A 288358-nucleotide genomic window follows, 5' to 3' on the forward strand; every position below is an offset into this window, starting at 1 on the left:
GTCCCATCTATGTCGGTCGGTCGGTCTGTCTGTCTGTCTATCTATCTATCTATCTATCTATCCATCCATCCATCTATCCATCCACCCATCCATCCATCCACCCATCCACGTAACCCATCCATCCACACAACCGTCTGTCTGTCTGTCCGTCCATCCATCCATCTATCTATCATCCACCTATCTATTTATCTATCTATCCAAGCACCCATCCATCCATCATCCACCGACCTACCTACCATCTCCATCCCCAGCACTGCCTCTCTTTGGAATCATAGGTCTCCGAGAAAGTCAAAAGGGAGGGGGACACCACACTTTCTGGACCTCAGATCTTCCCAGATCTGTGGGAGCCTGGGCAGCACTGGGCTACAGACAGTGTTGTGTCCCCCTTTTTGACACTCTCGGCGCCCTCGGACTCCCGAGACTGCATCCGCACTAATGCTTTGAGATCCTGGGGATTGCTGTTCGCTGGGGCGTCAGAGAGAGAAGACAGAGCCACAGACGGACTTCCATAGCATTGAGCCATGGCAGTTCAAGCGGCATCAAACTGGATTATTGCTCCAGTGCGGATGCATGAACCATTTCGATGTTCCGGTTAAAAAATAACCAACAAGGAAAGCCATTGATCTCTCTGGCTCTTCTCAATAATATAAATAAAAGTGCTAAAGTGATGCAACGCTTTGAGCATTGGACTAGGACTCTGGAGACCAGGGTTCGAATCCCGGTTCGTCCATGAAAAACTTTCCTTGGGCAAGTCACACTCTCCTCTGTCTCAGAGGATGGCAATGGCAAACCCCTTTACAACAGATCTTGGTAAGAAAAACCCATGATATTATGGCCTGTTGTGTGTGCCTTCAAGTCGTTTCTGACTTATGGCCACCCTAAAGTGAATCTGTTGTGGGTGGTTTTCTGGCAAGATTTGTTCAGATGAGGTTTGCCATTGCCTTCCCCTGAGGCTGAGAGAGTGTGACTTGCTCAAGGTCAACCAGTGGCTTTCAGGGTCACCATAAGTCAGAACCAAGCGTCACAATGACAAAAACAGATCTCTAGGCCGCAGCTCTCTTCCAGAGTGCCATTGAACTCAGCAGGGCTTCCTTCTGAATAGACCTGTGCTGCATTGCAGGATCAGTCTTCTGCCACACTGCAGGGTTAGTGCAGTTGAACACCACTTTTAACTGCCAAGGCTCCATCCTATGGAATCCTGAGATTTGCAGTTTTGTTGTGGCCCCAGAGCCCTCTGAGGGAGGTGGCTAAATGTCTCACAAAACTACAAATCCCAGTGTTCCATAGGATGGAGCCATGCAGTTAAAGTGGTGTCAAACTGCACTAATGCTGCAGTGGCGATGCAAACTTTGTGTTGCCACCCACCATTCCTCCTCCCACTGTGCTACGTTTTGTTGCCAATGCTTTACCCTCCATTCAGCCTCTTCTCAGATTTTTGTTGTTGTTAACAGGCCTGAGTTGGTCTGGATCATGTGGATGAGACATCTCCTTCATTGCTCTGCTTAGGTCCTGTAAATGCATACCCTTGGCCTTCCTAATAGAGTCCATCCATGTGGTTTGCAGTCTTCCTCTCTTTCTACAGTACTTCCCTCCACCTTTCCTTGCCTTATTGCCTTTTCTCATGATGTGGCCAAAGTACGGCAGCCTCAGTTCCATCATATTGACTTCCAGGAAGAGTTCTAGCTTCGTTGGTTCTAGGATCTATCTGTTTGTCCGTAGTATCATCAGCACTCTTCTCCAGCACCACTCCTCAAACGTGTTGGTTTTCTTCTTAATCACTTTTCTTCACTGCCCAACTCTCACATCCGTACATGGTGAAGGGGGATACAATGGTTTGGACGATTCTAACTTTAGTGTTTAGTTTTTTATCTTTGCACCGTAGGCTCTTTTCTATTTCTTTCATAGCTGCCCTCCCCATGTTGTCATCTTATACTGGTCTTCATGCAAAACAGTTGTAGCTTGGCTGCAGCCTGTGGAATCCTGGAATTTCAGGTTCAGTGAGGCACTAGAACTCTCTAGCAAAGAGCCTAAATACCCCATGAAACTACAGATCCCAGGACTCTCTAGGCTAGAGCTATGGCAGTTACAGTGGAATTATAGTGCTATAGTTGCGTAGTATGAAAGAAACATAGAATCATAGTGCTGGAACGGACCACAAGGGCCACCCAGTCCGACCCCCTGCCATGCAGGAAATCACAAACAAAGCACTTCCTGACAGATGACCATCAAGCCTCTGTTTAAAGCAGGGGTAGGCAACCTTTTTGAGCCAGGGGCCGGGTTGCTGTCCCTCAGACAACTGGGGGGCCGAAGCCAAAAAATAAATAATTAAACAATTTTCAAAAAAATTAAATAAATAAATAAACTTAGACAAATGTAGGACAAAATTTTCAAATGGAGGACACTTTTTAAAAGATGGGGGAAGTCACACTTTCTCGCCCTCAGAGGTAGGTGATGGAAAACCTCCTCTAAATGAGTCGTAAGATATACACTCCACAATTTGGAGCCCACTTGAAGGTGTATAACAACAATAGTTTATGCCTGACACAGAGGTGCGTAGTGGTGTGGAAATATGAGCCTGATGCTGCTGAAAACCACAGCTTGGATAAATTTACTTTTGGTGACTGCATAGCCACTGGCCTTACTGGCTAGAAGATTCTGGTTTGTGGTTCAAAAATTTTTCCAGCCTCCATTAGAAACAGAAGGCAGTGGCACCATCCACAACAGTACCATCTCACCCTCCAAGTGCAAAAATGGGTTCTCCTTTCCAAATATTTATCCCCTGTTTTTCTTCCAAAATACAGATTATTCATGGGCATCGTTGTTATAAGTAGGCAAGACTTGGTGGTGGTGGGGAGACGAGACTGAGGATTCAAAAGAGGCTGGTGAACGTAAAATCATGTGTACAGAAACAATTTGTAAATAAGGAAAGCTGGGTGCACAATTTGTCCATCCTGACCTAATTAATCTGGAACAACTATGCTACTAGTTAGGACACTCACTTTTATCCAGAACCAAATGTTGAAAGAGTGGCTAGACATCTTCTCAATTATTCTGTGTGCAGCCACCAAAGTGCGATTGAGTAATCCAAAAATAATACTTAGCACTGATTTACAGTTTAAAATCTAGCATTTATGTAGTCTGTCTTCTTTAATTTGAAAAAAAAAATTATGCTGTAATAATTTCTGCAATAGCAATTTACCAGTCAGTATGATTTCTGTATTGCAAGTGAGACACAAAGGTTCAGAAAGATACGTTTTGGCCCAGGCAGATCACTGCTTTCAGGGCTGAGGTGAGATTAAAGAGTCTTCCAGGCTTGTAGCTCACATTCGGCCATGCATGAGTCTTCTCCAACCCTGTGTGTGCCAGATGGAGTTGGACTACAATTCCCTTTATCCCCAGCCCATAAGAATGCAAGCTGGAAATAGTCATTGTTGTTGTCATCAGGATCATTCAGACATTTTTATTTTTTAGCATGATTATGCGAATAATCACTTTAACACACTCCAGGTTTGTTATTCACACTGTGGGACTGCATCTCTGTGAGTCTGGGGTCTCACATGTGCCAGCACTCGAATAAAGATGGGTGTCGATGATATTAATGTATTCAAAACACATTCAAGACATGCAGAGTTTTATCCCAGTTTATCCCGGGTCTATTTGCATCAGTTATTCACACTGCCAATGATGCGAATCTTTAAAAAAAAAAAGGAAAAATCCCAATATTGATTAAACTGGGTTAAGTGGGGGGTTTTGGCAGCCCCTCCCCCCTGAACATAATTGGATGCATTCAAAAGACATCTGAACAACAAAGATTCAACCCAGATTATTTTCACTGTCTGAATAACATCGTAATCATAATAGGAATTGTAATCCCAATACAGCTAAAGTGTACCTGTTTAGGGAAAGTTATATCACATTTTCATAATCTCCTTCACATGGTGCCTTGCACACTCTTTGGCTGCACACATTTTACATGGCAATAAATCCTCTTGAAATAATTGAAATTCTGAATAGTCGTACATAGGATCACACTCCCACCCTGATAGTACCACATTCAGCTCCCTAGACCCATATCTCCAGCCCCTTACCCAGGCCCAAACCCTCCCAAACTACTCCTTTTCTGACATCATGTATGTATGTGACTTCCAGTCACCTGTCAACTTATGGCCCCATGAATTTCATAAGGCTTTCTTAGGCTAGGAATACCCGGAAGTGGTTTTGCCAGTTCCTTCCTCTGAAATATGGATGGTGGTGTCCCATAGACATAAGGTGGTGTGTGTGTGTGTAATGGCCTCTCCAGAAGTGACAATTCACCTTTTGAATAGTTAAAGCACTTCACCCAGCACTGGTTAACATTTTTAAAAGCCCTTCTTTTCAAAATCAGAAGTGGACAGCTTCTACATATTTGCATGTTTATTAATTTTTTGGTATTTTTGGCCATCTGTATTGGCCTGGTAAAGTTGCTCATCCCTGTTTCATTTATAAAAGGCACAAAGCAAGATCCATCTCTAAAGCTTCCTATCAACCAAATGTTCCTACTTTCTTTAAACAATTTTACATGAGTTCTGTTTCATTTAGAATAAGAAAAACTGAAAATGAATGAAAAATATTTATCAGAATGGGATAATTAATAGGCCTATTAAAAATAAAATGATTCAAAAAATCAAGTAAAAATAAATTAACTTTAGCATGTTTAGTACTGTTACATTACTAAACAACTAAATTTTGTTGTTGTTGTTGTTGTTGTGTGTCTTTGTTTCCAACTTACAGATACCTTAAGTGGTTAAAGCAACTCTATCATGGGGTTTCAAGGTTTATTCAGAGGGGCTTTGCCTTTGCCTACCACTGAGTCTGAGAGAGTGTGACCTGAGAGAGGGTCATCCATTAGGTTCTATGGCCAAGTTGGTATTCAGACCCTGGTCTCCAGAGTCTTAGTTCAGCACTCAAACCACTATGCCACGCTGGCTCTCAAACTACTTAATTAGAATTGTTAATACAAGAGAAATGAAAACCTACTGTTTATGACTCATCATCAGTCTGTGTGCCCACAACACATTTAACCGTGCTCTGCGGGCTTCTCTATTACCAAATATTTCAATCAAATCCTTAAAGTTATTTTCCCATGTAAGCTTGCCTGGGTTCTGAGATCTGTGTGGGAGGCTCCACTCTAGTGCCACAACAAACTACACTTCCCAGAATTCCATAGCATTGAACCATGGCAGTTAAAGTAGTGTGAAACCAGATATTTCTATCTGTTGTCCTTCACTAGCAAGCAAAATCCTTTCTCTTTGTGTGGATTTTCAGCCACTGACTCTTAATGAGTAAGTGCTGTACTTTATTACTGGATCCTAGTCTGAGCCCTTAAACAATTATGACTAAAATCTTCTTGAAAAATGCACATCTGTTGCACTGAGAAAACGTTATTTTTATACAGTAATGAGTCATGTACTTTTAGTTCAGACTAATTTTAATCCTGTTTTTAATGGTGTAAATAATTTTATTTTACTTAGTAAAGGACCACATATAGGAGGCTCACAAAACTTATAGTGGATCTCCTTTGCAAATACAATACATTAGTTTGTTATGTGCCTTGAAGTTGTTTCCAACTTATGCTGGTCCTAAGGCAAACCTATCACTGCGTTTTGTTTGCAAGATTGGTTCAGAGTGGTTTTTGCCTTTGCCTTCCACTGAATCTGAGCAGGGATTTGAATCCTGGTCTCCAGAGTTGTAGTTCAACTGTCAAACCACTACACACCTTGGCTCTCGATTATATACAGTAATATTAACTTGATGTTTACAAATTTTTCATATTTGGTTTACCAAAATGAAAGAAATTGTGAAGTTTCTTCTCATTCACCAACTTTACAGACAAATTCATTCGCTGTGAAGTATTTAGTATTGAGATAAGACTAATCTAACCTAATGCTTCGAACAGTGCTAGTACACCCCTCTTTCACTATTTTAGCAGAATCCTCATTAGCTTTATCTTCCAATAACAACACTTGCGCTTCCAACAAATGGCTTTCACTATCACCTTCATTACCACACAATGACTTTGAAACATAGCTAAAGGTTGAATATTCATTCATTTATTATTTATTCAATTTATACCTGACTTGCTCCTGGGATGGAATCCAGAATGGCTTACAAAATGTTAAGATAAAAATTTAGATAAAAATACTTATTTTACAAAAAATAAACTTGGCAGACTTTTCTCCTATTTTTCTCACTTTCTTTTTCTCTTCTGCACTCTTGACATATGCTTGTACTCCATAATTTTCGTTCCCCCTGAAACTAACAACAAAACACGTTTATTAGATTTGGTCCAGCATTTTAATCACAGTCCCAACAATGTATTAGTTCAGTCTTTATCTGCTCAAAGTGATGTACTGTTCTTTTAAGAAATATTTGCGGGGGGTCTACTGCCAGAGTCTTACAATTCTGATCTCAAGATGTATGTTGTTGTTTTTTCCTCATTTTTGAGTCATGTTAGTAAATGTTGCTGCTCATTGAGAATTTCAATATACTGAGATTGAGCAACAGGCAATATAGTCTGTTTTGTTTGTTTGTTGAGACATTGGTATTTGTTTTGTAATATATTGTTTATATCTCCAGCATACAGTGGGTTTCATGGGCAAGTGGAGAATTGAGATCAGGATTCGATTCCTCACTTGGCCATGAAACCCCCTGGGTGACCTTGGGCAACTCACACTCTCTCAGCCTCAGAGGAAGGCAATGAATGGCAAACCTCCTCTGAACAAATCTTGCCAAGAAAAACCCATGATAGTTTACCTTAGGGTCACCATAAGCTAGAAACAATTTGAAAGTACATAACACTACCAACAACAACATACCACCCAGACCCCAGTATCTACTAGCTGTCTCTTATCAGTCTGGTAATTACATTCATTAACTGCCCATTACCAATTTTGAGTCATAAGCAGGATGATTTTAAATCCACCTTTTAATCACACTGGTATAGAATCAGATGGTTAGAAGGGCCTTTTAGAGACTGATTTATTTCAGCATCAGATTTTGTGGATTTGAATCCCGTTTTTCAGATGTGTTGCTGTATTGAGTTGGGCCTCTGCTACCAAGCAGGTAGGGTTTGGAGTCCTTATTACTATCATGACCAAGCACTGATCATTGTCCAGTGCTACACAAAGGGTTAATTTCTATTAGTGACTTTGATACTTTCCCATTAACTTGGTAATTTGAAACTGGAAAAAATAACATGAAGGCTGGAAATGGACTTTTCCTCTGTTGCTAATATGCTTGTACCATTAGCTTCAGTGAGGTGTGTATGGTAGAGAGGGGTCACACTTGCACATTTTGATTTTCTTTGATTGTGTCTGCACTAGAGAACTGGGGTCCAAAACACACTGCATCCAGTGTGAGACCACTTTAACTGCCGTGGCTCAGTGCTAGAGAATCCTGGGAATTGTGTTTTATTGTGGCACCAGCACTCTCTAACAAAGAAGGCTAAAGGTCTCACAAAGCTACATTTCCCAGAATTCCCTAGCATTGAGCCAGGGCAGTTAAAGCAGTCTCAAACTGGGTTATTTCTGCAGTGTGGGATAGTCTGGGATATGTTGTTTAGAGACCCACTTTTACCATTAGCTATTAGCAGATGCTAGACCTCCCTCAGTGAAAGGATTGGAACCCTTCTCTGCTGTATTCCATCTGCAGCATGATTAACCACCAATAAAATTTATAGCAGCAGTGGCAATAGTGTTTGGCCCCAAGCAAACTCTTTGGGAGGCCTAGAACTACACCCAGTTCCAGAACAGAAGAACTGTTCATACTAAAATGTTCAGACTACATCATTTAGGAGGATAGTAGAAATGCAAATGCAAAATACATGTAAGGCAGTTCTACCATTTCAAAGCTTTCCTGGTAATTTTTGGTGTGCAAAGAAGTTTATTGTTTTTATTTTATTTTTATTGTTATTATTTTTTTATTTATTCCTCTCCCCCCCCGCCTCCCAGCATGCCAAATTGCTTTAATTGTACAGTGAGCCCTTGTTATCTGCTGGGATTTGATTCCACGAGCCCCCATGGATACCAAAATCCAAGGACACTCAAGTTCCATTGCATACAATGGTGTAGTAAAATGGTGTCCCTTATATAGAATGGGAAAATCAAGGTTTACTTTTTGGATTAGGGGGGAGGGGGCAGGGAGGATATTTTCAAACTGTGGATGGTAGAATCTGTGGATACAAAGGGCTGATTTATTCTGAAGTTAAATAATCCCCGTAAAATTAATTAATATTTTGTATTCTGAAGTTAAATAATCCCTGGAAAATTAATCTTTTGAATTTGTTCTTCTGATTTTAGTAACACAGTTTAGAATGTTAGCCTTCTTGATTCTAAGGAAAGACATTATTATACTTTGTGAGATGAATGCTGGATGTATTTTCAGATACATTATAAGAAATCCTAGCTGCAGAAATATGGCAGATGTAAGCAGATCCTGTGCAGTATGAGTTTATGTATGCTTACTCCAAAGTTAATCAACATATTCTGAGGTAAGCGTGCAGCCTATGTTTCATAAAAACCTATTGAAATTTCTCCTTCAGATTAACTGTTGAATTGGTAAAACTACCAAATGCCAGCTGTTGGTATTTTAGATGTAGGTATATAGAGCTTATATCTGCAGAAGGAATATCCTTCTTATTCCATTGCATCAAAAAAAATGCATGGGTTGAAGTGGCTATGTCACACAAAAGCTTATGCCATATATATTTGTTGCAGCTGGATCTGCACTGTGTTAGTTCAACATAGCTCCCACAGAAGTCAGTTGGACTTAAGTCTTGACTTGGGTTGGTTTTAATAAGACCTGAATGCAGCTAACTTTTAGTCCACATCTAGTCATTAAATGAAATAAGGCTGTTTTTTTCTTGTTCCAAGACACATGGACAGGTGTACATTTAAAAAAAGAAAGAAAGATAAATGCACAGGAATAAAATGACATAAACCATCTCAGTGGGACTGACTTTTGAGAAGGCATTCTTAGAAGAATTGTAACCCTAAATTCCAGACCAGCTGCTATTCATTGCCAAAGTTTTAAGAAGATTCATATTCAAGGGATAATGGGTGGGAGCTTCCCTGAACTGAACAAACTCTCTTGCTCAAGTAAACTAATTTCATCGTTCACCTCTTTAAAGAACAGGCCTGGGATAATAATATCTTAGGAGGCCTTTTATGCTATTTGGCTTAATATATATGTACTTTTTATTATGATATGTACATTCCATTGGTTTTCAAAGCTGCCTTCAGCATTTTTAATGGGAACATGGAGATTATGAGCAATTTTTCCATTGGCTTTTCTTACCAAAACCACACTGCACTTCAAATTGGGAGGAATATCTCTGACTCAGACTGACCCCAAAACTGACTTTAAAAAAAAATGGATAGAAAATCACATGCAAGGCATGGGTAGGTTGGTGTCTTCCATATGCTTGTTTTAACAGTATTCATTTTTAATGGGCTTAACTCTGAGCAGGCAGATGCAATATGCAGTAAACTGTTAGTTCTCCGCCCCTTTCCAGCATTTCATAGTTATGCAAATTGAATTCAGATTAGCAGATGTGTGTGAATGCTTTTTCCTAGAGTCCATTGCTTTCCACACCATAGTCTCTCAAACAGAAGACCAACTAAGATCTAATTCACACGGTGGTGTACTGGTGTGCTTGCACCTTTAAAACAGCGGTACTGGTACTGTGCCACTCTGGAAGTTGTTTGTGTGAACCATTTAGGGACATTCAGCTGAAATGCATGAAGGGGTACTCCTGCATGAGTAAGTTAGCACTGCCCGCTATATGATAGCACATCTGTTAGCTATGCACACGTAGTTGACATCTGAACAGCATCAATTTGAAGAGTTCCACTTCTGTGTGCTAGGGTCCTCTCTAAAGGAGTGGAACCGTGACTGGTTATGGTTTATAGACTCAGAACACACACACACGCACACACAAATCTGCTTTCCATCTGATGTTGATTATGTATTAGCTGGCTGTGCACTACAGACCTCAACCTCTAGAAGGCAAGGGTACTAAGCCACATTTTAGAGGGCTTCTTCACATATTTTGTTGCTGCAGAGCTTATAAATAACAATGCTACCTGTAATGTCATGTCTGCATATGAGCATTGTGGTTTTGTGGAAGTTCCAATCAGGCCAATATTTCATTCTCAGACACAAATCCTCTGATAGTGTAACCTCCCAAAAGGGCTTGTCTCAGGATCCATCTTTGTTAAGCACCTGTTGAGATCCATATCTTCAATAGAGGGCCTAGTTCTATTGACTGGAAGTCTCTTATCTTCCTCATCTTCCTCCTTGCTACCACAGTGCCACTGTCTGTTGGGCCCTCTATTGGGTCCTCTCCAATTATGCAATGAAGGAGTAACAGAAGGAGCAGTAAGTTCTATGAGCATTATCCTCTTCCTCTGGGAAACGGAGTAATTGGCCTCAGAAGAAAAGGCAATGGGCAGCAAACACAAAGAGGATAAAGAGTTGGGTTTACTCAGGGTTGGGGGTCCAACTGAAACATCTTGTTCATGGCTCCCCTCAACCTAGATCCAGCAATGTTTAAATTAGCTCACTGTAGAATTGTACGGTTGAGGAGATTCAGGAGAATCTCCTCCATCATAAATTCCAGCAAATTCAGTGAGACTTCTTCTCAGGTAAATTGGTATAGGATTCCAGGTTCCACCTGATGCACTATACCCCTGTCTTTCATACCTCAAGCATATTATAAAATTAGCCCAGATCATAATGTCTCACTTACAGAAAGCAGATGCAAAATGCTTTACAGCAAAATTCCTGCAGTACAGAAGATTTCTGGATAACTCAGGCAAATGAGTCAAATTACAGGGGAAGTCAAAAGCTTCACAGAATCTCTTACCAATACTAATAATCTTTGTCATAACCTTTAATGTGATATCCAGGCTCAGTTGATGGATTGCTTTTGATGTGTCATCAACTTTTATATTTTATTCAACTATCTTAGGCAATGATACAGAGGATTTACCACTTCAAGATAACTCTTGAAAAATCAGGTTTGCCCAAGTTCTGTAAATACCAACACTCTCCACCCGAGGGCACATTCAAACAAAAGAATGTTCACAATTATCAATCGCTTTGACTTTATCCAGTCACAAAGAAAAACAATATGATTATTGGATATATGATTCTGTATGTGAAGCAACTTTTTTTTAATCAAGATACCTTTTACGGAGTTTTTGATGTTTGTTGTCATGTGACCAAGTTTTCTTGGCAAGATTTGTTCAGAGGAGGTTTGCTATTGCCTAAGGCTGAGAGAGTGTGATGTGCTCAAAGACACCCAGTGGGTTTCCATCGCTGAGCAGAGAGTACAAAGGAATACGTGGCCTAAATTTAATTATCAATCCCAAACAAACTAGACCAACTGGATTACTCTCAAGGCACGAGATCCTATCTCAAATTAGAAACTAAGCAGGATCAGTTTTGATTAATAATTGGATGGGAGATCTCCAGTGAATACCAGGTGCTATAGTCTATATTTCAGAGACAGGATCTGGTGAAACCACATCCAAGTATTATTTGCCTAACAACCGTATGAAATTCATCAGGTTGCCATGAGGCAACAGGTAACTTGAAGACACATGCAAACAAGTCAATGGGCCCGAAAAGACAGGCCAAAATAAAGCTGCTTTGGGTCACTTTGGAGGTATGCTGTTTAAATGAGACATACATCTTAAGAGCTCAGAAGCTGCGCCAAAGCTGCACTCCAGTCCTTAGGACTGGAGCGTGGCTTTGGCGCAGCTTCCAGCCTCTTAGGATGCATGCAGCATTTAAAGAGCATACCTCCAAAGTGACCCGAAGCAGCTTTATTTTGTTCTGTCTGTTGAGGCCCAATATTTCCCAAGCAAATGCTGCTGATGTTTTGCAGCTAATGCTGAATTATCTTTAGTGTAAAACAATGGATAAAAGCCAAGAACAATTATGATTCACTTACTTAGCAAACAATGAAAGTACTGCTATAGGTGTATACAAACTATAATTATCTCTTGGGCATGGAAAGGCCCTCCTGTTAAACAGTTATATTTCCTTTTGGTAACTGTTGTAGGACACATATTCAAAACAGGATTCTTTTGGTGTTCATACATGCACAAATGTAGTGCCAAGGATAGTATTCAGGGTGTTTTAAAGCTGTGTATTTGGTTAATTAGTAACTAATGTAGGAATAGTCTTTTAAAATATTTGAGAGACTACTTCTATTTAACTCCAGTTTTCCAGGAGATCTTTTTTCCTTTCTACTATGAACAAGTACAGCCTCCAAATATAGTGTTTATTAGCTGTCAATTATATACTTACAATAGGAAAACTTTTGAGCTTATGTAGCCCAAGGAACAGCCTCTTTCATAGTAGAAAGTGGAGGATGTGGTTTTGCTAAAGCGCAAGCACATTAAAATATGCATATGCATTAAAATCAATATGATTCATACTCATACAAATGTGGAAAATTTAAGTGCATCTTTTGAAAACAGCTAGCAAATATGGCTTACAATGCAATTGCATCCAAGTCTATTCAGAAGCAAGTGCCTTTCCAGCCAATAGTGCTTGGTCCCAGGTAAAGTCTGTGTAAGACTGTAATCTGCAGCTTCAATATGTTTACAATTATTTTCATTTACATCCAAGATACCTGTCATTTTACTTTTGATTCTGTCCTGCCTTTCTTCCAGTTTGGGACTCAAAACAATAAAAAACAAAAAACAAACAAACATAAAACCTGATTAAAACATATATCACTAAACACACACCAGGACAACAGTTAGCAGGATCCAGCACATTGTTTAGGTAAGATGTGCATTGTATAGTCACTCATAAAATGCCTTCAAAACAGAGAAGTCTTTACTTGTCTGCAAAAAGAAAGCAGGGAGGATACTAGCGTAACTTCTTTGGGAAAAGAGTTCCAGAACCTGGGAGCAGCCACAGAGAAGGCCCACTCCCATGTTCCCACCACATGTACTTGTGAGGATGAGAAAAGAAAAAGACAGGTCCTTTGCAATGAAGAGTTTACATTCTAAATATTACTAGTGGTCAAACAGAGAGCCAACATGGTGTAGAGGTTTGAGCATTGGACTATGACTCTGGAGAACAGGATTTGAATCCCTGCTCAGCCATGGAAACCCACTAGGTGACCTTGAGCAAGTCACCCTCTTTCAGCCTCAGAGCATGGCAAAAGTTGTCAAGAAAACCCTGTGATATGTTCACCCCTCTGAACAGATGTTGCCAAGAAAACCCTGTGGTATCTTCACCTTAGGGTCACAATAAATTGGACACACAACTGCCACCACCACAACAATATTCAGTCAACAAAAGGAGATTAGTTCAGACAGAAATGGTTATAACAGGAGAGCAAGGAAGAATGATGAACAAGGAACAACTGAGGATTGTTAGGTCAGAGGCATGCCTGTTTTTGCTGATGTTTAGCTGTGTGACATCCAGAGGCCTCCCATATGCTTTTCTTGGCATGCATCTAACCAGACTTGTGTGCATACATGTTAAATCTCAGCTGTTAAACAGCATGTGCTTGTAAAAAAATAAATTCAGAAGTGGCATTGTAGCAATTTTATAACGGCAAACATAATTGTGAACAGTAAGTGTGAAGGCACCATAAACACTGGCTCAACAGGTTGCACTTTGTTCTGTTTTATTTCTATGATACTGATATATGAGAAATTATTTGCAAACCTGATATGAATGATAGGGCTGGATTATTGCTCACTGAGGCTCTGGACTAAAGAGCTCCCAGGCAAGATGAGAACACATACTTGTGAAACATATTCAGGGATAGCTGTGCTGGCCATACACCAAAATCAAACAAAACCCCAAATCCACATAGGAACGAAAGCTTTACTCACCAGACAAAATGCACAAACATATAATGCAAGTTTTCAAAGCTCCATTGACTTTTTTCATCAGGCAAAATATGTTTTAAAAAACCATGCAGGATGAAGTGATGCTGTTGGAATCATGGGTCTACATTTTGTATAGATGTTGTCTGCTGTAGTTCAGTTGGTTTGGAAGAACCAACTGTCACGTGGGGACTTAGACAAAGAAAAGTAAAATTTAAACACCATTAGCAATAGTAAAGTAACCCATCTTGGGTTCCAGACACTGAGTATTCTCGGCCCAAATAAGAAGCCTGCGGCTTCACAAGAGAAATTATCTTGGATTGCAGCTCCCAACATTCCTACTAAAACATCTAGTCCAACAACCTCCAAAGAGCTGCATCATCCCTATGCCTAGTCTAGTGCAAGTTTTTAAATATATAGCAAGGAGCATCTTGAAGCATGTTCAAATAAATCTTAAACCGTGACAAACCTGAAATTTCTATTAAATATCAGTTGGCCACACTGTACATTACTACAGAAATGTAGTTGTATGTGTAAAATAAGTTATACTATACTTGCAAGTATATATTAAATTTTATTATCCCAGTATACAGGGGAAATACAATGTGTCATTTGATTGTGTCAATTTGGATATGCCAGTATAACTATTTGTAGAATGCCTGACATCAAGGCTAGACTAAAAGTAGCTGAAGAAGTGACCAAAACAAAAATCCAAAACAGACCAAAAGAAGTTAGAAACAGACAATTCTTCTGAAAGAACACACCAGATCTTTTCAGATCTAGAATAATGATAAAGTAGAGGTTATGGGAGATTCAGCTTTAGCAGTGCAATGTTTACAGTCAGGCTAATAACTTGCTCTATAGCAGTGGTTCCCAACTTTCCTAATGCCGCGACCCCTTAATACAGTTCCTCATGTTGTGGTGACCCAAACCCATGAAATTATTGTCATTGCTACTTCATAACTGTAATTAAATAGGTGTTTTCCAATGGTCTTAGGCAACCCCTATGAAAGGGGTCCCAACCCACAGGTTGGGAACCACTGCTCTATAGGGTCATGCTAAATTGTATTAGCTTCTTGAATCAGACTAAGGAGACTCAAATTCAAATCTCCACTCATACATAAAGGTTACTGAATTAGTTTAAGCCAGTCATTTGCTTTCAGTTTTAACTACCACAGAGAGATGTACAGATAAATGACAGAAAGAATTGTGTGTGCCAGTATGGTGCTGTATTCTTCATATAGCTTTATGGGGGAGTGTCTACAGACAGCTATTAAAAGTAAGTGAAACAGAGAGGACTCCAACACTATTAACTCAGACATTTCAAAATTTCAGAGATCTGAAAAATAAGCAGAGACACCTGAATTAATCAAAACCTTGGAGGAGTCTCTTGAAAGGTAGGACTTGGCAGTGAAAAGGAAAAGGTGGGATAGCTAAATAGGATTTAGATATTTGCTTCCCTCAGCACATTCTTTTTGCCGCCTCCACCAAACATTCTTTCAATCCTCTTAAAGCTCCAATTTGTCATTTCAGTTTTCAGCATTACATACACATATTTTCTTAAGCATTGCTTTCTCCTGAAGTAGTCTGTCTGCCTTCCTTGTAGACCCAATCAACTAAGAATTTCTCCCAATTAAAATAGATCAGGCTTGTGTATTGAAATCTAGTGAATTATGGCCTCTGTTTTTTTCCCCTCAGGCTAATACTTCTAACCCCTTGTTAATTCTAAACTCTATTTTAAAAAAAATTCACACCAGGTTGGTGGGAAGAGTGGCTGGAATCTTGGTGGTTAGTCCCAACTAGAGTAGACCTATTGAATGATTAGTTGAATGGTAAGTCAACACATAGGAAAATCTAACTGATTAATGGCTTCATTCCAGTTAGGATTAACAATCAATGGCAATATTTTGTAATAAGCCTTTTGAGAAAATGTAGCAAATACCCACTGGGTGTCCTTGTGCAAGTCACATGCTCTCAACCTCAGGGGAAGGCAATGGCAAACCTCCTTTGAACAAATCTTGCCAAGAAAACCCTATGAAAGGGCCACCATACAGTCACCATAAATCAGAAATGACATGAAGACAAACATCATCATCAACAACAACAGCAGCAAATTCCTTCCCCCCCCCCCCCCCTTTTATAGCGATATTTGTTATATTCTTTTCTATCCAGAGTTCCTCTCTTGGGGCCAGTCTAGTTGTTCAAGTTGCCGCAAGCACATGTTTAGAACAATAGTAAGGATGGCAGTGCAATAGCACACATTGGGCATTGCAATTGAAAGAAGCCTCTCAGAATTCCTTGCCAGGGATACTGAGACACATACCTTGAATGGATCATGGACACCACCTGGAAGCTGTGTCCCAGCATCCTTTGCAGTGGAATCTGCATGGAATCCTGGGAGCATGCTTACAGTCATGCAGTGAGGTAACAAAATTTCCTGGATCTGGCTGTGTATGCCATTTTTTCTGTGTAGTTCTCTTTTTCCAGGCATGTGTGGGTGTACTATTTTCACATACAGTTTGTCTCTGTTTTCAGATTTGCATACAGAACTGGGAAAACTCAGCTGGAATTTCAAGTCTGCTTCACAATGGTTATTGTTTTATTTTGGCAAGACATGGGCACGATTAATAATAATAATAATAATAATAAAAAATTTTTATTTATATCCCGCCCCTTTGAGGTCAATCGGGGCAGCTAACAATAATAAAATACAATACAATATATATCAAAATCTACTTCCCTCTCCCCCTCCTTAAAAGTTATTAAATCAATTATAATTAAAACCAACAAATTAAAACAACATAACACATACACACCATTACAAAACAGATTAGTTTCTTTTATGTGCATATGTATCCACTACACATTAATGCCAAATTAATACTTTTTTTTCAACCTTGAGTCACATAGAAAATGCAGTCACAAACCACTGAGCCTTTTTTCCAGGGCCAAAATACATTCTCATCATACAAAGGGGAGAAAAAGCAGCTTTTGTGCCTTCAGCCAGTTGCATGGTAGGATGAAATCCAACAGGTGATGCTACTTTCATCAATAAAATCAACAATACATATCCATGTTGGGAAAAGCTTCACTAGTTTCATCTTTCCAGCCACACAAAAGTGTGGAGGGACACCTGTCAGAAAAGAAAATACCTGCCAATATTTCACAGATGCACATCAGGACATATTTGGACATGCAATGTCAGAGTGTGGTCAAGATGGCAAGAGTAAATGAGGAAGAATACAGAATGTAGGAGAGGATGCAGCAGTTTGCCTTTGTCTGGGCTTACTGGGAAGAACAAGATTCCATTCTCTTCTCTGCATCACTACTGAGTTAACTGAATGCAAACCTCTTTTGCATTTTGAACTCAATTTGCAGCAATTGATGTAAGCTGAGGACAAAGATGGAAAGTAGGAGGAGGAGAGAGAAACTGGGACATATTAAAAGGACTTGGAAAAGTGGGAAGTTATTTGGCATTTTTAATTTGTTGCCTGCTTTCCTGTATTGAACCCTTTCCTGTATTGTTTTGTATTTTTTATATGTATTATGCTATTATTTCTTAGATTGTATGCCATGGGCACTTTTATTTATCCATTTTATTGTCTGTATGTATAGCGCTATGTAAATCTACAGCGCTATATAAATAAAGCATAATAATAATAATAATAATAATAATAATAATAATAATAAGACAGAGGATTAATAGGGACCATCCCTTCTAAATCAGGACAATTGGAGGGTATGAAATAAATAATACCAAAATTAATGGGACTTGCATCTGGATAACATTTATTAGAACTGGGCCAATGGTCTAGTATTTTCTGCATCTCCCTTCATGGAGATATTAGACCTCACATGGAAGAAGTAGTTAATGGACAAACTGCAGAAAGATTTTAATATGAATATTGATACAAGAGAGCTGGGAATGAACATCTTGTTGTTGGGGATCTGCATATTTAATCACCTGACCAACTTGGTGAATATGCTTTTTCCCTCAAGCAACAGCCAGCCATTCACAAATTACATGAGAACATATCAAAGTACAGGTTGAGTCTCCCTTATCCATGATTCTAACATACTGAAAAACAAATACTGTAAACCGAATATTTTTTTCATGGGTGGCTGAGACAGTGACACCTTTGCTTTCTGATGGTTCCATTTACACAAACATTGCTTTGTGTGCAAAATTATTTTTAAAATATTATATAAAGTTACATCCGGGCTATGTGTATAAGGCAAATATGAAATATAAATTAATTTTGTGTTTAGACTTGAGTCTCATCTCCAAGATGTCTCATTATCTCTGAAGATAGAGGCTCCTCCCTCCATAACTGTCATCCTTCGGCCTGGGAGGGAGAGAATAGGCTGGCCTTGCTCCAACAGGGCTAGCCTGAAGAAGAAGAGCCCTCCCTCCAGTCCATCTGCCTTGGTCAGGGTCTCAGAGGGAGAGAAGAATGCTGGACCTGATTCCCTCCCCCCCTCTCCATTCCTTTCTCCTTTTGTGTCCTGTCTTTTTAGATTGTAAGCCTGAGGGCAGGGAACCGTCTATTATCCCCTCTGTTGTAAGCCGCCCGGATTCCAAGTGATTGGGTGGCATATAAATAAATCGTATTATTATTATTATTATTATTATTATTATTATTATTATTATTATTATATGCAAATACAGGTATTCCAGAATCCAAACAATACAAAAATCTAAAACACTCCTGGTCTTAAGCATTTTGGATGATAGAGACTCAACTTGTATCAGGATTCTCTGTGTCACTGAGGGGGCTGTGTCCCTCTGTCCTGATTTCTTTCATTAGGAAAGGCTATATCTACAGTGAGAAATCTCAGGATCTCAGCCAGCTAAAAAGAAAAAGGCTTGCAACCTTGGCTGCATCTACACTGCAGAAATAATCCAGGTTAACACCCCTTTAACTGCCAAGGTTCAATGCTATGGAATTCAGGGATTGGTAGTTTTTGTGGGGATATTGTGGGGATAGCCACCTTGAATCCCGGTACCAGGAGGAAGACAGGATATAAATATAAGTAATAATAATAATAATAATAATAATAATAATAATAATAATATCAGCCTTCTCTGTCAGAGAGCTCTGATGCCACAACAAATGTCTGCAATGCCCTTCCATGGGATACTAGGTTGGTCCCCTTCCTGCTTTCCTTTCACTGGCAAGCCAAGACAGTTTTTGTTCCAGCAAGCATTTAATATATAATCACCAAAGGATAGCATGGTGCAATGGTTTGAGTGTTGGACTAGGATACTGGAATACCAGGGTTTGAATCACTGCTCAGCCATGGAAACCCACTGGACAACCTCGGGCAAATCACACTCTCTCAGCCTCATAGGATGACCATGGCAACTCCCCTCTGGAAAAAAAATGCCAAGGATACCCCATAATAGGCTTGCCTTAGGGTCACTTTAAGTCAAAAAGGACTTGAAGGCACACAACAAGAACAACATTTCCAATGTCGAGGGAGGCTTTTCTACAGAGTGTGTGTTTTATGGATTTTTTTTTTTAAAAAATACTTTTTGTATGTTCCAGGCAAGGCTATATTGTTTTCATGGGGTGGTTTTATGGATTGTTGTTATTATTATTATTATTATTATTATTATTATTTTAAAAACACTTTTGCATATTTCCGGCAATGTTATATTGCTTTAGTGGGGTGATTTTAACATCATGATCATCCTCATTATTCTACATTGCCTTTCTCTGTGAGCCGCCTTGGGTCCCTTGCAGGGAGAAAGGTGACATAGAAATGAAACCAACAAACACCAAGCATCATCATCACCATCATCATCATAATCATCAATTTATATAGCGCTGTAGCATTTGCACAGCGCTTCACATAACATAATAAGGAACCAAGGAAGTCGACTGAAGCATAGGAAAGCTCCTGCTGCCAACTTCTTTCTTTCAATGCGATGGAATTCTGGGTATGGTCGTTGCTTGAGCCATGCCAATTAAAGTGATCTCATCCCGGATTAAACCTGCAGTGTGGATGCAAGCCTGATTCCTTCCTCCTCCTCCTCCTCCTCCTGCTCCTCCCAGTCGCAGGTGGCGGCGTAGTAGAGCAGGAAGTGGCCACTACTGTGTAGCTTGCCAATAAAGTCACACTTGTTTGGGGTGTGAAAGTGCAGCAAAGAGGCTGGGCAGAGTGGCTCCATCCTTGCCAGGCAAAAAGGCACCTGCCAGGTTTGCAGATCTGCAGGAGCAGAAAGAGAGAGACACACCTGAGCTGGGAGAGCAATTGCAACTGAGCAATCGTTGGGGCTTTTCTTTCCCCCTCCTCCCTTACTATCTTTGCAAAGAGAAAGTGTGCCTTTCCCTTTCCTCTCCTCCTCTGCCACTTTGTTGCAAGAAACCAAGGCGGAGATGGCTTCTAGTCCCAACGATCCGGAGCCAAATTCTTCCCAAGCTGGGGATCCAGATCCCCATCCCAACCTCAGCCCCCAAGAAGAAGAAGAAGAAGAAGAAGAAGAAGAGCTGGACTTCTCGATTTTGTTTGACTATGACTATGCCAGCCCTATAGCAGCAGGTTGGTGGCTCTTGCCTCTCTGCTCTTGAATAGTGGGAATAGTCTGAACGTTAAGACTCATCGCTGTTGTGAAAACGGAATGGTCTGAAAGGACCAGCTAGGGTCTTGTATCATTTCGTGGGTTTAAATTTATTTAAAAAATCTTTTAAATTGTATGTTTATTCTTTTCATAATAATAATATTTATAATAATAATAATAAATAAATAATATTTAATCATCCACCTGAGTCCCAATTCTGGGGAAAGGGCAGGATACAAATAATAATAATAATAATAATAATAATAATAATGGTTTTATTGGTTTTTTGTTTTAATGGTTTTAATGGTTTATGATTTTTTTTGCAGTATATAGTATACTATATTTATTATGGTATAGTTGGGGGGAGGGAAGTAGTAGAATGCATTTTATTATATGTTGTATTCTATTGGATATTGTAAGCCACCTTGATCCTGCGGGAGAGGCGGCATATAAATAAATATGTTATTATTATTATTATTATTATTATTACATACATTTATTCTGAAGATGCTTGGATTTCAAAATTCAGATCTTTCTTAGAATGGAAGTTGGCTTGATGGAGGCAAGGTGCAGGGATAGTGTTCTTTTTAGCTTGGAATAATAATAATAATCTTATTTTTTGTTGTTGTTGTGTGCCTTTAAGTAATTTCTAACTCAAGGCAACCATAAGGCAGGGTGACAATCGTCCTCCTTTTCCAGGCCATGTCCTACATTTCAGCCTTCTGTCCAGGAGGAGTTTCAACACGTCTTCCACTTGGAGCATGACTTTATATTTATAGGAGTGTTTGTGAGTTTTTTGTTTGGCAATGCCCTACATTTTTTCCGGAGTGTCCTACATTTTCAGGTGTCTTGCCCTCCTTTTGGGTATGAGATCTGCTTGCTCTGCCCCGAGACAAACTTATCATGGGGTTTTCTTGGCTGGTTTCTTCGGAGGGGGTTTTCCGTTGCCATCCTCTGAGGCTGAGAGAATGTGACTTGCCTCAGGTCAACCAATGGCTGAGCCGAACTTGAACCCTGTTCTCTAGAGTCCAGTGCTCAGGCCACTATGCCACACTGGCTCTGTTAGTATATTATTTAGCCTGGTATAAAATTTTATTGTCTTCCTCCATGGCCTTTGTGGTCTCTTGCAACTCTGTGATTCTATGATAAAGCTGGGTGCCTGGAATAAAATAATGTTTCTTTAGTACTTGACTGAAGAACTAACTGTAACTGAGTAAGAGGCAGGTTGGACTGCACTGTACAGGGGAATGTGTATGTGTCTGTGTGTGTGTTTGCTGTTAACCCTAAAGAGGGCAGTAGGGAAGCATTACAATATTAGTTGGGAATCAGCTGCAAGCTAGCATCCCTTCCTTCCATCAGACAGACGCAGATAAGAAAGTCTTTGCATTTGTCTCTGTCACGCAGAGTGATAGACGATCAAACATTCTAAGTGCTGAGGTTCTTCTAGGATGAACTTATTTGGAGTGAGAATGACAAAAATTATACCTGCCAAGAACAAAAAGAGAAAGAGAGATAAAATATCCTGTTGTGGGTATTGTCGCACCCACAAAAGACTGTTCGTTGCCAGTTTTGGCTACTGTAAATATTTATGTACAAGTAATGGTGCAACTAACACATATCTGGAGATTGTTCCCCCCCCCACCTTCAGTATTGTACATTGATAGCAACCATCATTTGCATGATAGGTACTGGAGTTATAATACAAAGTACAGGGTCCGTAGGGTCTGGTTTCTGTAGTGATGATAATAGTGTGGAAATAATTGTTGGGTCATGGTTGACATCTGCTAAATATAGGTTGCTATAATCTTAATAGATACCCAATGTACCAGTCTGACTTGGCTCGGCGGGCATGACGGCTGTTTTGTTAGAGTTGTAAGTTGTCAAAGAATGTCTGGTTACTACAATACCCTCTTCTTTGGAGGTCTTTCACAACAACAACAACAATGACAACAACAACAAATATTTCACCCACCTCTCCCCATGGATCGAGGCGGGGGACAATATCAAATAACAGACAAGCAACATCAGTTAAAAACAAACACATCATTTAAAATACGCATTAGTTTAAAAGGACAAATAAGATGTGCACATATTAAAATAATCGCTATCTAAAATTCATCATTTAAAATGCACAATTTTAAAAATCCTCTGGATTAGCCTGCCAGAAGAAACTGGTCTTATATGGTCTTTTGAATTCAGATAGATTATTTAGCTGTTGAATCTCTTCCAGCAGGTTATTCCACAGTCTAGGAGTGGCTAAAGATTGATATTTGGTATGGTATTTTGTGTTTGCAATATTTTAAATGGCCTGTTTCCAACTATTTGTTTACTTGCTTGCAAACACATTGGCCACTTTCCTGCATGTGGGATGGAAGAGGATATATAACAGTATTACAGTGTTTTTGAACTGCACTAGAAACTGATGATGTTGTACAGTGCTCTTTATGAAATGACATAGCCAAAGGTAGATTTTTGGCTTTATTACTGCAATAAATAAGGCAATCTTTGAAATAATATATTATATATGTTTCAACTCGAGTATATGTTAAAAGACTGTTTACTGTTTTCTTCTCAATGCAGACTGGAGAAAATATAACTGAATATGATTTATTGTACTTGGAATTATATTTGCACTTTGACTTCAAATCTTGCTTATTTCTGTGATTCCTAAGGGTACGTCATGAATTTCAAGCATATTGTACTATTGCTAAGAAGACTATCATGAATCCCCTGATGAATGAATGAAAGCAATAAGCACACCTATGAGTAATCTAAAATGGTATATACTTACTGCACCAGAACCGTGCCTGGGAATATCTTTTCTGGTACTGTACAATAAAAGCAACTGTAGTTGCAGATTTGCATTTTCAGTGATGGTCCCAGAGAAGTTGGCACACATAATATTTTTGCATCACTAATACAAAGATTCAGTTAAACAGTAAACCTGATCTAGAGGTAGCTGACGTCTGGAAATTTGTTTATGCTTGGTTTTGAAGAGGAGATGTTAAAGTTCATTTTCTCATCATATCTCCTTGTTTTTCTGGAAGAACTAAGATTTTTTTTAAAAGTAACCCCCTTAACAGCAAAAGCAATACTTTAAACTCAACAGGGAGAAAGCCCAGTTGAATTCAGTGCAAATTTAGAGAAGATATGCAAATAATTTTCTTGCAAATTCCTTTTACCTCTCTAATCTTGTTCAGGATGATGAATAAAATGATCACTTCTCTTGTGAGATTGGAAATAACAGAACTGAACTACATTTGTTGTTGCTCTTGTGTACCTTCAGATAATTTCCAGCTTATGGCAACCCTATCATTTTTCTGGGACTGAGAGTATGTGACTCACCCAAGGTCATCGAGTGGGTTTCCATGACCCAGTGGGTAATCGATCCTGTATCTCCATAGTCCCAGTCCTACACTCAAACTACTATGCCATGCTAGCTTTCAGTTGTCCCACTTTATGTGAGGGGAAAAGGTTCCAAAACCTTGCCTTGGATGGCTGAAACCATGGATAGTACTGAACCCTATACTGTAATGTTTTCGTACTGAGATTGACTACGGGTAACTGAAACTATGGGGAGCAAAAACACACATAAAAGGGGACTACATTATATGTTTGGACTGTGGCTGACTATAGGTAACTGAAATCATGGAAAGTAAAACCATGGTAGGGTGGATTACTGTAGTCACTACATTTCAGCTTAATTTACCTCCTGGGAGGTTTCTTAGAAAACACCATATGCCTATTCTTTGATACCCAACAAAGGGAATTAATCATAATAATCTGTATTATCCCTGAAACAAAATGTATGTATGCAAGTACTGGATGGAAGACAGTGAAGGGACAGTTACAACTCATAGTGCAGTCATAGTTTCTTGTCCCTACCCAGTGCTTGTAGTGCTTCATATTAAAATAAAATTTTTGAAGATGTGATAGACTTAAATTGAAAAAAGATGTGTGGCTCTGGAGTCTGCCAGTGCATGTAAGTGCACAACCTTTATTTTGAATATATATATATATATATATATATATATAGAGAGAGAGAGAGAGAGAGAGAGAGAGAGTGTACACACACACACACACACACACACACAGATACATACATATAGTAAAGCAGAATTCAATGGGAAAGATGCTAGCTCTTTGGAAGTGTTCTTTGGTTAAAGAGCTCTCTTGTACATTTTTTTTTCTACATGACATGACATTTCCTCATCAATGAAATGAAAATACATAGGGCATTGCTTATGTTTTCCCTTCTACATGGAAATTATGACCAAGTGGGAAAGTCTTCATGTGTGAAGAGCGCAGGTTGTAGAATGGGAAGAAAACCTGTTACCAAGGCAGGCCTGATAAATAATTCTATTTTAAAAAAACTATGGGCTCGAAGAGACAGGTCAAAATAAAACTGCTTCGGGTCACTTTGGAGGTATGCTGTTTAATGACACATGCATCTTAAGAATCTAGAAGCTGTGCCAAAGTGCGGCTTTGGCATGGCTTCTGGCCTTTTAGGACGCGTGCAGCATTTAAACCGCATATCTCCAAAGTGACCCGAAGCAGCTTTATTTTGGCCTGTCTGTTCAGGCCCTATGTTAAGTTTACAAAAAAAGTTAGTGTAAGTTAATGAGTAAGAAATTGTGACATTGAGCTGAAATGTCCCATGTTCAATTTTTTTCCTCTGTTACTAAGGGCTTGTCTATACAAGGGGGAAAAACTGATCCCCCCCCTTATGAATTGGGCATGATAAGGTCATATGATACGTGGCTTTATCCCCGAATCTAGTATGATGAGGCCACATGATGTCTGCCGCTATCTGCACCAAATGTGGGTGAGTACCACCTTGTGTGTGCATTGTGTGCCTTCAAGTCTTTTCCAATTTATGGTGACCCTAAGGTGAATCCATCATTAGGTTTTCTTGGTAAGATTTGTTCAGAGGAAGTTGGCCATTGCCTTCCCCTGAGGTTGAGAGCATGTGATCTGCCCAAGGACATACAGTAGGTTTTATAGCTGAGCTGGGAATTGTCCATAGTCTCCAGAGTTGTAGGGGTTATTCAGATAGTGAAAATAATCCAGGATATATCCGAGTTGAATCTCCATTGTTCACATGCATCCCAAATGCCCCCAATTAAGGGGTTTTTTTTTGGGGGGGGGAGATTGCCAAAAACTCCACTTAATCTTTGATAATCGATATAAAAGTTTTTCCCCAAGCTTTTTAAAAAGATCTGCATTGTCAGTAATCTGAATAACCAATGTGAATAGACCCAAATAGACCCTGGATAAAACATTGCATGCCTTGAATGTGTTCTGAATGCATTTGCATAGTCGACAACCATGTTTATTTGAATGCTTGCACATGTGAGCAATGATGCGGTTCCATAGGATGAATAACAAACCCAGAATGGCTGAGTGAGATAATTTGCATTGTCGCACTAAAAAGCCTGACACCTGAATGACCCCATAGTCCAACTCTCAAACCACTACGCCACACTGGCTCTCAGTACCACCTTAACCTGGGTTTTAAAAATTCAATTTTCTCCAGAGTTTGCAGGATCAGTCCCAGATTTGGGGTGTAGTGGGTGGGGAGGCAGGACAGATTGCTACCTAGCAGTCACCACCATGTACCACAATGTATAGGCCAGTTCCTGGCCTGGAACAGCTACGGAAAAGTTTTTCCTTCGTTGGCGTCACTGCTGGTGCTGGCATACTGATGCACAGCTGCTTGCTCTGAGGTCAGAAATGAGGTGCCCAGATCAAAGCAGCACCAAGGAGAGAAAAACATTTTTGTCATTGTACTGGTCTGGGAACTGGCCTAGACAAGTTAAATGGTGGCATCTGCCAGGCCGCTATCCATCCTAGCTCTGCTGGGGAGCTGACAAAGGAAAAGGAGCAATGGTGGACCAAAGCAACATCTGGATGCAGGGACACATGTAGATATCTAGCCACTGTCCCTGCAGAAAAACAGGTGTGGTTCCAGGGTGGCTGCAGGTAGAACAGGTTGGGAAGTCCATTTGGACTTTTGACCCTTGTGTTAAGTAGCCCTAACTCACCTTGTGGCATCCTTTCCAGGTTTATATGTGTCTCTGGTTGCTGTTTTGTCTACTCAGGAGAAAACAATGGTTTCAATAGATTTTACATCTAAGTAAAGATGGATAGAATATCAGTGACAGTAGTGCTGCAATAACTAAAGGCAGGGATATTGACTCGAGCATTTTCAAGCAGAAATCTGTTGTTTGGTTTAGCAGTTGTGCAATGTGTGCATGTTTAAAATAGGAAGAGAAATTGTTATGGCATGGGAGAAAAGGCATTGGATTTTGATCACTGAGACCAGCATTTAGATCTCTGCTTTTGGTGACTTTGGGACATTCACTCTTCAGCCTTCTGGGTTGTAGTGAATTCAAAATAGGGAGGGTTATGCACATTACCTGAGCTTTCAGGAGGAAGAGTAGAATCAAGTTGTTACAAAGTTAATGTAAAGATTGTATGTCAACAGTGTGAAATGTTTTAACCTAGTACTAATGGTGAAAGGAATACGAGTTGGAAGGACCATCCAGATACTGTTTTCGTTGTACTGAATGCCTGGATACCATGATAATTATTAATTCTGTGCATTTTCAAGATGGAAATAATTAGTGTAGAAGAGATCACAATGGAACATATAATCTGGAGGACATTCCTTGTCTTTCAAAAGACACTAGTATAAGTCTGTAAGTAATCCTTTGTACATCAGTGATCTTTAATGTAGTAAGATTAAAGCATGTTTACAAAGAGATGGGTTTTTTTATATATATAAAAAAGCTTCAGTCCACATGTCTTAAGTGTGCTTGGCAGTTGTAGAAGATGACTATTTTCTAAATGATGTTAGTCACATCTGAGCTGGAGCTGGTAAAATTTCCTAGTTTTTGGATGATAACCAGAAATGAAACCACAGGAGGGGTTAAGACCCCAGACTTTCTTTGTTTTTCTTCTAGGGTTGCAGTCTTGCCCTAAAGAGATCTCTCAAATGAAAGGGGAGAGTGGAAACATTTGTGCCTCTATGCATATAGTTTTATGGCTCTTTCACATGTGTACATGGAAGTCTGAAAGAGCATGAGGTTACTTATGGTGTGAATGGACCACTACTGACCTAGCACTACAAATGGAGGCCTGAATCATACTCTTAGTCCCAATTAGGGTAGAACCATTGAATAAATAGAATTTTCATACATGTATATACTAGTGTGGCATAGTGGTTTAAGTGTTGGATTACGATTCTAGAGACCAAAGTTCGATTCCTAGCTTGGCCATGAAACCCACTAGGTGACCTTTAGCAAATCACATACTCTCAACCTCAGGGGAAGTAATGGCAAACCTCCTCTGAACAAATCTTGCCAAGAAAACCCCATGACAGGTTTGCTTAAAGGCCCCTATAAGTTGGAAATTACTTGATACATACAGCGCACACACACACACACACACACACACACACACACACCTAGAATTCAACAGCTGCTGATTCAATAAGGTTATCATAGCTGAGACTAACCAACAGTATTCTGACTAGATTTTTCATGTTGTTTATCACCTCAGCTACTCCACTCTCATGGGAAGTCGGTTCACACCTTTGACAAGCAGTCAGCTAGCCAGCACTGAGACATCAAGTGCAGGCGTGTAGAAGGAAAAGCACTAAGATGAAGATTCTCAATTAATTTATTATTTATTTATTTGTATGCTGCCTTTCTCCAGAGTGGGACCCAAGGTGGCTCACAAAAAGAACTGATTATTAACCTAACAATAACATTTAAAAACCGGTAACCGGTATATGCTTTCGTAGACTTAGTCTGCTTCCCCAGACTGAGTCTGTGAAAGATATGTTACAACTCGTTTTGCACACTTGACAAAATAAAGCTGAGATGCAGTGAGAGAGAAGCAGCCTTTTACTTGCCTCTCCTTATGCTGTCAAAGCAGTTATGTTCTCTTCCTGAGGGAGACAGTTGTAAAAGCTTGTCTTTGTCATGCTGGAAAAATCTGTTTGACAAAAGGCATGCTTTTGTGACCATCTCCCTCGGGAAGGGGAACAAAAGTGCAATGACAGCATATAGGCAAAGGGAATGCCATTTCTCTCTTGCTGCATTTTGGGTTCTTTTTTCATGGGATAAGGCTCTTGACTCAAAGGTGCTACAAGATGCCCTTGTATACTGATATTCCAGACTGATATAGCTATGACTCTGAATTTAAAAAGCAATTTAAAATGATCATATTAAAACAGAATAAAATCATTTAAAAGGCATACAAAAGTTAAAAAAATAAAGCACCCCCCAAAAGGAAGTTTCCTGCTTATACATCAAAAGCCTGCTTAAACAAAAAGGTCTTTCCCTGCCAGTGAAAGAAGTGCAAGGAGGGGGCCAGTCTAGCCTCCCTCAGAAGGGATTGGCACACTCTCATATCTTCTCTATGACATGATGATGATGGAATCAAGAAAAAGCACTCCACTATAGATCTTAAGATTCTGGCAGGTTCATATGAGTTAGAGGAGTACAGTCGGCCCTCCATATCCATGGATTCTTTATCCACAGATCCAACAAGCCACAACTTCAAAATATTTGTGTGTGTGTGTGTGTGTGTGTATTCCATAAAGCAAACCTGGATTTTGTCATTTTATATAAGGGACACCATTTTATTATGCCATGGAATATAATGGGAATTGCGTATCCATGAATTTTGGTATCTACAGGGGGTCCTGGAACCAAATCCCAGTGGATACCAAGGGCCCACTGTAATTAGTCATGCTAAATTGTATTCACTTTACTGAGAGACTGTAATTTACTGTGCGGAATTTCTTGTTCCCATCTTCCATATTACAGTTTGACTCTCAGATGCATTAAATATCTCTTCTGTTCTCAGGAGACTCTCATTAGGCAAGTCCTGGGCTATAGGACCAGAGGGTTGCATTGGGAAAGGAAGTCACGTAGAGGCATGTTGTAGGAGTAAGATTCAAGTCACGAGTCCCACTTTTATACTGGGTGCATTCCCCACCCCACAAAGCATGTGTAAACTGCCTCCACCCAATTACCTCCCCCCACTGTAGTCCCTATTCCTGGACTTTATTGAGCATCCATAAATCCTCAGGAGAAGATGGAAGAGGTAGTGGGCAGCAGTAGCAGGGTTCTGCATTGCTAAAAGAAAGAATGGGGAACGCCTCTTGCATGAGCATCCTAGTGCAAGCACTGCATTGGATGCAAACCAGTGTACAGGTAAAAACCAAGGTGCACATACATGTGAGTTTATCACAGTTGCCTCTGCTAAACTGACTGGTCTAGAAGGCAGCATCATTCAGCACTGAAGTTGGAATGGCAAAGAGTTGGGGGGGGATTTCTCTTCTAGCAACTGCCCATGTGCTTTCTATTGCATAATCTCTGGATTTTTAGGAGTACTAAATGCTAGGAATAAACAATAGATGGCTGTAAATATCATATCATGCTTATTGGTATCCAGAGTAACTGGCTAGCTTCTGCTAGAAGCAGAATACTGTGATAGATGAATGTTTTGTCTGGCTCAACAGGCCAGTTTTTATGCTACAACTGTCATCCAGTGGATCTGAACAGTGATAGATAAAACAGAATACTTTCCATGCACAGCATAGGTGAACTGCAAAGTTTGCTGTCAGAAGACATAGTGAAGTCTGCCAACTGGGACAATTTTAAAAGAGTGTAAGGAAAGTTCATAGAGGATAAAACTGCCCATAGTTTATAGACACCATGGGTATATGTTACTGCTACTATTAGAGGCATAATATGTCTCTGAGATTCAATCTGGTGTAGTGATTTGAGCATTGGGTGTTGGACTAGGACTAAGTCTGGAGATCAGGGTTCAATTCCACCCTTGGCCATGGAAACCTAATGGGTGAGGTTGGGCTAGTCACACATTCTCAGCCCTAGAAAACCCTGCAATAGGGTCACCTTAGGGTTGCCATAAGTCAGACACAACTGGAAGGCAGACATCAACAAGTACATCTTTGACACCAGGAAGCTGATAATGTACTGATGTTCTTTTTGTGGGCTTCTTGTAGGTATCAGTTTGGCCACAGTGGGAACACAATGCTAGGCTAGATAAGCCTTTCATCTGATCCAGCATTGCTCTTTTAATTTTCTTATGCAAAATTTTGACTCTTGGTCTAGAAATGTTAAGCCTTTAGCCTAAAAGAATACTACTGTATTATATACTGTAGCAGAACTATAAAACTGCCATAGGTCAGGGCTATAATTTTTCTAAGCTTACTCCTCACAGAGGGTTCAAGTTGTATCTGAGCAATACCACTTCGGCTTGCATGACTAAATAGTTCTCCATATAAAATGAATAAAATAGATCCTTCCTCATAGAAGAGTAGCTAGAGAAGGAGAATACTGTGGTGAAAGAATATCCCCAGAGTCTTGTTATATATGGGGAGGGGATGCTGTCTGCAGAAGCATTCAGTTACATAACATCTCACTAGTGGTATAAGCCAAGTTTTCTTCTGCAGAAAGTTTGTCTCCATAATAAGAAACACAATAAGAAAATTCTTGTCCACAGTAACTAATCTGTGCTAGCCATCTCATACAACTGCCTGTTGAATCCTGATAAGTTATGACAGATTAAACCATTAGGCCAGGAAGTCCATACATAGAATCATAGAGTTGGAAGAGACCACAAGGACCATCCAGTCCAACACCCCCCCCCCCCCACTATGCAGGAAATCATAATTAAAGCACCCTCAACAGATGGCCATCCAGCCTTACATTTCTCCGTGTTGAAATTCATTTTGTTAGCTTTGGCCCAGCTTTCTAATCTATTAAGGTCATTTTGAATTCTGATCCTGTCCTCTGGGGTATTAGCTACTCCTCCTAGTTTGGTGTCAGTTTGTTGTAATGGTTGGAGTGTTGGACTAGGACTCTGGAAGAATGGGGTTCAAATCCCCGCTCAGCCATTGAAGCCTATTGGGTGACTATGAACCAATCACAGTTTCTCAGCCGCAGAAGCAAACCTTTTCTGAACAAATCTTGTCAGGAAAGTCCCATAATAGATTTGCTTTAGTGTCACCATAAGTCAGTTGTGACTTGAAGGCACACAACTGGTTTATTTTGTATAAGCTTTTATACATTTGATGAAGTGGGTTACAGTCCACAAAATAATATCCCAAATAAAAGTTGTTGGTCTTTAAGAAGCCACTAAACTCTTTGTTGTTTTCAATTAGGTAAGTTACTATGCTTCACATGGTACATTGAACATACTTGAAATGTGTGTTAATTGCTGCAGTTTATTCCCTTATTAGTAAGGTTGCCAGATTTCAGAGTTGCTTAATGAAACTTATAGAGACTACCCTGGTGACACTACATGAAGTAGTTCCTAGGTGTCAGGTTTTGACCCTAAAATCTCAGGGCCTTTGGCAGTCCTGGTCTGGTAACCCTTATTAATCTTAACATTAGTCTTCCTATTGATAGTGAATTATTTATTTCTTCAATATTTTCCCCTTGATTGGCCTTCTTTCTAGTGGACTCATCTAATGGGCTCGGCAAATTTCTTTCTCTTTGAGGACTCAAGATTGGCGGGGTTAAATGACAATTCCTCAACATTCTCCTGTATTCTCCTGATCATGACATTGGGCTCGTAGACTGGCCCACAGAATAAATATAGGTGATATATTACATCAAGCAACTTTGTCAGTACAAAATGCAAAAGAATGATAGCACCTAAGGATTTTCGGACTTCCCACACTCACTTTTTCACCTAAAATGGAAAGAGGAGTGAGGCCTGGAATTTGTTGTTTTGACTTCAGAGAGAGAGAGACACCAAGGATATTAATTCAATCTAAGATCTAGCTTGTGTTACTGGCAACGACAGTTAAAGCTAAAAGTTATATTGTTTTATCCTGAAATCCTGTCTTGTTACTACAGCTAAAAAGAAACATCTGCTCAGACTAATGTGAACACCTAACAATTTGGGTTTTTTTGTTTTTGTTTTTTTGTTCTGGACATTTAAAAACTCATTACTTCATATACAAGCAGTTCTGTGGTTTTGATCAGTTTTATTTTTAGGTAACTAAAAACGTAGCTTTGTGTTTTATGTTTTACAATGAAATGTAATAAAAATAAAATGAGGGTAGCCAAATGTGGTCTTCCAAATATTTTGGCATACATTCCCATCAGCTCTAGACAGCATAGTCAGTGGTGAGGAATAATGGAAGTTGCCATTCAAATAATGTTGGAGCCTCAAAGTATATTAATCATCTGTTTAAAACACCGTGGAGATTATCACACACAGACAGGATAGGAATGGGATTACTCCCCCATCCTTATCCCATCATTAACCCATCCGTGACTGCGATAGTGTGCAAGGCTTTCAAATCGTAGCACTGATCCCACCAATAATCCATCATTAAAGCAGCATTGCAGTAATGTAGACTTCCATTATTGTAAAATGCCAGCCAATGTTGCTTTAATGACATGTTAATGACGGGATCTGTGAGACATCATCTGAAAGTCTTTTGCATCACCAAGATCAATCACGCTTTCTGGATGAGTTAATGACGGGATCTGCTCAACATCTGAAAGTCCTTCCCATGATCATGCAGGAAGGACGGGACAGGAAAGGGATAACCCCCGTCTGATAATCTCCAGTGAAGCAACTTACAGGTAAATGATGTGAGTCAAAACTATTTCCACATACATCCACCACCCAAGCTCACCCCCTTTTTTTTATCCCAGGTCACAAAGCTTTTAGATTATGGATAGTTTCTTGCAATTTAAATCATTAATTTTAATAGAAGCAGGGTGTTCCTAAGTACTGTGGTATTTACCTAAAATGAAGAATACAGGTTTGCTGTAAGTGCAGTGTAAAGTCAACAACTTTGTTTTCTATTAGTTGTCTTTGTTCTTAGTAGTTTAGTTAAACACTGTCGAGATCTATGATGGTAACATGGTACAGGTTGAGTCATCCTTATTTGGAATTCTGAAATCCAAAATATTCCAAAATGGGTGGCTGAGATAGTTACACTTTTGCTTTCTGATGTTTCAGTGTACACAAGCTTTGTTTCATGCACAACATTATTTAAAATATTGTGTATAAAATCACCAAGTTATGTGTATAAGGTATATATGAAACACAAATTATGTTCATATTTAGACTTGGGTTCTATCTCCAAGATATCTCATTATGTACAGTATATGCAAATATTCCAAAATCTCAAAAACTAAGAAATCCAAAACACTTCTGGTCCCAAGCATTTTGGATAAGGGAGACTCACACTGTATCTCCAGTCTTTTGTTGAATTGTTTCATCCTAACTGGCAGGAGTACACTTAGCAGAATCTGCAGTTGCTGTGTTATTCAGAGGGAAGCCTTTCAGAAAACTACCTTCTCTGTTGAATAAGCAGGGATGCTGGCTGGTCCTCCTGTGATTTCCCGAGATGCTTTCCAAAAAAACAGTAACTGTCCCTAGTGAGCCAACTTAGGCTAGTATGATTGGCAGCTATTTGCCAATGACACACCCAGTCCTGGTAGCACTGAACTCTGGATTGCTTGATTTAAACTGGAGCCAAATAGGATAATTTAATCTTGAAAGCAGGGACTGCTATGTTTGCATCAGCTTCCTTCTCTTCCCGCTCCATAGTGAAGTCACAATGCTGCATTTGTACCATCACAACTGTTTCCATGGGTACAGACTATGATGTCACAAACATATGCATGGTGGACACACCAACCTGGACAGTGAGTCTATCCTTTTTATTGAAACTGAAGCAGTAGTGGGATTGGTGATCAGCTTCCAAGAAAAACCAATGCACTGCAATGCTGATGAATCAGTGTGTAGCACCTTTTCTGAGTCAAAACTGGACCAGTGGGTGGGACCAGAGTTATTATTTCACAAGCACCTCATTCTGCATGAAGCGTATCAATAGGAGGCATTCACTGCTTGTTTGTGATTACTTAAAGCAGTACTTCTCATGTTACATGAGCTGGGACATTGGCATTCCCCTGCATATGTGCTAGTGACTGGTACCTTATCTTATACAGTTGGCCCTCCATATCCATGGATTCTTTATCCATGGATTCAACCATCCATGGGTTGAAAATATTCTCAAAAGATATAAATTCCAAACAGCTAATGTATTTTGCTATTTTATATAAGGGACACAATTTCACTATGCAATTGTATTTAATGGGACTTGAGCATCTGTGGATTTTGGTATGCAGCTGTGCGTGTCCTGAAACCAAACCCCAGCAGACACTAAGGGCCCACTGTACCCATCGGTTACAACAGTTTCTTCTCTGGAAACTCTCTGTGGATCAGCAGCCACTGGTTCAAAGACTGGCACTAACCTCAAAGAGCCACATCATGCAAAATGAACATTTTGCATTCATGTATACCATGCCTTGGGTTATAACCATTATGGTGGTCATTTGAACAAAAGCATAGACTGAAGTTCCATTTCTCCTTTTGCTAGAAGAAGAAAAAAATGAGAGCAGTGTTTCATCCTAGGAGGCTGATATACTGTAAAGAGCCAGAGACAGCAGCTGGCAATGAGAGTCTCTGCTACGGTTAAGGCTGTAATCCTAAAAAAAAAAAAGCTTCTAACCATTTAGCATATAAACAGGAATAAACAAAACTGCCTTGTACTGCTTTAAACCAGTGATCCCTCTGGCCCAGTACATTAGTTTGACTGTGGATGTCCTGGGGCTTGGAAGGAGGTCTTTCCAAGCACTGTTACTATGCCATCTTTTTTCAAGTGGCGATACTGGGGAGCAAACCTGGGATCTTGTACATGCAAAGAATGTGCCCTACTACTGATCTATGACCGGTTTCCACTGAGCTTTGGCTAGTCTTACTAGGTTCACTTGCTAGGTTGCCTATGTCTGGTTGTCTGTCGTGAACATGAGTCACATCTGGCTGAATACTCATTAATTAAATGTATTGTTAACTGGAGTAGTTTATTTTTTTCTTTTCCATTCAGGACATCAGCATGCCACAAACAATGAACATAAATATGTACAGACTGGTGGGCTCTTTTAAAAAAATAATAATTCTAGACTGTTAATTTCTTCTGTGCTTTCTTTTTTGTTTTGTTTTACAAGGCTCTTCTAAGTATTTAAATCAGTGGGCCTCCTGTCCCTAAACAAAGGGAAGATTTAGGATTGTAGTGTTAGTTTGTACTGTGGTTTATTAATTAAGAAGAAAATAATTTCATGAATAGTGAACAAATGTAGCATACTCCCTTATGCATCATCACAAAAAAGGGGGAAAGGCATAGATTTACACAATGTTCTACTAAATTTATATGCACATTTAGAAACTGGCACGCTAACTTAAATAGCAATATGATATATCTTGCCATGTATGTTGGGGACGATAATCTCTTGTTCAGAGACAGGAGGGAGAGAGATCTAGTAGGAGGAAAAAGTGTCATAGTAGTCAGGGACACCAAACCCAGGACCAGTGGGAACTAATACTGCTGGTAGAATTTACCAAAAATGCCAAAGATCTGGGAGTAAATGTCTACTTACCCACACTACATAAGATGGCATGCATGTGATAGAATTATGGTATTTGTGTGGAAGGGCATTTTTTGCAGATTTGCACTACATGTTTTTTGGGGCCCTGAACATGTGGCCATCCTAAATATACACAGGGAAGCCTCAAAACCTAGTAAGTTTTGGGAATTCAGGAGGAGCACTTCCTCAGTCTTGTAGTTTATGGGAAAAATTTACCAAATTATATTTCATTTTCAACTCCTTACTGCTCCAGCTCCTTGCAGCACTGGAAACTGCACTTGAGGTGTTTCTAGCCTTTTAGAGCTGTTTTTCAGGGTGGTGAGTGGGTAAATGTGTATTCATGTGTGTTCAAGACAGTCCCTCTCCCATTGACAGAGTTTGTGTAGAGGCTTCTGTATCCAAAACTGGAGTGTGTCTAATTGTTTTAAGAACACAAGGAACATATACTTAATACTGAATAATTTACATGTTAGCTAGCTGGCTAATTGTAATACCATACTGTCCACTGATACCTAAACATAATAGTTGACTGCATATCCTCCAGTATTTTACAGCTGAAAATCAGGACACGTATAGTCAAAAGGGTGTACTTAGGCAACAAGATGATAAAAGCAATTAATGGAGAAGAACAGGAAAACTCTGTTTTAAATACAGTAGATAAACCCTTGAATTCATAGGCTGAGTATAGAAAGGCCCGGGGAAAAGGGGGGGAAAGCCAAATGGGTCTGTGAAAGGCAACACTTGGCCCCTTCCTCGTCTCTCCCCTTTTTTACATTTTAAACACTTTTTGTAGCAATTGAACTAAGCTGAGGACAAAGAAAGAGGTGGGAGGAGAAGAGAGAAACCAGGACATTTGTAAAGCAGCTGAAAAAGTGGGATAGCTAGGGTTGCCATAACCCGGCTGCAACCGGGTTTTTCCCAGTTTTGGTGGCACCTGCCCGCTCCCGGCACGGGTGCCATCCAAAAACCGGGTAAAGCCCGGTTGCAGCGGGGTTGCGGAGCAACCTGGGGGGCCTCGCTGCCCTCCTCCTCCTCCACTGCACATGGCCGCGCGTAGGAAGAGGATGACAGCGAGGCCTGGGGCGGAGGAGGCTGCAGGGAGGTGGCGCCTCCTGCGCGCAGCCGCGCCAACCTCCCCGCCTCCCTGCAGCCTCCTCCCTCCTTCCTGGCCTCCGCGGAGGCCAGGAAGGAGGCGAGGCCCCGGCGATCACCGGCAGCCTCGCGCCTTCCTCCTCGGCCTCTGCGGAGGCCGGGGAAGGAAGGGAGGCCTCGGCGATCGCCCGTGGCCTGGCCCTTCCTCCGCGGCCTCCGATCGCGGTGAGGCCCGGGGCCCAGGCAGGGAGGGAAAGCCTCCTTAAGTGGAGGCTTTCCCTCGCCGCTTGGCCTCTGCTCCCCTCCGCGGGAAAATGTAGGACAAAATTTTCAAATGTAGGACACCATTTTCTGTGTCCTACATTTGAAAATTTTGTCCTACATTTTTCCCGTTTTGGAGGTCCGGAGTTATGGCAACCCTAGGGATAGCAAGGATTTAATGGGACCATCCTTGCCAAACTTGGATAGCTGGGGGGTATGTGACTGTTTATAGTGAACAACGACAAGACACCTGATGCTAGATGAAGCCAAAAATGGAGGCAGAAAAGATAAGTATGGAGTCAGACAACAACCCCCCAGCATGTAAATCCATTATCCTAAGTTGCCCCTCCCCCACAAAAAAGTCAGAGCATAGACTAACAATAGTTTTTGATTTGTCTAATTACAGTATGAGATTTACATGTAATGGAGGCTTGTAGATTCTGTATTAAGAAAAATGATAGAACCTATTGTAGGCGACAGAAATGGTTAACATCTAGATCTGATGTGGAAATAGCTTTTCAAGACTGTGTTGCTTGCCTAATAGTTGTGATGGACATAACTCTCAAAAGAGTTTCATCCAAGTATTTGCATGGTTATTCTGCAGTGTTTTTAATCCAGGTATAAAGAAACCTACTAAACCTACCACAGTTACTTGCAGAATTAGTGAAATGCCTAATATTTGCCTGTTACAAGTACGAAGGTTTTTACAAAAGGTAAACTATCACCAATAAATAATTGATTTACATTTTTAAAGTGCGCACAACCTAGTGTGAGCACAATCATACTTTGTGTTAAGGACATTCATTTTAAGTTGGATGGCCAGTGCCAAGGGAGTTGGTTCCTGTCTGCCTGTTAGTTTGGTTTACACCAAATCTGTATTCTCTAGAACAGTGGCAAACATTTTAGAGACTGAGTGCCCAAACTGCAACCCAAAATCCATTTATTTATCGCAAAGTGCCATGTCCCTCTGACTTTCTAGTAACAAACTCTGGCAAACTCTTTGCTGAGGTGGTGGTGTGTGTGCCCACAGAGAGGGCTCTGAGTGCCACTTCTGACACTCGTGCCATAGGTTCGCCACCACTGCCCTAAAATTTGAAGGGAATATTTAGGCATGATGTGGGTTTATGACTTGTCCACATGAAACAAATAAGGAATTTGTCTCCCTCTATCAAATGAAGGAACTTTGTGATTCAAACCTAGGGATGTAATGTTTCAATAAGTTTCTTCTCAAAGGTAGCAATAAGTCATTTCAGTAATTTTCTTCCTGCTACAAAAAAAAGTCTTCAAAAACCATCCAGTTTTTGAGGGCCATTTGCAATTCAAGACTTATTCTGCACAAAATTTATACTTGGTTGTTTTACACAGAAAACAACATTTTTCTCCACAGGAAACATTTTCTGCATGGAAAATAATATTTCAACACAGGTATATTAATTCCTTCAAAAATGCTGTTTTCTGTGCAAAAATAGTTTTCTATACAAATTACCCATGTGCAATTTTTACGTAGAATAAACCTCTAGTTACAGCATTTTCTTCTTTATCATTCCATTCTCCTTTGCTCATACCTCACCTGGAGGACTGTAACCAGTTCTGAGCACTACAGTTCAAGAGGGATATTGACAAGCTGGAGTGTGTCCAGAGGAGGACAACCAAAATGTTGAAAGCTCTGAAAACCATGCCCTATTAGAAGTGGCTTAGGCATCTGGATATGTTTATCCTGGAGAAGGGAAAGTTAAGGGCTGACATGATAGCTATGTTTAAATATTTGGAGGGATGTCATATTAAGGATGGAGCAAGTTTGTTTTCTGCTGGTCCAGAGATTAGGAACTGTAGCAATGGATTTAAACTACAGAAAAAGAGATTTCACCTAAACATTAGGAAGAACGTCCTGACAGTAAAAATTGTTTGACAATGAAGTATGCTTTCTCTGAGAGTGGCGGAGTCTCCATCTTTGGAGGTTTTTAAACCAAGACTGGATTGACCATCTGTTAGGAGTGCTTTGACTGTGAGTTTCTGCATGGCAGGGGTTGGACTGGATGCCCCTTGTGGTCTCTTCCAACTCTATGGTTCTGTATTCATTTGGCCCTTCAAATGTTGTTGGGTTGAAACTTCCAGTATTCTGCACCATTAGCTATACTGGCTAGGGCTGCTGGGAGTTGCACTTCACAACATCTAGAGGATCATATGATTCCCATCCAAGTCTTATAGGGTAGGGTGAACCCTAGATAATTTGGAAGCCAGTGCAGTATTGTACAGGTTCAGCTGTTCTTGTTCTCCTGTTTTTATTTTGGGAATGATCATGCTCTGAGGCAGTCGATATATGCCTTGCACATTCAGTCAACATTAGTATGTAAAGATGCTGCAATCTTTTCCTAATGCACTATCGCTAATGCTTTCTTGTTAACCCATGATTGCTCAGCTTCTGCAGTGGTATGTCTAGTCTTAAAAGCGACCCTTCTTTTTCCAGAAGAACCGACACCTTCACATAAAATCATCAGCCCACCCTCTGGAATAACTTACCCTCATGATGATGTCTCGGATTATGGTCTGAAGCCATACCCCTTCGTTTTGCCTAGTCTTTCGGCAGATCACATGAGCCGATATGGACAGCCAGATAGTTTAGGGTCAAAATGCTACTTGGACCCTGTCAAGGCTGCAGGTCCCCCTACTTTGAGCCCTAGGATTGAGATAACACCATCTTATGAACTGATTCATTCGGGGGGTCCCTTCAGCAGCAGAGACACAGATCTATTGGTAGAGCATCAGTCCAGCTCAGCTGCCACTAGCCCAAGGTTTACCCTGCCTGTCCCTGGCTTTGAAAGCTATCGAGAACCGCTGTGCCTGAGCCCTCCTAGCAGTGGCTCCTCTGCAAGCTTCATTTCAGAGACAAATTTCTCTCCTTATACCTCACCATGTGTTTCACCAAATAATGGTCCTAGTGATGACCTTTGTCCACAATTTCAAAACACCCATGCTCATTATTCCCCCAGAACCTCTCCAATAATGTCCCCACAAGCCACCATCGTTGAGGAAACCTGCTTGGGGCCGCGCTCACCTTCACCACGTCCCAACTCACGGTCATCATCACCAGGGGCAAAGCGGAGGTACTCTTGCACTGAGCTCTACGGGAATCAGCAACCTTCTGCTTCTCCACGACAATCGAGGACCCCTTCTCCGCAGGCCTCTCCTCAGATTCCCTTGAGAGAAGACGGATCTTCAGTCACTTACACCCAGTTGTCCACTTCGTCTAGCCTCATGGATGCAATGAGCAACCTCAGCACAGATCCCATCTGCGGAGTTCCCACAAAAATATGGAGAACTAGCCCAGATCCTTCTCCGATGTCATCCCACAAAGCAAGCATGTCGTGTCATGTGCTTCCACCTATTGAATACATTGGATCCTGTGATCAGGATGATCGGAGAAACCCACCCCCAGAGTCCATCTTGCTGGTGCCACCTTCTTGGCCGAAACAACTGATGCCTGCAATACCCATCTGCAGGTAAGTAGGATGTCTATGGTCACTGTGTCTAACAATATAGAATTTGATCCTGGTTCCAAAAAAAACAAAGCAAAACCATTATGCATGTGTGGGGGATTTTTGGTATTTTTAACATTGTTTCTAAACAGCAATCACAGTACCTAAGGGAAGATTATAAAGCTTTCAATTTACACTCTCCAATAATGTGGGGGCTGCTCTTTGGGTTGCCACACAACTACTCTTTGGTACGTTAAGTAATAACATATTCTGATATACTGGGAGCTGAAAGGATCTCTGAACAAGGTTACAAGGTTTATTTGTTTTTGTATGTTTGTTTGTTTTTTACTCATGAGTCCCATCTCTATATTTGGCCAGGCCTCAGTTCAGCTCCACTCCCTGTTCCACCTTCCCTCTGACTTCTGGCTACACTGCTGGTGTTATTAATACTTGCATCGTTGCAGAGTCTTATAGCTCTCAAATTGTTCTGTGATCGGAATACCTCAATTCAAGTCTCTTCTCAGTACTGATGCCTATAGGTCTATATTCTATAGTCACATAACAACATGAGAGCCACAAGACTCTGCAACGATGATGCCTCCTCTGTTTTTCCCAACAGCCCTATGAAGTAGTTAGGGCAGCAATTAGATCAGTTATATATTGTGATCTAATTGCTGTCCTAACTACTTCACAGGGTGGGAATAACAGGGGAGGCATTTGTGCTACTGAGAACTCTTTAAAGGAGAGGCAGGATAAAATGCAATAAATCTTAGTGTTGAAATGTTAAAAAATTACCTGCTGTACCAAAAAGAACTTGTTTTAGCAAGCTCTGGGCTGTGTTTCTAGTCCCATGGCATGCTTCCTTTAGAGCAGGGCTTTAAGGGTAAAGAGCAGCACTATGTATAATATCTAGGTCTAGAGACTGACTGGTTGATATTTTAGCAATCTGGTGTGCCATGGTCTACCATAAAATCCTAGAGTAGGGACTTTAAAGGCCGTCTAATTGAGCCTCCTGATGCTAGAAATCCCTTGTTGAGGTATCTCCGATAATTGGCCATCCAGCCTCAGCTTAAAAACCTTGGGCTACCATTTCCAACTTCTGCTGATTTCAAGGCTTTCTGGTTAGAGAACCCACCCTCATGATCTAAATTTGGATTTCTCAGCACTTTTACACTCTTTTCTCTTCTTTCCTTACCCTTTCCCCCAACCGATGGCATGTTATAGTTCATAGCAGAGAATAGAGCTTGGAAAGGTTACTTTTTAGACTCTAGCTCTCCAAAATCACCCAGCCAGTACCATGCAGACTGTGGGACTTGGGAATAGTAGTCTAAAAAAGTAACGTTTCCAAACTCTATTAGAAAACATGATTGCATTCAGAAGGTCCAAGTGTTATCCCTGGCAAGTTCCATTGAAAAAATCTTGCATAGTAGAATTGGGAGAGATCTAAGCCTCTGGAAAGAGAATGCCAGTGAATGCCAATACTTGACAAGAGAATCTACATTACAGGCACTTGCATATGTCATCAAAAGGGAAACACAGATTTTATGTGTGTGTTTCCTTTTACCCCCTCCAGTACTCAAACTCAGGACACTGGGAAATATTCTGTGTGTGTTTATTTCTCTGGGAAGTCTCAAAACAAGGCATGAAATCAACATCCCTCTCCTTTATTGCTCCCAAGCAAATCATATTCAGAAGCTTAATACCTCTAAATTTGGAACTCTCTATTATGATCATGATTTGATCCTCTACACTACTGTGTGAATTTGCGCAATGCCCATTCAAAGCTAGTGACCACCACCAGTTTGTAGAAGTAAATTGAATGCATTTAGTTACATGTATAAGATGAAGTGCTTCCATTTATGTGTTCAAAATCTCCTGCCAATCCATGGGCAGTTCTGTTTTTCAATGCTCTGAGGAAGGAAGAAAATGCTTTTCTATTTGTTTTGAAGAGATTGTACATCTGCCTGCTGTTGGATTTAGGTTTTTTTAGTTAATGTGCAATTCATAATTTATGTTTAACTGAATTTGTCCCTCCTTCTGCCCAGCATTCCTGTACAGTCTCTCCCACCACTTGAGTGGCCGCTGTCCAGTCATTCTGGCTCTTATGAATTGAGGATTGAAATCCAGCCAAAACCCCATCATCGTGCCCATTATGAGACTGAAGGGAGCCGAGGGGCAGTCAAAGCACCAACAGGAGGACACCCTGTGGTCCAGGTGAGATAATTTATTGGTGCATATGAATTCTCAGAAGACCTTAAAAACATCTCATCTGGCTGTTCTACTCACAAGTGAACTGTACACATAGGAAAAGAGATGGGGACTAGCATGCTAATTCAGCCTTTTATATTCTTGTTGCTTTCTGCACTTGGAGAGGGGATTATCTGCAAAACAGAGCCTACCTATGGAAGCTGTTCTTGAGATTCTGGTACTCTGGAAAAATAGGAATTTAAAAAACCTGAAAGACAGCCTCTATGGATAAGAGGAAGTTCTCCTTTGCAAATGTGGAGAAGACACGGAAAAGAGATGAGGAAAGGTGCATGCTCATTCCCACTTCTTTCCTTTTATAAATTATTTGGAGCTTGTGTACAAAAAGAATATCCAGATGATAATTTATAACACCAGTGTGTGGATTAAAATGGAAGAGGTGCAAAACATTGGTGTAAAGCTTATGTTATACTTTTGGTCCTCTGAACCAGTGGCACATGGCTCTTGACATTAAAATAACCATGTTCTAATTACTTACTTCATTTAAGTTCTTGATTCAGGCATGCTTAAGGTACTTTTATAGTCAAATGAAAAGAACAAGCTGTTGTTGAGAAAAGAACAGGGAATACTTTTCATGACCACAGAAAATACAGGGTATAGAAGTTTTGAGTTTGCCAAACTGGAACTAATAAGCCACAATAAGATTTTTCAGTCTCTCTCCCCTTCCGTGAAGTAGATCCTGTCTTTCTAAAGGAAATTTGAATAGTTTTGAAATTCAGAAAAATTTTAGATTTGTACAAAATGAGTGAATTGAGTTAACTCAGAATGTTAATGTTGTTCCCCTGTTTTCCATTTTACAACTTTGTGTGGTACCTTCATATAATAATATCACTGGAGAGATTTTAACTGAAGCAACCTGAATATTCATTGCCTTTTGTGGTGTTTGGTGTTTTAAATCATATTGTCACCTGGAGGGCTTTCTAGTCACAATGACAGTTTTAACAGTCTCTCTCTCTCTCTCTCTCTCTCTCTCTCTCTCTCTCTCTCTCTCTCTCTCTCTCTGTATGCATGTGTGTGTATCATACCAGTTGGAGATCTTTTCATTGGCAAGGGCTAGAGTGTGATATGAGGAGCACAGTAAGTCAGTGAAGCACTTCACAGACTTGGCACTTAGTTCAATGAGGCATTTGATGACCTGTTGTAAAGTTTACAAAGTTGTAAAGAGATAGGGGCACAGGTTAATTGGGTTCATGATTCTGCAGGGGAAAGGTGAATGAGTTTGAAGCAGGAAGGTTTTTTTTTCCAAAGTTGGAGTGAGGTCATGGAAGCAGTGGCGTATCTTTTCAGGAGGAATGGTGAAATTCTGAGCCTTCATCTCCTATCAGTCCCTAGCCAGTATGGACAATGATGGCACTATTAGTCATACAAATTCTAGAGGATCACAGGTTCTCCATTCCTGTAATATGGTGTTGAAAGATTAGGCGAATCTCTATTTTTCACTGCAAATTTAGGCAAATATTAATGGGAGAATTCCAGTTTAGCTTGCATCTTAGTTAGGGTAGAATCAGAAATTTGACCCCTCAGCATTAAATATATGTTATGGCTAGAATCCCACAAAAAAAGGAGCTTGAGCATACAAAAACAGTGCTGTGTGTGCAGTTTTGATTGCTATTTTTGCTACAGCAGTTTCCAGTATTGCAGCGACAAGACAAAACTGTGGCCTATCTCTTTAGCATTACTGAGTGTATCAGGCAAAAATGACAAGTAATATTCCAGCTGTACTCCATGGTTCTTCTGTCCTGGTCCTGCCTACCTGTACCTTTTTGGATCTTGGTTGATAACATGTTTAATGCATGCACACATGTTTTTTTTCCCTTTAACAGTCTAGTTTTCTGTCTGGAGATAGCATTTGTTGGGTGAATCTTCAAGTATACTTCCTCCCAACTACAGTCCAGCTAGAGCAGAGGTGTACTAATATTTTAGTCTGGCTTTCAGGCAGGCCCTTATAGGATGCTACAAAAGGCGACAACACATCTGTCAAGTGATATAGATAGGCATGCCTCTTGTAATCTTGTCAGGACATTTTGTGAACTACAAGAAAGTGAGTTTGTTTCTTTCAACTCTTAATAATGCCATAGAAGAGGAACAATCTGGTGTCTGAACAGGCTTACTACTAAATGTTCCTGTAGTAAGGCCTAACTAAATATTATGTGCAAGTGTGCATATTATAAACATCCCCTCTCCCCTTATTATTATTATTATTATTATTTTGGGAAAAAATGTTTTGGAGAGGGCAATGAAGAACTGAGAAGGTCTCCTTCTCCTATGGATTTAAACATGTGGAGAGATTAAGCCTCTGTGGATGATAGTTTGGAGTGACAGATGATGATGGGAAGAGGGTTAAGTATCTCTACCCTATCAGCCTTCCAAACTTCTTATTTGAAGTGAGAAGTATAATTAGGGTAATGGTTCAAATATTTGTACAGAACATCTTTCCAGCTCCCTACTGATAAGATGATCTATATTGTCACATTCACTACACAAGTTGGAGCAAAAGATATGGCCCTGGAAAAGGCAGGCTCTTTCCCCCCACGATTTATCCACCAAACATAGACCTTGTCTGTGCAGTCAGATATTTCCCAACCTTGTGTGCCCTGCATTCTGCAGTATGCTGATACATGTGTGATCTAGTGATGGCCCTCAGAGGCATGAGATCTAGTTTTATATTAGAGTATGGAATGGTGCCAACTGTGAGTTTTCTGTTATCCTGACCCAAATCTTCAAGGCATGAGGGTGATCTATCCCAGACATACAAGTCATCTTGATGATGATTAGCTCTCTGCAGGGAATCGTGAAGGCTGTAATGCTCTGGTAGAGGGAAGGATCATATCATGATGTATCTATAACTGACTTGCCACATTAGCTGACATGTGTCTTTGGAAGTAATGTTGATTATTCATCTAAAAGACAGTTTGTAATGTCAGGATTCCCAAGTGTAATTCTTCCTTCTACAAATGCAAGGTAGTTGTGTTGACCGTATAATACATTCCAAAGTCCACAATGTGGTAATAATTTTATTAGACCAAGCAAAAAGATACAAGTTTGCAAGACTGCATGTTACTTCACCAGCTAAAGATTTAAAAAAAAACATGCAGGGAAAAGCAGGAGTGAGTGACACTGTTTTATGTTTCCTTGAGATGATGTGGAGAAAGAAGCTGCAGACTATCAAATTAGGTCCATCATGCCATACCTATGATAGCCCTGAGTTCACTGAAAACAAATCCCCCCCAAAGCAATAGAAGTGGGACTGAGGTTTTTGATCTTGTTCCAGTTAAATCTAGATGAGCAGTTATTAGCCTATTAATGCATTTTGTTTCCCCTTATAAAGGAAGACACAGCCCCCTGTGTGGGTAATACTTCCTTTTAAATATTTTCATGGGTATTCTTATTGATAGACCAGCCAGTTGCCATGGTGATTGGGGAATCTGGGAGTTATAGTAAAAAAAATAATAATGTCAATATCCTATAGATTTCTATAGCAGCAATATCATCTATGACTATACCTGAAGTACATTTCAAGCCCCATGGTGAGAACTAATCTTCAGCATTGGACTATGACTCAAGATGAGGGTTCAAATCCCCATTTGGCCATAGAAACACACTGCATGACCTTGGGCAAGTCATACTGTCTCAGCCACATAGGAAGGCAAAGGCAACCCTTCTCTGATAAAACTTGCCAAGAAAGTCCTGGGCTAGGTTCAACTTAGGATCACAGTAAATTAGAAACGACTTGAAGACACACAACAACATTTGCTTTGCTTAGACACTGTCTAAAAAGTACATCTTTATACATGTATAAGCACTTTCACACATGCATGTGTATTCTTGCAGCTCCTGCTTTCAGTTTCACTAAAAGCCTGTGACTGTGCCTTGTGTGGCACTGACTTTCCAGGAAATAGTTTCTGGCATATTGAGAGAAATGATAAAAGTCTGTTCTTGTTTACTGACTCTTTTAGTCAGTTGAGGTCACCAACTGCTGTTGCATTTCTCAGAGTCCAGAATTGCAAGACTTAGTATTAAAATCGTGAAACAGCTTATGATAACAAAATGTATGAGAAACTTGTGGGATATTTTAATTGGTCAAACCACAGAATGATAGAGCAGGCACATTAACAAATACAGTGTCCTTCACCCAACAGAATTAGAAAGTGCTGTGTAACAGAAGTTCATACTTTTGAGGTTCTTACATTCCTTATGACATACAAAAATACTGTGTTAACAACTTCCAGAGTAATAGCCATATTAATCTGATACAACAAAAACAGTAATAGTCTTGTGGAGAATTTTTGATTCTGCAGGTCTATCTCAGTTAGTGAAGATGATGTGTTCCTGGGCATGACTTCTTTAACAGAAAATTTTGTACCAAAGGCAGAAATAACACAGAAAGAATGAGAATAGGTTATGTCTTCTTCTTCTTCTTCTTCTTCTTCCTCTTCTTCTTCATCTTCTTAACTGCCTTTGAATTGGCCCCAACGCATGGCGATCCCATGGATGAGGCATCTCCAAGCCACTCATCCTCCACTGCTCTGTTTAGGTCTTGCAGATTCATACATCTGACTTCCCTGATGAGTCTATCCATCTGGCATATGGTCTACCCCTCTCTCTACTGCCTTCACCTTTCTGAGCATTAATTTCTTTTTTGAGTGAGCTATGCCTCAATTTTGCCATCTTGGGTTCCAGGGGGAGATTTTGTTTGATCTGTTCAAGGACCCATTTGTTCATCTTTTTGGTTGTCTGCAGTATCCTCAGCACTCTTCTCCAGGGCCACACCTCAAATAAGTTGATCTTTTCCCAGCCTCACCCCCCTCCAAAAAAAGGAAGAGCTGTCAGCACAACCGCTGGGGTCCAACAACCACTGCAGCAACTCAAACGAGCCCTAGTGGTTAAATCAGACCTTTGAGCAGAGCTAGCAATTTTAGAAGCAGAACCATGGTTCCAAAGGCAGTTGAGATAACAGCAGCTGGATGTCTTCCAGGAACTGAAGCAATGCAGGAACCTCCGGGGACACACAGTAAACCTATGCCAGACTTCTTCTGATAAACCACCAGAGAAGCTAAGTCTCCCGAAGTGCTCTTTATTCACAGTGCTATAATACAAATACAGATCTCTCCAAACTCCACAATGCATACCAAACCAACTCCTACTACAAACCCACAAGCTATCACTTGAAACCCCTGGGTTTATCTAGACTCCAGACCATGTGGTCTCCCAAACCCAGTGAGTTCAGGTGTGTAACCATGTCATGTGTCCCCTGTGTAATCCATCCAGGTATTTCATCATCCATGGCTAAGTGCTTCTAGACACTAAAGTGTCCTTGAGCCAATGAGCATCAGCTGTGCTAATCAACCTTGTCCTTCTGCTGAATGCTCATGGTCAAACACACACACATCAAGCATTTCCCTGTGTGCTGTTATTAACCCTTGAAATCCCTGACAAGAGCAGTTTAACATGTTTCAGGAAACTTTTTAGTCAAAACTAATAATATACACCTATGAAATGAAACAATCAGATTAGGTTAAGCTTGTATAAGTAAGCAAAAATGTTTTAAACCTTCTTCCATTATGCATCTAGGGAGGGTTTTATTAACCTCCGATCTTTGTATGATTTACATTTTCATGGCCAAACTAAAGAACTATGCTTTTGTTCTTTTTTCAAATTTATTTTTATTCCAAATTACAATCTTACAGTCTAATATTTGTAATATTTATAATACGATGTAAATATATTCTGTCTTCTTATCTGTTCGTTTTATCTTCTTATTCCTTTCTGCTTAGTTTCTTGTTGACTTCCTATTCTTCCTCACCGAAAGTTGATTTTCTTCCTTTCTTTTCCTTTTCTTCACCTCTTCTTTTAAGCATAATTTTTCAAAGAAAGAATTCCCATGTTTCAATAGTTCTAGTTATGATTAGAAATTTTACACAAGTAATTCCATAATAATATTATGAACACAATGCTGCTAAAAAAACCTTTGAACTCCCCCCATATTTATTTTATTACCTACTCTCTAAAATATCCCTTGCTTTTCTTCATTAATTTATTTTAAATAGATGGTTGTTTGTCACCGAACTTTCTCTACTTTCTTTCTATTACTTCTATCAATGGTTTCCATTCTTTCTCCCATTTGTCCATATTCTTTTTATTTAATATTGCTGTTACTCTGTCCATTTCCTTCATTTCATAAATTTTTATTTTCCAGTCTTCTGTCTTTGGGGTTGGTTCTTTTTTCCAATTTTTGGCAATCAGGATTCTTGATGCCGTGATTAATTATAGAATTATTTTCCAATATTTGTTCTTTTCTGTCATCCCCAACACTGAAGTTATGTTAAGTAAGTGGATTTAGATCAAATTCGATCTTCATCATTTCTTTTATATTCTTGTATATTTTTAACCAAAACTTTCTAATGATTTTACCTTTCCACCACATATGTATTAAGGAACCTTTTTCTTTTTTGCATCTCCAACATCTGTTATTATTTAATTTGTACATTTTATCTAGCGTAAGTGGAGTAAGGTACCAACGGTTGGCTATTTTATAATAATTTTCTTTTAAGCTTTGTGATACTATAAATTTATTTCTCTTCTAGCTGTTTCCTATTTTTCTAGCTCTCTATTATGTCCCAATTCTATTGCCTATTTTATCATGCTGTCTTTTATTTCCACGCCTTCAAGTTCTCTTTTGAGTAATGTCTTGTAAAGCTTGCTGACCTTTTCCCCCCTCTGGATCCCAGAATATTTTATCAAGTTCATTTTCCTCTTTTTCCCCAAAGCCTAATGTTTTAAGAAAAGAAAAGTTCAAAGGGAACTATGCTTTTCTTTTTAGCATGCTAGAGGGAGTTAGTGAGATGGCTTACCTGCTCTCCACTTTGCTCTGTGTTTTGCTGTTCACATATGCTCTGTATAGGAATTTTTCTAGCATTGCTGTGCTTATTGAATACCTGTAATGGGAGAAAGAATCATTGGTCTGTTACAGACTGCCAAAATAAAGCTGCTTCGGGTCTCTTTGGAGGTATGCTGTTTAAATGATGCATGGGTCCTAAGAGTCCGGAGATCGCGCCAAAGCCACACTCCATTCCTAAGAACTGGAGTGCAGCTTTGGTGCAGCTTCTGGATTCTTCGGATGCATGCATCATTTAAACAGCATACCTCCAAAGAGACCCGAAGCAGCTTTATTTTGGCAGTCTGTAACAGGCCATTGTCTCTGTTGAATCCTTAAAAATAAAAATAAAATCTGTTAATATATTTTAGTTCAGCATGCATATGTTCTGGAGTATGTGCCCTCCCATGCATGACATTATCCAAGAAAAGGTTTTAGGAAGGAACTGTCCACTGTATTGAATGAACTTCTGGAATATGAATTTGCTTGTAAATTCATTTTAAAAAAAGATCCCTCCACCCAATCGCATGGGAGCTGACTTTGTTGAGGGAAGGGAAGCTGCACAGCAATGGGTCTCACATCCTCCCCAGTTTTATCTTGTGGTTTTGCTCTCTGATGCTACTTCCTCCTCTTTGCATGCTTGGGCTCAGGAGTTTGGCACACTCCACTGGGGAGCGTGCACTCGCAGGGTACTTCTAGAACACCAGAACAATTGTGTATCTGTTAAAGTTAGAGCCTCTGGCAGGACAAGAAGCATTCAACAAGGACATGGACTTTTGTGTGTTTAACATCTTGTTCAAAGGCTGAGAATAGCAACAACTGCCTCTGTGTTGAGGACAAAGGCTGGTGTTGACATGAAGCTTTTCCCCCCCCTCCAGGTTGGCACAGTTGCCCAAATCAGAGAGGATGTGGCACATACATCCTGCATCTCTCAGTAAACTCTTGTCAAAATCGACCAGCCGAGGTGTGTTTTTTTTTTACATTTGTAAAAAGAGATGGGACATACTGCTCAGAGTTAAGAAAAAGAGAAATGAACTATGATTATTCAGCAGCAATACATGTAGTCTGCACAAGTCCTTAGGTATCAGTTTTTATGTTGTTGTTGTGTGCCTTCAAGTCGTTTCTGACTTATGAGGGCCCTAAGGTGAACCTATCATGGGGTCTTCTTGGCAGGTTTCTTCAGAAGGGGGTTACCATTGCCATCCTCTGAGGCTGAGAGACTGTGAATTGTCCAAGGTCACTCAGTGAGTTTTTTATGCGCACGTGAGGATTTGAACCCTAGTCCTCCAGAGTTGTAGTCCAATGCTCAAACCACTACACCACGCTGGCTCTCTGAGTTTTGGTGACCCTAAGGCAAACCTATCAAGGGGTTTTCTTGGAAAGAGGCTTAGCCGCTACTGCCTTCCTCTGAGACAGAGAGAGTGTGACTGGCCCAAAGTCCTTAACATGCCAGCTCCTTAATATGGAGACTACAGGCTATTATCACATTATCTGCACAATCCTCAGCAGTTAGGTGCAGAATGATGTGTTTTGGGGTTTGTGAATTAAAGAACAAGAGGAAGGAAGTGACAACAATTAGAAAAGTTTTTTTTCACACCAAACTGTGCTTCCACAATGCCTCAACTCTTGCTTAATAGTAGTAACACCTTTTTGCTTGCTGCTCTGGCTTTACACACATATGAGTCCCACTGATACCAATAATTTTCATTATATTTGTTTTTAGCTACTTTGGTTAATGAAATAACACATGGATTTACTTTTCTCTGCATTAAGAAAGAAGGCACTAGCTTATTGTTCAGCTCTGCTTCCAAGTCACTGGGTTTATTTTATTTTTATCATTGCAGATTAAACTTTATACATCATATGAGTCTTAAAAGTGCAGGTGCTTACTGTTCAGTAAACTACTGAAGCAGATTATAATGTTTTATGGAAATAGAACTTGTGAAAATGTGGACAGACCTTATGTTGTCATATATTCTGAATTTTGTGAATTTCAAATGTCGGTTTGCGATGTCCAGACAAAACCTAATGTGGAGTGTAGCATCCTGACCTACTTGATTTCATTAAAAAAAAAAAAATTTCTAGTACTCATGATTCTCGAGAAAAACTTAGAAATGAAGCTGAAATCTTGTATTGAAAGTCAGAATAGAGGTTGATGGAAGATGTTGCCATTTGTCCTGGAAAACCTGTAAAATCCTGGATTGAAGGAGCTAAAAAAATGCCCTGGTTGGGCCAGTTGAAGCAGTAAATCTCAGATTTCTCCTTTATTGCAGGATGATGGGCCATAGCAATGAAGCAATTATAATGTGGCAGTAGCAATGAAGCAGGAAAATGTGCAAGAAGACTGGCATTGGTGGGAGCCTCATTCTGCCATAGAGGCTCCGGTTGCTACTGCACATTGCCACCTTATTCTTTCATTCCCTCCCTGCTTCCCCTGATAGGTCAGAAGGCAGGAAGGAAAAGGAGGCAAGCAGAGACAGCGTTGTGTTGTGATTGTGTTGGGGGCTTGAACCTAGGGCTAGGCAGTATGGTGGAACTTTGCTTCCAAACAGCCTCAAGAGAGTAAAGGGAGTTTGTTTACTCTCTGGAGCTGCTTGGAAGCCTCCTCGCTTCACACCTGCTAGAGGGGAAAACAAGGAAGAAAGAGCTTGGTATTGGTACTGAGGTTGAAACATAATGGTAGAAAAAAGTGCAATGTTGAATCTGCACAATCAGAATGCAAATTAATAATATGCATAATTATAATAATTAGCATAGTTTGCAAATTAGATGCCTGGATATGAGGAAATGGAATATGGGGACCCTAATGGAAGAAGGCTTTATGTTCAACATTGCATTTTCAGTGGTCTGCGGAATTTCCCCTTGCTGTCAAACAGCTAGTAATAGTTTAGGGCCAATCCAAACATCATGCTACATGTATGAATGGATTTATGATGTATTTTCAAAATAAAAGCTACATGGCACTGGCCAGGATTGGAATTATGGTCTAGGACATGTGTTTCTGATACCATTGGCAGCTTTCCTCCAAGGAGAAAACAGCAGCTGGTTGTGTGCATGTACCATATATGTGATACATGCACACATGTGATATATGTGATTTCAACCAGCACAGCAGGAAGCAAGGTGCTAGGGGAGGGGGGGCATTAACTGCAACTTTGTGCATCAGACTTTTATTCATTGAAACCTTTCTAAACTGCCTTTTATCCAGAAAAGGCACAAAATGTACATCCACCCACAAGCTTGTATCCACCTGCACATGAACTGTGGCTATTATTTTGAAAGTTGAAAATGAAGTATATGTTAAATGCATTCATGCAGTCTGGCTTTAGTCTCTGTTCTCATACTGTCAGTTGGTCTACATTGTCCTTCACTCGAATCCAAATTCTCTTAGAGGCAGAATAAAATGTTCAATAAACATAAACACATGGATTTCATTTAAATTATTTCAGTTCAGAAACTGCAGTTTCTTTTCACAGTTTTGCAACAAAGGACTTTTTTTCTCACTAGTTTTGAAGTTAGATTCATTTGCATGTTGTGCAGTTTTTAGGAAGACATGTTATATTTGTGGCAAGACCTATTTGCAGTGCAACAAACAGTAGAATTTTTTAATATGGAAACATGCATGTAGCCTGCTGCGCTGGACCACATATCCTATGAATTTTGTCACAGGATATGTGAAATTAGAAATTGCAGAGTTTTGTATGCAGAAACAAACACTAGCAAGAAAATAATAATGTTGATGCAAGCAAATGGTTATCATGAGCTGTAATTCTGAGCCATTCCTTTGACACCAAAAGGAGAAAATATTTCTACTCTTCCCTTATCTTCTTGTGGGCAGCAGGAAAAAGGAAGAGATAGGAGGAAGCGATTGCTCACTTCACTTTGTATTTGCCTTTAATTAACTCTAGGCAGCAGGGTTCTGTTTTCCTATTTATTTTATTTTAACCAAAGGTTAATGAATGGGTCCCTGAACCAACACTATAGTATTAAAAAAGCTGACCACACACATAACATGCCTCATTGGGAAAGATGCTACAAGGAACTTCCATCAAAATGAGGAAGGTTCCATGAAGAAGAAATAGATTTAAGTCTGAATATTGGACAGAAGTCAAGTTAATGAAAGCAACAGTGTAGGTCAAATACAATGGGAAAGTTTCCCAAGAGTAACTACATAAGAAGAAAGCATGGCAGCTGGCTAAACCTGACCATTTAACTAAGTAGTAATTCACCACCATAAGCTTGGTAAAGTCTTTGCTTATAGGCTTTGTTGTTGTGTGCCTTCAAGTCATATCTGACTCATGTAGACCTTAAGCCATGAGGCTTTCATGGCAAGATTTGTAGGGAAGTGTTGTTGTTAACTGTCCTCGAGTCAACCTCAACTCATGGCAACCCTGTGAATGAGACACCACCAAGCCCCCCTGTCATCAACCCTGCTCAGGTCCTAGTTTGATCAAATTTGATCTGTTCATGGATCCATTTGTTCATCATTTTGGCCATATATGGTGCAGCATCTCCCCAGTGATCCAACGTAACTGGCAGTACTGATATATATATATATATACATTTAAATATGAAGAAAGTGCACATGAAGAAAAACTGACCAGAGTTCTGTTTACTGCCAACTATATGAAATACTAAAGAGTTTTCCATTTCCTTTGCATGATTGTAAGAAAAAATAAACCTGTAACATCTACTCATAGGATTAAGTTATGAATTTAATACCTAGTTCTTTTATTTAATCTGATGAAGTCCACCTAATGCTTAACTCACAATGAATATGCCAGTCTTTAAGGTGCCAAGTAGGTATATTTTTGGCTTGAAGCAAATCCTACATCTGGCAACACTTGCATTTTTAAGCAGCTTTCTATAGGTTACAAGAACCTGTCAGTTCTGAGGCAATGCTGTGATTTAGATTTCCAGAAAGGTATAAACAGAATTTGTGTGTATGTATGGTGTAGCTTTAACTTCATGCATAGTTACGCCATGTGCATTAAGTAAATATTTGTGTTTATGGATACTTTTTATTGATAACTACGGTTCTACAAATGGAAGCACATGCCTCATTTTTGCACGTTCTGAAGAACAAATTAGGGAATTATAGAGAGGCACACTGGCAAATTTAATTGTGCATTTTTGTGAGGGGGCGGGGAATAACCAGTCCCTGCAAAGAAATCAACCAAGAAAAGTTTTCTTGTTTTCTGGATGATGTTATTTGTTTATTTGCCAGAGTGCCTAGCATTTCCATGGGCCACAGACCAAGTCTAGCGATGTTAATATAACTGTTATGAAAAAGAAAAGAAGAAAAAATAATCAGTCAATTTCTACCGAAAGAAAGAAATAAAAAACCCAAAATAGAATATGGAAAGGTACACATCATGTCTGGCTTCTCTTTCCCTTTTTGGTAAATGTGACTCAAATGAGTTGGTTTTAATCCAGCCCGCTCTATATATACACTTTTGGGGAAGGCTTAGTGTGAGTTATTTACCTTATAATATGGGAAATGAGATCCTAATCTTTTTACCTTTATTTTCTTTTTTCACTACAGCTCTCCAGATCTCAATTTTCATTTTCTCTGTCATTGAAAAAAAATGGTGTGAAACATTAAAGTCAATGGCTTGGCCTTTGTCGATAATTTTCATTCTTAAACATGTGGATACATTGACACTTTGACAAAGCGCTCGTGTCTAGACTTGATCTCAGAGTGAAAACCTATCACAGACATGGTAAAGTCCTCAAATCTAATGGAAGCCTTTCCTGATAATTTGAGGGTGTTTTCTTAAGAATAACATATCCCAGTATCTTGGGGACACATAGAAGACATTGGTGGATGTCATGCAACTCTTTATGGGGCCTAATCTGTCCATGAAGTAGGACTGGGTTTATTCTGGATGAGAGACCCACATCTGTTTAAGGATATTTTTTGTCTTTATCTCTTCTTCTTTTTAACCAAAGCTAGGAGATAGGGTGGTTTAAAAATTAAAACAAATACAGTACATTAGCATTAAAATGTAATTACATTAAATAAACTATTAAACACATTAAAAACAATTTAAACATACAATTAAAATAATAAAAGGCAATTTGAAACAGTAAAATTAAAAAAGACAACAGCATCCTATTGAAACAGCATCCTTTGACAGTGAAATAGACTGCCTTGGAGGGTAGTGGACTCGCCATCCTTGGAGGTCTTTAAACAGAGGTTGAATAAATATTTTACAGTTGTGTTTTTCTATATGGCTTTCAGAGGGTGGGGAAGTAGATGGCCTCTTCCAGTTCTAGGATTCTTTGGAAGTTCTTTCTTTAAAAGCATTAAGTTCTCAAACTTTTGTCAGACTATAACATGTTTGCCTGCTAGTGGAAAGACAGTAAGTAAAAAGACATTCTTTCTTCCCTAAGAAGGGAGTTCTAGAGCCTTTGGAGACAATAGCTATACGATAGGACCAATATGCAGCCTGAATTAGAATTCAATTTGAGAGCAGTAAGTCGCTTTTTAAAAGCTGTACGATACACTTATAAATCTGTCTCTGCCCCATAAGAATCCTAAAACCAGGCTGAAATGGATTAAAATAATTGGTTTCACCCAAGAAAAAGAAACATTACTATGGAGATTATCAGAGGATATCCCGTCCTCGTCCTGTCCTTATAGCACAATTTTGAAAAGGTTTTCATATGATATCACACTTATCCCATCAGTGTCCCATCATTAAACTATGATTGACTGTGATCATGCAAAAGACTTTTACATGATGTCACACTTATCCTGTCACTGTCTCATCACTGAAGTGGAATTGTCTCATCCTTGCCCTTCATTTTGTATTAATGGAAGAACACGTTGATGCAATACCACTTCACTGACAGTTTAATGACAGGACCAGGGCAAACATATGAATGGAGTTTATCGCACAGGCTCCTGGCATGGTCGGAGAACGGTCCAAAAGGGGCCAGGAAGGGAATGGAACGAGTGGGGGACGCATTTTGCAGCACACAAGGAAGTCTCTTACTTGTTCCGTTCCCTGCCCTTCCATTCCCAGCCCATCCCAGAGGAGGAGATTTTTGAGGACTGTTTTGAACGAGTGAGGGACTTCTGTGTGCAGTAAAATGCATCCCCCACTAGTTCCACACTCATTCCTGGCCCCTTCCGTTCCATTCTCTGACCATTCCCTGAGCCCCTGTGCGATAAACTTCAATGTCTTTCTCGTGATCGCTGTCACAAATGGGGTAAGGACAGGATTTGCTCCCATCTCCTGCCTGATAATCTCCTATGTCTTGAAAACAAGAAAGAGTCTTCTAGCACTTTAAACATTAACAGATTCATTGTGGATTAAGCTTTTGGTGGACTAGAATCTGCTTTAGAAAGGAATTGTGTATTAAATTCATAGACTTAATCCTATAAATAAACATTGTATATTTTTTCTTTCTTCCACTCATGTAAACAATATGCTCAGTCTCTGGTTTTTCATACAGCTCAGGCTGAGAAGAAACCACCAGATGTTTTGATTACAAATAATAATAATAATAATAATAATAATAATAATAATAATAAATTTGTTTATATTTCCTGCCTCTCCCTGCAGATCGAGGTGGGATTACATCAATAAAAATGATACAATACATATATAAAAGAAATAAAAAGTAATATAAACAATAGAATATTAATATTACTATTAATTCCATAAAATAGCTAGGTCAGTGCATGGATGTCTAAAAGCATACAGTCATACTTGGAAGCGGAGTCTTTTATCTCAAAAATCCTATAAAAGGTCGGGTAGGTAGGCTCGTCAGAAGAGATCCGTCTTAAGTTCCTTCCTAAAGGTGGTAATAAGATGGATCTCCTCCGGTAAGCTGTTCAACAATTTGGGGGCTGCAGCAGTAAATGATCTATGCGAAGTTGTTGTTAGCCTGGTTTTGTGGTGTTGTATAAATTCTTCCCTGATGTTCTGAGAGTGTGGGGCGGATTGTGTAAGGAGAGACTTTCCTTCAAGTGACTCGGACCCATCCCATGATCCATTACCGTTGGCCATGGTGAGTGGAACTGATAGGCCAAAACCTATGTAGAGTCAATGTTTCCCCTTGCTTGATATACTTAGTCCTGAATGGGTAAAAGCAAGATGAATCTGAAGATTGTACGTCTCATGGTTCTTCTTTATTTATAAAACCAAGGGAAGGCTGCCAGCAATGCATAGATGTTGCATGTGGTCTCTTTCTGGGGGTGGTGATGGTGGTGGATTAATTCTCCTATGCAAAGATACCTCCTGCTGACTGTTGAAACAGAGAACAAAGAAAAAGAGACTCTTTTGACCATGGATGCTATTAGCTTAATGTTTCTGTTCTCTGATCTTCCTGTTCTGTTTGCTTTGTACAGCTTAATCAAGTTCTTTCTTTTTTTTTTTTTTAAGTATCGGGACCAAGTAATTGAAAACAAATTTACCATGTCTCAGACCATCAAGTTCCCTTTCAGCTAGATGGCTGGCTATGCGGTAGACTCTTCTGCTTTCAATTTCCACTGATGTGAGAAATGTAGAATGGCTTGATTTGTAATTGTGGATGTTAATAATGAAAGAGAAATTCCCTGGTTTTGAGCCTACATAGGAATTCTGGCTCCGTTACGCTTCATGTAACAAACCCCAGTTCAAAACCCTGCTGTTACTCTTTACTGAAAAAAATCTGTTCAGCTATTTTTCTAAGTGCCCGTTTTATTTCTTCAAAACATGTGTTTTGTACAGGATATATAAGTATTTGTTCAGACTAAGATTTCTGTGAAAATGTTGAGTCCCATTTTTCTATATACAGATATATTTTAGTTGCTGATATCACTTTATGATTTCTATCACCATAACTGTCAAAATCTGTTTATAGGAAAATACATTAAATCCAGTTTATAACAGATATCTATTTTATGTGGCACTGTGTTCAATTTTCACAAATGTTTGTTCTTCTTTTTTCATTTTGAAATACACATGGTTGATAGAAAAGTAACATCCAATCAAATAATATGAAAATCAAAAGAGTGTCTTTATTTTTGACAATTATTTGCAAAAGTCCTCCAACATTAAGCTTATCAGGTTTGAGGGAAATTATGTCATAATCAAATTATGATTTGATAGAATGTTTCTTTCTATCAACCATGTGTATTTCAAAATGAAAAGAGAAAAAGAAAAATTTGTGAAAATTAAGCACAGTGCCATATAAAATAGAGGACTTGGGAGCAAGTGATCAAGGGAACCATTGGACTTCTCCAGACAACCTGTTGCTAGTTTCTGTATGTACTTACTGCAAGTCCTCCTCTAGTTCTTGTGACTATAGGTATCATAAAGCATCGCCGAGAGGGGTTTTCAGTTTAGAAAGGAGAGTAAATTAAAGTACCCTGCCTACATATGATCTCAACTAGGGCTGCATCTGCACTGTAGAAATAATGCAGTTTGACTCTGCTTTAACTGCCATGGTACAGTGCTATGGAATCCTGGGATTTATAATTTGTTGTGGCACCAGAACTCTCTGACTGACCAGGCTGGATATCTCACAAAACTGCAAATCCCAGAATTCCATACCATTGCACCATGGCAGTTAAAATGGCGCGAAAATGGAGTATCTCTGTAGTGCAGATGCAGCCCAAATCTGGGAGGATCTCTATGCTTGGTTAAACATGAGGATTACAGAACTTCTCTGTTCCTAGGCTGTGGAAAAGACTTTCCTAATCTGTACCCCATCATAGTCTTTGCAGCTTTGACAAACAGTGGACCATTGGTTGGGTTCAAAGACCCCCTGTGGATACCAAAATCTGTGGATACTCAAGTCCCATTAAATACATGGCACAGTAAAATGGTATCCTTTACATAAAATGGCAAAATCAAAGCTTGCTTTTTGGAACTTATATTTTTACAATATTTTCAAGCCGCGAATGCTTGAATCCATGAATTTAAAAACATCTATAGATATGTAGGGATGACTGTACTTGGTTTTATTAATATAATATAATATAATATAATATAATATAATATAATATAATATTCAGGACTTCGGGCAAAACACACAGTCCTTATTAAGTGGTATCTGGCTGCTTTGGAGGTGTGCTGATTAGATGATGCATACTTCCAAAGCAACTGGACACTGTGTGATACTGGGATAATCCAGTTCCTGGAAACACTGGGCAACCACAGCAAGCACAGCCTGTGTTGGGAGCAGGCCATATGGTCAGAGCAGACTCAGGCTGCTCTTTCCTGCCCATTTGTTCTGGCCCTTAGTTGAAAAATTGATGACATTTTGAGGAGCAATGAAAAGCAGGCTAAAAATTGGAAATATCTTTAGGCTGTAATCATAAAGGAGGGGAAGAATCATGTGCCTGACCTAGTCTCTTAAAGAGAGGGAAGAATAATAATAACCAGATAACTAAAGTGTGGGAAACCATAGTTCCTGCTTGCATAGTTTTGGCGTGTTACCTCTCAGATTTTATTGTTAGGAGATAGTGTGTGTGTGTGTGTGTGTGTGTGTGTGTGAGAGAGAGAGAGAGAGAGAGAGAGAGAGAGAGAGACTATTTTACATCTAATTATACATCTTAAGTCTATACAGTATACTGTACCCAGAAATCTATTTTGGATGAAGGGCAAGGAAAAGTCTAGAAATCTGGACTGAATAGATGAAGGTTATCCCATGGGGGCAAAACCGTCCCCCGATGTGTTCTAACGAGCACGAGCGCGGGCGCGCACAGAGCGTGATAGGAACCCGATGGGAACCAGAACGCTAGTTTACCGCACGGTGGAACGCCGCCGCTGCCGCCGGCGTTCCCATCGGGTTCCCAATGTGTTCCAGGAGGCGCCATTTCTGGGAACAGTTTCAAAAGCATTCCCAGAAATGGCGCCTCCTGGAACACATTGGGAACCCGATGGGAACGCCTGCGGCAGCGGCGGCGTTCCACCGTGCGGTAAACTAGCGTTCTGGTTCCCATCGGGTTCCTATCACGCTCCGTGCGCGCCCGCGCTCGTGCTCGTTAGAACACATCGGGGGACGGTTTTGCCCCCATGCGATAACCTTCAATGTTTTATCTAAAGAGAGTTGCAAGTATGGTTTTTAGGTAAGTCTAGGAAACCAGAGTGTTACTGCCTATTTCTGTAGAAAATACTAGGCTCAATGGCCCAAAGGTCTGTGTAAAGCAGCTTCATATATTCATAGTTCCATTTTTACATTTCAGATTATGCAACTATCAAACTATTTCCTAACTGGAAACCTTTCTGTTTTTATTTTATTTACTACAGTAGCAATGGATTTTATAGGTTTTGGGTTTTGCAAACCATCTCGACCAAAAAGGTGACTTCATATATACAAGACCCTTTCCAGATATTTGCTTTCTACCAGGTGGGATTGCGCAGCCCTTGCTAATCCACCCATGTAGCATTGCCAACAATGTGAGAGCTAGAGGGGCAAACCACTTTCCCCCATCACTAGGATCATATTTCAACATAGCTGCTGGAGAATAGTACTCAGGACTGCTGTGGCATAGATTTCTTAGTGAATGACTTGTGCTTCCTTGTCCACTGCTCCTGAGTCTTGAGTCTCGTGCGAAGGAGGGATATGAGGATATCCTGTCTTTTCCCAAGACCTGGAATAGGGAAAGAAAAGGAAGTGCTAGTCCCTTATGCATCCTTTCATGCTGCCTCTGTGGAATGTCCAAAATGTCAGTCCATTATGCTGTTGATCTGTTGTAAAATTCCCTCATGTATAGAGCAATATAGTAGTTTGAAATGTTGCTTTTGAAGGATATAATAATAAAAAAAAAATAAAAAAAATATTTCTATTTCCCGCCTCTCCCTGTGGATCGAGGCAGGATTACAGCAGTCAGCAAATTTCAACAATAAAAGCATATTTCAACAATATTAAATACATAGCATCAAAATATATATACATTACTATCAATACAATACAGCTGGTCGACTCTCCGTAAAAAACATACAATACTGACAGAGGTGAGAATTTTGCAGCAGGTTTGGTGGGTAGGTTCGATGGAAGAGTTCCGTCTTCAGTGCCTTCTTGAAAGCATCCAAGTTGGTAATGGGACGGATCTCTTCCGGCAAATCATTCCACATCTTGGGGGCCACAGCGGAAAATATTCTGTGGGAAGTGGTCACTACGTAGTCTAGAGATTTCTTCCCAGTTATTCTGAGAGTTCGGGGCAGATTGTGTAGGGAGAGGCGTTCCCTCAAGTAACTTGGGCCCAAGCCATTTAGGGCTTTAAAGGTAATAACCAACACTTTGTATTGTGCCCGGAAGCTAATCGGCAGCCAGTGCAGAGATTTTAGTATTGGTATGATATGGTCAAACCTCGATGCTCCAGTGACCAATCTAGCTGCTGCATTTTGAACTAATTGAAGCTTCCGAACTTTGTACAAAGGTAGCGCCAAGTAGAGCGCATTATAGAAATCTAAACGAGAGATTACCAGTGCAAGTACCACTGGTTCAAGGTCCCTCTGGGCCAGGTAGGGGCGCAGTTGGTGTATCAACCGAAGTTGATACCAAGCACTCCTAGCCATCGCATCTACTTGAGATGACAACTGCAGAGACAGATCTAGGAGTACTCCCAAACTACGCACTCCATTCTTTAGGGGAAGTGTGACCCCGTCCAGGACAGTTTGGCAAAGTTCTCTGCCAGGACCCAGGGATTCTATCGCTAGTACCTCTGTTTTCTCTGGATTCAACTTGAGTTTGTTTTCCCTCATCCATCCCATTACCGACTCAAGGCAGGCATTTAGAGGAGAGATGTCATCCTTGGTCACCGCAAAAGTGTGAGACATAGAGAAATAGATTTGGGTGTCATCAGTGTGGCTTCAGGTTGGAATTCAATCTTGGCAAACTGCACTCAGATGCAAAGATTGGGAACGTTACTTTTAAAAACTGATTGTATTGTTTGCTGGTGTGTGCCTTCAAGTTGTTTCCTATTTATGGCTACCCAAAGGCAAACCTATCATAAGATTTTCTTGGCAAGATTTGCCATTGTCTTCCTCTGAGGCTGAGAGCGTGTGACTTGCCCAAGGCCATCCAGTGGGTTTTCATGGCTGAGCTGGGAATCAAACCATTGTTCCCAGAGTCATAGTCCAACACTCAAACCACTTGTCACACTGGCTTTCACTATATATTTATTTATATTCTGCTTTTCTTCCAGTTTGGGATTCAAGGCAGCTAACCACAGATAAAACCACATAGTTAAAATTCACAAAATACAAAAGTTAAAAGACAATTAAACAAGCAATATTAAAACCATCTAAAAGAATGAACAATTTCTATTAAAAACAACAGGAGCACAACAAAAATAACATACAGAAAGTCCAGAAGATTACTTCAGTAGGATGAGCCATTCTGTCCTTAAAGACCCATTGAAACAGAAAGGTCTTCACCTTACTGCAGAACAAGAATAAGGAGATTGCCAGTCTTATCTCTCTGGGAAGGGAGTTTCAGAGCTTGGAGGCAGCCACTAAGAAGGCCTTCTCCCTTGTTCCCACCAGATGAACCTGTGAGGATGATGGAACAGAGACAAGGGCCTCCCTAGCAGATCTCAAAACAGAGGCAGGTTCATATGGGAGAACATAGTTCTTCAAACAATCTGTATAGGGCGTTATAGGTCAAAACCAGGACTTTGAATTATGCACAGAAATTGATTAGCAGTCAGTAGACCTGTTATAACCTGGGAGTTGTGTGCTCCCAAGATCCCTCAGCCACCATAGCCACTTTTCATGGTACAGTAAAATGCCATTTTTATACCTTCATTACCCCAAAGAGAAACTAGTCATGAGAAATGATATTTCTAATAATATATTACTCCTAAATTCTGGTGTAATAAAGTACCTTTTTCTAGCTGTGTTGCCTTGGTCCCTTGCTCTGTTCCTGTAATTTTGCAGGGTTACCTGGATGCAGTAGCAGCAGTAGGGTACTATGACCATAGGTAACTCTGACTTACATGGGGTAGCTGATTCTGGGAGCTGCCATTTTAATTTCCTGCAGTATTTTAGAGCCACACTACATTACGGACATAGTGAGAAACTGAAATAGCAGCTTGAAGAGTGTGCTTCCCCATGGTGAGGTGGGGCATCAAAGAAGGGCTCATTGGTAGATCCTGCCAGGTTTTTGGGGCCATGACAACTGTCAAAGGTGTCCCATACCAATGTCAATCTTGCTGCTCCACAAGAGAAGCCATTTATGTAAACTGGTTGTTCAACATTATGTTTGCAAGACGTTATGATATTATTTGTGAATGGTGACATTATGATACTGTTTCTGCTGAGACAGGCTGTGCTTCTTGCATTGAGTAATCTTCATGTATTTATATTATTTTAAATGCACAGTATGACCCCTATATCCATGGGGGATCTGTTCCCAGACTTACCATGAAAATGTGAAAACGTGGATAATAGATCTATTCAAATGAATGACTTCCAGCAGAAAGTAACCATAGAGTCGCTGTGGAGAACCTAGAGATTCCTAAGAGAACAACTTTCTAGACATCTCTAAGTGCTTCACTGTGATTCTGTGGTCAACCTCTGCTGGAAGCATACCATAGAATCACAGTGGAGGCCCTAGAAAATGCCTAGAGAGAAAATATTTTTTTCAGATGTGGGTAAGTGATACAGCAGGTACTGATCCCACAGATACAGTATGTGCTATTAATGTTTGTACAGACAATATCACAGCATTAGCAAAACACACTTTATGGCCTTTACAAACCCTTTCCTAATTAAACACAGCCATGAGACATGAGACGTGCATGACAATTTCTTGCCCCATCTTGCAGGTGACAAAATTGGAGGTTTATTGAACTCCTGGTGGGTGATACAAACTGAGAGGGCTCCTTTTGGCTTTGTGCAGTCCTGCCTCTTAGATTTGGAATTCTACGCCTCCCTTCTAGCCCTGTGTACACTAACATTGTAAGGTGCTATTGCATCTCTATTTATTATTTACATCATTTTTATCATACTTGTCAGCCAAAAAAAAAAAAGGACTTGTGGAGCAGCTTGGTAAGGAATGCTGGGTGTTGCAATCCAATGATGTGAAGAGAGCCTCATGATTCCCTCCCCTGATGTTATGTTGTTTGATAAAGACACAACAGAAAATGAGAAAGGGAATGAGAAGAAAGAGGAAAAAAGGAAGCAATTTTTCAGTAGGACTCTTGGAATGATCCTGCTTCCTCTGTGGTACCTTCTACTGTGTCCTCCTGGAATAGCTTGCAGCTGAGAGGCAAGCCTTCAGGGAAATAGTCTTTCAACCAGGCAGGTAGAATGACCTTGCTTTTTATTTCATCTGCTTTTGCTGCTTTCTCAGCTTCCTTTGTTTATGTAAGAGAACTGGAGTTAATTCAGTTGAGTTCTATAGTTCAGCCTTTAGGCAAAAATATCATATATTCCCCTTTCTTTCTCCATGGTACATGTGGACACACACACATACTTCCTTAGATTTGGGAATTATCATGACTGCAGATTATTTCTTCTGCTGCTAGATTACTTCCAGCTATTCAGAAGCAGGAAATGCTTTGTGAGCTCACAATGTAAACTGCCAAAGACTTTGGCTAAACATTTGATTGATGCCTCACCTATTGAAATTAAGCCTTTAGGTTCGGCTTTGAAGTTTATCCTTGCACTTTATATAAAGAAGATCTTACACATCCTGTCTTGGTGGCATTTTGTTGTTGTTTTGGCATGGAGGAGGAGGGAGGAACCATTGTGGTTAGACTGTCCAACTACTCAAAAGATATCAGACATAGATTTACCCAATTTTCAGTTCTCCAAAAGACAACCTAGGGACAACTATTTGGCAGAGTGAGATGTCTACCAGAGGCAGCAGGCGCTGGGGTTCAGGGAGTTGTGGCAACATGATGGATGAGTGAGGCATGTGTGACACAGAGCCCTGTGCCCTCTAAGATAGCCTGCTGTCCAAAAGTGTGGTGGAGGATACTGACTGTTCACTATTTATTATTATTAATAATAATAATAATAATAATAATATTTATTTATAGAGCACTGTAAAGTTTGCACAGCACTTTACATAGTAAGGGTCAAATAAAATGGGGGGGAAAGAATAAAAATCTGCCAAGTGGCATACAATCTAAAACAACAACATTACATGATTAAAATCTCTCTAAAATAATACTAACTGGTGGTCAACTGCTAGTCAGGCCAATGTTGTTGTTGTTGTTGTTGTTGTTGTTGTTGTGTGCCTCCAAGTCATTGTTGGTGACGGGCAAACTTATAGGATTTTCTTGGCAAGTTTCTTCAGAGGGGATTTGCCATTGGCATTCTCTGAAGCTGAGAGAGTGTGATTTGCCCAAGGTCACCCAGTGGATTTTTATGGTCCAGCAAGGAATCAGTCCCTAATCTCCAGAGTCATAGTCTAAAACTCAAAGCAATATACCACACTGGGTCTCCCAGGCCAATTTATGTACATAGAATTTTGTGGGAGATACTGGGCCTTTTGCTCTAGGCCATTGTAGCATGATTTCCCTTTATTTCATAGGATTTGGCTAAATCCTATGAAATCCTGGGGTCTGTTATTTGATGAAGCACTAGAGCATTCTGGCTATGAGAATTCTAAATGTTTTTCCATAAATTGCAAATTCCAGGATAGAATTCTAGCAGTGAAAATTGACTCATGGTGAAATAATTATATACAGTCACCCCTTTGAACTCATGGGGGATCTGTTTTGGACCCCCTGCAAGTTCGAAATCTCATGCATATTCAAGCCCCATAGGCTTGAATGAGGCACATGAATGCAGAGGGTGCGCCACAGGCGGGCGATTCATTCAGGTTAACAGAAGTTGCCCATCCATGGATTTCCAAGTCTGCACATTTCACGTCCACGGACTTGGAGGGGTGACTGTAGTGTGAAAGGGTCCACAGTCTTGTTGTTTATCTCAAGTAGTAAAATGATGATGGCTCCCAAATGAATACCCAAATTTTATTTGTAAGAGATCAGTTTTAAAATTTATTTTCTATAAATTATATAGACTGCAGCTCAGTGAGTAAGATTAAGTAAGAGCAAATTATTTCCTTGTGTCTTTCATTGAACGTTGAATCTGAGGGGGGGGGGGGATGGCAACCTGGATTTATTTATTTATTTTATTTACTTTATTTTTATGCTGTCTTTCTCCCAAGACAGTACCCAAGGTGGCTTCTAGGACAACAAATTAAAAACATTTGGAAAAAATTTGAAAACCATTTTAAAATCACCACATTAAAACATTATAAAACTGAATAAAAATCATACAAAAGTTAAAAACAGATAAAGCAAAATCTTGCTTAAATGAAAATGTTTCTGCTTGCCAGCAAAAGGATAGCAGGGAGGGGGCCAACGTATAAAATAGTGAGTGCATCGTTGTTGTTGCATGCCTTCAAGTTGTTTCTAACATATTATGGCAACCCTAAGGCAGCCTTATCATAGAGTTTTCTTGGCAAGATTTGTTCAGAGGAGATTGGCCTGGATTATACTGGTGCCATATATTAGAAGAGCTATTCATATATGTGCACACACAAATACACACACATAGCATGATTTCTACAAATGAATCAGGGATTTCATCAGGAGTAATCATGGTTACTAAATAAGTCAGCATTCTGTACCTGAATTTATTCCAACACTGGAAGGTAAAATCACAAGAGTTAGTAATCCTGGGCGGGATACAGACGGGCAGGAGAAGACGTCTTGGAGGTGTATTCTGCTGAATACGGAGCCTCCAGACCGCCCGCCCACCCCGGGGACGTGCTTCAGGTGTCGGGGCTTCCACACGGGGGGCAGTGAAGACGCCTCACCTGGGTCCGTTTCAGACCCGTAGCTTCCATACCGCCGCCTCGGAGGATGCCGCAAAGAAAGGGGCAGCTTCCGCACGGGCGGCCCAAACCGCGGCTTTTTTTTCCCTTTGCCGGCTGGCGGATGCGCAGCTGCGCAGCTGCAGCGCTAAGCAGCGGCGGCAGAAAGCCTATGGGCACATTTAAAGCGCCCAAGCCCCTTTAAAACTTTTTTCCCCACCCTGCCCAAGAACAAAGGTGGTCTCCTGCCAGCTGGTGATCAGCTGGTGTTGGCATCCTTGCCCGCTTGCACTTTGCCAGTGTCACCAGCATCATAGATGCCTCCTCTCCTTTGGTCCCCGCGCTCTTGCTGAATCTGCAATGCACAGCCACAGCTGTCGCCGCTGCCACCACTGTCCCCCTGCCATCCCCCATCACCTCCCTTGTACATATGTAAATATTTACAGTTTTAGGGGTTTTTTATTGTTAGGTGAAAATGGCACAGGAATGTGTGTAGGGGTGCAGTTTAAAGTCCAAACTTTCCAAGCAGCGCATGCGTACATGTTGCTCTAGGGTTAGGGTTAGGGTTAGGGTTAGGGTTAGGGTTAGGAGTCTTAAAATGTGCTGCAGCTGTGCTGCAGCTTCCACACCTGCATGGCAGCGGACGCTGCAATTAAAGCCTGACTGCAAACTGCACATGTTCCAAGACCCCAACTCATTATGCGACGCAGCAGACACGGAGCTTTTAAATGGGCAACTTAAATTAGCGGCGTAGCAATTCTGGTGTACCGGTGCAGCAGCTCTCATGGCTTCTTCCACTTCTCGATATGTGTCAGCATTCAGGTAGGACTGCTCCAGTTTCTGCAAAATGTTTGGCTGGGACCATATAGCTATGAGGTCAGCCGTCTCAGTATGAGACCAAGACGTCCCCCTGCCTTTTTTCGGGGTGCTGGTGGATGGCTGTGCCATCCTGCCTGGTGCCAAAGGGGAGCCGCCGCACAGCTGTGCCAGGAACAGCCGAACTGTGCCCGTTCCCAGGTGAAAATGGCGCAGGAATGTGTGTAGGGGGTCACTTTAAATTCCAAACTTTCCCTTATCACTTTCTACAACCAAAACATCCGCTGGCAAAACTTACAACTTCCCGCGATTCCAGCAACGCATGCGCACATGGAGCTCTAGGGTTAGGGTTACGAGATTTAAAATGCGCCGCAGCTGTGCCGCAGCTTCCACAGCTGCATGGCAGCGGACGTTGCAATTAAAGCTTGACTGCAAACCACGCATGTCCCGGACCCCGACCCATTATGCGACGCAGCTGACACGGAGCTTTTAAATGGGCAACTTATATTTACGGCGTAGCAATTCTGGCGTACCGGTGCAGCAGCTTACATATGGAGCTGCACACGTACGCCGCAAATCAAAAAGAAGCGGAAAAAAGCAGCACCTTTTTAATGCCGCCTCTTCCCGCTTGGGGCGTGCGGGGGGCGTGTTCATGGCGGCATTCAGGTAAGGCCCGTCTGAAGGCTCTACCTTCATGACGTCATGAATACACCCCTTTTTGCCCGTCTGTATCCCGCCCAAATGTATTTTTCACTTAACAACCTACTTGTGGTCATTAATGGCACACCCATAGACTGAAGGAAAGTAAAAGAACCACATCTCTTTTAGTTATAAAACTTTCAGTCTGGTTGTCTGAAAGTGATCCCAGTTACCACAGGTGATCAGACAAGCGACTATTTATAGCCTGACTTGTTCTCTGTCTGACTCTGTTTACATTTTAATTTGCCTTCTCTATTTGTTGTGGAGATGATACTGATGTAACTGATTTGGTCTCTTGCCAGCTTCATGGTTACATGGACAATAAGCCCCTGGGACTTCAGATCTTCATTGGAACGGCAGATGAGCGGATTCTTAAACCACATGCTTTCTACCAAGTCCATCGCATTACGGGGAAAACAGTCACCACAACGAGCTATGAGAAAATCATTGGCAACACCAAAGTGCTGGAAATTCCCTTGGAGCCAAAAAATGACATGAAAGCAACGTAAGGGTGCTAGCAGAGAAAGTGTCTTGTTATAAGATATTAATAGGGCAAAACATAATGTTCATGCACAGGCCACCTGTATTTAATTTGAAAACTATCGCATGCAAAAGATTTAAGCCCAGGCTTGAATGTATGGTTTAACTGTACTATGGAGTCATAGTTTAGCAATAGAGCATATTGTCTGCATGTAGAAGGCCCTTGATTCAATCACTTTAGTTAAAATGATTAAGCAGTACGTTGTAGGAAAGACCTCTTTCTATCTGAGAACTTGGGAGGGCCATTATCAGTAAGAGCAGACAATACTGGCAAGATAGATGAATTAAAGTCATTTTAAGGCAATTCTAAATGTTCATATGAGTTTTATGGCTGTGTTTGGATTTGAACCCTAGTCCTGCTTTAACTGCTATACCATACTGTTTCTTTAGTATTAAATTGGGAAACTCTGGCCCTCCACTGCTTTCTTCTTTTTATCTTTTGGATCACAACTTTCATTAGCCACAGCCAGGATAGCCCATGGTAATAGATTATGGGATTCACAACCCCAAAATCTGGAGGGGCCAGAGTTGCCTATTTCCATTTTAAATAAAAGGCTGTACTATAACATCTCAGAATATATGCTTAACTATGGACCCTCACTTGAAGCATGAACTGTATGAATGTTGTTTTTGAAACCCTGGTCATAATCAGATTCATTAGTGTTTGTCTTTCTTACTTAGCAAATGTTCTTGGCAAGTTGAGTGAGTGATCCGTTAGAATTTGGACTAACTGAGGTTTCCTTTTCTGTGTGTGTTCTGCAGTATTGACTGTGCAGGCATCCTCAAACTGAGGAATGCAGACATTGAACTCCGGAAAGGGGAGACTGATATTGGTCGGAAGAATACCCGCGTGAGGCTGGTTTTCCGTGTGCATATTCCTGAATCTAGTGGCAGGATAGTTTCTCTGCAAGTGGCATCAAACCCCATTGAATGCTGTAAGTCACATGTTTATTTTAATCCAATTGTTTTCATAATATAAAACCTATAAGTCTTACAAGATGGAGATAAACCTGTAAAACAGCTAATCCAATTTCCTGCCCAAATGTGATTATGTTCCATGTATAAATGTATTATGCTCCATGTATTATGCTTCATGTATAAACTTTAACTTTATACCTAAGGCTACAATGGTATGCATACATAATGGGAATATGTTTCACTGAAGTCCATAAGACTTACTTGTCAGTAGACATTTTTTCAGAAAAAGCTGCACATAATGAATAGTGAGACGTTGTACTATCCTTGAAATCACTGGTGTACTTCCAGAACAAATGAAAAACTGAAATTTGGTATATATGTTGTCTAAGGAGTTTATCACATGGAAAGGAAGCACCCAAATCCTGTGGATAAATGGTGTTTAAATCTGTGAATATCTAATGACGTTGCACAACTTTGGCATTTACCTGACATTAACCCATGCAAAAAGTTGTGCGATTTTGCCTTTTTTTTTTGCACAGGTTACTGTTGGGTTAATGCCAAAGTGCCCCCAACATGTCTGAACTCTTGCGGAATATTCACATGATTTAAACCCTATTTATCCACAGGATTTGGGTGCTTTGCCTCCTGTGTGATAAACTCCTAAGACTGATTAATTAGTTAAAAGTCGGAAAATTAGATACTTTCATGATTCTCACTCTAAGAGCATCATATGCAGACTACTTCCAGGCAGTACTCCAAGAGAGAGCAAGACAAATCAAACAAGCAATAAAATAATTGGGGTGTGGGAGTCTCCCTTTTGTACACTTGGTTAATATCCACATTGAAGAAGAGGGGATTTCCACTGAACATATCTAATGGTTGCGGAATGTAGTTTCTACTAATCCACTAGGCCTCTATTTCAGCAAATGTTCTCGGACTGCGGCCCACTAGTATATGATCACTCTATTAGGTTTCCCATTTCCAGCCATCTTCCTTTTTGGTACAGGAGGATTAAGTCCAAAATGAGCTTTCTGCATTTCACAGGATTGGACCTGTGAAAGGCCTCCATTTTGGCACACGCAGGGACTCTTAGTCATCTTTGGAGTGTTTGCACTTATGAGTCTCTTTGCTCATCCTGTGATGCTTTCTGTTAGTAACCCGAGCTTTCTCAGTGGTTTGGGGATTTCACAGAATCATAACGAACCATTTTCACTTCTTTCATTGTATGACTCATATTAGTGTACAAAACCCTGTTGTAACAATAAATGGCCTGAGAAAAGTTTTTCAGAAGACTGAGCAGTGATGTGGCTTATCACTGAGCTGTAGCTATTCTGCAAGTGTATAAGTTGCAAAGCAAACTTCTGAAGAAATTGATTAGTTGATGAGGTGTGTCTTTTTAGATCCATCTACTCTAAAGTTCAGCCTATTCCAGCACTCTCTTTTCTATTGTATCCAGACAAATACAAGCAGAAAATCAGGGTAGCTGTGCATTGTTGTTTGCCCCTTGCATCTGATACCAAAGATGCACTTCTGTCTATGGATGTCATTGGGACTCAAATTAATTGAGGACCTATCTAATTTTTACTTTAAAAGAAACCATCAACCATCATTCCTAGTAACCATTGCTCCATTTTGGAAAAGGGAAAGAATTGTGCATTGCCTTAAGAACTCTTGATTACAATATATATGTTTTATCTGATGCTTCCCCATATATTGATGGTACATCTTCATATGGAATTTTGGTCAGTTTTAGAGGAATCCAAGAATACACATGTGCCAATGAGGATTTTGGAGCATAGTCACATTAGGGAAACATTTGTCCATTGCTTCTGAGATAAAGCTATGCTCACAGTATATCATATTGTCTATATGATACCTTTTACTGAAAATTCAGGGAACACAGCATTGTAAAGCAGTGAAATTAAGTGACAGCCTATCTCTGCCTGTCAATAGGCTGCCTCTCATTTCTTATTTCTGTTAGAAAATGGTCACCTTCCACACATCTTCAAATAGGAGACAGGGTTTAGCTCTCCATTTCTTTTTAAAATATTAGCTTTTGTTGTGTACTGTCCCCCCCCCTAATATATTTATCCATGATTTATTTTTATTTTATTTATTTAGGTATTTATATCCCGCCCTTCAGCCCTAATGGCTATCAGGGCGGCTTACATTTATTATTATTTTTAACCAGACAGTTCCCTGCCCGCAGGCTTACAATCTAAAAGACACGACAGAAAAGGAGAAGGGAATGGTGAGGGGGGGGGAGGGGATCAGGTCTAGCATTCTTCTCTCCCTCTGAGGCCTGGACCAAGGCAGATGGACCGGAGGGAGGGCTCTGCTTCTTCCAGGCAGGCCTGGTGGAGCTCACCTGCCTCTCTCTCCCAGATGGTGACTGAAGGGAGGGCTGGTCCTCTTCGAGGAAGGCAGTTGGAGCTCACCTGCCTCTCTCTCCCAGATGGTGACTGAAGGGAGGGCTGGTCCTCTTCGAGGAAGGCAGTTGGAGCTCGCCTGCCTCTCTCTCCCAGATGGTGACTGAAGGGAGGGCTGGTCCTCTTCGAGGAAGGCAGTTGGAGCTCACCTGCCTCACTCTCCCAGATGGTGGCTGAAGGGAGGGCTGGTCCTCTTCGAGGAAGGCAGTTGGAGCTCGCCTGCCTCTCTCTCCCAGATGGTGGCTGAAGGGAGGGCTGGTCCTCTTCGAGGAAGGCAGTTGGAGCTCGCCTGCCTCTCTCTCCCCTTCCAGATGGTGGCTGAAGGGAGGGCTGGTCCTCTTCGAGGAAGGCAGTTGGAGCTCACCTGCCTCTCTCTCCCAGATGGTGGCTGAAGGGAGGGCTGGTCCTCTTCGAGGAAGGCAGTTGGAGCTCGCCTGCCTCTCTCTCCCCTTCCAGATGGTGGCTGAAGGGAGGGCTGGTCCTCTTCGAGTTGATGCTTCCTAGTTGTAGCCTTACTGCTCTATCTGTGGGAAAAAAAGAAGGTAGCTTTAGTGCTCAGAGGGGCAGGGGGCATTTAGAGTTGTATGGGTAGGATCATAAAGCCTGGAGACCTGTATTAGTTTTGGAAATTGGAAGGGAAGGCCATCTCTCCAAGTCCTGCCTATCAGTATTTATAGATGCTTTCCTTGTTCGTTTTTGCAAGCAATGACTCTTTCTGGGGATAAATCTGCCTGTGAGATTCTTCTGAAGCAGGAGTAATTTATAACATCCTTTAGGGACACTATCATGAAATAGTAAAGTATGAGTTAGTTAGCTGATCCATTGCTCTTGCCAGTTGCTGTTCTCCTGAGATAATGGATGCTAGCAACAGTACACTTGAGAGTTCCCATTGGTAGGGAGAAAATCAGCAGCTGCAGTGAAGTGAGAACTGACATGAGTAACGAAGTCATATCCCACTGTGTGTGATTTGTGGGATGCAGTCTTCAGTAGTTCAAACAGCGATTACAAGGGTTTGGAATAACATATTTTTAAAAAGTGGATGTATGTGAAGTATTGAGTAACCAGTTGTGCCTAGATGTGTGTGAAATTGGTGGCTATGTTCAGCAAAAGAAAACTAAATTCAATAATCATATATAGTAATAGCAGACACAGGCTCTGATTATGGGTCTTGGTTATCTGGCACATGTGACCCTGGCAAGGGGGGGTTATATTAGTTATTATGTAATTTAGTCATATGAACTAAATATGTTGTGGTAAACATGTTTTTAAAATTAAAGGCTACCAATTTAATGCAGAAGGTTAATTGGCTGTCAATCAATGCTGAGACATCTGGGGGGCAGATCAGGAGGTGTTTACCCTCCAGTTGATTTCCATCTTGCTGAAGGGATAAAAGAAAAAGAAAATGAACAAGAGAAGAGAATAGAAGAATCAAAAGGACTAGGAACAGTTACACAGTTCTCTTGGTTAATGTCTTTGGAAATGTTCTCCCATCTTTACATTAGCATTATTAGGAAAATGGTGTTTGCCTAGTTTCGTTCCTTAGAAGTGATCTTTCCAAGGATAAAACACTGGATGTTTCTCCCTTTTTCCCCTCCTTGGTAGGATTGCATGTGCCAAATAACATTCTCTTTCAAACTTTTTCTTATAAATATTCTTTAAGACATATTCCTTGCCCAAAAAAATCTTTCTGATTAATTTTGACATTTCCCCATTATTCACAATCTCATTGTAGGCCAATGCATTTGGCTAGTTTATTTTAAAAATTCATTTTAATCAACTTCCTTGGAAGTTTCCTCTTTTTTATTTCTTTCCTCCTCTCCAACTCAATTTCCCCATAAAATTAGCTATTCTGGATTTATGATATGCAGCACAGTTGTAAATTCAGTGGAAAGAAATTGTCAGTTTAAAAAATATACTCATCTTGGCAGTTCCTCTATGGATTTCTTCTAATTGGGAAAGCCAGCTGGTAGATTGTGAACAGTAGGCAAGAGGCTAGTTACAAAGCAGCCAATCCCCTATCCAACTATCCCTTTCTGCAGACTCGTGTGGGATTCATCACCCCTTTGTCTGCATGTGGTACACTGCGAATGATTTACATTTTCAGCAGTTCTGACAGAAGACTATGAAAAGCCTATCTCCATCTTTAAAGTGCACATTATTTTATTTTTATGACTTTGTATCCAGCAAGCTAAAGATCCTGTACTTAAAATGAATTATGCTTATAAACAGAATAGATAAAATGGACTTATTCTGCATAAATGAATTTTCTTTGCATGGTTTCTTATGAACATGATAGCTAATGTCTCAGAGGAGAGAACACACCAGAGGCCAGTATAGTAAGAGGATGAAAACTGGGACACTTGTAGCCAAGCATCATCTAAGTGTAGTGAAGATGGCAAAGTTATTAATGAAGAAGAACAGAGAGCCTGTAGTAGTTTGCTTTTGCCTGAACTTACTGGGAAGGGCAAGATTTCTCTCTCCCCTCTCCTCTCCCTCCTGTTGAGATGATTGCGTTTTGAATTCAATTTAAAGCAATTGAAATAAGCTGAGGAGAAATAGGGAGAAATGGGAGGAGATAGAAAAATGGGGACATTTTCAAAGAAGCAGAAAAAGTTGGGAGATGACAGAGGAATGATTGGAATTATCCCAATTAGGACAGTTGGAGGCAGTGGTGTACTGAGAGTACACTGAAAGTGGAGTGGTGGGTTTGCCCCAGGAGGAACCAAACCAAACCAAACCAAAACAAAACAAAACCAAAATGATGCACTTAGGTATGTCACTATCTGAATGACCTCTCTGCTCACGAGCTGAAAAGTGTGTTCTGCCCCAGCCTTGGCAGCCAGAATAAGTTGCCAAGCTGTTTCTGTTTTGTACAGATGTGTGAGGCTAGAATGGGAGTGTCCAGATGCTCAGCCCTCACTGCCAGTCTGTAGAGCCCCCAAGTTTACAAGAGCTCATGCTACCAACTTTTCTTTCAGTTACTTTCAAGGATGTTACAAGATCCCTTTGCACGCTGATATTCCAGACTAATATGGCTATGTCTCTAAATACTAAGATGTTATGGTTTGAGGGGGTAACGAGTAACATTTATTAACTCAAAACATTTATTCATTCAAACAGTCCTTAGGGTTATAAAGAGATGACTTTAACGCAGAAGCAATACTTGATAAAATCTTAGATGTTAGAAGTGTAGTTGAAAAATATTTCCAATAATAATAATAAAATTTATTTATATCCCGCCTCTCTACAAAATGCAATCGGGGCAGCTTACAAGATCAAAATATACAGTCCGAACCCTCAACCCACCCACCCTCCTTAAAATACAACTAAACAATGTAGATTTTAAAACATAAAACATACTTAAAAACAATACAATAACTGTGGTGAAGTCAGAGGTCAGCAATTAGATTTTCTTACTGATAGCTAGAGTTCCTTGCCCCTTTCCATAACAAGCAAAACAAATTATACTTAATTTTCATAATCTATAAAGGGAAAATAATTCAGTATTTCTTGCTATGAATTACACCAGTACATAATTTTGAAACTTTTTAATCTGTTGATTGCCATAATGTCCATTTCAACTTCCCCTTGCAATTTGTTTGACGCTGAAACATGAATTATTTCTCATGAAATGGATGGACTGTTTGCTGTGAACCAACATAGTTTTTTTTATATGTAAGCCAGATTCTTAGGATCTCTCATTCTTTAGCAGTTCTGAGGCTCTGGGTGCAAACACAGTGGGGCTTCAATAACCTCAGAGCCCTCCCCACATTTCTTCCTTTGTTTCTCTTCCACTGCTGGCTGTAATGTAACTTTTGGCATAGATGATCTATAACATCTTGATTTGCAGGCAGTCAAATAAAATAAATAAATAATATCCCCACCCAACTCTACGCCATTAACAGAGTTAAAATGCTGTTTCAAGGCAAAAGTGAGTGTTTCGTTAGCAGTTGCCTTCCTGCATTATGTCAGTGGCTGTTGCTATTGAAAGTAAACACCCTGGCTGGATAAGTCAACAGTGTTATGTTTATACAGAGCTCATAAACTACAGTAGCTGTAGGTCTGCTTTATGGAGTGCCAGCCCCTGAGGGGAAGAGAAGGCATGGTGCAAAATTATAGGCTTACAGCTCACCTATCCTGAGCTTTAGAGGCAGTGAGTATTCTTGGGGATTAATACAGCATGCAGAAAGAAAAGAAAATTAATCTGACTGTGCCATGGTTATCTATTTCACATGATTCTCATTTGTTCATGAGGATGCTGAAAAGACTAGCATATCAGCTGAGCCAGTTCCTTCACATTTCTTGGTATCCTTCCAGCTCTTGGAAATTATGAACCTGAAAATATGATTAAAAAAGAAAAGAAACAGCAGTTTCCAAGTGGGTGGCAGCATTTCCAAACAAACAAATCAAAATTTTAAAAAATATCAAAAGCCTGAAGATAATATTCACATCAGAACACTTAACTACTTAGATTGGAAAGGGGTGCAACAAAAATGGCTTTGTCAGCCACAAATTTGCAAACTTTGCCTCTGGTACTGGTGTCAAGCATTACAGGAAATGTAATAAATGAGATAGATAAGCAACTCCTGCATCTTGTAGCTTCCAGGTTATGAATGGGACTGTAGTTTAAAAGTAGCTCTTTGTAAAACTGCAAACATACTGTTTTTGTAATTGGGCAGCAGTATTTTCATTAGAGGCCACACTAAAGGGTTGTGGTGAAAAATAAATATTTGTCAACATCTATCTAGCTTTTTCTTTTCATCTATCCAACATGTCAGGGCCAAAGTAGGTACAATTTTGACCATGTAGTGCAAGGGTGGGTAACCCTATTGTCCTTCCCCCCTTGAGGGTTGCCTACTTGGCAAATAAAAAATTAACTTTTTTGCCTCCACATGCCCCCTAGAAGTCATAGGACACCCTTTTTGGCCCATTTTATGCCCAGGAGAGGAATTGTTACAATAAATATTTTGTAAGAAGAAACAGATAACAGATTAATTGGATGATAATAATGTGGTCTCTTCCAACTCTATGATTCTATGATTCTATGAATTAGGATGGTTCAAGAAGTGCAGGTCATATTTTAGTCCTCCATATATAGTGGCCCCTGGTATCTGCTGTGGTGTGGGGATATTTTCAAGCCATGGATGGTTGAATCCATGGATTCAGAAAGCCGACTATATCTAACAAAGTGGGCCATTTAACCAAAGATTTTTCTCTGTGTGAAACACAGAAACAAATCTGAGTCTTGCAATCCAGCAATCCCATGTACAAATTAAAATATGAAACCAGCTATAAACATTTACAGTGTGTAAAATAAACTAATAATAAAATAATGGGTAATAATGGATTGGCCCTGTAATACCTAACCACATTTTTGTGCAACAAATTTACTTCTACCCTTTTGTGGCATCAGTGAGAAGAGAACTGCCTTATGAATTATACTTATATCAGCCAATAAGAATTTTCACTGCCTCTAATATGTTAAGAATCTTATATAGAAAGTCTGCCAAACCTGCCAAGGTTTGTCTGAAAAAGCTATGTGATAGACAGCACAGCAGAACACAGAAGAAAATAGAGTTCCTGAAAGTCTCTAATAAAAATACAATTATTTGAATCAGTATTCTGTGAAATTCATAGAACTTATGTACCGACACATGTGGCCTTGGTTAGCTGTGTGAATAGTTTCCACTCAAGCTTCAGTTCTATCTATCTGTCATAACAGCAGGAATCACCCAGTGAAACTGGCAATATGATCATGAAAGGGGAAACATAGTTACTTCACAATGTATGCAACTAACTCTGTGCTGATATGCACAGCCAATAAAACCATGAAAGGAATAGATTCATGGAAGGAAGCCATGATAACTGAAAATGACATTGAAAATGACACTTCTGAATTGAAAGGCCATTGAATACTAGGGACAAACAAACAAGTGATAACTACCGTACTTTATTCAAATTCTGATCCTTAAGCTTTCTGGACACAGAAGTGCAATATTGACTAGTGCAGCCTTCATGGTCAGATGATGATGATGATGATGATGATGATGATGATGATGATGATGATGATGATAATGTTTATTTATATACCGCTTTTCCAAATTAGATCAAAGCGGTGTACAACAGGAAGTACAATACAAAGTTAAAATAAAACATAACAGGCCTCTCTCCCCCTCAAGATGGTGGTCAGAAGGAGGGCTCTTAGTCTTTCAGGCCAGGCCTCTCTCCCCCAAGATGGTGGCTGAAGGGAGGGCTTGTCTTCTTCCAGGCAGGCAGTTGGAGCTAGCCTGCCTCTCTCCCCCCAAGATGGTGGCTGAAGGGAGGGCTTGTCTTCTTCCAGGCAGGCAGTTGGAGCTAGTCTGCCTCTCTCCCCCCAAGATGGTGGCTGAAGGGAGGGCTGATGATGATGTACTACAAGGTGTATAATTTGCAAAGAGGACTTCGTATCCAGCCTCCATCCCTGGAAACTTTCACACAGATGTGCCTTTAGAAATTACTTTCTCTGAGTCTTAAAGCAATCTCTGAATCGTGTGAAAGCTCCTGAGCATTAGTATGCTATCTTCATGTAAAAGTGCAAAAGGAAACTCCACATCACCTCAGCCTCCATTCTGGAACTTCCCCCTTTTGATGTTCCATTGAGGTCCATTGGTAAATGTGGTGGTGATATTAGGAATATAGGAAGCAACATTGTACTTAGTCAGGTCAATCATCTGTCTAGCTTAATGTGCTCTACATCAACTGGCAGCAGGCCTTTAGATTTTCAGAGGAGTGTCCTCCCTAAAGTGTGTGGTTTCCCACTGGGCTCCAGCCCTTCCCTCTTTTTAAAATAAAATAAAATAAAACAAACTATTAAGGTTTAGATGGCATTTAATTGCAGTTAGCAATCTGGAAACAAGTTGATGCAGGGCTGGGATTTCATTAATGTTGTTTTTTTTAAAAAAATGCCTTTTAAGACAGACTTCCCTTTGTTAAATATAACTAATTATACCCAGATGCAGGGGTCGTTTATAGAACCTTGTGGATGAAATCAGTGGGATGTGAAGTATAAAAACAAACAGCAGTAACTCCTCCTTCCCCCAAGAAAACCTCCCACATCCATGCAGTAGGAATGCTGTATAGGAGAGTTTGACCATTACAGGCTGAGTCTCCCTTATCTGAAATGCTTAAGACCAGAATTGTTTGGGATTTCAGATTTTGGAATATTTGCATATACATAATGAGATATCTTGGAGTTGTGACCCAACTAGAAATAGGAAATTCGTTTACATTTTATATATATTTTATACCAGGGGTAGGCAACCTGTGGCCCGCGGCCCGGATGCGGCCCGGCGAGGCCTTGGGACCGGCCCCAGCCTGGTCCTGCCGCCAATTGCCACCAGGGCCTTTGGCCTCTCGCGCGCAGGGGCAAGGGGGGCAATTGTCTATAGACGCCTCAGAAACATGCATTTATATTAACATTTTTTAAAAAAATCAGCAATTTTTTTTTAAAAAGTGTCCATTTGAAAATGTTGTCCTACATTTGTCCCAGTTTATTTATTTATTTAATTTTTTAAAAAATTATTTAATTATTTATTTTTTGGCTTCGGCCCCCCAGTTGTCTGAGGGATAGCAACCCGGCCCCCGTCTCAAAACGGTTGCCTACCCCTGCTTTATACACATAGTTTGAAGGTAATTTTATACCCAATATTTTAAATAATATTGTGCATAAAATAAAGTTTATGTACATTGAACCATCAGAAAGCAAAGGTGTCACAATCTCAGCCACCCCTGTGGACAATTTTGGAGTATTTCAGATTTCAGAATTTTAGGTAAGAGATACTTAACCTGTATTTACATTAAATTACCACTGTATTCCAGTATCAGTTGAAAAAAGGGAAGCACTCCAGTAACTCTGAGGACCAAACCAAACTAAACTTTTATCTCATACTTTAGCATTGTGTAGCTAATGTTTGTTTAATAAATAGTTGGTGCTTAAGGGCAAGGTGACAGTGGGAGCTGGATCAGAATGGGGATGTCCAGTACAGTCTTCAACCCTTTGTTCTGCATCACTGAGGATATCTTGGGCCTTCTGTAGCAAAGCAAGATCTAACAATACGCCATTAGATTCTTTAATCTACTCCCTGCACCCACCCTTGAGTGGAGGACAGGGTCCCTACCTTGAGTAGTTCCTGAGTGACTGCATCCTTCACCATTCCCTGATTCTGGGCATCCCCAGAAGCACCAACTATTTATTAAAGATTAATTTTAATTGTAACCTGTTTAATTCTTTTTAGGGGGGGATATTGTAATATTATGGCCAGTTACACACCGGCATTTTAAAAAAGGGGCGTCTCTTCTAGACGCCCCTGGATCTAATACGGACTGTGTCCGTACAATATGGCGCCGGCCCTTCTACATGGCCGGCGCCATATTGACGTATTGGACGCGGAGCGTCCGAACGTCGCACGGCGCTAATGACGTCACGAATGCGCCCTTGGCGCTTCGCAACGTCATCAGTGCGCCGCGGAAAGAAGCTCCATTTTGGAGCTTCTTTTTTGCTCCGCGTGGGAGCCGCGCAGTGTGACTGCTACGGCTCCCGCACGGAGCAAGCCAATATGTACTAAGTATTGTATGTTGGATGTTTTGACTAAGTAAGCTGCTTTGATTGTTTTATTACAAAAAAGCGGGGTATAAATGAAAGTTTTATTTTATTATCCCAAGTTGGCAAAGAGGGATGGATGTTGTCAAGGGGTCTGTTTTGTCTCGTTTCCAAGACTGACATTTCCCAGAGCCTTTCCCTTTCTTTCTCAGATGTTCATTGAGTGGGCAGCATGTGGACAAGGATGGAAAAAATTGTTTATAAGAGGAAAGTCTTCATTTTAATAAGAAGGATTACAGCATTCTAATAAGTGATTATACAACTTAATAATAATAGTAATAAAAAAATTATTTATATCCCGCCTCTCGACAAAATGCAATCGAGGCGACTTGGCGAGCCTCTCCAGGGAATTAGCTGAAGAGGTTGCAGAGTCATAAAAACAGGTTACATCTAATAATAATAATAATAATAATAATAATAAATTGTTTATTTATATACCGCTTTTCCTTGTAGATCAAAGCGGTGTACAGCGTATAAATAATGACCAATGTCATATTACAATACAGGCACGTTAAAAACAGTAATACAAATTCCAATCCAATATATTATCTAAAAACATGAATTCAGCAATATTTAAAAACATAAAATATATATAATACTTAATCAAACAGTTTGGGGGATACTTTATTACAAGGAATTGGGAGGATAAGCTTGTTGGAAGAGGTAGGTTTTCAATGCCTTTTTAAAGGCTTCCACTGTACCACTGAGGCGGATCTCTTCTGGAAGAGCATTCCAGAGCGTAGGCGCTACAGCCATATAAGCTCTTTGATGGGTAGTCGCCAACCTCACTTTAGAGTATTCGAGTAATAATTTACCTGTTGTTCTGAGAGTGTGGGGTGGATTATGTAGGGAGAGGTGTTCCCTCAAGTAACCAGGGCCCAAGCCATTTAGGGCTTTAAAGGTAATAACCAACACTTTGTACTGGGACCGGAAGCGAATTGGCAGCCAGTGGAGAGATTTTAATACGGGTGTTATATGATCTGATCTAGTTATCCCCGTAATCAATCTGGCTGCAGCATTTTGAATCAGCTGAAGCTTCCGAACCTGATACAAAGGTAGCCCCATGTAGAGTGCGTTACAGAAGTCCAAGCGAGAGGTTACCAGTGCATGTACTACATTTTCTAGGTCCTTTCGCTCCAGACAGGGACGTAGCTGGCGTATCAGCCGAAGCTGATACCAAGCACTCCTGACCATCGCATCTACTTGAGATGATAACTGTAGAGATGGATCCAGGAGTACTCCCAAACTACAAACTGTGTCCTTTAGGGGAAGTTTAACCCCGTACAGGACAGGATGGCAAATTTCCCTGTCCGGATTCGGAGCACCTATCATGAGTACCTCTGTTTTCTCTGGATTCAGTCTGAGTTTGTTTTTCCTCATCCAGCCCATTACTGCCCCCAGGCAGGCATCAAGAGGAGAGATGTCATCCTTAGTCACTGTATCAGTCGGAGACATGGAGAGATAGATCTGGGTGTCATTAGCGTACTGATAACACCGCGCCCCATGGCTCCGGATGATCTCTCCCAGCGGCTTCATGTAAATGTTAAATAGCATGGGGGACAGAATAGCGCCCTGAGGGACGCCCGATGTAAGCTCTCTTCTATGAGAGCAGCTGTCCCCCAGCCTCACCATCTGGAACCTTCCCGAGAGATAGGACCGGAACCACTGGAGCGCAGTGCCTCCGATACCCAGTTCTCCCAGGCATTCCAGAAGGATACCATGGTCGATGGTATCGAAGGCCGCTGAGATGTCCAAGAGCACCAACAGAGTTATATTACCTCTGTCGGTGGCCAGACGGAGGTCATCGACTAAGGCGACCATGGCAGTCTCAACTCCATAACCCTAACATTGTAAAAGACCTTTGCAAACAACAGCCAGTTACAGAGCATTACAAAACAATCCTGACTCCTCTAACTAAATTTTCTCTTGCCACTTACACAGAAGCATACGTCCTGTTCTCAAGACTCTCATGGCTAGGGAAGCTGCTAGTCTAACTAACACTATTGGATCAGTCCTTCCTTGAGCTCATGCATGCAACCAGCACCAGAATGGGAGTAAGAAAGAGAAAGAAAAAGAGAGAGAGAAGACAGGAAAAATGTCCCTTTTTATAGATTTGCCTCCCAAGGGTGCATGCAGTTCTCCAGAGCATCACAAAGGACTAATGCAGTGCCACAAGCCCAGGCAGTTGTGCACCCTGAGTTCAACTAAATTCTGTACAATGTAATGTATCTGTCAAAGTGCTTTCATCAAGCTGCATCAAAATTCCTTCAGAAATGTCCAGTCTCAAAATTCTGCTCAGCACAAATTATTTCAAAGGCAGTATTCAAGCTTATTTTCCCTTAAAGGCTGTAGATAATTTATTTTTTTGCTGGATATCATTTACTCTAGGGTTTTCAGAACTATAAATCTGCTAGTGGTAAATCCAGTTATGCACTCATCAGGACCTTGTCTATTTACAAAGTATGATTAATCATATAAACCATGTGGAAGAAATAAGCAACTTCTGTGAAAGTAATCTTAATATATACTACTGCAGCCGTGTAGTCCAGATGTGAGAATAATAAAGAGTGAGTGCTCTAATATTTGTTTTAAAATAAAATAAAATAAAATTGTGTGTGATTAATTGTGATAAGCATTGAACTTCACTCTGAAAAGTACATATTTAAAAGTGATTTAAAAAAAAAGATCAGAAAATGGATGGCTCTTGGAAAGCTGCAACTGAGAACTGATAAACAGTCAACATGTTTTCTGAAGCCCAACATATATGTATTTGGTGTTCAAGTAGCTTTTTTTTTTTAAAGAAACATTCAAAGTCTAAATTTTGGAAGGCTTTCTTTTATTTTTAGATTCAAGCATTGGTATTACTGTTTTCTTGAAATGCAGCAAGGCTGAATAGAAGTGCAATAGGATTGTTCTGGCAGACACAGATCAGCTGGACAGTATTTTCTAACCTGATACCCTCCAGATGTGTTGGACTACAATCCCATTCATCTCCAGACAGAACAGTTAATGGTCACACTAGCTGGGAAGACTAGAGTTATATAGCCCAAAACATCTATAGAATACCAGAATGGATATGGCTGGAGTAGGATATATAGAACTAAGTGGTAGAACCTTTGATAGAATGTGTACTTTTTGTTAGGCTATCCTAGGTATGTCTCTGGTATATCCTGTTGAAACAGTGATGGGCAACTTCTAGGAAATCTTGGAGGGCTGCACCCACCCTACACACACACCCTCTCTAGGGAACATAGGTACATGTTTTTGGGGCTTCCTGAGCACCCAGAGGACATTTGGGGGTAAAATATTTTTCTTGGAAAAAAATTGCAAATTTTCATTTTGATCTCTTAGGTCCAGGGGGATTTTAGATGTGATGGAAATGTCCTCCACGCCCCCTAGAGAACATTTTTGTACATTTCAGAGGAAAGGATTTTGCTGAAATAAAATCTGACATGTTTTTAAAAACAATGTTTTGACCTATGTGAAGTCAAAGGCTTTCATGGCTGGCATCCATAGTTTTTTGTGGGTTTTTCGGGCTATGTGGCCATGTTTTAGAAGAGTTTTTTCCTGATGTTTCGCCAGCATCTGTGGCTGGCATCTTCAGAGAATGCTTGCCTGGAAAATGTGTGTGTGTGTGTACTGTGTGCGCCTGGGAATGCAGGAATGATTTGCATGTGTATTGTTCTGTTTCTGATGGCAGGCCTCAGGCTGGGAGGCTAATGCAAAAGAGAATTAGTGTCTGCTAATTGGTGATCATTATCTGCTGGGAAAGCTCCTGACTGAGTGGTTTCCCATTTGCATTTGCTCACGACTGATGTTTTGACCCCTAGCAGCCACAAAAACACCCCTCCCCCCAATCCTCCCCATCTTTCTCCATCTTTTTATCTTCAACCCTGAATATTTAATTTCAGCATGAGTGGTTAAAAGTTAATTTTCAAACTGTATAGCATTAATTTTGCTAGTAGGGAAGGCCCATCAGTCTGTTTTTACTCTGTGTTAGTTTCACGTGTGTTCTATTCCAACCTGTTTTCAGTTATTTTTTCGTTTGCATTTTCCTCAAAATAAGTATATTTGTACAAATTTCCCCCTAAAATATGCATACACATTACTTCTGAAATATGGATTTTTGTATGCTTTGTAAAACCTGGAAGGGCACACAGGCTAAGGGTTAACTGCATTCTGATCCATTGGGGGAATACCTCTTGGTTTTGAATTAAAATGTATTGATCCATTCAACAGACTTCACAATGGTGTTAATACAACCACATAAAGCACTAAAATTAAATACCATATCAGTAAATATGTAATAAATCTCAGTACTAAAAAAAAACTATTTGGGTAACATTTTAGCTTCTATCATTATTGATTTGGCTGAAATTTCTGAAATAAATTATTTTGTGTCACACCAAATAGAGAAAGACAACATTCAGGCCATCTTGATGGGCATAATGAATAAAATTCTGTTATCTGCTGAAAGCAAACTAATGTTTATTACCAGAAACCCCGTGTTCATCATCTACTGTACAATTCCTGGCCATGGTTTGGCAAGCTAGTTCTACTTTAACATAAAGTGTGCCGAAATTGAACTTTCACAGGTATAGCTGTACAGTTATTAATCATACTTTAACATGCCATTCTGAATCTGTGAAATACAGACTCTATGGTAGTGTACTCTGAAAGTCATGGCAAAGTCCATATATTGTGATCATTTTTCAATCCAAACAGGAAGAAGGAAGCACCCAGTCACAAGCAGAGCACCTGTGCAAATTGGCTGACTGGGGAAAGGTTCATCACCCTTCAAGATAAATCTCTTCTCTCCATCCACAAAGCACAAGGGTTAGCAGAGAAAGATGTTTAAACTGTTGAAGAGGGTTCTCTAGAGATCTTCATTGCAGGGATGGGATGAGTGTGGAGGAGTCTGAATTCAGGTTCTGAATGCCAAAGCTCTTAACTTTAAAAGTTGCCCTTGAGACACATCTGGAGGAGTAAAAGAAAAGGAGTTTATCCTTTCCAGCTGTTATAGTTGTGGCAGATATTATATATATATATATATATATATATATATATATTTAAAATTCAGATCTCATGCCTTATACTGCTTCTGACGACAAGAGGGTAAGGTGATATGGACATATGCTATGAGCTTCTAAAGTGCTCTGTGCATTCTTTTATGAAATGAATCTCTTTATGCCTTTTGACGGAACCATGGTTTTCCTAGTATGAGTTCTGTGTCTGTTAGAAGGAGGATGGTTGTTAAGGTGAAGAGATGAAACCTCTTCTCTAGACTGAATCAGGAGGCAGACAACTATTTTCCATTGCTGAAGGTCAGACAATAAGCAATGGAGATCCAATGACAGGATGGTGGTTTAAAGATACATACTAGGAAAACCTCCTAACTGCAAAGGAAGTTGGGCAATAAGACTGGGTAGCAATCTCTACAGTATGGAATTGGACATTATTTGCAAGGCATTGTGTTTTAGGGCAAAAGACTGGTCTAGATAACTTAGGTCTTTAATAACCCTTTTGCTTCTTTATTAATTCTTTTACGTCTGTGAAAGTGGTGCTGTAATTTTTTAGATTTTCATCTTTGCCTGCAAAAATTAATAATTTCAATTTTTTTTCTTGCATTCATTGAGATTGTGAGAATTTTTGCACCTTCGTTGATTTCCCCCCATTCCAGGCCTTTGTTGTTGTTGTTATTGTTGTCATTTACAAAAAGCTTGTATCACCTAATCCTTGAGTACTTCTAGAGAGCTAAAGTTTTGATTTTTCTAAATGGGAAAACAAAATAAGTAAATAAATAAATATCTAAAATCCAAAACACTTCTGGTCACAAGTATTTCAGATAAGGGAGAATCACTGTATTCTTTTTTTATGTAGTGATAGGGATATTTCAGATTCACTGCAGGAAGGTATATTTCCCATTTTCTCAAGCTGGCATGGTTCATACAACATGTGCAGGCACATAGAATCATAGAGTTGGAAGAGACCACAAGGGCCATCCAGTCCAACCCCCTGCCATGCAGGAAATCTAAATCAAAGCATTGAGTCTGTTCCACTGTCAAATAGCCCTTACTGTCAGGAAGTTCCTCCTAATGTTGAGGTGGAATCTCTTTTCCTGGAGCTTGCATCCATTGCTCCGGGTCCTAGTCTCTGGAGCAGCAGAAAACAAGCTTCCTCCCTCCTCAATATGACATCCCTTCAAATATTTAAACAGGGCTATCATATCACCTCTTAATCTTCTTTTCTCCAGGCTAAACATACCCAGCTCCCTAAGTTGTTCCTCATATGGCATGGTTTCCAGACCCTTCACCATTTTAGTCGCCCTCCTTTGGACACGCTCCAGTTTCTCAACATCCTTTTTAAATTGTGGTGCCCAGAACTGGACACAGTATTCCAGATGGGGCCTGACCAAAGCAGAATACAGTGGCACTATTACTTCTCTTGATCTAGACCAGGGGTAGGCAACCTTTTTGAGCCGGGGGCCGGGTTGCTGTCCCTCAGACAACTGGGGGGCCGAAGCCAAAAAATAATTAAATATTTTTTTAAAAAAAATTAAATAAATAAATAAACCGGGACAAATGTAGGACAAAATTTTCAAATGGTGGACACTTTTTAAAAAAAAGTGGAGGGCATGCGAAAAAATTTGCTGATTTTTTAAAAAATGTTAACATAAATGCATGCTTCTGAGGCTTCTATAGACAATTGCCCCTGCGCGAGAGGCCAAAGGCCCCGGCGGCAATTGGCAGCAGGACCAGGCTGGGGCCGGTCCCAAGGCCTCGCCGGGCCGCATCCAGCCTGTGGGCCGCAGGTTGCCTACCCCTGATCTAGACACTATACTTTTATTGATGCAGCCTAAAATTGCATTGGCCTTTTTAGCTGCCGCATCACACTGTTCACTCATGTTCAACTTGTGGTCTACTTGGACTCCTAGATCCCTTTCACATGTAGTCTCATTCAGCCAGGTGTCCCCCATCCTATATGTGTACATTTTATTTTTCTGCCCTAATGCAGTACCTTACATTTCTCCATGTTGAATTTCATTTTGTTAGCTTTGGCCCAGCTTTCTAGTCTATTCAGGTCATTTTGAATTTTGATCCTGTCCTCTGGAGTATTAGCTATTCCTCCTAATTTGGTGTCATCTGCAAATTTAATAAGAATGCTCCCAATTCTGTCATCCAGGTCATTGATAAGAGATTAGATTTGTCTGGCATGACTTGTTTCTCTGAAACCTGTGTTGACTTTTTGTGGTTATGGCATTGCTTTCTAGATGTTCACAGACTCTCTGTTTAACAATCTGCTCTAGAATCTTTCCTGGTATTGATGTCAGATTAACTGGATGATAATTAACATGGATGCATGTGCATGGATGCATACACACCATAGCTTAGCTCTCAGCCAAATTAACCTTTCTTTCACATATCCCTTCCCCTGTCCTTCCCTTTCCCCACAATACATAGTGTCCCTATTTTGCCCTTAATCTCTCTGTGAGGCTGTTCCTCCCAGCCCAAGCATTATTTGGTTTTGAAAACAACAGAAAACTGGATTGGTTTTCAACATTTTGTTGCTCACCCTTTCACCTTCAGAATATGTACTTGGCAGAGATTTTTAAGTAGAGGTCAGTCAGACTGTATAGTTAGAGAAGTGGCGCCCTAAAAGAAGTGTATATGTGCACGCATACATTTTTTCTGCCCTCTTTATTGATATATCTTCTGAATGAGCAGTAGTATCCTTTTCTCTCTCCAAGTGCAGTGGCCCCAGTTCCTACCACACTTGTGCACCTACAGTATATAAACCATGGAGTGAAGCATGCATCTTCTTCCCTTTCTACTCACTGGCAAGCCTAACACTCTACATTATGAGGCCTGGAGGACAGTCAATAAGGAAAGGAGATGGGGACACATGCAGAGGAGGAACACCTCCAACAGGCCAGAGGGAAAGATAACAGTTAAGGGACCAGACTGAGGCTGTAATATAAATGCACCATCCTCAAGTAGCAGCATTTGGGGAGGGTGGAAAAGTTGTTCTGCTTTGGTGAAGAGTTTTTATGGTCACATTCTTCTGCCTACCTCAGTGTTCCTCTAGGAATGATTAATCCCTTGGATTGTTGTGGGTGGGCTCATTTTGATTCCAAAAATATTGTGAAGGAGTCTACTTCAGTTTTAGAGGGAGACTAGGAAATTGACTCAGCACTGCCTGGGCTGATGCTGATGATTTCACTCATGAGTTGAATCAAACAATGGTTTGAGTGTTAACACACATACAGTCCTCAAAATTTGTTTCACACCCAAGTTCCTTGTAAAATGGACCCAAAAGAGCAATTTTCCTAAAGAAGTCAAAACTTGTCAGTCAGTTCCAAACTCGCACAACGATGTTCAGGATGACAGCCAAATATCAATTTGGGCCAAAGTTGGTTCATAAATGGATTTTCCAGAGCATTTATTAAAATAATAATGAAATACAGAATTCTGAAATGTTTGTTTAGGAGGTTCCCAAAGTAACTGACAGGTTGAGTTCAAAAACTTACTGCAGTCTTTGTTCTGATCCCAGTAGATAATTAGGTGACTCTGTGATCAGATATATAGATTTTTATACCAGAACATACAGATGTTTTAAATTACAGTACACTGATGCATACAAGTATTTACAAACATAAAAACATGTGCACAATATACAGTAGAGGGCAAACTAATGCAGATTGAGTTTCTTCATTCACCCCAGCTGTTTTAAAAGTCTTCATATTTCAGCTTGGTATGAAATTTGCTTTGGTTTTGTTTAGAGGAATTTGGAGTCATCCACTCTGCAGGTGGCATAGTCAAGGTTCCAGGATTGTAGTGTACTAGTACTTGAATATTTGGCCATTGACTTGGAAACAGGCACAGGCTAATTCCAGCTCATTCAGCCGAATTCTCCTTTGTCAGGGACAAGGAGTAAGGCCAGCACAGCTGAACTGCTGGATCCAACTTCTGACTATTTCCAAATAAAAGTGCTTTGAGTATATGTTTATTTTTCCTCCTCCTTCTTTTTCAGCCCTAAATTTAGCCTCACAGAGAAGTTTCTTTGGCGGTAAGGGGATGGCAATAGTGACAAAATAGAACCTGTGGGTAGTTCTGAAATTTCCAAGTTGAAAAAGAAAAAGAGATTCAATTTCACTCTTATATGTATTTTGCCCACAGCCCAGCGCTCTGCTCATGAACTCCCGATGGTTGAGAGGCAAGATGTTGACAGCTGCCTTGTATATGGGGGGCAACAGATGATCCTAACTGGCCAGAATTTTACTGCAGAATCTAAGGTTGTATTCACAGAGAAAACACCAGGTATGCCATTCTTTGCATTATTTCTCTTAAGATGGCTGATAAAACAACAACAACAACCCTGTCTTATAGTACTGGTTCTTAAAAAAATGGTTATTCAACCAGGGCCAGCATGAAAAAAAAAATAAAGCAAGAAAACATTTTATTTGCTATAAGACCAATATAAATCTCTTCAATGGAAAGTAAGGTCCAGAACACACTGAAGAAATAATTCAGTTCGAAACTGCTTTAACTGCCCTCTTTGTGAGACATTTAGCTTTCTGTGTCAGCAAGTTATGGTGCCACAATAAACTACAATTCCCAGGATTTCCTCGCACTCAGCCATAGCATTTAAAGTGGACTCAAACTGGATTATTACTGCAGAGTGTGTTTTGGACCTAAGAAAACTCTTTTATTAGATCAAGTCAATCAAGAAAGGGGGTATGAGGTGGTTGGATAAACTAGCATTATATGTCATAGCTTCAGCAAACCTTTCTGGAAGAATGCTGTGCTCTGCTGTTCTCCCCTATCACCTACCAGTTAGCTGTCTAACAACCCAGTACACACAACTAGTCCTACTGCTAGTTTTCTTCAAAGGTAGATTTCGCATATCACTAGAGGAAGGTAGAAAAGTTATGGAGTGAAGGATGTCATGAAGGAGTTACTTCTCCAAACACCATTAGCAAATCCTGACCAAAGCTGTCCTTCCCTCACTTGTCCATAGTACAAGCAGCTCCTTTTCTCCCCTTGTGAGAGAACACTGTCCAAATAGGTTAAGCTCTGCCTTTATTGCTTATTGCCCAGAGGAGCTTATGATAATGGAGCACAGGTGAAATAACATATGTAGGTATTGAGATCCACCCAAGCTTATTTTCATGACACACACAAGTAACCCTGAAAAAAATGGGTCAGTAAGATCATTCCTGTAAAACGGTATAAATTATATAGTATAATGTTTTACCTTCATCTCCTGATGTAACACTGAGCAAGTATTTCATTAAAAATAAGCTGGGGAATACTCAGAGAATATTTATAAATGCTAATTGAGTCAGAAAGCAAAAATATTCATCAGAACTAGAAAGTTGAACCAGAGGCATGGAATCATGTCAAAGGACAGTCTTGAGATAAGTGCAGCAAAATAATAGTCAGTTTGTGCAATGTTACCTACTGTTGCAACACCAAAAGGGAAGAAGCTTTCATTGTGTTGTACTGTAAAGTGTAGAAGTACAATGTAAAATTAAGTTATTGTTTGTTTGGTTGTTTTTACATTAGAGATGTAATGTACAATCTTCAAATGACATGTGGATGTATGGACACAAAACCAAACTGAAGGGTTCTACCAAAGAAAATATTTATGTATGTAAAATATATCCAAATAAAATGTAACCCACCTCCAATTACCAAAACACACCTATGAAGAAATAAGGGATAAATTGCACCCTCAAATAGAAAAGCCAGTAAAATTTCTAAAAGGGTATAAATACCCCACTGAAAAATGAGCAGTAATAAAGAACGAATAAAATGTCCAAATTCAAGGTCAGAAAATTTAGACCCTGGAACAAAAAAGCCAGTAAAGGTGTCTAAAAGGGTAACAATACCCGACTAAGAATTATATAAGTGTAAAATAAATCAAAACATAAAATGATATAAAACACTAGAGGCCAGATGCGTTTCGACAACTGTTGTCTTCCTCAGTGGCCTGCAATTATTTAAAATATAATATATCTAATATATGTGTCTGTGCTCAACTCAGAAGCAACAATAAACATCTGTTGGTTATAATAAACCATGTGAGGTATGATGTCCTTCTCATCAAGACATGTTACTTTGGAAAAAGGCTTCCCTTCCCCCACAGATTGTTACCTAGCTACTTCCACTGCAGTGCTGTTCCATTTATCTCTTCTTTACTTTGGTTCCTGCTAACTTGACCAGAGAGCCAAGTTTGGGCTAAGGGCAATCAGTTGCTGAACTCTCTTGTGAATGACCATACATGTGTCTCTTTAAAGTTGGTCATGTTGACCATTTCCTTTCTGACATTCTGTGTAGCCTGCTATGAATAGCCACAAGGATGCTTTGATTTCTGACCTGAATCATACCTGACCTTAAAAAAAACCTTTACCATGGACTCATTGTTTTCAGTAGGTATGCAGCTCACAAGTTCAAACAATGGTGATGACTAATAAGAATGCCGCACATTTCATTCACATGCAATTATAGAGCAGTAAAGACTGACCTCTAAAATTCTGATTCATTCAAATGTTGCCACCCTGCTTTGTAATTTCTTGGGGATTGGCTCCCATTGAGAGATGTACCACATTTTTCTCATTTGCACTGGGGCTTTTAAGCACACCTCACATCACCCCATCTCCCCCAAAGGTGCCACATTAGAAATTTCTTCTGAAACTTGTAAGAAACCTGTAAGAAGCATTCTCCAAGGTTATTTAAAGAAAAAAATAACTTAAATGTTCATTGTGGCTGGGTGGGGTTGTACACATGCACATATGTGCATATATGATGGGGGCTGCTGGATAGGGACTGAGTAGGCTTGGTTTTCCTATATTTATTTAGAAGTCTTTTATTAGTACTTTATTCTTAAGGCAGATGTCCAGATGTCCAGAATATGTTACTAATTCACAGAAAGTTAGGTAGCCTATCCCTCCATACCCTGGCCATTTATGCAATGCTGATGGGAGGAGAGGGAAACCAGGTCCAATCTCATATATGTTTTTAGTCTCAGGTGACCAGGGGACTGGCATTTTTCCAACACAAAATAAGGGAGTTACTTCTTACTAAATTCATCTATAATTTGCTAACCATGATCTGAAAAATATATCTTGAAGTAGTTTACAGTAGAAGTCAAGAAACTCAAATAGACATGGAGAATTCAAGGCTTTAGAATAAACAAATCATAATGGAATAAAAACATAAAGCATAACATTTCACAAACTGGACAACCCAGGGAGTCAGGTGAGGTGTGAGTAATAAGACCATTCTTTAACAGGCATCTGAAGCATGACACACAGTGCCTTCTGAGGTCTCTTTCACTCTGCATAATTATAGCACTTTGATACCATTTTAACTGCTACAGTTACACACTGTGGAACCCTGTTTAATAAGGCATTAAAATTCTCTGGCAGAAAATTCTAAATACCTCAAGAAACTACAAGACTCTGGATTCCATAGGATGGAGCCATGTCAGTCAAAGTGCTATCAAAGTCTTATAATTCCATAGTATGACAAAAGATAATGTATATGACACAGTTTTACAAGCATGATAGCACAGATTTGTATCATGGAAGGAGATGTGATGTGTCAGATAACACTGTTGCAAGTTTAAGACTTGTATATCTCAGCAGCAAGATCTTGAACCTGGCCACATCGTTAATAAGACAGCCACTACATCAGTGTAATATGTAGCCAGTTACTCCACTCAGCACTCTGTATTTCCTAACCATGCAAAAGGGTGGGTGTGTGCATATGTTCCTTCACGTTGCCTGATGCATGGTGATCCCATAACCCTACAGACTTTTCTTGGGCAAGGAATACTCAGAGATGGTTTTAGAATCATAGAATCATAGAGTTGGAAGACACCACTAGGGCCATCCAGTCCAACCCCCTGCCATGCAGGAAATCCAAATCAAAGCATCCCTGACAGATGGCCATCCAGCCTCTGTTTAAAGACCTCCAAGGAAGGAGACTCTATCACCCTCCGAGGGAGTGCATTCCACTGTCGAACAGCCCTTACTGTCAGGAAGTTCCTCCTAATGTTGAGGTGGAATCTCTTTTCCTGGAGCTTGCATCCATTGTTCCGGGTTCTGTTCTCTGGAGCAGAAGAAAACAAGCTTGCTCCCTCCTCAATATGACATCCCTTCAAATATTTAAACAGCGCTATCATATCACCTCTTAACCTTCTTTTCTCCAGGCTAAACATCCCCAGCTCCCTAAGTCGTTCCTCATAGGACATGGTTTCCAGACCCTTCACCATTTTTGTCGCCCTCCTTTGGACACGCTCCAGTTTCTCAATGTCCTTTCTGAATTGTGGCGCCCAGAACTGGACACTGTATTCTAGGTGGGGCCTGACCAAAGCAGAATACAGTGGCACTATTACTTCTCTTGATCTAGACACTATACTTTTATTGATGCAGCCTAAAATTGCATTGGCCTTTTTAGATGCCGCATCACACTGTTGACTCATGTTCAACTTGTGGTCTACTTGGACTCCTAGATCCCTTTCACATGTATTTTCAGTCAGCCAGGTGTCACCCATCCTATATCTGTGCATTTTATTTTTCCGCCCTAAGTGCAATACCTTACATTTCTCCATGCTGAATTTCATTTTGTTAGCTGTGGCCCAGCTTTCTAGTCTATTCAGGTCATTTTGAATCTTGGTCCTGTCCTCTGGGGTATTAGCTGTTCCTCCTAATTTGGTGTCATCTGCAAATTTGATGAGTATGCTCCCAATTCTGTCATCCAGGTCATTGATAAAGATGTTGAATAGCACTGGGCCCAGGACAGAGCCCTGTGGGACCCCACTGGTTACTTCTCTCCAGGATGAAAAGGAGCCATTGTTGAGCACCCTTTGGGTTCGGCCAGTCAACCAGTTACAAATCCATGTAACAGTTGCCTTGTCTAGCCCACATTTTACAAGCTTGTTTGCAAGAATGTCATGGGAACCCTTGTCAAAGGCCTTACTGAAATCAAGATCTACTATATCCACAGCATTCCCTTCATCTACCAAGCTGGTAATTTTATCAAAGAAAGAGATTAGATTTGTCTGGCATGACTTGTTTCTCTGAAACCCATGTTGACTTTTTGTGATTATGGAATTGCCATCTAGATGTTCACAGACTCTTTGTTTAATTATCTGCTCTAGAATCTTTCCTGGTATTGATGTCAGACTAACTGGACGATAATTGTTGGGATCGTCTTTTTTCCCCTTTTTGAAGATGGGGACAACGTTTGCCCTCCTCCAGTCTGCTGGGATTTCTCCTGTTCTCCAGGAGTTTTCAAAGATTATTGCCAATGGCGCGATATTACATTTGCCAGTTCTTTTAATACCCTTGGATGGAGTTCATCTGGTCCCAGAGACTTAAATTCATTTAGATTAACAAGGTGTTCCTCTACTATCTCTTTACTTATTCTGTGCTGAAATTCCCCTATTCTGTCCTCTGCTCCATTATCCTCAGGTTGAGCACCCTTTGCCTTTTCTGAGAAGACTGAGGCAAAGAAGGTGTTGAGTAATTCTGCCTTTTCTCTGTCCCCTGTTAACATTTTGCCATCCTCTCGACGCAATGGCCCTACCATTTCCTTCTTCTTACTTTTGCTGCGGACATATCCAAAAAAGCCCTTTTTGTTGTCTTTAACCTCTCTAGCAAGCCTGAGTTCATTCTGCGCTTTGGCTTTTCTGACTTTACCCCTACAAATGCCTGCTATTTCTTTGAATTCCTTTTTTGTGATTTCCCCCTTTTTCCATTTCTTATACATGTTCCGTTTCAAACTTAGCTCGGTTGAAAGTTCCTTGGTCATCCATCCTGGTTTCTTGAGACACCTCCCATTTTTCTTTCTCACTGGAACTGTTTGAAATTGTGCCTTCAGTATCTCCCTTTTGAGAAATTCCCATCCGTCCTGAACTCCTTTATCTTTTAGTACTTCTGACCATGGAATCGCCCTCAATACTGCTCTAAGTTTACTGAAATTCGCTCTCCTAAAGTCTAGAATGCGTGTTTGACTATGCCTGGCTTCTCCTTTCCACTGTATTACAAACTCCAGGAGAACATGGTCACTTCCACCTAATGATCCCACCACTTGCACCCCATTAACCAAGTCTTCCTTGTTGGTTAGGATCTGATCTAAAATAGCTGACCCCCTTGCCAGTTTCTTCCTCTAAAATGTAGTCTACAGCACCTTGACAGTCTCCCATCCAAGTACTAACCAGGGCTCACCCTGCTTAGCTTCCAGGATCAAATGGAAAATGGTGCCTTTCGGGAATTTAGGCCCTGTAAAAGGATAACTTCATGTACAGTACATTACATGAGTCGAAATGCAAGATTTGACTAGGTTGAGTGTGTTGACTAAGGCTGCAACAAAATAGAATAAAATAAATCTGAAGGGCTTTACATTTCCCACTCCTGTAACTTTGTAACCATTTTTCATAAAGACTGGGTTGCATTTTAAAATGACTACCCAGCCATCACTACAAAGGGACCCTTTTCCAATCTATTCACACATTGTGACATAGGTGATGTGACAGAGACAAAACATAGGTTTTAGAAGATTGTCCTTTACTGCAGAGCTTCACTTTTGAAAGATCTACAGTAGATATGCAGTGTACTTAGTTCCAGTATACAACATACACATAATGCATGAGTAGACTCATTGTCCACAGCAACTCTGCTTCAGATCATAGTCTGACTCAGTTTGCATGTTTCCTGCTATGATGCTGATAAGCAGCTCAAAAGCAAACGAAGCCACAGTAAACCCACTGTGGGTGGGTTGCATGTCCTTCATGGTGACACTGTCACTGTTAATTTCCTTTTTCAGATGTCTGAGAGTAAGCAAAAGTCTGCAATTTTAGGTGGGGAGGGAAGCACACCAGCACTTGGCAGTGCTTGCTTATTTCTTTATTTCACTTTGATGACTCACGGGGGACATGTACATCCTAGTTGTACTTTCACTTATCACACAAGATTGCCCTAGCACTGTTGCTTGGTTAAAACTAAGCAAAGAGCCACTTATTATGGTGGAGGTGGTATCGATCTTATATATTGTAAAGATTCCAGGATTTTAGTGCATTTCACAAGAGGCCTTGTTTGATGTACTTCATTGTGCAACCTCCTCAACCTTTATTGTGTTGCTGATCACATCAGTTTTTCCTTTCCTACTGCTGCTAGCAGAAAAGAAAGAGTGGTATGCATTAAGATGGCAAGGAAAACCCTGATTCTTAATAGACAGGCAGGTAGAGTGGGCAATAAAGTAAGTGAGACAGTCAGTATCTTGATATATTGATCTCTATGTCTCAATGGGACCAGGTTTGTGGGGGGGATAGTGGTATGGATTTACACAGCTGTGCACACAGCCTCAAAGCAGGCCATCTCCATGGTAGCAACCAACTTTAGGAATATACCTTTTTGGTCTCTCATTTGTTGTTAACTACTGGCAATTTGAATTTGACTTATGGTACCCTCTGAAGGAGAGACATCAGAGTCACCCTGTTTTCAAGAGTCCTCCACAGGTCTTGCAGACTCAAGGCTGTGGCCTCCTTAATTGAGTTTTTCCAGGTGTAATAGGTTTCCTCCCTCTTTTCCTACTGCCTTCTACATTTATCTTTCATACTCTTTCTTTCTCTTTCATACTATACTATTATAGGACTTTGATGGTACTTTGACTATTGACCATGGCTCCATGCCATGCAATGAGACTCACACACCATTTCCAGGGTCAGCATAGCCTAGTGGTTCTTTCACGTGACCTGTCATACGTACCATTTCCAGAGGCAAGGGTACCATTTTATCTCTTTACAACTGAGCCTTCATGTGCAGATCACTTTTGTTCTAGGATGCAAATAGGATACATGTGGAGTTAGCATCATCAGAAATTATCATCATCAGAAAATAAAAGAGGACATAGATCTGCAAAATACCTGTATGTACGAATTTAAAAATGTAGGTGACAATTTGGCAAATTATTGTAATTTGTTTTCATTGCTCTAGTAATGGTGCATGTGAAGTCTGTCAACATTTCACCAGTAAAATATGGCCTGTAGTTTACATACAACATATTGATTTGGGACTGATTTATATAGAAGAGGTTCTATATAATGCTCAAAACAGTCAGCTGGATAGGATCGTTAGTTTCAGGTTTTCCTGACATCATGCCTCTATAGTCCCTTTCACACTACCAAATTGTAGCATTTTGATACCATTAACAGTGATGAATCCATTCTGTAAAATGCTGAGACTTGCAGTTTTGTGAACTCTGGGCCAGAGAGTCCCAGTGTCTCACAGAACCTAGAATCCCATGATTGTTTGGGATGTAGTAGGCATGGCAATTAAAGTGGTATTAAACTGCTATAATTAGGTGGTGTAAAAAAGACTTGGGATGTAGTGACTTAACAGTTAAGATGCTGACTCTGATGATCGCAAGGTCGGCACATCGGCAGTTTGAGGCCCAGGTACCGTGTGACAGAAGGAGCTCCCATCACTAGTCCCAGCTTCTGCCAACCTAAAGTCGAAAGCATGTAAAAGTGCAAATAGATAAACAGATACCACTTTGCTGGGAAGTTCAATGTGTTCTGTGCAGTCATGCTAGCCATATGATCACCAGAGTAATCTTTGACTATGGTGGGTCTTTGGCTTAATAATGGAGATGAATACCGCCCCTACAGTCAGACATGACTAGACAATCTGGTCAAAGGGGAAACCTTTACCTTTACCTTTATCTTTATAAAGACTTGCTAATAATAATAATAATAATAATAATAATAATAATAATAGGATTTATTTATATGCCGTCCAATCACTGGGAATCTGGGCAGCTTACAACAGAGGGGATAATAGACGGTTCCCTGCCCTCAGGCTTACAATCTAAAAGACACGACACAAAAGGAGAAGGGAATGGTGAGGGTGGGGGAGGGGATCTTAGACTGTAATTCATTATAGAGGTCTTAGGCCAGGAGTGGACATCCCATGGGCTGCATGCAACCTCCTCAACTTTTATTTTGATGCTGATCACACCCATTTCTCCTTTCCTACTGCTGCTAGCAGCAAGGAAAGGGTGGTCTATGTTAAGATGGCAAGGAAACATCTGCTTCTTAATAGGCAGGCAAACTGGACAATAAAGGGAGAGAGCCACTCAGTGTCTTGGCATACCAACCTTACTGTCTCAGTGAGACCAGTTTATTTTTTTTTGGGGGGGGGGGAATAGTGGTGTGGATTTACATGGCTATGCACACAATGTGTGTATGTGTTTATGTGTCTGTGTGCATGTGCAAGTTTCAGACCAGCATCACTTCTGGCCCTTGGGACCCCAGAGTTTGTACAGAGCCTTAGGCAAAGCAAGAGGTCCAGCCAGATGTGAATTTCCTAATCCAGGCCTCCAACTAATTTCCCAAGTCAAAGAGCCTCTGGGCTCTTAGAAGAAAGGAACAACAAATTCTGCATGCCTTTAAGACCCAGGAGTGCACACCCATGTCTTCAAACATGAAAGAATTTTGATAGTTCTGCCTAAGGAAACCTATGTGCTGGATTACTTCTAAACTGGATGTGGAAAGTGATGCTGCTTAGTTCAGAGTGCTAACTGGATCAGAGAGAAAGAAAAGGACAGATGGGAAGCTGGGCCATACTTCCACACTTGCTAGACCTCAAAACTAAAAGGGCTGTAGGTGCAAAGCTGTGATATATCAAGCCTGTGCCATGAAAGTAACTGACCCTTGCTATGTTAACTTGACTATACTACATATTAATGAAATCAGCAATCAGCTTATAAAAGACACAGTCATTCTAAGCCTGGCACAGGAAATGGTGGAAGGAAGTGAACTCTGGGGGACTGGGAGTTTGCAAATTTGTGCTTTTGCAGCATCTGAATAAAGCAATTGTTTTTAAGAGACCAGTGTGTGCACTGCACATGTAGTATGTTTACTTACACCATCTGTGGATGATGCAGAGTGTGTTGAGTGCATATCACATTCTTAAACGAACCTTACAATGATTTAGCCACACACCCAATCTCCTGAGTAGTGAGAACAGTGGGGAGTAATGATTGTTTCTGGGTAAGTAACCTTTTTGGTCACGTCTGAGTTCCTAAGATACTACATAAGCTCACCAAGACTGTGTGGTTTGGAGTGGTGCATAAAATGATGTAGGATTTTCACAACCCAACGATATTTTATTTTCAACAGCTATGTCTGTTTATGTAGAAACCAGTTTTTAACATACCATCACACTCCTGGGTGACCAAGATAGAGAACTGAGGCTAGTCCTGTGGAGGCAAGAGTAGATTACATGTTTATTGGTTGGACTCACCAAGGCCAGGTGTGGCCTTCACATGAGTGGTGTCCAAAGTGGACCTCTACAGTTACTTCTGCAAATGTAAGTGGTGACCATTCACTTCTGTATGGAGAAATAGAGAGAGAAATTGAAAGGCAAATGACAATGGGGGGGCTTGGCTCTCTTTGCGCATGGTGTACATGGTATCTTTGCACTGTGAACACTTGAATCCCAGGGTCCTTGCAGAAGGAAAGATCACAAACACATATGTCACTCTTCATAACAAGCAGCCTGGTAAGCTATGATGTAGTGGTTTGAGCACTGGACTTTGATTCTGGAAACAAGGGTTTGAATACCCACTCGGTCTTGGGCAAGCCGCTCTCTCTGCCTCAGAAGAAGGCAAAGGCAAATTCCTTCTGAATAAATCTTTCCAAGAAAACCTCATGACAGGTTCACCTAGGTTCACCATAAGTTGGAAAGGACTTGAAGGAACACAACAGCAACAAACCTGTTCTGTGCTCGAATCTCTACTGCTTCCTTCCTTCTCATAAAATACAACTCAAACGAAAATTCACAAATACTAATCTGTTTGCAGAGCTGTACAGATAAGATTTTAAAGGCACTAATTTGGGGTTATACATGCTGGCTTGGTTCTGGTAATGAAGATAGGATTCATTTAGTGGAGGAGACCTGCTGGTGCAGTGGTTAAATGCCTGTACTGCAGCCACTCACTCACAAACCATACAGTTCAGTACTAGCCAGGGTGCAAGCTCGACTCAGGCTTGCATCCTTACAAGGTCACTAAAATGAGTACCCAGCTTGTTGGAGGCAATTAGCTTACAGTTGTAAACCACTTAGAGACTGCTTAGTTCAGTATGAAGCGGTATATAAATGAAGCTGCTATTGCTATTGCCAGTGTGATGCCAAACCACTGATTGGTACTACTAATATTTGGCTTTTGCCTTCTCTTTCAGCCTTGAAACAATAGTATCTGATTCTGGTTTATAAAATCATAAATTGTACAAATCATGAACTGGACACAACTGTGTTTTACAAGAGCCAGAAGCCAGTGAGAGAGCAAAAAATCACATTGTAGTTTGATATGTCAGCTGCTTCAGCCCTCTATCCATTTTACCAGGCCTTTTGTCTTGTGCCAGAGTCTAGTATTTTTTTTTCCAGGCAATACATATACTTTCTTTATCAATTTCTTCAAACAAGCTGAATGGGTCTGGTGACATCATAATAATAATAATAATAATAATAATAATAATAGGATTTATTTATATACCGCCCAATCACTGGGAATCTGAGCGGTTTACAACAGAGGGGATAACAGACGGTTCCCTGCCCTCAGGCTTACAATCTAAAAAGACACAACACAAAAGGAGAAGGGAAAGGTGAGGGGGGGAGGGGATCAGGTCCAGCATTCTTCTCTCCCTCTGAGGCCTGGACCAAAGCAGATGGACTGGAGGGAGGGCTCTACTTCTTCAGGCTAGCCCTGATGGAGCTGAGCCAGCCTATTCTCTCCCTCACAGGCCGAAAGTTGACAGTTATGGAGGGAGGGCATAGTGAGAGTTACAGAAGGAATGCAAAATGAATATAAATTTTCAGAAAAAAATAATATTTTTATATCTTTAGGGGATAGAAATGTCCAAGATACAGACTTAGTGTCTGTATTTATGTCACACAGATTAGCATAGAATCATAGTATCATAAAACTGGAAGGAACCTCAAGGGCCACCCAGTCCAACCCACAGCCATGCAAAAATACACAATTAAAGCACTCCTGAACTATGCTCACCCAGCCTCTGCTTAGAGGCCTCCGAAGATGAGGAGTCCACCACCTTCTGAGGCAATCTATTCTGCTAAACCACTCCTAAAATAAAAATTCTTCCTGATTTGTAGGTAGAATCTCTTTTCTTTTAATTTGAGTCCATTGGTTTGAGTTTTAGCCTCTGAGCAGTAGACTATATGGCTTATATCAACCTATTTCATAGAATCATACAATAGTTATACAATATTTCATGAGTACAGATTTATAGAAGCAATATTTATGTTCTGTTCTTCCCCATTACAGTGGTTCTCACCCACATATTTTATTCCCATGCCAACTATGAATTGAATGTAGTTGTCTCTTGTTGTGTTGGTACTTTCTTGGTTCTTCTAATGAACCACTCCAAAGCCATATCCAGACTAGCCTCTGTTCACATAGAGACCAGTCAGATGTTTGTGGAAAGCCCACAAGCAGGGCATGAGTGCAATAGAAGCAATATTCCTCTTGTGCACACCTTTCAGTAGTACTGAGAAACATTCTGCCTCTGGCTATTTGTTTTTAAGTCATTTCCGACTTAAGGTGATCCTAAGGTGAACTTCTCTCAGGATTTTCCTGGCAAGATTTGTTCAGAGGGGGGTTGCTTTTGCTGCCTTCTGAGGCAGAGAGAGTGTGGCTTGCCCAACATCACCCATTGGATATCCATGGGCAAGTGGGGATTCAAAGTCATAGTCCAACATTCAAACCAATATGCCACAGTGTGAAGTCAAAGGCTTTCATGGCCAGTATCCATGGTTTTTTTGTGGGTATTTCGGGCTATGTAGCCATGTTCTAGAAGATGGCCACATAGCCCAAAAAACCCACAAAAAGCCAATATGCCACACTTTCATACTGGACATAATATATATTTGTCATTAAGACTAATAGTTATTAACAGCTGTATCTCTAATCCGCATTTAAAGCCATCCAAATTGGTGGTCAACATGGTTGCCCCATCCTCTCTTTACAAACCATGGCTAAGCATTATGGTTTTAAAAAACCATAGGATTGCATATATATTTAAATCCAAGGCCTGTTCTCTTCTGTAGGGTATCAAACTCCACTCTGTTTCTGCCCATGCTCCTCTCAACATTTACAGATAGCAATTATCTGTAAATGCCACAAATTTAAATACTCTATTTGCAAGGGATAGCATTTCAACTAACTTGTGACAATATCCAAAGCTTGTCTATCTTGTCCAGTAGAATTACAAAGAAAAGGTGCTACCTTCCCATTAAACATCCTATGCTGCATGTGGAGAAAAGCCACATCCTTAATCTAGTCTAGTACATTAATCAACAACCATTGTAGCATTGTAAATATAAATAGGCTGCAATATATGTAAGATAGTTTGCAGATGGGTGATCTGCCAAATGGATAGCATGGTTTGGAATCTTAAAGCAGTGGCATGTTTTCTTCAGTAACAGTTAAAAGATATTCAAGTGCCCACATGTAATCTGTACTTGTTCCCATTACTAGCTTGTCCCAGTGGAGGGTCCAATAAAACACCCTGCTTGTCCACACTGAAGTGATCAGAAGTACTGAAATAGCATTCCTTGTCATGGGTCTGTTTCTAGAGAAGATATATTCTCTGGTACAGCACAATTATAGAGCTGTAGAGAGAAGGACAGGAAAAAAGCCAAGCCAAGGCTGTTCTGGAATCCTTTGCAGTCTCATGTAAAGAAAGAATGCTATCATATGTACAGTTGTGATGTTTGGTGAAAACATTACCTTCACATTGTAGCCTCTTGTGTGCTTGGCAGCAAGCAAGACTGTTCTTGTAATGCAGCCAACAAATGTCAGAAAGAGAAGAGGGGAATCCCAGAAAAAACATTGCAGTATGGGGGTGGGGAAATCTATGAAGACAAACACATAAACATAGATTTTAGAAGGGGGAGGAGGAGAAAGAGTGGCTGTGGAAAATGAGTTGCTGTAGCTGAAAGAGAATCACTGAGACAGGGTGGAATCCAGTGTTTTGGAAAATCTCCCTGCATGACACATGGTTTTGGAATTTTGCAGCTGGTAAGCCCTCATTAACAAAGGCAACTACTACTGGCCTAGATTTGCTGGCTTGCTTTCTACTATGGGGGTGCCTAGAAATCCAGATTTGCAGCACATTTGTTTAAAGACACTGATTGCTTTTTAATGCATTTGTCTTGGAATGAACAAAAGGCAGAAGGCAAAAGAGAGAGACTCTTCTGTCACCTGTCGAAAGCTAATTGATCACATTAAAAACCTGGCATAAGGAATGGAATTCCCTGTTCTCCCACTTAGTCATCGCATCCTGGTGTGACTCATTTTATTACACAGAGGTTCCCAGTGGTTTTATTCTGAGTGGAGCCTTTGTTTCATAAAATGTTTGTATATTTTTTTCTTTATTTTTTTTTGTTTTGTTTTGTTTTGCTAAGTGTATTTCTATGAATTGGCATAAGATATTTGTTAAAATAGCTCTGGAAGCAGATTGACTCCTGTTGTTTCAATACTCAGCTACTGTTGTTATGTTTTGTTGTGACTTGGGTTGAAGTTTTAAAACAATTGACTTGGGAGAATGTCTCTAAACTTGTTCTCTTGGTACAAATGTCAATTGTGGGGTTGGGCTACAACCCAGATGACTAATTCTTCTGGCCCTTTCCCAGCCAGACCTTGATGTGTATCTTTGGCTTGGTGAATCATCTTCGAGTTCTTTCTCAGTGTAATTAAAAGGTTGGCCACAGCACCCCATTGACCCAGTTTAACTGGCTAGAATGGACAGTCACTTGCCACTTATGAACATAGTGTTCAGCTCCTCTGAAGAAACAAAATGCCCTCTTGATGTGTGTGTCTATATCTTTAAACTGCATGTTGTGCTCTCTCCCCCCTCCATGGGAAGTGGTGCATCAAAGCTCCTAATCTCCACGGTTTACCAACGAGGCACAACCAAGCATCCCATTCCACAGACTTCTGTTCATTCCAAACTATTACACAGATCCCAAAGCTCAGCCCTCCTATCCACTCCATCTACATAATGTAAGAGCCCTGGTGGTACAGTGGTTAAATGTCTGTACTGCAGCCATTCCTTCACAAGCTATAAGGCTCTGAGTTCAATACCACCCAGTGGGCTGAGGCTTGACTAAAGCTTGCATCCTTCCAAGGTCACTAAAATGTGTACCCAGATTGTTGGGGGGCAATTAGCTTTACACATTGTAAACCACTTAGGGAGTGCTTAAGTGCACTGATAAGTGGTATAGAAGTGTACTTGCTATTGCTATTGCTACATAAGTCTCCTAAGAAATCTTCCCTGTGCTGAGTCAAATCACAAGGTTTGGGAAAATTCTGTTCTTGTTCTGATGCTGTGAATTAGAATATTTTTTCTTGGTGTGAATCAGAGGGATTTCATCATCTGCAAATGGTATTTCTCCCTCAAAGATGATTGACTTTGCTCACACTTTCTGATATGACGTTACTGTCTTGATTTAGAAGTCCCGTATGGCAGTTGTATGAACAAAACTACTGAGCTTGATTTCCATAACCAAAGATTTTAATTGAATAATTTAGTAAGATGGGAGCTGGAACTAGATTGGTCTCTCAGTCTGCATATGGTTTGTATTGACTGGATCAGATATCTTATTGGAATCACCCTTTTCCTCTACAATGACTTAAGCAAAGTTTACTTTCTTTGGACATTTTCTTTGACACTCTGTCAAGTCTCTGCTGTGAAAACCTCAGAGTAAGCTTGTGAGAAATGCTTAGAGAATTTCCCAGTCCCATCTCTTATGCCAGCTCAGCCAAATTGCGGCAGAAAATACATTTTTACTGCCATTTTACAAACCCATAATAATGAGTAAGGGCTCATGAGTAATGTGTACATGCATGGCAGACCCTTTAATTGGCTAATTAACCCAAACAACACTGAGGGTACTGTAGCAGATCAAATAGGATTTACCTAATACAGGCTGACATCTTGACTTCCCTTAGAGTTTGGCATAAAACTTGTGGTCCGATCACAGTTCAGGCTAGATGGCATAGAATTACATTTTTCCTTTAAAAACTCCTTTATTTCTGTAGAAAGTGCTGACACCATCAGATCTGTTGCTGGAGCTTAATTCCATATTAAATTCCCCAGTGGCAAAGTAAGACAAAATGTGGCATTGTACTATAATATTAAAGTATTGCCCAAGTAAGGACAGGTTGATGTTTGCTTACTATGCAACAGTATTTGGGAGGGGGAATGGGTGAGGAGGAGACAGGCATAGCTGGTGTTCGTTCACAATACTACAACATCTGCTTATATGTTCCAACTACACATTCCAGTAATATGTGTCTAAATGACAGATGCAAGGACCACACATATTTAAAACCCTACAAGTGGAGGTCTGCTTGCATGGCATAACTTTTTCCTTCTGTACTCCTCCAACATCCCCTGTCTGCTCTGTATTGTCTGTAAATCCCACAAAGCATAATTTCAGGGTATATGGGTAGAGCTGCAGGGGGAGGGAGTACCCTTCTTTCTGTTTCACAGAACCAAGTTCTGCAGATGGAATAGTGTATATACTTGACTATAAGTCAACCTGATGTATAAGTCGATGACAGGTTTTGGGGCCAAAGTTATGGATTTTTATATAACCCATGTATAAATTGAGGGTAAAACTTAGGAGCATGTAACAAAGGATACAAAGGATGATGGAAAAGAAAATGATGCCAAAGCACACTGCTATTTCCCCATCCAGACCTTCAAAAAGGCCAGAAGTGGCACTGCAGTGGATTAAAATAGAGAGGGGGGGTGCTTCTTTTAGTTTCTTCTGGGATGGGCTAAGTTCTTGTCTTTTGCCACTCTACTCAGAGAAGGAGATAGTTCCTTTTACTTACAGTAATTACACTGACCCATGGATAAGATTTTTTTACTTAAGTTTCTAGACTTGTACATTAGTATATACAGCAATTAAATTTTATCTTTTGTTTGCATACCACATTTCAGCTGAATTGGCTCCCAAAATGACTTACAGTTAAAATGACCACAAAGATACAATATGGATACATGGAGGTGAGGGCAAGGCTAATGGATGACATAGTCTTTGTCCCCAAAAGGAGATCGGAGCCAAAGAGGGACAGGGGGACTATCAGTGGAAAGATGAGTAGTCATGTAATATGGACTTTAAAAACAAAAAGCAAAGCAAAACCATTACTGAGGATTACAAATAGGAAGAATTTGCTACCAGCACATAATTAATCCTGTGTTTTTGCACCTGGGCTGACCTCACACTATGAGCATGTATCCCATTTGTAGAATTCACCCCTTGTTGGTTCCAGCCAAAGCGGTTGACATTCCAGAACAATGAAATCACCAGGACTGGTCCAAGGTACAGGGAAGCTGAACCAAATCAGAATCATGAATTCCTCCAAATTTGTTGGACTGCAGCTCCCAGCACTCCTTAGTATTGGCTATGCTGGCTAGGGATGCTAGGATTTGTAGACCAACAACATCTGATAGCCTGTATGATTCCCACCCCTAGCCTAATTCCAGTTCTTAGATTCTCTATAGTACTTTGAAGGGGAATGAATAAGAAGAGCATTCTCATGTGGCATAGTCTGAGAATGATGAAATACTAATTGTTGTAGTTTGTTGCATTTTTGGTTCAGGCTTAATGACATGTTCAGGTGGTTATGGCATTCTGTCTTCATTTCTTGGAACTGTTTCCTGCAGTGATAGTTAAATATATATATATATATATATATATGGGAATCACAAGGCAAGGAGGTAGGAAAATTCTCTATAGATTTACCCAGGGGTAGGCAACCTTTTTGAGCCGGGGGCCGGGTTGCTGTCCCTCAGACAACTGGGGGGCCGAAGCTGGGGGGTGGAGCTTCCACCCTCTGGGGGCGGAGCTGCACACCAGGGGTGGAGCTTCCACCCTCTGGGAGTGGAGCCGCATGTCGGGGGCGGAGCTTCCACCGATGTCCCGCAAGGAGAAGTAGGCATGTGCCTGGCCTCTCCTCCTCGGTCCCATCCTTTGGCCAAAGCCCAAAAAGTAATAATTAAATAATTTTTTTAAAAATAAATAAATAAATAAAAAATAAATAATTCCTACACACACTGCAAACATTATATGAAGTAAAAAACAAAATGGGAACATATACAATATTCAAAATGAAGAACAAGAACAAGTAAAGTTAAATAAAAATTAGGAAATCCAGATCAAATGCATGCACACTGTCTCAATCCAGAAAGGAGCAAGCCAGCCCATGTGGAGGGATTTTGCAAAGAGAATACCAAGGGATATAAGCATAAGAATAACAATATTTGCAGCATGCAAGCTACCTGAAAGTCAGAAAGCAGAGGGAAAGCATAGAGTTGGAAGAGACTGCAAGGGCCATCCAGTCCAACCCCCTGCCATGCAGGAAATCCAGATCAAATGCATGCACAATGTCTCAACCCAAACAGCCAGCCCATCTGGAGGGATTTTGCAAAGGGAATACCAAGGGATGTAAGCATAAGAATAACAATATTTGCAGCATGCAAGCTACCTGAAAGTCAGAAAGCAGGGGGAAAGCATAGAGTTGGAAGAGACTGCAAGGGCCATCCAGTCCAACCCCCTGCCATGCAGGAAATCCAGATCAAATGCATGCACAATGTCTCAACCCAAACAGCCAGCCCATGTAGAGGGATTTTGCAAAGAGAATACCAAGGGATGTAAGCATAAGAATAACAATATTTGCAGCATGCAAGCTATCTGAAAGTCAGAAAGCAGAGGGAAAGCATAGAGTTGGAAGAGACTGCAAGGGCCATCCAGTCCAACCCCCTGCCATGCAGGAAATCCAGATCAAATGCATGCACAATGTCTCAACCCAAAGAGCCAGCCCATGTGGAGGGATTTGCAAAGAGAATACCAAGGGATGTAAGCATAAGAATAACAATATTTGTTAGCACGTGGAAGCTACCTGAAGGCCACAGAACAGGGGAAAATGCATGCACACTGTGTCCCAAACCACAAAGGCACAGGTAGTAGGTGTAGCTTCCGATAACCCCCCTCCCCCAATGAACCAACCTCGTGGTAGTGGCTCTGACTCGTTCTTTCTTTCTTTCTCTGCCTCCTCCTCCTCCTTCCCCCCCTCCCCGCTCTTCCATGGGGGAGGGCTGAGGGCAGAACCAGGAGAGCCAGAAGAGCGGAGCCAGAAGGTGAAGGGCAGGGCCAGGAGGGCGGAGAGAGAAGGGAGGAGGGTAGAGCCAGGAGAGCGGAGCCTGAAGGGCGAAGGGCAGGGCCAGGAGGGCGAAGGAGGAGGAGGGAGGAGGGTGTCGCCCATTCGGAGGCCTGGCACGGCCCTGGAGCCCTCGAACAGGACTCCAGGGAGCACACCGGGCCTCCTAGATGGGTGCCGCCATTTTGTTTTTTAAAATGGCAGCGAAGTCTCGCGCGACGAGAAAGGTCGCGCGAGACTTCGCCGCCATTTTAAAAAACAAAATGGCGGCCAGAGCAGCGGCAATCAGCAGCAGGAGCGAGCGGGGGCCGGTTCTGGCGCTTCCGGGGGCCGGATGTGGCCCGCGGGCCGCAGGTTGCCGACCCATGGATTTACCTGTTGTCTGACAGTATAGGTCAGTGGGACTTCGATTACAAACACAGATTAATGTTTAGTGGCACTCCCCCGGCTCTTCCAGCAATTTTATGTCCCACCTTCATCACAGGTTGCTAAGTATCTTACAACAAAATATAAGAATCTGAATAATCTAAAACAGGCAGCTGGCTGACAGGAAGGCCAAAATTTAAAACTGTCCATAAAGCTGTTATAAAATTTCCTCTATTTTCTTCCAAGCAGCAGCTCAGTAACAGCCAGGAGATAAATTACAACACAGCACTGTAACAATAACAGCAACTTACTATCTTTTCTCAGAAGGTTTTGAAATGGATATGCTTTCTGATTCTCCCTTCAGTTAATAATGTTATGTGGGTATGCACCATCTCAGGGAAAGACCCACATAGGGTTGTCAGGACTATACCAGGCCTTTAGATTTTAGGGACCAAAGCCTGAGACATATTGATGATTTCCTGGGATGCCACAGGGCATGGACCCTGGAAATATTATGAATCATGCTAAAGCCACAGAGACATTTGACTTCATTTAGTGACAAAACCACTGGGGTGGCACTACTAAAAAGCGTATGAATTTAAAATGCTAAACATAACCAGATGATGTTTTAGACTTAAGGTACACCCCAAGTATACAAGAAGTCTTGGAGGAGGGAGTATAAAGATAAGCAAAAATAATGACATCCTCCCTCAGACTGATGGACTTTAATATTTTTTAGGAAAACTATTTAAAAATATACTGACATATAATTCTGATTTATGTGTTTCCATGTTCCCAATAAGTAACTGTTTTCCTTGGAAATCTGTTACCTGAGACAATTCAGCCTCTTATACCCCTATATTAGAAAGTCAGTATCTCACAACAATTGTACCTTTCTGCTTACATATCATACGCCATCTGTACTTTTTCTCCAGAGTTCTCAGTATGATTTTGAAAGCTGTGCCCAGTTTATATTAGATCAGTGTTTGTGAATGTATTTGTAATATTGAGTCCCCACATGTAGTAGACTAAGGTGGGATGCAGATGGCAGACTCCCTATGGGATAGATGTACATGTTTAGACTATAGTTGGGTCAGATTTTAAAATGTTATTTTGACCTTTGAATTAAAAAAAACTGCAAGAAGAAAGCTAGCACAGCAGCAAGCAGGCTGATTGGGAATTCTTATTGAAAGAGAATGTGTTTCTCTTCCATTGGGAAGTAGATTTAAAAATGGCATGTCCCACCTGTAGCAAAAAGTAATTCTGTCTACTCTTATCACATCAAGGTACTACTATTTTTGTATTTTACATGTATACTCCAGGTTTAACTCCTTAATTCTGTTATATATAGACCTGGCTTAACTCCAAAATATCTGTATTGAGCTGGGCAGTTTGTGGCTCTTCAGATGTTGCTGGGCTACATTTCCCATCAGACACTGGTGAGGGATGATGGGACTTGCAATCCAACATGTGGAGGTGTAACTGTTTTGTTTTACTGTATCCTAACATCTCACTCCCCACTTGCAGTTAAAATTAAAAGCAAGATTAATACCTTGGACCTTGGTCAGATTCAGCCAGCCTGTTTTTATAATTTTTCAGGTGTGCCATGAGAGCAGGACTGGGCTTTGAGTGCAATCTTTAGAATGTACTTAAGAATCATGGTTGTGGGTTTAAAAACAAAATTCTATCTATTAAGAATATGAAAATGTGAAGTCGAAGGCTTTCATGGCTGGCATCCATAGGTTTTTTTTTTTTTTTGGTTTTTCGGGCCATGTGGCTGTATTTTAGAAGAGTTTATTCCTGACGTTTCACCAGCATCTGTGGCTGGCATCTTCAGAGACTGCTGACATGGAAGAGAGTGGGATACACACACACACACACACATACATACATACTTGTGACCCTAGGTTGGGTGATTTACATGTTAATCTGTGTTTTGTTCTGTTGTTTAATGGCAAGGTCTCAGGGTGGGAGGACATGCAAGGAGGATTTGTATTTGTTTCATTAGTGATCCATTGCCTGCTGGGGGAGGGAGGGAAGCAAGAAATAAGCAAATATAATCAAGATGTAGCAATTCATATAGCTGTTTCAGATGCTGAAATAATAATCACTATGCATTCTTTGTCTCGTTGTAATCACTGTAACACCTATGTAAAATAGAGTAGCATTATTATCTCCTGTATTGCAGTCTTCATGAAATGCAAGGTGATCTGCCCACCTTGGTTCTGCTTTCTAGTGTTGCTTGCATTGTACGACTGATACACCTTGCTTTGAATTTTAATTCTACATCTGCACATAAGTAAGCAGGTACTTGAAGACAGACAGGATAGAAGCAAGGAAGTAGAGAGACAGATGTTAAGAACCACAGCAACTTCACCCTGCAATAGCTTGTCCAGACAGAAGGCTGGAGCCCCATGAGTTTTCTTATCCATTCATTTGATTTTACTAGATTGGTCCTCCAGTGTCTGCTGATTGCTCCAGCCTAGAAGATCAGGAGCTGCTGTAGGAAACACCTAGCTAAAATGGGCAGCAACTTTGGCCTCCAACCAGCAGTCCTGTTTGTGCCAAGAGTCAGTACTTAATCCATAATGCTCTCAGTGCAAGTCCTGTGAAGCTGGTTTAAAAAGATTTCAAGTGAGTGAGAAAGAGGGAGAGATCCATTGTGCTTCCTAGCTCCTTACCCTTTCTCATGATTAACAGAAGCAGAATAAATTCTGCAGACTTGCTAACCTTGCACAGAGGTTGCAGAACCCAGCATTTGAGCAGTTGAATTGAGCTCTTGGCTCAAAACTGTGTTGCCTTGGTTGTGCCCATGTGTATTTATTTAATTATTACTGCAGTTATTGTTAAAAGCACAGTGTATACCTGAACTTAAGCTGCCTGTCCAATGTTTAGTCTACTGGTTTGAAGTCTAGGTCACCTTGACTTGGCTGATTGTGTGTGACAGTGCTGTAATTAACCTGTTTAGAAAGTGGAGTATTCACTTGAGCTGTACAGCTGCTGTGCTTATCCCGGGTGGTTTGGAAACGACAAATCAACACACTGTGAAAATTTGGAAACCTTACACACTAGCTGACTATAAAAACAATGGAGTACTGTTTTCCTGTAGGAAAACCCCCTTAAGAAAGGGCCAGGGTGTAAATTGCAATCACCTCAGGGGCAGTCCCAGAGGTTTTTCTGACTCAAATACATCTGAGTCATCATCCCTCCTCCTCTACTACCACCTTCCCATACTACCCCAAGGGATGGTGATTTTATTCCAAGCTTCTAACAATACTGACATGGCTTGCAAGTTCCTTGCTTTGAACTGGTTGTTCTGGCTTCTAAAATTCTCTCTAATCCTCTTCCTTACCATCCTCTAGAAAATAGACGTGCTTATTTCATGTTATCCAGAGCCAAGTCTCAAGTAGGATCTCTGGTTTGACTTAAATAGGACTCCAAGCACCATAGAATCATGGAATCATAGACTTATAAGTTGGAAGAGACCACAAGGACCATCCAGTCCAACCCCTTGCCGTGCAGGAATACACAAACAAAGCACTCCTGACAGATGGCCATCTGCCCTCTCTTTAAAATTTTTCAAAGAAGGAGACTACGCTGCACTCAGAGGCAACGTATTCCATTGTTGAACAGCTCATACCATAAGGAAGGTCTTCCTAATGCTGAGATGCAATATCCTGTCCTGTAGCTTGAATCCAGTGTCCTGTTCTCTAGAGTAGCAGAAAAAAAGCTTGCTCAATCCTGAATATGACCCCCCCCCCCTCCTTCAAATATTTAAACATTGTTATCATGTCACCTCTTAACCTTCTCTTGTCCAGGCTAAACATACTCCATTCCCTAAGCCGCTCCATATAGGCCATGGCTTCCAGACCAAAATATCTTAGTGGCATACATTAGGTGTATCTTTCTTCCTAACCATTCTGCTAGAATAGTTGTATCTTTTTAACATCATCCCTCAGGACAACAATTACCAGATGCTAGCAATGAGCAGGAGGACCAAAGGGTTTGGATGATTGAAAAGTTAAATATGGGATGACTTTTTTAAAAAAATAATAATTTGCTTGGGAGCACTGGTATAACTGAATGTGGAAGAAGTTATTTTCCATTCCATTCATCACTAAGCCAGGTTCACATGAATATACCCAGGAGCAATCCAAGGAAGTTGAAGCATGCTTCAAGTGTCAATGAAATGGCAGTCTACACTGCCTGTAATATGCTGACAAAGTAAAGAGGAAGGAAAGAACTCATGTAAGGTCTTAAGAGCAACAAGAGCTGAAGGAACTAGGAAAGTTTTAGCTCATGGAAGAGGCTCAAGTTGTGGGAACATCTTAGCATTTTAAAAACCTGTTAAAAGACTTCTTGGAGGATACTTATCAATTGTTTCTCTTCTGTGCCAGCTAGGAAAAGCTGTGACTAGGTTAACAGGCCCTCCTTGGGAATCAGATATATTTGCTACTTAAGGCATTTGCAAAGTCAGAAAAAAATTAGCAAAATTCCAGTGGGCATAATTCTTGTGTTATTGATCTGTAAATAATTAATATTAAAAGAAATGCTTAGGGAGACCATGACATTCTGTTGAAGTCCTAAAAATAATTTTGAAAACCCTTTGCTAATGTTTCTCAAAAACCAAATATTTACAGCTAATGAGGAGTTTATCATGTTAGTGATTTGCTACATGGTGTAGTGGTTAAGAAACTGGGAGACCAGTCATATTCATTTTTCCTGAGAGGAAAGATGAAATGTTGAATGAGATTTACTTCCAGGTAAATAAACAAAGGATTACGACATGATTTTGGAAGGCTCCAATTTGAAGTCATTTCTGATATGAACTCATTCAGTAGTCCCAAGAAAGCCACTATACTTTAATCTTCAAACTCCTATTCGTGGTATGGAGAAGAATAACTTCCAGAATGGTTATATAACGTACAGCCGGATAATGTGCACAAAGTGCTTTAAACGCTTGAAAGTGCTTTAATGGGCTTTGAAGGGAGCATGGTGATTTAACTTTTTAACTACATGTGTATCTGGTACGTTCTGGAACACAGTCGTTATGCAGGATTTAATTGTTTTTCCAGATGGGCAACAGATATGGGAGATGGAAGCCACAGTGGATAAAGATAAGAGCCAGCCTGTAAGTTGTATCAGCATATTCTCTTCCTTTTCTCCATAGATATCCAGATTCATTTAGTGGCAACAAGAAAAGCCTTCTAAACACTGGGGTTTCAGTCCAACACTGATCTGAGTGCATTGTTAAACTCATTGATCTGAAATGTTTTTTATTTACTGAAAGGTCTTCTCTGCATGAAAAGAGTTTAGCAGTCCCCTAACTATCACCTAAATTCCCATAGTTTCCATAGATTTTGAATAGTGGCTATTATGTTTAATCCTTGAGTACTGCATTGTGATGATTCCTTCATACCTTAGAATCCATAAGCAAATGGCCAGAGGTATTTGAAAATGTACCAAATGACTGCAGCCTACAGAAGAATAGAGTGATCCCTGGATAAAATGAATATGCCACCAGCAAATGTACACAATAGCTAGATGTAAGGCAATGAGGCTAGCTTACCCTATGGATGACAGACATTAAATCATGACAATGCCCCTTGTCTCCTAGTCCAGTTGCATAAATAGTATGGAGGAAAAAGGTTATTTAAGGTCCAAAACACACTACAAAAGTAATCCAGTTTGAGACTGTTCAACTGCCATGGCTCAATACTACGGAATTCTTGGAACTGTAGTATTGAGAGACATTTAGCCTTCTGTGTAGGAAAGCTCTGGTGCCATAATACACTACAATTCCCAGGATTCTCTAGCACTGAGCCAGGATAGTTAAAGCTGTCTTAAACTGGATTGTTTCTGCAGTGTGTTTTGGACCTGAGGCTACTAGTACTTCTTCAGTAAACAAGAAAGTCTGTTTTCTCCTCACCCAAGATCTGTTATGTGGGGGGAAATACTTCTAGGAGGCATTCCATGGTGTAATAGCCATGGTCCAGTGAACACTCTAATGTCATATTGTTGTCTCTTCCCCATACCCACTTCCTATTATTTTTTAGAATATGCTTTTTGTAGAGATACCAGAATATCGGAACAAGCACATTCGTACTCCTGTCAAGGTGAATTTCTATGTGATCAATGGAAAAAGGAAAAAAAGCCAGCCACAACATTTCACCTACCATCCAGGTAATTATTTATGGAAAGCTGCTTGGAGCAAAATATTCAGCAAATTTACTTGTGGCTGTTCTTGAGCATACCTATGTAGGTGTTTTATTAGAAATATATTTTCTGCTCAACTACAAGTAGTGAACACTTTGATCCATTTTTATTATTATATTTATTTGTATCCCATTCTTTCCCCAGAACTGGGACTCAGAATGGCTTCACAATACTAAAAGAACAATACAATTAAAATGTAGAAAAGAGGTGCATTAAAAAGGAATTAAATTATTACAATGTTAAAATAGATAGCTATTAAAAGAATGAAATACATTTTAAAAAGATAAAACTGTATAACACATTTTAAAATGAAACAACATCCCAAGCTGATCCTTTACAAACATTTTGTTTTAAAAGCCTGTCTAAACAGGTAGGTCTTCACCTGGAGGCGGAAGGCCAACAAGGAGGGAGCCATTCTAGCCTCCCTGGGAAAGGAGTTCCAGAGTCTAGGGGCAGCCACTGAGAAGGCCTTCTCTCGCGTCCCCACCTCAAAACAGATGAAACTAATTCTTAAACAATAAAGCTTAACACCGTCAATGAAGGTTCATAAGTCCCTCCTTTAATTCTCCATCTCTTCATTGTTTTTACATTTAAACATTTAATACTGATATTTTTTTAATGACTAGTAGATATTTGTTTTAAAACAGTGCATATTTGTCCTTTCCCCTGGAAGAAGAATTTCATAATTATAGATACAATCGCCTTTCCTTTTTTGTGGGGGATCCATTTCAGACCCCCTGGGAAAAATGAAAAAACACGCATACTCAAGTCCTATTGGATTGAATGGAGGCATGCTCCCATGGGGGTGTACAGGTGCGCACCCCATTTTATCTCCCTCTGTTCACCGCCATGGATAATCGAAGGGCATTGATCCCAAGTCTGCGAGAATGGAGGAAGTACACACGAATAGCATAATTATGTTTTTAATTTGTTAATTTTATTCCTTTTTTAACTGAGCCCCTGTTCAGACTGTCCATTAAGGCTGGCCTCGGGGCAGAGGTGGGGTGTCACATCCACATGACACATGCCCTGACTCCGCCCCCAGGGCACCATGACCCTGTTCACGACTTCACATGGTGCATGGCATCATGGCGCTCATCCGGCGCTACGTCCAAATGATGCAGCACCGGAGCCCTGTCAAGCTGTGGCACTGTGGTTATGGTGCCCTTTTCAGGGTGCAAATAGGAGCTGCAAAAAGCTGGAAAGGCTGGATTGGGGCCATGGCATGTGGTTGCTGCGGTCCCAATCCAGCTGAAGAAAGGGTGGCTGGAGGCTGCTGTTTGTTCAGCCCCTGAGAAGAACCAACAATAAAGTCTTTCTTCATATGTTTTTCAGAATTCAGCTTTTTGTAGGCTTGGAATTTAGATTACCCTGATTTGAAATGGGATACTGCTCATTAATAACAGATGGGGGGGGGGGGGGGGAGAAGATAGGGAAAAATATGAAAAACTGACATTAAGATGATGAATTATCCAAGATAGCTGACTAGGTACGGCCTAGACTTCACAGATCTGAAGGATGATTCTGTGATATCTACATGTGGAAGTTTTGCTTATGTGCACACAATTTAGAGTAACCCCATGTTTCAGGCTGAGTCCATGGAAAGTATTGTGTTTGAAATAACAATGAGAACCATGAAAATTCTCCCTGCCCTGTTATGGCCCTTTCACATATTGAAGCTGTTGCTTGATGTTGCACTAGCCCAATATTGAAGTTGTGCATGAATAGAACTAGTGATGGCTCCTTTGTCAGTGGATCAGGGAATCCAGTCTGGAATTAAATTAGAACTTTAAAGGTGCTATCCAAAGCTCTGAATCTTTTGCAGATAGGAATACTTCCTTTAAAGCTTAGATTAAAATACAGAAGAAGCTCACTGCCCCATGCAAGCCTATGACTATTAGGGGAACTGTACAATGTGTTTGTTGTTTATGTCAATTCTGCTTCCTCCTCTTAACTGTTTCATAGCTGTTTAGAATCATGTCCTTTGTGTACACTTTGTTCCAGTGCCTTCCATCAAAACAGAACCCATTGATGATTATGATCCAGCTTTAATCTGCAATACAGTACACAGTGGTCTGAGAACAGTAACACAGCCTTATTATTCACACCATACAATGGTCTCCGAGTCTCCTTCCTGTCTTGTGGCCACAATGGCTTCCTGCCAGCAGTTGCGTTCAAGCCTGTCTTCTCCTGAATCTCAGTATCCTCAACAAAACCCAGGGGCTGTAATATATCAAAGAAGCAAGAGTCTCAGTCCTAGCCACCTGGGCTACCAGCAATCCAGCTTGATGGCTGCACAAGTCTCCATTCCGGATGTTCACAGGTCAGTGCTAGTACACACAGGATCCCCTAGCCAAAGCTCAGGAGTGCTCCATCATTCTTCAGCCAATCAACAATCTTCTCCTGTGATTCACTGCTCTCCTACGACCAATCAACAGCTAAGGTGTGAAAGCCATCAAGAATTTCAGCACATCATGTGTAGTGAAAATTTCACATCCAGTGGTGTGAGACCCAGCCAGCCTCAGGTCAGCCAAGCACAAAGATTAAGCCCAAGTTCATACCCTACGGTGATTCAGCAGCAGAGAACAGTCAAAAATGGACCACCAGTAAGTGATCAGAAAGAAACAGTATCAACGGGAGTTACTGTCAAACAGGAACAGAATCTTGACCAAGCCTATTTGGATGATGGTAAGCACAATTACCTTTTAAAATTTCCTACCTATGCATGCTTTACTCTCTGTAAAAAAAGCAATGTAGCTTCCATATTCATAAGGTACACATCCATGCTTCTGGAAACACAATGGCCCATTCACACAAAATAATAAGCAGAACCCTTGCTTATCAATAATTCAGAACTCACTGTTCTGGTACACACTAGGCAGTAGCTCCTACCTTGACAATTCTTGCCAATGGAAACAACTTATCTAGGGCTGTGGAACTCCCTTCAAAAAGAGGCCAAATTGTCCCATTATTTGTTTTTGTTCTGGTGGGTTTGGATCACTGACCAGCTCTTGAGAAAGGAAAATTTAATGTGTGGGAGTTATACTTGTTTTAACTGAATAAATAAATAATAGGAACTCACAAACAGGGCAAAGGTTAGCATTGCATCTGAATCCTAAGCATACCTTCTCTCTTGGATTCTCTTCCAAGAATCATAAGCCAAATTCATATCCTAACCCTGACTTGTTAGGGAAACGACAGACGAGAAGCTTGAATTTAGATGCTAAGCTTTTTTTTTCTCCTATAGAGTATATAGTTACTGAAGCAGCTCCTATTGGTGGGAGCAACCACATGGCAGTCATTGCTTATCAGTCCAATATGTATGCCTCCTCAGGCACAGTAAGTGAGGATTCTCCAGAACATGGAGAGCATAGCACTGTATGCATGTGTGAGTGTGTCTACATGTCTGCATTTCAGTATTAAACTTTTCATTTATTTAATTTTGAAAGTTGGAAATATACCTAATGAGCTTGAAACAAAGCAACTTCTTAAATTACCTGGAAAAATGCTTGTCTTTTGCACCAAGATGCCTTAAACGTATGAAAAGATTTTGTAGTTGTCACAGAAAAAGGGTGTGAGTGGCAAAATTCAGACAAACTCTAATATCTATGCAATCCATTCAAACACTGCAGGTTCTGCTTTTGTAAAAATCTGTGTGTGATATTGTTCCTGGAAGAATGCTGAAATGTCTTGATAAACAAAAACACTTTTTTTGGTAACTTTAGATTATTTTTTTAATTTTAAAACTAATAGAAAAACTTGAGAGAGTCTTGGTTGAACATATCCCACATTATTTGCTTCATCAGCAGGTTAGTTAATTATTTCAAGCTATATTCCCTTTTCTCCTAATACAGCATGTGGTTGGTGTGGAGGAAACCACTGAGTATTCCATCTCAGTTCATTTCTACTGAGAAAAACAATGATAGTTTGTTAAACTAGAACTAGGTCCCTGATTATGTCATATACTGCTGAAATGCCTGTGATTATAGTGAGAGAACCTCACTGGAGGCCATTGCCCAATGTGAGGGCAAGAGAACATGTCCTACCCCCACCACACATTTTAGTGTTCTCAAATGCAGAATTTTACTTTGTTCTCTAGGAATGGATGTCAAGCCATTCATTATATACAGGAAAAGGTGATGATAAGCATGCCCCTTGTTGTTTCCTTAACTACTTTATATATGTCAAAATTATTGCTATTCAGGGCTCAACCTCACTGTTGCTAGTTTTAAAAACTCATGCCCTCTGCAGGGCCGAACTTTTTTTTGCAGGAGCCACAAAAGTGTTGTTTAATTTCCCTTCTTGCATGAGCTTCAGGTAGAGATGAGATAAATTACTATGGTACCATGTGGAAACCTGTGATTTCACTGAGGCTGGCGGGGATCACTTCATAGTTGTTTTGCTTTATTTTGGCCTTGTTTTGGTCTTTATTGGCCCCTCATAATTGTTGACCAAAAATACTTACACATCTTGGACCTTGATGTGCTGTGAAAATATATTCTAAGCATTTTCACTGATCAGTGTTTGAATACTCTGCATTCCCATGAAGGAAAAACTCTTGATGAAATTGGGAATGTGTGAATAATGTTAGCGTGACATGGTTTTGCTTTTTAAAGAAAAAAAATGCAACAACAAACTAAACACATTCCAGTGATGTCAGGTAGGGAGTAAAATACTGATAAATATGCTCGCTAATCTTCTAATGAAATATGAGTGCTCCATGCAACTGTGTTATTTGTATTCGATGATTTTTTCTCTCCCTGCTTCTCCTACCAGTACAGCTTTTCATCTTCTTTGTTCTGTCTTCAATTTCTGGCAGCATAGGACAAAAAAAAAGCTTATCCATGTGCCTAAATAATATGTCAATTAAGGAAGTGGCACAGTCTCTAATTATGCTTCTGTATTGCCCTTAGCAAGTCTTGTATAAGTACTCTATAACTTATGGAAATAACAAAAGAGAGGAAGGAGTCCATACAAGAAAAGAAGGATAGCTAAGTCCATGGAAGACTTAGAATCACAAAATATATTACTTCCTTCTTATGCTTTCTAATGTGCTCTCATCTTTCCCCATCATACCACTGTTTGATGTCTTCCCAACTTTTATACAGTCTGGAGTCCTGTTGGTTAGACCCAAGTGGAGTAGGCCCATTCAGCTTTATAATTTCCATTTTTGAGGAGGGATTTGAACTGAATGGTGATCAACATGTAGGTAGACCCAACTGATTCAATGGATCTCCTCTAGCTAGGACTAAATAATCTTTTCTCCATTCCGAAAGAACGAAATAGCTCTCTTACGGCTTAATTATGTGCAATAAGAACTTTACAGTAAGGATGCTGGTGCTTTTTGGTATCACAGTTTTGGATTTGGCACCATCCGCTAGATTTTCCCTACAATAGAATTCAGCCCCAGAGCTAAAATAAGTTCTCTACTTAGCACTGCCATTTTCTAGTTCTTCAAATCAGTTCTGAGACACTTTAATTACTGTGTTCTTTTTCTACCACCATGTTTTTGTCTTGGTAGTACTTGTATATGGCATTGTACAGAATGAACCAAAATAGTGTAAAGTTTAGAGTGTTGGACTTTGAGTTGGGAGACCCAAATTCAAATCCATCCTCAAATATGGAGCTTCCCAGTTCAGCATGGGCCATTATCTCTCAGCAAACTTATCTTCCAGTGTTTATGTGTTGGATTATTGGACATATACATTACTAGTGTGATACAGATCATCATCACTGCTACAATCATCCCAACAATAATAATGTTATTTTGTCATACACAGATGATCCAGTGATATTCTTGTCAGAATGCTGTTTCCCCCCATTACGTATTTTACTAATGAGAAAAGACCCTACAGATTCATAAGAATACCACAGGCAGGCCCCCAAGAGTGTCATTTCCATCTACTTCACAGTGGGAAATGTAGAAAAAATAAGATCAAAGATGCCAGTGGCAGAGGGCAGGGAAGAAGTAGTAGCTGAAGTTACAAAGTAGAAATAATGCATTTTGACACCACTTATTCTACCATGATGCTATGATCCTACAGAACCCTAGGATTTATAGTTTTGTAAGGAACCAGCACTCTTTGGCAGTGAAGGCTAAAGACCTTGTAAAACCACAGTTCCCAAGATTCCATAGGATGGAACTACAACAGTTAAAGTGGTGTCAAACTGCATTATTTCTACAGTGTAGATGCACCCGGTGTTTGATTTGCTTCAGAGATTCGTTGTTAGTTGCTCTCAAGTCAACTTCAAGTCACGGCGACCCTGTGGATTAGACATCTGCAAGTCTCCCTGTCTTCCACTGCTTTGCTCATTTCCTGCAGGCTCATGCCTGTGTCCTCCCTACTTTAGTCTATCCATCTGGTGAGTAGTCTACCTCTTCTTATTCTACCCTCTGCCTTCTCCAGCATTAAAGTCTTTTAGCCATAGCAATAGTAGCTTCATTTTATATACTGCTTCATACTGAACTAAGCAGTCTCTAAGCAATGTGAAGTCAAAGGCTTTCATGGCAAGCATCCATAGTTTTTTGTGAGTTTTTTGGGCTATGTGGCCATGTTCTATAACCTTCCAGGTTAGCATTCTCTGAAGATGCCAGCCACAGATGCTGGCAAAACATCAGGAATAAACTTAAAGAACATGGCCACATAGCCCGAAAAACCCACAAAAAAACCAAGTCTCTAAGCAGTTTACAACTGTAAGTTAATTGCCCCCAACAAGCTGGTGACCTCAGAAGGATGCAAGCCTGAGTCGAGCTTGAGCCCTGGCCACCTTATGGTTTAGTGAGTGGCTGCAGTACAGGCATTTAACCACTGCGCCACCAGGGCTCCTGAGTTTTCCAATGGGCCGTGCCTTCTCATGATATGGCCAAAGTATGATAGCCTCAAATTAATCATCTTGGCCTCCTGGGGTATTTCTGGCTTGATTTGCTCAAGAACCCATTTATTTTTTCTTTCTCGCTGTCCACAGTATCCTCAGCACTCTTCTCCAACACTCTTCTTTTTATCTGCTTTTTTCACAGTCTAGCTCTCATATCCATACATAGTGATTGGGAATACTATGGCTTAGATGATTCTGACTTTAGTGCTCAATTGTATATCTTTACTCTTTAGGATCTTCTGTAGTTCTTTCATGGCTTCCCTTCCCATTCCTAGTCGCAGTCTCCATTCGGGGCAGCGTTGGATCCCATGTGCAAGAAATCACTGACTACTTCAGTTTCCTCATTATCTAATTCAAATATATGTAGGTCCTCCGTGGTCATTATTGTTGTTTATTATATGTTTAGCAGCAGACCTATCTTTGTACTTTCTTCCTTGACCTTCCTTAGTAATTGTTCCACGTCATTAATGTTTTCTTCTGTTAATAATGCGTCGTCCACATATCTTAGACTGTTGGTGTCCCTTCCTCCTATCTTCATGTTAAGGAAAATGCAACATGGGATATACAGTAGAAGAAATAAAACATGTATGTGAAAGTCACAGTGACTAAGCAAAAGCAATTAAGAAGCCACACAGGTGAAAAAGCTAATGTAATTTAGAAGTCCTGAATGTCAAGGACAGAATTATAGAATGTACAATTGGAAACACCTGAGATTCATTAAGTGTACAAGGTGAAATGATGAAACTCTTAAGTATGGGTTGAACTATGTGAGCCAATCAAAATGAATGTACACGCCCACTGGGTGGAAACTGACTAGTGGGTGGTGTTTAACAATGGCTATAATAATTGCTATGTTTGCCAATGTATTTTGTGGGTAGTTTGGAGATATAGTTGGAGTATTGGAGATTGTGAGGGCATTAGTTATTTGTATATAGTAGAATAAAGTAGATCTTTTATATAAGACTACTGAGTTGTCTGGTGTCTTGAGTGAAGATACAAGAGCCAGCAGAATCCTGGAGAAGTGTGGAGACTTCTGAGGAAGAAGAGTGAGAAGGCTTGGAGAGTTTGTCAGGGTCTTCAGCCTATTCTCTGAAACTCTGCTGCTTTGGAGAAAAGCACTAACCACTGATCAAAGCTGATCAGCTCCGCTGCATAACAAGGTGGTGAGTTAGAGCCAGAGGTGAAGAGCTACAACTCCCATCATCCCTGACACTTCACTCTTCCTTCTTCTGAGTCTAGTCCTGCTCTTCATAATCTATTCATGTGATATTTAGTTTAAATACTGAATTTTTTACCAGAAACTGGTCTAGTTTAACTTTTTTTGTCTATTCAACTTTTCATCATAGTGTGTGTTAATCAGCCCACCTGTGCTAAAACATCTTTACTGTCTCCTACTATTGGTTGTTAAGACTAATGAATATATTTTTTTTCCATTTCCTTTCAGCTCACTAATTACACATTCCCACTTAACCAAGTGTATTTACCAATGCAATACACATGCATCTGAGGAACAGGATTGTAGTCCACAAAAGACTGTGACAAATAAAATTTGTTAGTCTTACGTTGCCACAAAACTGTGAACACATTCCAACTTGTTACTATCTTTTGTGGTGCCCAGAAATGGACACAACATTCTTTGTGAGATCTAACCACAGCAAAAGAGAGTGGTATGATAAAATGAAGCTTGCTGCTAAAACCCAGTTAAAAGGCATAATATTGCCATGTCAAGGAGTGCAAAAACAAACAGACTCCAAACAGTGAAAACAATGGTCTCCAAAACAATATTAATAATTGTATTAATTTCTGAACATTTTCTTCTATTTTGCTTAACTATTTAGCTTTGTTGGACCTATATGGATTCTTTGTGTGCAGCTCTGCAAAATAGACTTCAGCTAGGCATTCCTCAAAAGCTAGACTTTTCTTCCAGCTTGCAACATTTTTCCAGAGGACAGGGAGAGGAAAGGTCACTCAACATTTCTACATCTCCAGAAATGTAAGTCAAAGGTGCAAGATTTCACTCATTGCTTAAATACGCTGAACGGGAACACCAGACTTGTTTCCCAGAAATCAGTTAGATCTCAGAATAGTAACTGCATGTTTTGCCATCATATATAATATATTTTTTTGAAATTTGAAATTTTAATTTTAAAAAATTCTGGGGCCTCTCCTTTCTCCTCCCACTGAGCTTCACCCCATTTGCTCCATCTCGTAAAGCATTTTAAAGGGAAGCCCAAAAGCAGATGTTTAGGGAGCAATGGTGTCAACCCCTCTTAGGGTGTCACCTGGTGTCGGCCACCCCCCCACCCCCCCAGTGACCCCTCTGATTCAGGGTAAAAACTCAGGCAATTTTGTAATAAGGCAACCCTGACTCAGTAATGTATTTAAGTCTTTTACTCCAGGTATCAAGTCTTTACCTTCAAGTCTCAAGCTGAGTCTCAAGTCAGGGCAAGGTGCGTTTTTAAAAGGGTAAAATAATGCTAGGAAAGATGGAGGGAAGTAGAAAGACAAGAGGCATGCATGCATGGTGGGTAGATTCTATTAAGAAAGTCAAAGGTATGAATTTACAGGAACTAAGCAGAACTATGGAGGATAGGAAGTCTTGGAGATGTCTCATCCACAGGGTTGCCATAGTTGAGATAGACTCAAGGCAGGTTAACAACCACAAAAAACAGCAAATGCATTTGGCAACAAGCTTGAGGGAGAAGGATTCTTCTATAGTTTTTCAAAAGTTTTAGATGGCTTCTCTGATGTGTGGCAGGGAAGGGCTGCTTAGACCTCAACCCCTGCCTCAAGGCCTTTGTGTAATGCATTTGCTGTTTTGGAATAAATTTAGGCCAACAAATTGGTCTCTAAAAATATATGAGTCCATTTGAGTTGAATTGAGCTGAGTTAGTGCCTCATTTATTGCTAAATCCTCTCCAAGTCAAGTCACTGAAGTGACTGGAGTCTGAGTCAATTGACTTGAGTCTGCAACACTGCCCTGACCTCCACCCTTACCTTAAGAACTGTTTCTGTATAGATAGGGTCCCTTAAAGTTAAGACATCTTGAAACCCAGCAGAAAGTGGAATGACGGATATACACCATGGATAATAGGTTGCTGCTTTTTCAGTCTATCTTCAACCTGCTAGAGAGACAAACCCTTATATTTTTCTTTAGCTCATGACATCAACTACACCCTGACTCTGGCTGTGAGATAGGAAATCCTGTAGCAAAAGAGTTGGGACAGCCTTTTGCATCTTCTAACTTTCCACTGCCCAGAACATATTCACTCTTACTTTATCACAGCATTTTACTGTATTTATTGTTTTCTGCACGGCAAGCATCTTTGAGCTTTGATGATAGAACAGGAAATGTGAAGTTTTCCTTCTGCTTTCCCTTGAACTTTTAGGGTGAGTGAGTTCGTATGTTTTTAAAAGCCTGTGGTTTGATTAGAGAAGTGATAAGTTATAATTAGAACAGCTTTTTGAAGCAGGCGTGGCCATTTTTGCAATCACCCCGGCATTCATAGGTGACTTTAATCTGAACATTTTCAGTTCTGTTCATGATTAAGTTATCAGTATATGCATTCTCTTTGTTAAGATCTTTGCTGTCTTCCATACATCTATGAGTGTTCACATGCATTATTGCTGGGGATTAAAAAATGGTCTAACCAAATTTTTATAAAACTGACCCAGCTATTTGAAGAGAAATTTCTTGAAAAGCTTTCTGTCCCTCCTTTGCCTCTTTAAATCATTTTATTGATTTGTCAGACATACTCACAAGTAAGTCCCATTGAATTCTATAATCTGCTTTTGAAAAGACTCACAAAGGATTACATTGGCCTGATACAAACTGGCATGAAGTGCCGTGCTGTGCGGCAACCACACAGTCACTAACCCTAACATGGTGTGAAGCCATAACAATGGCGGTGTCCTGTGTACTTGGGCACCACCATTGTTACGTAATCACCGTGTGGCATCCTCACGTCACTTTGTGGAGCTTACGTAACGAGTGCGCCACTCAAAAAAAGTATGCATGCAGAAGTATACTGTGGCTTTATATTTTAAACCTGGTTTGATCACTGCCCTTTCTTTGGAGACATATTTACTACTACATCTCTTAAAAACAATGAGTTGCTGGAAGAACTTTCTCTGACTCTGTAAAAGTTTTTTTAGGTATGTAACTGCTACCCTTATATTGGTGAGCCTCAGTGACTGGTGAATGGTGGCAGCTGTTTTTATTTTGACCAGATTCCAAAAGCACCTAAGAACATGGCTTTCTGGGTAACATAAAGTGGTGGCCACTCCTGATTTCTTCTTTCCAAATGTACACCTTCACCACAAAGGTAGAGCTAAAACAAAATCAGCTTCATGACATTGTCAGGGTGGATAAAATGGCTGAGAAATTGTCTTCTGTTTGGTTTTGTTCTACTGTTTCTTCAAACATCAGATAAACTGTGGTAACATGACAAAATTTTGCACACAAACACATATATGATGGCTGAAATTCTGTGCAATACTTTCTGTTTCTGATGAAATGAGTTATAGTCCATAGAAGTTCATGGCATAATACATTTGTTAGAACACCAAGGAGGAGTAGGAGAGTAGCAGCTTTATCTGTGCCTCTCTGAATGCTGTCGTAGCACTTCCATTTTCTTCTCGAAATAGATGGTTGTTAAAAGTATGCCTTTTGTCAAATGGATTTTTCCAATACAACAAAAGGCACACTTTCACAAGCATCTCTCTCAGGGTGAGAATGGAAGTGCTGTGATGGCATGCAAAAGAGGCATGAGGAAAGCTGCTGCTCTCCCACTCCATTTTGGCTTGCTTTTCTCATGCAATAATGGTCATGCAATAATGCTCTAGCACTCCTTTGTTGTTTCCTGTCAACCAAGTATTATTTATTCTGATAGACACTCTTAGCAGCTCTGAGATATTTTTAAGTTGAGATGCTGTGAACCAAATGTGGGATCCTAGGGCTGAAACACATGTGTTGTGCCACTGCTTCTGCCACATTTCCAGTATAGAACTGGAAATCAGCAAAGCAGATCTTCTATGTTTACTACAAACATGATACTTTTTTCTCCTTTTTTTAAATACTAAGGGTGTATTGACACTGCAGAAATAAAGCAGTTTGACACCACTTTAATTGCCATGATTCTATCCTATGTAATCTTGCGATTTGTAGTTTGGTGAGGCACCTCAGCACTCTAACAGACCAGGCTGAATACCCCACCAAACTACCAACTACAAATCCAGGATATAGCTATGACAATTAAAGTGGTGTCAAATTGATTCATTTCTTCAGCGTGGAAGACTATAGGATAGAGTTTTGACTCCTGTACCTATATGAGCTTGCATGTTTCTACTCTTTCCACTAGTAACCTGGTAAGATGTATTTTCTTTCCCAGTTTCTCCGGCAGGATCTTATTACATTTCTTACAATAACGCATAATTATATTTGCAAGGCACTCTGTGCATTTCTGTAGCTTTTGTGTTGTAGAAATTGCTGAAAATTGAATTAATATTTTTCAAAACACATGAGGGTCCTTAGATAAAAGATGCCAAATATATGATTTGATGGCATATATATTCATTGTTAAAGGCTGTGTTGTTTTTTTAAAAATTTATCTAAATTTCTCCCTAGTGCTTATTTAAAACAAATGTACCTGCACTGTTCCCAAGTGACCTTGTCCCATCATCCAACAACAAGCAAGTAACAAATAAAAACAATAAATCCAAACTCAGGACCGGAGGAAGGAAGAAAATGCATTGAACGATTAAAAAAAAAAATGAAGTTGTTCCACTGGCACTTCTTTGTTCTTGAATTCAGGAATCCTTTAATTGGTCCAGTACAATGCCCACAGGCAAGTTTTTCTATAAAGCGTTTCCTGTTCAGAAAAACATAAAAAAATCTATTAAGAGAGCAAGATTGCCACAGAATGGAACTCAACAGCCTCTCTCAGAGTACATATTCACAATTTGTGCCTGCACCCCTCACGCACAAGGTCTCTCAGGCAACAATAAAGCCAAGATGAAAATTTTTCTATTTATTTGGAAAAAGGAATATTGTTAAATCAAATCGCAGTGTTGGCTGAAGGATTTGCAGAGTGTGTGTGTGTGTGCGCACACGGACCCACACACACATGTCGTAGAAAAGTTTCATTTACTGTATTGCAAGTTGAATACTCTCTTATATTGCCTGTGACTTATTTGCATGCTCCAGACAAAGTAAGAATGGAAGCATTGCTAGGCCAGTGAACCATTTAACTGTCTTGGAGCCCAGGCAAATTTTGCCATCCTCTGGATCTGGGCCACCAGATTGTTTGAACAGAAATCGAAGTTGTGCCTAAATAAATAAAAATCATAGGCACGTTACAGACAGCCCAGAAGGGGCCGTCTCGCACCGCCGCCGGTTGCAGCGTCCGGGAACCGCAGCAGCCAAACGGCGCGGTTCCCGGACGCTGCCAAGAAGGAGCGTGAAAATCGCACTCCTTCTTGCTCCCCAGAAGAGACACCGCGAGGCGCTAGTCGCGCGCTCGCAGCGTCATTTCCGGGGCACGATGTGCGGATGCAGAGCGTCTATTACGTCAAGATGGCGGCGGCCGTCATTTGTTATGGACTCAGTTCATGCTAGGGTTAGGGGCGTCTGGAAGAGACGCCCCTTTCTAACCCTAGCACGGACTGAGTCCGTCCTAGGGTGCCCGTTTATAATGGGCCATTGTATCCCAGTTTCTTTCATCCAGTTTCATGAACTGGATTCAGTTATATTTTTCATCTGAAGTAGTCCGTCACATAAAGTAAAGCAAGTGTGCATCACCTTTCCACTTACCAAGTCTAAATTACTATCCTCACACATCCATGCAAGACAAAATGTCATAAGAGCATTGTCTTGGAAGGGGGCCTGTAGTGTTTGTGTATTCCATGTGTGTGATGTTCTGTTCCTTTAGGCTTAAAGTTTAACTGAACTGTAGACAGTGTTCACTGAGCAACAGTTCTGATCTCAGTGGGATGTTGAGCTTTGCCCTTCGTAAGTCATCTTAATAAATCCTGGTGGTTATAGAAATTTAGGATGTGCAGAAATTTCTACAATTGTGCATATAGGCAACAGACCACATAGGGAAGAGGTGCATCAGGATAAATTCCTGCTTCCACGTATAATGATTAAAGTTACAGAAGTATTGTATTTGTCTGCATCTGGTTTCTCTCATATATGTGTGTGTGTTGTTGTTGTTGTTGTTGTTGTTGTGTGCCTTCAAGTCATTTCCGACTTATGTCGACACTTATATATGGTTTCAAGAAAAACCTGCAGATTTGGCACCAGCTTCTTGTAACCACTTGCTTGCCTTTTATATAGCACTCTATAAAAATGCAGACCACTTTATATAGCACTTTATTAAAAAATGCAGTGCCACATATTTTCTGATTGCTATCATTCACAATTTACAGAAGTCAAGAGTAAGTGACTTTTCTGATGTCACACATGCCAGGGACAGGACTTGTGCCCCTTATTTTACAAACCACCACTTATCAGCCACCAGTTTCTAAATCAGTTTCTAGATGACACACAACCACTTTCAGTGATTGTTCTAAAACACAGTAAGAGTTGTTCTAAAACATAGTAAGAGTTGCTCAAAAGAAGAATGTGGCTGGGAATTCAACCACAATAAATGTGCCAAGTACTCCCTCACTTCACAGTCACTACATGCTCTACTAGGGTGTCATAAGACAATGCTCATTCTCTTTGCAACAAAACTTTCTCTTTGCAGCAAAACTAGTAGGGTTTTGTAGAATCTTAAAAATTAGTCCATGAAAGCTTATACCGAACCAAAAGAGGACCTAAAGATTCCTAGAGATAACATATTAATCAAAACCACAAATAATCAAATCCGCAAAAGTCAAAGCCTCAAATGTGGAGGGCCAACTGTAAAAGTATTTGCAGTACCCTAACAGACTATATGTAATCCAAGTCAGAAAGGTGTTATTTTCCCCTTTGCACAGCTATCAAAAGTGAAACACAGGGCATTCTAGTTGCTGGCAGAAGTTGTAGCTCGGGGCCATTTATTCGCCCACCCATTCTCATAAAGAAAGTAAAAAAATCAATTTCTCTATGAGAAGTCTTCTGAATGGCACCATTTTATCTTCCCATCTCTGCTTCTTGGCCTGCTTCCAGTTCATGCCTAGATCTTTCCACGCTCACCTTGGATCACCAGCATTTCATCTGCAGTTTAGGCTTCATTTATACTTTTTGTTTTATTTTGTTTTTGAAAAATCTCATTCTTTCTCCAAGTAACTCAGGTCTTCCTATTATTATTATTATTATTATTATTATTATTATGCTTTATTTACATAGCACTGTAGATTTGCACAGCACTGTATATACAAACAATAAAATAGATAAAGAAATAATAGCATAATACATATAAATAATACATAACAATATAGGAAAGGGTTCAATAAAGTAAGTCAGGCAACAAATTAAAAATGTCAAATAACAAATAATAATCATGCAATGCCTGGGAACACTTCTCTGAACAGGATGGTTTTCAACTCAGTTTTGAAACTGGTTAAAGAAGTGATGGCCCGTGCTCATGGGGGAAGGAGATTCCAGGATTCCTGCCCTCATTTTATCCTCACAACAGCACTATGAGTTAGGATAGGATTGGAAAGTGTGACTGTATACCCGCCAGCTGTTCCAATTTGACAGCAACAATCCACTTTTTCCACTGCTTTTAAAATGCCCTAGTTTTTTTTCCTCCTTCTGACTCTTTCCCCTTTTATCCACATTTTCTTTAATTGCTGCAAAGCAGTTTGCACTTAGTTAACTCAGAAAGAAGAAGATGCAGGTGGAATCTTGCTCTTTTGAGTCAGCTTGGGAAAAAGTAGACTACTGCATCATCTCCCTGCTGTCTTCTTCCTCATTAATAATGTTTGCTGTCTTGGCCACACTCTGATGTTGCTTGGCCACATTTGTCCTGATTTTCATCTATGAAATGTTGAAGGCTATATAACTGCTCCTAGTCATTCCATGAGTTTGAAGGAATCTGAAGTCTTTTTCTCATGGAGTCAGCTCTTTGTGGGGGGGGGGGGTGGCAATGGCTGACAGTGTAAAATTTCTAGTGGGCCTCTGTTAAGATTTTCCTGAAATGGAGATGAAGAAAAGTTCATCTCCTGATTTTCTTTCTGTAAGATCCCATGTACCTAGCTGCTTGTCTTGGCTTGCTTTTTGAAAGACATCAAGATAAGTCAAGCTGCTGGCACCTGCATTCTAAAACAAGGGATGCCACAGTGATACTGAGAATTATTTTGTTTACACTGAAAACTTTAATATAGGCATTGGACAGAGAGAAAATATGTAGAATACACTTTAAAAAAAGAAATAGAACTAAAGGCCTTTTAGAAAGTAAGAGTATATCTGCATTACACAATTACATTAGGTTTATCGTCCATTATCTATCATATCTCTTTTATTCTATGGAATCCTGGTATTTTGAATTTGTTGAAGTACTTTGAATTCTCTGTCAGAAAGCTCTAGTCTGCTCCCATATACTACATTCCCTCAATTACCCTGAAAGAGGGGGATTAAGGATTAAATCAGTTTAATTCCAGAATGTAGACAAACATTCAGTGTCATAAAAATATTGTACTAGTTTCTTTCCCCCATTCAGTAGCTACTTAAAGTATTATTACAAAAAGATATAGCTCCTGGGCAAAAAAGAGATGCTGGAATTACTTATAAATAACTTGGTTTGGTTCATTTATTTCAGCAGCAAGCCGTAACAAAAATCACTAAGCATTTAGAAGAAAATATGAACATTACAAAATGTTCACACACTGAAAAGGGGCAATTTGTTTCATAATTATTCAATAGCAAGCACAATCCTATATAAGTCTATTTAGAATTAAGTACTGTTGAATTCACTGGGGCTTGATCCCATGAAAGTTTGTAGCCTTTGATTACCTTGTCTGCCCTCTAAAACTGCAGAAAGCATTAGCTGAAAACCAGGAAGGATGAAAATGTGGCTTAATGAGAATTTGTCTATGTCAACTAAATAGTTTTCTGACCCATGTTGTAAATTAAACATAGTGTACTCTTTTGCTGGCCTAATCATGGCCAGAAAAGCTAAACCACAGTGGATAAACACACTGTGTCCTCTCTTTCTGTCTGCAGGGGCTTAGATATCAATAATGTATCTTAATGTTTCTGAATCATTTAGGCTAATTTCTGGTGCCATTTGAAAGGTAGGTTGACTGAACTTAATTGGTTTGCTCCAACAAACAAACAGATATTTGGCAGTTTTATCATTGGGCATGGATGATAATCTAAATGACCAGTTGAAAAGGCTCAAATGCATCTTCATCTGTACTGGTAAATGTCTAGTTTCTGCTGTCAGTCAGGGTGAGTACAGAAGGGTGAAGTTGGAGTTTATATATGTATATATATATGAGAGGTGTGTTTTTTCCCCTACAAGGCCTTATACTTTTTCTTACCTCTTTGTATGTGTGCCTAGTTGAGATGTAAGAAATTTGGGAAACATAAAAAAAAAGCTTAGCAGGGCATTCATTTGTTAGTCTGTTCCTCTGTGAATTAGAGTTTGTCAATGCTTATCTCCCTAGAGGAATAACTAGAAGTCTGTATCCTATATTTTGTTAATGTGACATTATCAGTTGCAACACAACACTCCTGATATTTTGGATAAACATAGATGTGTGTGCATGAATGGATGCTGTGCAAAATTTTCCATGATAAAAATATAGCATCAGAAAATCTAATCAAAATGCATCTTACGTGTTGCAAGCTATATCCAGGTGACATGGATAGGGTTTCCATGTAACAGTGTTGTCATAGTTCTAGGAGATCATAAGATTTGTGTTTCTAATGCAGTGGTCAGACTTTTTTGAATGACTTTTTTTGTTTGTTTTCAGGTAGAAAGATTAAGAGGTGTGTCTTTTACCCCACCCACAATACTTAGTTTAAGTGTCCCCAACCCTTGCCAGTAATGAAAAAGAAATTACCTACTGTTGAATCATGCTAGTTTTCCAACCATTTTGCCAATCCTTTCACTAAAGAACAGTTGTATGTAAAGGAAGCCGCCTATCTACCCACAGCTGGAGTTTACATGAAAGCATGACTAAGCTATTCACCAAATCTAGGGCACTCTTCAGTTGGGTGCTGTACATTTCAGGAGAAATGTTTAAACCAGACAGGGAATAGAAAGAAATTATGTAGTGAGGATACTAGCATTTTGATTAGGGGGACTAGATTGATCTAGCATTTTTCCCCCCATCTGTAATTGGAAGAGAAAAACAAAGCCAACAACAGCATGTCTAGAAACTACCCAGAGGTCTGAGTCATCTACAGAAACAATGATGAATCTCAAATTACAGCTCTCTTCTTTTGTAGCACTTACATATAAGAAAATCTAGTTATTTTAAATCTCTGCCTTTTTTAAGACCCCCTTTGAACTGGGAAAATGGAAATTATGGAGAAATCTAGGTTTGATATATCCAAGTTAGGGGGAAAGTCTTTGTGCCTTAAGTAAGATCCATGCTGATCCATGCTGATGTTTTGTTTATAGATGAGGTTGAAGTACAGTTCCATTGCCTCTGATCATTGATCATGACTAGGGTTGATGGGAGCTGGTCCAGCGGCACATGAAGGGCTTCTTTGTCCTTCTGTTAAGTATGCCTACTCCTAACCTTAACTATTGATAATCTACTGACTGCTAGAATTGGCTCAGTCTTTGAAAGAGATCCCAGGCCTTTAATATTCACAAAAATGTAGCATTTTTGCATAAGTTGCAAATGCAAGAGGGAATATATAGTTTGTTAAACATCCCTTCCTCTGAGTACTGGTATAGTAATAATCTTGGAGGCCAGAGTTGACAATAGAGTCAGGTTATCTACTCATTTTTTAATTATGTGTGGTGCCAGATATAGCCAGTAGGGTAGTATGACTGGATCACAATTCTGCAGTTCTTTCTGTTGCCATTGTGCTTTGAGTCTGTGTTTTTCCCCTCCATATCATTTCCCATTTCCCATGCAATCATACTTAACCTTTGCAAACATTCCTCTTTGCCATGGTTCGAGAGGCTGGCCTGGGATTATCTAACAACCATCTCTCAAATTTTGTACTTTGAAATGCCAGTTCCCATTGGAGGAGGCAGCCACACAGGAAAATTACAAGCATCTAGGTTTCTGACACTGGTCTCCAGAGTCCTAGTCCAACATTCAAACCACTACAGCACACTGGTTCTCAACAGGAAGAATATTGTGTCCCTATTCATTATGAGTAGAGCATTGGTATTCAAAGAGGCGACACTGTGGTAAAGTGCTTACTTTTTATGATTTTTTGTGGCCCAGTTGGCTAGTTACCTTTGGAAACAGTGTTTCTATTATATAAAGCAGGGGTGGCAACTGTGGAGCTTTCAGGGCCCCTTTCCCCACCATTCCCCAGACCCTGACAGGTAACACCTACTCCTACTGCTGATTTTTGCCAAGTCCTACTTAAATCCCAATGGCTTGTGATACCTGTCCATACCATCTTATTTCCCATCACTATGTATGGCTGCACTGTGAAGAAAGCTGATAGAAAGAAAATCAACTCATTTGAGATGTGGTGCTGGAGAAGAGTCCTTGAAGTACCGTGTACAGCTAAAAAGAGAAATGAATGGGTCCTAGAACAAATCAACCCTGATCTCTCCCTAGAAACCAAGGTGCCTAAATTGAGGCTGTTGTACTTGGAACACCTCATGAGAAAGCAGGACTCATTAGAAAAGATTATAATGACTGGAAAGACAGAGTGCAGTAGGAAGAAAGGAAGACCACATACCAAATGAACAGACACACACATTCAGCTACCTAATTTAGCAACAGAGATAGGATAGGGTGCATGAACATCAAAGATTTGCTTTTTACCCTCTTGAGAACCACTATTAGCACCCAAAATGTACTTGTGTCTTGAATCCATGTGCAGTGTAGTATTTTTCTCTCTTTGGTATAATGAATGCAAAAACAATGTTTTTTAAAAAAATAAAATAAAATCCAGCCATATTGGTGCCATCCTGTTCTGACTACAGAAGCTCTAAAAAGTTGTTGTTATTCTCTGGGACTGTGAATTCTAGAATGTAGGACAACTCTTTTAAATGACACTTGTAAAATATTCATTAAGATGAGGGGCACATGATAACCTTAGATTTATGTGCAGATTGCTTAGCTTTGCGTGCAACATGCATAATAGAAACTTGCACCCAGGCCATCAAATATGAGTTCAAGCTCACTTTCTCAGTTTTCTCTTGAAGTCAAGAAGAAACTGGTTAATATTCCAAAAGCATGGGATTTGTTAAGTTGCTTTTGGTGTATGTGTATTTTTTAATATAAAATTACTTCATCACCTATGAATGAATCAAGTCAAACACAGGACCAAGAAGAGAGAGAAGCATGAATGACTCCTCTGACATTTGTAATGTCTCAGTTGTTGCTGGTTTATTTGGATGGTTTAAACTTTGATGGAAATAGTGAGGATAACTTAAGGCTAGCTGTGACATGCAGTTGTGTGTATCTTTCCTCTGACTTTTTAAAAACTGACCAAACACATCCCAAGTGGCTGAGAATTTAAGCAGACCAAGACCTTGTGGAGAGGGGAAGCTTAACCCTTCCCACTCCAAACATGTTTCTATTCAAAATTATATATCTTCAGCTGTGATTTTTCCATATGTACAGGAAAAGATACAACATCCAAAAATCTTTTTTTCCTCATGTATTGTATTGAATACTCAGATAATATGTGTGATTTTGACACACACACAAACACACAGTGGATGAAGGGGAAGGGCAAAGCTGAGACTATGACAGATAGGAAAAAAGATGTTTCTTCACCTCATGTAAAATTGATTCATGTAGGTAATTCACTGCCACAAGATATGGTGATGATGGTTATTGGTTTAGAAGGCATTAAGGTCGTGATGTGTGTTTACACATTCATGGATATTGTTTTACATGTATCTTAGCCTAGATAGCAAAATACAGCATCTAGGTATCGAAGTGATATGTTGTCTCAGAGACAAATAATGAGAGAGGTCTGTAACCTTCACTCACTACTTGTAAGGTTCCTTGGGAGGATTTGGTTGGCTGTTGTGGGGAACAGGATGTATGTGGAGTAATTTAAATTTCCTAAGGCCTTTGCTAGCAAACAAAAATATTTAAATATCAAAATATCAAAGCCAAGCCTGTTAGAGTTTAGCTTTAAAATTAGCAGAGTAGCAGAAATGTGCTCTTGTCTAACTATGCTTTCCTAAGAATTCAGACTGACTCCAAAAAACAACAACCATATAGTTTGTAGTTTAAAAACAAACGTTTACTAATGGCTTTAATCTATGTTTACACAGGAGATTATCGCATGGACATAAAGTCCCGAAATAGATTGGGGATTGAAGATTGAAAACTGGATGTTATTGCACAAGCCAGCAGCCAGGTGAATGCAACCCAGACCCTAGGTGCACTTATCCAGCCACATTTCAAGAATGGAAAACTCCAGTTTTTGAAATGAGGATAAGTGCAGCTGGGGTCCAGGCTGCAAGTGGGTTGTACTTGCCAGGCCACTGCTGCATGCAATAACATCTGGTTTTAAATTTTCATTCCCGAATCTATTTCAGGACTTTTTATCCATACGATAATCTCCATAGAAGCTATATCCTAACCTAGCTAGTGAATAGTTCAGGTAAAAGAAATATTTATCTCACCATCTTTGAAAAGAAAGTTGAGAAAGCAGGAAGATGGAAATACAACAGCTCAGTTGAAAATAATTGAAAGAATTTTTACGAAGGATTTAATTAGGGGGATTTCTGAATTTAGCTCAAATTGCTGAAAGGGAGGGTCCTAACAACACCCTTGCGAGATCGTGTCCCATGGTCTATACGAGAGGTCCGCAAGAATCCCTTGAGAGATGACGCTGAGACAGACTGCTCCAATTAAGTCTAAATATTTATTAAAAAGGGAACACAAACACACAGCAAAGGGCACACACATACATGCATACATGCAATTCTCAATGAAATTAAAGGAGGCAAATTCGGGAGAGAGGTGAGAGAGGCAAATCTATGGGAAATACTTACTTCCAAAGGCTTCTCCAGGAACCAGATGTGGATGTAGATGAAAGGACACGGCCACCAAAATGTGGCGGGAAAATGGCCAAGGGAGCTAAAATCAGAGTTTGGTCTGACATGAAGCCAGGCTGTATTCTGAATATAGCACATCAGTGTATGCTAGACTGAGATTTAATTTCTAGCTTCTAGCAATGAACTTAATGGCTTAGCTACAGCCAAGACAAAGGGTGTAAAGACCTGGGCTTTTGTTAAACCAAGGTAAATAATAGTCTTAGCCAATGCACTCAGATCTGAACACAACCGGGGAAGGCAAACAGATGAATAGGTGGCCATTGACTTAACCACTGGGCCATCAGGTGTGAGGCTGAAAACAAATAGCAAGTATTGTACCGTTTTCGGAGGAGATGGTTTTTCTTGTCTAGCAACTCCCAAATTTCCTGTGGGGAATTTCCAGTCCTTCTCTAGGGCTCCTGCCCCTCCTTTGCATCTGCTTTGGAGAAATGGCGGTGCCCCTAGGAGGTCAGCTTGGGGTCAAAGTGAATTTCACACACACTCCAAAATTTAATATAAATCTATATGCTCTAACAGAATGTCTGTTAGTCCCAAAGAGGTTGGAATGAGAGAGAGAGAGAAGAGAGTTTGCATGTAGGAATTCCATATCTCCCTAAGGAGGGGGAAAGAGAATGCAAAACTCTTCCAACAATGTGGAATTCGATTCAATTTTGGTTTTGTCATGTATGTTTTTATCTTCAGTACTGCTCTCTTGGAACCAGGTATGGCCTTTTCCCTGGAGAACACGTGCAGCATGCTTGGGAATCAGGGGAAGGGTGTAACTTGAAGGCAGAAGTTGTGAGCAAGTGGTATAACAGTTGCTGCAGATGAAAGTTCAGCCAGTCCAATACATTTTGATTGCTAAGGCAATCCTCCTGTTTCAAATAGTACTCCAACTTCTCGGAAATTAACATAGTGCACAACCCAACTGGAAGCAGTGTTCCTTGTGTAAGCCTCACCATCAAAACCAACAAAAGCAAATGACAGCTGGGTAATTAAATCTTCTCTCTTTCCACTGATCCCATTCTGCTAATGCTCCATCAATCACATCTGTTTCTTAGCTCTGTTAGTGTTAGCGGCACAATTTTGCTGTTCCTGGCTTTGCAGGATTTATTATCATCTTTAAGTTTATAAAGATGTGGAAGGACAGAAACACTTCTCCTGATATATGTATGGAGATTATCACATTAGCTTCGCTGCTGGGATAGACCCAGGATGTAACTTTCTTAAGGCAGATCTTATCACATTTACCCATCTCTGGGTAGAATGCAGCCCGTATACAACCCAGGCTTTTCTGGGCTTGTCCCACATCTTTTCAAGAATGGGAAAATTCTGTTCTTGAAAAGCTACAAGAGAAGCCCAAATAGCACATAGGCTGCATACTGCCCAGTGATGTGTGAATGCAATAAGATCCATGTTAAGAAAGTTACTTCCCGGGTCTATCCTAGCAGCGAAGCTAATGTAATAATCTCCCACACTTATTTTTCCCAGTTTATTTGTTGCTCAAACAGAATCTTCAGGTTTTTTTAAAAAATGTCTCACCCCAAAACCTCTTAGGTCTCATTCCTACTACGAAAATGTCCCGGTCCTGATGCGAGGTAAATGCCTCTAGTTCCCATTAGAATTCAATCTCGATCCTCATTGGATCCATTCAAATAGGAAAACCCCAGGGCAAACGCCAAAAGTGCGGGGTTTCCTGACACTACATACTTTGCAGTACTTTCTTGAAGAACCAGTTCTGAAGCGAAGCAAATAAGTGAGAATGCCAGCTCAGAATCGATTCTTCCTGAGGGGAAGGAAAAATGGCAGAGAATTTTTGACAGCTCCACCATTTCTTGGTTTTGCAGTCAAGTAGTTGCAAAAGCGATCAATCGCTTAATCTATCTTTACAACAAAAAACCCCACCCCCCCCTCTTCTCCATCCTGCCTTCCTCCTTTTCCTCCCGGGTCCCACAGGTCTCCTTCCCCACTACCACCCTTAGATCGAGCAAGCCAAGGGTGGCAGTGGCCCCAGAGAGACCCCCAAGGGTCTTCCTTCCTTCCCCACTGCCCTGTCCTCCTCCTCCTCCTCCTTCCCTCCGCCAGCTGGCTTCCCTGCCTACCTGGTTGTTGGGGCAGGGCTGCCAACGGCAGTGGCCTAGCCCTCTCTTCCTCCTCCTCCATGCCGTTCACCACGGCCAACAATCTACTCCTTCTCTGTCACAGCAGGCCTAACTTAGAAGGAGGCCGGGGCAGAAGGAGAGAGGCAGGCCCTGGAGGATAGAGGATGCGCGTGCATGCATGCCTCTGTACTCCCAGCCTGCCTCTGGGCCACACGCAAATCCTCCATCCTCTGGGCCTGCCTCTCTCCTTCCACCCTGGCCCCTTTTTAAGGTAGGCCTACTGGGGCAGAGAAGGAGAAGGTTGCTGGGCAGCAGTGAATGGCATGGAGGAGGAGGATGGGAGGGCAAGTGCACTGCCGCTGCCAATGCTTCCGCTGCCTCCAACCCCCTCACCAGCAACCAGGGAGGCAGGCAGGCCAGCTGGCAGAGGGAGGGAAGGAGGAAAGAAGGAGGAGAATTAGGAGGACAGGGCTGATGCCGGGCCTCCGCTCATTCCCCAAGATAGGAAGGGATGGCCGCTTGTCTTCCCCAAGGGGAATGACAAGTGTGCCAAGAAAAAAACCCAATTCCAAACAGGCCCCCTTTTCATAGTGTGAACGGGGGGCCTTTTGGAGTCGGGGTTGTCACTGTGGCAGATCCGGGATCGAATGCGGGTCATGCCACCAATGGGAATGAGGCACTAAGCAAAGCACACATAAATTAGACCAGTTCATGATTCATTTTCAAGCCAATTTCAAATCACTGGATCAAGTGATTCTTATCTGTTTTCCACCCTATGTTCCTCATCAGTTTTTAAGCCATCAAGAAAGCATTATTACCAGTGTAGTCTTCTTTAGAGCTTGACCTCCCTAGTAAAAATGTTCCCTGTGTTCTACAACCGATTTAAAAAAAAACACAACCCCTACTCCTCCTCCTTTGTATGTAAAAAAAAGTCTTCCAAACCCAGCAATGCAAATAACTCAAGCCTTTAATCACAGCTAGACCATAATATTTACTAGCATTTCAACAATATTGTGGTGAACAGATCAAAACGTTCACTTCCTCTTTTGTACGCAGTGAGTGATACATGCAGTGCACGTCTAGTTTATGGCAGAAAACATGTGTTGCTACACGCACATACTCTACACGCAAAACCAGAGCAGTTTAAATTTGGAATAATGAGAGGCAAAGGGAGAAGAGAGGCAAGTTTTAAGAGGAAGAAAGGCCTCTCTTTTGGGTCCCGATGTTGGATTTGTTTTGTCTTCACTGCATGGGCTAATTTCGGAAGCAAGACACTAATAGCATCTCTCATTGACTAACATTCTGCTAGTGACTTATCTGTGTCCAAGTCCCTCTTTGGATGATATGAAGTGGGCTTTTCTCTTGCCCTTCTGTTCCATTCCCAACCCCTCATATTCAGCAGCATGAAGCCCGAGAAGAGGAAAGTGAAGGGAACAATTCAGATCAGGAAGATCCAACTGGTCTGATCACAGGAGGGAAGGAAGAGGCAACTCAGGACTCTTCAACTCAGAGCTCTCCTGCTCTCTTTCTAGTTAATTTAGAGATCCCAAGCTCACAGACTGAAGTGATCTTTTATAGGAGCAGCTTTAACACTGGATTTAGCTGACTACAATCTGTTGTTTAAACAAAAGGACAGCTGTCAAGGCTAACTACACATGTGTAGGGAAAAGTACTATAGAGGCACGCTTTTATGTCTTGCCACATGAAAGCATTATTTTATTCCACCACAAGTTGATAATAGAACTCAGTAGTGTTAGAAGGCCCCAGTACAGAGGCAGGCAGGCACCTTGAGGCCAGTTAAAAACAACAACAATATAATAAGATCATCCCCTCACAGTTCAGGAAATTAATGTTCTTGCTTTGAAAATTTGAAGCAAACTGTAGTGGCTGGCTCGAGTGAACTTTGTTTTGATGGCAAAACAAATTCTATGGAAACCATTGTGAAGGCTGGCTCAGGAGAACTGGGGAAAGCCTTGTGTTGTTGATGTTTTGGCATTGTTTTTGACCTGGATCAAGATCCTTGAATTCTGAGGGAGGGGAAACCTAGGAGAGAGCATTCCTCTTTTTCCATACCCAGAGTGAAGTCCTGCCAAATTGGCATCAACACCCTCCTCTTTTCCAGGGGCATCTTTCCAAACACAGTGTGTGCCACCTCCTAAAGATAGTCTTTACAGTGGCCAGGCCTGGTGGAAAACATGAAGTCTGCATGGATTAGTGCAGGAATTCATTTGGACTGACGGCTTGGGTTTCCCTCTATAAACAGCAGTAGTGTTTTCATCTTCTGGAATGGACTACACATTTCAGATCCCTCCTACTCCTCCACCTCCCTGATAGGCTTGCCTGAAGTTCAAACTGTACTGAAAGGCACATTGCAAAGGCCTTTTTCTGCACATGGAAAATAGCATGAAATCAGTGTGGCATATATTTTGTTTTACCCTATTCGGTTTTCATAAGGGCTTCTGTTTTAAAAAATATAGTAACAGGAGTAGCCTTTTTATTATATATATTTCTTCACGAAAGGAAAAATTAAGTTTCCACTTTCGTCATTAGCTACTTAAGCCATACATTTTAAAAAAATAAGTTTCTCTTTCACCAATTTCCTTTAAACATTGCACCTACTCGAAGCTCGTTCATAACAGTGGTACTTCTAAAGAACTATTTCTGGGTATTTTTCAAGTCTACTTTTTGAGAGGTGCTCTTGGGAGGTACCCCAAAAAGGAGACAAATCTCTGTTAGTGGAAGAGTGTAAAGTATTTCTTGTTACACTCATATTTTTATCAGGTAGGACTAGAACAAGGGTGGAATTCTATGGCTGCATTCACACTAGCATTTCTGTGCTGAGTAGACCTAGGGAGATTCAATGATGCAATACCGGATCAAAGTTCTTACTACATTTACTCCAGTTGAATCTCTCCATGGCAATTTAATCCTATTGGAGTTCACATTACCATTTCTATCGATTTAAAATGGAGCCAAATTTCAATAGTTCTCAGGTTTTGTTTTAAACTGTCAGTCAAATTATGCACATCTACATCACACTGTTTGGGCAAATTCCCCCCCCCCCCCGGTCACCCTCAGAGGATGGCAATGGCAAGTCCCTCAGAACAACCCATAGCAAGAAACCCTGGGATAGGTTAGCCTTGGGAGGAGTCACACTCTCTCAGCTAAGAAACTCCCATAGGTTTAAATGTGTGGTATAAATGCAATATAATATGTGTGCAAGAGCTTGGGAGCAGAGTCCATTGTGGTTTTTTTCTTGGGAAAGAGGAAAAATGACCACTAACCCCCAGCCTCACTGATAGGGTTTTTAAAAAAATAGTCAAGCAAATCATGTGCACCTTTGTCATACCAATGATGTGAGTATTTAAAGATGCTGTCTACTGCAGCCATGCAATAGCAAAGATGTGCATAAACTGTCGGGTTTTTTTTTAAAGTACACCATCTAATGATGTTCCCAGGAGAACCCCTCCCTGGCTATGGCTTTGGCTTTGGCTGGCAGGGAGAGAGCAAAGGGGTGGGCATGATCTGCCCCCTGCATATTAACCCCTCCCTTCCTGTGCTTCAGATTGAATCAACAGCAAATTCCCATCTGTGGCTGGTAAAAAAAGACTGGATGTTTTGAAAAGATGTGTTGCAATCCCCCGTTCCAAAAGAACCGGGTTAAGGGGGATTTGTGGTGCCCTCCCCCCGAATTCAGGTTGGGAAAAACTGGTGTAAGTTTGAACAACCCCCTTTTAAACCCATTGGTAAACTGGTTTATAACATAGTCTGAGAGGCCCCTGTGGAAGGTTGATATGCTGTTGATATTTTCCTCAGTTTCCAAAGTGTTTCACATACATTAATCCAGCAATCCCTGTAGCAACAACAAGGAAGAAGGTCAATATTATACGTTTTATATTACAAATCAAGGGTGGATGCAGGGTTCAAGCTGAGGAATAATGGCTTGTTTCAGGCCAACTGCTAAAGTCACATAAACTGACATTTGATTCACCATGATTAATCCACTCTTCTGCATCAGCATATAATAGGGACTGCAGCTACAACCCATTGTAATTATCTATGCATATCCACTTTATCCCTCTATATTATATTTTTGTGGTTAGTAACACATATGTGACAATTACAAATGCATGTTTAAAGACTACAGTCCTCTGGAGATAGTGGGATATTTGTGAACTATAACTTTCTGGGCACAATAGGAGGCTGTCCCTTTGTGTGTGACTGATCTTGAATAACAATAAAATCTTATGATCTAAGGCATTCTTGTGAGTTAAATAATAAAATAATAAAACTTTAATTTATATCCCGCTTTTTGTTACCACAATCAAAGTGGTGTACAACCTTTAAAAATACTCATCCCATTGGCCCATCACACCCAGTATTATCCACAGGTCTGCAATGAAATTGTTTTTTCAATATTCCAGCTGTTTCAAGGGTATTCTTGGGTGCTGAATTTGAAAAACACAATAAAAATGTACCACACAAAGTTCTTTCACAAGTTTCGTATTTTTATCAATTCACTCGTTACTTACCTTAGTATGAGTACTGATGTTCCTGTGCAATTTCTTTTTGTGCTTTCAAATGGATTTTTTCTTTCATATTAGCAAATCAAAGTGTTTTGAAAGTCACATATTACAGCATAGAACTGTCAAAGCCCATTGTGAAAAAACTGTATGTGATGGAGCAAATCTGAGTTCATTTTTGGATTTAGAATACCAAATTCCTATAAAACCGTTCTTTAAAAGTATTTTTTTATGATCCTCAATTTTGCAGGCCTGTATTATTATCAGTGGCTCTTCCAACTGTGGTCACTAGGATCCTTCAGCTGGAGACCTGCTGCAGGCAAAGGACAGCTTGTTTAGTTTCTTTGGGAAACTGCTGTGAACATTGGCTGGAGTGTCTTTTTTTGTTGCTATAATAGGGGGTGCATAATTGACAACTTGATTTTAGGTAAGGAAAGCATGGAATAGCATGTTGTTGAGATTAATAAAAATTCTGACAAAGCCATTAAATAAAAGGTAAGGACTTCTTTGTCCCTTTCATCTTCCATCCTTTCCTCCTTTCCATTCTTTTCCCTTTTTTTTTCTTTGAAATAAAAATTTCCTATTCAGGGGGGCTAATCCAATTTGGGATTGCAGTGAGAGGCAAGGGGTCAATGTCACCTTAACCCCATGTAGATTTTTCACTCTTTTTCACATGCGCATACACACAATTTGTTGGCAGTGGGATGGACTCAAGAGTAGATTTACACAGTTTGAAGTCACATGAAATTGAAAGTAAGTGAATGTGCATTGGAAATAGGAGACTCTGACAGACATAAATAACAGTAGGGATTTTCTCCTGTGTCTGTAGTTAGGCAGAAATATATCAGAAGAGGAGCTGGTGTTAATAAATTATTTAGCCTTTTGCTCAATGCAAAATACACCCCTGTGAAAAAAAAATGTTCCCTAATCAGGGACAGTAGAATCTAGATGAGAACTTGGCTGCCAGTGGCCAGATAGTTGGTTACAGTATGGAGATGATAATATATGTGTTGTGTAGGGATACATAGAATATTCCCAAATGTTCTCATCTTTGCCAAGAAAGGGTGTCTTGCCCTGTTTAAAAAAATCATCAACCTCAGTAGGATTTTTTTCACTACTATGAAAAAGGAAAAGGAGGAGCCCTTTTTTTGTTTTGTTATTTTCTTATTGTGTGTGCAAAAAATAACTGGCATAAAAACAGCTGTATGTTGTGCAGAATGGTTTTTGCTCAAGTATTTTTTCCCCAACCAAATGTTAAAGCTCAAACTATCTGAGTCTTTTTTCTCTGAGAAAAATATAGGTCTATATCAGGTTTGTGGTGTGTGTAATGATGTACACCAGTGTAATATAGTAAACTGAGTGCTAGACTAGATTCTGGGAGGACTCTAGAAGACCAGGATTCAAATTCTTCACTCATAGCTAGCATTCTCTTACCAAATAATAATAATAATAATAATAATAATAATAATAATAATAATAATGGTGAGCTTTTGCAGGTTTTCTCCTTCTTCCTTCCAATGGGATTTTTAAAAGGTATTATATATGTTTCTATAAGGTGATTCTATCCAGCATTCGCTTTTTTTTTTTAAAACAAAAAAAAACACTGATGTCTAATTTCCTTATCTCACTGAATAGTTCTCTTTCAACTTAAGAAAGGCTATTTTTCTGTGAGCCTTAATTATGTTTGCCTCCTGATGTTGGCAGGCCTCTTGTCATTATAGAATCATAGAGTGGGAAGAGATCTCAAGGGCCATTAAGTGCAATCTCCTGCCATGCATTAGATCTTCTAATATTTTGCTTCTCTTCTGTTAAGGAAGAAGGTATAGAGAACAGTAGAACAGAACAGAACTGGTCTTCTGGAGACCCAGGGTGCATCTATATTCAGAAATAGTGCAGTTTGTCACCACTTCAACTACCATGGCTTCATCCTATAGAATCCTGGCATTTGTAACTTTATGAGGCACCCAGACTCTTTGGCAGAGAATACCAGGATTCCATAGGATGGAGCAATGGCAGTTAAAGTGGTGTCAAATTGCATTATTTCTGCAGTGTAGATGCACCCCTAGATATGATGACCAATGGCCATTCTTACAACTGGCACAATTTAAAATCACCATGTTCCTGCTTATATATCCTTCTCAACTCTGCCACTGACTGCTTTGTCACAAGAAACTAAAACTCAGACTGTCTGAATATTGTTTTTTCCTAGCAAAATATTGGTTTATATAATGTCTCTGGGTTATTATTTTTTTCTGAACCAGCCACTACAGTTTGATATGTTGCTGTGTGAGGGCAGCATTGAAATCCACCTCCCGAAAAAACTAAGGATTTTCCCCACATCTATTCTTTTTTTTCTTTCATTTTTTAAAAGTGGCAGCTGCAATCGGCTGTTGAAAGTTTGGAAACCATCAGGGCTTTGTTTGCTTCCTGTTGTGCTGAACTGTGATGGCTGCACCCATTCCTAGGTAGACCAAATAGCCAACACAAAGCAAAAATATACAGGACTCTGACTTTAGTGCTGCTTCAATGTATATGTCCAGCTGGGAACATCTGTCAAAAGCTGTTTCACAATGTATACAACACATTTCAATGCCCAAAATGCACAAGCAGGAAAGGCAAATGCTCATAGGTTCAATATAACTAGAATATGCTAAGGAAATCTTTCCTAAGTTTATTTTTACATGAAAGAATGAAAACAAGTAAAGATTAACTGTCTGTTGAATGAGATTGTGAGAGTTTTACATATTCTTCACTGAAGTTTCACATTATGGGATTGTTTTGTGAATATTTCAGAAAGTTTTTTTCCTTCCAAAAATTGTGTATTGTGCAGAAAAACATTTGTTGCATGTTTTCAAGTCATTTGTGACTTAGGACAACATGAAGGACAACCCAAATCACAAGGTTTTCTTGGCAAGGTTTGTTCAGAGGTGACTTGCCATTGGCTTCCTCTGAAGATGAGAGTGTGACTTGTCCAAGGTCACTGAGTGAATTTTAATGGCTGAACAGAGAGATTCAAACCCTGGGTCTCCAAAGTTTAGCACTCAGACCATTACACCATGCTGGTAGCATTAGATAATGGGTAGTTAAAATATGGTCCATGGACCACATTGCAGACTCAAACCTTCCTTTCCCCTGCTCCACAGATTTTTATTTTTTTTTATTTTTTTTTAAAAAATTGACAGTGAAGTTTATAACCAAAGTTTGGCAGCAAACCACTAAATACACTATGGTCAATATGGTGTGAGAAAATGAATTAAATGCAGTATAGTCAATATCCATTCATGAAGTGGAAGGCTTTCACGGCCGGAATCCATAGCTTTTTGTAGGGTTTTCAGGCTATGTGGCCATGTTTGGAAGAATTTATTCTTGACATTTCACCAGCATCTGTGATTGGCATCTTCAGAGAAGATGTCAACCACGGATGCTGGTGAAACATCAGGAATACACTCTTTCAGAACACGGCCACACAGCCTGAAAACCCCACAGAAAATTATAATATTTGCCATTGCTGAGGCTGAGAAAGTGTGACTTGCCCAAGGTCACCCAGTAGGTTTCATGGTCGAGCTGAGAATTGAACATTGATCTCCAGAGAAATAGTCCAACACTAAAACCACTATGTCATGCTGGCTCCTACAGTATCATGGCCAACATAATAAAATCAATATAAGTATCGTACATTCAGTGTTAATTTGTATATAAACATACACTTAATAACTAATCTCATGATGAAGTTCCTTGTTAATGAGGGGGATTTTAATGGATGTAATAATAATTAATGACAAATTAATATTAATTTCATCTCTCTCCCTTGTCAGATTTTTTAAAATTTTTACCTAAAGAGCACAACCCTTTATCCTTTGTAAAAAAAAAATAATCCACAAAATCACAGCCATTGATCACTTGGCCAACGAGCAATGTGGCCACCATCCATGGAGCAGCTTCTCATCCCTGTGTTAAATTAATGAGATTTACATAATGTTGATTATTTATTTATTTACTTATATCCCACCTTCCTCCCAATATAGAGACTCAAGATGGCAGTTGAGTTAGTGGGTCTTCTGTGGATGGAATTAGGGATTTGATGCAGGTCAAAGTAGAAAATTGAGTATCTCTAAGGCCACCACTTTTCTTTGGAATAAACCAGGTTTCTAGTCCTAAAGCTTGCAAATTGACTAATGGAGCATCCAAAGTACGAAGGATCTACTTGCAGGAATTTCAGAGGATGGCAGAGGGCCAGCATCTCTTCCTGTCATTGCAGAAGCAGAATAAATTATGTCCATTAACAGTAACTGCATTTTTGTGAGTTTTGCTTGATTTAATACATGCTGTAGAATTTTCTTGACACAGAATCTTGTTTTCTTCCCACAGAATCTTGATTTTAAGCATAGAGCATGTAAAGTTCCTGTCCATATTTCATAAACAAAGGATTATATCCTTTGGACTTGCTTGGTTACAAAGCATTTTTCAATTGTGTTTTAGATTTTTAGGTCTGGCTATAACAAGCAATCAGGGAAGGCAATTCCAAGTCTGGAAGACAGTTGACTAGTGTTGGCTGTAAAGAGCTGCCTGGAGAGCACATTGCAACTGAGAAATACCATTTCAGCCTGCATCCAGCTGTTCACAGATTCCTAGTATGTACAGACCCCTGCAGCCAAAATTCTGCAGTAATGTGAATTACAGGGGGGTGTTATTTTGGATTTTCAGATGCTTTGGAGGCTTTTCCTATCAGAAATTGCACTTAAACCCTCCACAGATCACTTTAATAGCAACATTTTAAGAATGGCCACATTTCCTAGCCTGCTTCCTGCATATTTATTTTCACTTTGATTTTTAATATTCAGTTCTACACCTCAAACAACCCTGGATGTCATAATTTCAGGCAACTGGGAAATAAGGAGAAAAAGAAAAAATACAAACAACTTTAATGTACAACCAGGACAGTATTTTTCAAAGAGACAGCCAATTTATGAAAAGCAGAAAGGAAAGGAAAGGAAAGGAAAGGAAAGGAAAGGAAAGGAAAGGAAAGGAAGAGAAAAACAGGGTTGGAGAGAAAGAAATCTAGCATCACTTTTGAGACAAACTGATTCAGCACTATTGATATCAATACATTTGTTCCAACACACTAATGATGTAATATTAAAGCCACAGGTATTTAAGCAGTTACACACTGTGGGAGTGGGTCTAGATGTAATAGGATACAGGATGTTGCAAATTTTGGCAATGGCCATAAATCTTGAAAGAGATGTGTAAGATAATACAGGGGCACGTTCCCACTATGAAATAGAGTGAATTGGTGACCGGTTTAAATGGCCGTCATTCCCATTTGAAACCAGTTCCTGTTGCAATGTGATCAATTCCTGTCGTGATAAAGTGAAGCAAAGGCAAAAAACAAAAAACAAAAACAAACAAATTTTCCAGACTCTATTTTGAAAAGAATTGATTCTGAAGAGTATTCAACAAGTGGGAATGACAGATCGGAGTCGCATCATAATGGCAGAGGGGTGTTTACCATCCCTCACCATTCCCCCCCCCTCTCAGTGCTGCCTTTGTGCTTGTGGTGCGACCTATGGGTGCATGTGTGTTTTTTTAAAAAAAAATAGTTCATTGAAAATTCAATTAATTGATGTTGCAACTACTTGCAAAGGCAAGTAGCTGCAAAACCAATAAATTGAATTTTCAATGATTTTTTTTAAAAGACCCCTGACATGCTTGGATTGGGGGATTGGGGATGGCAGGGGTCTGGATGGGACCCTTGGGGGTCTTTCTGCCCCCTGATCCAGGCATGACAGGGGGAGAAAGACCCTCGCAGGTCCCCTCCAGACCCCTGCCACCCCTAGATCACCCGATCCAAGCATGGCAGGAGTCTGGATGGGACCCATGAGGGTCTTTCTCCCCCCTGTCATTCCTGGATCAAGGGGGAGAGAGATCCCCATGGGTCCCATCCAGCCCCCTGCCATTCCTGATCCCCTGATCTGAAATCGAATCACAATCTGATTTATGTGTAAGTGTGAATGGGCCTCAGGTGTGTCAAATGGCTGATCTGTTAAGTGAACTGATAATTTTTCTGAGAGTTGAAAAGTGTTTGGCAGCATTCCTTCCTGCAGTACAGTCTTTTTTTAAAAAAAATTCTCTTGCCTTTGGCCAAATTGAGGCCTGGGGGAGAAACGGGGGGGGGGGGGGCAGTTTAGTCCCAAGGCAGAGGTAGGTTTGATATATGCACCATGAAGAGCAATGCCTCTATCAATCTATGATAAAATTTTTAGAAAAACTCACAGGCTTCTTCATCTCTTTGAAAAATCTTCTGGTATCTCAAATCACCCTTGATCTTCACTAAGGAAGATGAGGTACATTCCTTTCTTGGTACAGCTAAGTAAATTTTTAAATTAGTCATAACCTTCCAATCCATCACCTCCTATGGTTAAGATGCAGAGTGTCATATTTTAATGTAATAAACAGTCTTGAAGGTCATTAAACAGTTGCAAATTAATTGTGGCAGAAGGTTTGATGAACTAGGTTTCATCTCTGTGATGTGTTTACCCTACATTACTAGGTGTTTATACATGTGTACACATATACATAAACATTTGTGTATATATACACACATATGACTCCAAGGTTTTTAAACCTTATAGTACAATAAAATGAAGAAATAGAGATTGTGATAATTGCATTAGAATGTAAATATGTGTAATATAGGTATGGGAAACATGGGTGTCTCCCAGTGTTGTTGGACTGCAGCTACCATGATTCCTCAACATTGGTTGTGTTTCTTAGCATGGATAAGCATGAGACTTAGCTGTATGATTCACTCCCCTGGTGAACAAGATACTACTCCATTTTTTAGGACCATATCAGACAGAGGACAAAACATCATTGAATAGTCCTCCAAATGTGGCAGAAACATTGCAGAAGCGCCAGGGATGTGACCATCTGTGGTGCTTCTAAAGTGTTTCCTATCATGGATAGTTTACAGGGAAGCCAGGAGGAGCCATTTTCTGAGTAACGGGATATCCATAGTGGGAAGCCTCAATTATACTTTAGAAGCGCAACCGATGATCACATCCCTGGCATTTCTGCAACATTTCTGACATGTTTGGGTGACGTTTTACCCATGTGTAATAAGGTCCTTAGTCTTTAAGAAGTCACTAGACTATTTTCTATGTGTTGCAACAGGCTACCATATATACTTGTGTATAAGTCGACCTCATGTATAAGTTGAGGGCAGTTTTGGGGGCCAAAATCATGGATTTTGATATGATCCATGGATAAGTTGAGGGTCAAACACTGGGGCATGTTACAAAAGATCTAAATGGGGAAACAAAGCACCACTTCCCTCCCTCCTTCTCCCTCTCTAGAGCTCTCCCAAGGGTCACAGTTTCGGCATGGAAAATGGGGAAACAAACATCTGCGCACAGACTCATTTTCTCTACCCCCTCCCTTTACCACCAGGATTTCCAAAGACCATGGCTTGCAAAATGGACTATAAACCTCTATCTCTTTCTTCCCTTCACTACCAGGATTTCCAAGACTCGTGGCTTGCAAAACGGGGTACAAGCGTCGGCATACTCTTTCTCTCTCCCTTGCCTCACCAACTGTTTTGTTAGCTCTAGCTATAAAGAAAGGCTGAGGGATAAGCCAGACAGAGATACATGAGAGCACGTGGGGACTCAAACAGGGAAGCAATCTCTCTCCGTCTCTCCCTCCTTCCCTTGTCTCAGCAGCTGTTAGCTCTGGCTACAAAGGAAGGCTGAGGGATAAGATGCACACGCACACACAGAGAAAGAAGAGTGTGGGGACTCAAATGGGGAGCTGTTTAAAGATCCCTGACTATGAAGGAAGGGTGAGCACATCTTTTAGGAGCAGTAGTAACTTATTGCCCCATATATAAGTCGACCCATGATTTTGGAGTCCATTTTGGGGAATAGATTTCTCAAGGTATAGTTGAGTATATATAGTAATACAGGTATCCCTTGAAAGAAGATAACATCTACATTTGTAGCATGATTTAAAAACTAAGGCTGCAGTCTAATGCACATATATTAGGAGAATGCTTCCTTAAACACATTTTTGAGTAAACATGCGTAGTGAGTCCGTAGTGAAATTAGAAAAATTCCTGGAGCTCTGGGATAGAAGGAGCAAGCATAGACAACTATATGGTGTGAAGATGTTTCTTTTTAAAGTAAACAGACAGAGCATATAGACATCTGAGAGGAGGAAATGAAATATGGTACAAGAGAACAACCTTTCCTTTGGCAGTCACTGTTGGACAACCTTAGCTTGCATAGTCTGAGAGTCCATTTTTGTAACATATGTTTCAGTTTTTAAATTTTACATGTTATAGTCTATAATCCTTATAAAATTGTAGGCCCTTCACAGTACCCACCCTACAATCAAAAGTATGTGAACTTGCTTAATCATGCTCTTTTCCCCCTCCTAACTTAGAGTGCTACTGTAAATGTCACTTAGTCATACTGAAAGTGCCTGGAAGCTTTCTTCTTTTTCTTCTTATAATCTCAGAGTGATTCTTTGCAATGTGATGCAGACCTTATATATGCAGGAATGAAGAGTTTTGCAGTTCTAGTATCATGTCTTGGAACTGCAAGGGAACCTCAGAGACTTTGATAGAGCTTCAGACTGATGTTGCCTTACCATCTCTGTCGGTACCTGGATATATTCTTTTATACTATCAAATTATACCAGAGAACAGTAACAGTTATTCAGCAGCTGAGTGCATGGTTTAAAAATACAGCAAATAAATTTCAAAAAGAGCTTAAACTGATAGGACTGAATATTGGCACTGAAAATAGTATCAATTTTCAGTACCAGTGTTTTTGGAATACAGTTTTGGATTTAGTTTTGGAATACAGGCAGGGCACAATGACCTTTCTGAAGCCTGATCTGGAGATACATTTCCAGAATTTTCAGGCTCCGGTGATTTAAAAAAAAAACCCTTGGCATTATTGATGTGTAGAGGAGGTGCTATTTGTCATTTTGCCTCAGGTAATAAAATGTCTTGAAATGGTTCTTCCACTAAAAGAAAACTAAAAACAATCTATAAAAGGTACATAAACATGTAGCTTCACTTAAATTGCTGGTATAAAAAAAGATTTGCACACTTATTACTTTTAGAAATGCTGAGAAGGACTTTGCACTATAATTCTGTACCTACATAATCAAAAGTAAGACCCACTGAGTTCAGTAGATCTTACTCCCATTGAAATGAGTATGGGCATGTACAGACAGGCCAAAATAAAGCCACTTCGGGTCACTTTGGAGGTATGCTGTTTAAATGATGCATGTATCCTAAGAGGCCAGAAGCTGTGCCAAAGGACTGGAGCATGGCTTTGCATGGTTTCTGGCCTCTTAAGATGCATGCATCATTTAAACAGCATACCTCCAAAGTGACCTGAAGCGGCTTTAATTTGGCCTGTCTGTACCGGCCCTATAGGACTGTAGTGTGAAGGTTGAAGAGTGATTCAAGATGATTCTAGGCTGTATTAACAGAAGTATATTGTCTTGATTAAGGGAATCACTTTGGTCAAACTTCAACTGAAGTACTGTGTCCAGTTCTGGACACCATAATTCAAGACAAACTGGAGCGTATCCAGAGGAAGATGACTAAAATGGTGAAAGGTCTGGAAACCATGTCCTATGAGGAGCAACTTAGGGAGCTGGGTATGTTTGGCCTGGAGAAGAGAAAATTAAGCATTGACATGATAGCCATGTTTAAATATTTGAAAGGATGACATATGGAAGAAAAAGCAAGCTTGTTTTCTGCTGCTGTACACATGGAGCAATGGATTCAAATTACAGGAAAAGAGACTCCACCTCAATGTTAGTAATAACTTCCTGACAGTTAACAGTTATTCAACAGTAAAACCTGTTTATCTACTTGCACTTTTACATGCTAGGTTGGCAGAAGCTGGGACTAGTGATGGGAGTTCACTCTGTCATGTGGCACTTGGGTCTTAAACTGTCAATCTGCTGACCTTGCAGTCATTGGAGTCAGGGTCTTAACCACTAAGGCCTTTATAAATATTTCATTCTGCATGGTCTTTTGGTGGTTTTAAAAATAGGTAATGCTTCTCACTGTTTTATAGTGATGGCCTTTCTCTTCTCCTTCTAGTGCAGTCCTAATTCAAAGATGCACCTAGTGTGCCAGGTAAGAACTAGAAATCACATTATGCCAGTAGAGGTTTTGTCTATCATTTGATCTCAAAGATCTGATAACAGAGCAGTCTGCCCTCAGAATTGCTCTGGAGACTAATACTTGTCTGCAGAAGAGGCAGTAGGGGCAGAAAGGGGGTGAGGCAAAGAATGTGCAGGGCTCTATCCAAACCTTCTCTAGCCCAGAGAAACAGATACTAATCTTGCACAAAATTAAGCCAAGCCAAGGATAGTCTTAAGTAATTTCCAACATCTTAGCAGGGAAGGGTTTGGGTTCCACCACAGCTTCAGCCAGCCCTTGGCCCCCTTGATTAGTAAGGATTGCACAATTAAGCTGTTTTTAATTATATTGCTTTAATGTTTTAAAATTGTCAATTGTCTTGGGGACCTTTCCTTGGTCAAGAGTTGGCTTCTCAATGTTTTTACACAAAAGTAAACAGCACTCAAATTATAAGAGAAATCTCTGCTTTTGAGATTGCAAAATGTATCTGTTACATAATACTGTATGCTCACCCCTATACATCTCTGATATTGGGACAGGCTTGCAGCTTCAAGCCTTTCAGACAGAAGTGGGAAACAGTACTTTCCTTTAAAAGGAAATGACCTGATACTTAGAAATGACCTGATACACAGCCCTCTAGTATACTGAATACTTCTCTATACTTGCATGTGGCCTAGCTTTCTATTTTAGAAAGAAAGTTGTAGAACAACTCTGCATAATTATTACTTACCAATAAGATCTCTTACTAACGTCAGAAACATTCCTGGAGGCTCCTTAGATGAGTCTCACCATTAATCATGACCATATGGTGATTAGCTATTGGCCTGTTTGCATCAGAAAGTGTTACACTTTCCCTTCCAATGACTGATGTCATCTCTACAGAGGCATTTTGAATTCTGTAACAAAACCCACAAAATTATGTGTAAAGAAATGTGGGGAGGCAGAGGGATATTCTCCCCCATCACTGCTGTTCTAAGGGTACCTGTGGTAAATAGCTGCCTTTAAACTTACTGGAAGGTGGTGAGAACATTTGTACACAATGACTCCACTGCTTTTGCATGGCTAGAGTTTTGATTCTGAAAATAAATCAAATTGGTCTTATCTGTCTACATTTATATTGATTCTAGCAGCAGCATTTTCCCCCAATGACTGATACAAAGTCGGCTAGGACTGCTGGAAAGGAAGGGGAAACCAAAGTAAGGCACTAGTTCTTAGTTACAAATATCTAACAGGGGGAGGCAAAGCAAGTGCCTAGCAGTTACCTGTATAGCTCAGCTGCTGTGCTTTTCCTTTGTTAGTAGAGGAGAAGGGAATGGAAATGGGATTGCATGAATATGATCTCTCCAGCTTTCTTTACCAGGAAGAAAGGAGCCTTTAGAAAACCTTCTGAGTTCTAAACCAAAACAGCTGGACCCCCCCTTTTTTTTTAAGTGAAAAGTGCATCATGTAGACTAATTCAGAGGCAAAATCAATCAAACTGCAGGATCTGGTGCACCTACGCTAAAGGATTTGGGCAATGTCAGTGGAGAGAGTCTGTTGGACCTCAGGACCACATTTTGTGATTTGTGACCACCATGACAGGTAACCATAGACATCCCCATAATCCATGAATTTGTTCAAATCCTTTTGAAAGCCATCCAAGGGCATCACTGTATATTATGGCACAGTTAACTGAATCACAAAATCAGAAAGTTGGAAGAGACCTTAAGGGCCATCCAGTCCAACAACCAAAGCACCCCGACAAATGGCCATCCAGCCTCTGTTTAAAAACCGCCAAAGAAGGAGACTCTACCACAGTCTGAGGTAGTGTGTTCCACTGTCAAACAGCTCTTACTGTCAGGATGTTCTTCCTAATGTTGAGGTGGAATTTCTTTTCCTCTAGTTTGAATCCATTGCTAAGGATCCTACTCTCTGGAGCTGCAGAAAACAAGCTTCCTCCATCCTCAGTATGACACCCCTTCAAATACTTAAACAGGGTTGTTATATCACCTCTTAACTGTCTCTTCTCCAGGCTGAACATGCCCAGCCTCCCTACGTCTCTCCTCATAGGTCATGGTTTCCAGACCCTTCACCATTTTGGCCACCCTCCTCTGGAAACACTCCAGTTTCTCAATGTCCTTTTTGAATTGTGGTGCCCAAAACTGGACAAAATATTCCAGGTGGGGCCTGACCAGAGCAGAATACAGTGGCACTACTACTTCCCTTGATTTAGACACTATACTTCTATTGATGCAGCATAAAATCACATTTGCCTATTAACTGATGTTCCGCTTGTGGTCTACTAGAACTCCTAGATCCCTTTCACATGTAGTCTTGTTAAGCCAGGTGTTCCCCATCCTATATCTATGCATTTCGTTTTTTTCTGCCTAAATGTAATACCTTACATTACTCCATGTAGAAAATCATTTTGTTAGTTTTGGCCTAGCATTCTAAGCTACTAAAGTCATTTTGAATTTTGATTCTTTCCTCTGGGGTATTAGCTACTTCTCCTAATTTGGTGTCATCTGCAGATTTGATAAGCAGGCCCTCTATATAGAAGTGCACATCTATTAGTGTTGTACTAAATTGACAATGTTCATTTTTCAGCCATTTCACCCAGCTCAAAATCAGCTGTTTTGTTGCTATTGATAGCCACATCCTCCACTAATTTGCATGAGGCCCCTTTGAAGTTGGTAGCAAACACCACATTCTGTGGTAGTGAATTCCATATCTTAACTATTGTAGTTGTTATAAAGGCTTGGAGATTTAGTTTTGAGGTTTTATGTTTTGTTTCTCCTGTATTACGTTTCAGGCCGTTAATTGACTGGGGGCTTCAAAAAGGCTCCTCTTACATACATATAATTGTATATATGCAGGTTCATCGTTCTCTTTCTTCCTTTCCTTTCCTCCCCTTCTTCTCTGCCCTGCTATTAGTATTTTACTGTTGGAAGAGCACAACAGGGGCCATGTCCTTTTGCTAATTGTTGCTCTATAAACCTCCATTGTGCATGCTATGTATTAATAAACGATTAGGCAGATAGACTCTAAAAGGCCACTGACCAAAATGAGACAATATAACATATAACAGTAAAATGTAATTAAATTACAATAAAAGAGCAGATTGTAAAACAATGTAAAGCAGACAGAAGCAATAAAACAACCAGCTAAACAAAACAAAAGGAAAAAACTGATGTCTTCAGGGCCTATTTAAAAGCAGGCAATGAAGGTGCCAAGCATATCCATAAGCCATTCCAACATTTGAGCACCATAATTAAAACCCATCCTCCTTGTTCTTACCATCTGAACCTCTGTCAGGGTTAGAACCATAAGAATGGCCTCCGAACCTCGGCGAACCTCCTGAACAAGAACTAAAATAGTAGTGAGTTTGCCATGTTGAGGGCTAGCCAAAGTCTTCAATTTAGAAAGTTTATGTCTAACTCTTGAGAAATTCAGCACATGAATGAGCAGATGCCTTACTTGGAAATATTTCACTTGATTTAAATCATATGTAAACTAATATTAAACACACATTTAATATCTTCTCTGTAATTTACTAGCTATCAACCTGGGAGAGCCAAATGCTTGACTCAGACACACGTGGTCTTCCTTTTCCCAACATCAACGAAAACCATCTGGCAATGAGCATTTGCAAAAAAAAAACTTTTAAAAAGTTTTATATCATATAATTCACAGAAAGCAAATTATATTTTATAAAGATGCCACATTTATTTACTAAATAAATAAAATGTACCACATGGTAGAATTCCAAAGCGCCCAGAACCCTTTTGTTTCTCCATCCTCAGTGAAGATTCCTGCATTGATCCTAAATGAATTTTTCATGAGTCAGAAACTACCTGTTCCAGATCTTATTCTATTGATATAGGTGGTGATGAGTCAATTCAGAACTTATCTGTGTTTTTTGAAGATAAATCTTTCCTTGACTAGAAAGCAGTTCCAGGAAACTTGGAATCTTACCTGATTACAGATTTGACAATATTTGGAAGGATGAGTGTAAACTGTTAGAATTAACTGGCTCTGACTCTAAAAAAACACACACACAAAAGCAGTATATCCCAAAATATTTCTTAGCTTTGCCTGAATCTGGTGTTATGTAAAGCATCAAAAAAAAAGAAGAAAGACTGGTGTTTACAGTTTTATTCATTTTCTTGAGTTTTGAATCTTTCCCGTTATTTCCCCAAACATCCTTTTGATTCAGTGATCATGGAGTCAGTCCATGGTACTTCAACTAGTACTTAGTTGGGAGACAGCCAACAAATACCAGTTGCTGTAAGGTATATTTCAGAGGAAGGAACTGGCAAAACCATTTCTGAATTTTCCTTGCCTTTTAAAAAAAAACTTTTAAATTCATAGGGTCACCATACATTAGCAGGCGACTTATGGACATAAAGATGCTGGGCTCTATTTTAAATTGATTGGTTATGGCGGGATAATTATCCCACCATAAATGGGAGGACAAATGGGAGGTGTCTCAAGAAACCAAGATGGATGGCTAAGGAACTTTCAGCTGAGCTAAGTTTTAAGCGGGACATGTACTGTATAAGAAATGGGAAAAGAGGGAAATAACCAAGGAGGAATTCAAGCAAATAGCCAGCAAATGTAAGGGGTAAAGTCAGAAAAGCAAAAGCACAGAATGAGCTCAGGCTTGCTAGAGAGGTTAAGAACAATAAAAAGGGCTTTGGGGGGTACATCCATAGCAAAAGAAAGAAAAAGGAAATGGTAGGGCCACTATGTGGAGAAGATGACAAAATGCTAACAAGGGACCAGAGAAGGTAGAACTACTCAACACCTTCTTTACCTCAGTATTGTCAAATAAGGAAAAGGGTGCTCAACTGGAAGAAAATGGAGCAGAGGACACAATAGGAGAAATGCAGCATAGAATAAGTAAAGAGGAAGTACAGGAATACTTGGTTAAGCTAAATGAATTTAAGTCTGCAGGACCAGTTGAACTACATCCAAGGGTATTAAAAGAACTGGCAAGTGTAACCTCAGAGCCATTGGCAATAATTTTTGAGAACTCCTGGAGAACAGTAGTAGTCCCACCAGACTGGAGGAGGGCAAATGTTGTCCCCATCTTCAAAAAGTGGGGAAAAGAGGATCCTATCAATTATCATCTGGTTAATCTGACATCAATACCAAGAAAGCTTCTAGAGAAGATCATTAAACACAGAGTTTGTGAATATTTAGAAAGCAATGCCATTATCACAAAAAGTCAACATGGGTTTCTGAGAAACAGCTAATCTGATCTCTCTTTTTTTGTAAAAAATACCAGCTTGGTAGACAAAGGGAATGCTGTAGATATAGCATATCTCGATTTCAGTAAGGCCTTTGACAAGTTTCCCCATGACATTCTTGCAAAAAAGCTTGTAAAATGTGGGCTAGACAAGACGACTGTTACATGGATTTGTAATTGGTTGACTGGCCTAACTGAAAGGGTGCTCAGCAATGGCTTCTCGACCAATGGGGTCCCACAAGGTTCTGTCCTGGACCAGTGCTATTCAACATTTTTACCAATGACTTGGATGAAGGCATGCTTATCAAATTTGCAGATGACACCAAACGAGGAGTAGCTAATACCCCAGAGGACAGGATCAAAATTCAAGAAGACCTGAATCAATTGGAAAGCTGGGTCAAAGCTAACAACATGAAATTCAAGGAGAAATGTAAGGTACTGCACTTAGGGCAGAAAAATGAAATACATAGATATAGGATGGTGGACACCTGGCTTAACAATATGTGAAAGGGATCTAGGAGTCTTAGTAGACCACAAGTTGAACATGAGTCAACAGTGTGATGAAGCAGCTAAAAAGGCCAATGAAATTTTAGGCTGCATCAATAGAAATATAGTACACTCTTACCTCGGGTTACGAACGCGCCGGGATACGAACTTTTCGGGTTACGAAAAAAAAAAAATAAAAATTATTTCCGGGTTACGAAGGTTATTCCGGGTTACGAATAACCTTTTGGTGCTTTTTGGCGCTATTTCGCACCAAATCGCGGCTTCCCTCCATTAGCGCCTATGGGTTTCTCGGCTTACGAAGACTTCCGGGTTACGAAAATGGCGGCGGGACGGATTATTTTCGTAACCCGGGGGCCGAGTGTATCTAGATCAAGGAAAGTAATAGTGCCACTCTATTTTGCTTTGGTCAGGCCTCACCTGGAATACTGTGTCCAGTTTTGGCATCACAATTCAAAAAGGATGTTGACAAATTGGAGTGTGTCCAGAGGACGGTGACCAAAATGTTGAAGGGTTGGGAAGTCATGCCTTATGAGGAAAGGCTGGGTATGTTTGGTCTGGAGAAGAGATGGTTACGATGTGATATTAGAGCCTCTTTTAAATATTTGAAGGGGTGTCACATTGAAGATGGAGCAAGCTTGTTTTTTGCGGCTTCAGAGACTAGAACACGGAACAATGGATGCAAGCTACAGGAAAAGAGATTCTAACTTAACATTAGGAGGGACATCCTGACAGTAAGAACTGTTTGACAGTGGAACACACTCTCTCAGAGTGTAGTGGAGTCTCCTTCCTTGGAGGTCTTTAAACAGAGGCTGGATGGCCATCTGTCCGGGATGCTTTGATTTAGATTTCCTGCTTGGCAGGGGGTTGGACTGGATGGCCCTTGGGACCTCTTTCAACTCTAGAATTCTATGATTTTATGTGTGTTTCTAGTAGATTGTTATTCAAAGGAGCAAGCACATCCCTAGCTTTTAAACTATTAGAAGACAGGTAATGAAAGAGAACATGAATGCAATTAAAATGGAAAGGAAATATACTTAGGTACTTGTTTTTGATATGAGAAGTGTGGTGCTACAATCATATCCCTCATTTGTGTCTTAATGCTGGATTGTATTCCTTGTTGGTTGCTGATTGTGCATGCATGTTAACTATCTCATGGAATGTCCTGATGGGACAATGGCTCTGCTTGTGGTATATTAAATGATACAATTTGTTAAAGTAAGTTGAACTTCTGAGTTGGTTCCTTAGAATTTAGACTCAGTGATATTCATACACTTGCCAGCCCTCAGATTTCAGAACTCCAATCTAAAACGCAATTACCTGGAGATATATCCTATTCTGTGAGACTTACTTCACAGTAAACTTGCATATCAGTGGGCAATACCTTGATTTTCTACATAGCAGATCTCCCCTCTGTCACTTGTTACTTAGTCTTGTATTTTGCATTTATTTTTACAATAAGGTACCTGTCACTTGGTCTCCAGAGAATGAATCTGTCTGTTTGCACACAGTACCGCCTTTAACTGATTAACTGTGTGAAAGTCCTCTGGCCATCTGAAATATAATGACTTAATCACTTACAGGCTCAGGGGTGTCATTAATGATTGACAGAGATCATGCCATTTTGTATAACGAACTACAAAAATGCAAGTGGGACATTTCAGCACAGAAAAGAGCCCACTAGCTCTCTTTCTTTCTGTGTCTAATGAGAGGACATTTTGCTGTGGGCAAGCTTAAATGTGTCTACTTTGATGGTACAAAGGACCAGAAGATAGTAGGATGTGTGTACACGTTAAACATAGAGGGTGTTAAAATGCAACCTTATCTGTCCCTATTGCCAGCTGGAAACCATTCTGCTTCTCTGTATTCTGTCCTGGCCACTGAGTGCTATGCACCAGGACTGCTGTAAATCATAAATGACTTGAAGAGACACAGCAACAATCAAATGTTGTTGCACACCCATTTAAGAGCAAGTCATAGTTTTTTATGATCTATACAGTCAAAGGCTTCACTATAATTTATAAAGTACAGGCTAATTTTCCTCTGAAATTCTTTGGTGTATTTCATTATCTAACATATATTTGCACTATGATCCCTTGTGCCTCTTCCTTTTCTGAACCCAGCTTGGACATCTGGCTCCATATATGGCAAAACTCTTTGTTATAGAATTTTGAGCATCACTTTGCTTGCATGGTAAATTAATGCAATGGTCTATGGTTATTGCAATCCTTGCTGCCTCTTTTCTTGGAGACTGGAATGTATATTCAGCATTTCCATCTGTGGACCATTGTTTTGTTTTTCATATTTGTTGACAGATTTTAATTAGAACTAGAGTAGATTCTGTCTCTGTAGTATGAAGCAGCTCCATTGGTATGCCTAAGTGCTCTGAGTACAATTTCCACTACACTCTCTAAAGTTGTACGTTCATCTTCAAATGATTCCTCCTTGAGTGAATCTATCATCTTTTCACCTCTTTTATATAGTTCTTCTCTATGTTGTTTACATTGCCTTTTTATTTCTCCTTAGTCATGTAACATGTTCCCCTGCTGGTCGTAGAGCATCCATGTTCTTGGTTTAAATTTCCCTTTGATTTCTTGATTGTTGTGGAAGGGGTCTTTTTGTTGTCATCTTATGTGACCTTATCTTTTAAAAAATAAAGGACTCCCCCCTTCCTTCTGCACCCCTGGGGGGGGGGGGAAATCTTAGGATCCACCAGCCACACACACACACACACACACATACACAATGAAGCCACTCTCTTAGAGTGTTTTGTCCCATTTCTGAAACTTGAAAAATCAAAAGTCTTTATTTCAGCTCTGTATTGCTCTGGCCTATTAGAATGCAACTCACTTAAGACAGAGAACATATGCTTTAAAACATGTTTGTCTAGCCTTTTTGCTTTATGAAAAATATTAAGAGAAACAGAGTGTCATGCACGCTAAACAGGAGATCACAAAATATAATTGCTATTGGTTAGTCTATTGGCAGCGTAAGCCTAACTTACAAAGTTTCAGATATTAAACCAGAATGGGATAGGCTAACACCATTGTGATGGAAGTTGCCCCATGTAGGATCAGTTTAATTAATGTTTTGGAGAAGGGAACTAAAATGGGGGCTGCCATTTTTGTTGGCAACCTCATACTTTTGTAATGTGCCAATCTGCACTAACTCCACTTAATACTATTTGCATATTTCTGGAAGTGTGTCTAAATAAAAATTGTTACTTATTTAAGAATTTCGATTCTTCACTTTAAACTGCCATGGTGGTTTGACAGTGGCTCCTTCCTATCTGTGGGGATTTGGTTCCTGGGACCCCATGGATGGGGAAAATTGTGTGAATTCAAGTCCATATTAGTTAATAGGCAGCAATGTGCACACACCCATAAGTGTGTGCTGCCATTGACTAATATGGGGTAGGGTGATCCATGAGAGCTCCAGTCTGAGGATGGCTATCCCACCAATATGATGGGCTCAGTGTGCAATTAAAAACAGTAAAGCAGATAACAGCATTCAATTAAAAACAAAAGCCAATCCTGAAAATGCCAAGTGCCCTGATGATCAGACCAAAAGTCTGTCTAGTTCAGCACCCTGTATCCCTGCATTGGACAAACAATGCATGTGCAAAGACTCCAAGAAGAACATAAGGTCAGTTACATTCTGCTGCTTTTTGCCATCTAAGAATAATAAACTGCTTCTAAAAGCAGTTAGTTGCCAGGAGCCTGGAGACAGTGTCTATCCAGGAAGAGATACCAGGGGTGAAAGAATCAATTGGTGATGCTTGGAGGTGGAGCTTTTTTCCCAAAGGGTTACTTACAATTCCTGGGCAATGACCATGAACACCCTTTTAAAAGATGTTCATGTATTACAAACTAAAGGATGTCTGGAAAGAAAAAAACTGAAGAAGATTCCAACCGCAGTAGCAAAAAGCCTTTGTGGACAACAATGCATTATTACACCAACAATGTAATAGGACTATTATAAATAGTTCCATTTAACGTTTCTGTCAAAACAAATTCTAGTATAATGAGTACAGTGGAACTTTAATGAGGTCTGGCTGAAAGACCAAAATGCAATTGAACAAGAGGCCATGTGTTGAGAATATGTGTAAAGACTTTGAGGACTTTTCTGAAACCTCTCTCTCATGTCTTTCTTATGTCTTTCTGTCTTTCTCGTGCGATAAGACATAAAAATATGCAGTACAAGAAAAATTAAGTTATTTTTTCTGCTAGTAGTTTTTAGATTTATACTACTTAGTAAAATCATCATGATGCAGATCGATTTCCCACAGGAGGACTGAACTACTTTGACAGGCCTAGGGGCAATTCCTCTCCTCTGGAACCCTGCAAAGGGTGTACAAAAGTGAGAAAAATGAGGAAAACTGAAAGTGGCTGAAAATCCAGTTCTGATTTTGAAAATAGGTTTTTAAAAAATATTAATCAGTGGAGTGGAGGTTGATACCTACTTAAAATATGAATCACCATTCCTGAAAGCTTCCAAAAGAGGCGATTCAACCTTATTTGCCAGAAAAAGGGTGGTCTTGGAGGCTGAATGCAGGATGTTTGCCCACCCAAATATACAGTGAGTGAAAATGAGTACATCCAGGTGCAGAGAATTAGTATAAGCTTAGCCATAATGTAGCAGCGCTATAAGAGTAAGCTTATTGCAGTAAAAGTGTAGAAACATTTCTGTGCTTAGAATGTTTTCAGTGGAGGATAGGGATGTAAATCTCACAGATCTCATCCTTGCATGCTAGAATGAAAAATGTAAAAGAAAAAAAATTTACTCGGTGAGATTGTGATGTTTTTGTGCATTTTTGAAGCAAGTGCTTTTTTGTGAGCACTTTCCCACAGATAGTGTAATTTTGATGCCAGGCACAGTTGCCACTAGCTTATTACACAAGAGTTTTTAAAAAGCAGAAACATTCAACAGATTGTATTTTTTAATCAATAATTCCATTCTTCCCTGCTTTCCATAAGTGTGTGTTGTGATTAACAAAAAGGAGATCCAGGTTTGTGCCGAGTCTTCCTGGCACATATTGCAGACACCTTGATAGGGGGAAAATACCCTTTTGCTCATCATTTCATTCTGGTGTAGGAAGTGAACAATCTCTCAGAAGTCAAAAGGTTTTCTGACAGGGTGTGTCGAGGACAAAAAATCTGGCAAATACTCTTGACATCACTAGTGGAGGTAGGAAAACTATGATTTTTTGAAAGAGGGGTGTGAAAGTGCAGACTTATGTAGGCTCCCTTCAAAGGAAATTCTAATGCTTAATGTTTTGCTATTGGACAGGTTAGAGTTGCTCACTGGTGAGGGAAAGACACCTTGAATACATTGCCAATGTGTTATACTAGATGTGCAGAAATAGCGAAACCAGTGATGAAGAAATGTTTTTCACTGCATACATCAAACATCCAGCTAATAAACTGAGACTCCATTCTTCAAGGCATTTTGTAGTTAGTAAAAAACTGAATTGTTTGCAGATCAGGAAAGGAAGGAAAATACAGTGGTCCCTTGGTATCCACTTGAGATTGGTTCCAGGACACCCCCATGGATATCTAAATCCATGGATGCTCAAGACTCATTATATACAATGGGGAACTAAAATGGTGTCCTTTATCTGAAAATGGCAAAAATCAAGGTTTGCTTTTGGGATTTTTAAAATTATTTATTTATTTGCAAGCCATGAATGCTTCAATCGGTGGATACAGAGAGCTTATTGTATGTGCCTTTAAGTTACCTGCTGACTAATGGTGACCCCATTTGTTTAATAGGATTTGCTTAGGCAAAAAATATACAGATGTACTGTAGTTTGCTTTCTTCTGAATTTAGGGTATTTCTTGCTCGCTCCCCATCCATGTTCTGACTCTGATTACCTTCCAAGATCAGACAGGATCTGGTTGGTGTCTTCAGAGTACTGAAGTATTCATTTTCAGATGACACATATCCATATACTGTATCTACATGAAACATAGTTGGTAGTTACTATTCCCCTTGTAGTTTTCATCTATACACCAGATACAGTTTCTTAAAATTATTAATATTTTTCCACCAGTCAATTAGTAAAACTACTGTGAATATTATTTCCAAAGTAAAAGACATGGCTTTTCTTCAACACTGGGCTAATACATACATTTGCATCTTCATTACTCAGAATGCCTGGAAGACAGAAACTCAGGAAAGGTACTTCAGGTGTGCCCCCTTCTGTGTCAAGATTTTGTCTGAATACTGGTTGGTTAGCCGAGGGATGCATAGGAAAATGATTCATGTTTTAGTATTTAATGTGAAACAAAAACCAAACATTGTAACATTTGACCTTATAGCAGGGTCAAAGGTTACATTTCTTTCTCAAAAATGGTTTTGCAAATCTTTTTCAGAGCTGATAGATACACACCTTAGCTGGATACAAAACATTATATGAAACAGAATGACTGTGCTTTTTTGATCCAAGCAATCAAAGTCCAAGGTAATTGATATTTTCCTAAATTTTGTCTAGCTAAAGCTTTTCTTAAATCTTGTATGATCTAGTTGGTTTTGTCCTGTCAATATCATTTTGGTTATTGCTCAGTTGAAAGGCTAATTGCATAAATCGCTAATATTTGGGGAGGTATGGAAGAGGCACTGTGGAATTGGGGAGTGTTGCATGCTTATGTTTGAAATCATTGAAAGTTGACAACAGGAACGTATTTACATTGACATCACTAGGATTTGATAATCCAATGACCTGTGCCTGTTTTAAAAAAGAACACATTGCCTGTTGTCCACCTCTTTTTTCATGCCCAAGTTGGTTTTTGGCCTCTTCTCTGCACTGGGTTTACATAAGCTGCTCTCATTGTGTAAACAAATATATCCTTAATTTCAGTAGGGATCTTGTATTTGGAGCAGGTACTGCCTATGCAGGGTTTCATATATGTACTTACGCAGCATAGCTAGGAAAGAATTATTTTGTAAAACTAACTTTAGAATTTTTTGCACTGACTAGTGACTTGATCTAGATGTTCCTACATCATTCTCTCAAAAAGAGAGAGAATGATACAAAAATTGGCAATCCAGTCCTGCATGAGTATTGCAGAAGTGTTGTTTTGTACATATCTGCTATTGCCACATTTAGCTTGCTTTCAGGCTGCTGTTTGAGAGAATGATGGTTTGAATTAACCTTGTTTTGTTGAAATTACCATTACATATGACACCATGGTTAACCTCAGCAAGGCAAGACAGTATGCTACTCTAGGGAAGTGCTTTTTCCGAAAGCTGGCTACCAGTTCGGAGAAGGAAGTCAACCAATTTGTGTGATCTGCATAGCAGCATGCTTTTCAGTGTATACCAGTTACTGGTATGAGGCAGCAGTAGCAAGGAGAGGCCTTTTGTCATTACTGCTTTTGTGCTTGTTAAATGTTTCTGCTTGGTCATTGGACTAGTTGAATCCTAGCATGTCTCTTATATTAAAATATTCAGTATGAGTTGTGATGTAAATGTGAAGGGAGCAAATTAACCAACCAACCTGAACTTTACAGAGCACTCTAGCTGTATTGGTATGATGTGGATGAATCTGTGCAACAGTTAATTTATGCTGAGGAGCTCACAGGGAATCCTTAAATGCAACTCAACTGGCATTTATAACTTATTGGAAGGGTACTGAAAATGGTTGATACTGTTGCTTACAATTGTTGGTTAAACTGCTGTACTGGCATATACTAAAGCAATAAAATTCTTAAGGACATAGTGAATGTTTACATGAATGAACTCCTTCCACATGTACAACACACTAGTTGAGTTGTATGCATATGCCCGTAGGCTGTTCTTGAGTGCACACCCTTATTCAAAATCTGTTGTCCACAACAGTATAATCCTACATACACAGCACTCTCCTTTATCTAAACCCCTGATTATCTTAATCTTTTGGATGTCTTCCCAGCTATTTGGCTAAATGAGGGCACATTTTTATTAGATATTTACAGGAATCAAAGCACAGTATTCAGGCCTCAGGAATTTTTGGACTCTTTACCACTATCTCCCCCTTCCCCCTTCCATTGCAAAGACAGAATGAGTCATAATAAGCTGTAGATATCTTCTGCACAATCATCAAAAGTACATAAAATATGAGAGTATTGGAAAAAGTGAATATGAAACAGTTGTTTACCCTTTCCTGTGATACAAAGGGTTGAGAGGAAGGTTGCTATGAATTTAACATAGAACAGGTTTAAAAACAATATGCTTCTCCCACAAGCATAAACACACGCAGATCACATATTTGATTTACAGGATGCATTAAAGTTAGTTCAAAAGGGACCTCACAAAGATAGGGCCATTGATGATTCATTTAGAGCATGCATGCAGCATGTGCTAAGCAGTACACTCAAACATAATAGAAACTCAAAGAAAACATTGCATTTAAGACTATCAACCAGTTAAAGAATGCTTAGTTAATTAATTTTATATTAGTTAATCAATTAGCTAATTAATTTTATACCGATTTAATCAATTGATAAGCAAAAAAAAAAAAAAACACCACCTGGATATACCAAATGTTCAACAGAAACACTATATCTTGCTTAGTGAAAGAAGTGCAGGATAATTTTTAGATTAATAAATAAAATACATATCTCATTCACTGACACAACATCTGCCTTTTCTATAATAAGACATGAAAAATAGGGTCAAATATTAATCTGTACTTCCTCTGCAGCTCCATCAAATAAAATCTAACCCCAAATTTTGGTCGATTAATCTACCAGTTAAACTAGTTTGCCTTGCACCTTCAGTTACACAATATTTTTTAAAAGAAAAAAGGGACACCCATATGGCATCACTGCGTAGCCAATACTGGCTTCTGAATTTATGCTGGCCCTATGACTAACTTCACTGGTAGTCATGTCAGACAGCATGAACCCTGGGTTTATTAACATATCTGTGCACATCAGTGTTCAGCCTGTTAGTCTGTCATACCCTGGTATACAAGTTCAACCACTCATACATATAAACCCACTCATACAGCCTTAGATAAATGTGCTGCTAGGCATATGTTGAAGTTTAGGATGTGCTTGAACCCTGAACTTTAAGAGAGCTGACTGCGCTGTTGTCATGTGTTGCCTAGAGAAGATACAGAATTGTTGCCTGACATAGTTATAACCATTTGCATCCAATACTCCATACTGTCCAACTCTCCTTGTCAAAACTACAGCACTCATAGATGTTGCCACATTAATAGTGCTTCCACATGTCTAGACAGCACTAGGGATTAGCTGTTTGGAGCTCAGACCTGCCCTGAAGGACTACTAAAGATATTGGCTCAGTTGCTTCTACACATGCCAGTTAACACATGCGGGTTCTTGTTTAACTGAGAGGATAGCTATTGCAAAGAGAAATACAAAAACAATTGGAAGTAGACATGTCATATATCAGCTATATTAGCTAGAAGAGGATTGTTGAATCTCCATGCATGCATTGTTTTAATAGACTAAAACAATGGTGGTGGTGGTGGGGAGAGATACCAGTGTATTCCCCAAACGTTTCTCTTTTTGTATTCCCAATCTTGTTGAACACTATGAAGGTTATTACACCGGGGTTAAAACGTTCCCTGGTGCGTTCTAACGTGCCCACACAGGCATCGCCTTTGTCGCCGGGCGTTCCAATCATGTTCCTGTTGCGTTCCAGAGGGCGCCATTTCTGAGAACTGTTTTTAAGCGTCCCCAGAAATGGTGCCCTCTGGAACTCAATGGGAACGCGATTGGAATGCCCGGCGGCAAAGGCGGCATTCCGGTTGCGGTAAAATGGGGTTCTTGGCCCCATCGCATTCCTGTCACGTTCCATGCGCGCTCCCGCGCGGGCACATTAAAACATACTGGGGAATGTTTTAACCCTGGTGTGATAAACTAAAAAGTCTCAATGAAACTCTTTAAAAAGAGTTTGTGTATCTCCAGCACCTTGACTAGCCTACTCAAGTCTCCTCAGGGAGTTCCCTTGGGTGATCAAGGAAGAAAGCAGTTTTGACCTGCTTTTTAAAATTAGAGAGATGCAGTTCAAATTATTTTTTACAAGTTCCTTTGAGAAAGGCCAGAATTAGTCTGCTGAAAGCCACTCTTTTGTTTTGGTTCTGGCTTTACAGCTGTTTATGCTGATCATCTTTCGTGATACTTTCAACAGATTCTTTCAATATGTGACATGTTGTGATGCAGGCAAAAGCAGCTTCAAACTGCATTTCTAAGTATGCTCTAGTCCCATGCTCACTGGCAGCTGGTGGCTTCTGTATCTGTGGAGCAATGACAGTGCTGTGCTTTTAAGACTCCAGAGGAGCTATCCAAAGTGTTCAGAATCTTCACTAAAGTTTGAGCTAAAACCCAGAATGGATTCACCATCCCACTAAGCTGGAAGCCATCAGCTGCCCCTGGCCATGCTTCAGTCTCACTGACTATGAAGAGACTTACTCACAAGTAAATGTAAAATGGATTGCACTAGAAAACATCTATACTTTGCTAAACAACTTATCTTTATTGTCAGCATGTTTAGTATGGAGTAATTCACATCCATGAAAGGTAGAAATGTTGCAATGCTTTTATTATAGCTGTAGCTAACAGCTGTGATCCTAATCTACATGCCTATTTTCACGTCTGTGTGTGAGGAATTTTTTATGTATGGAGAACAGGGCTAAAAATCTTTGTTCATTTCATTCTTGTATGCAAGAATGAATAATTCCAAACATTTATTCTCCGCACTGGGCCAGATTATGAGAGTTTTTGCATACTGTTCAATGATTTTTCACACTTTTATGAAAAAAAGGGGGCAAAGCACATTTTGTACAAAACCCCAACATTTTTTTCCCACAGAAAACACTTTTTTTTGCTCAGAACACACTGTTTCTCCATACACAGCCATGTTTTTGTGTTTTTTTTTAAAAGGCCGTACTTATTAAAACAATTTTGTCACAAGTCCTGGATGTCAAAATATATTTTCTCAATGAAGTGTTTCAGTTTTTCAATATACTCTTTCCCATGTGGCACAAGAAAATTTGCAAGCATCCTTTGCATCTGTAATTGAGAACCATTCAATTATAAGAATGTCCATCTGTGCCCTGAAGTGGGGCAGACACAGGTCTGCCACCTCAACAAAATCTAGTTATATGTAGTGTTTGACACATAGTATCTTGTGGATGCAACCCAGAGAAAAACATCTCACTGAAATAAATAAATTTTGATTCCTATTAAATTCTCTAAAATATGGAATGCTACTCCCTCCTTGAATATAACATTTCACCTGGTAACCAGAGGTGACCAGCGGGTGTCTTTTCATACTTGGCACTTTTCATACTTGACACTTATAGCACCATGATTTTACTTTAACTACCATGGCTACATTCATGGAGTCCTGGGGGTTTTAGTTTGGTGAGGCATTAACCCTCTCTGGCAGACAATTCTAAGTACCCCCCCCCCCCCAAAAAAAAAGGCTATATCCTGTAACTTGTCATAGATGAGAACCAGGACACGTCTGGCCAAGCAACATCAGAGTGTACTAATGAGGAAAACCATACAAGCCAGGAAAGGCTGCAGCAGTTTGCTTTTGCCTGAGCCTACTTCAGATTCCACCTGCACCTCTCCTCTCCTCTTGCAGAATTACATGAGTGTAAACTACTTTTGTACTTTGAATTTAGTTTGCAGTAACTGAAGTAAGCTGAGGACAAAAAGGGTATGTGAGAGGAGAAACTGGGACATTTAAAAAGCAACTGAAAAGTGAGATGAGGGAGTATTTTATCAGAATTTTTCTTGACAAATCAGGGCAATCGGAGGGTATGAAACTGCAAATCCCAGGTTTCCATAGGAGGAAACTATGGCAGATAAAGTGGAATCATAGTGGTCTAACTGTGTAGTGTAAAAGAGCCTCAGGAAGTTCACACAGGCGATTGCATAGGTGAAGCTCTTTTGGAGAAGAAGTGTTCTTCATTTTTTTCATTTGCTACTAACATAGACGCATTACAGACTGCCCATTTTGGGCGGTCTGCCGGTGCCGTCATTTGCAGCACCGAGGAGCCCCAGCAGCCAAACTGCGTGGCTCCTCGGCGCTGCAAAAAAGCCCCAAAATGGTGCTTCTTCTTGCAGTGCGCTAATGATGCCGCAAGGCACCAATGGCGCACTCGCAGCGCCATTAGCGTTGCATGACGAGCGGACGCTAGGCATCCATGACGTCAAAATGGCGGCGCCCATGTAGAACGGGTGCTGCAATTTTGTATGTCCCCAGGACGTACTAGGGTTAGGGGGGTCCGTAAAGGACACCCTTTCCTAACCCTAGTACGTCCTGGGGACGTACTTTACGCCCGTGCGGAACGGGCCATAGAAAACAAGGATAGTGATAGATGTGGGGCGCAGTATTTAATACTATCAACCTATTTGACAGGGTGATTTTAAACAAAAATGAACTAGCCTGCTAAAAGGCTATTAGTCTATATTTTCATGCCAGCCACAGATGCAAGGGCTTCCTATCTTCTGCAGCTGTCATGAGAATGTGTACGACTAGCATTTCACTCAGCTGGTTAATTTTTATTTTATTTTATTTTTTATAGGCTAGTAGCATTTGTTACTTTATGAGTCTACAAATCTCTGCATTGTGCTTTATCTGTTCCCAGAGGCCCTTACGTCAGTATTCATAATAAAATTAATGTCATTTGGTCTTTAATCCAGTAGGGGTTTTCCTTAGATTTTAAAATGTTAAACCTGCCCGGCCATCCCTATTTTGGCTGTCAGAAGTGCTTTATAACAGGGAAAATGTCACAGGTTGATTTCATTAAATAAAAGGAAATGTCCCTACAAACCAGTGTGTGTGTAAACTTAACTATGTGAACAAATATGTTGATAAATAAAGCAGCCTGTAGCTTCAGTCTATTTGTTTACAGAAAGGAAATGACCCTCCAGTCTCTCTTTAGTGTTGATGCCCACCTTTTTTTTCTCTTTACCTAACTGCTATTTTTAGCACTCAAGAGGCTGAAAAATTTCCATTGAAGATCTGCTCTTCTCATTTCCTGGGTAGAGAAAACAGGAAGCTTTTTTTTTCAAAAGCAAACCAGCCTTCAGTCAACCATTGGTGAAACTTGATCAATTTCACCTCCCACTGGCTACTCCTTTGCATTGCAGCTCACCAGAAAGACAAGAGGTTTGGTAACAAATACACTGCAAAGCCTCCTTTCTTTTAAAAATGCAAGCGCTTCCTTGGTCATCCAACTATAACAAAGCACAGCCTGATTCCATGTGTATCAAAGAAGAACGGAACTAAGTGGGACTCGTGTAAAGAGTGTGTTAGGTTGTACATCCATGGATTATAAAACGGTCATTCATTGATGATTTGACACATTTTTTTCCCTTTACCCATCCTATGAAGTTCATTGGAAGCAATCGTGGATAACACTGTGGCCTTAGAATCACAGAATGATAGAATCATATCAAGCTTTATCATACTAGCCGAGATCCCGCAAATGGGTTTGAAACGAGAGTTAAATTAAATTCGAATTTAAACAGAGCCTGCAAACTCAGGAAGTTTATCACACTGAATTGCTGCTAAAGTGAAATGACATGAAGTTAAACTGAAGTTAAAGCAGAGAAAAACGCCACCTTTTTACTTTCAAAATTTCCCCAAAGTAAAAAACTGCCATTTTCCTCCACTTTAACTTTAGTTTAACTTTACGTTATTTCACGTTAACAGTGACGTTGTGTAATAAACCTAAGGCATTTCTAGGTTTTCTCTAATTTAACTCTAGTTTAAATCCCATTTTCCTGTGGGATCTCGCTAGTGTGATAAACCCCATAGAGTTGGAAGAGGTCTCAAGGGCCATCCAGTCCAATTCCTTGCCATGCAGGAATACACAATCTAAGCATCCCCAACAGATGGCCATCCAGCCTCGGTTTAAAAACCTCCCATGAAGGAGACTCTACCATATTCCTGAGGGAGTGGGTTACATACAGAGGGAGGGAGGCTGGAGGGAGGGAGATTATACAGCTCCCTGCCTAGGCCCTGAGATCCCAGGGGAGGTCCTTCAGGGAAATAGTTGGTGGGAACACAAGACAGGGCCTCCTCGATGACTGCCCCTAGTCTATGAAACTCCTTTCATTGAGAGGGCAGAATGACTCCCCTGCTATTCTTCTATCAGCAGGCAACAAATTTTTCCCTTTTATTCTGATAGGCTATTGGAACCAAAGATTTTGAAGGGGGTTGTTGATGTGTATTTTTGTTTCTTACTTACAGCAACCCTAAGGTGATTTTGTGGGGATGAGAGTGTATGACTCACCCATGGTCACCAAATGGGTTGCCATGGCCAAGCTGGGAATCAAACCATGATCTCTAGAATCCCAGTTCTACACTCAGACCACCACACCACACTGTTTTTCTTAAAGAGGGATCAGTATTATTTTAAATTTTACTATTTTTAATTGCTTATTATCCTTAGTAGTACTAAAGCGGTTTAAAGCACACTCTCAGAAAGGCTAATAAGCAATTAAATATAGTAAAGAGAGTACTATTAAAATAATTTAATAGTTTACTGCAATTTTAATAGTTTAATCCTATTTTAATGTTGTTAATTTAACAATTGTGAAACTCAAAGGCAAACATTTGGCTTAATAGTTGGGATTATTATTCAAGATTATTGAATAACAAGAAACATCTGAGAGTTTGTTAGCATTGCAGTCTGAATTTGGCAAAATACCTGAGGTGGCAAGGTTGTAAATTTTTTCAGAACCCCAGGGGCATATTTACAGAAGTCAAGGATTCGTCAGAATGTTTCTGAAAACAAGAACAGCAATCCTGGTCTGGACAGTAAGGCAGGAAGTTGCTGTCAAGACCTGCTTACACAGTGGCTGCATTTTGACATAATAACAAACCAGAATTTCAAAAAATTCTGGCCTGTTGCTGAAAGACAGCATGCTCCACAATTGGCTGTGGGATTAGCTAAGTAACAAGGAAGCACAAGCTTCCCATTGTGGGTAAACCTGGAATCTTAATTGTCACTCCCTTAAACCAGTGTTTGAAGTAGGTTTCCTGATTGTTCTCTTTTTCTTTTCTAAATTAGCAGCAGATATATAGGAAGGGGAGAACCTGGATCGCCACCAAACATAAGGGAGAAAATTTAAACTCCCGTTTCCTAGTTTTCTTACCAAAAGTTACCCTTCCTTTAGTGGTGCTATTTGCATCTATTTTTTTTTTTAATTTCTCAATTTCTTCTTTTTAATTTAATGAATAGTTGCTTTGATATTTTTGTGTGTTATGCTTTGGAGTGTTGTGAGCTTAGTGGAGATTTTGGACAGATGACAGTGATTGTGGCACATTCATGTGAAGTCATGGGTAGTGTGCACTAGTTTACATTAAAAAAAGGAGTCGGAGTCCACTGGCTAGCCATTGTATAATGAATAGTAGTGGATCAGAGATGTTTTTCTAAGCATCTGATCAACAGATACCAGAGAATGGGAGTTCATCAGAGATGTTTTCCAAAATGATATGGTAGTATGAAGGGTCCTATAAGTGCAAAACACATAACTGACCAACAAATGTTCATGCTACTTGATTCACAATACACATATTCCCTAGCATCACTTGGATACCTTGCATATTTTAACCAGGCAGAGTTGTCAGTTTTTAAAAATACAATTAAGGCCCACAGGGCTTGAATCTTTTGAAGTTAGAAGCATACTTTAATTCTGATGCTTCCTTCTCATGTCTGATATGAAACTAATGCTGTGATGTCTACCATTCTGAAACAGCTGGCTGTGCTGGATTTTTCATTCATCCCAACATTATGAAGATCTCCAGCATTTTTAAACTATTAGTTTCTTTCCACGTGAGGAAGAATCACATGACCTAAATTATGTCTCTGCATGTCCTTTACTTTTGTGTGTTAGAAAAAAGGACAGGACTATTTAAGGATCTCACAACCCAGTGTATCATGTCAATCTTCAGGGGTGGTTTAAGAAATCACTTAAGGCTGTAATGTCTGTGACCAATACATCACATACACTTGTATATGGAGGGCTGTACCTCCATGACCAATTTAAAATTAACCACAAGGAGTGATAACAGGAGTTTGAAAAATGCCTATCAATGATAAACATCTGGTCATAGTCTTTGCCAATATTGTGAAATGTGTTGCATTTCTATTTGTTGTTGTGTGCCTTTAAGTTTTTTTCGACTTATGGCTACCCTAAGGCAAATCTATCACAGGGATTTCTTTGCAAATTTTATTCAGAGGTTAAGATTTGTTCACCCTTTCTGGACAAGATTTGTTCAGCCTTCTTCTTAGACTGAAAGAGTGTGACTTGCCTAAGTTCACCCAGTGGGTTTCCATGGCCAAGCAGGGATTCAGACCTTGGTCTCCAGAGCAGTAGTCCAGCTTTCAAACTACTGCACCATGCTGGCTCAGTTCTATTTACATTCTGGTAATTCTTTCTACAATTTTATCTGTGCACCCATGTTAGGTTATGTCAGTTTAATATAGGTAGGTGTCCTTTTATTTTGGTAATTCTTAAGTGGCCAGTAAGTTGAACAGTATTTATTGGGTTCTCTGAAGGGAAGCTGGCAATTTATTCAGTGGAGGAGAACGGACTTCCCTGTTTTGTATAGCTCCTATATATAATTATATACAAGTTCCAATTCCAGCTGTTTGGTTCAAATTTAGGTTAATATTGGTGCCTCAAATCATTTTAGATGTGATCAAGAGTTCTCAGTTAAGTTACTTCTTGAACTTTTTAAGTAACTTGAAAAGTTATTTCAAGCCCCAGAATTGTGGCCAGTTGAGTATTATAAAAAACTAACTTTTCTAAGCTCTGTATCTAAATTACCCACTAAGAAAAATTATGACTGTTGCTGGGTCAGATCAAGCTACTCCTTTCATAGCTAGCATTCAGGAATAGAATCATAGAATAATAGAGTTGGAAGAGTCCACAAGGGCCATCCAGTCCAACCCCCTGCCATGCAGGAACTCTCAATCAAAGCATACCCGACAGATGGCCATCCATACTCTGTTTAAAGACCTCCAGGGAAGGAGACTCCACCACCCTGCAAGGGAATTGTTCCACTGTCGAACAGCCCTTACTGTCAAGAAGTTCCTCCTAATGTTGAGGTGGAATCTCTTTTGCTGTAGTTTGCAGCCATTGTTCCGTGTCCTAGTCTCTGGAGCAGCAGAAAACAAGCTTGCTCCCTCCTCAGTATAGTTTTGGATAGGAGATTGTAGCAATCAGTCTTTGTCAGTTAATGTTGATGTTTTATGATGCAATGGAAGGATAACCCTTGGTCATGGTGACTTGAAATATTTATATCTCCTCTCACAAATGAACATGGTGCACACTGCATTGGAAATTCCTCCTGTGCACACCCTGTTAAAATGAATTGCAGTGGTACTGTAACATGGTGAGTGGTTTGCATATGGAGTGAGTTTCCCTGCCTCTGATTCTAGCTGTCTTGTATCATCCAAAATTTGTTGTCTGCAGCAGCTGCCTGTGTGCTGCTAGGGCACCCTGTCCCATCACATCCACTGCAGTGTGGTACAGACTGTGGTTAGTGAAAATGACATATAGGGCATATTTTAGCACTATATCAAGATCAGCCCTATCACTAAGCAGTGAGCAACAGGTTAAGGTCTGTTAAAGAGTCACTAAATTCTAGCTCTTTAATTTGTGATCACTGCATTTTCACTTCCACAGAAGGAGAGAGGCTGTATATCATGACCTGGACATGGAAAAGTGGGTTTGTTACTTGGTGCTCTGTCTCAGTTACTAATAAAATGTCTTGGACTTGCTGCCCACTAAGTATAGTTAGTCCAAAATCTAAAATATGGCAGCCAGGCTGGTTGCCGGAAAAACTAGGAGTGACCGAATTAGACCCATCTTAAAATCTCTTCACTGACTGCCTATTAGTTTCCGGGCACAGTACAAGGTGTTGGTTATAACCTTTAAAGCCCTACGTGGCTTGGGTCCAACCCATTTGAGGGATCGCCTGCTTCCATATAATCCGCCCCGCACCCTCAGGTCCTCTGGGAGGAATCTATTGCAGCCTTTAAAAACCAGACTAACTGCTACCACCCAGAGTGCCTTCTCTGCAATTGCTCCCAAACTATGGAACGGTCTGCCAGACGAGATCCGTCAAATTGCCAGCTTAGACAGTTTTTAAAAAGCTGTCAAGACGGATCTCTTCCGGCAGGCCTTTCCTGAATAAAAGTGCCTGGCCATGGAATGACTGCCCCCACATCATGTATTAGCCCACCACTCTGTCCTTGTATTTTGTGTGTGTGTGTGTGTGTGTGTTTAATATATATTTTATAATTGTACATGTTTAATCCTGTTTTAAGGGGGGGAATTTGGGACATAATTTTGTAATGTCGGTTTTAATATGTTGTGAGCCACTTTGATTGTCTTGTAACAGAAAAGCGGGATATAAATAAAAGTTTTATTTATTTATTTATTTATTTATTTATTTAAAAGTGAAGAGACAGTGACATTACAAGAACAAGATAGGCTTGTAAGGCAGTCTTTATGAACTATTAGTACATTTTTTGTCATTTAAATACAATTAAATAATCAAATTTGCTTTGGTAATTTATCTTTACATTTTAATCTTTTAGTAATGAAACAAGAGTACATCCTCATTAAGCCTATATTTACAAAAGGTGCATGTGGATATATCATTTTTAAAAGTGATTCTTTTCCTCCAAGGAGTTTAGGGCAGTGTACATGGTTCTTATCTTCCCTGCCCCTTCCTCTTTTATTCTCAGACATTGGTGTGCAATAGCATAGACTGAAAGGTGTGTGTGTGTGTCTGTGTCTTCATGTTGCTTGTTGGCTTAGGGAGACCCCATGAATTTCATAGGATTTCGTAAGCAAGGAAGGTGGTTTTTTTTTCCAGTTCCTTCCTCTGAAATATAGCCTACAGCTCTTCGTATTTATTGGTGGTCTCCCTTTCAAGTACTAACCAGACCTGATCCTGATTAGATTCTGAGATCAGATAGGATCTGGTGCCTTTGGGATATTTATATCTAGACTGAAAGGTAGTGCCAAAATTACACAGTGAATTTCACGACTGTCCTTTATGGCTTGGGATTTGAACCTAGTCTTTGTAGTCCTGTTTTAGCACTCATCCCACAACACCCCACTGATACTCTGAATTGGTTTTAGCAGCAAACCACCCCTGATATAACTTCAGATTAAGTTTCTTTAATCCCAAACAGAATAACACATTTCTCCTTCCTCTTTTCCTTTACAGTTAATGAAATTATCAGGAAAGAATTTTCAGGATTGCCTGCCAGAAGTCAGACATAGAAGAGATTTGCAAGTCAACTTTTATTGAACACTTGCGTACCTGACCTCTTAGATTCTTCTCCTGCCCCATCAGCCTCCTGCTTCCTTAACTGATCATCTCAAGGCACCAGTTCAACACCAGGAACAATGCACTGGCATCAAACTGACAGTTTTGACTAAGCAGCCCGGCACCTCTTGCTGTAAACATCAAAAAGAACACGCTTCCTTTTGTTCAAAGATCATGTTGTTCTCATGTCACCAGGCGTGCACTTGACACAATATATTACTATGACTGCAAATACACACATACATTCACAGAATGGAAAGAGAAATGTGACAGAAAAAAGAAGGCCTCAGTCCAGAAACCTGTGTTGAAGTGAAGTGGGATTATATTTGTGTTGTGAACAACACGAGATGAATTGCAGAGTTGCCAGTTCAGCAGAAAAATAATGTGGTTTCTAAAATGATCAAGTTGACCAAATTTTTTTGAAAAGGAAAAATGATAAGATCTCTTACAATATAATGCACAGGCACCACGCCAGAAAAACATAAGGGAGCAGATCTATGAATGCAGGATGATCTTTGTTCTTTTCCAAATAGGGGTTTGACCACCATTCTACACAGTTTCTTAGGAGTTTCAAAAGCAACTTGCAATCTAGCACAAGAAGGCTACTTTAAGTGGGAGGTGGGGAGAAGGAAGGCCACACCATGTGGGCACATCTGCTTATCAAGCTGTAATACACATCTTTGAACCATGCCTTTAGTATGTTGTTGCTCTCATCTCAGGATACATTGAAGCCAAATTTGCTTTGCTTTGAGTTAGAAGAGATAAACTCAATTAACAATGCTATAAAAATTGAGCATTTTAGGGTTTCAGTGGAAGAGATTTGTATGAATCAGTGTGTAAAACTCCCTCTGAAATGGACTGGAACTTTTCACTTTCTTCTTAGTGAGTTTCTCATAGTCAATGCAGGAGTATAAATGGATAAGTAAATTGAGTTTTATCTTAGATTCCCAGTCTATACAGGACTGGTTTGTTTGTTTTTTTAAAAAAATATGAACTGGAAACTGTTCCCATAGTTTAATAGTGGGATTTTTGCAAAGCAGTAAGCTCTTAAGATTCAGGGTATAAATCATAAGAGCAAACAACCCAAAACGATGTCATGATTTCATTTATAGGAAAGATGACTTGCAAAACAATTTAACTGGTTAAATATGTTTTCCTGCCTCAGTGCTCAATACAGCAGCTAACCAAATGACAAGAAATATCAGGGACCTTTCTGAATTATTCTCTAACAAGGGTGATTCCCCCCTCTCCCATGAAAAATGTTCAGATTTCCTGGCAAGGATAATTGACATGTATCCAGTATGGATACTGTGATTCTCCCATAGTTTTGCTGCAAGGAGAAACCACAGTGTATTTGAGCTCCCTTACACAATGTATCATGTAAGTTATCTAATTCACATTTCTTGACCAGCTGATGTAGTGCAGATGTGGTAAATGATAGTCAGTCTACACATCTAGATGGAACATAAGGGTACAGAATTTCTGGAACTGTATCATCTTAGACTGCAGTTGTGGTTTGTATGGATAATTTCACGGTTGAATGTTCCTTCACAATATTTCACTATTTATGCAAAAGAAGCACAACAGAGAGCAATGGCTCTCTGTTCTTCTACATCACCTGCATGCAGTCTGACATTCTACAGTTCCAAAAAATGTATACCGCACGATTTAACATCACATGTAGACTGACTTAAATATTCTTCATTTAGTGGAGCTCATAAAGATTAAATAAATCTATTGCTAAATTGCTAACAATTAAATTTTCCCCACAACCCATACAGAATAAGAAGAGCAAGGAAGCGCCATGCCATATCATCTGGCCATTTCCAAGCAATACAAAGGAAGAAGAGAAGAAGCTACTATGCTCAGCTGAATCCAGCTCTTTACTGACAGTGGATCTGTAATGGTATGGGCTTCTGGCTTTTCATACCATTGGCACTGTCAAGAGCACAGCAAGGGGGACTAGGATTCCATGCTAGCCTTTCTCATCAAGAAGGAGAATTTTATGATGATTCTCTTCATCCTTACTATGACTGACTTGGATGCAGGATAGTGCTGTGTGTGTGTGTGTGTGTACCTTCAAGTTGCCTGTTGCCTTATTATGACCCCAAGAATTTCATAGGGGTTCTTAGACAAGAAAAACTCAGAGGTGGCTTTTTCCAGTTCCTTCCTCTGAAATGTAGCCAATAGCACCTGATATTAATTGGATCTCCCATACGAGTACAAATGTGGCCCAAGCCTGCTTAACTTCTAAGATCAGACAGGATCTGGTGCTTGTAGGATAGAATAGTTAGGTTGCAGTTTAGAGCTTGTTTTTTTACCTTTCAGTCTCCTATTGACTTACTGACAGAAAAGCCAGTCAGCCATCTACGTTTCACCCATATCCTTTTGTCAGTGGCTCTATGACTTGCTCAAGCAGAGGTGTGACATGTATAAAAAGAGGTAAGAAGGGACAATAACAGTTGTACATGTAAAGAGGGATGCTTGGCAATCTTGTTGGAGGCTATGACTGATGTTTTTTATTGTATGAATTGGTTTTCATTTTCACCTGAAATTAACTTCTTAAGCCAGTTCTCTAGTGCAATTCACAATACCTTCCAACAACAAATTCTTAGACTGGTTTCTGAATTTCAGTGCACATCTTAGAGTTGTTTTCATGTCAGATTAACTATCAGACAAAATATTTGGTTGTATTGATTTTTTAAAATCAGGCCCGCAATCTCTCCCCCCCCCCCGTCTCCCATTCCATCCCCTCCCCTCTTGCATCAACATTCTTCTTACAGAAAAAAGTATCTTTTCACTGTCTTGACTCAATAGGAATGACCCAACATAACAATGAAAATGTAAAGATGTGATGCACCTTGTCAGTGGTTTTAAACCCCAAAGCAACAGCAGGTGAAACCAAATCCTTGGCAGACATATAGTGATTTTGAATGGTCATAAACTGAATAAGCTGAAAGTAGCTTGTGATCTTGTCACCAGGTTGACAAAGTAAAGGGACGAGAGAACATATAGTATTTTGAGAAATCCTGCAGCTTATTAGGTAATATCCATGCTGATAGAGAGTATTGATACAGACAAGGCCCAAACTTTAGAGATGCAACTAGACAGGCATTCCTTTGAATCCTAACCAATTTTTTTTAAGTGCCTTAAAAAAGGTAGTATTGTGCAGTTGGTAAAGGACAGTAATAAAAACAGCCCAACCACAATGTTATGATCTATACTCTTAAAAGTAGTTATTTCCAAACTGCTTATTGACAGAGAAGTCCCCTTTATCAAATATGTTCAAGTTTATGGTTCAGTTTAGATATACATTCAAAATCCCGTGCTAATCAATGCTGCTGTGAGCTACTCATCATCAGTGTATTCTTACTGTGGTTGGTAGATCATAAACATTGACAATTTTTGCACTATTTCAATTTAATTTTGTTGTTGTTGTTGATTATGATAATGATGCCTTAAATTCACATTTTCATTGAAGAACTAATTATCAAGGCAGCATGCATTTTTGTGTGCTAAAATTATAGAATGGGCTATTTCTCAATGCAGTGTTGTATAACTGCCGCTCCCCATCCCATGCCTAATTTAGTCTTTCTGATCATGGTACCTCTGATTAATCTGAAGATTACAGTATCAAGGATATTCTTTATGATAATACCACTGTCTTAAGTCAATCCAGATGATAAAATACATCAAAGTACATGACCGATCCCAAGCATCAGCACCTGCTGATGCAGTAACGTGATGGACTTCACAAACATTATCTACAAAATACAGAAATGTGAAAAGCAGCAATTATGCTGTTTGTTCTCACTGCCACATCTATTGGGGACAAAATTACAGTGAGTTGTAACTGAATGGGCCTTTTGTTTTATTCATTATTTCTTTGCAATCTCCAAAGAAATGAGTAGGAGTTTCTTAGTTACAGTCCCATGTTCTGTAATGTCCTCCTTATCTGTTGGATGTAGTTTCACATATGAGTATAGTATAGACTACAGGTTAAAAAAAATATGATGGCTATATGAAGGCAAGCTATCCTACTGTATCTGCTTTTGAATATTTTTGAAGCAGCTGTTTGCTAGTTATAAAGCCTTAACCAGATATATATTTATTTCTGGAATAAGAGCCCTTTTAGAAGCAGTTATATAGATTTCTGTCCTTATATGTAAGTGGATACATTAAGGCAGCATAGATAATTCTGCAGCCTTTCATGTACTAAATTATTTATTTTGACTCTGCAGTAGTTTTACAGTATTAATTTTATAATGTTGATGGAAATCTCTCTTCTCTTTCATTCTCTCTCTGTCTTAAGTTAAATTAAGTTCAACTAAGACAAGTTAATTGTTTCATGTAAGTAATTTGTTCTCAGTTTATCTGGAAGACAGCCATAGTAACATATTAGGAAATTCTGTCTTTCCTTAGTTATCTGAATGTTTCATTACTGTGCCTTCCTGCCACTGTACCAAAAGTTCTCCCACGGCATTGTCTGTAAGGTGAACAGCTTTAATGCATTTTCCATCAATGTTATACTATGCTCAAGTGTAAGTGACATGCAGTAACTCAAAAGATCATCTCTCTTCTTTTGACTGATTATGTCTCTTCTTCTAACTTCCATTTTTCTATCACAGCTTTGTCTGCAAATTACAGGATGAGCTCCTGTAAACTTTACATCTGATAGACAATATGGAGAAAATGAAGCCATCAGTTTTAGCATGTAAACTGTCAGAAAGTGTTTGGGGGAGAAGGCAAGAAGAATCTTTTGTGCTATTCGAATGCATTTTGTTTGAAAGTAAAGAATGACAAACTGTGTTTAAAGATAATTTGGAATTTAAATGGACACATTTTATTTACAAATTAGTTTTTCTTTTCCTTTTGCTTCTCTCTTTCAAATCTGTGAGGTTGAACAAAATGTATGATTAACTGAATTTCAGTGATGAGGAGATGACAGTGTCTGTTGGATGTGATTCTGTTGGTTAAAAGAATGTTGAATAGTTAAAGTTTGCACTCAGTTAATACTGCCTATGGACACAATCCAGGTAAATTAAGTACTTTTCTCTTTATACTTTGCTAGATAGCAGCTTTATGTAATATTTATGTAATATAGACATCATAAACCCATTGGTTTTGGGGAAAGAGAGTTAAGTATGTGCTTAATTCATCCATCTAGTCAGTGGAAAGTGAAAAATAGTTATTTCTGGCTGGATTGTGCCACTTGTAAATATGTATCTTTTCTATCTCCTTGTTTGGAAACAACCCATCATGTTCTAAATGTAGAATATTTTCAGAGACAGCACCATGTTACTATATTTTTTAAAAGCTGCTTCTTGGTTATATATAGATATATATCAAACAGTTCTCAGAATTAGCTAGCACATGTATTTTTGGAAAAAAGAAATATGTATATTGTATTATAAAATCTTTTAAAATAAGAAATCGCTTTTTAACTGCCACAAATAATGCAATTCCTCCATGCTGATATTTATAAATAAGTAGCTTTGCATTTTCTTCAGCTGTAGCTTTAATAAGTGCTCTTACATGGAAGTAAGCACTGTTGGAATCAATAGGGGCAATCCCGGACCTTTGTGCTCATGGAGAACAAGGTGTACCATATCTCCCACAGGGCTCCTTGGGTCCCTCTTAGCTTCACTAGCTGCCTCTGTGCATGTTCTTCGAGTAAATCAAGCAGAGGAATGTGCTACATGACCTTACTATTCCTTACTATGGACTTTGCCATTATGTAGAATTCTCAAAAATAGTCCCAAAGACTCTACTTGTATATTACGTTTTATAAATGCTTTAGTGTGCATTTGGTGAGTCATCAGTCCATACATCTCAGTTTACAATCCTGCTATATGGGATGCTCATTTTTAAGTGCAACGTACAAGAGGCATTTGCTGTGTTGTATAAGTTTTGAAATTGCTCTGCTGTTCCCTCCCTGCTGAATAACAATTGCAAATGACAGTTATCTGCTTCACTGACAAATCACTAATCAATTATAAGTTTGTTTATGCATTTTTACTTGTTTGCATATAATAAGTATAACTTTTTAAAAAAACAGCAGCATCTCTGGTATTCCCAGGGTGTCATGCAAAGTGTGAAATTGAAGGTGCTGGTAGCAGTAGCACAATCTTCCATAGACCAAAGGGGAATGGTTATATAGACATTATGCCAAATGCATCCTACAAAGCTCTTATGTGTGGCCTTGAGAGAATGAGAATACTGACAGTCCCATCTTTTAATTTTTAAACATTAGTTTCTAGTCCTCTTGAATGGATGTTCATAAATGTGATAATACTAAAATGATCAGGAAGGAGGGACCCCAGTGCACAAACTCATTTGCAAGGTTTTCCAAGTGTTAACTCAGGTTCTTTGTGTGTGTGTTTGTGTGTGTGACCAAAAAAAAAAGACTATCAAACATATATTGTGAAAATGAATAAGCACAATGGCTTGTAATCCACATTCACTTTTTGTATTTACTGTCAAATTTAGGTGTGTTTGACTGTTCCTGGATTGTGTTCACTGAATTAATCAACAGTGGATTGGCACCTTTCATGTTCAAGAAAATGATATGCAAATTGTGTTATGCAAGTAATAATAATTACTAATTAGCTATAGCCTTCCAGTTTATGATGAATTCATACAGCCCCCCCCCCCCCCCCGAATATGTTGTCCATTCCTAAAAGAAGCTGCCATCAAATGGTGGGGAAATGTTGGAGTGCAAGCTACATCAGATTAATTTTTATTATTATTGAATTAAATTGATTTTATTTGCACTAATATGTAAGTGTCCCTAAACTGATCCAGCAAAGCTGGAGGACTTCATGTAATTACCAGCCATTTTCTGGAACCACCAGTTGAAAATGAGTATTAACTATACTTAGGATCAAAAGAGAAGGTGTAACTACCCTGCTTTTGTTCAGTAGTAACATACTACATGATTGATTTTGTCTGGATGTTTCCAGAGTTGGGCCATTGAGACCTACCCTGTCTTGGAACATCTGTCTATCAACAGCTGTGAGTTGCAAACTGAAAATCTGTTGCTGGGAACATCCAAGAGGGAGGGCTCTTGCCTTCATATCCTGTTTTCCTCAAGGCATCTGGTTGCCCACTCTGGAGAAACAGGATGCTGGACTAGATAGCGCTTTGTTCTGATCCAGCAGGGCCATTCTTAAGTGATGCCAAAGATTTTGATTTCCCACATCTGTAAGCCAAATGAAAGAGCTCTACTGATCAGACTGTACTTTTGGTTTAAAGATGGCTCTGTTCCACTTTTGGCTGGTTTTCAACAACTTTTGCAAGCAAGAAATTGAAAATCAAAGTGTATGATTAGCCTCACTTAAGAAAATACCCTGGGGGTCACTTCAGAAAGAGGAAGAAGACTCTTTGGATCTTATGGAAATCAATATTAATATATATTGGGGGGTTGTATTTTTCAGTGCTGCAAGCTAAATATCCGGCATAAATTTGCAGCTAGCAATGTTTATTTACTGCAACAATAAATCGGCTTTTAATTTGCATATATTCTGAAGTAAATTCTTTGTTCAAAATGTCATTAAGGTTTTTTTTAAAGAAAAGAATGTATCTCTGTTATATTGTTCCAGTGTAATATTTTAATCTCCAGTTTAATTGTGATCTCGCTTTTTTTTGTAAAATATTTTTATACAGCTTGTACAAGTATATCATCTAGCAATAAATCAAAGGGCAACAACTACCAGATGTGTGGTCTCTTCATGTGCTTGTACTTTTGTGCAATTAGAAGGATTTTGTGAAGAGCTCATGAAAAGCCTCAATACGAATACTGCAGCTGAGGTTTTGCAAGGATCTAATTACTACTTGTCAGCCGGATCAAATTAAGACATATGCTTACTGTACGAAGCAGGAGTCAATGGGATATGCTTTGGAATCGTTTTTGTTAAACCTTTTGATAAGGCTATTGGGGACAATACATCAAACCACCAACCCCTCCGAAAGTGCAAATGAGCAAAATCGTCAGAGTATCAGGAGTCGATTCTGTTGGCTTCCTGAATAGTAGCTGTGTTACTCTGTTGCAAAAAAACAAGACGTCTTGTAGCACTTTTCAAACTCTGTATGTTAGGTACTTCATTCACTTTTCTAGACAAGAGTCCATTAAATCAGATGTATGACATGTTCATGGGCAAACACATATCAAGCATATATCATGTTGATGTACTTAAGAACTTTGCTTCACTAGGGATCTGAATTAGTCAGTTATAGAGCAAGTGGATGTTTTCATTGCAGGAGCTAAGAATGAAATGTGTTCAGTTCTTGTTGTATAATACAACAAGGTACACACACATATACATATGAGAGAGAGATTATCTGCTGTGTTGGCCCATCATGTTACTTGATCACACAAAGGTGGCATTTGGGTTTTCTGTGTTTGCAGTGCTCAGTAATGAAATGTTTCCTACAGAGGACACTAGTAAAAATTTGAGTCACTGACCCTGGACTTTATCATGTGGTAGAAAAGCGTCCTCCTCCCATCATTAAATTGTCTTTAAATCCTGTTAACCATGCAATGGGGAGGAAGATTATCACACTCTGTGTGCTTATCCATTCTTGTCCTGTCTGTAAACAGTAATTGACCTGCCATTTGCTATTAACAGATTGCACCAGCAACAGAAAGAGAGAGAGATCTTGTAATCTCTTCCTCCTCCATTCTAAAAAATATCTATGAAAGCTAATGGAACAAGTCACATATTCACTGCATCTTGGGGCCACTTCTGACTTGTGAAGGAAGAGTGTGAGGGGAGAGAAAGAGAGGGGAGAGATAGATTAGGCTTGGTACCAACATGGTATCCTTTCCATGATATCAAAACTGCATCAATGATGTTCATCCTCCTCTTTCACTTTATTTATACATGTACGCTACCTTTTCCCCAACATTGGGACTCAAGGCATCTTACAAATTAAATGATCACAATTTAGTTGACAATATACAAAAGTCAACATTAACATAGATTTAAACTATTAACAATATTAAAACAATTTGGGAATACACATAGTAAGGATAAAAATACACTAAAACAGTATAATTTGAAACAATAGACTACCTTCTTAACATTTTTGTTTAAAAAATAAACCTTCAGTTTTTAAAAGCCTGTCAAAATAAAGCAGTTTTCATTTGCCAATGGAAGGAGGGAGCCATTCTAGATTTCCTAGGGAGGAGATCCCAGAGGCCCTATCTTGCCTCTCCATCAACCATACCTGTGACAATGGGGGGACTGAAAGAAGTTTCTTTTGTGTCCCAGATCCCATTCTCCACTCACTATTCCTCTCCAAAATTACACAACCAATACAAAGTAAATGTTTGTTGTTGTTGTTGTTGTTGTGTGCCTTCAAATCATTTCTGACTTACACCAACCCTAAGGGCTTTCTTGACAATTTAATCCAAATATACATAACAATTATTAAAGTAAACCAAGCAATGCAAAAATCCCTAGAGACTGGCAACAAGTAATAGTAATACACAGTGATGTATTTTCATTTATGCTCTAAGTTCTTCTCTTTAGAGCAAAAGAAAACAACGATCTCTAACCTAGCTTTAACATATGATCCAGCAGAGAAGTCATTCTTTCACAGCACATCACTGCCCCCTTGAGGAAAGCTGCCCCCACAACTGATATCAGCCCCCTCCCCTTGATTCAAGCCCCACAGGGAAATTCATGTTAACATGCCACACACTGTGAGCAAAGTGCTCCTGCTTTGTTGATGACACAGGCATTCATATTTCATGTCAAGTGGTGCATGGAGCTAATGAGTAAGAAGAAGGAAGAAACACCAGGATCTGGCAAAGTTCCAGGCAGAGAGCAGCAGCAAGCAGTAAATCCCCCACTTGCCTTGTACTCGACAAAATGATCAAATTAGCAAAGCATTCCTTAGGGAGCCAGCTGGAAATGTTACTAACAAACAAGGAAAATTGTGTATTGATCAAAGCCACCTCTCTCACACTGTTGTTGTTGTTGTTGACATACTTTTGGTGCAGGATGAGGATGTGTAGGTATGTGTATTCCTCTTAAGCCCATTCAAAAAAGAAGCAAGCAATGAATGGTTATTGGTCATAATGGCTATACAGTCAGCCCACAGATTCTTTACAGATTCAGCTATGCATGGTTTGAAACTACACACACACACACACACACAATTTCCAAAACACAAACCTTGACTTTGTCATTTTATATAAGGGATGCCATTTGACTATGCCATTATATTTAATGGGACTTGAGTATCCACAGATTTTGGAATCCATAGGGGTTCCTGGAACCAAACTGCAGCAGGTACCAAAGGCCCGCTTACAGTACAAAGGATCACTTACAGTGCTGAATTTAATGTTAAGCCTTTGGAAGCCCTTCAATTGGGGTGTTGCTTGGCTGAATAGATAGGTTTTTGTGTGGTAGCATCATCACATTAGGAATGGGAAGGGCAGCTATGAAAGAACTGGAAAAGCTACTGAAGAGTAAAGATATACTGTACAACTGAGCACAAAAGTTAGAATCATTCAAGCTATAGTATTCCCCATCACCATGTATGGATATGAGAGCTGGACAGTAAAGGAAGCAGACAGAAGGAAAATCAACTCATCTGAAATGTGGTACTGGAGAAGAGTGCTTAGGATACTGTGGGCAGCCAAAAAGACACACAGATAGGTCTGGGAACAAGTAACACTAGAGTTCTCCTTAGAAACCAAAACTATTAAATTGAGGCTGACATACTTTGGCCATGTAATGAGAAGGCATCAGTCACTGGAAAAGACAATAATGGTAGAAATGGTAGAGGGTAGAAGAAGAAGGGGAAGACCACATGTCAGATGGATGGACTCAATTGGGAAGCCAAGGGTATGAATTTACAGGAACTAAGCAGAACAATGGAGGATAGGGGTTCTTGGAGGTGTTTCATCCACAGGGTTGCCATGAGTTGAGGTTGACTCAGTGGCATGTAACAACAAACAACAAAATCATCAGATGACAGAACTCTGTAATTATAGTTACATCTGATGATGCAGGACCACAGCTGAAGTCAGGGGTACAGCTGTAGGAGAGACAGGTCCCTCCAAGATCTTCTAGAGTCCCCTGGCAGTTGCTCACCCCTGATCTTTACTCTGATCCATCAGGGCTATTCTTATATTCTTATGTTCTGAATTTTCTTCCAAATCTTTTGTGTGTCATTGCTCATCAAAGTGCTTCCACCCATTGCTTACCATAAGTTATTTAATATTTATGTGCCAGCAACATAGATTTATTTTGTTGTGCACAATTTAATGGAAAGATCTCGTACACAAGTCCTCATTAATATCAGCAGGTTTGTGCAAGAGAGCTACCCAATGAATTATTCCTTTCCCTGCACTTCTCCACTGTCAGGTATGTGTCTGTAAAACTAGTCAATATAATTTGCAGTTGCCCATAAACCTCTGAACAATGTATTCTGCTGGTTTATGTGGGAGAATCAATGTTGCTTATGAACAACAAACTCATTGTGGTGTCAGAAAATATGAGTCAGCTTGATCAGCAGGAGGGAATAGTCCAGCTTGGGAGACTCATGCCCAGAAATGTCACCCAAACTGAAAAGCACGCTTGCATGCAGCCAAGCCAACAAGAGATGCAATATCTCTTGGAAAGAAATGAGGTGGGGGAGGAGGAGGAAGGAAACAAGAATGCTTCTCTGTTGCCTGGTAACTGACTGTTATAGAAACAGTCTCCATGGGAAAGCAGAGGATTTGTGAATGAGCTGTAGTGAATTTGCTTCAGCTGACTTCACCTCCACACACGCACATACACACTACAGCAAATTCAGCAGCACTTAAGCCATTAAGAGAAATCAAACGGAACTCTTTATGAGGGCAGACAGAGAATCAAGTAAATGTGAAATGCTTTGGAGACCAAAATATCACCAATTTCAATGACAGTGGCCAAGATCCTACATTAAGCAATGACTACAACACCCCACCAGTGCTGTTCCATGTCGTTCCCTTTCCCAGGCAACTTTCAATCTCTGGCAGGGGCCGTTGTTGCTGCTTACTGGTGGGAAGAGGGGAAGGGAGTTAATTCGTGTGGGCTTGTCTCAGCTGTAAGTGTGTGTTTAGGAACCAGAGTGTGCTAAAAATGGAGTGCACCCTCATTTAACAAACCAGAGTGTGCTCAAAAATGGAGTGCACCCTCATTTTCCTTCCCTTTTGGAGTCCAGACCAGCCTCATCTTCACTGTCTGGATTGTTTCCCACTCCCTTCCTATTAGCAGCATTACCAACAGTCCCTCCCAGGCCTGCCAAGGGTTGTTTTGGACAGAGAACAAGGGGCTAGGCTAGACAATAGCTCCATGTGCACCATTCAAATAGAGAAATACACATGGATGAACTACACTAACTTCATGCTATTCAGTGTGGAGTGCTGTCAGAGACTCAAAAAGCCCAAGTTTAAGTCCCCACAGCACTTAGGAAAATCCAGACATATTGAAAATGCCCAGATTTTGTTCCCATTCTTTCTGATTTTATACAGAATGGAAAAAAAACCCAGGATATGAATGGGTGTCCATTTTAAAATGCCTTGTTCTGAGCTGTTAGAAAACCTAGCACAAGTGTGTAATATAGCAATATCTACATTAGCATTATTTCTAAGTTATTACAGTCACCTCTCCATTTTTGCAAGGGATACGCTCTGCCCCCCTTCCCCCTGGAAAATGGAAATTTGCCTATATCAGTGATGGCGAACCTATGGCACGCGTGCCAGAGGTGGCACTCAGAGCCCTCTCTGTGGGCACATGTGCCGTCGCCCCAGCACAGAGTTTGCCAGGGTTTGTTACTGGAAAGTCAGAGGGACATGGCACTTTGCAATAAATAAGTGGGTTTTGGGTTGCAGTTTGGGCACTCGGCCTGTAAAAGCTTCACCATCACTGGCCTATATTCAAGTTCCACTGGCTTGAATGATGGTGCATGCCTGTGGGCACCCACTGATGCACACCCCATTTTGTCCCCCTCTGTTTGCCACCCACAAATGGGCAAGGGATGCAGACATCAAGTCCACGAAAATGGAGGGGCAACTGTATTATTGCAACTTAAGGCTCTAACGATGAGAATACACGAAATAAAGGTTCATACCCAGCCATTAATTCAGACAGATGCCATTTTCTTTTCAAAAAGGAAAGTAAGTGCTGGAGAACTCTACCAACCTTACTCTGAAAAATTATATTTTCATTGGTAAGTGATCATAAATATTCCCAAGTATTGAAAAGCTTTCCATCATTAAACAGAATGTACTTAATATTAGAGTCTACAGCACTAAACTTGGAACAGATTATGCCTTTGGAATCAAAAACATTTCAAAGTTCTGCAGATCGTTTGGCTTTTAACCAGCAAACACTGGTTTTTATATTTAACACAGATGGGAGAAATTGTTTAAGTTAAGTCAGGTTAATCATGTACAATCGTTCTGAATGTCCAGTCCCAGCAAGGATGAGCCCATGTTGGAACCGAAACAAAATGATCAGGCAATTGTCTGCAGCTGGCCAGCAGAAACTATGGATATTAGCGCAACAGTCTTTATTCCCATGCTAGGTGCAGGATGTAAATGCATAGGGATGGATTCTGTTGCATATCCCTGTCCCTGGGCAGTACGCATCCCATACCTGACCCAGGCCTCTCCCGGACCTTTTAAAGAATGGGATTTTCCATTCTTTAAAAGTTCCAGGAAATGTCTGGGTCAGGTATGGGATGTGTACTGCCCAGGGATGGGGCTATGCAATAGAGCTAGATGTCATCAGCATCCTAATAGCACCCTGACAGATGAAATTTAAATTTACAACACATGGTTGGCCACAAACACCATTGCCTCATCTGCCAAAACTTAATGCCATTGTTGGCACTATGCCTGTTATGAGATGATGGAAAGATAATGGACTGACAAGGTGTAAACTGTGCTATTGTCCCTTTTAAAACCTCCTCCCTTCAGTAAATACCCTAAAGGCACCAGATCCTTTCTGATCCTGGAAGCTAAGCAGGTTTAGCTCTGATTAGTATTTGGATGGGAGAATGTCAACAAATGCTAAGTACTGTGGACTATATTTCAGAGGCGGGAACTGGAAAATCCACCTCTGAGTATTCTTTGTTTATGAAATTCATGGGGCATAAGTCAACAGCTGACTTGAAGGCACATACACAGAGACCCCTTCAGCAGGAGAAAGGATCTGGGAGACATTTTCAGGCCATGTTAGCTCCTCTTGCTTCCCAGAACAAGTCATTTCTTTCCTGGGGCCTGTCCAGACTTCTGAAGGACTTGTCTCTGATGATCCTTGTATTCAGCTTCTGCTTCTGCCCCATGGATAGATACATAGGAAATCAGACTATTACTTGATCATTTATTGAGAGGGGAAACCTCAGAAGGTCCTGCTATGAACATTTTTTTCCTGAAAATGTTCACTTTAATCCTGATTTAGCACTGGAATGAAAATCCATGACTGGGAGTACCATTTTTCATCATACTGTATAATCCTAATCCTAGAATTCGACAAGAAGTGAGTCATGCCAAAAAATGTTTTTCTGACACTGTCCTGTTAAAATCAGTTGATCCTTCCTATTTCCTGCTCCAAACCAAAGGTGTGACCAAGCCAAAGTGCTTTTAATGCCCACTGGAATCAGTTCAAAGCCCATGCATAAATCTCTCCTACTAAAACGAATGGGACCTAAGTTGTAAACTGTGGCTAAACAGTGTAAAATTGTCTACTGTTCCAACTGTACAAATGTGTAACTGGAGGAACTGCAGAGATGCAAAGAGAAACTTCCAATATATCCAAGCTGGCACTGGCCAAGCATTTTGTCATCTATCCTTCTGAACAACTCAACTACTGTATGTGTATTTAGATTTTCATTATAGTCCCTTCATTAACATTCCACAAAGTTCGAAAAACCCCATACATATAGAATAGTTATAAAAAATTCTGTTTTGGACTGCAATTCCCAGAATCACCTAGTTAGCCTGGCTGGTGGTGATGTTGGCTGACAGATCTTGAGAAAAGTTATCCAAGTGCTGCAGATGTGCTTTCATCTTCCCCCCCCCCCCTTTTTCTAAAGAGTGTCTGTCACACACTGTCCTATTCATCTTTGTTGAGGTTCTTTTGGGAATCGAACACGCTCACCTATTGTCTCAAGAAAATTGTTCTCAGCACCTTCCCAAGCTTTCTGGAAGTGTGTTAAAGTTGTTGTTTTTTAAAGTGTATTATAATTCAATTAATTACATATAATGTAAAATGCTAGCCCATAGAATTGTGTGCTCACCACATGTTTCTGGAAATTTTACAAACTTACAAAGTTTATACATCTTCCAGTATGACATGCATTGACCATTTGTACTAAAATATCCATCATTCCTGATAACAACCCCTTCCCACTGGGTACGGTTGATGGGAGTTGGAGTCAGACAATATCTGGGGATCCACAAGTTACACACTCTTGTAATGTGTGTGTGTGTGTGTGTGTGATTAATTAACATCTTGACTTTAGTTTGTGATAAGAGGGGAACTAACAAAACATTGAAATAAAGGATTTTATTTTGTTAATAAAACAAAAGGTGTTTAAATTTTCCAAAGGAGTTTTACTGTTTCAATTGTTCCTCATTCTCCCTCTTATATTTTCCCCTAATTTTGACATCCAAATTGCTTTCTACAAAGGTCACAATAATTAGCAGCCAGTACAAAATGCAATTAAAATACAATATAATAGCAAATGAACACTGAAACAAAATGGGGAAGGATAAGCCACTCGAGTAAATTTCCCCAGCAGTACCAGCCTAGATTTTTCAAAAGGAGTCTTTGAATGTAAGACAGCTGGCAAATTGCACCTCCTTCAAAAGAAAGTTCAAAAGGGAGTATGCCACTATAGAAGAAGAAAAATCCCCATCAAATTTCAGATGGCATGAGGATTTGCAACAGATGATCCAAATGACTTCATTAAAGACTCATTGGGACTCATAAAAACTGACTGAAGTTTGTTATTCCAGTCTAATAGTAGGATCCAGTGTCCAACTTCACATCAAACCCAAATGTATATAACAGAGCATCACCAGACTTTGTGGGTTTTAAAAAAAAAGCTTCTGGAGGAGGAGATTTGAAATAGAGGAACAGTAATATGCTTAACTTACCACAAATTTTCAAGAAAATAGAGGGTTAAATGCCTTCTAAACTGATGCAGAAACAGCTTTAACAGCCTGCTTCTCTGATCTGAAGTACAGATTTTCTCAGCACTTAGATTTCCTATAAAGAAAGAAAAACCTAGCTATCAAGATCCCATGGGATCCGTCAGCATCAAAAACATAGTTAGGCATCTTGTCTTGGCACAAAAGGAGTCAAATCATGATGGAAAAATAACTTGGATTCAACAGCAATACAGACACCAGCTCTGCTACTCCTAATATGTTGGTTCAGAACCACATCACTTCAACAGTCTATAACATTTTCAGATGGAACATATGGTTCAAATGGGACATTGAAGAACAAGCCACCCATGAAAAGCAGAAAACATTATTGAAAGACTAATAGGAACAAAGACCTACAAAGATTCTTCCTATTCACTCCTATTCACTGGTACCCTCTGATGGGTTACATTCCAGAAATTCCTCATGTCTTTGGACCATGAAATGAATACCCTTCTTTAGCAATACAATGAGAACTGCAACAATAAGTTTTTCCAGATGTCATATATTTCATGAGGGCTATGTCAGATTTTATCCATCAAGCCTCCTGGCTCCCAAAATGGGATGGACAGTTACTAGCAACAATGAGAACTTTCTCCCCTTTTATATGTTCCTTTAATGGGCAAAGAAGTGAAATAGTAATTCACATGCCATCCACTACAATAATTTTGATTCCACAGTTTTTATTACTATTAGCCACAGGCCACTGAAAATGCAATGTATCAATTGACATAAGCACAGATCATAGAGTTGGAAGAGACCAGAAGGGCCATCCAGTCCAACCCCCCTGCCATACAGGAACTCACAATCAAAATGAATTTCCTGGATATGATTACTTGTTCTTAATTTTAATTTTAATATGCAATTCAATGAATTAATCAATTCAAGCTCCCCATTAAAAAGACCAAATTTCTGAACTTTGGTATCTGGTACTTCTAGCATTTTATAGCTCTGAGTGAAGAATGGATTTGGTGGTCAGCAACCATGTCTTCTGGACAGCATTAACATCAGAATCCTGGAGGAATGTCAAAAATTCAGGATCTGTTAATTTACCTTTCCATCCTGCTAAATTCCAGTAAAAGAAATGCAAGTTAGAAAATAAGAGAAGGTCTTCTTGTGGACCCAGTCAGAGAAAGAAAATTAGTTGAAACAGGAATATCCTCATGGATATCTCTACATTGCTCTTCTGAAAAACCATACCTGAGGATTAGTGTGCTTCATAGCCTGGGATTAAGAAGGTTCACATGATTTCATATAATACAGTCCTTCTCCTTACTTAAGAATCTGTAATAATTTATTTTTGGCATTCTCTGGGAAGTACTCATCATTTAGCAATCTAGTGGGGACCATAAAGTCAGATTGGGATGTTGTTGAATAAAGATAGTGGAAGATACCTCCCTCTTCCTCTCAGGTGCTATTGATTTATAATTGTAAATTTCTCCTTAAACATAGAAGAAACTTTAATCCTAAAATCTTAATTTTTCTTTTAAGATGAATAGTGGATGAGAGGTGTTTAAACAGAAGTCATCTCATTTACAAGAACAAGAGACTATTGTGAGACTATGTTTCATACAAATATTGAAATTCTAGCATCCCAGTTCAACACTTCTTTTTGATCCATTGGAATAACTAATTTTTAATAACTAAACTTCTTCCCATTACACTGAGGGGGTTGGACTGGATGGCCCTTGTAGTCTCTTCCAACTCTACGATTCTAGGGCGGGTTAAAGACCGCCATTAAAGTATGCACAGAGCGCATACTAGGGTTAGGAAGGGGCGGTGCTTCCGCACTCCCTAACCCTAGTACGTGCTCCACGCGCACAAAATGGCGGCGGCCGTTCCACACAGCCGCCGCCATGATGGCGTCATGAACGTGCCGCCTCCAAACGAGGCAGTGCGGACGTGAGGCCATCGCTCCGCGCGAGGGTGCTTAATGTGCCCTTTCGGCGGAGCAGGAAGGAGCTCCGAAACGGAACTCCTTCCTGGTTTGCTTCGCTGGTGCAGCCATGTGAAGGCTACACCAGCGACGCAAATCAGAAAGGGGCCAAGTGGCCCCTTTCTGGGAGTCCCCACTGCCATTGGGGTGTCCTTGGGGCTTGAAGCCCCAAGGACACCCCTTTCCAGGCTGCGGGGAAGTGGCCTTTTGCCGCTTCCCCGCAGCCTGCAAAGTGGTAGATCGGGGCCTCGGAGGCTGCTGGTCTGACAGCTGAGGCCCCGATACAGCGGGGAAAGGGGCAGGTGCAGGCCGCCGCTTTTCGGCGGTCTGTAACCTGCCTATGATTCTGTGATTCTAAATCACACAATAATGCTTGACTCCCAATAAAGGAATTCAATGAATTCTTCAGTTATGGAAAGTTACTATCAAGACCCTTCTTGAAGGGTTGAGTGGATAGCTTTTAAAACTGGACACAGCTGTGAATTGTTTGGATTAACTGTCATGTGTCTGAATTAGCCTTCCTCTGAGGCTAAGAAAATATGATTTGCCGAAGATCATCCATTGGATTTCCATGGCTGAGCAAGGATTCATATCCTGGTCTCGCGGAGTCCTACTCTGACATTCAGGCTACTACACCATACTGATTCTCTCAAACTGTACTGCTCCCAACAGCACCTGATGCAGTTATTGTTGGAAGATTTTTACATTTTCTTCCCCATTCCTTAGATAGATGGGGATTTCTTGCACGCAAACACCTCTCTCTCTCTCTCTCTCTCTCTCTCATTCAAACTACCCATGTGATTTAGGTCACTCCTTTTTTGGGAAGAGCTAACACTCTTAACATACATTCTCTCTCAAGATTTTCAACTGAACTGTTGGTCCTCCATCTTCCTCCTATCTTAACTTTCTTTGAAAAGATGGTGAGATAAATATTTCTTCTCAACCTGAACTATTCACTAGCTAGATTAGGATATAGTCTTTATGTATATATAGATTAAAACCATTAGTAAACTTTTGTTTTAAACTACAAGGTACACATTTGTTGTTTTTGCAGCCAGTCTCAGTTCATAGGGAGGCATAGTTAGACAAGAGCACATATCTGCTACTCTGCTCTGAAATGTGACTGTTTCCCAGACAGGAAACAGTCACATTTCAGGTTGCTACTAGATATTATCAGACCTAAATCTGATCATGTGTTTCGCTGCCACTGCCCAACTGCAACTGGGATGCATCCTGAGTCCCAGCCACACTTCAGAGGTCGCTTTTCCAAAATGGGAGCTTGCCCTTTTGGAAAAGTGACCTCTGAAGCATGGCTGGGACTCGGGATGCAGCTGGGTTGCAGTTGCCCAGCAGCAGCGGAAGCAACCTAGGTGTGATAGTACCTGGTAGCAACCTGAAATGCAAGTGTATCCTGTCGGGGATAAGTCGCATTATTAATTAATGTGATAATCTCCTAAATCTGTTATCCCATTTCACTCCACTATTTGGTTAGCGCAGCAACCACACACTCCTGAACCCTAGTACATATGGGCACCGCCATGACTGTGCACCCCCGCCCACATGGAGGTGTATCCATGACACAAGCACTGCGCAGCGTCCATATGTCGCTGCTCTGCACTTGCATCATTGATGTGCCACGGTGCGCTAATGGTGCACTGATGGCGGTGCCACGCATGCCCTTTTTGGAGCGGAGGGAGCCTGCACAGTTTGGTTGCTGCAGGCTACCTCTGGAGGAAAAAGGACAACTCCAGATTGCCCTTTTGGGGCGGTCTGTCGAGCCCCATATTTTCACTTGCCTGGGGTTTCTATCAGTTCTACTGGTATATATGGTGCTGGATCCTACAAATCAAATTAAGCCAAGTCAAGTATTCCTCAAACTAATTAAAGATAGATTGTTACTGTTTTTGGAGGCTCTATTAGTCTAATAAATTTTAGTAGAATATGTTGTCTGCCTATTAATGATTATTCTGTGTGTGTGTGTGTGCGTGTGTGTGTGTGGACTTTGTTTATGTAACATATTTGTGTCCCAATGTAATCTTCAGCAATATTGTCAGGAAATGTGTGAGTACTGGACCTCCAAAGAAGAGTAATCAAATTTGAAAACAGAAACCAAAAAAAAAAAAAAAAAAACAAAACAGTCCCATGTCCACCCCCAAGGTTTAACAGAGAGAAGGGATAAGCTGTGTAAAATATATATAAGTACTTTGCTTGCTAAAAGTTGCTAAAAAGCCACCTTGAGTCCTGGTTTTAGAGGAAAAGGCAGGGTCTAAATCTCTAAATAGTGGTGGTGGTGATGGTGTTTATGATGATAATACTTGTGCATAATCAAATATAAGGTCATGAAGAGGTGAGAGAGAAAAAGGAAAAATGGCTGCAGGTTAGAGTGGTGCAGGAAGAGACTGCGGTGTGGAAAAGCAAACAAACAGAAAGTCTGCCAAAATGCAAACCAGCAATTACTGAAAGATTGCTAACTAACAAATATCACTCTTATTATTATTATGTTCTGTCTGCATTGAGTTCCAACAAGCTTCTTATTTCATTTTGATCCAGAAGATCAAAGAAAAACTTCACATAGCCAAATAATTTGGCTCATTGGTTTGCTTTGTGTCTAACAGCAGCTTTTATTAGTAGAAAATTGTTTCTTACAGATGTTTCAAGGGTATACAGAAGCAACACAACAGAGCAATTTGCCCATCACAGTGGGTGGTCACTTAAATAACTTTTATCTTATGCTCTGCATCTGAGTTGGGCAACTGTGATTCTCCAGATGTTGCTACACTGTAGCTCCCATCACTCCTGACCAGTACACCCAGTGAATGGTGGGAGATGCAGCCTAGCAATATCTGGAGAGCCACATTCAACCTCCCCTAGTCAATATCTATTAATAAATTAGTTCCCTTGGAATTACTTCCCGGTGCACAGAATTGCTACCTTTCACTACCATCTTATGCATGTTCATTCAGAGGTCAGTTTCAATGTCTTCAGTAAGATTTACTTTGCAGTAAATGGGGATAGGATTGCAGCCTGAGTTGATTAACTGTATGAGTTGTGCTTGATTAATCCAATACATCAGTTTCTGTATGAATTAAACAATAGTTCTCCTATGTGGGCAAAACTGGGGGAAGATGAATGCATTTTCTAAGACAGAAACGGCTATCTGTGGTTTTGGTAATTACTTTTATTAAATGTAATTTTTTAAAAAATAAATAAACCTATTGCCTTTTAAATGAGGACATCTCTTTTGTCTGTCTTCACATTTGTTTGTGTGTATGTATTTCTCTGTATAAATATGTCTTAGTGTGTCTGTGTGTTGATGTGGGATAGAGAAGAGATGTCCCACATGGATTCAATGTTGACTTTGCACACTGTATAATCAGAGCCAGTGTGGCATAATGGTTTGAGTGTTGAACTGTGACTTTGGGAGACCAGAGTTTGAATCTGTGCTCAGCCACAGAAACAGACTGTGTTACCTTGGGCAAGTCACACTCTTTCAGCCTCAAAGGAAGGCAATGGCAAACCTTCCCTTTAAAAAATGTTGTCAAGAAAATCCTGTGATAGGGTTGTCATAAATCAGAAACTGCTCAAAGGCACACAACACAACAAAAAATCAGGGAAGGAGACATGATTTTACAGTCACAAGGCTTGACAACTCTATATTCAATTTACCACTTTAACTACTATTTTAAAAAGTACCTCTATTAATGTTTTATATATAATGTTTTCTTTTGAATCTCCTATGCTTTTCAATTTCACTAGTCCATGCTAGTTGCTGAAAACTGTTATCTGAACCCTGTCTTAGAGGCTGAGCTTCATGACATGGAAAGACAGATCCAGGTAAGAGATCCCTTAATACAGTGGTTCCCAACCTTCCTAATGCTGCGACCATTTAATATAGTTCCTCATGTTGTGGTGACCCAAACCCATGAAATTATTTTCATTGCTGCTTCATAACTGTAATTAAATAGGTGTTTTCCAATGGTCTTAGGCGACCCCCTTGAAAGGATCATTTGACCCCCAAAGGGGTCCCGGCCCACAGGTTGGGAACCATTGCCTTAATATATTGACCCCACCAGAGAGGAATGGTGGCCCTAAGGTCAAAAAGGAAGACCAAGCACAGGCTTTTCACCAAAGCTGCTAAATAGAAATAGTGGTTCCCTCTCACCCCTAGCATGACCCATGATTGTTGAATAACTTCAGTTTATGATCGTTGGCATTCTGCTAGTAACAATGACATTTTGGGTCATTGTAGAGGGAGCAACTTACTACTTCTGTCATAAATTATGTCCAATCCTTTTAAAATTCACTTGACTCCTTGGAGAATTTAGTGGCTAATGGAGAAGGCTCCAGCTATGTCCTATAGCCCAGCTATGACAATGTCCTCCAGAACCTTTGGATGATCTCAGGAGGTCCCTTGGCATGGCTTTGCCAGTATGCATCCAGCTATAGGGACATAGCTAGATTTTTCTTTGCTATCCACTGGTCACAAAATAGCTGTGATAGTAATAGGTGGGAACAAAGTACTGCAGGAGAAGGGAATGGAGCAGATTTCCACCAGAGCAGAAGTTTGCTCTTTGTCTCCTCATGCAGGATATCAGCCATTGTCAGGTGCAATATCAGTTGACTATTTTAAGGACTTGGGTTATCCATGGGTCCCTTGCCAGTGCTTGAACCTTAACAGAAGCCTAGAAACAGCACTAGTCTCTGATGCCAGGCTTAGTGCTTTGTGTTTCAGTGCCCTGGAACTTGTGTAGCTTTTCTTAATTGAAATCCTAGAATCCCTCAGCCAGTATGGGCCCTGGCTGTGCTACTGGGATTCTGGAGTCATCGATCACAGTGTACTGTTTTCAAGCTTCAGCTAGAAGGATGCAAAATGAAGAACACACACACACACACACACAATTCATCTAGAATCCAATTGTTTGTCATTCTAACTAGAACAGAATCATTATATGAACAGAAAATGCTCGATTTTCCAAATCCTAATTGTTTCAAATGTCTACTCTAACTGGGACAAATGGGTAGATTTAGCAAAGTAATTCTTGGGAGAAAGTAGGCAATTTACTTTTATTCTTTCTAATGTTGCTTTAGCTTCTCATAAAATGACTTTCCAGAGGCTGGTATTACAGAACTGCTTGACAGCTTACTGCAAAATGCCCTAGGCAGCTATCCAACAATCCAGAGGAGAAAAGAGTGAAGCTATCTTGATGCAGAGGGATTGGTTTGGTTGTGGCTACTGTGGGACCTCCCAACTTGTGTTTCCCCTCTCATTTAACTGAAACTTTGTATATAAAGACTTGGCAGTTTTGCAGCTACCTATACAGCTGTGCTTTGAATGGGAGCTTGTGGTGATGAAGTTTATCTCCATGCTCTGAAATGCTTCACCTACTGTATTTTTCACAAGCTGCCATTAAAAGCATGAGAGCGTGTTGTTGTTTTTCCCTGGTTCACTTGGCAGCTTTATGAGAATATTTCTTGTGTGCACGTTTTCAGACATTTTACAAAGCAAGTGCTGAAGTCTCTTCAGGTCCACGTCATGCTTTGGTTTCAGCATGAAATCAAAGCCAAAATGGGATTCCCCCCTCCCTTCATATTTTTAAATGAAAAGTAACACTGGCTTGGCTCTCTTAATGAAAAGTGACTGTTTAATGTTTTGCAATAAAAAACAGAAATGGTGCAGACTGCAGAGAACATTGGCTTAAACTGGCTTCATCTCCTCAGAGCCAGAAACCTTTTAAAAATAAAGGAGGAAGAATGCAGTCTGTTCATCCCAACAGCTGTGAACAAGAAGTATCCAGAAACACGGTGCTATAAGAGGGGTCCTAGCTGGGGTCCTAAGTACTCTAATGGCACCAAATCTGGAAGTTAAGCAAGACCAGCCCTGGTTTGTAGTAAGTGGGCATTTGGGGGCAAACAATTTGAATTTTTTTAAAAAATTGTTTTTAAAAAATGGTTCTGCCCATCCTTGTTCTAAAAGGAAAGGACAGATTGCATCTATCTCAGTTCCCAGAAAGTTGAAGTACATGCCACTTTAACATGGTGGGTAGGAGGGGGAATCGATGGCCTTTGGCCTGTTTTTCACTGATGCTCCAGTTTAAAAGGGCCTCTTTGAGCACTAAGGTCTTAGTCAGAGAGATCTGTTCCTTCCCTTTCAGTTAGGTAGATAGGAAGGGAAAGGGAATGAGAGTAGCTGAAAACAGAAATTGGACTGGAAGAAAGAATGAGAGAGAAAAAAGAGGTCATCTTGGCTCAATTTGGCTCTGGTCCTATCCTTTGCATTCTGGTCATCTCCTCCTCTTCCTCTTCTTCTCCCTTCCTCCTCTTCTAGTTATTTATTCATTCATTTATTTATGTTCCACCTTTTTTCCTAGCCCCAAGAGTCAAGATAGCTTACAAAGTTAAAATAGCTAAGAGTTGCTATCATACAGTATAAAGCTACAGTCTAAAAATAATTTTCTTGGGCTATGAATAACGTGAAGGACATTTCAGTATATTCTTTAAATCTTCCCAACACCACCTTTATTATCCCATTTAAATCAGTACAATATGCTGTCTCTCTATATGGCAATTACTGTGGAATCATAAATTGATTCTTGAGGTTCTGAACAGAAACAAAGTATGTGCAAACCAAGTTGATGAGACTACATCCACAGGAATTATTGTTATGCTATTTCTTCATAACAGGTTGGGAGACACCTATTTGGTGAGTGGAGAATCCTAGCAATCCCTCTAAAAATATCTCATTTTCAGTCTTGTTGAATTTCCCCAAATCAACCTGCTGTTTCCCTTGTTCTACATTGAGCTACAATGACAGTGTATTTTCTTCCCACAATGAAATTGAGAGATCTCTTTTTAAAAACCTTTCCCTATTATGTGCTTTTCTGCACAACTAACCTAATTTCTATACATTACCCACATTGACTAAATAACTTTTGTGCATTTCCCACTGCCATAATGTGCACATTATCTATTTACATTTTAAAATATGCATGTGGTTTTGTGAGGACTTTGTCAGAATCATAGAATTATAGAATCATAGAACCATAGAATCATAGAGTTGGATGAGACCACAAGGGCCATCCAGTCCAACTCCCTGCCATGCAGGAAATCTAAATCAAAGCATCCCCGACAGATGGCCATCCAGCCACTGCTTAAAGACCTCCAAGGAAGGAGACTCCACTACACTCCGAGGGAGTTTGTTCCACTGTAGAACAGCCCTTATCGTCAAAAAGTTCCTCTTAATGTTGAGGTGGGATCTCTTTTCCTGTAGCTTGCATCCATTGCTCTGGGTTCTAGTCTCTAGAGCAGCAGAAAGCAAGTTAGCTCCCTTCTCAATATGACATCCCTTCAAATATTTAAACAGGGCTATCATATCACCGCTTTAACAATTTCTTCTCCAGGCTAAACATACCCAGCTTCCTAAGCCTTTCCTCATAAGACATGGTTTCCAGACCCTTCACCATTTTGGTTGCCCTCCTCTGGGATTGTTGGGATCCTCTTTTTCCCCTTTTTGAAGATGGGGACAACGTTTGCCCTCCTCCAGTCTTCTGGGACTTCTCCTGTTCTGAAAAAGTTCTCAAAGATTATTGCTCTGATATTACATTTACCAGTTCTTTTAATACCCTCGGATGTAGTTCATCTGGTCCTGGAGACTTACAGTATATTCATTTAGATTAACCAGGTATTCCTGTGCTATCTCTTTACTTATTCTGTGCTGAAATTCCCCTATTCTGTCCTCTGCTCCATTATCCTCAGGTTGAGCACCTTGCAAATGTGCAAATGTTCAAGGTAAGAGATACATTTTTTCAGAACAAGTATTGAGAGGTGGGGTGGGAAATGCTACTTCCATTGAAATGATTAAATTCAATAAAATTTCTTTTCATCACTAATCAAAAGCTCTCTTTCACAATTCAGATCTCTGAGGCAATCACAATCAAGGAAGTACTGATTGCCCCAGATTCCTAATTGTGAAAGAGAGCCATTTCTTTGTACAGTACCTTCCTGTTGATTTTGAATGTGCAGTCACTGGGTGATATAGCAATGGACACACTAGCATTGTGAGGTGTTACCGATGAGTGCAAGCACTGTATGAGAGGAATACATAGGAGGGTGTTCATCGAATCATAGAGTTGGAAGAGACTACAAGAGCCATTCAGTCCAACCCCCTGCCATGAAGGAACACACAATCAAAACACCCATGACAGATGACCATCCAGCCTGTTAAAAGACCTCCAAAGAAGGAGACTCCACCACATCCCAAGGGAGTGTGCTCCACTGTCAAACAACTCTTACTGCAAAGAATTTCCTCTTAATGTTGAGGTGGAATCTCTTTTCCTGTAACTTGTATCCATTGTTCCATGTTCTTGGAGCAGCAGAAAACAAGCTTGCTCTGTCCTCAATGTGACACCCCTTCAAGTACCTAAACAGGGCTATCATATCACCTCTTCACCATCTCTTCTCTAGGCTAAACATACCCAGCTTCCTAAGTCTTTCCTCATAAGGTATGGTTTCCAGACCCTTAACCATTATGATTGCCCTCTTTTGGACACGCTCCAGTTTCTCAACATCCTTTTTGAATTGTGGTGCCCAGAACTGGACACAGTATTCCAGGTGAGGCCTGACCAGAGCAGAATAGAGTGGCACTATTACTTTCCTTGATCTAGATACTATACATCTATCGATCCAGCCTAAAATCGCATTGGCCTTTTTAGCTGCCGCATCACACTGTTGACTCATGTTCAACTTTTGTCTACAGACATGCAATCTTCATTCTGCTGGGTTCATTAGTATGTATAACCGTTATGCAAATTACAGTGTCACAAAGAACTCCCCAAGACATCTGCTTCAATGTGATGCTTCAGTGTGCTATTTATCTTCACTTTTTTCTCTATTCAGTTCTGTACCCTCAGCCTTGGGGGTTGGTTTAAATGACCTTAAAGGTCCACAAAGTCCAATAAAAACATTTTTGCAGATTTTGTCAGTCATCACTCATGAATAAATAAAATGTGTGCTGAATAATGTCATTAAGTAACTTAGTATGCACAGAGGATATTCCTCTTTGGAAAAAATGTGTGTTTATTCTATCTTCAATTAGAAATTACTGGAAGTGTTCACTTTTTGTAACTTTTTTAGATTACAGCTCACAGAATTTCCCAGACAGCATGGTCCTGACAAACTGGGAAGAGGCAGAATATCCCCATGGAACAATCCCTCCTAGGTCAACATCACCATAGCTAATCAGTCCAAATCTCCCTCTGTGGTTTGCTATAACTTTAATGTGCCTGTGTTATAATGATAAAGCCAGAGTTTTCCTGGCTATGGATCTGGTTACCAGAAAATGCTTACGCATGCCCACAAATGAAGAACCCATTTGGAAGCCAACCCTTCCAAAGCTGTGTGTTTTATCATCTTTAGAAGGCTCCTCTGATGTGCAGTGGAGACAGGCTGCCAGCAGACCTCAGCCTGCACCTCAAGCCCATTGCTTAATGCGCTTGCTGTTCCTCTCTGCAAAAAACACTCCCCATCTTCTTTTTTCCCCTGTTAAACATTGGGTCCCATATTTGAAACCCGACTTGAGATTTGAAGGTAGAGGCTTGAGATTTGACTTGAGTCTTCAGGTAAAAGACTTGAATACATCACTGGAAATTATCCTCAGAAGAATAAATTATCTGTGGAAAGAAAGATTTTTGCTCCTACCCTGCTGCTTTATTTGCTTAGTACAACCTCAGACTGATGTTTCTGGAACAATGTAAGAAAAATTTTACAGTAGTTGATTACCATTGTCTGCAATAAGAGCCAATTCCTATCATAACAGTAATTTTCTGGTTTTACAACATGATTTTTTTAGAGATACATGAATAGCTAAGTTAGGAATAATGCCTTCCCAGAATATTCTGATTGTGATTAAAAAAAAAATCTCTCGGGAGAAACTTTTAATTTTATGAGACTCGAGCTGAAGGCCCACAAAAAAAAAAAAAAAAAAAAAAAAGGGGGGGGGGCAAACTGTTATGGGATCAAGGGAAAGGTGAGTTTTTTGTAAATTACCCTCAAAAATTAAAGTGCCTGTAATTCCTGAGCAAATTTATGTGGGCTGTTGGCATATTATGGGCTTGTATGTCTCTCAGTGGTTTTCTAATAAGGAAAAAAAATACCCATTAGGAGACTAACGGCCACTATTCATAACATTTTATTACTTTAAGGTCCAATCTGGTACACATCACACATGGCAGGCCTACTATAACCACTTTTATGGATTCAGGCATGAAGTCTGTAAGTTTCTGCAAAAAGGTCATCTGTTGATGATGATATATCCGCCAGTTGTATGGATCTGGCAAGGACAGTCCTGATTAATTCTCTGCCATCCCACTATTGGGACTGCCTTCAAAATTCCCTGCTCTCTCTTGATCCCCCCACTTTCTCCCTTTGTCCTCAGCTTCCTTCAAATGCTGCATACTGAATTTATAGTTCAAAAGTAGTTTGCACTTAATTAACTTAATGGGAAGAAAATAGAAGGGACTGGAATCTTTCCCTTCCCAGGGAAAAAACAAACTGATGTGGCCTCTTCAAGCTTGTATGTTCTTTTTCACTAATAACTTTCACAATCCTGACTATACTCTGATTTTGCTTGGCCATGTGTGACCTGGTTTTCATCTGTGAAATGTTGGATAGTATGTAATGTTGCATTACATTCCCTTTATTCAGGAGATGAAGAGTGTTTATTTTACAGGGCCTAAAGAGAGCATCATGCCATATGAAGCATTTCATGTTGCACATCATAAGTCAACCACATATGGAGCATTGCTTCAAGAATTATTTGGGCAGTGTTTCAGAAAAACTGAAAGGTGCCTGAATACTATTTTCCTTCAATACTTCAGAGTTATTGAGCACATGCTTTTTATTTAGAAAGTCCAGAATCTCCAGGGAAGACCTCTGCATAAGATCCTAGAGCAAAAGCTGGTGTACTGGCAGATGCAAACCAAATTCCAGCCCTTCTATGTTTCTCAAGTCTACTCTACACAGGCCAGGATACCCCTAGAGCATTCCAGAGGTCTGAGTAAGGAGCTGATGCTTTGGATTGCATCTAAGGATTAGAAAGTTAATAAGGATTGGAAACTACATTAAGTTAGCTACGTCCTTGAGAGAGAAAAAGATGGAAGAGGAGTGACAGGGATGAAGGAAGTGAGGTCATTTCTAAGAATATCAGCTTACATCACAGATGGGGACCAAACAGACAAATGAGAAACTAGCTATCTAATTCAGTTACTGTTGCTCCCTCTAGGTTTCTTGATTCATTGTGTAAAGTGCTTTTGAACATTCAGATCCAACAGTCATGGATTAGAAATCCCACCATCTCTGATCATTGACCATATGGGGTGTGTGTGTGTGTGTGTGTGTGTGTGTGTGTGTGTGTGTAGAGAAAGACTGTGGTCCAAAACATCTGGAGATACTCCTGCTCTTGTCCCACACAGGCAATGAAGGAAATTTGCGCAAGCTGAGCAAGGTAAACTACTGGATGCAAACATCTTCTTCCTTTGTTGTATTACTGAACAAAGGCAAAAGTCACATCTGTAACTCGATGCACATTTGGTTCTAGTCCTGCTGGAATGTGGATTCTGATAAGTTTCAGTAGAGGTTGTAATGAAGACCTCAACAGGACAAAGATTTCCTTCCCACTTCTGCCATAGAGAAATATAATCACTCAGTACTAAGCTAAATGGACAATGGATCGACTTTTCATAATATAGTCACATCTCACTCAGAAATGGAAGTCTCTGCAGTTAACCCAACTGAGAAAAAATTCTGAGAATATTTATTCCCCTCCCCTCCCCTCCCCTCCCCCTGTATCAGATGGAAAGAGGGTGCTATCGAAACCAAGCAGTAATTATTCCATGAAGTATTGACAATGGCTATCAGAAAAAACAGAAGACTGGGCTTATGTCATATAGTTCCTGTCACTAAGAAAAAAGGTGAGGTTGTAAAGTAACTTTTAAACAGTATTAAGGCACCGGATGCTACATTTTCCCCTCAACAAAACAAGGCTTCCTGGTTTCATTTGGAACAATCCACACTTATCTATAAACTCTAGATTTCCTCCTAAACTGCACCTTCATAGGACACACTACTGTATTCTGATGTGGTTCTGATGTAGAGCACATGGACATGGAACTCTCTGCAGTGAGCAATCTAGGTAAGTGTACACTCTGCTTTTTCTCTGAATACAGATAATAAATTTAAGCTCTTTAAAAAGAGTAGCACTTCTGGTTTTCACTGGACAACTCTTCTGAGATGCATGTTTAGGAGCATCAAAAAGATGTGTTCAGCTGCAAAATAATTTTCTAGTACTAGATTCCCACAGAAGACCTTGAGCACTTCTTCAGGGCCATTTTAATAACATGTAATTGGTATGGAAGAAAGGAATATTTTAAAAAATTGAAATTATGAAAATTAGAAAATTTTTGAAGATTTGAAAATTCAAATTGTTATCAAAAACATGTTGTTAAATGCCAAGAAAACCTGGTGAGAAGAATCTTGGACTGATGACCAGTTCAGGATTTATTCTGTGCAAAATTGGCATCTAGTTGTTTTCTGCAGAACACAGCATTTTCTGTGCAGGATATTTATGCACAGAAATTATTTTCTGCACAGAAAATGATGTACTTGGAGACTTAGTCTGTGAAAAATTCTCACATTGATTTGCATATGATTGATTTGCATATGAAATACTATTTTTGATAGAGGGTAAAGCTTTTTCAGTGCAGAGTATGTTTTCTTTGCAAAAAAAATTACTGTAATTGGGCATTTATCTTGAACAAAATTTGCACATGATTGATTTGCATGTAAAACAGCATTTTCTGTGCAGGGATTACTTTTTCTGCATGGAAAATAACATTTTTTCTTTTCTTTTTTTTCAAGTTATAAACCAGGAATATGAATAAAAACTAAAAAAAATGCAAGAAACAAAAACAAATACAGACAAAACAAGTGCAGGCATTTAGAAACCAACAACAGATTCGAGGTCACGTGAGATGTAAAAGGGCAGCATTACATAAATAGAGGAATAGACTGAGAGCAGAGAGACACCACCTTTGTGCCAACATGTCTATCCAAAGGGAGCCATGTTACAAAGGAAGATCCACTTCCATTGGCCACTTCCAATGCCATTGAAATAAACTAGAGGTGGAGACCATAATTTTTCAAAAAGCAGAGGGGGATAACAGCCCCACAACCTTCTAGACTGATCAGTGAGCTTGACCAGGCCCCACCTGGAATATTGTGTCCAGTTCTGGGTGCCACAATTCAGAAAGGACATTGAGAAACTGGAGCATGTCCAAAGGAGGGAGACTAAAATGGTGAAGGGTCTGGAAATCATGCCCTATGAGGAACGCCTTAGGGAGCTGGGTATGTTTAGCATGGAGAAAAGAAGGTTAAGAGGTGATATGATAGCCCTGTTTAAATATTTGAAGGGATGTCATATTGAGGAGGGAGCAAGCTTGTTTTCTGCTGCTCCAGAGACTAGGACCCAGAGCAATGGATGCAAGCTCCAGGAAAAGAGATTCCACCTCAACATTAGGAGGAACTTCCTGACAGTAAGGGCTGTTCGACAGTGGAACAAACTCCCTCGGAGTGTAGTGGAGTCTCCTTCCTTGGAGGTCTTTAAGCAGTGGCTGGATGGCCATCTGTCGGGGATGCTTTGATTGAGAGTTCCTGCATGGCAGGGGGTTGGACTGGATGGTCCTTGTGGTCTCTTTGAACTCTATGATTCTGATTCTTTATAGCCAAGCTTAGGAAGGCACAGAGAAGTGAAAGTGGAATATTTCCCTGTCTTATTTTTATTATTATTATTATTAAACATGCATCTCACTCAAAGAGTTGTAAATCACAGTCATGCCAAAACATGAAGTGGGTGCCAAGACAAAAAATCTATTGCAGGCATGAATTTGAATGAAATTTGAAATCTCCATTATAAAGTATCAGTAGAGGGGGTTGAAAGGCAAAAGAAACCAGGAAGTTAACATTTCCCCTCAATATAAACCTTTTTCATTTAAAAATGTGTAATTCATAAACTTAACTAGCTATAGCATAATAAGCATTAATCATGTTGCATAAATCAATTAGTTTAGATAATGAGAGTAATTTTAATATGAAAGAGCACACAATATTTACTTTTCAGTCAAGGACTATTAGGAATTTTAACACTCCTCCCAGAAATCAAAACTTCAAAACCTGGATCAAAATGCAAATCATTGCTTTGATTATAACCCAGATTTGGATTTTAATGAGGCCCTTAGCATTCTTTGTAAGAGACTTCTAGTCCACTACCCTGAACTGCAGTTTCTAAGATATCCTAATTTAATAATAATAATAATAATAATAATAATAAAATCTTTATTTACATTTCCCGCCTCTCCCACAACAGATTTTAGCTGTTGTGCTCCCAATCAAAGCGGGAGCACAACAGCTAAAATCAGCATTACAATGCATACATTTCACAACTCACAGTTTCATACATATATTGATTATCAGTCAGTTATAAAACAATATAAAATTATTATTACAATCTATGTGCACATCATTCCTAGGAGGTATACTTTTTCAGGGTTCAATCATAATAGATCAGGTGGGTACACTCGCTGGAATTTGATCCTCAATCCTTCTTCTGTGGGTATCTTGGCAACTTTAAATCAGAGGAATGCACTAAAGCATTCTAGCACAGAATGCTAAGTACCTCACTAAACTACAAATCTCAGAATTCCTTGGAGGAAGCCATGACAATCAAACTTTTATCTGATAAAACTGAATTCTACAAATACTTGGTACCATTTTGTAAATAACTTTCACTCTCCCTTTCTCAAGTGCACATGAATCTTCAGAGAGGATCCAAAAAGACACAAACAGTCTCCAGGACTGAAAAAGAAAGCCACAAATTGCAAGCATATCTGTTGTGGATGGAGACACTCAGGAGCACAACTCTTGGACTTCTAAGGAACAAAGACATTATATCAGAAGAATGAAAGAAGCTCACTTCCCCAGTCAAGAGAAGGGAGTGATAAAGAGACCTTCAAGTTTTACTATGATAGAGTAATATGAAAAGGGATGTTGTAGCACATTTGAGACTAATTGGAAAAAAGTTGGTAGCATGAACTTTCATAGACTTAGTCTACTTCCTCAGATGCATGGGGTGGAGTGGAAAGTCCTGGGCTGTGTGAGAGAATGCCCATAGAAATGCAAAACCTTTTGGGTGTGGAGATGAGATGACAAGTTCAGTTTTAATTATAGTTGTTGGGGGGAAAGACAGGAGGAAGGATGTTGCCCAAAGCCAAGGTGAGTAGATAACCATTTATTATGTACATTGTAATGTACTGTGGGAACCATTAAGGAGATGTGATAAACTAGCTAAGTGTTCCCTCGTGAGGCTGAGGTATTAACCAGTGCTATAATATGTGTAGGGTGCCAGGAAACCACTGTCTCTGTTCAACCCATTATTGATGGACTGAAGTTTGTGCGTATATTCCAGTTTCTGCTATTTCTCTTTCCCATCCTCCTTGGTAGTTTTTTGTTGTTGTTCAAGGACTGCTGTTGTGAGGTCTGAGATGGAATGCCCTGGAAGACTGAAGTGTTCTGCTCTCTTAACCAGTTCATCACATCTCCTTCCTGGTTCCCATACTACATTCCAATACTACGTTCCATATGCTTATCTATTCACTTTGGTTTAAAATTAAGAATGAGAAAATAAATATATATATATAAAAGAAGATCAAGCTGAGGCTGCATAATGCTCTCCTTCCTGACAGGTTCCTATTTCATGTAAGCTAGAAAGCAGTCCCTGAAAGCTTTTGCAAAATTCAGCCCTTGCATTGAAAAGAATTTCCAACTCCTAAGGAACATGTTACAATATGTTTACTGAAACTAAGCAGGCCCAACCATGACTCGTTCCTGGCTAAACAGCCACTCTGGAACCCCATTCTTCCTGGAACCCTCTCACAAGTGATGCATTTTTACATTATTACTATAAAAATAAGAAGACAGTCCTAGTAAAGACAGACTTTGCATGTTCATATTGTCATGCTCATTCCATGCAGTGGCACCATGTGGCTTCCATGTTAGTGGGTAGTTAATCCATTCTGGAGCTTAGCCTGAAATTTAAAGTAGCTATCCAAGGTGCTGAACCTATTTGGGGGGATAAGGTAGTCAGCTCATCATCTAGCTGCTGAAAATGGATTAGAATCTGAATTACTTAATCAAGTGACCTGATTGGCAAAGGTGAACAGCCCCAGTACAGGGAACTTCACTTGACATGACCAAACTTTGCAAATTCTTCCAGACTTTGACTTTAAGAAACAACTAGTGAAGAAATGCTACCCAGGCATACCCACACAATATTCCAGCTCCCCATGCCAGGACTAAGTTAAGAAGGACTTGCTAGGCTTCATGGGCCTTGGAGAGTTACCTCACTTGTCTTTTAGTTTTAAGTCATGTCCTGGACCAGACTAGGCTGCTGCCAGTGATGGCAAACCTTTTAGGGACCGAATGTTCAAATTAAAAGGCCTTCTGGTACTGGGTATTACCCAGTGCCAGGGGCAGGAATTCGGGGGGGGGGGGAGGAATGGGACATTTGTGGCAGGACTTTCACCCTCCGGGGCTGGGACTTCCAGGGAAGGGATGTCTTCCCCTCCCTCCCACGCCTTCAGCTGCCCCTCCAGAGACAGCTGAAGGTCTGGAGGACAAGGGGGGAAGAAGAGAAACAGGCATGCACCTGCTCTTCCTTGTCCCCTCCTTCTGCATGCCACAAAAATGCCAGAGATCCACCACTACGGGCTTGGGTGCATTCACAAGATACACTAGAAGACCTATTGTGTCTGGCTGGCTACAACAGGGAAGGGGAGATACTCTGCAAGTAATAAATATACTGCTTTTTCCTACCTTTTCCCCCTTTAATCCACAGGTTGCCAAGTCCCTCCTGCATAAATATGTGTTCATATCTGTTAATCTATTTATTTCTTGCTATCTCTGTGTACTCAGCTATGTGAGAAGGGGTAATATAATGTGCAGTACCAGCTATACCAGTAGACCCCAGCCAGGTGAAGAAACATGAAGAGCACACACATGTAGATCTCATCCAACCAACCAACACAGAGAACCTAGGGCTCATTCCCACTACCTTTTAAACCGGATCACAATTCAGTTCAAACCGGTTCAAATGATCCTGGTTCCCACTTAAATCAAATTGCTGAAGTGATTCAGTGAGGGGGGGCATGCACCAGACCCATTTAACCCATGTCTTTTTGACACTGATTTTTTTCTGCGTCTTTTTTGATAAAGCAATTCTGCATCAATTCAAATCTGCCCTTCGGCTGGCTGGAACCAAATCATTTTGTATTGATTAATCGTGAATGTGAACCACAAGTGGGTTATTTTAATGACAGAAAATGACAGAAAATGCTATTGGGGCAAATGTAGTGGGGACCACACTCCGATATCAAATCGATCCATCGAATCGGATCGCACACCAATTTATCTGTAAGTGGGAATGGGGTGCAAATGGAGGTGTCAAATTGAATAAGAGACATAGAGACTTGGGAGAGGGTGTCCAATTACCTACTCTGAAGGAAGAATCCACATAAAGCCAGAAAGTACAAAGAAGTGAGCAACTTTGGGAAGCAGCGGAGTGCACAAAGGAGTTCAGACCAAAGCCTGAGGACAACAGTCACAGTACAAATGGAGAGAAAGTTGACTGCAGCAACTGTTGCAAAAAGGGTCTCTTTTGTGGGTAATATTTATAACCTTAATCCATGGGAGTTCTGTGGGAAACCATAAGTTTGATTACCTCTGATAGAACCTGAGGAGGTTTATGAAGTGAACAGTTTGTTTAGGTGTTTGGGAAATGAGAAGGGTTGATTGTGATTGATGACATTTCATAGACTTTACAACACCTAGACAAGATCTGGATTCCCCATAATGTGAGGATAGGCAGGGAGTGTTGAGGAACACATACAAGATAAAAGGAAAGTTTGGTCTTGTTTGATCTAGCAGAACTCATCTTTTGGTTGTTGGTTTCTGCCAGAAATGCAGAATGGAATGGGGGTGTCAGTGCTCTTTCTTGCAAGCTTCCTCCACCCCACTCTTTTCTGCATGGCTGCAGCCATTCACACGCCCTGTGTTCCATACTATGTGAATCATCACAGACCACATCGGCTTATGCTGGCTCTTTAATGTTGTATTAAACTTTATATGGATGTATATGTGTAGCAGGGGTTTCTCAGAGCTTTACAACTACATGGGGTGCTACCGGCATTCAACGTACAATCCATCACCAGGCTTCCACAGCTAATGTGAGGCTGCAGTTTTTTTCATAGAATCATAGAATCAAAGAGTTGGAAGAGACCGCAAGTGCCATCCAGTCCAACCCCCTGCCATGCAGGAACTCAAAGCATCCCCGACAGATGGCCATCCAGCCTCTGTTTAAAAACCTCTGAGGAAGGAGATTCCACTACACTCCGAGCTCTGCACTTTACAAATCCTGGTTGTTTTGCTATTTTCATTTACCCCAATGGGTATAGATTGGAATTCCCCTGACTTTGAAGATCTTTCACACCTTGATTGCTTGTATTTGCTGTTTACATTCCCTTGGTAACTGTATCTGCCACTTTTCTTTAGATGCCTAAACTGCATTTCTTAATTCTCCACTGACATTTTAAGTTACTGCAATGCTAGAAATTTGGGGGATGGTGGAAAAGTTAATTTTGTGGGTTTAGTGAACTTTTCTACTTACAGGATCCTGGCCCCTGGAATCTCTGCATCTTTCCCAAATTTCCAAGTTTTTGAGAGCTTGAGTTTTTGCAATGTAATTTCATTTCATGACCACAAGAGAGAAGCATTTTCCTTTCTTCACTACCTCCCAATCCACCCATCCAACAAACTGTGAGCAAAATAGTCATCCCAGGGATCTTGCTAAAGGACTGTTGGAAAGAAGTTATTTCCTCTTTGAAGGGTAATATTCTATTTGAGAAGGTATTGAAAGCATTCAGAGCATTATAGTGACATAAGATCCACATTGCTCTTCCCAGAACACACCAGTTTCTAAAAAGGTCTGTGTTTCTGTGAATGAGTTTGGCACCAGAAGTATTCACTGCAAGTCACAAATATTCAGGCTTCTTTATCTCAGGTTTGTTGTGACATGCTTCTTTTCCTTAAATATTCCCACTGCCTATCAGAACAAGCATTTCAACCATACCACTGTATCTTTCCCCTGGGTTATCCACAGATTACAATTACAGAGAAGATTACAGTATAGCTTTTAAAGTTTTTTTGTTGTTAACTGCCCTCGAGTCGATCTTGACTCATGGTACACAGTCTGAAAGAGGCCAGGGAAAACTCCCTGCCAGAGATTGTTGACTATCTTTCCATGCTTAAATTACCTACTGCATTTCTAAAGAAATCAAATAGTGAAGGGGCATTCAAAAGATGTTATCTCAATGTAACTGATGTTCTTTTTAAAAGCCTATATTTAGATGTGAAGTTGTCAATTCATGAAACTCTGAAATTCATGAGGCGATGTTTTGGCAAGTCACTGTATCTTCTAGGCAACTCTACCATGCAGGTTTGTATTTAGACAGTGATGAGGAAAAAAATCATGCTGTGAGACAGTGAGATTTAAAAGAAACAAACAAATAAATAAATATTAAAAATAGGATAATAATAATAATAATAATGTTTTATTTATAGACCGCTATTCCGCGATGATCATAGCGGTGTACAGTAAAATCATAATACAATACAAAATACAGTTAAAGGAGGGAGAAGTCTCGTCCTTCAGGCAGGATGTTGCTGGGTCTGCCTGATGGCTCCCTCTGAGGCCGAGACGACAGTTGAGGAGGGAGGGGCCTCTTCCTTCAGGCAGTCCAAGATGTTGCTGGGTCTGCCTGACGGCTCCCTCTGAGGCCGAGACGACAGTTGAGGAGGGAGGGGCCTCTTCCTTCAGGCAGACCTTGATGTTGCTGGGTCTGCCTGACGGCTCCCTCTGAGGCCGAGACGACAGTTGAGGAGGGAGGGGCCTCTTCCTTCAGGCAGACCTGGATGTTGCTGGGTCTGCCTGACGGCTCCCCCTGAGGCCGAGACGACAGTTGAGGAGGGAGGGGCCTCTTCCTTCAGGCAGACCTTGATGTTGCTGGGTCTGCCTGACGGCTCCCCCTGAGGCCGAGACGACAGTTGAGGAGGGAGGGGCCTCTTCCTTCAGGCAGACCTTGATGTTGCTGGGTCTGCCTGACGGCTCCCCCTGAGGCCGAGACGACAGTTGAGGAGGGAGGGGCCTCTTCCTTCAGGCAGACCTTGATGTTGCTGGGTCTGCCTGACGGCTCCCCCTGAGGCCGAGACGACAGTTGAGGAGGGAGGGGCCTCTTCCTTCAGGCAGACCTTGATGTTGCTGGGTCTGCCTGACGGCTCCCCCTGAGGCCGAGACGACAGTTGAGGAGGGAGGGGCCTCTTCCTTCAGGCAGTCCCAGATGTTGCTGGTCTGCCTGACGGCTCCCTCTGAGGCCGAGATGACACTTGAGGAGGGAGGGGTGGAATCTTTTTCTCTGAGAAAATTTGTGCTTTTCATGATCTGTTCTTGTGTGTTTTATAAAATTCATAGTATCCAAAAATGTCTAACTGTTGCTTTCTTGTCTATGAAAACTAGCCAGCATTTGATTGGGGCCATCATATAAAGAAATCCCAACACTGCCTGAGACACTACATTAACATAGTGAAACATAACATTTTCACAAGCAGAGTTATGCATTAAATGTGCCACATAATTCTTGTGTTGAATGACAACATTGTAAAACTGAACCAAGATGCCAAATGTGTAACCAAATGCATAATGAAATGTACACAGGCATCCATGGGCAATGTGTAACATTTGCACGTACAGTAACCTTGAACTGACTGTGGATTTTCCACATCAGACCAGAATATCCAACAGCTTCCGTAGGGGCACCTATCAATGCACAAGACACCAACAGGCACCTATCAATGCATAAGACACTAATGTATTAATGCCTAATAAAATATGCTGTTATTGTTATTAGCAATGTGGACTTTAGCCTTATTGTTATATCTGAAAAAATTATAGAACCTATAACAGTGGAGGGGAAATGTGGCATCTTGGCTTCACACTGGAGTTGATATCTCATGAGGAGCCTGATGAATGCCTATATTTCAGTCTTGTCATGCTGAGATGATCTCATCTGAGAAAAATCTCAGGAGCTGAGAGATTCTTTCACATCCTTAGTGTAAGGATAAGGTGAGGTGCCATTTTAAGGTCTTCAGAGGAAGGCTGGTGTTCAAACAACACAACAAATCAAACAGAATAGGAGGCATTACTCTATTTTCATCCTAATGCATGATCTGAAGGTCTGTGATAGCACAACTTTGCTTGAGCAAAGCAGATCTGAAACCAAGAAGTACCTCGATAAGTTATGACCTCAAAATTCCATGTATGCTGTCAAATACTTTGGGAGAATGATAGGATATAAATGTATTTTTAAAAAAGCATGACTCTTTAAATCCTGGGGGATGCAGATAAAAGCAGTTAGGGTCTGTTCCATTTACATTGCTTGTACCGGGGTGGTGGTGGGAGAACATAGCTCAGAGGTACAGTACATCTTTCTATGGAAAAGGCCCTGGGTTCAGAACCCAGTGTCTCCAGTTAAAAGGATGAAGATATGATAGTACCTCTGAGCCAGTTAGAACAAAATTTGCATTGGGACCTCGTAGCCCTCCAGATATTTTAAATGTCAACCAGTCTCAATCAGCACAAATGGCCCATGGCTGCATCTGCACTGCAGAAAGAATGCAGTTTGACACCACTTTTACTACCATAGTTCAATGTTATGGAATCCTGGGATTTGAAGTTTGTTGTGTCACCACAGCTCTTCAAAAGACAAGGCTAGATCTCTCACAAAACTATAAATCCCACAACATTGTAAGCAGTAAAGGTTTACTTAACAGATGCTTTATAATGGGAAGCACAAGAAACAAAAACGTTTCTTTCATGGGTACAGATTTTCTGTCGAAAGCTTTACAATTAAGTCTAATATACATTGGACTGGAAATCTGAGGATATATGTCATTGTTATATGTTGGAAGAATGTGAGCTTTGTAAACAAGATACTTTAATAAAGATATATTTAAAAAGTAGTATCAAACTGCATTAATTCTACAATGCAGATGCAGCCCATGATTATGGGAACTATGCTCTCCTTCCTTATGAGCGAGTGTGATGTTGTACATAAGTGATCTGCAGCATTGTCTGTGGAAGAATTGATATTTCTGCATTGAAATATTATTTTCTACACAGAAACCATTCCTTCCTATGTAGAAAATGTTGTTTTCTACACAAAACAACTATGTGCAAATTTTGTGCAGAATAAGTCCTGAGTTGCAAATAGACTTCAAAAACTGCAGGGTTTTCAAATACTTTTTCACAGCAAAAAAAGAACTTGTTGACATTACTTGTTACTACCTTCAAGAAGAAACCAAGTAAAGAGTTGCATTCCAAAAACCTGAAGAGCAGCAGTTTTCCATACCTGGAGTAGACACCAATGGGAAAGATGGACTGATCTGGTATCTGATAGGTCCCTATCTTTTCTTTGTGAGAATGTGATTCAAAATGGGCTTTGAAAACACTTACTATAGAATGAATATTTTGTAGCAATTGCTTTAGGGATTTGTATGCATGTTTGCCTGCACACGTGAATCTACATATGGTATGGGCCCTGTTGGAAATCTGTTCCCATTTCTCTCCCTTGCCAGATTTCTCATTTGTAGTTCTGCCAATTCCCACTCCCTATGTAATGAAACCTCATAACACTGGTAGGGATATTAATATCACTGTAATTAGTAATACTATTTATACCTCCACAAGACAGTCCTAACTGAGTTGAAAAACTGATACGCAACTACAGATTAACCTCATCTCAGTAGGCAACCACTTGGCACTTTTACTCTCAGCCCAGGATTATATTCAAGGCTACACAGAGTTTGTACAAGGCCATACAAGGCTATACAGACCTGTGGGGGAGACTACACGAGGATGTTGAGAAACTGGAGCGTGTCCAAATGAGGGTGACTAAAATGGTGAAGGGTCTGGAAACCGTGCCCTATGAGGAACGACTTAGGGAGCTGGGGATGTTTAGCCTGGAAAAGAGAAGGCTAAGAGGTGATATAATAGCCCTGTTTAAATATTTGAAGGGATGTCATACTGAGGATGGAACAAGCTTGTTTTCTGCTGCTCCAAAGACTAGGACCTGGAGCAATGGATGCAAGCTCCAGGAAAAGAGATTCCACCTCAACATTAGGAGGAACTTCCCGACAGTAACGGCTGTTTGACAGTGGAACAAACTCCCCCGGAGTGTAGTGGAGTCTCCTTCCTTGGAGGTCTTTAAGCAGAGGCTGGATGGCCATCTGTCGGGGATGCTTTGATTGAGAGTTCCTGCATGGCAGGGGGTTGGACTGGATGGCCCTTGCGGTCTCTTCCAACTCTGTGATTCTATGTTTCTAAGTGAGAAAAATGCAAAGAAAGAAGTTTTCGGTAAATATTTTTTTTCAGTCTCAAGTGGAAAGTGTTGCTACAAATGAACAATAATGGCTGCTTCTTTATGCCCCTCAAGAAGTTCCCAGCTAAGTTTCAACACATTGTTATTTGTGTCCCACTATAAGACAAAGAAATAAATGAGTCCCTGACGCATGGAGTATTTAACCAAAATAGGAACTCTGGGATGTTCTAAGCTTTTGTTTCCTCTGGTAGTGTAGATTTGAAATCAATAGTCCTATCAACTTTCCTAGCATCTTTGGGAGGTATTTTGGTCATTTGGGAATGAGAACAGTGGCCCAGGTTCTATCACTCTTGGCAGTATGGTCAACTCCCACTGTTGCCTGGTTATAGGATGTAATGAATATTCCTGACTTTCCCATTCTTGGCAAGAAAGGGTACCTCAACACACAGCAAATACTGTGCTGAAAAAATTATCATGCACCCTAAGATTTTTGGAATGTTGGATTTCTGGAAAAATTCATTCACACAAAACCATTTTTCTTTCTCTGCATCAATTAGAAAAATTAATTTGAAAAATCATATGCATTTGAATTTACATACAATTTTGTCTAAAATACATATTTTAGCCTGCTGTTTTCTTGAACCTAATGCATTTTGGTCCATTATTTTCACCAAATATACACATTTTATGCATTCTTCCCTGGTATATGCTCCCTTAAAGGCCTTATTTCCTTGGGAATCTACATCAGAACATTTAGAAAATCTATAAATATCAACATCCAACTTCTTTTCAGTTTGAGAAGCATAAATTAGGTACACTTGCACCGAAATAGAAACTGAACTAAGGTTTTTCTCAACCCTAAGGAAAGAAAATGTTAAGGAAGCAAGAATGTAACACAGAACAGAGGTGTCTGGCTAAGCAGAAAATACCTCTCCAAGAAACAAGCAGGAAGCAAATCTTGAGAGCCTTCTTTCAAAAACTGACTTTTCCATCTCTTGCCCCTGATATATGTAATTTGTATTGTTTATTCCCATGTAGTGATGCTTTTAATCTTATACTGCAATGTTTTTAACTTTGTATTTTACTGTTTTAATCCTTTGTAAGCCACCTTGATCATACCTATGGAAAGGCGGGGTATAAATAAAATTATTATTATTATTATTATTATTATTATTATTATTATTATTATTATTAAAAACAGCAGCTTCCTTACATTGTTGTTATTTGTCAAAAATGCTCTTATTTTTCAAAAATTCTCTTACATATCTTTGCTATTATTTGAATTAAAATCCAAGCTGAAGTTGCTTCTTGGGCTGAACTTCTTTCTGTAATGAACCAGGAATGTGCCTCATGCTCTGTATTACCTTCTAGATTCTTCAGTGCAAGGCCAGGACTGCTGTTCCATGGAGTAGAGAGACTGCTTCAGGCAGTAAAAACTGGAGGGCAGCAGTGGAAGCCCCTGGCTGGTCTCTTGTTTTGGAGAACTGATTTATATATTCCACATAGCTTATCCCACACCTCACAATCTGGCCTGCTGCTTCAGATGAAGTAGAAATGCTAACCTATTATCCATGTTGGATGCAGATTCAATGTCTAATTGAATCATCCATTATATGTGGAATGGAGAGAATGTATCAGATAACAAAATATCTTGGTGCCACCCTGCTTCTGTATTCTCTAAGTGCTAACTAAAGTGGTCCCTTTCTGTATTGGCTGGAAACCTATTGGTTAGTAGAGCCACCAAATCCTCACAATGGAGTGCATTCTGTTTTACTTATTGCAAGGTGAGGCAGAAATCTTTCTAGTAACAGAGACTGAAATAAACTCAAATGGGACTTTTTATCCATAATTCATCCCAGTTTCCATAGCTTATAATTTGATATGATTTAAATATTTATATGCTGCTCTTCCAACAGCTGGGAACAAAAGAAAGGCATTGACAGAAATAGGTTCAGCCACAAGGGGGTGGGGTTGGTCAGCTGGTCTCATTCAGCTTGGATGGAATACATGCCTTTGCAAGCAGGGGAGCAATTAGATAGTTATTACTTACAGGAATTGTGAGCTTTGTTGTAAATTGGGCACGTGAGAAAGCAATCACAAGATTGTTTTGGAGCAAATGTTCAAACAGATCTATTCAGCCCATGCTTATAACATACCCATCTGGTTAACACTCTTAACGCAATGTTGCTGAAATCTGAGCATACAATCAGAGTAAAAATTATATATGTTAAAAGGAAAAACAAGGCAGGGAGCATACCAAATGAACAGTGACATTGGCAGATATAGAAGTATGTGTTTCTACACACACACACACATCACTTAGTGATGTCAAATTTCTGAGTACCATTCTTTATGTTGCCAAAACATCACCATCCATGCAAAAGAAGGAAGTATCAAAAGGCTCACAGGTATGCCAGCATTTGCAGAAGTACAAAAACCCTTAGATAAAAATCCCAAGAAAAGGAACATCATCCCAAAATGGTCCAATGGAAAGTGATGATCCTCAGTTGTTACTGAACTTACACAGTGTGGGGGGTGGGCAACTAGAGGTAGGTAGGGATAGAATTGAGTATCCTGGGCAGTTGCACCACCAAACTGCAACATTTTAATATAGGACTGGGACCATTTTGAACATTCTAGAGGAACTAGTCTGTATTTCCTATACATTACAGGAGATATAAAGATGCATTAAAAATGGCTTACCAATGCCAAGGTCTTTTTCTCAGTAATACGTAGTGACATTTACATACTATAATTGTTAGGAGAAGATGAGCATGCTGCAGGCATAAGTGGATTGTATCCTCTGAAACAAATCAGGATCCAAGAAGAGCAGACTTCACACTGGAAAGCAATGAAACTGAGACCTTGACTCAGCAAAATAAGAAAGCTACTATGTATAATAATAATAATAATAATAATAATAGAAATAATATTTATATATATTCTGCTTCTCTGTGTAGCACAACAAAGGTGGCTTACATGTTAAAACATACAATACCTGACCCCAATATCCCCCCCTAAAATACAATTAAACAATTCATAATTAAAAACATGCTTTAAAATAACAACAGACAGGTTGAACAGTGGCTGTGGCAAAAATCATAGGTATAGTGGATTCAACTTTATTGGTGGCCGGTTATCTATTCAGGAAAGGCCTGCTGGGAAATATTCATCTTAACAGCTTTTTTGAAGCTATTTAAGGTGGTGATATGAAATTATAGCATATATATAGTGATAGGAAAGAAAAGAGAAATCCCCAGCTTTGTCTAACTATGGAAGAGGTGCACAAAGCTTTGCTTTTCTCCAGGTTCTCAGTTAAAAGGAAAGAACCCTTCATTCTAAGCATCCCTAAAAGTATCAGTCTAGGATTAAAAGGAAAGTTAACATCTGTGACAGCAACGATAGTCTACTCTAATCTAAGAAACCCATGGACTTCCCACACCAGTTTCTCTTTCTCTCTTCCCTTCTCCTGCCCTCTGTATTATATGCATATTCAGTATCACTTCCAATAGTGATGACAATAGGAATGTCTGTTTTCTTGCCCTTACTGGGGCGGTGAAATTGCACTTCATTGTTGTATTAGAGTGACATGAGGTATGTAATTCTAGAGACAACAAGAGAAAAGAACTCAAAAACATGGATGCCATTTGTGGTGGCATCTTGATGCTTCCCCAGCATAAATTTCTGTCTAACCCTTAAGCATCCCAAGTTGCTTTGATGTGAAACAAGTTTCATTTTTTTTCATTAGTCATTTAGAAGAAAGGGGATATAAAACACATTGAGGGATTCCTCCACCAGTGTGTCATCAGTAGGTGTTTTTGCTAGAGGACAATGGCAATATTGTTGGGTTGGTCTACTGAGTGCTAGTTTTCTGCAGAATTCTTTCTGTGCATTATCATGTGGAATTAATTAATGGGAATTTATCAATTAGCCCTAGGATCATGACCTACTAGTCTCATTCTGGCATAATTCCACAGTGTACTAGGCTCTTGGCATGACCTAGTTTAATTGGGCTTCTCATTGTGAGAAACTTCTCTTTTTAAAAATCACCACACAATGAGGGAAGACTTCCCTGAATCGATCTTTATCTGACAGAACATGAAGGACTTTTAATGTCATGTTATTGTCTCCAGTTTGCATTACTTGAAAACTGTCTCTTTCTCTGGTGAATTATGGCTCATCACTGTTTACTACTTTTCCTACTCCTTAGAAGTTACTAATGTCCACAGGACCCACTCAGATTTCTAAACCAAAAGCATGCCTCTGTCAGTGAAGTTGCTCTAGGGTGCATTTTATCCTGGACAGAAATCTTATCTCTACTTATTACCTAGTCTTATTTCTTTCTGCTATAGATCAGCTGTAATAACCCTGCGGCTATGAAAACTCAGCCTCCTTTGAGATACCACTAGGAAACCTGAGCAGTCTGCCAGATTGTTACCTTGCAGCTACCTAGAGAAAGGGGATTTTATATGAAAGAGAAGAGTGTTGCAGATGGTGGGTGAGTAACAATAAGGGTGTGAAAATGATCTTGTATAAGGTAACTTGACCTTGTTTTGATCAGGCTATTCTTACTCTGATGAATCAACAAATTCTTTAGAATCCACGTCTCCTCTCCATACCACACTGCAACATTTATTATGACACCAGATATGCTTCTAAAGATTCCTTTTTATTAAAAAGGAATGTGATTTTTTAAAAAAAAGCATCTATAGATATGAATGTTCATCAAGTTGTATGGTAGCTGGTTAAAAACTTATCATGGGCATTTTATGGAGAGATGGCTATTGCACCTTCCACTAAAGCCAGGCGTGGGAGATTTTTTGTCCTCCAGATTTGAAATTCAGTTCTCAGAAGTCCCAGACAGGTTGGCTGATACTACGTGATTATTTAAGTTTTACTCCTGGACTTTAAGAATCTCTCAGTATTCACACAACCTGAAGGAGAAGTGTTTACTGCTTGAATACCCGTCCATACCATCTGAACAGAGAACAACAAAATACAAACCTACGGCTAATATCATTCTACCCCTCCTGTATGATTTTTAACACCTTTGCCTGATGAAGAAACCAGTGGAGCTTCAAAAGCTTATGACATGTATATTGTGCATTTTGGTTGGCCCAATAAAGGTCTCACTGTTTTGTGGATTTTGGATGTTATAGTTCAAAATATTTGGGGAACCAAAGATTATTCACATTTTTCTAGGCCCAGAATTATCTTGTTTAGTTGGTCTCTGGATGCTCATGAGCATGGCAAAGTCATAGGGCCTTATCACACATGAAACAGGAGCTCCAATTCAAAGTGAGGGGGAAGCAGAGTCACTTTGGATCCAAGGCAATTCACATGATATATTATCATACCTGAGGAACGAAATTGTGGTCTCTACTTGGGCAAAGTGGAGCGAGTGCACATTGTATTACCACACCAGAGGGATTCAACAATTTGATTGGCACCCTTGCGCATGCTCAGTGGGGCTCTGGATGCTGTCATCCTTCCCTGCCCCTCCTTAGCTGTCATCCTTCATCGGGTGAAGGAGGAAGCAGGGAATGATGGGACAGGTGGCAGGGTGCCAGAGGGGGTGAGATCGGCATGAAGGAGCAGGCAGGGGGTCATGGGACAGGTTGCAGGGGGTCACTGGGGGTGAGATCGGGGTGAAGGAGCAGGCAGGGGAATGATGGGACAGGTGGCAGGGTGCCAGAGGGGGTGAGATCGGGGTGAAGGAGCAGGAAGGGGATAATAATAATAATAATAATAATAATCATCATCATATTTATTTATGTTTCCCTGCCTCTCCTGGTGGATCGAAGCGCAGATAAGCCTAAATAACGGCACACAGTGTTTACATCAAAATTCAATTATAAGCACCTAAAAACAATATCCAACATCAGACAATAGCATCAACAAGCAAGACAGGGATCATACACAAACAGGGGCATATCATTCATATCATATCAGGGGGGTATTCATATCAGGTGGGGGTATGCTCGGCTAAAAAACTTGGTTTTAACTGCTTGTTTATAGCGAGGCCGCCGAGCGGATCTGCTCAGGAAGACTATTCCAAAGTCTCAGAGCCGTTGATGAGAATGCTCTTTGCGAAGTAGCAACATATTTAAAGGTTGCTATTTCCAATAGGTTCTTACCCGATGTTCTAAGAGTGCGGGGCGGATTATATAGGGAGATGCAGTCCCATAAGTAACTCAGGCTCAAGCCATGTAGGGCTTTATAGGTAATAACCAACACCTTGTACTGTGCCCGGAAGCAAATAGGGAGCCAGTGAAAATCTTTTAAGATAGGTGTAATATGGTTGAACCTTGATGAACCGGTGACCAATCTGGCTGCTATATTTTGCACTAACTGAAGCTTCCGAGCTTGGTACAAGGGTAGCCCCATGTAAAGCGCATTACAGAAATCTAAACGACAGGTTACCAGAGCGTGTACCACCGTTTCAAGGTCCCTCCAGTCTAGGTAGGGTCACAGTTGGTGTATCAACCGAAGTTGATAGCAAGCGCTTCTGGCCGTCGCATCTACCTGAGATGTCAATTGCAGGGACGAGTCCAGAAGTACTCCTAAACTGCGAACTTCGTCCTTCAGGGGAAGTGTGACCCCGTCCAGGACAGGTTGGCAAATTTCCTTCCTTAGACCCAAGGAACCTATCACAAGTACTTACGTTTTCTCTGGATTCAGTCTGAGTTTGTTTTCCCTCATCCAGCCCATTACTGACTCCAGGCAGGCATTCAGAGGAGAGATGCCATCCTTAGTCCCTGTATCAGTCGGAGACATAGAGAAACATATTTGGGTGTCATCAGCGTACTGATAACACCGCGCCCCATGTCTCCGGATGATCTCTCCCAGCGGTTTCATGTAAATGTTGAACAGCATGGGGGACAGATGATGGGATGATGGGACAGGTGGCAGAGTGTCAGAGGGGGTGAGATCAGGGTGAAGGAGCAGGCAGGGGATGATGGGACAGGTTGCAGGGGTCACTGGGGATGAGATCAGAGTGATCTTCCACACCAGACCAATTTGAAGTGAAATCGAAGTGAGCTTGGAAACAATTTTTGTGAATTCACTTGTTACTGAATTCACAAAAATGAGGAGTCACTCAATTGACTGTGGATCCACCTTGGAACGTAATACATCACGTTATAATGTGAATACACATGGCTGGACCCGCAGTGACTCTGGATCTGAATTGCAAAACCCCTCATGTGATAAGGCCCATAATCATTTATTCTACAGTATTTCCAGTTTCTATAGATGTTTGTGAAACCTGGACAGTGAAGAAAGTGGCCAAAAAGAGAATCAACTCATTTAAAACACGATGCTGGAAGAGATTCAGATCCTGTGAAACATCTATAAAAATTAGTGGGTTCTGGGAGCAAGTTAAACCTGAATTCTCCCTAGAATTCAAAATGACTACATTGAGGCCATTGTACTTTGGACATATCCTGAGATGACATGAATCATTGAAAGTGATGATAATGTTCAGTAAAGTGAAAGGCAGTAGGAAAAGAGGAAGATCACATTACAGAAAGATTCATTCAACAGATGAAGCTATGTCCTGAGTCTGCCAGACCTGAAGAACAATGTTGAATGCAGGGGCTCTTCCATAGGATCATCATAAATTGAAGCTGATTTCATAGCAAATAACAACAACAGGAAAGGATAGACAGTTCTAAACCACCCGTCTTACACTAATATGGGCCAAACAGACACAACTGCCATATAAAGGGTGACACTTTGCCCTGGGAGAGGATAATGTTGATCTCATCATAAACCAATTGTGAAACAATGCATTTCGAAATGCAGTGTTGCACAAGAGGGGGGGATCAGAATAGCAGAGATCCCAAAATAGTGCATATCACTAAGTTCCAACATGTTTCAAATACAAATGTCTCCCCCCACATTCTCCCACCCACTCCTTTCTGTGAATCATGTGGAATCTAATTACTTATTGTTACATTCATTTAAACTAATCTTTCTTGATCTTTGTGGGGTCAAATGCTTTCCTTTGAGGGCCTTAGAACACAAGAAGGCCCTGTTAAATCACAGCAAAGGTAAAATCTGTGGATCACCAACCTACCTTTATATATATTGTATATTGTAAAAGATTCCAGGAAATCCCTGGCACATATTAGAGACTTCCACATCTATCTGGGTGTTCATTGGTTGTTTGTTCTTTCTCTCTGTTCACATAGTTATACATAGCTATACAGTCATTTATCTGATGGCCTAATATGTGTGTGTAGTGGGATTGTGTGTGGGACTGCTTCTGGTTAGAAACTTAAAACTTTTGAAACAGTATACTATGTTTCAGAGTTTCTTCAGATGCAGAAGGAGTTGTACTTACTGGGTGACTTCAAAGAGAGAGAGAGAGAGAGAACTGGACAGGAGTTCCAGTTGTCAGAACTAAGGAGTAGGCCCTTTTCATCTTGAATGAGGAAGTGGTATTTTCAGTAGTGAATTTAGTAGGGAACAAAAGGGTAAATTCTTTGTAGTGTAATTTCTATATTGTATTTGCCCCTACTTCGAATTTTTTATTTAGGGCTTTAAACTTGCACCTAAATGTTGCAACAATACTGAACAGAACAGGCAGAAAAGTCCTGCAATCAATGACACCACAATGAATGCATGAAAACTTGGGAACAGTACATGCATGTAAATTTAATATAGAATTTGTTTGTACAGTCGGCCCTCCTTATCCACGGATTTTTTATCCACAGATTCAAGCATACACAGCTTAAAAATATCCAAAAAGGTATAAATTCCAAATAGCAAATCTTGATTTTCCATTTTGTACAAGGGACATCATTTTGCTCTGCCATTATATTTAATGGGACTTGAGCATCCATGGATTTTGTTACCCACAGGGGATCCTGGAACCAAACCCCCGTGGATAACAAGGTCCCACTGTATTGTTGTTGTGTGTATGTATTGTTGTTGTGTGTATGTGTGTGTGCGTTTATGCATGCATACATACGCACGCACACACGCACACACAGCACAATTGTGTTTGCAATAGTCAATTATAATTGGCCCCATAGAACCCAGAAAGAGGTACAGGGACACACCAATCTAGCATTTCTCTGAAATAATTTGATATGGTACCAGAGGTCCATCCTCACACCTTCAGATAATTGCTTGACATGGTACAGTTTTTAGTCCCAGAAGGCTCCAGCTCCAACAGACCTTCAGAAAGGCCTAACTGGAAGCAAAGATTTGCTTGTTTCCACATGGATACAAAAATTCACAAGGCACCTGGTGAAATTCAGATTACTTTCTTCATATATACTATGGAAAAGAAGAGGATTGTATCTTCAAATCCATCTATCCATTCGCGTCCACTGCGAGCCAGCCAGAAACAGATACCAAAAAACAGCCTAATGACCAGTCTGTTATTAGCACAGTTGTATTGTCAAGAAACCAGTTCATTATGAAGACTGTGGTTAATTGGATATATTTTATGTTAAATGGTTAAAAGTGGTTGGGAAGAAAAGGTGAGATATAGAGCTTAGTTGTGGTATTATTAGTAAGCTATAGCCAGCATTGTGTCCAGCTTGAAATAGTTACTATTCTAGATTGTTCCTTAGTATAAGGAATGCTAAGTATAAAGAATCAAGCTGTTCTTTAGTGAAGACACACTAGTCTGGATTCTCTCTGAAATAATCTGACACTGTAGTCCCTGAAGAATTAGTAAAAGTCATGCAAAATTAAACTTTAAAGCAGGAGGGGGTTGTCACTACAAATGGCATCATTTGTAATAGATGCAATACATGTTTCAGGCATATTTCACATTCTTCTTCTTATCACAATTGTCTGTGATGAGATGGATTGTGAAAAATGGCTTAGCTGGTTGGCAGTGGTTGGGGAGGAACGGCGTGTTCCTGGCAAAATATTGCCTTCTGGATGCTGAGAGCATGTGCTATCCCTACAACAGGTGTGCTAATTGGGGGGATGGGAAAGCCATCTGGATCTCTTAAAACAAAGGAATAACAACTTGGTTTTTTATATCCATTGTCTGCATCATCTTTACTTCCACAGCCCTGATATAATCACAAAGCAATAAATATTGTAACTGGAACTCGTGTGTATCCTAAAACAATTTAGACCAGTTCTCTAGATTGTGAAGATTTTTCTGCATCAATTTTTATTCATCAGTTTTCCCTGGTTACAAGTGTGCATTTGAGCCTGTGGGCACCCATGTCTACAAGATAAAAACCACACATATGTGGTGAAATCTATCCATGGAATAGTAATAATGAACTAAAGTTCCAACGGGAGAAAGTCAGGAAATGAGTAATAAGGACTAAAGACTAGATACCGAAGACAGTTAAAACATTAAAAATGGAAATTTCTGTGGATTAGGCTCACTGAGTAAATTGGGGATCAAGACTGCATGTAACAAAGTTTGCTACTGATTAATTATGAATGATTATTCAGCCATTCACAAACTGATTCTAAGAAAACCCATTTGTTCATCTTACGCATCCATTTTGCAAAAATGTTTGAAATTTCTTTTTCTTTTCTACCCACACATTTAAAACATGTACAAGTTGTAACAATTTGTAGGCCACCTTGAACCCCACTTTTGGTAAAAGGAAAGAAATAATTGAATACAGTTTTTATTAATGGGCAGAATCCTGTATGAAAATTGCATCTTTGTAAGTAGCCAGAATGGTCTAGTGGTTTGAGCATTGGACTATGACTCTGGTGACCAGGGTTTGAATCACTATTTGGCCACGGAAACTCACTGGGTGACCTTGAGCAAGTCACATTTTCTCAGCCTCAGAGGAAGGCAAATACAAATAAAACTTGCCAAGCAACCCCTGAGGTAAGGTTGCCTTAGGGTTGCCATAAGTCAGAAAGTACTTGGAGGCAAACCAGCAACAACAACAACAACAACTGGATTTACATAAGTGGAAACTAGATTTGGGAAGTTTCAAAATATCTGTATCAACCTACTATATAGCAGAGCCAGCTAAGTGACCACAAGACAAATATCATTAGGCATCAATGTGCAGCTATGCCAATGTGCATTGGGCACTTTTCAAAATTTACTAATAGGATTTCTTAGTTCCTCTGTTAGGGGCTGTGCAGATCACCCCTAGAGAGGCAGCCTGCAGCTGCCTCCATCTTCACCAGATTGGGGCCACGGCAACTGCACACCACGGCCCTGATCTGGCCTTTCCAGGGCACAAAAAGGAACCACAAAAGGCAGCTCCTTTTTGCACCTTGTAAAAGGTGCTGTAACGCCTGTACTGAGGCTTTACGGTGCTCCTTTGGCACTGCATTATGTGGACACAGAGACAGAGGAGCGCTGTGATGCTGCACACCATGTGATGTGGCACACGGCATCATGCCGCCATGGGGGCAGAGTCAGGGCATGCATTCAGTTGGTTCGTCAGCTGGTTGAGCTGGCATGAGTTTGCTTGTTTTTATTGTAATGTTTTTAATGTATTTTAATATGTCTGATTGTATGGATTGCTTGTTGTACACCGCCCTGATTTCTAGAAGGGCGGTATAGAAATAAAATTTTATTATTATTATTATTATTATTATTATTATTATTTATCATGTCGACACCACACCCGTACTCTGCCCCCGGGCTGGCTGTAAAGTCTGCACAGTTCAGCACTTACCTAAGTTTACATGAAGTTATATCAAGTAAAAGGGGATCTAGGATTCTGGTAATTATCAGCCACAGCAGCAGCAACAACAACAGCTGCTCTCATTTCCCATGTTAGGCTATTGCAAATGCAATGTCTGCCTCAGCCAATTTCTTCATGGATCCATATAGCATGGATACAAATAGGGTGGATAGGCAAGATCCTGAGAGAAATAGAGACTCTAATCTCCTGTTTCAGTCTACATTGTCTATGAAGAGTCCTTCACAGTGCAGTTTAAGCCAGCCATCTCTTTTAACTGTGCTCTTTCCCTTCTATTCCATTTACATGTATACATGTTTGAAAGGCATTCCTATATAACTCCTGCACAGAAATAGAGGTACAAAAGGGAAGGAGATTTAAAAAAAATGCTACAAAAATTTGAAATATCTGACATTCTAAAATGCATTAGAAGCTTTTTTACTAGCTGACAAACAGTTGTGACTCAAAATAGTTAAAATGCAGTGAGATAAAATGGGAACAACAGCAAATGTTCAACTTCTCTTCAGTGAAAACTGCATGACTCAAAAGGCCTATTATGTAGTTCAGACCTTGGAAAAGTTATTGTTTTGGATAATGGTCATGTATGCAAGGGGATTCTGGGAGGTACAGTCCATAATAATAATAATAATAATAATGATATAGATAACTTTTTTCAAGCTCTGCAGGGCATTATCAAAACTGCATGACCTTAGTAGAAATTAGAGAAAAAGACATCAATTTATCTCAAGTCTTGTTTTCTTTGTGATAGTTTTGCATATAATAATAATAATAATAATAATAAGTTTTATTTATAGACCGCTATTCCGCAATGATCATAGCGGTGTACAATAAAAATTGCAATACAAAATTAGCCCCTACCCACCCCCTCACTCCATATAAGTTCACTTGATCTTCTTTGCCATCGCCTTCCTTTTAGGATGGGAGTGTGTGACTTGCCAAAGGTCACTCAGTGGCTTTCATGGCTGAGTGAGGATTTGAACCCTCGTCTGGAGAGAGTCATAGTCCAACACTCATACCACTAGACCACACTGGCTTTATGTTGTCATATACTGTATAATTTCTGAACAGCTATAGCTGTGCCTCTACTATCTGAAGCGCAGTGACTTAAGAAATGCAAGAAACTTCCCCACATTACTGAAATGTCATATTTGCAGATATAGGAAAAATATCACCCATTTATTTTGTGCCAGTCCTAAAAAAAACCCGCTTTTTTTTTTCTTTTTAAAAAGATGTTCCTGTTAGAACTGAAGGAGCCCTCCCAAAGAAAAACACTCAAAAGCTCTTCAGTTGACTGGCCATGCTCTTGGCAATATCCTTTTATTGATAGGTCATCCTATAAATTTACATGTGTGTCCATATTAACATCTGTGAAATGTTGGCGAGTGTGGAGGGTTGAAATATAAATAAGTTTAATATATTTAATAATTAAACTAATGAACCATGTTTATGTAACCATTAATTTGCTGCATGTACTCCTCTCCTTCTTTGTCCATGAGAAATTGAGTAAATGTTTCTTTTTCACAACGTTCATAAATAATATCCACAGGAACATAAGAAATTGTGATTCCTTCCAACAAACAAACTCAGATGTCAAATCATGGTTTGGTGATGGTTTGTTTAAACACATTTTTAGAACAAACCACTGATCCCCAAGAGTATACAATGGTTCATTCTCATGCATGAAGGAAAAGGAATATGGGGAATATGTGAGCCCAAACATTGTTTAGGATCCATTTTGCTGATCATCTGAATCAGGCTACAGCTTTCATTCAGTAAACATAATCCCTGTACTGATAGTCAAAAGGCAGCAATTTGAACTCAGTTACCTCCTGACTAGTCTTAGCACAGTAACTTCTCTACCACTAAAAAAGTAGGAGATTATAACTTTCATATAACCAAGGGAACTTACTCTATGTCCCTTGATTCTTATATTTGATCTTTCAGTTACCTTTAGGTTCCTAAATTTCTCTTCCTTTTCTTCTTTCTTGCACAATATAATCTATTGATTTCTTCACTTGATTTGATGCTTTCCTCCTTCCTGCTTCTCTTCAGCAGCTATATGGATCCAACTGAATTAGATAAATCCCTTATTTAATGACATGATTTAGACTGTTGTCCAAGTGAGCACGCCCAGGCAATTCAATTATATCAAGAGCTAAGGAGAATCAAAATTCAAAGGCCCCAAAACTTTACATACTGAATCAGGGGCAAATTGAACAGGACACAAAGTTCAGATCACTCCTTTTTTTCCTTCAAAGCACAGTAAAGAGAAAATAATTTGTATATTTAGGAATGAAGGTGAGGCTCTTTCTGCTGAAACTCCCTCATCAGGTCCTCTTTTACAGCAGGGATGGAAAGCTTGAGGATTTCCAGATGCTGCTGAGTTGCAACTACCATTAACTGAGACAGCATAAACAATGTCAAGGAATGCTGGGAAATATAGTCCGGTGATATCTGGACAGCTTTATGATCTCCACTCCTGCTGTTATAGGCTGAACACTACATATATTTTTCTATATATTTTGCAAATATAAAGCTCTGAACATATGCAATTAGTAGGAAATCATGAAGCAATCCACATGTTTTTGTTGTTGCTGTATGCCCTCAGGTCATTCCCAATTTATGGCATCCCTTGGGTGAAGCTATCATACAGTTTTCTTAGTAAGATTTATTCAGAGGGAGTCCTGACAGTGAAAGAGTGTGACTTGCCCACAGTGTCACACAATAAGTTTTCATGGCTGAACAGGGATTCATACTCTGGTATCCAGAGTCAGTCCAGTGCTCAAACCATTACATTACACAGAGTCTATTAAACTACTAATTAAACTAATGACATTTTAAAATGATAGTCCATTTTAGGCACCTGTAAATCTTGTCAGATGAAAGAAGACAGTTCACTCTAAAATCCTCTGTTTTTGCCTTAGCATGTGAGAAATGAGTTTGCTTGCTAGTCTTTTGGCTTTGTGTTATACCATTCCCATTATCAATATATATATTTCTTGTTCTGTGTATTTACAGAAAGTAGCGCATGCACTGGTGACTTCTCGATTAGACTACTGCAATGCATTCTATGTAGGGCTGCCCTTGAAGATGACCCAGAAAATGCAGCCAGTGTAAAATGCTGCAGCTAGGATACTGGGATCACTGGGATTACTTTCAGATATCATATAACACTTGTTCTGGAGGAATTGCATTGGCTGCCAAAACATTCCCATTCTGAATTCAGGGTGCTGGCAATGACTTACAAATTGCTAAATGGCTTGAGGCCTTGATACTTAAGGGAGCACCTCTCTCTATATATGTCTGTCCAAGAACTGAGATCTATTGGAGGAGTCCTCCTCTGTGTCCCATCAGGAGGGGAAATACCCTGGTTGTGGAATTCCCTCCCTCTGGTGGCCTGATGGATGGCAACATTAAAATCATTTTGGCGCACAGTTAAAACCTGGCTTTTATTAAAGCCTTCAGACCAAACTGATTTTATCCAGGCTGCATATGTTTTATAGTTATATTATTAAAAATGTTTTGCCAGTTTTAAATTGAAACATACTTAATGTATGCTTACTCTTTTAAACTTTTGTAATTATTTATTTTTCAAAGTTGATTTGATCCCTGAGATCTTTGGATAAAGAGCAAAATATAACTATGCAAATATATACATAAATAAACAAACAACCCACCCCTCCCTTCACACACACAAACAATTCCCTATTCAAAACCACTCTTTTCAGAGTTGCTCGCTAGATAGGAAACAGTAGCTTTCGTTTTGATTCTTTGCATATAATTTGAGGGTGTTCAACCTATAGACCTTCCCAGACAGGCTGGCCTGACATCCTTTTTATTATGTTTCTGAAAGCAGGCGAAAACCCTTTTTATTCTGGCAGGCCTTTGAGAAATGATTTTTTTTTTCAGTCTTGTATAATGTGCTGGACTTTTATTTGTTCTTTTAAATGGTTTATATTTTAACTGGTTTTAATGTTTGATCATTCAATTACTTACTTTCGTATGCTGTACATTTTTAATTTTGTTTGTTTTGACTGTTGCAAGCTGTCTTGAGCCCCATAATGGGGAAGAGGCAGGATAAATAAATAATAAGGCTGCTTTGAGTCCCAGTTTAAATAAATGAGGCTGGGTATAAAGAAACATAAGGAGCAAGGGCAGTGTAATGGTTTGGGCATTGAACTCTCGAGACCAGAGTTTGAATCCCAGCTTGGCCACTGGGTGACCTTGGGCAAGTTACACTCTCTCAGCCTCAGAGGTTGGCAATGGCAAACTACCTCTGAAAAATCTTGCCAAGAAACTTGCCTTCTGTGATTTGTTCACCTTAGGGTTGCTGTAAGTTGGAAATGACTTGAAGTCACACAAAAAAGAAACATAGATGACAGGTTCATATGAAGAGAAACAGTCTGTCAGATAACTTGGACATAAGCTGTATAGGACTACAAGTCACAAAAGTACTTTTGTGCCAGAAACAGACTAGCACCCATTAGATCGGTTGTAGCAAGGGGTTGTATGGTCACTGTAGCCATCTCCAGTTAAGACAGAAGCTTGGAAAGAGTATTTTGTACTAGTTCAGCACACAGAATTCATATACAAGCAAGCTGAACCCATACTCAGATAATCATAACCTTTTGTTTCAGTGTAAAATAAGATCATCAGTCTTTTACATGTGATTCTTGACTGCCTTAATGAGGCTTACCAAAGAAGCAAAGTGAATGCAACTTGATTTGCATGGAACAAGCTGAGGCAGAAGATGGCATATGTCTTTTTAAACACCTTGTTTTGACTTGTGAGACTGAGCAAAGATGATACAGAAGCAATGCAAAAAATTTTACATTACTGCTTTCTAATGGAAATTCCTTATTTACGGTTGTCAACAAAGAGAACAAAAAATACAAAAGAATATGTACAAAAGAAAGCTATCAAAACCAAGCAATAATTTTTCCATGAAGTATTGACAACGGCTATCAGAAAAACAGAAGAGTGGGTTTATTTCACATAGTTCCTGTCACTAAGAAGAAAGGCAAGGTTGTAATGTAACTGTTAAACAGTATTAAGGCACGAGACAGAAGGTCCCAAAGTGCCATGCTGCCCCCGATTCTAGGGTTAGGGACTGAGCACCAACCACATGGTCCCTAACCCTAGCACCGCATGGTGGCGGACTAATGGCAGTGTCCCATGTATAGGGGTACCGCCATTTTGATGTGCCATTGGCGCACTTGTGACATCCGCCCCGTGCCGTAAAAAGAACCCATTTTTTCCGGGTTCTTTTTACTCCGGAAAGATGCCACACGGTTTGGTGGCTGTGGCGTCCCTCCAGAGGGAAATAGGCCACCGGCAGGGCACCCTTTTGGGGCAGTCTGTCCCGGGCCACAGTTTCATTTACAACTTTCAAAGCTCCTTCATAGACTACCTCTACAAGCAGCACTTTATGCCATTGGGCCTGAAGAGGAAGAGCCCTCCCCTTCCTCCTTCCAACTGTCATCTTCTGCCCTGGGAAGAGTTAAAGGGCAGGCCCAATGCCATCGGGCCCGGCCTCAATTAAGAAGAAGAGCCCTCCCTCCAGTCCATCTGCCTTGGTCCAGGCCTCAGAGGGAGAGAAGAATGCTGGACCTAATCCCCTCCCCCCACCATTCCCTTCTCCTTTTGTGTCCTGTCTTTTTAGATTGTAAGCCTGAGGGCAGGGAACCATCTATTATCCCCTCTGTTGTAAGCTGCCCAGATTCCCAGTGATTGGGCGGCATATAAATAAATCCTATTATTATTATTATTATTATTATTATTATTAACTTTTGCATTATGTAAGAGCAGCTCAACAATTACCTTGTTACTTTTCAAAAAATAAAATAAAATCCTATAAACAGCTTGCCTGGGGATACAACACATTTTAAACATGAGGCCAGAGGTGCTGAGCTTGGAAAGTTATGTTAAAAGGTGATTTTATAGTTACAGATCCAAAACACACACACACACATGTAAAGACTGCATCCACTGAAGAATTAATGCAGTTTAACATTGCTTTAACTGGCCTGGCTCAATGATATGGAATTCTGGGATTTGTAGGGTTGTGAAATGTTTAGCCTTCTCTGTCAGAGGGCTCTGGTGCTACAACAATCTACAAAACCCAGGGTTCCATAGCTTGGAGCCATGACAGTTAATGCAGTGTTATACTGTGTCAATTCTACAGTGTGGTAGCAGCCTAAGCTGCTTATATAGGTGCATTTTAATACAACTCCTCTTTACTTCATAGAGGTAACTAAAACAGATGTCATATTTCCAAAACACACCACAGAAATAATCCAGTTTGAGACTGCTTTAACTGCCCTGGCTCAGTCCTAGGGAATTCTGGGAACTGTAGTTTTGTGAGACATTTAGCTTTCTCTGTCAGAGACCTCTGGTGCCACAATGAACTACAGTTCCCAGGATTGCCTAGCAGTGAGCCAGGACAGTTAAAGCAGTCTTAAACTGGATTATTTCTGCAGTGTGTTTTGGACCATAGTATTACAAGTGAGCAGGTTATGGAACAAAATATACCTAGCAGAAATGAAGCCACACACTGCCTGTATTTTAAAAAGTATGACACTTTCAGTTACTACTGCAAAAAGTGTGAATTGATTTGTTATTTCCTAATAGTTGTTGTTGTTGTTATTTCTTACCTGCCTCACCCCATACTCATGTAGATGTCTAGAAATTTTCATTAAAAAGTTGACCCCATAAAACTGCCACTGCATTTGCCCCCAGTGTGATAAAGCACGGTCTACTTATCCACTGGTCAATGTAATACTATATTTTAACAGTTCCCTTCTCTGAGTAGAGTCGTGAAAGGTAAGAGTTGAGTTCATCCCGGGAGCGTCCAAAGAAGCAACAAACTGCTCTGTTCTTTCCACCATTATGCCTTTTTGATTTCTTGGGTGGGAAAATGGTAGTGGTGGCACCTCTTTGGTGCTTCTCCTCAATGGAGTGCCAAGAGAAACTGGGCTTAGAAGGCTCTGAATAAGATATTTCTGTATAAAGACAGTAAAGTTCATCCTTTACACCCTTTATTACATGCCCCTAAGTTTTATCCTTGATTTTTCCATGAGTCATATCAAAATCCATAATTTTGGCCCCAAAACCTGCCCTTAACTTATACATGAAGTCGACTTATAGTCAAGTATATACAGTAAATGTCCACCAGAGGACCTGAGTGTATGGGGCAGATCATACAAGAGAAGGTGATCCCATAGGTAACCTGGACCCAAACCATGTAACTAACCTATGCCATGGTAACTAACCATAATGTAAGTTACTTATGCTTTAGATGTCGGGGGAGGAATTGATTACAAGCTGATATAAATTAGGCTGGGGCAGGCAAACCCTTTGCAGGCAAGATGGAAGACTGGGAAAGAAAAGGAAAAGGGTGGGAGAAACCATGGCAGCATCCTTTTCTTGCTAATACTATTGTAGAGTTGTTTAAAAAAGCAGGCAGAATTTAATTTAGAAGTACACATACTCTCTCAGTAAAACTGTTTCTCTCTTTTATGACAACTATTTCTCTTTCACATGAAAAAAATAGCTTCTTGCAGCTAAAGCCGTACAAACTCTATTTGCATGTGTAATACGAAAGGCAAAAAACTCCATTAATATCCTGAGCTTCCTGTGAGATTTTTGCAAAAGAGTCTGTCACCTGCCTACTAATTTTTCATAACAATTCCCCCCTCCCCATCCACAGCCTGTTCCTTCATTTATAATATATTGTATTCACTGTATGCAAGTGGTCAAACTGCACATGACATTCTGCCTCATCATGCAGCTTTTCTCTATCACATTTACACTGCCTGAGGCTGAAAACTGCTGCAGATGACTAGCAGATGGGTGGAGATGTGTCTCAGTGATTTCTCCTCCTGCAAAGAATGGCTGGGAGGAAAGAGGCTGTTAAACTCTTTGATGTGGGTTTGTTTTCCTCCTAAAGATAGAGACCAATTACTTTGGACTCTCAGAATCACTCAACCTGTATGGACGATATAGGAGTTGTCATCCTAAAAGTAACTTTTCTAATCTTTGTGTAAAATAAAACCAATTTGTTTTCCAACAACCTCACACCAAATCAATTTTTTGCATGAAAATCAGTGGAGAAAGTCTTAATAGAAGGCTTTCCCTCCTCTATTCTTCCACTGCAGAGTCCAGCCTCCACACCTGTCTTTTGAAGGGGAAAGTGTCAGGAGAGAATTACACATCATTGAGCTTCATATGTAATTGGTCCTTAAATGTTAGGGTGCTCTTTCTCCTTTATTGGTGGAAGTGGTAAATGAGCAATGCAGGTGTTTCCTAGTACAAAATCATCACAGTTGCTTCTTTATCAAACATCTAAAGTGATGTAGGCACCATACAGCTAATAAAAAGATAGGACTATCTCCATTAAAAGATAGGATTATCCCTATCACACACGTAGTACAAAAGGAAGAAGGAATTAGGAGGGAATAGGATGTTGTTGCACTTGAGTTCTTACAGGTCCTCTTCATTTCCTATCCTGGCTAGGTCTGATGGGATCTGCAATCAAACATTATCTGGAAACCCACATATTCCCCACTCTCACCTATTACACAGAACTCATTCCATACTGTACACTAAAATAGGTGTGGGTGTGTTCAGTAACAGCTGTATCACACACACACAAACACAATCTGTAACAAATTATTACAGTGTAAGATGGTCAGTTCAACACAGTCCATTCCTTTACTAGGGATGTAAATCTTCATACATAAGGTTCTTACAAGCAAGAATGAATAATTTTACCATTGCCCCAAGAAAATCCTCCAAAACTATGCAATTTTCAGATACTATTTGTAGCTTAGGATTTATTCTGTGCAAAAAAAATGGATGTGGGGTTTTCCCATAGAAAATGGCGTTTCCTGCACGCACACACACACAAATCCATAGTATTTTCTGTGCAGAAAATGAACATGTAGAAAACATGTTTGTGCAGGAATCTTGTTTCCTGCACAAAAGTGCACTTTTCACATAGAACAAGTCCTGAACAGAGAAGATTCTAACAGAAGATTGTCATTTTCATGGTTTCCTATTACTCAAGAAATCCATTTTTGACCATTTAAAAAAAAATTTAAACATTCAAACTTTCCAATGTTAAAAATAAATATTCCTGTGCTCCTCCCACCCAGTTTTCTGGTGGCAGTTTCTTCTCATTTTCACCCATAATAATGATAGGATGCCATAGCAATGGAGCGAATTTTGTCTTTATTTGGCTCTTTTATGGGATGAGATTCCTTCCTCATTAGAGATATTCCACCTAAAGATTTTCTTTATACTTTATAAAAGTTTCAGTCTCCTGTAAGATTGTTGGAACTTCTCTCTTGCCTGTGTGTATTAGTGCCATTTTGGCTTCATCAACAAAAGCACCCAAAGCTTGAACATTAGGAACAGAAGGAGAAAGATTACAGCCAAGAAATTCTCACTTTACCTTTCTATATGTTGTCATGGCAGCCAGAGTGAAATCATAAAGCTATAACTATGGAGTGTGAAAATGGGACCACCCGACTCACTGGTCTAGTTGCTGGGGGGGGGGGGGAGTTCCACTGGCTCTCCCTGGTGGTCCAGTGGTGGCATGGCCCATGCAGTGGGGTAAGGCTGCAGGCCCTGTTGGGTTGCAGCTCCGCCACGGCACTCAGAGTCCACGTGGCTTGTGGACTTCGACTCCCAGGTGCCCTGGGAGCAAAAGCGCTGCACCGCGGGGCCTGCTGGGGCCACTTCCAGGCCAGGAAACAACTCCCAGGCTCCCTTGCAGGGTAGAAGTGGTCCTGATTGACGGGCCGCTGAGGGTGCTGCCTAGTGATTGGCCAGGAGGCTGGGGGGGGGGAGGCCCCTCCCTGGCCATTGATTGGGTGGCGGGCCTTCGCCATGCCAGCTCCCAGTGCCATTTTCGCCAGCTCCCCACCCTCCCTCCCTTGTTCTGGCTTGGTGATGCTCTGCTCTGTCACAACTTTCAAGGGAGGTGGTAGCATAGTTCTTGGATCTGGTGGGTGTGGTTTCCAGTGCTGGGGAGCACTGGATCAGGAGTCCCAGTGGGACCCGAGGGTGCTGAGAGTTAGCGATGTCGCCAGTGCAGGGTCGACATCAATTCTGTGTTCCCCAGTGACATGAGCAAAGATACACATTTTTTCATAACCCGCTCCTTAACTGACAGACGCACTGTAAGCCGGTTACCCCTCTGTCATCCTGAAGCCTGACCAGGCATTTCGGTTCATCGACCAACAAGGATTGGTGGATGTCAGATCCAGACCTCATGCTTTCAGGCCAACCCTCTTTCCACTTGTTTGCTGTATTCAATAAAGTTGTGGTCTTTTTCTTGCCAAAATGGTTGTCCATTGTGTTATTTTACACCCTCTCCCCTTCCTCAGCAATGTCCCTCTTACTAAAAGGCAGAACAGGATTTTGTTATTGACTGGCTGATGTACTTCCTGAATGTTCTAATATACTGTATTTCTTATCTTTAAAGAGACAAACTGACCCCATACATTTAGAAATGTGTATTAGGCAAGATGTGTGTGTGTGTGTGTGTGTGTGTGTGTGTGTGTGTGTGTGTGGTTTTTTGTTTTTGTTGTTAAATCACCTATCAGTACGGATACAGTACAGGATGGGACAGACTTATGGGTGAACACATGCAAAAGTAGCAAACAGAATAATTTACTCATCCCTAACATGAAGTGGCTCATGTAGTTAAGACGCTGACTGTGCTGACTGCAAGATTGGCAGATTGGCAGTTCAAGACTCGGGTGTTGCATGATGTGGTGATCTCCTATCACTAGTCTCAGCTTCTGCCAACCTAGCAGTTCAAAAGCATGCAAATACAAGTTGATGAATAGGTACCACTTCTCAGGGGGAAGGTAACAGCATTCAGTGGAGTCATGCTGGCCACATGACCACCAGAGCAGTCCTCGGACAATGCTGGCTCTTTGGCTTAGAAACAGAGATGAGCACCACCCCATACAGTCGGTTACAACTAGACATTCATGTCAAGGGACTACCTTTACCTTTAACATGGCTTTATACAGTAGAGCATGAGAGAGTATTTTAAGCAAACTTTCTAAATAACAAATCACAGGGTTGGGGAAAATGTCATAAAGTCAGATTGCTATAAAATCAATTTATATCATAGTGTAACCTCTATGTTCATAGGATATCAAAATACTATACGAATATAGCAAAAATAGACCCTAGACTTGTGTTAAAATTACAGGCATTATAATTATCTTAATATCCATCTCTACATCTCTTAGAGTCCTAGCTTAGAGTTCAATGCTTCTTCTTCCTTGTCCTCCTTCTCTGAATGGTTAAAAATGTAAGCAAAAAGATAGCAAATGAAGAATGAGGGACTAGCCTCTAGTTAGAATTTCATGAAACATTTTGTCAGCCTGCTTGATGAGATAGATGGAGATACGGGATGTTGTTCTCACTTCTGGATGGACTAAGGTTCAGTCTTGAGCAGTCTTGGAACTACCAGTCCAATGGCAACTATCGGTGGGGAATAAATGTTGAAATAGAACTTGATGCCTTTCATATTAGAAGGAAGATTTCTTGCTCTTTCCCCCCCTATCAAGAGTATGATGTAGAATGAGAATTAGATTTGTCATACCATTAACCACCAGAATCCATGGAACGTATTTTCAATAGCTCAGAATAATGTGCTTCAAGATGCTTTACCTTGGTAATAAAAAATAATGGAGAATTATTTATTTTTGCAGAGGAAAGCCCTTAATCATCAGCCTGACATTCCAAAGCAGTGCTTTGGGACCTCTATAACAAGTAAGTAAAGTCTGGGCAGAATATGAAAAAGTTACTTTTATAGTTTACAATTCTCAGAATATTTTAGAATATTCCAGACAGCCAAAAGTTCTAGACCTTTGTTACCGTAAGTTCTAGGCCTTATAGAATCAAAGAATCATAAGGTTGCAAAAGTCCACAAGGGCCATCCAGTTCCATGCTCTGAATTGTTTCTCTCCTTCTGCAACTTCTTATATTTGCCCCCAAATGATATATTTGAACCCTTTCAACAACTAAGTTTAACCATTAAAAATTTGCTAACTCGACCAATATGCCCCAAGGCCCTTAATCAGAATACAAAAAATAAATCTTGGTTCGATCAGGACTGCATTAACATGAAACAGATCCTGGTGGAAAACTATAAAATTTATAGACAAAAAAATTTACAAACAATCCCTTCTGAATGGTTTGAATTAAAGAAAAAATATAAGAAACTGATAAAAATAAAAAAAGCAACAGCCCTCAAAAATTCTTGGTGTACTTTAATAACAGCAGCAAATAATAAAGATACATCTACTTTTTGGAAAATTGTAACTAGTGGCTGGCCAAGGGCAGTAAGTATGACTTACTCAATCTCTGTTAATTGTTGGGAACAATTTTATAGCAAGCTATATGATCAATCCCGATGCAAACAAAATCATTCCCCCATCGATATCAAAGAGCTTCCAAAATGGCTACCAGTTTCCGACCAGGAAATAAGAAGCCTGATAACAAGAACCACCCCAGGTAAGGCCCCGGGTAATGACAATATACCCTCAGAAGTGTTTAAATCTAACATTGAATGGTGGACCCCTGTTCTTCCATCCTTTTTCACTGCCATAGATCATACTACATACATCCCTGAGGACTGGGGCCTTGCTATTATTGTACCAATATACAAAAAGGGTGATAAAAATGATCCTGGAAACTACAGGCCTATTAGCCTTCTCAATATCATAAGCAAAATGTATGCCCTACACCTATTGGATAAGCTCCAAGAATGGCTTGAGGAGGAAGATATCATCAGGGAAGAGCAAGCTGGCTTTAGGAAAAACCGTTCGGCAATTGACCATGCCCTAGTCCTTAAACATCTTTCTGAAAAGTATATTGCTTCAGCTAGGGGCACACTGTTTACTGCATTTGTCAATTTTAAATCAGCATTCGATCTTATATCAAGAGATATATTATGGAAAAAGCTTGAGACCACCAACATTGATGAACGACTGTTAATATTAATTCGTAAACTACACGAGAATTCTCGAGTAGTTATACGTTGTAATAGCCAGGGCAATGCAACAAGGCCTATTCCCACATTTAATGGAGTAAGACAGGGTTGCATTCTAGCACCTACTCTTTTCAACTTTTATATTAATTCCATGATCTCGACCCTGTCAGAAATATCAGCACATGCCCCGACTCTCTCAAATAAGCCTTTATCGATTCTTGTTTACGTAGACGATGTTGTTCTAATGTCCATCACAAAAGTAGGATTGAATAGACTTCTGAGAGCTTTAGCAACTTACTGCACAAATGATGCTCTAAAAATTAATTATAATAAGACCAAAGTAATGGTCTTCTCGAGGAGCCGCCTCCGATATAAGTGGACCCTAGATGATCATCCCATAGAACAGGTGTCCACTTATAAATATCTGGGAATCACATTTCATGACAAGGGATCTACCAAATTACATCAGAAAAATGCTGTAATGAATACACAAAGAAGTATTAAAGCTTTATGTTCTTTCTATTATAATAAGGGAGGCCAATATATTCCAGCAGCTCTCCAAGTCTTTGTTATTAAGATATTAGCACAATTATTATACGGTTCTGAGATTTGTACTTTCAGTAGCTTTACAACCTTTGAGGTAGTTCAAACCAAATTTTTAAGGACAATTTTAGGTGTCCCAAATTGTGTTTCGAATTCTATTCTCCGTCTAGAAACAGGGATGCTATCTATTGAGGTGCGTGTATGGATACGCAAATTAAATTTATGGCTCAAAATGTTTTTTGTTCCGATCGGTTTAGTGCCATTAATTCTAACAGACTCCTTTCTGTCTCCCTGGAAGGAGACACTGACCTTGAAACTCTCATCTCTTGGACTCTCACTATCTGAAATAACTGTACTAGGTTATGATAAAGCAAAATCTGTGATTTCTCAACGCATCAAGGATATTGATTTCCAGACTCATATAAGCCAACTAACTTTACATCCTGTTAGGGAATCCAGTAGACCTGGCAAATATGCGAAATATTTTGAGAATTTGAATGTCCTGAAATTTAGAAGAGCTTTCATGTCAGCAAGGTTTAACATCTTACCCTCAGCAGTCCTGGAGGGCAGATTTAAAAAGATCCCTTACGAACACAGATACTGTCCTTGTGGTTCAGAGGAAATCGAAAATATTAATCATGTACTCTTTGGCTGTTCTTTGTATACAGAAATATGTGCTTTATATATAACACCAATTGTGCTGCAGTTTCCAGGCAGACAAGAGAAATTTTATACAAATTTTCTACTTGCAGATCAGAAGGAAGATATAACGCAAGCAGTTGCACAATTCTTTGCAGCTGCCATTGCAAATCGTAAACAGTTTGTTAAACAGATGTAATATGTTATAATATAATCTCAAAATCTGTACAGAGGGCTTGATTTAACGGTAAAATTTGTAAATTAGTAATCAATTGCATCTGATTAATGGCACTTTGTAGTTTAACTCTTGCTTGGATAGGGGATATGTTTGTGAATTTTGAACCAATATGTCATGAATGTGGTCCTCTTTTACATAATATGATAGAGTTGTTTGCGAGGCGATGGCAGCCTACTCATTGTTGTGTGTTTGCCTGATCATGCTGTCCTATCATTGCTTTTTATCCTTACTTTTTATAGACTGTAATTTGTTTATATTCTCTAATCTGTTGTGTTTTAAACTGGAATTTTGTAATTGTGCTGGCCAAATGGCCGTAATAAAGTTATTATTATTATTATTATATTTGCAGACATAAAATGAACACTAAAATGCAGGTAGCTCCACAAAGTGATGCTCCTGTGCACATTTGTTTCTTCACCCGATGAATTATTACTAAAGTATTCACAGCCATAAGGAGTTTGGGGGGTATGGTTTCTAGGTTAATGGCTTGAGTCCCTTTCTGGGAGAAAGACAGCATATAAGTAAATTAATTAATTAACTAACTTATTCATTTAAAAAGCAAATTAGATAAATTCATAGAGGATAAAGCTATCAATAGCTACCAGCCATGAAACCTTAATGTAGGAGTGAGGTCCTTCAGATGTTGACTCTACCTTCCATCAGCCCTAGGAAGTGGTTAGGGACAATGGATGGTGTGCTTTTAAATTGTAAGCCATTTTGAGTCCCAATTTTGGGGGGAAAGCAGGATATAAACAAATATAATATAAATATAATAATAGTCCAGCAATATTTGGAAGGCCACAACTTCCCCAGTTTAATCCTGTGGAGAATTAAATAGGGAAAGGCATAAAACTAATTCCTTCTTGCATACCTTCCAACATTTCACATGTGAAAATGGGGACATGTGGAGACCAGCCAGCCAGAAGCAGCCCTTCTTCTCTCCCCAATTCCACCTGGGACCAAGGAAGGCAGCAGAGGCAAGGCAGCAGTGGGAGGGTGTGGCCAGGAGTGGTAAGTTTTAAAAGCCCCTCCTCCTAGCCCTCAGGAAGACCAGCTAGCCAGCAAACTCAGCCAAGCCAGAAGCCCAAGCCTAGAGCTATCCCTTCCCCTCACCATTGGGGCGCTGACGGCTGCAGTGGTGAACAGCTGGGAGCAAGGGGTGTGGCAAGAGTGGCAGTGTTTAAAGGCCACTCCTCCCTCCCCCTCGGAGGAGTGGACTCCTACCAAGCCGGGAGCCCAAGCTAGCTCTAGTGCCAAGCAAAGACTCAAATCAAGAGCTTGTTTTTTATCTCTTTTTATTTTTCTTCCATCTCATGGGACGGCAGGCTGAAATGGACAAAGCTGAGACTGAATAACAGGTGTGGGCTAGATCTGACATTGTCTCACTGTCCTTGGGAAACATCTAGTGTAACAACATGACAGGATTGAAGGGAGATGGGGGGTACAGGATGGCCGGGGACATGGGAATGAAAATTAAGGTTGTACGGGGCAATGGAAGGTATGGCGATAATAAGTCGAAATTTTGTTACAAAAGATGGCAGGATCGATGTCTGAAAGTGATCCCACCTTCAGTTTGCTCTGTTACCCAAAATAGGATGGGGAGCTTATCAACCACACCACAGAACCTTACTTTGCTCCTTTGCAATGCCAGGTCGGTGAAAAACAAGTCACATATCATCTATGACCTCCTTATGGATGAAAAAGCCGACCTGGCCTGCCTCACAGAGACCTGGCTGGGAGAGGATAGTGCCATCGCTTGGAATCAAGCCCTCCCAGCTGGGTACTCTGTCATTGAGCAAGTAAGGGAAAGTGGGTGAGGAGGCGGGGTGGCTCTGGTTTATAGAGAAAATCTCACTTTGACCAGAATACCTGTCTAGAAGATGGACCGCTTCGAGTGTATGTACCTGCGCCTGAAGACCAGGGATAGTATAGGGATTCTGTTCGTATACCGTCCACCCCGTTGCTTAACAGACTCCCTGTCTGAGCTGACAAGCTGGTCTCGGAGTTGCTGTTGGAGTCACCTAGGCTCTTAGTCCTGGACGACTTCAACATCTCACTCGAGACCAGTTTAACAGGTGCAGCTCAGGAGTTCATGGAAGCCATAACAGCCATGGGCCTCTCCCAATTGGTTACCAGGCCAACACATTCTGCGGGTCATACTCTTTATGCGGTCTTCAGTACAGAACAGGAATATTCGTGGGTATAGTTAATACCTCTGCACTGTCATGGACGGATCATTTCCTGTTCAGGGCTGAACTAAGAACCACTGTCTGTCTCCCCGGGGATGGAGGACCTATTAGAATGGTCAGCCCTCGAAGGCTAATGGAACCAATTGGATTCCAGAAAGTCCTAAAGGGTTTGTTGGTTGTTAATGCCGGTGATTCTCTCGAAGCTCTGGTAAACACATGGAACACCGATCTTGCTGGGGCTATTGACACAATCGCTCCCAAGTGTCCTTTCCCACCTGCTTTGAATCGAAAGCCCTGGTATACCAGAGAGCTGAAGAATGTGAAGCGGGTGGGACAACGACTAGAGTGGAAATGGTGCTCAACTGGACTCTTAGCTGACAGAATTCGTCATAAGAAATTTCTTAATTCTTATAGAGGCAATAAAAGCAATGAGGAGATCCTTCTCATCTGCTCGCATTGCATCTGCAAAGTCTCGTACGGCAGAACTGTTTAGGGTGGTGAGGGAACTGACGGTGATGCCATCTACCCAGAACCCTCTACTTAACCCGACAACAGTCTGCTGTGATGCATTTAACAACTACTTTGCAGGTAAAATCTCTGAGATAAGAGCCCACCTGGGCAAAATCAACTGATGAGGTGTCCAGTTAATCTGTTTATGAGATTAGACTGGATCAATTTGAGCTTGTTAGTACTGATGATGTGGACAAGATCTTTGGAAAGATAAAGAAGACAACATGTCTTCTCGACCCCTGCCCATCATGGCTGGCCATCCAGGGGGGTGATGCCTTGATGGCATTTCTTAGACATGTCATCAATGCATCCCTTAGGGAAGGTTGTGTACCATCTGCCTTAAAGGAAGAGGTTGTTAGACCACTTCTGAAAAAAACCTTCCCTGGACCCCCTGGACATAAAAAATTATAGGCCTGTTTCCCATCTGCCATTCTTGAGTAAGGTGATCGAGAGGGCTATCGCTCTTCAGCTCCAAGTGGTCTTGGATGAAGCCGATTTTCTAGATCCATTTCAAATTGGCTTCAGGATGGGATATGGGGTGGAGACTGCCATGGTCGCCTTAACTGATGACCTTTGTCTAAGCATCGACAGAGGAAGCGTGACCCTGGTGGTGCTATTAGACCTCTCAGCAACACAATAGACCATGACATGCTCTTGGGACGCCTGAGAGAGCTAGGAATTGGAGGCACTGCTTTGCAGTGGTTCCATTCCTTCCTCTCGGGTAGAATCCACAGGGTGATGCTCGGGGACAGTTGCTCTTCAAAAACAGGGCTTAATTGCAGCGTCCCTCAGGGCGCCATCCTGTCCCCGATGTTATTCAACATCTATATGAAGCCGCTGGGAGAAATCATCCATAGACATGGAGCAGGGTGTTATCAGTATGCTGATGACACCCAAATATACTTCTCCATGTCTCAGTCATCAGCAATGATGACAGATGGCATTTCTCCCCTCAATCAGTGTGTTGCAGCAGTAATGGACTGGATAAGGGAAAACAAGCTCAAGCTGAATCCAGACAAAACAGAAGTCCTTACAGTAGGGGCCCCCAAACCAGGTATCGGGCTGCAACCTCCAGTCCTAGAGGGGTTCACACTCCCCTCAAAGAACTGTGTTCGCAGCTTAGGGGTGCTTCTTGACTCGTCACTTCAGATGAGAAATCAGGTGAATGCAATGGTCAAGAGTGCTTGTTATCAGCTCCGGCTGATACGTCAGCTGCGCGCTTTCCTGGAACGGGGTGACCGTGAAATGGTAGTACATGCACTGGTAACCTCAAGACTTGATTTTTGCAATGCGCTCTACATGGGGCTACCCTTGTGCCTAGTCTGGAAACTTCAACTGGTGCAGAATATGGCAGCCAGATTGATTACAGGTACAACTAGGAGTGACCATATTACACCTATATTAAAATCACTCCACTAGCTGCCTATTCGTTTCCAGGCACAGCACAAGGTGTTGGTCATTACCTTTAAAGTCCTCCATGGCTTGGGCCCAACCTACTTAAGGGATCGCCTCCTTCCGTACAATCTGCCCTGTACCCTCAGATCCTCTGGGAGGAATTTGTTGCAGTCCACAAAGACCAGATTGACGGCGACCTCCCAGAGGACTTTTTCCGCGATCACTCCCACTTTATGGAATGGGCTGCCAGACGAGATCCGTCAAATTACCAACCTAGAGAGCTTCAAGAAAGCTGTCAAGATGGATCTCTTCCGGCAGACCTTCCCAGAATAGATCCCAGCCATGTAACGCTCCCCCCACAGTCATTTACAAGCGAAGACTCTGCCCAACGTTATTTTATTATTGTAGTATTGTTTTTAGATTTTTATTTTCTGTAATTTTAATGGATGGAATTGTTTAATCCTTTTTTAACTGGGGGAATTGTATATATTGTATTTTTTAAAGGTTGTACGCTGCTTTGATTGTGGAAACAAAAAGCGGGATATAAATTAAAGTTTTATTTATTTATTTATTTATTTAAGCAAGCTACACCAGGGTATAGTCAAGATGGCAAAAGTTACTAATGAGGCGGGATATAAATTTAGGAAATAAAATAAAATAAAATAGTTGAAGAGAATGTTCCTGTGAGCCTCCAGAAGGATGTCTCTCTCTCTCTCTCTCTGGCTTTACTTCGCAAACAAAGATTCAGGAAGAACTCATCCCGCACTTTCTACAAGTGCGTTGATGACTAAAAAGGCCAATCTGAGATAAACAAGTCCAGTTGCAGAAAGCACAGTGGAAAGTCTCCTTGGGTGATGTTTCCGGGTTGTGCTTCTTTCTGCGTTGTCGTTTCTCTTCGAGACTCATTCGGTGTGAGCTTTCAAAAAAGGCTGCAGCATCGTGGATAGTGCGTCTCCATGCCTCACGATGCAAGGCCAGGGCGGACCATTGTTGGTGATCAGTTTGGCTGAGCCTGAGATGTTTCAGGGAGTCCTTGTATCTCTTTTTTGGGGTGCCCCTCTTACACTGACCCGTGGCGAGTTCACCATAGAATACTATTTTGGGGAGGCGATGGTCCTTCATCCTAGAAATGTGTCCTGCCCAGTGCAGCTGCATCCTCAATAGCATGGCCTCAATGCTGGTGATCCCTGCTTGCTCAAGGACAGCAACATTTGTCACATAGTCAGTCCAGTGTATGTTTAGAATTGTGCATAAACAGTGCTGATGAAAGCGTCCGAGGAGTTGTAGGTGTTGTATCATCCATGCAAAATTCATTCTACCTCTTAGAGCCCTCAATAAACTGTCCCCTCCTCTTACCCTTCAAAAAGAAAGATGTACCTGTGCATTGGTGTAGGAGCTGAGAAAGGGCTAACAACATTCATTTCCTGATTCTTCCTATAAATGCATGTGGTGCAACAACAAGGGAGAAAGAACTGACAGAGTTCAGTTATTTTTTCATCATGATTCTTGCCTTTCCTCCCCCTCCTGTTCCCATTTTCTTTATGCAAAACCCTGGAGGGGCTCTCTCCTTCAGTCTTCAGCCTCACAGAAAGCCAACTCTTAGTCCTCCCATTCTCCCTGTTCCCTCTACAGGCAAGAATAAAGTACAAAATATCAAATGGGCACCTGCACACCATTGCTCCAGTACCTGGTGTACCTTTCCACTAAGTCCAGAAAAGTAGCTTTTCCAAGCTCTGTCATTTGCTGCTCCACATGCTGTCATGTTCCACGTGCATTTACAGGAGCAATCAGTAACATTTATAACAATGTTGTTAGCCCTTTCTCAGCTCCTTCACCAATGCACAGGTGCATGGACATAAACACACAAGTTTACCTAAAAGATGTTCTAAGAGTATGGCAATTATCCACTTTTTTGAGTGTGATTGCCTTTTTCCTCAACACATAGTACACCCTGAACAAAGAGCCCATGGTATCAAAATAATAATAATAATGACAACAACCACTATCCGCTTTGGATATAAAGGTAACAGGGCAAAACTAAACATTATGGATTGTGGAGGTGGTTATGAACATTAGTTGTTGTCTAAAATGGCAGCTTTGTCCTCTCCTCTTCACTCCCCACCGCCACTATAATTTTTGTGAATTCCCCATTCACCAACCAATTCACTGGCTTATGGATTTGTTTTCAGCTGCAGTGAGCATATTTCTCCTTTGGTATTTAATTTTTGTTCTAAAGTGATAATGAAATTAACACACACACACAATTACCAATTGTCTGATAACTATGTGATGATAGATATGTTATTACAGTATTACAATATGTTTTGGATGAACTTGTGCAGATTTTATCATCATCATCATCAGTAGTAGTTGTAGCAGTAGCTAGAATTCAGTACAGAACTTATATCTTCATCAGAGGGTGTACATGTGTGAGAAACGGAATTGAGTGGCTTTGTAATATCCACTTTGGGGCTGGTGTGTTGTTATATCCATCCATTGCACAATGGTATCCAGTGGAGTGACTGATCTGCAATGGCCACTGATGTGAAATGGGCACTGATGTGCATCAGAAATGCTCCCCAATGTACATCAAGATGATTAGGAAATACTAGAGCACAACAGGAGCACCCAATGCACATCAGAAGTGCCCAATGTGCACCAGAAGTGCCTGTTGTTTATCAGATGTTCTCAATGCATATTAAAAGTGTCCAATTCACATCAGTGTACTCTTGCCTGGATGTGAGTCTTTGCAAATCACTAACTGATTTGTGCTGCATTTCTGCAACATAGCTATAGTTACTAAAGTTATTAAACATAGACAGTGATGATGTAGAATTTCAGCCATTATTATTAAAATGGCTTTTTGCCAAAATTTGCTCTCATCACTGCATTAGACAGCCTATATATAGGGGGTTTCTCTTGTTTTCAATAAAACTTTTCCGAGTTATTTCCTAAAGAATGTTCTGTTCCTCTTTTTGTTGTTGTCGTCGTTATGTGGGGGATTTTGGGCAACGGTTGCCAGATCACAAGATGGAGCTTGCATCTGAAACTGTACATTTTCCAATTTTCAAAGCTCCTTTGCAATGTCTAAATGGGCATGAGAACGCAATTCTGAAGCTAAGCGGGATGTCCAAAGCAGTCATTTACACATTATTCCAGCTCACAGCAATTCCATGAGAGAATATATTTCCTCTGTGATTAAATAGAAAATCCAAGGCTAGAGGAAGCAAGTATTTTTGATTTTCCTTATATAGAAATGTCCTTCTGCAAAATAATTTCTGTGGACTTGTTTTAAAGTTGGGGGGGAAGGGGAAGAAATGGCTAAAATATTTTTCTGTTCTAAAAATGGGCTGAGAATTTATGGTATTCACTTAAGGCACAATTCTAGACATCCATAGATATAGGCAGGGGAGTAGCCAGACATGGTTTGAACATTTTTATGGCAGCCCATCTGTCTGAACAGAATAACTCATTTATATTTGCAGTCCTTTCATTTGTCTCTGGATATTTTCTGGGAAGATAACAAAACAGGGTGTTCATGCCCCGTGGTGGAGAATTTCTGGAAAACACTGCACAAAATAATCTTTAACATCTTGGGTATAACTTTCAAATGTATTCCAGAACAGTATCTTCTTAATATGCTACAAAGTATACATATAAGGGACAGATGTAAGTATTGGAAAATTATATTATATATGGTATCAATGACAAGAATAATGCTTGCACAAAAATGGAAATGCAAAGAGACACCTTCAGTAGACAGTTAGATGTTTAAAATGTTGGAAGCTTCTGAACTAGATAGGACATCGAATGCAATTGATGGGGACGCTAATAAAAACAAAATAAATCTGGCAGTTTTATTAAAACATACTGTGAAGAAACCTGGAGCTGTACAAATATAGAAAATTAAATTAGAAGATCAAGAACTACTTAACTTGGCAGCAGTCCAACTACGTTTTGGTTGGCACGCGTTTCTGAATTGCAACAGAATTAGAGCTAATAAAGACTTCAGCAACCACCCAGTTAGAAGATCTCTGCTACGTACATGGAATATGATTAAAGAAAAGTTTTATTTTAAGTTGCCTAGTTGGACATCCCCCCAAGAAGCCTTTTATGGCAGATGGGTTGAAAAGGAAAAATGATTAACATATGGTAATCTATTAAAAGTGGACCACTTAGGAAATAGGGACATAAAATCAAAAGAAGAATTAAAAAGGGACGGCTACAGTTTAAACTGGTTTAATTATTATCAACTTAAACAGAGATATCTAGAGGATAAAAAAAGCCGTAAGCATAGACTGTACCCAGAATGAGTGGGATAAATTATTCTGGTTGCCCAATAAGAAAAAGATATCAGAGGCCCGTTACAAACGGGCCTTAAAGTGCATGCTCCGTGCGTGCTAGGGTTAGAAAGGGGTGTCCTTTCCGGACGCCCCCAACCCTAGCACACACGGAGCGTGCACAAAATGGCAGCAGCCGTTCCATACGGCCGCCGCCATTACGACATCACGACCACGCCGCCTTCAAACGAGGCGGCGTGGATGTGACGTCCTTGCGTCGCACGAGGGCGCTTAGAGCGCCCTTTATGCAGTGCAAGAAGGAGCTCCATTTCGGAGCTCCTTCTTGGCTTTGCATCGCTGGGCGCAGCCTTCAGATGGCTGCGCCAGCGATGCGGAGGAGAAAGGGGACAAGCGGCCCCTTTCTCCTCCTCCCCGCCGCCGCGGGGTGTCCTTGGGGCTTGAAGCCCCAAGGACACCCCTTTCCAGGCTGCGGGGAAGGGGCCTTTTGCCACTTTCCAGGCTGCTGGGATGGGGCCTTTTGCCGCTTCCCCGCGGCCCGGAAAGCGGCGGATCAAGGCCTCAGCGGCTGCTGCTCTGGCCACTGAGGCCCCGATCCACCGGGGAAAGGGGCAGGTACAGGCCGCCACTTTTCAGCGGTCTGTAACCCGCCTAAGTTTTATAAGATACTTTTGGATAGAGAACTTGAGCAAGAAACGATAAAAAAAAAATATGGTAAAGTGGGCTCGGGACTTTGGTTTCAACATAAATTTAGAGGAATGGCAGAATGAGTGGAAGAAGACTAATAAATTTACTGTAGCCCAAGATTTAAAAGAAAATCATATGAAAATTATGAACAGATAGTATCTTACTCCTTGGAAATTAAAGAAGATATATAAGCTACCTCAAGGTTTATGATGGAGATGCAATAATGGAAAGGGCACAATCTACCATGTTTGGTGGAGTTGTGCAGTAGTCCTAAAATTCTGGAAAGAAGTTCACGATATAATCCAGTAGATTTTTGAGATAAAATTTCCACAAGTCCAAAATTATACTTTCTTAATATGACTACAATTTTGAAGCCCTCAGATGAAAATAAATACTGGAGGATTGTCCTATTTTTTGTGACAGCGGCTAGAATATTAATAGCGAAATTGTGGAAGTTGGAAGAAATTCTGACATGGGAAGCCTGGATGCAAAAAGTGAATGAATAAAGACAGGGATTTAGATAAACTCTCATTCTATATTAAAAATCAAAGCATGTCTAAAAAGGAAAAAGACTGGCAAAAAGTATACAGTTTTCTGGAGAAAACAATGGGATGTTAATACAGAATTCTTAGAGGTTTAAAATAAACTTTACCAAGCAATTGTATGTTCATTAATTTATTTTTATATCTTACTTCTTTTTTGTCATCATAGGTATTATTTTTATGGGACTTCCACACAAGCATTTTGAATTAGTATAGAGAGGAGGATTAGGAAGTTACGCTTGTAATATTTTTCAGGAAACGGCCTAGAATGGGGAGGCGATTTCAGGATATTTTAGTTTAAAATCTATCGTAATTAATCTGTTTTTCTTTTTGTTATTTTTAAAGCAATAATCACAACAGTGATTAGGAAACAGTTTAGTTATTTGAAAGTACTCTTCAAGCCTACAAGACCCAAAGGAAGATATAACACCAGTCCACGGAGACAACAATTAATGTGGATAACTGCTTTTTATTTATAAATGTATCAGTTGTTTGGTGTTGTTTTTTTTTTTTTGCAATAAAGATTATTATTTTTTTTAAAAAAAAAAGAAAATTAAGAACAGAATTTTGAACTAGAGGCACTGTGGAATTAATTTCTTAAGGACACTCAGTATACCAAAGAATTTGAGACACACCTTGATCTATCAGAGAAAGAAGTGGTTAAACATAATTTAATATCTCACACCATTTAGGCAATGTACTTGGAAGATATTGTGCTTAAGTTGAGCAGATAAATCTTAATAGTTTAAAATCTTTTTTATTGTTTTACAAAAATGTAAACCAATATAATATGCAATGTAAATTTGAGTGAAGGGGGATGAGGGTATAGGGGATTTAAGCTACTAATATGTAACAATATTTGTTATCTATTTCTTTTAAATAAAAAAGGGGGGGAAATAAAAAGGAAGATAACAAAACAGGAGAAAACTCATTTTAAAAACAAATGTTATATAAATAAAAGGGAGACCATTTAATCACATTGCCCATGATTTGTCAGTTCTATTTGCTACCTTCTGATTCAGAGGAAATGTGGAACTAAACACAAACTTTTTAAATTTATTTTTAGTATTATTAATATCGAAGTTTCCCTTTTTTATTTTTTTATTTTTAGTATTATTAATATCCAAATTTCCCTTTTTTTATTTTATTTTTTAACAATGTTTTAACATTGTTTTAACAATGATAGTGGTGATGATGATGATGATGATGATGATGACGATGATGGTGATGGTGATGGTGATGGTGATATTGATATCAGCCGGCTTCTGAGGCCTGCGCTCAATGTTTCTGAAGCCGAGATAGTGTGACTTTCCAAAGTGCCTTTTCTGTGTGTTTTTGGTGCTTTGAATGCTAACAAGCCTGGCTTGCTTGGACAGTGATAGTGATGATGATGAGGATGGTGATATTGATATCAATCAGCTTCTGAGGCACACGCTCACTCTTTCTGAAGCCGAGACAGTGTCACCTTCCAAGGTGTGTTTTTGGTGTATTTTTTGTGCTTCGCCCTTCCATATAGGCTGCAAACAGCTGCAGCTTCTTCTAGCTATTCTTTCTCATTAATATATTTTACCATCTTGACCACAATGTGATATTGCTTGGCCATGTGTTTCCAGTTTTCATCTGTGAAATGTTGGAGAGTATGCAAAATGGAAATTCAGCCTGCAGGAGGAGAGAGAGGGTGAAAATTGACTCTCCTCCTACTCTGTAGTTGTTTATCCACCTTCAATTCAAATTCTATTTACAGAAAGGAATCTGTAGCAACAATATAGTTCAAGTTTTTGAAGGTTTGGAGTGTACCTCCCAAATTGCTGTGAAATGAATGTCAGATAGGTCATTCAGTAGACTGCAACTCTCTGAAACTGAAGTAATCAGGCCTTGTTTATGAATGCATTCTCATTCTCAGAGAGGACCCCCAAAGGAGATTAATTATTCTGTTGTACAATTAAAACAAACACCACATGGCACTCAAATTAATTTGCTACAAAAGCTTAACAAATCAAGCAATTTGCAATGCAAATGTAATTCCCAGCCCCATCAGCATTTTCTGAAGATTAGCAAAAGGAAGAAACAAGCTTTCTTCAACTACAGGATAACATCAAAGCAGCTTTAGCAAATGGCTAAACCTTTGGTGCTGTGAAAGAAAGAAGGATCAGGTTCTGGATTGCTTTCCACTTGGGCACTCCAGCACCCATTAAAGTTTTCCTTGGAATTATCTAAGAAATCAAGAGGCATGCAGAAGTTTTATGACAGGTCACAGTGATATTCACAAAACTGGACTGGATGGACAAGTTGAAATGCAGATTCATGTGGCAACATGAACTGGGCTGCTATATTTTTCTTAATAATAATAATAATAATATGATTTAATTTATAGCCCGCCTCTCCCTGGGGGATCGAGACGGGTAACAATAAAAAATAAAAACATAATAAAGGCATACAACATACCACAGCTTTGGACAGGCACTAAAGTGGGGGTGTGGGATAAGTAAAGTGTCTACCAGTTTGCCAAGGAGATACTTTTCTTTAAAGCCAATGTTGAAACTGAAGGTGCAGTTGTCATGAGACACTTGGACTAGGACTGCTGCATATGGTCAGTGGTATAGTGATAAATGTTGATGTCCTGTTGTTCATCATGAAATTTCCCCTAACTGGACCATCAAGAAGAGTCCAAAATACACTCAGTTACACCAATCAACATCAATAGATCAGCTCTGACAGTTTTATTTACCGGTAATCTTCACCAGATTCAGGTCATTCATAAAGCTAATGGGTCTTAGCTACCCCTCTAAGACCAAACTGTCTCAGACTACTTCTTATCACAACAATGTCTCTTTCTTTCTCCAACCTTTCTACTAATGTGATGAATGCATCTGAGCTCAGAGGAGACAGGGATAACTATAGGCTAGCAGAAATGTCCTAGGGACTGTGCACACCAGCAGGAAAGGCCAGGTTGGAGGTGGAGTCAGGGCATAGCATCCATATGACACATGCCCTGGCTCCGCCCCCAGGGCAACATGACGCTGCATGCCATACCACATGGTGCGCGACATCACGGTGCTCCTCTGGCACTGCCTCCACACAACACAGCACTGAACAAGTGCTGTAAAGCCACAGCGCCACAGCTATCATGCCCTTTGCATGATAGGAGCTGCTTTTTGAGGCTCTTTTTGTGCCCTGGAAAAGCCAGATTAGGCTGTAAAAGGGGCGGTCTGCAGTGCCCCTTAATATGAATTAAAATTCTGGTGATCCTGCAACCCCAGGGTGCATTTACACTGTAGAAATAATTCAGTTTGACACCGGTTTAAGAGCCATAACTCCATCCTATACAATCCTGGGATTTGCATTTTTATAAGCTCTTTAGCCTTTGCCAAAGAGTGCTGGTGCCTCACAAATCCTAGGATTCTGTACGATGAAGGCATGACAGCTAAAGTGGTATCAAACTGCATTATTTTTAAAATGTAGATGCATCCTCCCATACTCCATTACAATACTATTCATGAATAGGAGAAAAAAACAGACTTGTTTTATTGTGCGCCTTTACCAACAGCTTTGTTTACAGAAAGTAAAAGATGATGCTTTTTGCTGCATAGAGATGAAACAGTATCATTGCCACAGGTCAAGCATTGGAGCAATAGAAACACAATTCTAATTTGGTTTTGGCAATCCTAATTTGGGAAATTTCCTCGTTAAATAAAGCTAGCCTTTGAAAGAGAGATGGGATGGTTCATGGCATAGTGGTTGAGTATTGGACTAGGACTATGGAGACCAGGGTTTAAAACCCCACTTGGCCACGTAAACCCATTGGTTGACCTTGGGCAAGTCACACTCTCTCAGCCTCAGAGGAGGGCAATGGCAACCCCCCTGAACAAATTTGCCAAGAAAACTCCATGATAGGGCCATCTTAGGATCAGAAATGACACAACAATAACAAGAAAGATGCCAACCACTACCATGTCAGGATGCACAGGGAAGCCATTGAAATCCACAAACATCTGAATAATTTCAAACGGAAAGAAGAAACCCTTAAAGTGAACAAAATTTGGCTACCGGTCCTGAGAAATAGCAAAATAAGGACTCAGCAAATGCAAATGGGAAAGCACTCAGAGTCAGGGGCTTTCCCAGCAGATAATAATCACCAATTAGCAGACACTAATCCTCTTTTGCATTAGCCTCCCAGCCTGAGGCCTACCATCAGCAACAGAACAATACACATGCAAATTACTCCTGCATTTCCAGGCTCACACAGTATATATATATATACCCACTTTTCCCAGGCAAGCATTCTCTGAAGATGCCAGCCACAGAGGTCAAGTGGTCAAAAGCTGAGAGATTCACTTAGAAGACCCTTTTCACCCAGAGATTGGGGTCTTGGTGAAGGGCTAAACCAGACCCATTGAACTGAAAGAACGCTGGCCTTTCCAAGTATCAGCATTAGAATGTTCTTCAGACAGTTCTGATTGTATGACCAACCAACTTTGCCTGATAAACACAGCAGTTCCAGTGCTGGTGAGTTTTTAACACTAGCACAGGGCAATGGTTATATATAAACCCTGGTTTGAGTCAGATCTGCCTGCTGGAAAATACTTTTTCAAGTTCTAGTTTCTTCCAGACATCTGGTTCCCACATTTATCAGTGTATGCAAAGTGCTAAAGAGTATAGCACATACACTCAAAGCTTAGAAATATTAGTTCTTTGGTCTACACTTTTCAGAATCCCACAACCACCATGAATAATGTGGTATCCAGTTTTGGCAGCCAAAAAGCCCAGGGCTTGGAAAAGTTCCTCTTTTTGGGCTACAACAGCATCAACCATAATACTGGAAAATTCTTGGTGTCATCAGCCAAGAAAGTAACTTGTCCAAGCTCTGCATGAACTGTGACCTGAATAGACTAGAAAGCTGGGCCAAAGCTAACAAAATGAAATTCAACATGGAGAAATGTAAGGTACTGCACTTAGGGTGAAAAAATGATATGCACAGATATAGGATGGGCGATACCTGGCTGAATGAAACTACATGTGAAAGGGATCTGGGAGTCCAAGTAGACCACAAATTGAACATGAGTCAACAGTGCGACGTAGCAGCTAAAAAGGCCAATGCAATAAAAGTATAGTGTCAAGATCAAGAGAAGTAATAGTGCCACTATATTCTGCTCTGGTCAGGCCCCACCTGGAATATTGTGTCCAGTTCTGTGCACCACAATTTAAAAAGGATGTGGAGAAACTGGAGCATGTCCAAAGGAGGGCAACTAAAATAGTGAAGGGTCTGGAAGCCATGCCCTATGAGGAACGACTTAGGGAGCTAGGGATGTTTAGCCTGGAGAAGAGAAGGTTAAGAGGTGATATGATAGCCCTGTTTAAATATTTGAAGGGATGTCATATTGAGGAGGGAGCAAGCTTGTTTTCTGCTGCTCCAGAGACTAGGACCCGGAACAATGGATGCAAGCTACAGCAAAAGAGGGGCTGTTCGACAGTGGAACACACTCCCTTGGAGTGGAGTGGAATCTCCTTCTTTGGAGGTCTTTAAACAGAGGCTGGATGGCCATCTGTCGGGGATGCTTTGATTTGGATTTCCTGCATGGCAGGGGGTTGGACTGGATGGCCCTTGAGGTCTCTTCCAACTCTGTTATTCTGTGTGTGACCCAATTCAAATGTGTGAGGACATCCCGTTGCATGTTAAAAGTGTGAACCCAGACAACAGATATAAATCAGAATAATATGTACTTGTTAGTAAATTAGCACTGCATTCTGACAGTTTTGCTACAAGCAATGATATACTGTCTAAGGCAGGTGAGAATGTATGCTTTTTCATGTTCATAGAAAAAAATGACATGAAGAGAAGACCAGCCTCCTGAGAAATGGGAAAGCCATAAATAGCATACCTAAATAAATAAATAAATAGCTCTTCCAATCTAGCATTCACAAAATACAGAACAGAGAGTGCAAAGCTATCCAGAAGAGAATTCCTTCTGAATATTACTCTCAGGTTAGTGTAGAGAAGGCTGGGGACTGTGTGGGTGTTCAGACATTATTGGACTGCAATTTACAACATTCCTCACCATTAGCTATACTGTCCAGGGCTGATGGGGGTTGCAGTTCAAGAACATCTGAGGGACTGCACAATTCCCTCCCCAGGCCCATCATGTCCCCTGAGTCCTGTTCTGAACAGCAGATCTGAAACTGAAAGTATGTTTTTACATCTGTTTTTAAGAAGGTTATCGCATCAGTGCCTGAAACGTTTCTATTCTGTTCCGAAAACGTTTCAAGATGTAACGTTATGGGAACGGATATTATCGCATTCGAAAATGTAAAGCGTTCCGAGAACGTAACGGGAACACAATTTACCGCATTTGTCCTTATAGGAAGCGTGATAAGTATGAGAACGTTTCAATATTCGCGCATGCGTATTTATCTCGGAGGACCTTGTAATGATGACGTAATCACTCTACTGTTCCTTTTCACCCGGAACTGAATCGGGTGACCTTTTGTGGGGTGTAAAGATGGCGTCTAAGGAAGTGTTTTTGGAGCTACTGTGCAGTATTATAAAGATTGATGAAGAGCAAAGACGGAGGAGAAGAAGTCACATTGCAAAAACTCTATTTCTCTTGAAGCGACGAAAAGCTGCTTTAAGAAAAATGTTAATTTTAGCTGGCAGTGGAAATGTAAATATTATCGGTTGTCTCGCATGGATGGCCACCTGGCCTCGCATCCCTCGCTGGTGGGTGAGACCCCGCGAGCGTTCCAACTGGTGGAGCACAGAAGTCCTCCAAAATTGGGATAATGAAATGTGGATATCCAATTTCCGCATGCCCAAAGAAACTCTTTTTGTCTTCCCACAGAGACTGGATGGCCATGTGTCAGGATTGCTTTGATTGTGATTTCCTGCATGGCATGGTGTTGGACTGGATGGCCCTTGTGGAGTCTTCCTACTCCATGATGCTAGAAAATGCTTCATTATGGATGTGAAGAAAGAATTAAAAAGACACAAAATATAACGTCCCCATACAATTTTGTTGTAACCAGCCTCTGCTGGCTCATGTTTTTTCAACCTTACATTATTATATTACTGCCTCGACATGCAAAAAACTCCATTTTTACAATGAAAGCATAGTATTCTGATCCATGTCATCAGGGAATACCGTGGTCATGACCATCCATTAACACACAATTCATCTTGAGCATTGCTGTGATAAATTTAGTTAATTTCACTTTCCTATAAGGAGTCAACAATCATCAACACTTTACATATTTTACGCACAACGTACAACATACCAGTAATACAGCTTTTGATCGTATTGGACCTATTTGCTGCAGTACTAAGTTTTGGCCCATTATTACTAAAATGATACCTCAACCACATTGTTTTATTTATTATCTCGTCCATCATGTATTGTGACAACTAATCATTAATGAAAAAAAAAAACCTACTACAATCATCTATATGACCATACATAAAGATGACATACAGTGTATTATTATCCATGAGTACCACATGCACAGAAGGAAAGGATTTCCCAGAAAAAAATTGTTTTCAAACACTGCCTTGATTTTTTATATACACATATAGACAAACACACACACTCACACATAAATATGTTATATATACATAATATATATATTACACACACACACACACACACACACACACACACACACATATATATATATATAATATTACACATACACACATATACATATATATGTAATATAGATATAATATATAAATATACATATATATTGCCAGTTATCTATATATACAAACATTGATATTACTAATCTATATAGATGTCATTTATATATATATGTGTGTGTGTGTGTGTGTGTATAACATGTTTTCTATTTATTACATATTTCACATGTTTCTTATATATATATATATATATATATGTTGTATATACGTATGTATGTATATGTATATATAGAGAGATAGAGACAGAGCGAGAGAGAGAGAGTTTTCCATATACATATATATATAACCATAATTATACACACATCTATCTACACATAGCCCTCACAAATGGTGGGGCTTGATTTTTTTTCTCTATTTATTTTACTCGATGAGTCCCAGGGAGAGCAAGAAAACCGACGCTCTAGGAATGAGGAGGAATGCAGGGAGGGAAGTCCGTTCAGCCAATCAAAACAAGGCAGATCATGAGAACGGAAGTAAGAACGGTTACATTACCGCTCTCACATTTCTTGGACCGTTTTAAAAACGTTTCTACAAGCTTGGATCACTTTCTCATCCGTTCCCTCTAAGGAACACATATGGAACGCTTTGAGGGGTATGTAGAACGCGATGGGAACCCGATGGGGACAAAACCGTGCGGTAAAGTTAAAAGTGTTCTGTTCCAATCGGGTTCCAATAACGTTCTCGGAACGCAATGCGATAACCTTCTATGTTTTATCAGATTTCTATGGAGTTTTGTGTCCTCTTAGACTGGCTGTTTATCTTATAAACAGCACAGATAAGGGAATATTTTTACAGAGCTCAGAAGGTTACTTTTTTTGGAATACAATTCAAGGATCTCCAGTAGCATGAATACTGGCAATGCTGGTTGACAAAATCTGGGAGTCATACATGACAGAATCATAGAGTTGGAAAGGACTGCAAGGGCCATCTTATCCAAACCCTTGCCAAGCAGCACTACATGACTATGGACTCCTGAAAGATGGCTGTACAATCTTTCCTTGAAGACCTCCAGGGAAGGAAAGGTTACTACCCTCTCAGGCAGTCTATACCACAATCAAATAGGTCTTACAGCAGTTTTGGAAGGGAAATATAGGGAAATCTCTTATGAAGTTCCATATTGCCCTTGTGACACAGGTGCATTAGGAACTACAGCACATGAACTTTTGTACTGTCAGTTTTACAAGGATATTTGTTACCAATTGATCACTCCTTTCTTATCTAAATATCCAGGGCACTCTGAAGATTTTTATTTACATCATTTGCTGAATAATCAAAACAATACAATTTTACTAAAAGTGACAATAATGTGCTAGCTACATAATGTGCAAGTTGCATCCTCAAATAGCAGCCCAATAAGCTTTGAAGTTAGAAATCAATTTCATAAATTTACTGTTTGGTTTACTGATTGTATTTATTGGTCTTACAGTCAGTAACATCTTTGTAATGTTCAAGTGGAATATCTTTTCTTATATTTTGAACCCATTAGTTCACATACTAGTCTCTGGAAACCAAGCTCCATCTTCTCCATGACATCACTTTAGGTATTCTGAATCAATTGAATCATGACTCTCAAGACACTAATCAGTCTTCTCTTCTCTCAGACTCTAGGACACCAGTATTCTGTATTATATAAGACATACCACATTACCACTGACTTCCTGACAAAACTGCAATCCATTAAAGATCTTCCAGAAGAAATAACCTGAACAAATATGGACACTGGAACCCTATCCACACATGTTCCCCAGAAAGATGGATTACAAACCATCAGTCTCTGAAGATGCTACAGCAAACTCAACTGTCACTCTGTACTGACCCATAATGATTTCAGCTTTAGGAAGAAATGTATGTCTCCAGATCAATGGCAATACCCATAGCCCAACTTCTTCACGGTGGACCAGGAACACTTCCTCAGTTCCTGTTCCTCAGAATCCCTTCTCTGCATGGAGTACATGGATGACAGCTTCATTTTCTGGTTTTGACAAATCCAGCATGGCCCTTGTGATCTTCTCATGCATGATTTTTGACAGAGCTTAGAAGGTTATTAGAATATGTCAAGAGTAAAGACATATAATTGGTGGTATGACAAAAAGAAACACCCTACCATAGTAATATCACACTTTTGGTTTACTTGCAAGTGTCTGTCTGTCTCTTTATCTATCTATGTTACATGCCAACTTCCTCCCAATATAACAATTTTAAAAAGTTCAAAAACAATTGCTGTGGTCTACATCACCTACTTTAGACATTAATAGTGGCAATGATACCACAATTTTGAGTACAGAGTATTAGTGAATACTAATTAGTGAACAGTAACTGCAATTCAGAATACCGTCTATCCATATAAAAAGCCCATTAATTTAAAACAATTTAAAAAGGATTGTTAAATTTAAAACAATAAGAGTACAATATACCCTGAATAAAACACCATTAATTGCATTTCTAAATGAAGAGCTTGCATGGGAGAATTGTTGCCCTTTCTAATATGATATTTCTTAATGAACTATCTGAGGAACATCCTTGATGCAGCTACATAAAAAATGAATTGTAGGTTCACCATATCCCTTCATTTAGCCATTCTTTTCTCACAATCTCTTTTGGAACCCTTCTAATGTCTAGCATTAAAAATAAGTCATATACATTTTCTTACTGTGTAATCCTATGTGATGAAGTCCCAACCTATGAAATAGGGTTTATTCCCTAGTAAATGTGTTTTGGATCACAACCATAGTAAACTTTTAAAAAGTCCTGCATGGTATGCCAGTGTTATTATCTTTACCTTATGCTGGAATGGGGAAATCACAGCTTGGAAAGATTTTTGACCTATAGTTCCCAAAATCTACCAGAATGACCACAGAAACATTATAAATGGGTAAAAAATAAAAGTCCAGTCAAAATAAAGACTGTTCTTCTTTGTAATGACCAAACGTACCCTAGACTCAGCCTTCTGAGATTCATCACAGAATGCATGAGATGCAACCATATGGCATTCACATACTGTGTGACAAGTAAGTGCAACTAGCTGTGTCAGTCACTGAGAGGCAAGAGAAGAACACTGATATTTAAGTTCCACCCACAATCCCAAGCACTGCCAAAAATTAGCACAGCAAAATGTTTAAAAGGGTTTAAACCGTTAGTGTTAGCATGTAAAGAGCCAAAAGAAAATTTGCAGAGCATTTTTAGCAATGTTTTGGTGCTTATAATAAAGCAGGCAGCAAGCAATCCTGAAGATATTTTAAGGTTAACATAAAAGCAAGGATTGAGGAAACTCCCCATTTATCAAGGGGGAGTAAAACTTTATCATACAGTTTATTACTGAGAGACTTCTGAACATTCCATTTCTATTTACAAAATTAAGTACTGGGTGAAGTCTGAGGTTATTTTTTTCTGGGAGAGTAGAATCCCACTTTTTTGTTTCTTCTTTTTCAGAGCAGATGACTATTATATTCCAAGGAAATAGGATAAATTCAGATGGTCAGAGCGACGTGTTACTTCCACACTATGGACCTTATCACAGTAGACAAATCCCGGGCAGAAACAGGATTTAAAAGTAAGGAAAAAATGCAAATGCAGGATGTGTTCAGATGATGTTACATCCAAAGAGCAATAACGTGAAAATAAAGTGAATGGAAAGTTGGCAAAAATGACACCTTTTTACTTTCAAGAACTTCCCAAAAGTAAAAAGGTGTCATTTTTGTCAACTTTCTGTTCACTTTATTTTCACATTATTGCTCTTTGGCGCAAACGCATCTGAGAAACATCCCGCATTTGTGCGTTTTTTCTACTTTTAAAATCCTTTTTCTGCCTGGGATTCGTCAACTGTGATAAGCTCCCTTTAACATGAATGTGTTGCTTTTCTTCTGCTGGTTAAAATTAAAATGAGGGTTCAACATAGCATTCAGTAAAGCACTATATGACACACAATTTCTTTTTATTTAGGCAAAATTCATTTCTAGTGTTCACTCTGAAGATAGTCCTATTCAGCAAAATTCAGTCCTATTCAGCTTTTATTAAAAGTTTCTTTCTTGCCTGTTCTACATTTTTGTTGCACATGCAACAAAATAACTGTTCAATTGTCCTTTGGATGTTTTCGTTTCGTTGCTTTATAATTTTATATATACAACTTCAGATATTCATAATTTGTGTTTTCCATTGTGTCTGTTTTTGGGAAATTGTTATCTGCCCTGAAGAAAGACTGGATATAAATAAATAAAAAAGTAAGTAAATATTTTATTAGATGCCTACATTTCATTTACAACAAAAACCAAACAGCATTTATATGTGTTTATCTGTGTGTGTGTGTGTGTGTGTGTGTGTGTGTGTGTGAATGTGCCTCTCAATCTACAGCAACCCCATGAATTTCATAGAGTTTCTATACCTGACACAAAATAACTGCTGGCCCCTTTGAGATTTTAAAAGGGGGGAGGGGCAAAACAAACAACTGGTCTGAATATTCTTTTCAAAATAAGATGAATATCTATAAGTTTGTGAGAAGGCAAAAACAAAAGTTAGTGTAGAGGGATCAGAACAATCATGGTCTTGAATTGCTACACACATGTCTGCTCTCAAAATGGCTTCTTGAGAAAACTAGTTCCTCTCTAGAGCACTAGCTGTTGTACACAGAAAAGAACTCTGTTTCCAAATATATGTTAATGGATGGGATGGAATGAGACAAAGCCTTTAGCACTGCAATAGCAATCTCTTCTGAGGAAAGGTAGTTCCTAGCTGAATCAATACTGAGAGCGCAACAAGCATATAAAGAATGTTTGAGCCATCATTTGTAAGCATTTCAAGTCAATTGGCATGCATCTCTCCTTCTAAAGAGAAATGCACCCTTTCCCACAAATACCAATTACAATTGCTGGCAATATAATGGGCCCAGACAGGCCAAAATAAAACTGCTTTGGAGGTATGATGTTTAAAAGATGCATGCATCCTAAGAGACTGGAAGCCACACCAAAGCCATGCTCCAGTGCTAAGGACTGGAGTGCAGCTTTGGCACAGCTTCTGGCCTCTTCAGATGTGTGTGTCATTTAAATAGCATACCTCCAAAGTGCCCCGAAGCAACTTTATTTTGGCCTGTCTCTTCAGGCTCAATCTTTCTTAAGATTGGATTTAAAAAGTCACATAGCACTGTGTGTACAACAGCTAGTAACCATGCTCTGTTGGGATGTTAAGACCTCTCCTCTAAAGTTTTGCAATTTGCAATAGTTTTTAAACAGAACATCAAAAGCATAATGCAGAGAGGATCCAATTCTATACATTCACTTGTTCGTAAACCTAGTCAGCACAGTGGGCCTTACTTCTGAATAAACATGCATAGCATTGTTCTTTCAATTATGTTGGGCTATATCCTATGATAGGTTCACCTTAAGATTGCCATAAGCCAGAAATAACTTGAAGGCACACAGCAACAACAAATACTGGGTGTAAACTGAACTGAGAGCTCTTCTCAGTTGGCAGAAACCTCATGATTTGGCAGGCATCATATCTATTCTGATTGCTGTTGTTTTTAAATATCCAAACGAGGTTACCCCCCCCCCCCATCCCAGTTGATTCACTATAAAATTCTGGCACTTTTTAAACCTAGGATAGCAGATGGGTTTCTATCTGTCTTGGGAGTTATCAAGACAGGCAGAGGTTTATTCCTCAGATCCATTTCCAATGAATTGGTTCTTTCTCTACCCTCTGAATAACTCCCACAGATATGTTGCATAGAGGAGGACAGGGTGGGAAGGAAACCCAACCCACACCACAATTAACCACATCTCAAGCAGGACAATCATGAAGCATGCAGTCAAGAAACAGTCCATAGGATGGAACCATGGCAGAAGGTGGAATCACCTACTGTAATTGTGCAGTGTGGAAGAGCCCTTGCAGGCACATGACAACAATAGACAAATTAATGTATGTAAATTTTATGAAAATCCCAAATCTCTTTGGCCACTTTTTGGGTGATACATTTTCTCCATATTTTTGGGCTGCATAATAAATAACTCCTGAGAGTAGTACCAGCTAACATACCTAATACACTGCAACATTTTAGTTCATCCTACCAAAGTTGTTATGGTACTGTTGGCATTCAGGTTTTTCCTCCAATTGACCAAACTTGCTGCTTGCACTCTTATGGCAAATGCATCCATCCTCATTCTTCCTTGCATTGTCCTTAAAAGTTTTTAAAATGTTAAAAATGCAGAAGTGAACAAGTTATTTTTTAACGGCAGTGAAGTCTGAAACGAGTCTCATTAAAAAGTAGCTTATTGGGTTAATCTTTTGAACCAGCTTTCCCTAGATCAATCAATGTATCATAATGATGCTTCTTTTAATAAATTAATTAACCTTGCTGCTCCCATTCTTTGGTGGTGTTTTTATGTTATCTATTTCATCCTCTTACTACCTACTCAATTGCATGCTATGGAGTACCACTCAGTCACTCTTGCCAGCGCTATGTTGAAGATGCAGTCTTCACTTAATCACTGCCAAAAACCTAGATAATTAACTGGCACTACCATTGAAGGGGTGGCATTTGTAGGTCACAGGAACTTAAAATTATTATCTCCTTCTAGGAGCACTGCATTGCTGTTTCTTGCTGATGTCCCTGTCGTCAGTAAGGCAATTTATCAAAGTCTTTTAATTTTTTTTTTAACAATGCAAACTATTATAAATCCTTCAGACTGATACCATATAAGGCTAGGGTTTTCAGGTCAGGAGCATTTTAGGGCCAAAACCTGATTCCTGAGATGCTCCCTGATGATGTCACAGGCTGTGGGGATTTCTTAATGAATGGCCCCTGTGATGTCACAGGAAGTGAATCCTGGTGATGTCATAAGCATGGCACACGAAGGATTAACCACAGTTATTCATAGAATGAACATTTGGAGGTTCTCCCTACAATATCCTCTTACTCTGAAGTTTGTAGGGTAGCTTATTATCAGATCATGGAATCGTAACTTTTTTACACCACAGTTTCCAGAATCCTCTAGTCATCATGACTCTGCCCATCCTGACTGGCATAATCAGGGAGTTGTCATGCAAAAAAAAAAAAAAAAAAAGAGAGAGAGAGAGAGAGAGAGAGAGAGAGAGAGAGACTGGCATTTCCAAACACTGCATTTACTACAGAGACAGTCTTCTCAGCAATTAGCTTCACAGTTGCAGAATGTTCTCTCTACAGAATTTTTCCTGGCTTTAACATTTCTTTTCTTACTACTTTTGTGTTAAAAACTTTTTAAAAATCCTGCTGGCACTTTAAAAAAAAACTCTGTAAATACTTGCATGCCAGAACTAACACAACCTCTGGGCTGTGAAACATCTTTTTACACAGGGTTGTTAAAATACCTGTCTGGTCTGCCTTTCCTCCTCATCTTCTGTCTATATACAAGATGGGTTTGTTGGTGTTTTCTTCCCTCAACTCATTTCCAACTTATGGAGACCCTAAGGCAAACCTATCATATTGTTTTCTTGGCAAGTTTCTTCAGAGGGTCTTTGCCATTGTCATCCTCTGAAGGATAGAGAGTATGACTTGCCCACGATAACTCAGTAGTTTTCCATGCCTAAGCAGGGATCCAAACCCTGGCCTCCCAGTGTCCTAGCCCATCATCTAAACCATTACACCATGCTGACACTCATGATGTGTGTGTGTGTGTGCGTGCATCAGCACTGGGAAGATGGTGAAGGAGGGCTGGAGAAATGCTGACCTTTTGTGTTGTGTTGCAGCAGTGTGTCTGCAGTAAGCAAGGCAATAAAGAAAATTTGTGCTAGGAAAGAGCATAATTATGCTCTAACAGATCCTACAGTAGCCTACTGTGGTAAACAACTGTCTCCAGAATCTCTTATTGAGCATATGTAAGCAAAGAGAAAAGCAGATAAGATTGTCTCATCTGCTAATCCCAATGCATTGATCATTAAAAAAAAAAAAAAGGTGAGGCCAGTGAAAGGTGGTGGTGGTGAAATATTCCCTAGATGCGTTTTGGAAAAGGCCTTGAAGTTATGTATGGAAGGCTCAAAATGTTTTTGTTTACTTAGAGACTTACCTGACCTGGATACTTCATTTCACATGTCCATTTCATTTTATTTCTATTCCTACCCTATTTCTTAAAATAGGGTAGGAATCTATCCCTATTCTTTCCTTGTTATTTCTGCCTCTGATACCATTTTTTTGTTGTTGTTATAATTCCTACATTGTAACAAAACACATCTACTTCATTAACAGAGGCATGCCTGTTTAGGTACAGCTAAGGGTGCCTCCAGATGGGTAATAAATTTCTGTCAGGGCACCTGCTGATGCACATTGGTAGAACTCAATGCACTTTGGGACACTTTTTGCAGGTGTCATTTATGCATATACACAATTTACTAACAGGATTTCTTAGCACCTCCACTATGTAACTACATATACATACATTTACACAACATAGACCATCACAGAGACCCAGTGCGGCATAGTAGTCTGAGTGTTGGACTATGACTCTGGAGACCAGGGTTTGATTCCCAGCTTGGCCATGGAACCCAGTAGGTGACCTTGGGCAAATCACATGCTCTCAGCTACAGGGGAAGGCAATGACATATCTCCTCTGAACAAATTTTGCCAAGAAAACCCCATAATAGGGTCATCTTAGGGTCGTTACAAGTCGGAAAGTCAGACTTCATAAGTTGGAAAGTTGGAAATGGCTTGAAGACATACAACAGTAACAATAAAGTTCATCATAGAGGATTCTGGTTGTCTTAAATAAATCAATAATTTCCCCCATTTCTACCTGTGCCATTGAGGCAAGCTGTATTAAGGTATGTGTGACAGTGTATGTGGCTGGGTGGGGGAATGCCTTGACCATACTTGACTATGCTAGATGTGGGCTTCTATGAGCTGTAGTCCCCCCCATTTTTTTTTCAAATTGTGTTTTTATAGATGCTACCTTTACATACCCCACCCTCTGTTTATTTGTGAAAAGGCTATGACACGTGTGATTGACAGCAATGGCTGAAAACATCTTGCATATCTCAAAAGTGAGATATCATTAACACCAGTGGCCGACAGACCCCGCCATTTTTTAACACTGTCTGTCTAAAAGTGATGATGAGAATAACCCATGTGTGTGTTCTGGGTGTAATGTGGTGAGGGGGAGGCTGGTTGCCTGAGGAGTTTATACAAGCAGCCATAACAAACATAAATCAAGTAGCACAGTAGGTTAAGCCAGAAGCAAATGTAAGGGCGGGAGGGACTGTGTGAAGCCACATTAAACAAGTCCTGCTGCCTGATATAAAGTGCAAACCAAATTCCATGCCTGCTGTATGCAAAACACTTTCCCTATTTATGTCCCTTATTTCGTAGATCTTTCCATCTTATACAACCATGATAATTTAAGAGACCAATAAAGCATACAGAATATCAACTGGGATGAAATTATGATTTACATCAAAACATTTCATAAGTAACTGAGGTTCTAATTTGATGGTGGAAAGAGAAAAGGGCTCGTTTTGTGCCCATCTGCTTGCAATTGACTCAAGGGCCCCATAGGTCCCTGCATTATTTGCTTGTACGTGCTCATCAGAAAGATGTACTGCCAAATGTGCAGAACTATAAACTCAGATCAGTGATGGCAGGTTGTATGTTTCTGCATTTAAGATGGATCTAGGCCATCTGTTCATGCTACACCCCCAATCACCATTTTCCTTTGGGGCGGGGGAAAAAGGCCTTACAATTTGCAATTCAATAAGAATATAATAATAATGCATCACATTTTCCAAGGGCTCTAACAGCATATTTCATGCATGTGGCCTTTTAAGGACTTTGCAAGTTAGGACAATTTTATTATGTATACCCATATTACAGATAGAAACAATGAAAAAGAGACTTTGGGGTTTTTATCTAGCCCATCTTACCTAGTGGCAGTTCCCACATTTGTTGCTGTGGGAAGGTAAAACTGGCTCTTTTAAACATGACTTTTACAAGGAAAGTAATCCTTCCTGGAGGCTTTTCCATCTATTTTGTTTACATATTTTAAAAGCAATTTCTCCACCACTGTGAATTTGGTGGCAGGGCAGCAGGGATCCTTACAAGGCCTGAAAAAAATGTCTAGAATGAGCACATGGCATGTGTCAGCCTCCTGTAGTTTAGATCCTCACTCAAACAATGTATTAATTAACTGTGCGCTTTGGGAGCACTATCTCTCTGCTGCATTTGCCCACACTTGATCATAATATATTTGCAATTATAGATCCAGAATTGTGTAGCAGCACTGCCTGATCCAGTAGCTCTTATAGTTTACAGGGCAGTGATACCTTTTGTCCGGGAGAGAAGTGACCAGTGGGATCCCACAGGGTTCTGTCCTGGGCCCAGTACTATTCAACATATTTATCAATGACTTGGAAGACAAAATTGGGGGCATACTTATCAAATTTATAGCTGATACCAAATTAGGGGGAGTAGCTAATATCCCAGAGAACAGGATCAAAATTCAAAATGACCTGAATAGACTAGAAAGCTGGGCCAAAGCTAATAAAATGAAATTCAACATGGAGGAATGTAAGGTACTGCACTTAGGGCGGAAAAATGAAATGCACAGATATAGGATGGGGAACACTTGGCTGAATGAAACTACATATGAAAGGGATCTGGGAGTCCAAGTAGACCACAGATTGAACATGAGTCAACAGTGTGATGTGGCAGCTAACAAGGTCAATGCGATTTTAGGCGGCATCAATAAAAGTATAGTGTCTAGATCAAGGGAAGTAATAGTGCCACTTTATTCTGCTTTGGTCAGGCCTCACCGGGAATACTGTGTCCAGTTCTGGGCACCACATTTTAAAAAGAATGTGGAGAAACTGGACTGTGTCCAAAGGAGGGCAACTAAAATGGCGAAGGGTCTGGAAACCAGGCCCTATGAGGAATGCCTTAGGAAGCTGGGTATGTTTAGCCTGGAGAAGAGAAGGTTAAGAGGTGATATGATAGCCCTGTTTAGATATTTGAAAGGATGTCATATTGAGGAGGGAGCAAGCTTGTTTTCTGCTGCTCCAGATACTAGGACTTGGAGCAATGGATGCAGGCTACAGGAAAAGAGATTCCACCTCAACATTAGGAGGAACTTCCTGACAGTAAGAGTTGTTCGACAGTGGAACAAACTCCCTCGGTTGTACAGTGGAATCTCCCTCCTTAGAGGTCTTCAAACAGAAGCTGGATGGCCGTCAGGGATGCTTTGATATAGATTTCCTGCATGACAGGGGTTTAAACGGTATGGCCCTTGTGGTCTCTTCCAGCTCTATGATTCTATGATACAGAATCTATGATAATAACTATCACAGTGTAATTAAAAAGGGGCATCCATAAACTGTGAGACTTATAAAGACATAGTGGGAAAGGGATTCGAGCAGTGATAAACAGATTACTCAAGCAACTGTAAAAAGTACAAGATTTGATGATAGGTGCAGTATGGGATTTGGTGATGGGCACAGAGGTAAGCATCTTGACACTCTGCTCAGTTTTTGTTTGTTTAAGAAACTATTAAGGCTGTAAAGATAATCTGAATGCAATAAAGTGCCCAGAAGTAATAATAATAACAATAATAATAAATTTTATTTATATCCCGCTTCTGTAGTTGGATTGAAGCAGCTTCCAATGAGAATAAAAATACAATACACAGTACAATAAAATACTGAATAAAACCCATTATCCCTCACTCCAACACAACACTTAAAATTCCCAATTAATAATCATAATGGTAAATAATATCCAATGATCAAATGACAGTAAGACCATGGGAATCCTGGGATGTTATACACAGGGGTCCATATTAATGGGGGCCTGGTAAGTTAATCAGGAAAGTCAGTCAGGGAAGGCTTGTCAGAAGAGATCTGTCTTGACAACCTTTTTAAAGCCGCCAAGATCATCGATGTTCTGGATCTCTTCTGACAAGCCATTCCGTAGCTTGGAAGTGGCAGATGAGAAGGCCCTCTGGGCAACCACAGCCAGTCTGGTTTTTAATGGCTGCAGTAGGTTCTTCCCAGAGGACCTAAGTGTGTGGGATGGATTGTACAGAAGTAGGTGATCCCACAATCTAGATGTACTAGATTACAGAGAACAGTAACTCTTTAAATGACTTGTAGAAGACAGCTCTCTATTTTATGTCCTCCTTTCTTCAAAGGGCTTTCCAGTCCAAACCCTATTTAAATACAAAGAATTATAAGAATGGAGAGTATGAGTAGTCTGTCTTTCAACAGTGAAAACATAACAGCAGACTGAAGGTCAAACTAAATGTAATGGGGAAAGCTCATTCACTGGGGTAAATTGATTTTTTTTTCTCGCTGTGGGATTTCTTTTGGTGTGTCTCAGAGAGCCAGCATAGTGTAATGGTTTGAGGTCCGGATTGTGGCCCTGGAGACTAGGATTTGAATCCTGGCTCAGCCATGGAAACCTACTGGATGGCCTAGAGAAAGTAACACTCTCTCAGCCTCTGCAGAAGGGAAAGGCAAACCCCTCTGAACAAATCTTGCCAAGAAAACCCCGGACAGGGTCACCTAAGGGTTACAAGTTGGAAACAACTTGAAGACAGGCAAAAATAAGCCTCATCAATCCAACTTGTAAATTAAGCTTGTGCTTACTTTCTAGTGACAAATGTTAAATGTACAAGAGTAATGAGAACAATCACATATTACTGCAGCCCAAGACCGTGTGCTGCTCTTCTAAATATGTGCAAAGTGCATCAATTTAGTTTGAAGATGAGAAGCAGGCATACAGGTTGCTTGGTTTCAAGAGGTGCTGTACTTCTATTTAAAGTATAACTATTATTTCTAAATTACAATCTAGCAGCACTTCCTAATGTATGCACATTTCTGGCCTCCGTTAACCTTCTTACTTAGTGATGTGTTAATGGCTACCATAGTGACAAAAGATGAACTGTCTGTTGCCTAAAACAGGACAAAGCTTGGCAAAGTTGGAAGCTTTTAAAAGGTATTCCTGTGTGGTCTACAAATATTACAAAGGAAAAAATTGGGCAAAGTGAGATAAAATGTCTGGTAGTATCCTTTAGAGCATGGAGAGATTACTTTAGGGGCTGCAATTCCTAGAGCCCCCCTTCCACATAATGGTTGGAAGATTCTGGAAATTATAATCAAAAAGTAACTTTTGCAAAATCTGGCATCCTAAAAACAAAGGTCACAAACCACTAGTGCATGTAAAGGACCCATTTTAGTACCCGATACCAAGTCACTTTTTATCACACTGTTTACAGTAGACATACTGTTGCAACCTGGCACTGAAAATCTGCCTTTCTCAGTCTTGCTTCACCATCCTGCAATGCGTCACCATCCTGCCAAGGCTGCAAAAAACATCCAGCTAGGCAGAGGACAAGAAAAGGGGGACACACTACGTTGGACTCCCATAAAAAGTATTTTTAGAAATGATTTTCTTGGTTGGACATTTTGTTAACTGAGATATGCCTGTACTGTAGTTCAAACCATAATAATAAAAAAAATGAAATGGGTGCATAAGTATCCATTAAGCTACTAGAACAATATTCACCTTGATAATCACCATTTACATTGAGTAAATGGACTTGTGCCAGATTTAAGAGAGTCATTTGTTCTCTTCTACTTTTGTTTTGGAACTACATGCATCATACTCAATGAAGAGTAGATGACTCCAAATTGTAGGCAATAATGATCTTGTTAATCCATAGAAGTTAGAATCTCCCTTTCTGGTAAGAGACTTTTTTTTTTTTTTTGCTTCCTCAGCTGAACGATTTTATTACCCTCTCCAGTTACAAGCCCCATTACTTTGTCTTCTGCATAAATCACAAGCCAACTTGGCATGGCTACAATGTTAAAACATATGTGGTGTGTAGCATGAGCAGAATAACAATCACAAAATTTATGACATGAATTACATATATTTACAATACTACAGTTTTCCCATTCAAAATTTTAATCACAGCTTTGTCATAAAATCATTGGCCTGTTACAGACTGCCAAAATAAAGCTGCTTCGGGTCTCTTTGGAGGTATGCTATTTAAATGATGCATGGGTCCTAAGAGTCTGGAGGTCGCGCCAAAGCCACACTCCATTCCTAAGCACTGGAGTGCAGCTTTGGTGCAGCTTCCGGATTCTTAGGATGCATGCATCACTTAAACAGCATACCTCCAAAGAGACCCGAAGCAGCTTTATTTTGGCAGTCTGTAACAGGCCATTGAATCATGGAGTTGGAAGAGACCACAAGGGCCATCCAGTCCAACCCCCTGCCATGAAGGAACTCTCAATCAAAGTATCCCCAACAGATGGCCATCCAGCCTCTGTTTAAACACCTCTAAGGAAAGAGACTCCACCACTCTTCAAGGAAATGTGTTCCACTGTCGAACAGCTCTTACTGTCAGGAAGTTCCTCCTAATGTTGAGGTGGAATCTTTTTTCCTGTAGCTTGCATCCATTGTTCCGGGTCCTGTTCTCTGAAGCAGCAGAAAACAAGCTTGCTCCCTCCTCAATATGACATCCCTTCAAATATTTAAACAGGGCTGTTGTATCACCTCTTAACCGTCTCTTCTCCAGACTTAACATTCCGAACTCTGCAAGTCGTTCCTCACAGGGCATGGTTTCCAGACTCTTCACCATTTCAGTCACCCTCCTTTGGAAATGCTCCAGTTTCTCAACATTCTTTTTGAATTGTGGTGCCCAGAACTGCACACAATACTCCAGGTGAGGCCTGTCCAAAGCAGAATAGAGTGGCACTATTACTTTCTTTGATCTAGACACTATAATTTTATTGATGCAGCTCTGGCCTTTTTAGCTGCTACATCACACTCTTGACTCATGTCCAACTTGTGGTCCACTTTCACACGTAGTCTCCTTAAGCCAGGTGTCTCCCATGCTATATCTATGCATTTAATTTTTCCGCCCTAAGTGCAGTACCTTACATTTCTCTGTGATGAAATTCATTTTGTTAGCTTTGGCCCACCTTTCTAATCTATTCAGGTCATTTGTGTCCTCTAAACTATTAGCTACTCCATCTAATTTGGTGTCATCTACAAATTTGATATGCACACCCTCTTTGTTCAAGTCATTGATAAAGATGTTGAATAGCACTGGGCCCAGGACAGAACCCTGTGGGACCCCACCAGTCACTTCTCTCCGGGATAAAAAGGAGCCATTGCTGAGCCCCCTTTGGGTTCGGCCAGTCAACCAATTACAAATCCATGTAACAGTTGTCTTGTCTAGTCCACATTTTACAAGGTGGTTTACAAGAATGTCATGGGAAATTTTGTCAAAGGCCTTACTGAAATAAAGATATACTATATCCACAGAATTTCTTCCATCTACCAAGCTGGTCATTTTATTTAAAAAAGAGAGAGAGAGAGAGATCAGATTAGTCTGGCATGACTTGTTTCTTTGAAACCCATGTTGATTTTTTGCGATTATGGTGTTGTCTTCTAAATGTTCACAGACTCTCTGTTTAATGATCTGCTCTAGAATCTTTCCTGGTATAGTCATTTTGCTTTAGGCTGCAGTAGGCTTGCATAAATGTAGAAGTAATTTGTAGTATGAAAGATGAGGATGCCAATGAGAGCTTAATACAAAAGAATTATACCCAGTCTATAATGTCTGACTGTACTTCAGAAGTTTACTTTCCAAAGTGTCTCTCTAAAATATTTTTTTTTCTTTCCAAAGTATCAAAATGTACAGTGCTTTGCTGTCCAAAGTACATTTATACTCCATGGCCACCTGTGAGTAGAACTCTGCAGATATTTGATTCTTGAAACTCATTATTGGGTAAAAGGCAAGATATAAATTAATAACAACAACAATTAATAAATTATATTTGAGTATAGTTCAGTACATTCTGACAGCTGGCAAGATCTGACTTTTTGATAATTTCTAAAACTGTCTGCTGAACACATGCTACTCCTTCTACAAGGCCAGCAGTGGAATGTAAAAACCACAAGAGACTTTCTGCAATTGCCCAAAGTCATGAGAATCCTGTTTTATTAAGAAGGGGGAAATATTTAAAAGGAGAAATACAGGGTGCCTGATGACCAGTTCTTCCAGGGGTGTATGCACACTGCAGTAATAAAGCAGTTTGACACAACTTTAACGGCCATGACTGTATCATATAGAATCCTGAGATTTGTAGTTTGATGAGGTACTAGACCTCTCTGACATACCAGGCCAAATACTTCACCAAACTACAAATCTCAGGATTCTACAGGTTGGAGCCATGACAGCTAAAAGGTCTGCTATGTGGAAGAACTGCATCCCTCCTACCTTTCTCCTCAGTACTGCTATAGGTACTTGTAGATTTTGTTCCCATGGGCTCAGCTAGGCCGGCCAAATATGTCAAGAAATACTGCATTTATTCCACTCCTCCAGTGCTCCCAATGATGTTTTGCTAATTGTAGAAAGCCTTGTGTTTTTCTCCTTTCTTTTCTGACTTTTTCTTTTACTACCATCAGGGTGACTTTCTTTAAAAAAAAATTCCTCCACCATGTTCTCCCCATATTGAATGTTCCATAGTGTTGCAGCAGTGCTCAAAACAGTGCCACCCAAAGCAGTGGTGGTACCTGCTGCAGCTGTATCTGAAATGATGAAGATGTCTCTGATGGCACTTCCCAAAGTCATGCCCCTAAAACAATCAGTGCCCACAGTCATGGAAGTACCTGAAGAGACAGTGGTGGTACCACTGCAACTCCCAGAATCCGCCCTGTCCCAGAATCCCCAAAATGAGTAGCCAGTAAGGTTGGGGACTTGTAGTAATCAAAGTAATAACTTTTCCAAACTCTGACATAAGCTTATTTTGCTGCTGGTAGCCTGCTTTAATGTTTCTGAGAGACAAGCACAGATACTGTACATTTCCTTTCAGAAAGTACTGTGTTAATTTAAACCAACCTAGGGAGTGGGAATAAAAAGTCCTTGGTAATTCCAGAAGCTCAGGAAATATTTCATGGTGATGAAAACACCAAGTGGACTTCCAAAATAAAATTGGTTTGTACAGGAACAAAACCTAGGACTTGGTGTGATCCCACACACAGTCATCTGGAGGTGCTTCCTGTTACATCCAGAACAAATCTTTCAAATGGTTCTGTTATTTATCGTCAACATCAGCATCATCAACATCATCTAACACACCATCTTGGGATATATTGCAAAATTCAATCCTTCATTGATAGGGTTGCACAGATTTGCATGTCTCTATTTCTGCTTCTGAATTTGAAAAATGATTAGCTATAGTCAATAATAGTTACCAAAAACAAAGCAAGAATGGGCCCATCAATCACATCATATGTATAGACTCTAGGTTGCTTTTCACTTCTGGCTTTATATTAAATTGAGGCAGAAAACAGAAACTTCACAGTGATTGTTATTAGATCAGTTTTTGTGCCATGTTTCCAAAATTCCATGGGGTATTTTTATCCTTTCTTTAAGCATTTTGGGGAGGTTGCAGGAGATTGTACCTGTATAAACACATGGCCATCTTCTTCCTATTTTTTTTTTTAAAAACAGCTTCACTGTTAATTGTTATGAAAACACTGTTATGATGTTGTCAATGGAGACTAGGCCTTCCAGGCAGCTTCCAAAGAACAGAGGGTATCCACTTGTCATTCTGGCTCTGCTGTCCACTTCTTAATGACCCTTTCTGCACCTTCTTCATGGTTTCAGATGCAATATGCCAAACTGGGATCAGAACAAAACATGTTATTTTATTCCTCTGGAAGGAAGCGCTGCATATTTCACTTGTCATAAAACAGGTTATGATTGTGAGCTGTTTCATGAAAGATGCAATAGGTGGACACTTAGGCCCGTTACAGACCGCCCAAAAGGGGCGGTCTTGGGCCGCTGCCGGTTGCAGTGTGGAGGAGCCGCAGCAGCCAAACCGCGCGACTCCTCCGCACTGCAAAAAAGGAGTGCAGAAATCGCACTCCTTCCGGTAACCCGGAAGAGCCACCGCAAGTGCCAAAGCGCGCACTCGCGACGGCTCTTCCGGGGTTTAGACGTCCGGACGCTGTGCGTCCGTTACATCAAGATGGCCGCGCCCGTCTGTATAGCCTTACGGAATACGCGCGAGGGGCAAGGCGTGTCCGGGAGCGCCACCCCTCACACGTATTCCTGGTGTAACGGCGGCGCCGCTTAGGCCCGTCTGTAAGGTGCCTTAGATAACAAATTTCTGTCAGGAATATATCACCAGGCTTCCATAAGAACAATGTACATTTTGTGAGGCTGATTTAAAGGTAATCTCTCTAGTTCTCTTCCTCTGACTTTCCTCTCTTGTTGTTGAAGAACATCTTTAAAAAGAGCATCATGGATTTATAGCAGTATTTTGAAAATCTTTTTTTGCCCTCAAGGCAGAGTACACACATTTTCCTATATTCTCACAACAACCCTGTAAAGTAGGTTAGACTAACAAGTAAGTGACTAACGCATGAGTACCCAGTTAATTTTGTGAGCAAATAGATTTGATCCCAGGTCTCTCAGCTCCAAGCCCAATGCTATACCATAGAATCATAGAATCATAAAATCATAGAATAGTAGAGTTGCAAGAGACCACAAGGGCCATCCAGTCCAACCCCCTGCCATGCAGGAAATCCAAATCAAAGCATCCCCGACAGATGGCCATCCAGCCTCCGTTTGAAGACCTCCAAGGAGGGAGACTCCACTACATTCTGAGGGAGTTTGTTCCACTGTCGAACAGCCCTTACTGTCAGGAAGTTCCTCCTAATGTTGAGGTGGAATCTCTTTTCCTGGAGCTTGCATCCATTGCTCCGGGTCCTAGTCTCTGGAGCAGCAGAAAACAAGCTTGCTCCCTCCTCAATATGACATCCCTTCAAATATTTAAACAGGGCTATCATATCACCTCTTAACCTTCTTTTCTCCATGCTAAACATACCCAGCTCCCTAAGGCGTTCCTCATAGGGCATGATTTCCAGACCCTTCACCATTTTAGTCTCCCTCCTTTGGACATGCTCCAGTTTCTCAATGTCCTTTCTGAATTGTGGCACCCAGAACTGGACACAATATTCCAGGTGGGGCCTGACCAAAGCAGAATATAGTGGCACTATTACTTCCCTTGATCTAGACACTATACTTCTGTTGATGCAGCCTAGAATTGCATAGGCCTTGTTAGCTGCCGCATCGCACTGGTGACTCATTTTCAACTTGTGGTCTACTCGAACTCCTAGATCCCTTTCACATGTTGTCTCCTTAAGCCAGGTGTCCCCCATCCTATATCTGTGCATTTCGTTTTTCCGCCCTTACATTTCTCCCTGTTGAAGTTCATTTTGTTAGCTGTGGCCCAGCTTTCTAGTCTATTCAGGTCATTTTGAATGTTGATCCTGTCCTCTGGAGAATTAGCTATTCCTCCTAATTTGGTGTCATCTGCAAATTTGATAAGTATGCTCCCAATTCTGTCATCCAGGTCATTCATAAAGATCTTGAACAGTACTGGGCCCAGGACAGAGCCCTGTGGGATCCCACTGGTCACTTCTCTCCAGGATGAAAAGGAGCCATTGTTGAGCACCCTTTGGGTTTGTCCAGTCAACCAATTACGAATCCATGTAACAGTTGCCTTGTCTAGCCCACATTTTACAAGCTTGTTTGCAAGAATGTCATGGGGAACTTTGTCAAAGGCCTTACTGAAATCAAGATATATTATATCCACAGCATTCCCTTCATCCAACAAGCTGGTAATTTTTATCAAAGAACGAGATAAGATTTGTCTGGCATGACTTCTTTCTTTGATACCAGTGTTGACTTTTTATGATTGTGGAATTGCTTTCTAGATGTTCACAGACTCTCTGTTTAATGATCTGCTCCAGAATCTTTCCTGGTATTGAGGTCAGACTAACTGGACGATAATTGTTTGGATCCTCTTTTTTTCCCTTTTTGAACATGGGAACAATGTTTGCCCTCCTCCAGTCTGCTGGGACTTCTCCTGTTCTCCAGGAGTTCTCAAAGATTATTGCCAAGGGCTCCGATATTACATTTGCCAGTTCTTTTAATACCCTTGGATGGAGTTCATCTGGTGATGGAGACTTAAATTCATTTAGGTTAAACAGGTATTCCTGTACTATCTCTTTACTTATTCTGTACTGAAATTCCCCTATTCTGTCCTCTGCTCCATTATGCTCAGGTTGAGCTCCCTTTTCCTTTTCTGAGAAGACTGAGCAAAGAAAGTGTTGAGTAATTATGCCTTTTCTCTGTCTTCTGTTAGCATTTTGCCATCTTCTCCATACAGTGGCCCTACCGTTTCCTTCTTCTTACTTTTGCTGCAGACATATCCGTAAAAACGCTTTTTGTTGTTCTTAACCTCTCTAGCAAGCCTGAGTTCATTCTGTGCTTTAGCTTTTCTGACCTTATCTCTACACATGCTAGCTATTTGTTTGAATTCCTCTTTGGTGATTTCCCCATTTTTCCATTTCTTATACATGTTCCGTTTAAAATTTTGCTGAGTTGAAAGCTCCTTAGTCATCCATCCTGGGTTCTTGAGACACCTCCCATTTTTCTTTTTCACTGGAACTGTTTGAAATTGTGCCTTCAGTATCTCCCTTTTGAGAAACTCCCATCCGTCCTGAACTCCTTTATCTTTTAGTATTTCTGACCATGGAATCGCCCTCAATACTACTCTAAGTTTACTGAAATTCGCTCTCCTGAAGTCTAGAATGCATGTCTGACTATGCCTGGCTTCTCCTTTCCACTGTATAACAAACTCCAGGAGAACATGGTCACTTCCACCTAAGGTTCCCACCACTTGCACTTCATTAACCAAGTCATCCTTGTTGGTTAGGATCAGATCTAAAATAGCTGAACCCCTTGTTGCCTCTTCCACCTTTTGGACAATGAAATTGTCTCCAAGGCAAGTGGGGAATTTACTAGACCTTGAGGATTTTTCTGAGTTTGACTTCCAACAAATATCAGGATAGTTGAAGTCACCCATCACTACTACATCTCTCCTTTCTGATTGTGTGGTCATCTGTTCTAGAAAGGCATCATCCAATTGCTCCATCTGACTTGGGGGTCTATAGTAGACTCCCACAATAACGTCTTTGTTGTTTCCTTCCCATTGGTGTCCTGGATCTCTTCACTGGTGTAAATGTCCCTGACATATAGGGCCATTCCTCCTCCTTTCCTGTTTGGCCTGTTTCTCTTTAAAAGGTTATATCCCTCTATTTCTACATTCCAATTATGAGACTCATCCCACCAGGTTTCAGTGAGGCCAATTATATCATATTTGCTTTGTTGCACTAGGATTTCGAGTTCATCTTGTTTATTTCCCATGCTCTGTGCATTAGTGTAGAGACATCGAAAACCATGTGTTCCCTTTACTTGCTGCCTGTGCAAATATTTTTGCCTCCAACTGTTGGGTCCTTGCACTGTTTGCCTTGTTCCCTCTATGACAGTTTGACTATTTTTCCAGCCTTTTTGCCTTCCAGAATACTGTCTCCCTCCCCTACATATCTCAGTTTAAAGCCCTCCTGATCAAATTTTTGAGACTATTGGAAAAAACGTTTTTGCCAACTGGTGTGAGATGCAACCCATCACTTGCCAGAAGTCCCTCCTCATGGAACCGCAGCCCATGATCCAAGAATCCAAATCGTTCTTGGCGGCACCATCTGCAGAGCCAGTTGTTTACATCCACTATTTTCTTCTCCCTTCCTGGACCGTGCCCTTCAACTGGGAGAAGAGAGGAGATGACAACCTGTGCATCCACCTCTTTCAACTTCCTACCCAAAGCCTCATAATCCCTGGTTTTCCACACTGGTTTTCCTGCTGTAGCATTCCCCTCCTCCACCAAGTGCAAGTTGGTAGCACTCTTTGAGGAGAAAGTGCAGCAGCTGGAGTCCAGAGTAGCTACACTTCAGCATATTAGGGAACAAGAGGATTTCCTGGACACAACAGAACTAACGATCTTGGATGAGTACCACGCAGAAGAAGATGCTAGGATGGAGGAGGTCACTTCACATACACAGGAGGAAGACAGCTGGAGGAATGTCACAAAGAGAAGTAGGCCAAGAAGGGATTCTTCAGGGAGCTTGCAGCTAGAGAATCGATTCGAAGCTCTTTCCCTTTTCAAGGAGGATGAAGAAGAGCAGCATGGACAGACCTCAGGGACAGAGCAGGGGAGCCTGAGAGTCCCACCCGAGGGAACAGTCGCTGCTAAGCCTCGGAGGAGGCGTGTGGTCGTAGTGGGGGACTCCTTGCTGAGGGGTACAGAAGCAGTGATTTGTAGGCCTGACAAGATGTCTCGAGAGGTGTGTTGTCTCCCAGGGGCAAAGATCCATGATGTGACAGAGAGGCTGACAAGACTATCAAGCCTACTGACCAATACCCCTTCCTTTTGGTCCACGTGGGAACCAACGATACTGCAAGACACAGCCTACAGAACATCAAAAGGGATTACGAGGCGCTTGGTAGGAAGCTGAAAGGAATGGATGTACAGGCTGTCATCTCGTCTCTTCTGCCACTCGAAGGGCACGGTCCAGGGAGAGGAAAATAGCGGATGTGAACAACTGGCTCCGCAGATGGTGCCGCCGAGAAGGATTTGGATTCTTCGATCATGGGCTGTGGTTCCATGAGGAGGGACTTCTTGCAACAGATGGGTTGCATCTCACGCCAGTTGGAAGAAATGTTTTTGCCAACAGTCTCAAGAACTTGATCAGGAGGGCTTTAAATTGAGTTCCGAGGGGAAGGGAGACAATATTAAGGAAGGCGAAAGGGATGGCGAAAATAGTCAAACTGACATAGAGGAAACAAGAAAAAAAGTGCAAGGACCCAACAGTTGGAGGCAAAAAAACTTGCACAAGCAGCAAGTAAATGGGACCCGTGGTCTGCGATGTCTCTACACTAATGCACAGAGCATGGGAAATAAGCAAGATGAA

General features: G+C 40.2%; 1 protein-coding gene across 1 annotated transcript; it reads left to right on the forward strand.

Annotated features, from left to right (window-relative positions):
- The first annotated feature begins 20086 nt into the window (after positions 1-20086).
- NFATC2 (nuclear factor of activated T cells 2) lies at positions 20087-181600 on the forward strand. The gene is made up of 11 exons (XM_089518501.1): positions 20087-20444; positions 39781-40810; positions 42832-43000; positions 69521-69723; positions 70521-70693; positions 90920-91060; positions 115444-115499; positions 116425-116551; positions 118589-119272; positions 167496-167584; positions 180343-181600. Exons 1-10 carry the CDS (start codon positions 20282-20284, stop codon positions 167537-167539), a joined length of 2790 nt encoding a protein of 929 aa, XP_089374627.1. The 5' UTR covers positions 20087-20281; the 3' UTR covers positions 167540-167584; positions 180343-181600.
- Positions 181601-288358: the final 106758 nt, after the last annotated feature.

Source organism: Sceloporus occidentalis, unplaced genomic scaffold, assembly GCF_023333645.1.
Source record: "Sceloporus occidentalis isolate IW3139 unplaced genomic scaffold, rSceOcc1.0.p SCAF_3, whole genome shotgun sequence".
Classification (NCBI taxonomy): domain Eukaryota; kingdom Metazoa; phylum Chordata; class Lepidosauria; order Squamata; family Phrynosomatidae; genus Sceloporus; species Sceloporus occidentalis.

Bases quoted from the DNA above. Each gene is read 5' to 3' on its own strand.
- NFATC2 (XM_089518501.1), top strand. From the start codon at position 20,282: ATGGCTTCTAGTCCCAACGATCCGGAGCCAAATTCTTCCCAAGCTGGG. The intron at 20,445-39,780 runs GTTGGTGGCTCT...TTTTTCCAGAAG, and splicing joins TGCCAGCCCTATAGCAGCAG to AACCGACACCTTCACATAAA. The intron at 69,724-70,520 runs GTAAGGGTGCTA...TGTGTTCTGCAG, and splicing joins AAAAATGACATGAAAGCAAC to TATTGACTGTGCAGGCATCC.